The following is a 288,358-nucleotide window of genomic DNA, read 5'->3' as shown; positions in this document are numbered from 1 at the left end:
TTTTATTTTTAATGTTTTTTTTTCTTTCTTTTTACTAATAACCACTGTGTTGCCTGCAATGCTGTTGTCTAAATAGAAAGTTCACTGGGCGTTGTAGGAAGATGGTGTCCCACCTCTTTGCAGGTAGGGAGGCCCAGTGACACTTTCGAAGTACCAGGCAGTTCAAAATTCTCTTCTGTTATTATTTAAGCTCTAACGTTCCCTCATACTTTTGAAATATTTTTTTTTGTAATATGTAACTCATACGTTATTTGTTCTTTCCTTTCTCACCTTTTATTAATTTTTATTTTTAATGTTTTTCTTCTTTCTTTTTACTAAAAACCACTCTGTTGCCTGCAATGCTGTTGTCTAAATAGAAAGTTCACTGGGCGTTGTAGGAAGATGGTGTCCCACCTCTTTGCAGGTAGGGAGGCCCAGTGACACTTTCAAAGTACCAGGCAGTTCAAAACTCTCTTCTGTTATTATTTAAGTTCTAACGTTCCCTCATATTTTTTAAATATTTTTTTTTCTAATATGTAACTGATACGTTATTTGTTCTTTCCTTTCTCACCTTTTATTAATTTTTTATTTTTAATGTTTTTTTTTCTTTCTTTTTACTAATAACCACTGTGTTGCCTGCAATGCTGTTGTCTAAATAGAAAGTTCACTGGGCGTTGTAGGAAGATGGTGTCCCACCTCTTTGCAGGTAGGGAGGCCCAGTGACACTTTCGAAGTACCAGGCAGTTCAAAACTCTCTTCTGTTATTATTTAAGCTCTAACGTTCCTCATATTTTTTAAATATTTTTTTTTCTAATCTGTAACTGATACGTTATTTGTTCTTTCTTTTCTCACCTTTTATTAATTTTTATTTTTAGTGTTTTTTTTTCTTCTTTCTTTTTACTAATAACCACTCTGTTGCCTACAATGCTGTTGTCTAAATAGAAAGTTCACTGGGCGTTGTAGGAAGATGGTGTCCCACCTCTTTGCAGGTAGGGAGGCCCAGTGACACTTTCAAAGTACCAGGCAGTTCAAAACTCTCTTCTGTTATTATTTAAGCTCTAACGTTCCCTCATATTTTTTAAATATTTTTTTTTTCTAATATGTAACTGATACGTTATTTGTTCTTTCCTTTCTCACCTTTTATTAATTTTTATTTTTAATGTTTTTTCTTTCTTTCTTTTTACTAATAACCACTGTGTTGCCTGCAATGCTGTTGTCTAAATAGAAAGTTCACTGGGCGTTGTAGGAAGATGGTGTCCCACCTCTTTGCAGGTAGGGAGGCCCAGTGACACTTTCAAAGTACCAGGCAGTACAAAACTCTCTTCTGTTATTATTTAAGCTCTAACGTTCCCTCATATTTTTAAATATATTTTTTTCTAATATGTAACTGAAACGTTATTTGTTCTTTCCTTTCTCACCTTTTATTAATTTTTTATTTTTAATGTTTTTTTTTCTTTCTTTTTACTAATAACCACTGTGTTGCCTGCAATGCTGTTGTCTAAATAGAAAGTTCACTGGGCGTTGTAGGAAGATGGTGTCCCACCTCTTTGCAGGTAGGGAGGCCCAGTGACACTTTCGAAGTACCAGGCAGTTCAAAATTCTCTTCTGTTATTATTTAAGCTCTAACGTTCCCTCATACTTTTGAAATATTTTTTTTTGTAATATGTAACTCATACGTTATTTGTTCTTTCCTTTCTCACCTTTTATTAATTTTTATTTTTAATGTTTTTCTTCTTTCTTTTTACTAAAAACCACTCTGTTGCCTGCAATGCTGTTGTCTAAATAGAAAGTTCACTGGGCGTTGTAGGAAGATGGTGTCCCACCTCTTTGCAGGTAGGGAGGCCCAGTGACACTTTCAAAGTACCAGGCAGTTCAAAACTCTCTTCTGTTATTATTTAAGCTCTAACGTTCCCTCATATTTTTTAAATATTTGTTTTTCTAATATGTAACTGATACGTTATTTGTTCTTTCCTTTCTCACCTTTTATTAATTTTAATTTTAATGTTTTTTTTCTTTCTTTTTACTAATAACCACTGTGTTGCCTGCAATGCTGTTGTCTAAATAGAAAGTTCACTGGGCGTTGTAGGAAGATGGTGTCCCACCTCTTTGCAGGTAGGGAGGCCCAGAGACACTTTCAAAGTACCCGGCAGTTCAAAACTCTCTTCTGTTATTATTTAAGCTCTAACGTTCCCTCATATTTTTTAAATATTTTTCTTCTAATATGTAACTGATACGTTATTTGTTCTCACCTTTTATTAATTTTTATTTTTAATGTTTTTTTTCTTTCTTTTTACTAATAACCGCTGTGTTGCCGGCAAAGCTGTTGTCTAAATAGAAAGTTCACTGGGCGTTGTAGGAAGATGGTGTCCCTCCTCTTTGCAGGTAGGGAGGCCCAGTGACACTTTCAAAGTACTAGGCAGTTCAAAACTCTCTTCTGTTATTATTTAAGCTCTAACGTTCCCTGATATTTTTTAAATATTTTTTTTCTAATATGTAACTGATACGTTATTTGTTCTTTCCTTTCTCTCCTTTTATTATTTTTTATTTTTAATGTTTTTTTCTTCTTTCTTTTTACTAATAACCACTGTGTTGCCTGCAAAGCTGTTGTCTAAATAGAAAGTTCACTGGGCGTTGTAGGAAGATGATGTCCCACCTCTTTGCAGGTAGGGAGGCACAGTGACACTTTCAAAGTACCAGGCAGTTCAAAACTCTCTTCTGTTATTATTTAAGCTCTAACGTTCCCTCATATTTTTTAAATATTTTTTTTTCTAATATGTAACTGATACGTTATTTGTTCTTTCCTTTCTCACCTTTTATTAATTTTTGTTTTTAATGTTTTTTTTTCTTTCTTTTTACTAATAACCACTGTGTTGCCTGCTATGCTGTTGTCTAAATAGAAAGTTCACTGGGCGTTGTAGGAAGATGGTGTCCCACCTCTTTGCAGGTAGGGAGGCCCAGTGACACTTTCAAAGTACCAGGCAGTTCAAAACTCGATTCTGTTATTATTTAAGCTCTAACGTTCCCTCATATTTTTTAAATATTTTTTTTTCTAATATGTAACTGATACGTTATTTGTTCTTTCCTTTCTCACCTTTTATTAATTTTTATTTTTAATGTTTTTTTTTTCTTTCTTCTACTAATAACCACTGTGTTGCCTGCAATGCTGTTGTCTAAATAGAAAGTTCACTGGGCGTTGTAGGAAGATGGTGTCCCACCTCTTTGCAGGTAGGGAGGCCCAGTGACACTTTCAAAGTACCAGGCAGTTCAAAACTCTCTTCTGTTATTATTTAAGCTCTAACGTTCCCTCATATTTTTTAAATATTTTTTTTTCTAATATGTAACTGATACGTTATTTGTTCTTTCCTTTCTCACCTTTTATTAATTTTTTATTTTTAATGTTTTTTTTTCTTTCTTTTTACTAATAACCACTGTGTTGCCTGCAATGCTGTTGTCTAAATAGAAAGTTCACTGGGCGTTGTAGGAAGATGGTGTCCCACCTCTTTGCAGGTAGGGAGGCCCAGTGACACTTTCAAAGTACCAGGCAGTTCAAAACTCTCTTCTGTTATTATTTAAGCTCTAACGTTCCTCATATTTTTTAAATATTTTTTTTTCTAATCTGTAACTGATACGTTATTTGTTCTTTCTTTTCTCACCTTTTATTAATTTTTATTTTTAATGTTTTTTCTTTCTTTCTTTTTACTAATAACCACTGTGTTGCCTGCAATGCTGTTGTCTAAATAGAAAGTTCACTGGGCGTTGTAGGAAGATGGTGTCCCACCTCTTTGCAGGTAGGGAGGCCCAGTGACACTTTCAAAGTACCAGGCAGTACAAAACTCTCTTCTGTTATTATTTAAGCTCTAACGTTCCCTCATATTTTTAAATATATTTTTTTCTAATATGTAACTGAAACGTTATTTGTTCTTTCCTTTCTCACCTTTTATTAATTTTTTATTTTTAATGTTTTTTTTTCTTTCTTTTTACTAATAACCACTGTGTTGCCTGCAATGCTGTTGTCTAAATAGAAAGTTCACTGGGCGTTGTAGGAAGATGGTGTCCCACCTCTTTGCAGGTAGGGAGGCCCAGTGACACTTTCGAAGTACCAGGCAGTTCAAAATTCTCTTCTGTTATTATTTAAGCTCTAACGTTCCCTCATACTTTTGAAATATTTTTTTTTGTAATATGTAACTCATACGTTATTTGTTCTTTCCTTTCTCACCTTTTATTAATTTTTATTTTTAATGTTTTTCTTCTTTCTTTTTACTAAAAACCACTCTGTTGCCTGCAATGCTGTTGTCTAAATAGAAAGTTCACTGGGCGTTGTAGGAAGATGGTGTCCCACCTCTTTGCAGGTAGGGAGGCCCAGTGACACTTTCAAAGTACCAGGCAGTTCAAAACTCTCTTCTGTTATTATTTAAGCTCTAACGTTCCCTCATATTTTTTAAATATTTTTTTTTCTAATATGTAACTGATACGTTATTTGTTCTTTCCTTTCTCACCTTTTATTAATTTTTTATTTTTAATGTTTTTTTTTCTTTCTTTTTACTAATAACCACTGTGTTGCCTGCAATGCTGTTGTCTAAATAGAAAGTTCACTGGGCGTTGTAGGAAGATGGTGTCCCACCTCTTTGCAGGTAGGGAGGCCCAGTGACACTTTCAAAGTACCAGGCAGTTCAAAACTCTCTTCTGTTATTATTTAAGCTCTAACGTTCCTCATATTTTTTAAATATTTTTTTTTCTAATCTGTAACTGATACGTTATTTGTTCTTTCTTTTCTCACCTTTTATTAATTTTTATTTTTAATGTTTTTTCTTTCTTTCTTTTTACTAATAACCACTGTGTTGCCTGCAATGCTGTTGTCTAAATAGAAAGTTCACTGGGCGTTGTAGGAAGATGGTGTCCCACCTCTTTGCAGGTAGGGAGGCCCAGTGACACTTTCAAAGTACCAGGCAGTACAAAACTCTCTTCTGTTATTATTTAAGCTCTAACATTCTCTCATATTTTTAAATATATTTTTTTCTAATATGTAAATGAAACGTTATTTGTTCTTTCCTTTCTCACCTTTTATTAATTTTTTATTTTTAATGTTTTTTTTTCTTTCTTTTTACTAATAACCACTGTGTTGCCTGCAATGCTGTTGTCTAAATAGAAAGTTCACTGGGCGTTGTAGGAAGATGGTGTCCCACCTCTTTGCAGGTAGGGAGGCCCAGTGACACTTTCGAAGTACCAGGCAGTTCAAAATTCTCTTCTGTTATTATTTAAGCTCTAACGTTCCCTCATACTTTTGAAATATTTTTTTTTGTAATATGTAACTCATACGTTATTTGTTCTTTCCTTTCTCACCTTTTATTAATTTTTATTTTTAATGTTTTTCTTCTTTCTTTTTACTAAAAACCACTCTGTTGCCTGCAATGCTGTTGTCTAAATAGAAAGTTCACTGGGCGTTGTAGGAAGATGGTGTCCCACCTCTTTGCAGGTAGGGAGGCCCAGAGACACTTTCAAAGTACCCGGCAGTTCAAAACTCTCTTCTGTTATTATTTAAGCTCTAACGTTCCCTCATATTTTTTAAATATTTTTCTTCTAATATGTAACTGATACGTTATTTGTTCTCACCTTTTATTAATTTTTATTTTTAATGTTTTTTTTCTTTCTTTTTACTAATAACCGCTGTGTTGCCGGCAAAGCTGTTGTCTAAATAGAAAGTTCACTGGGCGTTGTAGGAAGATGGTGTCCCTCCTCTTTGCAGGTAGGGAGGCCCAGTGACACTTTCAAAGTACTAGGCAGTTCAAAACTCTCTTCTGTTATTATTTAAGCTCTAACGTTCCTCATATTTTTTAAATATTTTTTTTTCTAATCTGTAACTGATACGTTATTTGTTCTTTCTTTTCTCACCTTTTATTAATTTTTATTTTTAGTGTTTTTTTTTCTTCTTTCTTTTTACTAATAACCACTCTGTTGCCTGCAATGCTGTTGTCTAAATAGAAAGTTCACTGGGCGTTGTAGGAAGATGGTGTCCCACCTCTTTGCAGGTAGGGAGGCCCAGTGACACTTTCAAAGTACCAGGCAGTTCAAAACTCTCTTCTGTTATTATTTAAGCTCTAACGTTCCCTCATATTTTTTAAATATTTTTTTTTTCTAATATGTAACTGATACGTTATTTGTTCTTTCCTTTCTCACCTTTTATTAATTTTTATTTTTAATGTTTTTTCTTTCTTTCTTTTTACTAATAACCACTGTGTTGCCTGCAATGCTGTTGTCTAAATAGAAAGTTCACTGGGCGTTGTAGAAAGATGGTGTCCCACCTCTTTGCAGGTAGGGAGGCCCAGTGACACTTTCAAAGTACCAGGCAGTACAAAACTCTCTTCTGTTATTATTTAAGCTCTAACGTTCCCTCATATTTTTAAATATATTTTTTTCTAATATGTAACTGAAACGTTATTTGTTCTTTCCTTTCTCACCTTTTATTAATTTTTTATTTTTAATGTTTTTTTTTCTTTCTTTTTACTAATAACCACTGTGTTGCCTGCAATGCTGTTGTCTAAATAGAAAGTTCACTGGGCGTTGTAGGAAGATGGTGTCCCACCTCTTTGCAGGTAGGGAGGCCCAGTGACACTTTCGAAGTACCAGGCAGTTCAAAATTCTCTTCTGTTATTATTTAAGCTCTAACGTTCCCTCATACTTTTGAAATATTTTTTTTTGTAATATGTAACTCATACGTTATTTGTTCTTTCCTTTCTCACCTTTTATTAATTTTTATTTTTAATGTTTTTCTTCTTTCTTTTTACTAAAAACCACTCTGTTGCCTGCAATGCTGTTGTCTAAATAGAAAGTTCACTGGGCGTTGTAGGAAGATGGTGTCCCACCTCTTTGCAGGTAGGGAGGCCCAGTGACACTTTCAAAGTACCAGGCAGTTCAAAACTCTCTTCTGTTATTATTTAAGCTCTAACGTTCCCTCATATTTTTTAAATATTTGTTTTTCTAATATGTAACTGATACGTTATTTGTTCTTTCCTTTCTCACCTTTTATTAATTTTAATTTTAATGTTTTTTTTCTTTCTTTTTACTAATAACCACTGTGTTGCCTGCAATGCTGTTGTCTAAATAGAAAGTTCACTGGGCGTTGTAGGAAGATGGTGTCCCACCTCTTTGCAGGTAGGGAGGCCCAGAGACACTTTCAAAGTACCCGGCAGTTCAAAACTCTCTTCTGTTATTATTTAAGCTCTAACGTTCCCTCATATTTTTTAAATATTTTTTTTTCTAATATGTAACTGATACGTTATTTGTTCTTTCCTTTCTCACCTTTTATTAATTTTTTATTTTTAATGTTTTTTTTTCTTTCTTTTTACTAATAACCACTGTGTTGCCTGCAATGCTGTTGTCTAAATAGAAAGTTCACTGGGCGTTGTAGGAAGATGGTGTCCCACCTCTTTGCAGGTAGGGAGGCCCAGTGACACTTTCAAAGTACCAGGCAGTTCAAAACTCTCTTCTGTTATTATTTAAGCTCTAAGGTTCCCTCATACTTTTTAAATATTTTTTTTTTTGTAATATGTAACTCATACGTTACTTGTTCTTTCCTTTCTCACCTTTTATTAATTTTTATTTTTAATGTTTTTTTTCTTTCTTTTTACTAATAACCACTGTGTTGCCTGCAATGCTGTTGTCTAAATAGAATGTTCACTGGGCGTTGTAGGAAGATGGTGTCCCACCTCTTTGCAGGTAGGGAGGCCCAGTGACACTTTCAACGTACCAGGCAGTTCAAAACTCTCTTCTGTTATCATTTAAGCTCTAAAGTTCCCTCATATTTTCTAAATAATTTTTTTTCTAATATGTAACTGATACGTTATTTGTTCTTTCCTTTCTCACCTTTTATTAATTTTTATTTTTAATGTTTTTTTTTCTTTCTTTTTACTAATAACCACTGTGTTGCCTGCAATGCTGTTGTCTATATAGAAAGTTCACTGGGCGTTGTAGGAAGATGGTGTCCCACCTCTTTGCAGGTAGGGAGGCCCAGTGACACTTTCAAAGTACCAGGCATTTCAAAACTCTCTTCTGTTATTATTTAAGCTCTAACGTTCCCTCATATTTTTTAAATATTTTTTTTTCTAATATGTAACTGATACGTTATTTGTTCTTTCCTTTCTCACCTTTTATTAATTTTTGTTTTTAATGCTTTTTTTCTTTCTTTTTACTAATAACCACTGTGTTGCCTGCTATGCTGTTGTCTAAATAGAAAGTTCACTGGGCGTTGTAGGAAGATGGTGTCCCACCTCTTTGCAGGTAGGGAGGCCCAGTGACACTTTCAAAGTACCAGGCAGTTCAAAACTCGATTCTGTTATTATTTAAGCTCTAACGTTCCCTCATATTTTTTAAATATTTTTTTTTTCTAATATGTAACTGATACGTTATTTGTTCTTTCCTTTCGTACCTTTTATTAATTTTTATTTTTAATGTTTCCTTTTCTTTCTTTTTACTAATAACCACTGTGTTGCCTGCAATGCTGTTGTCTAAATAGAATGTTCACTGGGCGTTGTAGGAAGATGGTGTCCCACCTCTTTGCAGGTAGGGAGGCCCAGTGACACTTTCAAAGTACCATGCTGTTCAAAACTCTCTTCCGTTATTATTTAAGCTCTAACGTTCCCTCATATTTTTTAAATATTTTTTTTTCTAATATGTAACTGATACGTTATTTGTTCTTTCCTTTCTCACCTTTTAATAATTTTTATTTTTAATGTTTTTTTTCTTTCTTCTACTAATAACCACTGTGTTGCCTGCAATGCTGTTGTCTAAATAGAAAGTTCACTGGGCGTTGTAGGAAGATGGTGTCCCACCTCTTTGCAGGTAGGGAGGCTCAGTGACACTTTCAAAGTACCAGGCAGTTCAAAACTCTCTTCTGTTATTATTTAAGCTCTAACGTTCCCTCATATTTTTTAAATATTTTTTTTTCTAATATGTAACTCATACATTATTTGTTCTTTCCTTTCTCACCTTTTATTAATTTTTATTTTTAATGTTTTTTTTCTTCTTTCTTTTTACTAATAACCACTGTGTTGCCTGCAATGCTGTTGTCTAAATAGAAAGTTCACTGGGCGTTGTAGGAAGATGGTGTCCCACCTCTTTGCAGGTAGGGAGGCCCAGTGACACTTTCAAAGTACCAGGCAGTTCAAAACTCTCTTCTGTTATTATTTAAGCTCTAACGTTCCTCATATTTTTTAAATATTTTTTTTTCTAATCTGTAACTGATACGTTATTTGTTCTTTCCTTTCTCACCTTTTATTAATTTTTATTTTTAGTGTTTTTTTTTCTTCTTTCTTTTTACTAATAACCACTCTGTTGCCTGCAATGCTGTTGTCTAAATAGAAAGTTCACTGGGCGTTGTAGGAAGATGGTGTCCCACCTCTTTGCAGGTAGGGAGGCCCAGTGACACTTTCAAAGTACCAGGCAGTTCAAAACTCTCTTCTGTTATTATTTAAGCTCTAACGTTCCCTCATATTTTTTAAATATTTTTTTTTCTAATATGTAACTGATACGTTATTTGTTCTTTCCTTTCTCACCTTTTATTAATTTTTGTTTTTAATGCTTTTTTTCTTTCTTTTTACTAATAACCACTGTGTTGCCTGCTATGCTGTTGTCTAAATAGAAAGTTCACTGGGCGTTGTAGGAAGATGGTGTCCCACCTCTTTGCAGGTAGGGAGGCCCAGTGACACTTTCAAAGTACCAGGCAGTTCAAAACTCGATTCTGTTATTATTTAAGCTCTAACGTTCCCTCATATTTTTTAAATATTTTTTTTTTCTAATATGTAACTGATACGTTATTTGTTCTTTCCTTTCGTACCTTTTATTAATTTTTATTTTTAATGTTTCCTTTTCTTTCTTTTTACTAATAACCACTGTGTTGCCTGCAATGCTGTTGTCTAAATAGAATGTTCACTGGGCGTTGTAGGAAGATGGTGTCCCACCTCTTTGCAGGTAGGGAGGCCCAGTGACACTTTCAAAGTACCATGCTGTTCAAAACTCTCTTCCGTTATTATTTAAGCTCTAACGTTCCCTCATATTTTTTAAATATTTTTTTTTCTAATACGTAACTGATACGTTATTTGTTCTTTCCTTTCTCACCTTTTATTAATTTTTATTTTTAATGTTTTTTTTCTTTCTTCTACTAATAACCACTGTGTTGCCTGCAATGCTGTTGTCTAAATAGAAAGTTCACTGGGCGTTGTAGGAAGAGGGTGTCCCACCTCTTTGCAGGTAGGGAGGCCCAGTGACACTTTCAAAGTACCAGGCAGTTCAAAACTCTCTTCTGTTATTATTTAAGCTCTAACGTTCCCTCATATTTTTTAAATATTTTTTTTTCTAATATGTAACTCATACGTTATTTGTTCTTTCCTTTCTCACCTTTTATTAATTTTTATTTTTAATGTTTTTTTTCTTCTTTCTTTTTACTAATAACCACTGTGTTGCCTGCAATGCTGTTGTCTAAATAGAAAGTTCACTGGGCGTTGTAGGAAGATGGTGTCCCACCTCTTTGCAGGTAGGGAGGCCCAGTGACACTTTCAAAGTACCAGGCAGTTCAAAACTCTCTTCTGTTATTATTTAAGCTCTAACGTTCCTCATATTTTTTAAATATTTTTTTTTCTAATCTGTAACTGATACGTTATTTGTTCTTTCCTTTCTCACCTTTTATTAATTTTTATTTTTAGTGTTTATTTTCTTCTTTCTTTTTACTAATAACCACTCTGTTGCCTGCAATGCTGTTGTCTAAATAGAAAGTTCACTGGGCGTTGTAGGAAGATGGTGTCCCACCTCTTTGCAGGTAGGGAGGCCCAGTGACACTTTCAAAGTACCAGGCAGTTCAAAACTCTCTTCTGTTATTATTTAAGCTCTAACGTTCCCTCATATTTTTTAAATATTTTTTTTTCTAATATGTAACTGATACGTTATTTGTTCTTTCCTTTCTCACCTTTTATTAATTTTTGTTTTTAATGCTTTTTTTCTTTCTTTTTACTAATAACCACTGTGTTGCCTGCTATGCTGTTGTCTAAATAGAATGTTCACTGGGCGTTGTAGGAAGATGGTGTCCCACCTCTTTGCAGGTAGGGAGGCCCAGTGACACTTTCAAAGTACCATGCTGTTCAAAACTCTCTTCCGTTATTATTTAAGCTCTAACGTTCCCTCATATTTTTTAAATATTTTTTTTTCTAATATGTAACTGATACGTTATTTGTTCTTTCCTTTCTCACCTTTTATTAATTTTTATTTTTAATGTTTTTTTTCTTTCTTCTACTAATAACCACTGTGTTGCCTGCAATGCTGTTGTCTAAATAGAAAGTTCACTGGGCGTTGTAGGAAGATGGTGTCCCACCTCTTTGCAGGTAGGGAGGCCCAGTGACACTTTCAAAGTACCAGGCAGTTCAAAACTCTCTTCTGTTATTATTTAAGCTCTAACGTTCCCTCATATTTTTTAAATATTTTTTTTTCTAATATGTAACTCATACGTTATTTGTTCTTTCCTTTCTCACCTTTTATTAATTTTTATTTTTAATGTTTTTTTCTTCTTTCTTTTAACTAATAACCACTGTGTTGCCTGCAATGCTGTTGTCTAAATAGAAAGTTCACTGGGCGTTGTAGGAAGATGGTGTCCCACCTCTTTGCAGGTAGGGAGGCCCAGTGACACTTTCAAAGTACCAGGCAGTTCAAAACTCTCTTCTGTTATTATTTAAGCTCTAACGTTCCTCATATTTTTAAATATTTTTTTTTCTAATCTGTAACTGATACGTTATTTGTTCTTTCCTTTCTCACCTTTTATTAATTTTTATTTTTAGTGTTTTTTTTTCTTCTTTCTTTTTACTAATAACCACTCTGTTGCCTGCAATGCTGTTGTCTAAATAGAAAGTTCACTGGGCGTTGTAGGAAGATGGTGTCCCACCTCTTTGCAGGTAGGGAGGCCCAGTGACACTTTCAAAGTACCAGGCAGTTCAAAACTCTCTTCTGTTATTATTTAAGCTCTAACGTTCCCTCATATTTTTTAAATATTTTTTTTTCTAATATGTAACTGATACGTTATTTGTTCTTTCCTTTCTCACCTTTTATTAATTTTTATTTTTAATGTTTTTTCTTTCTTTCTTTTTACTAATAACCACTGTGTTGCCTGCAATGCTGTTGTCTAAATAGAAAGTTCACTGGGCGTTGTAGGAAGATGGTGTCCCACCTCTTTGCAGGTAGGGAGGCCCAGTGACACTTTCAAAGTACCAGGCAGTTCAAAACTCTCTTCTGTTATTATTTAAGCTCTAACGTTCCCTCATACTTTTGAAATATTTTTTTTTGTAATATGTAACTCATACGTTATTTGTTCTTTCCTTTCTCACCTTTTATTAATTTTTATTTTTAATGTTTTTCTTCTTTCTTTTTACTAATAACCACTCTGTTGCCTGCAATGCTGTTGTCTAAATAGAAAGTTCACTGGGCGTTGTAGGAAGATGGTGTCCCACCTCTTTGCAGGTAGGGAGGCCCAGTGACACTTTCAAAGTACCAGGCAGTTCAAAACTCTCTTCTGTTATTATTTAAGCTCTAACGTTCCCTCATATTTTTTAAATATTTTTTTTTCTAATATGTAACTGATACGTTATTTGTTCTTTCCTTTCTCACCTTTTATTAATTTTTATTTTTAATGTTTTTTCTTTCTTTCTTTTTACTAATAACCACTGTGTTGCCTGCAATGCTGTTGTCTAAATAGAAAGTTCACTGGCCGTTGTAGGAAGATGGTGTCCCACCTCTTTGCAGGTAGGGAGGCCCAGTGACACTTTCGAAGTACCAGGCAGTTCAAAACTCTCTTCTGTTATTATTTAAGCTCTAACGTTCCCTCATACTTTTTAAATATTTTTTTTTGTAATATGTAACTCATACGTTATTTGTTCTTTCCTTTCTCACCTTTTATTAATTTTTATTTTTAATGTTTTTTTTCTTTCTTTTTACTAATAACCACTGTGTTGCCTGCAATGCTGTTGTCTAAATAGAAAGTTCACTGGGCGTTGTAGGAAGATGGTGTCCCACCTCTTTGCAGGTAGGGAGGCCCAGTGACACTTTCAACGTACCAGGCAGTTCAAAACTCTCTTCAGTTATCATTTAAGCTCTAACGTTCCCTCATATTTTTTAAATATTTTATTTTTTCTAATATGTAACTGATACGTTATTTGTTCTTTCCTTTCTCACCTTTTATTAATTTTTATTTTTGATGTTTTTTTTTCTTTCTTTTTACTAATAACCACTGTTGCCTGCAATGCTGTTGTCTATATAGAAAGTTCACTGGGCGTTGTAGGAAGATGGTGTCCCACCTCTTTGCAGGTAGGGAGGCCCAGTGACACTTTCAAAATACCAGGCATTTCAAAACTCTCTTCTGTTATTATTTAAGCTCTAACGTTCCCTCATATTTTTTAAATATTTTTTTTTCTAATATGTAACTGATACGTTATTTGTTCTTTCCTTTCTCACCTTTTATTAATTTTTGTTTTTAATGTTTTTTTTCTTTCTTTTTACTAATAACCACTGTGTTGCCTGCTATGCTGTTGTCTAAATAGAAAGTTCACTGGGCGTTGTAGGAAGATGGTGTCCCACCTCTTTGCAGGTAGGGAGGCCCAGTGACACTTTCAAAGTACCAGGCAGTTCAAAACTCTCTTCTGTTATTATTTAAGCTCTAACGTTCCTCATATTTTTTAAATATTTTTTTTTCTAATCTGTAACTGATACGTTATTTGTTCTTTCCTTTCTCACCTTTTATTAATTTTTATTTTTAGTGTTTTTTTTTCTTCTTTCTTTTTACTAATAACCACTCTGTTGCCTGCAATGCTGTTGTCTAAATAGAAAGTTCACTGGGCGTTGTAGGAAGATGGTGTCCCACCTCTTTGCAGGTAGGGAGGCCCAGTGACACTTTCAAAGTACCAGGCAGTTCAAAACTCTCTTCTGTTATTATTTAAGCTCTAACGTTCCCTCATATTTTTTAAATATTTTTTTTTCTAATATGTAACTGCTACGTTATTTGTTCTTTCCTTTCTCACCTTTTATTAATTTTTTATTTTTAATGTTTTTTTTTCTTTCTTTTTACTAATAACCACTGTGTTGCCTGCAATGCTGTTGTCTAAATAGAAAGTTCACTGGGCGTTGTAGGAAGATGGTGTCCCACCTCTTTGCAGGTAGGGAGGCCCAGTGACACTTTCGAAGTACCAGGCAGTTCAAAACTCTCTTCTGTTATTATTTAAGCTCTAACGTTCCCTCATACTTTTGAAATATTTTTTTTTGTAATATGTAACTCATACGTTATTTGTTCTTTCCTTTCTCACCTTTTATTAATTTTTATTTTTAATGTTTTTCTTCTTTCTTTTTACTAATAACCACTCTGTTGCCTGCAATGCTGTTGTCTAAATAGAAAGTTCACTGGGCGTTGTAGGAAGATGGTGTCCCACCTCTTTGCAGGTAGGGAGGCCCAGTGACACTTTCAAAGTACCAGGCAGTTCAAAACTCTCTTCTGTTATTATTTAAGCTCTAACGTTCCCTCATATTTTTTAAATATTTTTTTTTCTAATATGTAACTGATACGTTATTTGTTCTTTCCTTTCTCACCTTTTATTAATTTTTATTTTTAATGTTTTTTCTTTCTTTCTTTTTACTAATAACCACTGTGTTGCCTGCAATGCTGTTGTCTAAATGGAAAGTTCACTGGGCGTTGTAGGAAGATGGTGTCCCACCTCTTTGCAGGTAGGGAGGCCCAGTGACACTTTCGAAGTACCAGGCAGTTCAAAACTCTCTTCTGTTATTATTTAAGCTCTAACGTTCCCTCATACTTTTTAAATATTTTTTTTGTAATATGTAACTCATACGTTATTTGTTCTTTCCTTTCTCACCTTTTATTAATTTTTATTTTTAATGTTTTTTTTCTTTCTTTTTACTAATAACCACTGTGTTGCCTGCAATGCTGTTGTCTAAATAGAAAGTTCACTGGGCGTTGTAGGAAGATGGTGTCCCACCTCTTTGCAGGTGGGGAGGCCCAGTGACACTTTCAACGTACCAGGCAGTTCAAAACTCTCTTCTGTTATCATTTAAGCTCTAACGTTCCCTCATATTTTTTAAATATTTTATTTTTTCTAATAAGTAACTGATACGTTATTTGTTCTTTCCTTTCTCACCTTTTATAAATTTTTATTTTTGATGTTTTTTTTTTCTTTCTTTTTACTAATAACCACTGTTGCCTGCAATGCTGTTGTTTATATAGAAAGTTCACTGGGCGTTGTAGGAAGATGGTGTCCCACCTCTTTGCAGGTAGGGAGGCCCAGTGACACTTTCAAAGTACCAGGCATTTCAAAACTCTCTTCTGTTATTATTTAAGCTCTAACGTTCCCTCATATTTTTTAAATATTTTTTTTCTAATATGTAACTGATACGTTATTTGTTCTTTCCTTTCTCACCTTTTATTAATTTTTGTTTTTAATGTTTTTTTTCTTTCTTTTTACTAATAACCACTGTGTTGCCTGCTATGCTGTTGTCTAAATAGAAAGTTCACTGGGCGTTGTAGGAAGATGGTGTCCCACCTCTTTGCAGGTAGGGAGGTCCAGTGACACTTTCAAAGTACCAGGCAGTTCAAAACTCGATTCTGTTATTATTTAAGCTCTAACGTTCCCTCATATTTTTTAAATATTTTTTTTTCTAATATGTAACTGATACGTTATTTGTTCTTTCCTTTCTCACCTTTTATTAATTTTTATTTTTAATGTTTTTTTTTCTTTCTTCTACTAATAACCACTGTGTTGCCTGCAATGCTGTTGTCTAAATAGAAAGTTCACTGGGCGTTGTAGGAAGATGGTGTCCCACCTCTTTGCAGGTAGGGAGGCCCAGTGACACTTTCAAAGTACCAGGCAGTTCAAAACTTACTTCTGTTATTATTTAAGCTCTAACGTTCCCTCATACTTTTTAAATATTTTTTTTTGTAATAAGTTACTCATACGTTATTTGTTCTTTCCTTTCTCACCTTTTATTAATTTTTATTTTTAATGTTTTTTTTCTTTCTTTTTACTAATAACCACTGTTTTGCCTGCAATGCTGTTGTCTAAATAGAAAGTTCACTGGGCGTTGTAGGAAGATGGTGTCCCCCCTCTTTGCAGGTAGGGAGGCCCAGTGACACTTTCAACGTACCAGGCAGTTCAAAACTCTCTTCTGTTATCATTTAAGCTCTAACGTTCCCTCATATTTTTTAAATATTTTATTTTTTCTAATATGTAACTGATACGTTATTTGTTCTTTCCTTTCTCACCTTTTATTAATTTTTATTTTTGATGTTTTTTTTTCTTTCTTTTTACTAATAACCACTGTTGCCTGCAATGCTGTTGTCTATATAGAAAGTTCACTGGGCGTTGTAGGAAGATGGTGTCCCACCTCTTTGCAGGTAGGGAGGCCCAGTGACACTTTCAAAGTACCAGGCATTTCAAAACTCTCTTCTGTTATTATTTAAGCTCTAACGTTCCCTCATATTTTTTAAATATTTTTTTTTCTAATATGTAACTGATACGTTATTTGTTCTTTCCTTTCTCACCTTTTATTAATTTTTTTTTTTAATGTTTTTTTTTCTTTCTTCTACTAATAACCACTGTGTTGCCTGCAATGCTGTTGTCTAAATAGAAAGTTCACTGGGCGTTGTAGGAAGATGGTGTCCCACCTCTTTGCAGGTAGGGAGGCCCAGTGACACTTTCAAAGTACCAGGCAGTTCAAAACTCTCTTCTGTTATTATTTAAGCTCTAACGTTCCCTCATATTTTTTAAATATTTTTTTTTCTAATATGTAACTGATACGTTATTTGTTCTTTCCTTTCTCACCTTTTATTAATATTTTATTTTTAATGTTTTTTTTTTCTTTCTTTTTACTAATAACCACTGTGTTGCCTGCAATGCTGTTGTCTAAATAGAAAGTTCACTGGGCGTTGTAGGAAGATGGTGTCCCACCTCTTTGCAGGTAGGGAGGCCCAGTGACACTTTCAAAGTACCAGGCAGTTCAAAACTCTCTTCTGTTATTATTTAAGCTCTAACGTTCCTCATATTTTTTAAATATTTTTTTTTCTAATCTGTAACTAATACGTTATTTGTTCTTTCCTTTCTCACCTTTTATTAATTTTTATTTTTAGTGTTTTTTTTTCTTCTTTCTTTTTACTAATAACCACTCTGTTGCCTGCAATGCTGTTGTCTAAATAGAAAGTTCACTGGGCGTTGTAGGAAGATGGTGTCCCACCTCTTTGCAGGTAGGGAGGCCCAGTGACACTTTCAAAGTACCAGGCAGTTCAAAACTCTCTTCTGTTATTATTTAAGCTCTAACGTTCCCTCATATTTTTTAAATATTTTTTTTTTCTAATATGTAACTGCTACGTTATTTGTTCTTTCCTTTCTCACCTTTTATTAATTTTTATTTTTAATGTTTTTTCTTTCTTTCTTTTTACTAATAACCACTGTGTTGCCTGCAATGCTGTTGTCTAAATAGAAAGTTCACTGGGCGTTGTAGGAAGATGGTGTCCCACCTCTTTGCAGGTAGGGAGGCCCAGTGACACTTTCAAAGTACCAGGCAGTACAAAACTCTCTTCTGTTATTATTTAAGCTCTAACGTTCCCTCATATTTTTAAATATATTTTTTTCTAATATGTAACTGAAACGTTATTTGTTCTTTCCTTTCTCACCTTTTATTAATTTTTTATTTTTAATGTTTTTTTTTCTTTCTTTTTACTAATAACCACTGTGTTGCCTGCAATGCTGTTGTCTAAATAGAAAGTTCACTGGGCGTTGTAGGAAGATGGTGTCCCACCTCTTTGCAGGTAGGGAGGCCCAGTGACACTTTCGAAGTACCAGGCAGTTCAAAACTCTCTTCTGTTATTATTTAAGCTCTAACGTTCCCTCATACTTTTGAAATATTTTTTTTTGTAATATGTAACTCATACGTTATTTGTTCTTTCCTTTCTCACCTTTTATTAATTTTTATTTTTAATGTTTTTTTTCTTTCTTTTTACTAATAACCACTCTGTTGCCTGCAATGCTGTTGTCTAAATAGAAAGTTCACTGGGCGTTGTAGGAAGATGGTGTCCCACCTCTTTGCAGGTAGGGAGGCCCAGTGACACTTTCAAAGTACCAGGCAGTTCAAATCTCTCTTCTGTTATTATTTAAGCTCTAACGTTCCCTCATATTTTTTAAATATTTTTTTTTCTAATATGTAACTGATACGTTATTTGTTCTTTCCTTTCTCACCTTTTATTAATTTTTATTTTTAATGTTTTTTCTTTCTTTCTTTTTACTAATAACCACTGTGTTGCCTGCAATGCTGTTGTCTAAATAGAAAGTTCACTGGGCGTTGTAGGAAGATGGTGTCCCACCTCTTTGCAGGTAGGGAGGCCCAGTGACACTTTCGAAGTACCAGGCAGTTCAAAACTCTCTTCTGTTATTATTTAAGCTCTAACGTTCCCTCATACTTTTTAAATATTTTTTTTTGTAATATGTAACTCATACGTTATTTGTTCTTTCCTTTCTCACCTTTTATTAATTTTTATTTTTAATGTTTTTTTTCTTTCTTTTTACTAATAACCACTGTGTTGCCTGCAATGCTGTTGTCTAAATAGAAAGTTCACTGGGCGTTGTAGGAAGATGGTGTCCCACCTCTTTGCAGGTAGGGAGGCCCAGTGACACTTTCAACGTACCAGGCAGTTCAAAACTCTCTTCTGTTATCATTTAAGCTCTAACGTTCCCTCATATTTTTTAAATATTTTATTTTTTCTAATATGTAACTGATACGTTATTTGTTCTTTCCTTTCTCACCTTTTATAAATTTTTATTTTTGATGTTTTTTTTTTCTTTCTTTTTACTAATAACCACTGTTGCCTGCAATGCTGTTGTCTATATAGAAAGTTCACTGGGCGTTGTAGGAAGATGGTGTCCCACCTCTTTGCAGGTAGGGAGGCCCAGTGACACTTTCAAAGTACCAGGCATTTCAAAACTCTCTTCTGTTATTATTTAAGCTCTAACGTTCCCTCATATTTTTTAAATATTTTTTTTTCTAATATGTAACTGATACGTTATTTGTTCTTTCCTTTCTCACCTTTTATTAATTTTTGTTTTTAATGTTTTTTTTCTTTCTTTTTACTAATAACCACTGTGTTGCCTGCTATGCTGTTGTCTAAATAGAAAGTTCACTGGGCGTTGTAGGAAGATGGTGTCCCACCTCTTTGCAGGTAGGGAGGCCCAGTGACACTTTCAAAGTACCAGGCAGTTCAAAACTCGATTCTGTTATTATTTAAGCTCTAACGTTCCCTCATATTTTTTAAATATTTTTTTTTCTAATATGTAACTGATACGTTATTTGTTCTTTCCTTTCTCACCTTTTATTAATTTTTATTTTTAATGTTTTTTTTTCTTTCTTCTACTAATAACCACTGTGTTGCCTGCAATGCTGTTGTCTAAATAGAAAGTTCACTGGGCGTTGTAGGAAGATGGTGTCCCACCTCTTTGCAGGTAGGGAGGCCCAGTGACACTTTCAAAGTACCAGGCAGTTCAAAACTTACTTCTGTTATTATTTAAGCTCTAACGTTCCCTCATACTTTTTAAATATTTTTTTTTGTAATAAGTTACTCTTACGTTATTTGTTCTTTCCTTTCTCACCTTTTATTAATTTTTATTTTTAATGTTTTTTTTCTTTCTTTTTACTAATAACCACTGTTTTGCCTGCAATGCTGTTGTCTAAATAGAAAGTTCACTGGGCGTTGTAGGAAGATGGTGTCCCACCTCTTTGCAGGTAGGGAGGCCCAGTGACACTTTCAAAGTACCAGGCATTTCAAAACTCTCTTCTGTTATTATATAAGCTCTAACGTTCCCTCATATTTTTTAAATATTTTTTTTTCTAATATGTAACTGATACGTTATTTGTTCTTTCCTTTCTCACCTTTTATTAATTTTTGTTTTTAATGTTTTTTTTCTTTCTTTTTACTAATAACCACTGTGTTGCCTGCTATGCTGTTGTCTAAATAGAAAGTTCACTGGGCGTTGTAGGAAGATGGTGTCCCACCTCTTTGCAGGTAGGGAGGCCCAGTGACACTTTCAAAGTACCAGGCAGTTCAAAACTCGATTCCGTTATTATTTAAGCTCTAACGTTCCCTCATATTTTTTAAATATTTTTTTTTTCTAATATGTAACTGCTACGTTATTTGTTCTTTCCTTTCTCACCTTTTATTAATTTTTATTTTTAATGTTTTTTCTTTCTTTCTTTTTACTAATAACCACTGTGTTGCCTGCAATGCTGTTGTCTAAATAGAAAGTTCACTGGGCGTTGTAGGAAGATGGTGTCCCACCTCTTTGCAGGTAGGGAGGCCCAGTGACACTTTCAAAGTACCAGGCAGTACAAAACTCTCTTCTGTTATTATTTAAGCTCTAACGTTCCCTCATATTTTTAAATATATTTTTTTCTAATATGTAACTGAAACGTTATTTGTTCTTTCCTTTCTCACCTTTTATTAATTTTTTATTTTTAATGTTTTTTTTTCTTTCTTTTTACTAATAACCACTGTGTTGCCTGCAATGCTGTTGTCTAAATAGAAAGTTCACTGGGCGTTGTAGGAAGATGGTGTCCCACCTCTTTGCAGGTAGGGAGGCCCAGTGACACTTTCGAAGTACCAGGCAGTTCAAAACTCTCTTCTGTTATTATTTAAGCTCTAACGTTCCCTCATACTTTTGAAATATTTTTTTTTGTAATATGTAACTCATACGTTATTTGTTCTTTCCTTTCTCACCTTTTATTAATTTTTATTTTTAATGTTTTTTTTCTTTCTTTTTACTAATAACCACTCTGTTGCCTGCAATGCTGTTGTCTAAATAGAAAGTTCACTGGGCGTTGTAGGAAGATGGTGTCCCACCTCTTTGCAGGTAGGGAGGCCCAGTGACACTTTCAAAGTACCAGGCAGTTCAAATCTCTCTTCTGTTATTATTTAAGCTCTAACGTTCCCTCATATTTTTTAAATATTTTTTTTTCTAATATGTAACTGATACGTTATTTGTTCTTTCCTTTCTCACCTTTTATTAATTTTTATTTTTAATGTTTTTTCTTTCTTTCTTTTTACTAATAACCACTGTGTTGCCTGCAATGCTGTTGTCTAAATAGAAAGTTCACTGGGCGTTGTAGGAAGATGGTGTCCCACCTCTTTGCAGGTAGGGAGGCCCAGTGACACTTTCGAAGTACCAGGCAGTTCAAAACTCTCTTCTGTTATTATTTAAGCTCTAACGTTCCCTCATACTTTTTAAATATTTTTTTTTGTAATATGTAACTCATACGTTATTTGTTCTTTCCTTTCTCACCTTTTATTAATTTTTATTTTTAATGTTTTTTTTCTTTCTTTTTACTAATAACCACTGTGTTGCCTGCAATGCTGTTGTCTAAATAGAAAGTTCACTGGGCGTTGTAGGAAGATGGTGTCCCACCTCTTTGCAGGTAGGGAGGCCCAGTGACACTTTCAACGTACCAGGCAGTTCAAAACTCTCTTCTGTTATCATTTAAGCTCTAACGTTCCCTCATATTTTTTAAATATTTTATTTTTTCTAATATGTAACTGATACGTTATTTGTTCTTTCCTTTCTCACCTTTTATAAATTTTTATTTTTGATGTTTTTTTTTTCTTTCTTTTTACTAATAACCACTGTTGCCTGCAATGCTGTTGTCTATATAGAAAGTTCACTGGGCGTTGTAGGAAGATGGTGTCCCACCTCTTTGCAGGTAGGGAGGCCCAGTGACACTTTCAAAGTACCAGGCATTTCAAAACTCTCTTCTGTTATTATTTAAGCTCTAACGTTCCCTCATATTTTTTAAATATTTTTTTTTCTAATATGTAACTGATACGTTATTTGTTCTTTCCTTTCTCACCTTTTATTAATTTTTGTTTTTAATGTTTTTTTTCTTTCTTTTTACTAATAACCACTGTGTTGCCTGCTATGCTGTTGTCTAAATAGAAAGTTCACTGGGCGTTGTAGGAAGATGGTGTCCCACCTCTTTGCAGGTAGGGAGGCCCAGTGACACTTTCAAAGTACCAGGCAGTTCAAAACTCGATTCTGTTATTATTTAAGCTCTAACGTTCCCTCATATTTTTTAAATATTTTTTTTTCTAATATGTAACTGATACGTTATTTGTTCTTTCCTTTCTCACCTTTTATTAATTTTTATTTTTAATGTTTTTTTTTCTTTCTTCTACTAATAACCACTGTGTTGCCTGCAATGCTGTTGTCTAAATAGAAAGTTCACTGGGCGTTGTAGGAAGATGGTGTCCCACCTCTTTGCAGGTAGGGAGGCCCAGTGACACTTTCAAAGTACCAGGCAGTTCAAAACTTACTTCTGTTATTATTTAAGCTCTAACGTTCCCTCATACTTTTTAAATATTTTTTTTTGTAATAAGTTACTCTTACGTTATTTGTTCTTTCCTTTCTCACCTTTTATTAATTTTTATTTTTAATGTTTTTTTTCTTTCTTTTTACTAATAACCACTGTTTTGCCTGCAATGCTGTTGTCTAAATAGAAAGTTCACTGGGCGTTGTAGGAAGATGGTGTCCCACCTCTTTGCAGGTAGGGAGGCCCAGTGACACTTTCAAAGTACCAGGCATTTCAAAACTCTCTTCTGTTATTATATAAGCTCTAACGTTCCCTCATATTTTTTAAATATTTTTTTTTCTAATATGTAACTGATACGTTATTTGTTCTTTCCTTTCTCACCTTTTATTAATTTTTGTTTTTAATGTTTTTTTTCTTTCTTTTTACTAATAACCACTGTGTTGCCTGCTATGCTGTTGTCTAAATAGAAAGTTCACTGGGCGTTGTAGGAAGATGGTGTCCCACCTCTTTGCAGGTAGGGAGGCCCAGTGACACTTTCAAAGTACCAGGCAGTTCAAAACTCGATTCCGTTATTATTTAAGCTCTAACGTTCCCTCATATTTTTTAAATATTTTTTTTTCTAATATGTAACTGATACGTTATTTGTTCTTTCCTTTCGTACCTTTTATTAATTTTTATTTTTAATGTTTCCTTTTCTTTCTTTTTACTAATAACCACTGTGTTGCCTGCAATGCTGTTGTCTAAATAGAATGTTCACTGGGCGTTGTAGGAAGATGGCGTCCCACCTCTTTGCAGGTAGGGAGGCCCAGTGACACTTTCAAAGTACCATGCTGTTCAAAACTCTCTTCCGTTATTATTTAAGCTCTAACGTTCCCTCATATTTTTTAAATATTTTTTTTTCTAATATGTAACTGATACGTTATTTGTTCTTTCCTTTCTCACCTTTTACTAATTTTTATTTTTAATGTTTTTTTTTCTTTCTTCTACTAATAACCACTGTGTTGCCTGCAATGCTGTTGTCTAAATAGAAAGTTCACTGGGCGTTGTAGGAAGATGGTGTCCCACCTCTTTGCAGGTAGGGAGGCCCAGTGACACTTTCAAAGTACCAGGCAGTTCAAAACTCTCTTCTGTTATTATTTAAGCTCTAACGTTCCCTCATATTTTTTAAATATTTTTTTTTCTAATATGTAACTGATACGTTATTTGTTCTTTCCTTTCTCACCTTTTATTAATTTTTTATTTTTAATGTTTTTTTTTCTTTCTTTTTACTAATAACCACTCTGTTGCCTGCAATGCTGTTGTCTAAATAGAAAGTTCACTGGGCGTTGTAGGAAGATGGTGTCCCACCTCTTTGCAGGTAGGGAGGCCCAGTGACACTTTCAAAGTACCATGCTGTTCAAAACTCTCTTCCGTTATTATTTAAGCTCTAACGTTCCCTCATATTTTTTAAATATTTTTTTTTCTAATATGTAACTGATACGTTATTTGTTCTTTCCTTTCTCACCTTTTATTAATTTTTATTTTTAATGTTTTTTTTTCTTTCTTCTACTAATAACCACTGTGTTGCCTGCAATGCTGTTGTCTAAATAGAAAGTTCACTGGGCGTTGTAGGAAGATGGTGTCCCACCTCTTTGCAGGTAGGGAGGCCCAGTGACACTTTCAAAGTACCAGGCAGTTCAAAACTCTCTTCTGTTATTATTTAAGCTCTAACGTTCCCTCATATTTTTTAAATATTTTTTTTTTCTAATATGTAACTGATACGTTATTTGTTCTTTCCTTTCTCACCTTTTATTAATTTTTATTTTTAATGTTTTTTCTTTCTTTCTTTTTACTAATAACCACTGTGTTGCCTGCAATGCTGTTGTCTAAATAGAAAGTTCACTGGGCGTTGTAGGAAGATGGTGTCCCACCTCTTTGCAGGTAGGGAGGCCCAGTGACACTTTCAAAGTACCAGGCAGTACAAAACTCTCTTCTGTTATTATTTAAGCTCTAACGTTCCCTCATATTTTTAAATATATTTTTTTCTAATATGTAACTGAAACGTTATTTGTTCTTTCCTTTCTCACCTTTTATTAATTTTTTATTTTTAATGTTTTTTTTTCTTTCTTTTTACTAATAACCACTGTGTTGCCTGCAATGCTGTTGTCTAAATAGAAAGTTCACTGGGCGTTGTAGGAAGATGGTGTCCCACCTCTTTGCAGGTAGGGAGGCCCAGTGACACTTTCGAAGTACCAGGCAGTTCAAAACTCTCTTCTGTTATTATTTAAGCTCTAACGTTCCCTCATACTTTTGAAATATTTTTTTTTGTAATATGTAACTCATACGTTATTTGTTCTTTCCTTTCTCACCTTTTATTAATTTTTATTTTTAATGTTTTTCTTCTTTCTTTTTACTAATAACCACTCTGTTGCCTGCAATGCTGTTGTCTAAATAGAAAGTTCACTGGGCGTTGTAGGAAGATGGTGTCCCACCTCTTTGCAGGTAGGGAGGCCCAGTGACACTTTCAAAGTACCAGGCAGTTCAAAACTCTCTTCTGTTATTATTTAAGCTCTAACGTTCCCTCATATTTTTTAAATATTTTTTTTTTCTAATATGTAACTGATACGTTATTTGTTCTTTCCTTTCTCACCTTTTATTAATTTTTATTTTTAATGTTTTTTCTTTCTTTCTTTTTACTAATAACCACTGTGTTGCCTGCAATGCTGTTGTCTAAATAGAAAGTTCACTGGGCGTTGTAGGAAGATGGTGTCCCACCTCTTTGCAGGTAGGGAGGCCCAGTGACACTTTCGAAGTACCAGGCAGTTCAAAACTCTCTTCTGTTATTATTTAAGCTCTAACGTTCCCTCATACTTTTTAAATATTTTTTTTTGTAATATGTAACTCATACGTTATTTGTTCTTTCCTTTCTCACCTTTTATTAATTTTTATTTTTAATGTTTTTTTTCCTTCTTTTTACTAATAACCACTGTGTTGCCTGCAATGCTGTTGTCTAAATAGAAAGTTCACTGGGCGTTGTAGGAAGATGGTGTCCCACCTCTTTGCAGGTAGGGAGGCCCAGTGACACTTTCGAAGTACCAGGCAGTTCAAAACTCTCTTCTGTTATTATTTAAGCTCTAACGTTCCCTCATACTTTTGAAATATTTTTTTTTGTAATATGTAACTCATACGTTATTTGTTCTTTCCTTTCTCACCTTTTATTAATTTTTATTTTTAATGTTTTTCTTCTTTCTTTTTACTAATAACCACTCTGTTGCCTGCAATGCTGTTGTCTAAATAGAAAGTTCACTGGGCGTTGTAGGAAGATGGTGTCCCACCTCTTTGCAGGTAGGGAGGCCCAGTGACACTTTCAAAGTACCAGGCAGTTCAAAACTCTCTTCTGTTATTATTTAAGCTCTAACGTTCCCTCATATTTTTTAAATATTTTTTTTTTCTAATATGTAACTGATACGTTATTTGTTCTTTCCTTTCTCACCTTTTATTAATTTTTATTTTTAATGTTTTTTCTTTCTTTCTTTTTACTAATAACCACTGTGTTGCCTGCAATGCTGTTGTCTAAATAGAAAGTTCACTGGGCGTTGTAGGAAGATGGTGTCCCACCTCTTTGCAGGTAGGGAGGCCCAGTGACACTTTCGAAGTACCAGGCAGTTCAAAACTCTCTTCTGTTATTATTTAAGCTCTAACGTTCCCTCATACTTTTTAAATATTTTTTTTTGTAATATGTAACTCATACGTTATTTGTTCTTTCCTTTCTCACCTTTTATTAATTTTTATTTTTAATGTTTTTTTTCTTTCTTTTTACTAATAACCACTGTGTTGCCTGCAATGCTGTTGTCTAAATAGAAAGTTCACTGGGCGTTGTAGGAAGATGGTGTCCCACCTCTTTGCAGGTAGGGAGGCCCAGTGACACTTTCAACGTACCAGGCAGTTCAAAACTCTCTTCTGTTATCATTTAAGCTCTAACGTTCCCTCATATTTTTTAAATATTTTATTTTTTCTAATATGTAACTGATACATTATTTGTTCTTTCCTTTCTCACCTTTTATTAATTTTTATTTTTGATGTTTTTTTTTTCTTTCTTTTTACTAATAACCACTGTTGCCTGCAATGCTGTTGTCTATATAAAAGTTCACTGGACGTTGTAGGAAGATGGTGTCCCACCTCTTTGCAGGTAGGGAGGCCCAGTGACACTTTCAAAGTACCAGGCATTTCAAAACTCTCTTCTGTTATTATTTAAGCTCTAACGTGCCCTCATATTTTTTAAATATTTTTTTTTCTAATATGTAACTGATACGTTATTTGTTCTTTCCTTTCTCACCTTTTATTAATTTTTGTTTTTAATGTTTTTTTTCTTTCTTTTTACTAATAACCACTGTGTTGCCTGCTATGCTGTTGTCTAAATAGAAAGTTCACTGGGCGTTGTAGGAAGATGGTGTCCCACCTCTTTGCAGGTAGGGAGGCCCAGTGACACTTTCAAAGTACCAGGCAGTTCAAAATTCGATTCTGTTATTATTTAAGCTCTAACGTTCCCTCATATTTTTTAAATATTTTTTTTCTAATATGTAACTGATACGTTATTTGTTCTTTCCTTTCGTACCTTTTATTAATTTTTATTTTTAATGTTTCCTTTTCTTTCTTTTTACTAATAACCACTGTGTTGCCTGCAATGCTGTTGTCTAAATAGAATGTTCACTGGGCGTTGTAGGAAGATGGTGTCCCACCTCTTTGCAGGTAGGGAGGCCCAGTGACACTTTCAAAGTACCATGCTGTTCAAAACTCTCTTCCGTTATTATTTAAGCTCTAACGTTCCCTCATATTTTTTAAATATTTTTTTTTCTAATATGTAACTGATACGTTATTTGTTCTTTCCTTTCTCACCTTTTATTAATTTTTATTTTTAATGTTTTTTTTTCTTTCTTCTACTAATAACCACTGTGTTGCCTGCAATGCTGTTGTCTAAATAGAAAGTTCACTGGGCGTTGTAGGAAGATGGTGTCCCACCTCTTTGCTGGTAGGGAGGCCCAGTGACACTTTCAAAGTACCAGGCAGTTCAAAACTCTCTTCTGTTATTATTTAAGCTCTAACGTTCCCTCATATTTTTTAAATATTTTTTTTTCTAATATGTAACTGATACGTTATTTGTTCTTTCCTTTCTCACCTTTTATTAATTTTTTATTTTTAATGTTTTTTTTTCTTTCTTTTTACTAATAACCACTCTGTTGCCTGCAATGCTGTTGTCTAAATAGAAAGTTCACTGGGCGTTGTAGGAAGATGGTGTCCCACCTCTTTGCAGGTAGGGAGGCCCAGTGACACTTTCAAAGTACCATGCTGTTCAAAACTCTCTTCCGTTATTATTTAAGCTCTAACGTTCCCTCATATTTTTTAAATATTTTTTTTTCTAATATGTAACTGATACGTTATTTGTTCTTTCCTTTCTCACCTTTTATTAATTTTTATTTTTAATGTTTTTTTTTCTTTCTTCTACTAATAACCACTGTGTTGCCTGCAATGCTGTTGTCTAAATAGAAAGTTCACTGGGCGTTGTAGGAAGATGGTGTCCCACCTCTTTGCAGGTAGGGAGGCCCAGTGACACTTTCAAAGTACCAGGCAGTTCAAAACTCTCTTCTGTTATTATTTAAGCTCTAACGTTCCCTCATATTTTTTAAATATTTTTTTTTCTAATATGTAACTGATACGTTATTTGTTCTTTCCTTTCTCACCTTTTATTAATTTTTTATTTTTAATGTTTTTTTTTCTTTCTTTTTACTAATAACCACTGTGTTGCCTGCAATGCTGTTGTCTAAATAGAAAGTTCACTGGGCGTTGTAGGAAGATGGTGTCCCACCTCTTTGCAGGTAGGGAGGTCCAGTGACACTTTCAAAGTACCAGGCAGTTCAAAACTCTCTTCTGTTATTATTTAAGCTCTAACGTTCCCTCATATATTTTAAATATTTTTTTTTTCTAATATGTAACTGATACGTTATTTGTTCCTTCCTTTCTCACCTTTTATTAATTTTTATTTTTAATGTTTTTTCTTTCTTTCTTTTTACTAATAACCACTGTGTTGCCTGCAATGCTGTTGTCTAAATAGAAAGTTCACTGGGCGTTGTAGGAAGATGGTGTCCCACCTCTTTGCAGGTAGGGAGGCCCAGTGACACTTTCAAAGTACCAGGCAGTTCAAAACTCTCTTCTGTTATTATTTAAGCTCTAACGTTCCCTCATATTTTTTAAATATATTTTTTTCTAATATGTAACTGATACGTTATTTGTTCTTTCCTTTCTCACCTTTTATTAATTTTTATTTTTAATGTTTTTTTTCTTTCTTTTTACTAATAACCACTGTGTTGCCTACAATGCTGTTGTCTAAATAGAAAGTTCACTGGGCGTTGTAGGAAGATGGTGTCCCACCTCTTTGCAGGTAGGGAGGCCCAGTGACACTTTCAAAGTACCAGGCAGTACAAAACTCTCTTCTGTTATTATTTAAGCTCTAACGTTCCCTCATATTTTTTAAATATATTTTTTCCTAATATGTAACTGATACGTTATTTGTTCTTTCCTTTCTCACCTCTTATTAATTTTTATTTTTAATGTTTTTTTTTCTTTCTTTTTACTAATAACCACTGTGTTGCCTGCAATGCTGTTGTCTAAATAGAAAGTTCACTGGGCGTTGTAGGAAGATGGTGTCCCACCTCTTTGCAGGTAGGGAGGCCCAGTGACACTTTCAAAGTACCAGGCAGTTCAAAACTCTCTTCTGTTATTATTTAAGCTCTAACGTCCCTCATATTTTTTAAATATTTTTTTTTCTAATATGTAACTGATACGTTATTTGTTCTTTCCTTTCTCACCTTTTATTAATTTTTATTTTTAATGTTTTTTTCCTTTCTTTTTACTAATAACCACTGTGTTGCCTGCAATGCTGTTGTCTAAATAGAAAGTTCACCGGGCGTTGTAGGAAGATGGTGTCCCACCTCTTTGCAGGTAGGGAGGCCCAGTGACACTTTCAAAGTACCAGGCAGTTCAAAACTCTCTTCTGTTATTATTTAAGCTCTAACGTTCCCTCATATTTTTTAAATATTTTATTTTTTCTAATATGTAACAGATACGTTATTTGTTCTTTCCTTTCTCACCTTTTATTAATTTTTATTTTTAATGTTTTTTTTTCTTTCTTTTTACTAATAACCACTGTGTTGCCTGCAATGCTGTTGTCTAAATAGAAAGTTCACCGGGCGTTGTAGGTAGATGGTGTCCCACCTCTTTGCAGGTAGGGAGGCCCAGTGACACTTTCGAAGTACCAGGCAGTTCAAAACTCTCTTCTGTTATTATTTAAGCTCTAACGTTCCCTCATACTTTTTAAATATTTTTTTTTGTAATATGTAACTCATACGTTATTTGTTCTTTCCTTTCTCACCTTTTATTAATTTTTATTTTTAATGTTTTTTTTCTTTCTTTTTACTAATAACCACTGTGTTGCCTGCAATGCTGTTGTCTAAATAGAAAGTTCACTGGGCGTTGTAGGAAGATGGTGTCCCACCTCTTTGCAGGTAGGGAGGCCCAGTGACACTTTCAAAGTACCAGGCAGTACAAAACTCTCTTCTGTTATTATTTAAGCTCTAACGTTCCCTCATATTTTTAAATATATTTTTTTCTAATATGTAACTGAAACGTTATTTGTTCTTTCCTTTCTCACCTTTTATTAATTTTTTATTTTTAATGTTTTTTTTTCTTTCTTTTTACTAATAACCACTGTGTTGCCTGCAATGCTGTTGTCTAAATAGAAAGTTCACTGGGCGTTGTAGGAAGATGGTGTCCCACCTCTTTGCAGGTAGGGAGGCCCAGTGACACTTTCAAAGTACCAGGCAGTTCAAAACTCTCTTCTGTTATTATTTAAGCTCTAACGTTCCCTCATACTTTTTAAATATTTTTTTTTGTAATATGTAACTCATACGTTATTTGTTCTTTCCTTTCTCACCTTTTATTAATTTTTATTTTTAATGTTTTTTTTCTTTCTTTTTACTAATAACCACTGTGTTGCCTGCAATGCTGTTGTCTAAATAGAAAGTTCACTGGGCGTTGTAGGAAGATGGTGTCCCACCTCTTTGCAGGTAGGGAGGCCCAGTGACACTTTCAAAGTACCAGGCAGTACAAAACTCTCTTCTGTTATTATTTAAGCTCTAACGTTCCCTCATATTTTTAAATATATTTTTTTCTAATATGTAACTGAAACGTTATTTGTTCTTTCCTTTCTCACCTTTTATTAATTTTTTATTTTTAATGTTTTTTTTTCTTTCTTTTTACTAATAACCACTGTGTTGCCTGCAATGCTGTTGTCTAAATAGAAAGTTCACTGGGCGTTGTAGGAAGATGGTGTCCCACCTCTTTGCAGGTAGGGAGGCCCAGTGACACTTTCGAAGTACCAGGCAGTTCAAAACTCTCTTCTGTTATTATTTAAGCTCTAACGTTCCCTCATACTTTTGAAATATTTTTTTTTGTAATATGTAACTCATACGTTATTTGTTCTTTCCTTTCTCACCTTTTATTAATTTTTATTTTTAATGTTTTTCTTCTTTCTTTTTACTAATAACCACTCTGTTGCCTGCAATGCTGTTGTCTAAATAGAAAGTTCACTGGGCGTTGTAGGAAGATGGTGTCCCACCTCTTTGCAGGTAGGGAGGCCCAGTGACACTTTCAAAGTACCAGGCAGTTCAAAACTCTCTTCTGTTATTATTTAAGCTCTAACGTTCCCTCATATTTTTTAAATATTTTTTTTTTCTAATATGTAACTGATACGTTATTTGTTCTTTCCTTTCTCACCTTTTATTAATTTTTATTTTTAATGTTTTTTCTTTCTTTCTTTTTACTAATAACCACTGTGTTGCCTGCAATGCTGTTGTCTAAATAGAAAGTTCACTGGGCGTTGTAGGAAGATGGTGTCCCACCTCTTTGCAGGTAGGGAGGCCCAGTGACACTTTCGAAGTACCAGGCAGTTCAAAACTCTCTTCTGTTATTATTTAAGCTCTAACGTTCCCTCATACTTTTTAAATATTTTTTTTTGTAATATGTAACTCATACGTTATTTGTTCTTTCCTTTCTCACCTTTTATTAATTTTTATTTTTAATGTTTTTTTTCTTTCTTTTTACTAATAACCACTGTGTTGCCTGCAATGCTGTTGTCTAAATAGAAAGTTCACTGGGCGTTGTAGGAAGATGGTGTCCCACCTCTTTGCAGGTAGGGAGGCCCAGTGACACTTTCAACGTACCAGGCAGTTCAAAACTCTCTTCTGTTATCATTTAAGCTCTAACGTTCCCTCATATTTTTTAAATATTTTATTTTTCTAATATGTAACTGATACATTATTTGTTCTTTCCTTTCTCACCTTTTATTAATTTTTATTTTAGATGTTTTTTTTTTCTTTCTTTTTACTAATAACCACTGTTGCCTGCAATGCTGTTGTCTATATAGAAAGTTCACTGGGCGTTGTAGGAAGATGGTGTCCCACCTCTTTGCAGGTAGGGAGGCCCAGTGACACTTTCAAAGTACCAGGCATTTCAAAACTCTCTTCTGTTATTATTTAAGCTCTAACGTGCCCTCATATTTTTTAAATATTTTTTTTTCTAATATGTAACTGATACGTTATTTGTTCTTTCCTTTCTCACCTTTTATAAATTTTTATTTTTAATGTTTTTTTTCTTTCTTTTTACTAATAACCACTGTTTTGCCTGCAATGCTGTTGTCTAAATAGAAAGTTTACTGGGCGTTGTAGGAAGATGGTGTCCCACCTCTTTGCAGGTAGGGAGGCCCAGTGACACTTTCAACGTACCAGGCAGTTCAAAACTCTCTTCTGTTATCATTTAAGCTCTAACGTTCCCTCATATTTTTTAAATATTTTATTTTTTCTAATATGTAACTGATACGTTATTTGTTCTTTCCTTTCTCACCTTTTATTAATTTTTATTTTTGATGTTTTTTTTTCTTTCTTTTTACTAATAACCACTGTTGCCTGCAATGCTGTTGTCTATATAGAAAGTTCACTGGGCGTTGTAGGAAGATGGTGTCCCACCTCTTTGCAGGTAGGGAGGCCCAGTGACACTTTCAAAGTACCAGGCATTTCAAAACTCTCTTCTGTTATTATTTAAGCTCTAACGTTCCCTCATATTTTTTAAATATTTTTTTTTCTAATATGTAACTGATACGTTATTTGTTCTTTCCTTTCTCACCTTTTATTAATTTTTGTTTTTAATGTTTTTTTTCTTTCTTTTTACTAATAACCACTGTGTTGCCTGCTATGCTGTTGTCTAAATAGAAAGTTCACTGGGCGTTGTAGGAAGATGGTGTCCCACCTCTTTGCAGGTAGGGAGGCCCAGTGACACTTTCAAAGTACCAGGCAGTTCAAAATTCGATTCTGTTATTATTTAAGCTCTAACGTTCCCTCATATTTTTTAAATATTTTTTTTTCTAATATGTAACTGATACGTTATTTGTTCTTTCCTTTCTCACCTTTTATTAATTTTTATTTTTAATGTTTTTTTTTCTTTCTTCTACTAATAACCACTGTGTTGCCTGCAATGCTGTTGTCTAAATAGAAAGTTCACTGGGCGTTGTAGGAAGATGGTGTCCCACCTCTTTGCAGGTAGGGAGGCCCAGTGACACTTTCAAAGTACCAGGCAGTTCAAAACTCTCTTCTGTTATTATTTAAGCTATAACGTTCCCTCATATTTTTTAAATATTTTTTTTTCTAATATGTAACTGATACGTTATTTGTTCTTTCCTTTCTCGCCTTTTATTAATTTTTTATTTTTAATGTTTTTTTTTCTTTCTTTTTACTAATAACCACTCTGTTGCCTGCAATGCTGTTGTCTAAATAGAAAGTTCACTGGGCGTTGTAGGAAGATGGTGTCCCACCTCTTTGCAGGTAGGGAGGCCCAGTGACACTTTCAAAGTACCATGCTGTTCAAAACTCTCTTCCGTTATTATTTAAGCTCTAACGTTCCCTCATATTTTTTAAATATTTTTTTTTCTAATATGTAACTGATACGTTATTTGTTCTTTCCTTTCTCACCTTTTATTAATTTTTATTTTTAATGTTTTTTTTTCTTTCTTCTACTAATAACCACTGTGTTGCCTGCAATGCTGTTGTCTAAATAGAAAGTTCACTGGGCGTTGTAGGAAGATGGTGTCCCACCTCTTTGCAGGTAGGGAGGCCCAGTGACACTTTCAAAGTACCAGGCAGTTCAAAACTCTCTTCTGTTATTATTTAAGCTCTAACGTTCCCTCATATTTTTTAAATATTTTTTTTTCTAATATGTAACTGATACGTTATTTGTTCTTTCCTTTCTCACCTTTTATTAATTTTTTATTTTTAATGTTTTTTTTTCTTTCTTTTTACTAATAACCACTGTGTTGCCTGCAATGCTGTTGTCTAAATAGAAAGTTCACTGGGCGTTGTAGGAAGATGGTGTCCCACCTCTTTGCAGGTAGGGAGGTCCAGTGACACTTTCAAAGTACCAGGCAGTTCAAAACTCTCTTCTGTTATTATTTAAGCTCTAACGTTCCCTCATATTTTTTAAATATATTTTTTTCTAATATGTAACTGATACGTTATTTGTTCTTTCCTTTCTCACCTTTTATTAATTTTTATTTTTAATGTTTTTTTTCTTTCTTTTTACTAATAACCACTGTGTTGCCTACAATGCTGTTGTCTAAATAGAAAGTTCACTGGGCGTTGTAGGAAGATGGTGTCCCACCTCTTTGCAGGTAGGGAGGCCCAGTGACACTTTCAAAGTACCAGGCAGTACAAAACTCTCTTCTGTTATTATTTAAGCTCTAACGTTCCCTCATATTTTTTAAATATATTTTTTCCTAATATGTAACTGATACGTTATTTGTTCTTTCCTTTCTCACCTCTTATTAATTTTTATTTTTAATGTTTTTTTTTCTTTCTTTTTACTAATAACCACTGTGTTGCCTGCAATGCTGTTGTCTAAATAGAAAGTTCACTGGGCGTTGTAGGAAGATGGTGTCCCACCTCTTTGCAGGTAGGGAGGCCCAGTGACACTTTCAAAGTACCAGGCAGTTCAAAACTCTCTTCTGTTATTATTTAAGCTCCAACGTCCCTCATATTTTTTAAATATTTTTTTTTCTAATATGTAACTGATACGTTATTTGTTCTTTCCTTTCTCACCTTTTATTAATTTTTATTTTTAATGTTTTTTTTCTTTCTTTTTACTAATAACCACTGTGTTGCCTGCAATGCTGTTGTCTAAATAGAAAGTTCACCGGGCGTTGTAGGAAGATGGTGTCCCTCCTCTTTGCAGGTAGGGAGGCCCAGTGACACTTTCAAAGTACCAGGCAGTTCAAAACTCTCTTCTGTTATTATTTAAGCTCTAACGTTCCCTCATATTTTTTAAATATTTTATTTTTTCTAATATGTAACTGATACGTTATTTGTTCTTTCCTTTCTCACCTTTTATTAATTTTTATTTTTAATGTTTTTTTTTCTTTCTTTTTACTAATAACCACTGTGTTGCCTGCAATGCTGTTGTCTAAATAGAAAGTTCACCGGGCGTTGTAGGAAGATGGTGTCCCACCTCTTTGCAGGTAGGGAGGCCCAGTGACACTTTCAAAGTACCAGGCAGTTCAAAACTCTCTTCTGTTATTATTTAAGCTCTAACGTTCCCTCATATTTTTTAAATATTTTATTTTTTCTAATATGTAACTGATACGTTATTTGTTCTTTCCTTTCTCACCTTTTATTAATTTTTATTTTTAATGTTTTTTTTTCTTTCTTTTTACTAATAACCACTGTGTTGCCTACAATGCTGTTGTCTAAATAGAAAGTTCACTGGGCGTTGTAGGAAGATGGTGTCCCACCTCTTTGCAGGTAGGGAGGCCCAGTGACACTTTCAAAGTACCAGGCAGTTCAACACTCTCTTCTGTTATTATTTAAGCTCTAACGTTCCCTCATATTTTTTAAATATTTCTTTTTTCTAATATGTAACTGATACTTTATTTGTTCCTCCTTTTCCTCACCTTTTATTAATTTTTATTTTTAATGTTTTTTTTTTCTTTATTTTTACTAATAACCACTTTGTTGGAGTAGGACCCACGATCTCACAGTTTCGAGTTAGATTTCATGATCTTCAGCACCAAACATACACACCTGCCTTGCGATTTTTTTTAATTATTTTTTAAAAAAAATTTAATAAATTAATTCATTTGGATACTTGACATTCTTGATTTTGTCGAAAATTTCCGGATATGTTGTTTATGTAAAACTTTTAGACACGTGTTTTTTTTCCTTCAATTTTGCGAAAGAAAAAAAAAAAAAATTTTTTTAAAAATTTGAGGTGAAAAGTAAAAGGCTCTCCGAAATTTTGAGAAAAAAATATATGTTTGCATGCGACAATACAGTACCTGTTATGAAATATAAATCATGGTACAAACCACACTGAGAAAAGAAAGTATGATCAAAACTATTAGAATATAGTAAAATTTAAGGGAACACCAAAATACAGGATAGTTTTTTTCAATAGTGATCTGGTTATGACTTCTCATGAAATCAAAATAATAAAAATATAGTTTTTTGCCATGCTCTTCGGTAGTAAATGTGCTAAATTTTAATTTTTTCATGATACCTTAGGAAAGTTCCAAACTGTGTTCTATGGAACTTTATGGTTTTAGAGTGAATTAGTACTTTTTACTTATGAATACTTTTATAACTTCTAGTTAGTTCTTTTGTGATCTCTGATTATATTTAGATCCAACATATAAAGCATATCGTATATAATCTTTCTGTTTCTTTTATTAAATGATTTGAAGTAAAATACCAATTAAATAGAAATGGCATTTTTTAAATGAAAATATATTTCTGAAAACAATATGTTGAACAAATTAGAAAAAGAATAAGCATTTGTAAAATATTACAAATATTTCATACCGCACTTTTCAAATCAATATAAAATAACTAAATTCTTTTATAAAGAAAAATGCTTTCCATATTATCATTTTTAGTGTTTATAACTAGTCTCCTCCGTTCATTTAGAAATAAACTATAATTCGGCTTATCTTATTCAATTTCAGCTTTTGTATATACACCAAAAATAAATTCAAAACTGAACTAGACTAGATATAGCACAAAGACTGCAAATTTAACTGTCGGGTATAAAACCTTATTTAAGATTGTTAATGATAAAACAATGAAAAATCTTCATTCCTCTATTTAAATATTTTAAAAATAGTCTTTTTTTTAGGTTATAACGTTCACAATTACCTTAATAAACTTTAATCGTAATGTCGGGGTTCCGCCATTATTTAGGGTTCCGTAGAGGGAAGCATAAATAATAATTGGGTGCCTTACAGCATGACATCACTCATTCGGTTTATTTTATTTTTGACTTCTGAATTTTTATTAAATGTGTGGTAATAAGAGCTATACATTTAAAAAACCAGAATTTTCGATAAACTGTTGCATTGTGAACAGAAAAATTACCAAATGAATGATTTAAATACCACATATTTTGGTTTTGTTACTAAAATTTTTTTTTTGCGTGAAGTGTCGTCATTTTTTCTCTGTGCGTTATTTTGTGTTCTACACTTTCTGCACTATTTATTTAGACATAAATACTAAAAATGGACCTTAGCATTGAATGTCGAATCCAATCATGGAAATAATAAGACTATTTTTTCACACCTTGACTTCTACACTTACTTTAAATATTAATATTATAGATAAATTATTTTTATAAAACAATGCAATTAAAATAAGTATACCAAATTCATTTAATTTTCTTCTGTATATATAAATAAATATTTCGATGCTATGAATTTAGAAATAGTATATGCAATTAGAAATTAATACCTTACTTTTTATTTACATAAAAAGTGTGTATATCCAACAATTATTTCATATTTTTAAACACTTCGATTAGATTTTGGGGGCCCTTGCCATCTCGGGGCCCCAAGCTGCAGTTTATTTAGCTTTTACGTAAAACCGGCCTTCACCTGATAATAAAGGTTTTACTTGGAATCTAATAATTTGGCCAGGGACTGTGATATGTCATGAAATATTTTTTTTCGTCAAAGTTTAATCATTTGTTACAAAGCACTCATTAATATTTTTAGTTACTTAGTCTCATTTCAGGATTCCTGACGCATTGAACTAAAATGTGATGAGACCGCACACGCCATCTCTTATGGGCACTGAATCTCCAAATTATGTTAAAATTCCAGTTGAGAAAGAAGACAGGAAGGAGATCTGAAACTTGCTCAGGTAATTTCTTTTTCCTGTGGAATTTTCCGGTCTTGTAAATAGTGTACACTTTTATCATTATTACACAAAAAAACTGTTTTTCTGGATTTTAAATTTCATTTTGTCGGAAATACAGGGCTGATTGTACTCCGGAAAAAATCCGGATCTCCAGATTTTTCGTTAACAGTGATCCGGAAGTTTCCAGAGATCGAAGGTCCAGACGTTTTAAACAATCATTGATCACAGAAGTTTCCGGAAATCAAATTTTCAAAGGTGAAACTTGAAAACATAGTTCATTTTATTTGTTTGTAAGGGAGAGCCAGAGAGATACTCTACAAGCTTATATTCATAATTAATATTCATTTTTTATCAGTAAATAGTTGTTATAATCATAAACTCAAAAAAGAAAGACATATTTGTAAATTTTAATTACTTCTTCAGGTCATCATTGGTATGTGTAATAAATGATATAGGTATGTGTAAAATTTTAAATATATTTTAAGTAAACTAAGAAATATTGAGAAAAAGGAAAAAAAAACTTGTTTAAATTTTTTTCTAATTTTTCAATTTAAACTGTTTTTTTGTTTTGTTTTTTTTAAACTCAGGAAATCTTTCGGAATTTTGACTTGGGCTCACAATCACCCCTGGTAATATGTAGCTGTTGTCCCACATTTTCACGAAGAAAAAAATTGAATCTAGATAACTTTACCCCCTTTTTTGTTAAAGATAAATAAATAAAATAGGAGCCCTAATAACAGGCGATTGTTTAAATGTGTGGGGTTAGTTGTTATCGCCACTGTCAACCTTCATCTATGAAAAAGTACCCCACCATAGAATCCAGTTAACATGCCTAATATACTAGTAAATTGGAATTGTATTTTTGTGATGTTAGATACACTACAGTACTCTCCCACCAGAATTATAGCTGTGACAGAATTCGATGAACCACTAAACGATTCATTGCTATTTTGTAAAAAACCGGGAGAGCTGCAATTAAGATCACCGTTTTTTTTTGCTGATTGTGAGAGCTGTATTAAGTTCAGAGTCATGATTGCTCTTGCGTTTCCATTAGCAGTCGAGTGTATGCAGGCCGACGTTGAGTGCGATCGAAAGTGAGTAGCGTGAGGAGGTCTATAATGTCGCAGTCACAAGTCAACTGATCAATGTGAACCATCCATCGAAGTAGGCGTGTTCAGATCGAAGTGGGCGTTGCTGTTAAGATAGGCGTGCCCACACCACGTCCGAAAGTCACCCATGTGGGGAGAGACCATGTCAACCTTCATCTATGAAAAGGTACACCAACATACTCATACTCATATGTGTTGGTTATCTTAGCATCAGCCCCGCTAGGGGCTCCTACTAATTCATACACCAACATAGAATCTAGTTAACATGTCTTATATACCAGTGAATTGGAATTTGTAGTGGTACATGCACTACAAATATAAAGACCGAGCAGTGGTGTGAAACCCTGATGTTAATTGTTCATATTTTAATAATGTATTTTTTCACTCATAAAAATAAGATATGAATGGTGGATTTAATGTGGAAAGTGTTTTTTGGGGTCCGCGAACGCTTGAGTTGGTACGGTAGAAAGAAGATAATTACTTTGCATGAATTTCGTGCGAAATAGCTATGAATCGTCGTAAAAATTTCTGCAACTTTTTTCTCAGAGATTCTACATACTGTGCGTAGCGTTTTTAAAAAGTCCTTATTTTCGTTTTTTTTCAATGCTATTGAAGGTGCTTTTTTTTTAGTGGTTTCTTTTTAAAAACTAGTGCTTGATATTCCCTTTTCGAAGATTGGATTTTTTTTCCTTCACCCTGTCGATTTTCGGTTCCGTACTGCGCAATAGCGTGCTTTTCATATTGTTCTATTCAACATTTTCACAATTCATTCAACAATAATCCATTTCAGCCTACCGTCGGCGTATGAAAGCGCCAATCATTTTACATGTTTAATGAAATTTTTGCGGTTCGCATGTGTGCAAACTTGGATTCGATGAGATTCTTGCGCACTCATGTGCAACTATGCTGTATTTTGCAAGATATTCTCATTTTCAGGCTTCATTTTCCACCCTCCGAACTCGAACCAGAAAATCCCTCGATCTTTTTACGGTGGACCACATTGGTTATCGACATTGAACAGTTGACTTGTGACTGCGACATTATCCACCTCCTCGCCCTTTTGCTACTCAGTCTCCATCACACACATCGTCGGCCTGCATTCAATCGACTGCTAATGGAAACACTGGAGCAATCACGACTCTGAACTTAATACAGCTCTCACGATCAGCAAAAGGACGGTGATCTTAATACATCCCTCAGGGCTTCTCACAAAACAACAATGAATCAACTAGTGGTATCCTTTCATCAAATTCTATCACAGCTATAATTCTGGTGTGGGAGTACTGTAGTGTGTCTACCACTACAAAATTACAATTCTCTAGTTTATAAGACATGTCACCTCGAATCTATGTTGGGGTACGTTTTCATAGATGAAAGTTGACGTGTTCGTTAACTACTATCCCCACAGAATCAAACAGCATGCTTTATACACACAATGGGGGTAAAAAGAAATCAACAAGAAATATAAATGCGTAATTACCAAAAAAAAATTTAACCCGGAAATCCATGGGCCCTCTGTTAATCTCCCTTTCTCCCACCCATAGTTTCCTTTTACGGGCCAGACAATAAGTAAAAGTACCATTTGTTGACGATATTGAGAAAAAAAATATTATTTATTTTAAATAACTGGTGCAACCATCTATTAACAGAATACAGAAATAATGCACGCTAGCAATTATTCTGTTGCATATTGTTTAATTCAACTAAATAATCTTCATTTTGTAACACAATTTCTTATTAACTGAATGAAAGAGTATAGAAACACAATATAAAATGAAATTAACGAATTAGAGTAAAAAAACAAATGCATTTTGAAGATCGAAACATTTTTAAGTACTTGAACTAAAATTTTAAATTTTTCTTAGGGAACTATATATTTTTAGATTAATAAGGTAAAATTTAAAGGTATTTATTTTTTTGAATGTTTAAATTCTCTTTTTTGGGGGGGAGGAGTTTTGGTTTTTGGAATGCTTTTAGTGGTAAAAAATAGAAACGTCGCATTAATTACTTTTATAATAATTATAATATCCGCAAATAAAGAATTGTGGAAAAGATAAGAACAGTTAAAATAAAACAAACTTCACTGAGAGACATAAAATATTAATGCTTTTTTAAAGAAAAAAACTGACTGGCTTTGTTTTGATTTAAGTTATAAATGTTTTCATTAAAAAATAAATTTTCTTTTCCTTATTTAATAATTATTTTTTTATTAATAAAAATTGATATTCTTATGTTTTTTAATGTTATCTTTATCTGAATATTTGTACTGATGATTCTAAAAATCAAATTGGAAAAAAAAAAAGAAAATTCATGAAAGATCAACTTATTGTCTACTTCGATTTTTCTTTCTCTTTTTTTTTTTAATATTTAATTTGTGACATTTATTTTGTCATAATATTATTTGTTACCTGTTATGATACTGATAACAATAATTTAATACTAAGTATGTAAAAACACATTCATCTTAATTGGCAGAATAATGATGTTCCACATGTCATAAGATGTAGTTGTTTTTAAAAAAGTAAGTACAGTAGGGAACCGATTATCCGGAACGGTCAGGACCATCGCTATTCCGAATAACTGATTTTTCCAGTTTTCTGAATCGCTACAAAAAGCCGTTTTTTTTTATTGTTAAACCCAACTAAAAAAAAAAAAACTATTTGCAAATAATCTTAAAAATAAGAAAAAACGATGAAGTAATACACTAATGATTATTTCCAAAATGATGGTAAGGTAAACATCTTTAAAAAAAGAAAGAAAAATCGTAAAATCTTATGAGGAAAGAAAATTTTTTTTAAAAAATGGCGAGAAAATTTATCGAATTTCGTTCCGGTTTTTTGGTTTTCCGGTTTTCTGATTTCCGGATAACGGGTTCTGTACTGTATTAAAATACAAATGTAATTTAAAGTGCTATTTTCATTTTAATAACAACTTAACGTTATTGTATTAATATTGAACTTAATTATCATATTATTGTTATTGTTATTTTATTAATTACCTAGCTGGATACCCGGCCTTCATATGAAGGGGGTGGGGGGGGGAATCAGCAGCAATTATAATTATTATATCGGGTGAATATGACAATCGGGTAAACATCGACTAAATAGTTTCGATAAAATATCGGGTAAATCGAACATTTCTATGTCGGTTCAATATTGGGGAATTCCCCTCCAAGATTGTTGAAAAATGGCCGAATGAGTTCCCAAGTTATTTTGCTGCTAGCGCTAAGATCAGGGGGTGTCTTGGGGTATTAATCCACTTTTAGATGCACCTGGATTTCAGCCCCCCCCCCACCCTTCTAAGAAGCTGCAACTCTCATGTAGGGTTGCATACCCCTTCGGTTTTGCGCCCGTAGGAGTGACGCGCCAGCAATTAAGTGCATAATATATTTAATACATATATATTTATTTATACATATAATAAAATAAAGAATTAGTGTGTGTCTCCAACTGGATTGCTGATGAGCCTTAGGTTCTAAAAATATGACGTTTAATTACGCGAAATTAGAGCAATCATAAAAAAAAATTACGAAGCCCTGTTAACTATTTTTCATTATATTTTTAGTTAAGAAATATTTAAATTAATATATCAAAGTCTTAACAGTAAAGATAAGATATGATTGCGCGATATTTTTATCATATATATACTTCGGAGCATGATGACCACATTTTAAGTATTTATCTAAATTATTTAAAATACTTCCTTATCCAAATGCTTTTTTTTTATATATAAATTCCCGAAATGTTTAATTTTGCCAATAATGTTTAATTTCTTCCCCCATTCAAATGGAGCTTTTACAGAATTTGTAGAGAAAAGTTTTTGATTTCCACACCTGCGCTGTTTCAAACTACTATTTTAAACACAAAATTATTATTGGTTCTTTTGTTTACTTTCAAACTAAGTGAAAAAATGCTATAATTTATCATTTATAGACACAGCGGTCGCTGTATCTTATTAAAAATATAGCGGTGGTACAGAATATTAACAAATCGAATAACCATGTTGAAAATTGAATGGTATTTTTATTTTATTTACTTTTTATAATTAACAATAGATTAAATAATTATTTTTATAACTTATTTACCACAATTTTATCCACAATAGCCCCCTTTCGTGTCTACAGTAGTGGTTTTTTTTTAAACAAAACGATTATTAAAAAAGTATACTTTCAAATTATTAAAATCATAATGTTCGATTTTTTCATTCAAAATGAAGATAAATGTTCGAATTTTGATTAAAAGAATACTACAGGAGTTGCACAAAATAATCGAAAGACTTCAATACTAACACATTTCTTGATATTTCTCAGAAAATACTTAGAGAATCAAATAATAAATTTAGATTCTGTGATTTCTTATACATATCAGTGAAATTTAAAGCCGAGAATGAATAACAAACGGAAAAAATGCTTTTGAACACCCTATGACAAAAAAATGCAGTAATAAATTCGTAATTTATTATTTTGATTCTTATATACAATAATTGAACTAAACTTCGAAAACATAACTTAAATATTTTTGAAAATATGAACATTTTTATTAAAAAATAAGAAAAAAAAACGAATTTTTTTTCGTCTTGAGTTTTTTTTAATAACTTTAAAAGAATTCAATAAAATAAAAAAAACGTTTGAATCAATTTTAAATTGATTAAAAAAATTTTGACATAAAATTTTAAAAAAAATTGTTAAAAACTGCTCCAAATACATAATGTTTTTTTTATACTGCGCATATACGCATAAAAATAACTAAATAAAATAAATAAATAATTTAAAAAATTTTCTTAATTTTGTAGTGAATCTTATTTGACAACTACTTAAGTCCGATTTACAAATTTATTGCCCCATTTTTTGGAACAGTTGTTGAAAAACATTTTTTTCCGTTTGTAGTTCATTGTCTGTACCTCAAACTTCAAAAAGCGTTAAACTTTATTGATATGTAGGAGAAATCGTGCCATCTTATAACTTTTAAATTTATGAACTGATTCGCTAAGTATTTATTTTTTAGATATTAAAAAATGTGTTGGTATCGAAGTGTCTCAATTATTTTGTCAAACTCCTGTATATATAATTAGACACATACATATATATCAATTTAAAATAAGAAATTTTATTAATGTATGTTATTCCAATTTTTTTTTCATTTTTATTTAATAAAATCTCCTCTCCTAGAGATTACGTTATTACACTATTCTTTTCACATTTTTCTTATCTAGGAGTTTGCTCCGTCAACACACCCCTGTACGTCATTACAAACAAACTACTTAACTAATTTGTTTACACCTAAACGAATACATTTTGCATAATTCTAACGAAATTTTTTAATCGCCTTCTTGAGAAGTATGTAACTAGATTTGAGGAAATAAAATACTTGGGAAATATTTATAATTAAAATGACATAATCAAAAAGCTATGATGGGTAAATGTGATATATAATTTTTTCCCTGTCTTAAAGCATTTTAAAACATGTGGTGAATTTATTATACTAAAAATTTTATAACAAATTAAATCTAAGACACAAATTTATTTAATTTTAATTACGTATAAGGCATTAATGAAAAACAAACTTTTTATTTTAGTGAATCCTTTTGTTTTAAAATATATTTTTGAATAACAAAATAAAGCGATTGAAATAAAGGATAAAGGAGAAAAAAAGGGGGGCGGGAGAAAGAACTATAGAAATGAAGATTGGTACTAAGCCAGGTAAGCGAAGAATCACTTTAACTAGTTTAACTATACAACAGAAACAGAAACTAGCATCCACACAGAAATCGGAACTCTTCTGCTACATTTTTCATTCCGGATTCAGAAAAATAAAAATAATTCGTTTCGTTGGTGATCATCTCGTAAGGCGATAAAAAATCATGCATAGTACACACGCCTTCGATATTCGACGGGTAAGGAAATTCTCCTCGAAGGAAAAGTGGATTAATATCCCAAGGAACCCTCTTGGAGCACCCCCCATCCACAATAATAATAGTTAAATCTTGTTTAGATCCCAAAATAGCACCCCAAAATTCTGGGAAGCATTTATTACCAAATTCGATCAAACAAGTTATCTTCACTTCTGGTTCATAGATATCAAGATAGGAATAGATTTACCCATAGTGAAAAGGAATCGGCTATGTGTCAGGAATCAGTCAGGAATGTGTCAGGACTAATGTCAGGGTAAGGAAGGGATATTTTGATTTCGTCATGTGGTAAAATGATTTTTAAGGTGTTTTTTATCTTATAAAAACTTTAAAGGAAGTAGCTTAAAACTTTAAAGGAAGTTTTTTTAAAAAACTGTATTTTAAAAAATAAGTAGTTTGAGAAAATATTAAAAGTTTTTATTTACAACTGGAGGTGTTTAATCCCCTTACCCCTCTTACCTACGTTCCTGGCATGCAATAATTCTCTAATTCAAACAATGAATTTTTTTTCAGTAAATCTGTAACTAAATTTAACATGTGATACTCAGTTGTGTGTTGATAAATGTAATTCTCGCGAATTAACTTTCATGATTTGATCATGTCAGTGGCAGAAACAAGAAATTTTTAAGGATCTGTATTTTTAAGAACTCCATGGATCATGGGCGGATCGTGAATTTGTGGGGCCCTGGGCTGAAACTTCTTTGGGGCCCTAATAGCCATTTTGTTAAAAAAACTGTTTTCTATAGTGAAGTAGATAAGTATATAGAAAAAAATAGGACAATAAAATAATTTTATTTACTTTTTTACTTATTTATCTTTATTTGTCTATACAAACAGCAACTGTACAACATTATTGCAAAAGAAATTGACAGGTTATGTGTAGTTATGCTATATAAATCATATAAAGCAGCTTTCTGCATTTTTGTGCTGCAAATTTCTTTATTTGCTCGTCACATTGTAAGTCCTACGTTAAATCACAATTTATGGAAAGAACTGATAAATGATTTAGTCGATGGTTCGACATTGTTGTCCTATATTTGTTTTCTATATATGACATCCTGGAGAAAGAGAGCTCAGCTTCACAGCTAGTGATTGGCAAAGTTAAAAAAATCCTTAAGATAGTGTAGCAATTTGGGAAAACATCAACAAATTTCTTTTCATAAATTAGCATAAAAATTTCACTGCAAGAGGTGTAAGACTCTGGCTTAGACTGAAGTAAATAAGATTTTAACCGAATGCACACATTCACTAAATGCTCGTCTACGTCATCTGGATAATAATCAACAATATTACGTACACTTTCCAGATCTATGTTTTCCATATTTTTGTCTCGCAAATCCATTAAAAATTTGAATTTCTTACTATACATCTCATAGACTTGGCTCCTTTTGTTTAAATCCATAATCAGCTTATCCAACGCAACGTTTAGCGTGTCTCTTTTAAATTTTTCTGCGCCGTATACTGAGAATTTATCTGTAGACTTATCTGAAAATTTTGGAGTAATGCTTCTCTTGTTTATGTCATTGTAGTCTATTCCCACACTAGTACTTAATTTTTTAGCTTTCTCTTCGTATTCCTTCAGCTCATAGGTTCCCAAAGTGGTCCAGGTGCACCCCCAGGGGTCCGTAGGAGACCACACGGGGGTCCACGTAGACGTGAAAAGAAAACAGGGGTACACAAGTTGCAAATGGGGGTCCACGAAAAATTTTCTGGTTTTCATAATAAAGAACAAAACTTTTGGCTTGGATTTACCTTAAAAACTTTGCAAAAACTTTGAAGTCAGACACTAAAGGCGAATCGATAGTCCTGAGTGATTTTTTTTTTTACAGAAAAATCTATTCCATTTACAAATATAATTTCGGTGGCAGCAGATGGAGCTCCTGCCATGTTCGGGTGATACCGTGGGTTTATAAGCTATCTTAATAGAATAATACCAGGACTAATTGCAATTCACTGTGTCATCCACCGACAACACCTTGTAGCGAAAAATTTGAGTGATAGATTGCCCCAATCGCCTCAATTTATGATTAACGCAGTTAATAAAATAAGAAGCAATGTTTTGAATATCCGTTTATTTGCACTATTGTGCGATGAAAATGATGAAGATTTCCAACGACTACTCTTGCATACTGAAGTACGCTGGTTGTCGAAAGGTGCATGCTTATCGAGATTTTATTCACTTTTCGAATCAGTGATAGAGTGTCTGGAAACTAAAACACCAGATTTAAAAGAAAATCTGATCAAATATAAAGCGGATATTGCGTACTTAACAGATTTATTCATAAAATTCAGTGACGTTAACTTGTAGCTACAAGTGGACAGCCTTAATTTAATAAAAACAAAGGGGGTAATTTCGGCTTTTCTTGGTAAATTGAAATTAGCACCAACGAGGAACTAGCTGAAGGTGGAATTTAAAAAAGGCTATCAAACATTTTGGCTGCAGGCAGAAATCCCCGAAAAATATCCTGAGCTATGGAAAATTGCGAGAAAATTTTTGATAGCGTTTCCCTCGTCATATCTTGTCGAAAGAAGTTTCAGTGCCGTTACCAACCTGCTGTTAACAAAAAAAAATAGCAGATTGAACATCACAGAATGGGGAGATTTGAGATTACTTCTTACAAAACTGAAGCCAAATATTGATAATTTGCTGTCAATTCATCAAGTGCATCAGTCTCATTAAAAGTATGACTTTTTTTTATTGTTGATTTACATTTCTGTGTTCATTGTTGATTTTTTGTAATAATAAATGTTTATAATTTTGTATAACTACAAGTATTATTTTAATAAATAGAACACAAGAAAATGTGCTACTTTTTCCCCCTTCTTAGCACCCCCAATTTAGGGCGATATTTCTTAGGAGTTTTGGGAATACAGTAGAAATGTAGGTCTACCGAAAATAGTAAAACTTTGAAAGTGGTCCACGAGAAAAAAAAGTTTGGGAACCTCTGGTCTAAGCTGTCTGTACTTCACTTACCTGCCGACTGAAAAGTTATCAGTAGTCAATCAGTTACTTACTGCAACCAATAAGATATTCAAGCCAGAGGCTGAACTGTATCACTTTACTATAATTCAATGAAATGCCGTAATTTTGTGGTTGTGAATAGCAATTCGTTGTTGAAGTATTACTATTCGCGATCGCAACGCTCGAGTACGCCGTCTAGCGGGAGCCTGTAAATATCAGACATTAATTTATCACGTTTTCATTTAGTTCCATCAAAGTCATTGACAGAATCAGACGCCATTTTTTAGCAACAAATAAGAAACAAAATTTCCCTAAGGAAAAGACCGAAGAACTTGAAAAAAATCTCCAGAATATTAGTAAATCTTTCAGGAACAGAACACGCCAAACATTTGAAGAAAAATTCTTCAATAATTTTTAATTTCTATTATCAACAAACTTGCAACTGATGACTTCCGATTTCGGATACTGTTACAGATGTGTGTATTAAGGTAAAATGCATTTCTTCTGTCTTCAATTCATTACGAATTAAAGTGAAGTCAACATTGCTTTCGTCATTCCAGTGAATAAATATGAATTCAGAATATACAGAATTGTAATAGTTATAGCATATTCTTCTTCGTTATATAATAGTATATATTTCTGTATCCATATAATTCGGAAAACAAAAATAAAAAATTATCCAAGTTACTTGAAATAGTGCCATTTGTGCTGATTCTTAATTAATTTTAATCGTTTTCTTGGTAAGTTTTTTTTAGTTTTGAAAGAATAAGTTCAACTAGAATTCAGCTATTCTGTTTTTAGCTACATATTCAAATTCATATCAATTATAAAATTTTGCTGTGTAGTATGTTATCTAAAAGTAATGAAGGGATAAACTATGTATCTATTATTTGAGAATAAAGTTTTCAAACAAGGAACTTATTATTTTGGAATTCTCCGGGAATTATAAATCAGGTAAGTGCAATGATTTTTACAATAAAAAATTTGCTTGTAAATATTTTTTTTTCATTTGATGATGGTTCTCTACAGAATGGTTTTTTACGTCTGATTAAGAACTATAAGAATAATAAAAAAAGAAACAATATGAAAGTTTTTATTTCAATGTAAAGAATTCTTAAAATCGTTTTTTTATCCTAAGAATTCTTTATTTTCCGTTTTTTAGTTTATAATTTTTTGATAAAAATTGTTCTCAAAATACTTTTTTTGAAAAATTAAATGGTATAACATTATGTGTTTATGTATACTTCTTGTATATTCCAATGTTTGAAGTAATATGATTCAGAAAAATATGGAATAAAAATTCGGTACTTACGTATTAACGCCACCGCCGCTACAGATTTGGCGGTTTTTAAGTGCCGCCAATCTACACTTAAAATTTTTGCGACAATTCATAAAATAAAACACTTTATTTAAAATCAAAATAGTCAATCGGATTTCGGTGGAAAATGAGCCGATATAGAGTTTAGCATAGATTCAAAACAATCATATCGCCATATGAACTCTGATAAACAAGATTCCAAATGAAATAACATTTCTAAAACGTACGTTTACCAAGATAAAGTTTCATGTTGTGGGAATTGGTACATTTTCGTTTTTTCGGTAAAATATTTCCCTCCTGAAAAAATAAAATTGCATCTTGTTTTGTTTTTGGCAAATCCCAAAGACGAATTTTCGTAGCACTAAAAATGGCGACAAAAAAGAATTGTTTTTTTGTTTTTGTTTCGTCAGCATTCTTTATTTTACGTTTCTTAGTTTCTAAATAATGATTTTTATTGAAACTTGAAATTTTTTGATAAAAATTGTCAAAAAACTTTGTTTACAAAATCAAATTTCATAAAATTATGAGGCTTATGTATACTTTTTGTTCATTTTAATTTTTGAAGTAATATGATTCTTAAAACTATAGAATGTAATTATTACTACTATAGAATGCATAGAATTTAATAATTTAAATGGGCCTTTCATGTTATATCATTAAATTTAGTAATACTATTTCTCGGGCATTAGGTTTTAACTCTTATAAGAATATACATATTTTTTTCTGTTAATGTACAAATATTTTTCCGATGTGTTTTGGATATTCCTTCTCTAATAAAAAGAGATACCATTTTGTTTTCGTTTGCATAAGAAAGAATATCAAGTATTTTTCTTTTTTAAATTTAATAAGCCACATTAAAGAAGGAACGTTGCAATGCTACACGCTACATTAACGACGTCTCCAGAGTAACTGAATGACGGTTCATATAGAAATCGCAGGTATGCGTCTCATACAACAACGCCCCCTATAGTTCGTTGCGATCGCGAATTGAACGATTCTTATTCTTGCTCCAAAAGAAACATATTCCTATTAATTACTACTAGAAATTAATTGAACATTGATGAATTTTCAGCAGACAGGTAGATGAATTGTCATCAACTTAGACTTTTGGATTATCTTTCATTTCAATGTTAATTGGTGTAACAACTGGTTGCCATTAACAACAGCGATTAATTGAATGATAATCAATTGATGTAGTTCAGCTTGAACATATCTTTGTATTTTTCCCTGTATAAGCTGTAAGTTCACAACCAAAATTTGTGCAATCGCATCCCAAAAAAGTTACTTTTGTTTATCTGGGACATATAAAATTGTGAAAAGAAATTCATTATTAAATGACATTGCAATTAAACATTTGTGGTTCTTCCTGTATGTAGTGAATGACAAGTTACAGCAATTATGAAGATTCGTTGACCGATAGTATTGTTTCGTTTTCCACTTCCATTTATTCTATTTTTTGAATGTTTCTCTCCCGGTGTCTTGCATGGAAATGGATGAGAAGCACACCTGATTATGACGAATACAAAATTTCCAGGTGTATGTGTAAACTGCAGGTAGTCAAATCAATTTTTATGTTCTTTATTGTTTTACTTGGTATAAATCGACAGTTGAAATATTTAGAGATTCCTGAGTGCTCGACTTCTACTTATACTTGTCTAAAATTTTCACAATTGAAGAAATAAAATTTAAAAAATATATTTGTACAATATATTGAAAGATGAATTTACTGTTTTTTCATTCGCGACCTTATCGGCTGCGAAATGGATAAGTTATTGAATATCTTATCAAACAGTATTATTTTAAAATAATTAGCCAGGTTGGTAGGGCACTGGACCCATGTGCAAGAGGGCGTGGGTTCGATCCCCATCGACAGAAGACTGTAGTAAATGGTGACTGGTGCACGTTAAATCTGCTGAGTGACGAAGTCCTCCATGTTCCCATAACAAATCACACCTCTGGGGATACTAATCCAGGATTTTCCTTGTCTTCTGGATTGGGCTCAAAATTACAAGGCTACAGAGTTGAACAATAGTTGTCGTAAACCCGTAAAAAGTTGGGTCGGCTGTTCAACGACGGTTATAAAATAAAATAAAACTATGATATTTTTATGGAAACATAATTTTTTACCTAATGCTGTAGTATCGTACTTTGAAATTCCATCCATTCAAATTGGTAACTCGTTTTATAAAATTCCATCTTAAAACTTTTTGAAATAGCGCTATTTGTACTAAACATATTAAATTTTAGTTATGTTTCGTTTCTAAATAACAGCAATTTTGATAATTCATATTTGGCTTTTTCCAAAACTAAACATTCAGTTACAAATATTTCAACCAATCAGAAAAATTTGTATTTTATTCTAAAATCAGCGATGCCAACTTGCTCCGGACAGCAAATAAATATTTTCAAGTGGTAGTTCATTAATCTGTGAATCTTGGTTTAATTTTTATCCACCACTATTTCTAAATAATTCAAAGCTTATATAATTCGCCACTTAGTCACATTTAAGTCATGCGACACCGTTTAAAAAGTAAACAAAATTAGTTCACCACTTGCAAATTTTAGTACCCATTGTGCAGCTCTAGTGTGACGAAAACGAACTACAACAGCAAATTTTAGTATGCAGTTGTTTACCGTTTTTTAAATTATTATGGCTCGTCTGAAGCAGTTGGCATCACTGCTAAAATGATGTTTATTAGTGTCAGAATTTCGAATATTTTAAAAATCATTGTTTTTCATAAACAAACCAGGCTGAGCCGCGATGACTCAGGGGATAGAGCGTTCGCCTTCCAATGAGGCGAACCGGGTTCGAATCCCACTGACCACAGTGATGACGTAAAATATCCTCAGTGGTAGACGGATCATGGGTTAGAGTCCCCTTGCCATCAGGCTAACCGTGGGAGGTTCTCGTGGTCTTCCTCTCCATGTAACGCAAATGCGAGTTAGCTCCATCAAAAAGTCCTCCACTAAAGTAAATTTCTCCCGGTACTCGATCCAGGAGTTTCCTTGTCTTCTGGATTGGGTTCAAAATAACAAAGCTACGGAGTTGAACATTGGTAGTCGTAAACCCAAAAATTGGGTCGGCTGTTCAACAACAGTTATAAAAAACAACCAGGCTTTACACTTTTCTTGCTTACAACAGATAGGACCATTTTAGAGAGCTCTGGTCATGTGTTATCCATTTTTCTCCTATCAATGGTTGGAATCTCATTGTGAGTCCAAATGGTTTTTGGGGTTGGATTATCGCTGACAATCACTTCACCGACAGATTATATCGCCGACACGATCATTTTGCTGATGTTTGTTTATTCGTTGAAGTTTGGCAAGATAATATAAATCAAATGATCATGTCGTTGAGGGTGAAGTGACTGTGACGATGAAATGTCATGTCGTCGAAAGCAATTATCAGGAAGTGATCATGTGGGTGAAATGAATGTTGATAAAGTGATCGAGTCACCGATTTGATTTGTCGGTGAAGTAATAATTGGCAAAATGACCTTGGCGTCTGTAGTTGTATTTGCTGTTACCTGCTGTTGTTTGTTGCTATTTTTTATTTATTACCCTTTGGCAAAATGGGTCTTGGTTTAGATTTGATGGCGTCCACACACTTTTCAACTGTGTTCAAGAATAATAGTAAACAGTGCGCATGCGTCGTTGTGGCGATGTTTGCTGTTTTTATTTTTATTTTCACTAGCAGGCATTTTTAATGTATTTACATAATAATAATGATTTAATTTTTTTTATATTCTTTTTATTATTAACGAATAATGACTGTCTTAACGGTGATTTCAATATAAATATAAATGTTGAAGAAGGAAAAATATTTTACGAAACACGTACATAGGCAGGATTTGAAAACTAATCCGACGACAAACATCCATTGAGACAGTTTTTGCAACCCATGATTTGAAACGTTTAACGGAGTCAAACCAGAAAGAAAAAGCATTTGACCAATGGGTAATTAGTAGAGCCCGGATTTTGATGACCTAAAAAATCTCAACTAATGCCCTTAAAAAGTGCAAAAAATGCCCTTAAAAATGCAAAAATTGCGCAAAAAATGCCTTAAATAAAGTAAAAATATTGAATTAAAAAAATGTTTGGCTCTTTAAAATTATTATGAGTCATTTAAAAAATATAAAGCAATGCAATACTTGTTCTACGTTCACTAAAGTTTGAAAAATATGTTTTATATCCTAAAATAACAAAAAAAGGAAAATATATTGACACCAAAATATTTTTCTTTTGTATAGAAACTTTGATGGATATAACACCAAAATATTAGTAACATAATATTACTAAATATCAGAATTGTATTGGATTATTAAATGTTTTTTGATAATTTGAAATGTAAACGAGCGTCTCTTGTCTGGAAGTAAATTTTCATTCCTGCAGAAGCTTCTTTCAACGTCTACTGATGTTATAGGTGTGTACTTGAAAAAGACGGTCTCACTTACTGACAATTCTTCTTCAATTTGAAAAGATTTTGCTTCACCTGTTAATATCCTATAGATTTTCTTCATTGTTTGAAAGCCAGTGTAATAATGAAAATTGATAAAAAATAATAAAAATTGGAAAAATTAACAGAAAACTTTAAAAAATGCATTAAAATGAAAAATACGCCCCAAAATTTAAAGAAAAATGCCCTATAAATCTAAAAAAATGCTCTAAAAGACAAAAAATGCAAAAAAATGCAAATGTCATCAAAATCCGGGCCTTAGTAATTAGTAATCGTAATAAGGCAATCACAACTTTTATACGTTTTCTTTTTTCATTTAATTTTGATCTGGGTTAAAAATACCATAAAAAATGCAACTCATTTGAATGGATAGAGTTTGTGATCTAAGAATTGTAGTTGAATACGACTTCATCAGGTTTGCTTTGCGTTTGGTTTTTGCATTAAGAAGTGTGGCGACGGTTTGTTTTAATCTATTAGGGTTGCCACTCAGACTTCAAAAGTTGTGCCAAATTTTTTTTTTAATTACGCTAGCGCTTTTTAACAGAGCCATGGCTAATTCGCTCCGAACATTTATTAACTGTCAGAAGCTCAGTTGTTAATTTTAATGATGTTTGAAATTCATACAATTTTAGTGTGATATCGCTTTCAGTTAAATGACCTTGCAATTGCAAATAAAATAAAATGTCTAAATGAATACGTAAAATTAGTTTATTTAATTTCTGGTAAAATGATTAGACAGACAAAAATTTCAAGAGTTTGTATTAAATTATATTCTGAACTGTTGCAGAATTATTCAGAGTAGTTATTTCAGTTCAATTGAACTTATAATGCTTATCAGATTTTGTTCGGCTTATAATGTACTTATAAAAAGTAGTTTTTAGCAGAATAGAAGATAAGTTTAATTTTTTATTTATTTATTACTAGTCAATGAATTTATATTCAATGAAATACTATTAAACGCATAACCGTTTCATTTCCCTTCCGTATTAGGACCAAAAATAAGCATTGAAAAAAAAAATTTGTCTTATAATCGATTAAATGAATTTGTATTAGTATTCCAAATTGTTTAAATTATTGTATTACTAATTTCTGATTATTTTTCATTAATTTTACTTAACTTTGAGCATTTTTACTTAAAGTTGACTACTTTTTTTCTAAGGAATTGAAAACAGTATATTACAGGAGACTAATAGATAAAAAAAAAACATGTACTGTTTTGTGAATAAAAATGAATTATTTACGAAGCATGTCACTAAAGTTTCGAACCTGAATTAGATCATCGGAACTTTCCGTTTCCCCACCATCACAAGAGAATTCCGATAAAGAACTTTCAGGACTACCAGAAACATTTAGAGAAAATTCAGATTCCATATCTGATCCAATATAATAATTATATTCTGTTGTCAGTCACTTTCTGTCCCCCCATCCTTCTTTTATTTTATGCCAAAATTGGAAAGAAATATTGCTCCCAAGACCAAGGGCGCCGGCAGAATAATATAAAAGGGGGTGCAACCCTCTAACAAACTACCCCCCTCCCCCAATTTTTTTTTTTTTAAATATTCTGTTATTACATTTTGTTTTGTTATTACATGTACTTTCATCTGTTAATTTTTTTTCAAGATACATTTCTTCATTGCTAACAAGATATTTTAAAAAAAGTACGAATTTATGTGGTACGAAATGTGGAGGAATAGTGAAAATTGTTATGAATCCCTCGAATACATCGATTTAGTTATTGAGGCCACACCGTTTTATCTAGCTGTAGCGGAGGCAATCAAAATTGGCCTAACTCTTGGCCTCAGCTACTACTTGCTCTATTGAACGCACTTTTAGTACAATGCGACACACCAAAATATGGAATCGGTCTACAATGCCTCACAAGAGATTAAGTAGTTATGCTCAGTGTGCATAAGAAAAGAATCAAAGATAACTCAGAATTCATTGAACAAAAGCAGATTTGGACGGCTAACAAGACGATTACAAATCTTGTTTGATTAAACATTTTTTTAATTGTTACGTATCAATAATTACTTAATTATTTGTTTTCGAATAAAAATATTTTTAATAAAAAAAATTTTATACTCTATAATTGTTTATAAATAACCCCCTTGCACCCCGCTGCCGGCGCCCTTGCCCAAAACACTGAATAAGGGAAGACAAACTCTGTCAAATTCCCCGCCTAAATGAAAAATGGCAAAACCTGTTATTAAAATAGTTTTTGAAATCCATTCTTCCAATATGACTGAAGATATCTATAAACCGCTTCCCTTATAAATGTTTTGAGGAAGAAAAAAATGCAAAAAATCAACATATTTTTTTTTATTTTATTAATAAATACAAGAAAAACTGAACATAATACACAAGTTTGCAGTTGAAATTTTAATTTTTTTACGTGTAACAAACGTTTGATTTATCATCAGTTTACTATTCTCGCGTTATCTCGGTCAAATGAAAGAAGTTAAATATTAGTCTTTTGTGTGTTCACTTCTTTTCATAATCTGAAAAAATCATCTGCTTTACTTTCATTTACGTACGCCATTTTTTTTTACTCTTTTTTCTATATAAATTCAGCAAACCATCGTATATACAAAACACATGTGCAGTCCCACAATCCAACAGCAAAACTAGGCAAATTTCCAATCACAACAGATTATTATTTTTTGCTTCCGACCGAGTAATTCAAACCGAGTAACCTGACAAATTCTGCTGCGACCGAGTTTACTCGGGATAATGAATCTTTGCAATCTATACATACCCGAGTTAACTCGGGATAATCAGGGAAGCGGTTAAAAACATTCCAAAGTAAAAAACAAAATGTGAAAAAGCTGAGCAAATCAGTGGTTTGGTGTGACACTCTCCAATTGGTGTGCAGGCAAATAAAAAAGTTTTTTTTTCGCTGCTCCCGAACGGAGAGCAGTCATGAACAGACACGATCAGTCATGTATAAACCTGACATTTAGATGTGTAATTGCAATTTTAAGTTTTATTTATTTTTTTTTTACTTAAAAACTTACACGTACCTACAGTATGCTTCATAATGATCACTTTTAACTTAGATTTTCATAATCCTTGTCAAAAATGAAGCCTAAAAAAACGTTCGCTGTCAAATTTTGACGAATTGCTACAAAGGAAAGCAGGACTGAAATCATTAAACTCCATTTGATGGCGAAAGAAATCAAAGAGGAATTAAAAGGTGTTTCGGACAATCACCGCCGCGTTTTATCAAGCGATCATTCCATACCGGTTTTGGTGTTTCCAGTCCTGCCTGCTTGAGTAGTGATTCGCTTAATTTTGATCGTGATTTTGTTTTCTCAGTGATTAAATATTGTTTTATGATCTCAAATGTGTATGCTTTTTTGTTACTTTATAGTTCTGAGAATAGATTTTGATTTTTTTTTTACTCAATATGATTCAAAATTTCACATATTTCTCAACTTTCCCAAACGAAACAAAAACAAAGTTTTTTTTTTTTTTTTAAAGTAATTTTTCAATTCACTTCACCATCTACAGTCCCTGCCTAAATTATTAGACGCACTATAAGATTCGATGTAAAATCTTAATTATCAGGTGATTACTATACAGCTTTTATTGTTTTTACATGACCGAAACCGGTTTGCACTTGTTTACGTTCGTCTATAAATTGGTGAAATTAGACGATATATAACATACATTTGACGATAGGATAAATTAGACGATATATTATATAAATATAGAATATTTATTATATCAGGTATTATATTAGTATATTATAATAATTAGACCACATTATTAGACGCACTGTAGTGTTTTAATAATTGCATGTTTTGCACGAGTATCTATGCAATACTTTTATATTTAAACATACATGTAATGGGTTTTTATAGAGGAGATTTTTTTATATACTTCCCATTTGCTTTTATTTTTAACGTATTGCGTTACAATGTTAACCAATTGATACAAGAACGTAAACAAGTGCAAACTGGTTTCAGTCATATAAAAACAAAAAAGCTGTAGAGTATCACCGTATAATTAAGATTTGACATAGAATCTTATTGTACGTCTAATAATTTGGCTTGGGACAGTAGTAAATTTGGATTTGTATTTCATCTTTAATTTTACGTAATATACAAATTTTTAATTGGGCATCAGTGGGTTAAATAAACGAACTTTTTAATCCCTGCAATTTGTAGCTAGAGAAATTTAGACTTCCGATGAGTAATTTGTTTCACCAAATTCATTAACAGGTGCAAGGTTAAGTATTTTTGGCTAAAACAGTTCATTTGTCCAGAAAAAAAGGGGGGAGAAAAAGCAATCTTGAAATTTTCTTATTCACGTAGAAATAGATCTTCGTCGTCGATAAAAAGCTGTATCAAATACTCAATTATTTAAATGACTCCATTTAAATCCCTGAATTTCACCAAAATAAACATTTCGTCATGATTTGCATATGTCGCATGCCATTTAAATCCGATGAGAGGCTCAATCCCACCTTGAGTGGAGCATCTAAATTCGTCTTCGGAATCGAAGCCAAAGTGGTTTATTGTCTTCTGTCGTGCGGCGCGTTCTTTCGAGATTCACTTCAAAAACACTTGTTCCCCATTTTTTTTCTTCTTTTCTATTTGCTGGATAAACATCTAATCTTTTAGTGCATAATTTATAATCAAGATGACATACACACCAGAAGGTCCGGAAATAGTACCCCATAAATATATAAAGACCTATATCAGCCCTCATAAGATTTTCCCAGGCAGGCTACACCTCTTCGTTTTGGACGATACTTTCTACGGAATACCCAATGTCCAGCCGGCCTTACTGCCCAAACCAGTAGGCGAAATAGGAGTGTATAAGCCCATGGGAAGAGCGGTGTGCGGTGGGGAAACTGGAACTGGTGATTGCAAGCTTTTCAGTCAAAGTTTTGGGGTAAGTGATCATATATATTTCTCACAATAAAAGTAGGTTGTTACTCCGAATTTTGGTAATATTTGTTTCTGTTTAATTGTATTACATTTTCCATTAAAAAAAACAGATTTATGATTTCATAGTCATGGTTATGGTCTTAACATTGAATAAAATGACGGTTTTTGAGAATAATCATCTCAAACAAAATTTCTTTTCTCCTTAACTTAAGAAGTCAAATGGTATGAAATAGTTTTGTTTTCTGTTAATCTAAGCAAATTTATTTAATACCTTAATCATCTCCAAAAAAATCTTATCTTTCCACTTTCTCCAACAAGTTATTTTGAAACTTAATCTTTTCTCCTTTATAAAGAAGCAAAATAACTTAAACTCGAACTTGAAATACTGTGACAAAACATTTTTAGTGGTTCAAATGCAGGATAATAAAGAGGAAATAACAAATAGTTCTAATTTAACCAGAAATCAGAACATTGATTCCAAGTAATCAGCTTCATTTTAAAATGAAATATAAAATTTCATTGTTACATAATTTTTAATTTAGTGTTTCTATCCAAGTGCAACTTTTTTTAATAGTAAGTTCATGAATAATGTTATGTACCTATGTAGAGTAAAGTTGCACACCTACCTTACAATTGCGCTAATTTGAATTCCGTGCTTGCTAACTATATATTTCTGTGTTGTATACTGATAAACGATTTGGAAAGTTGGCCCCTATGTAAAAGCGAAATAATTCCAACCATATATATAGGAAGCACTAACTGAATACTTGTAATGTGAAATACTATACATAAAGCTTGTTGTCTCAAAATCTCATTTATAACTACTTAATTTACTTTTACAGTGAACAACCCCTACTACGTTGGCTAAACTAAAAATGAGTTGTAATAAAATATTGGCTTTTTTTGTTAAAATACTTTTTACTATGAATTTTTTAAAAAAAATGGAAAAATGAAAAGCCAATATGAAAATTAATTAGGGAAAACTGGATCCTACCATGTGATTTTCCAGCCACTAAAAATGTATTGACAACAATGGAAAACTGAGACACGACCATTAGATTTTTATACATGGTAAGACTTTAACAAATTGGTGACATACTGAGTGAAAAATGCCTTTACAATAAATGTTTATAAGCTAATCAATCAAAAACATCAAACACGATTAAAAACATCTAAGTTAGTATATACTGTTAAATTTTATGCCGAATCTACTGAATATATATAAAGTTATCGAGTTATGTTGTTTAAAGTTTCAAAGTCATATTCAATGCGAAATTTAATAACAATCCAAATTCCAAGTCTATCTTCTGACATCATACTTCAAGGGAACACTGAGTAAAAATAAAAAGATCTGTTAAATGATTTAGAACCTAGCGATCAGCAGAAATAGTATTTAATATATCCGCCGGTTTGGTAAGCGAAAATGTTAAATGACGATTGCGAACTCATCGAATTTGTTTGAACAATATATTGTTATAACAATATAAATGTTATTTTAAATAATGATTACTTCTGTTGACCAATAGATCTAAATGTTTATAATACTAATAGATAATAATATTTGGAGTTGGGAAGTGGAGGTACAAGCGTAAGTAAACAGAATTCCTTTTTATATGTTAAGTGAATAATTATAACTTTAGTAGAAAAACTAAATTCTGCCACGAAACAACAATTATTGCGGAGTAATAATCGGGGTTGGTGAGTGGCAGCACACCTATCACCAAAAAAAAAGGGTATTATTTTGAACATTATTTTCTGTTATTAACATATGAACGTTTATCTTCATCTTGAATAATGCATCGATGCTAAAAATTTGTTTCGAATTTTCAATTTAGTGAGTTAGTAGGGATATAGGGTGTGATATAGCATCTGAACATGATAACACCATCAGTTTCAAAAAAAAAAAATAATAATAAATAAACAAATAAAAATTGAATAAATTTAAATATAATTTTCAAAATTAGTACGATTTGTAACAGAATTTAACCTGTTTTAAGATTTGGAAAACATTCGTATTTTATTTATACGTTAAAAAAGTAAAACGATATTATAATAGGATTCCTTATAAAAAAAATTTTAAAAGATAGTGAGACCTATTTAAATTTTCCTTAAAAGGAATTTTTCATCGTTTTTGAAAGAAAAAAAAAACAGTAATTATTAACGCTAGAAAGACAGAAACTTAGTATAAAACCTAGTAAACCGGGTTCGAATCAAAGCAATGGTTGGCTGGTCGATACGAATTCCGCACCCGGCTTGCACCGACTACAGTGCTGGCTTAAAATATCCTCAGTAGTAGACGGATCATGGGTTAGAGACCCCTTGCCGTTAGGCCAACCTTAGGAGGTTTTCGAGGTTTTCCTCTCCATGTAACGCAAATGTGGTTTAGTTCCCTCAAAAAGTCCTCCGCGAAGGCAAATTTCTCTCAATACTTAATCCACGAGTTCCCTTGTCTTCTGGATTGTCTTCAAAACTACAAGGCTACGAAGTTGAACATAAGTGGTCGTAAACCCAAAATTGCTTCTGCTGTTCAACGACGGTTATAAAATAATTAAATCTTCTGATTAGTAAATTCACAGCACAGCTGATTATGATTTCTTTTAAAATAAAATGCCGGGTTTTCAAAGTCGAACAAATTAGGAACGTCGTAGTTAAAGTATGCGTTCGTAAAACTCTTTCTAAATACTGTTAGAAGCAATTTACAAACGAGAATACCTCATTTGTTCCTAAACGGTTTTTCAAGAAATTCGATTTTACCCCATTGTAATTTCAACGCATTGCAATGTCTAATTTTCAAACATTCCAAACGCATGAACAATAAATTCGTTCACTAAGTAACTTGAAACGATTTCATTTTCTTAGCTAAAATATCATTGAAATATTTTTTCTAAATTAATACTTATTTAGAAATTTTTACTGAAAATTCGAATGTTTCAAACTCTTATACTGCTTCCGCTAAAACTTAATTTAAATGACAAGTTTTTATATTGTTTTCGCTCTTTTTTTTTATTTAAGACTTCTTTGTAATGATTCTTACCATTCAAGAAACATTTACCGACCTTGACTGCATTCATCACGACTTTACTTAGAGATCTTACCTAATCTTTCTAGTCATTCTGATGCGGGTGGCTATCAAAAGAAGTAACGGAAGAAAAAAAAATTACAAATTACTTTGACGAAATGGCTATTTTTTTCCTTCCCATTATCCACCGAAAGGGCACTTTTAGTCGTAAGGTTCGTAGTAGAGCGCGCTAACCGAACCGTGCCCAAGATGACGTCACATCTTCTCTAGCTCTATTGATTTGTGTGAGGATGCAGTATAAAGTCAGCAATGGATCGAGTCAGATGTAAACAAAGTGTTCCGTAACGCTTTCATAAAACACGTGTATTTTCTGCCATATTGAGTTGATATTTTTACTCATTTATAATGCCTTATACTTATAAGAAAACGGAGTTTAGTCGTCCAATTGAAATTTATAACGTGAGTACATTTTTTTTTATAAATTAGCACTTAAATTAAATTTAAAAAAAATTTTTTTTTACTTAGGTTTTGAAAAAGGCAATTTAACTTTTTACCCCCAATTTTTTAATAGATTTTTTGCAAATTTATTGGAATTGTACTATATGAAAAATGGGTAAAATCGCTTATTGCAATTCTTCATGTTTTAAATGTATATTACTGGTACAATAGCTGCAGTTAATAATCATGTTGTTTAACTTTGACTTAAATGAAATAGATTCATACGTTATATGTAAATATGGGAGAATTAATTTTTCCCAAGAGAATTAAGGAGACAAATTTAAGCAATTAGGGATTTATTAGGAAAAAAAATTTCGTATGGGCAAAAAAAATTTATATATACGCCCAATTTTTAATAGGACGTGTCTTTTAACAGAGAGCAGATGATATTATAGATTACGAAATCAGGGATATTTCCGCATCGTGATCTGTCGCTCCAACTGCAATCGCTAAGGTGCAAAAAAGATTTTAAACTTGCGAATTTTTTGTTAAAAAAAAACAGAAAAAAAAGCATGTAGATCTTTGCATGGGGGATGGCTGTGAGTTATACCTTTCGAGTTGGTCCCTTTCTGTGATTAAATTTTTTTTTTTAAGTTTCTCGCCGCCCGGAGGGTGGAAGATTTAGAAACAGATCACGTGATACGGAAATCTCCCCTCGAAATAAATCACACGCAATGCAATTTCTCTGATTGAGCAATTAAACATAACCTTTGTTCCTCAGATTTGGATCCCTGATCCTTAAACTACTACGGGGGATAGCCGCAATCTGGAATAGATAAGAGATCCTAATTGTGTTGATAAGAGAGCAGTCGAAAGTTTGAACCCCTAGTATTAATTTCCTTTTTTGGCGTACTTTGATATAAATCTATAACTTTTTAAGCTAATAAAAAAAATATTTTGAACTGTAACTACAGCTTTTCTATTATATAGACTAAGAAACCAGTCACTATTTAAAAAAATATTATCAAATTACTATTAAAAACTGACATAAAGCTGATTTGATGCTATAGAATTAAACTTTTACAGCATTCTGACTGATTAACCGTATCGATCCAATCAGTAAGATTTCGGGTACATTTTCTTTTTTTGTTTTGTTTCGAAGTAATAGTTAAATACTCTAAGTAGTTAAATACGAGCCGTGGTGGCTCAGGGGATAGAGGGTTCGCTTTCCACTGCTCTGAACCGGGTTCGATTCTCAGCGATGGTTGGCTGATACGAATTTCGCACCCGCCTGGAACCGACCGCAGTGCTGACTTAAAGATATCCTCAGTGGTAGAGGGATCATGGGTTAGAGTCCCTTTGCCGTCAGGCTAACCGTGAGAGGTTCTCTTGGTCATCCTCTCCATGTAACACAAATGCGGGTTAGTTCCATCAAAAAGTCCTCCACGAAGGTAAATTTCTCCCAATACTCAATCCAGGAGTTCCCTTGTCTTCTGGATTGGGTCATTGAACAGCCGACCTATTTTTTGGGTTTACGCCTACTAATGTTCAACTCCCAGAAATTTGCTTTCATGGAGGACTTTTTGATGGAACCAACCCGCATTTGCGTTACATGGAGAGGAAGACCAAGAGAACCTCCCACGGTTAGCCTCACGGCAAGGCGACTCTAACCCATGATCCGTCTACCACTGAGGATATTTCACGTCAGCACTGTGGTCTGTGCAAGCCGGATACGGAATTCACAACGACTAGCCATCGCCAAGATCGAACCCGGTTTACCTCATTGGAAGGCGAACGTCTGTTCTACCAAGACAAGTTAAATAAATGGTTTTTTATTTCAAGTAAATTGTTTTTACGCTGTATTGAATGAGAGTAAAAAAACAAATCAATAGCTCAATAGCAATCGAATCAATAGCTTAGCTGAGATTTTATGAGCATTTTGTGCGTAAGAGTATAATTTTTGACTTATACATCTTTATGGAAACGATTAGTTTTAGCTTTGAATTCGATTTACCACCCTTTCCCTTCTGACGTCTTCCTTCTCAAAATGTTAAAGAAGGTAACAAAGCATTAGAAAAACAGGGGGAGGGCAAACTTCAAATATTCATACGAAACCTAAGCCGAAAATCTCAAGATATTAGAGAGATTTTGCATAGCGTTGCGGTTCTCTCTAACCCTATTTGAGCTACATCGCATATACCTGAATATTTCCCAACAAATCACACTATAGTAAAGGTATAGAAAATAAGGTATAACGTAACGCTTAACATAAGATAAGGGCTATGTAAAATCTCTCTATTTACCCCCTATCCTTTAATTATTTCCGAAATTCATTAATAAGCTTTTTTTTTATTGACTCGAGAACTGACCTATTTAAGGAATAAGGACATGTTAAAAAGAAAAATGTTTTTACATTTAAATTTTTGATGTTAACCGTTTCCTTATAAAATGTAACAGCACGATAATTTTTGCAACCAAAATTCTGAGCTATTTCCGTCTCCTCTAAAAGCATTAAAAATACATTTCTATTAAAGTACAAATAAGTGAAGTTTTATTGAAATGAGTACTTATATTGTAATTTTTGCTGGTTGTTGCAGACACTGTAAATTGAGTAATACAGCCTTGAATGATCAAAAAAAAAGAAAAAAGAAATCCTATGAAACTTTATTATATCAATCAATACATGGAAATTATAATCCATCAAAAAATTTACTAAGTTATATTCTTTTTTATGCAAACTTTTAACCTTTACTTAGTTTTATAATTTCAAATGGAGAAGGATTTTGACGTCTCTTGAAAGCATAATTAGATATCATGTTATGAATAATTTGTATAAATTGAAATCTTTATTATTTAATTCTAGGTTATTTCACGAGGAAATAAATACTTTGTTTTTCAAGGAAATGAAACATGAAGTTATAACATGAAAATAATGATAATTAACTAACAATAACCTTGGATTTCAAATTCGTAAAATAAACAAAATTGCACTTAAAATTGTATATATAATTACATAGAAGGCTTTTATAATATCCCAAAAGTACTTTATTAAAAAATGGTAAGCGCCGACGCTGTTATGGGTGTTCTCTTATTGTTATATTTTGTGATTTTGTTTATTGCTTTAAATAATAATTACAAAGGAAAGAAATTTTTTGTTGCATTGATCCAAGTACTTGATCTTAATTTATTCGAATGTGGGGATTTCAATTCTGAAATCAGTTTTGTTACGAAAGCTACAAATTTCATTGAAAATGACATTTTTAGTTTAGTGTAAAGTTTTGTCTGAATAAAAAAGTTTATAGAGAACGTATAGGTTTATATATGTTACTGTGGATGGCCGAAATAGGTGATTTTTGACTTCCGGTGAATGTTGGCAGTCACATAGTCGCTTTGGTAAATGTCCGAAATGTATACTAGGTCTAGTTTAAGTGACGCTGCCCGGTATACATTTTCTCGGTATGTCCCATATCACTGTCTTTTAAGGTTCAGTGCCATTGCCCGGTATGCCTTTAACCGGCAGATATTAAAATAACGAATAAATATAATAATATCAACTAATAAATTAATATCAAATCGGATATAACAAATATTTCGGACATTCACCAAAGCGACTATGTGATTGCTGACATTCGCCGGTGAAAGTCGACATTCTCTTGTTTTCTGTCATTCATAGTGACACATGGATATGCACTTGTGTGCGCCTTTAAAAATAACACATAGGACAAAAAACACATGAATGCATCGCATCAGAAGCATAGAAGTGAGGACAATTCAAGCGAGTGAATTTTACGGATTAATAGTTAACAGGAATATAAATTTTATAAAGACTGTAGCTTGTAAACATAAATCGATTGTATATTTGTAATCAGCGAGATTGAAAATATACCATCAGATCAGTACAAAAATCTCACGCAACAGGAAAAAAAAATTTACTCCCCATTCTTACGCATCCATTGTAGTAGAAAAATTTTTATTTATCAAGATCCTCGCTTTATAAATTTTTATTCATTTTACACGCTCCCGTTCGGCTTCATGTCAAAAGTAACAAAAAAATGAATAAATAGAATTCACAACAAAGTGAAGAAAATTGTGACCACCGCAAGGCGATCACAGGTCGCCCATTGGCAAAATGCTTGTTGTCTAATTTTTTTTGGAAAAAAAATTTTCATTGTGTTTTCATCTTGGACATCTTTAACTGTTAATCCTGAACTGTTCGGTACACAATCTCGCAGACATATTTAAACGCAGCTCAGACACATTCTGTGTAAATTCTTTTGATGACTGAATAGACATTGAACAGCCAATCGAAATCCATATTAACATTTTCGTATTTGTACAATGGTGTTTGATGGAGATTTTAAGCTGCATCCTACACCCGTTTCGGATTCACGAGTTCATACATGAAATATGATTTGAAAGCTAGGTTTTTTTCTTCAATTTTACGTGAATAGTGAATGAATCATTTATATTACGTGGATGACAGTCTACGGTCTTGTGCAAGTTATTGGGTACGTTGACAATGGGTCCTTTTATCGCTAACTGGTGATCAACTCCCAATTCTCTTATTTGCATGAAAGGGGTTCCGAGAGTCACCATTCGCTCTTCGGCCGGGTTCAATTTTCCCAATCACTTTGTTACTTCGGTGAGGGACGGGCTTCGTGCTTGCGTTTGCGAACGGAATCCTTTCGTTTGTGTGTAACGCTTAAGATATTCCCGTCTACGTTCTTTGGCTTTTTCAGCCTCGGTAAATTTAGGCCTTGGCTATGTTTTTTCCTTGCTTCAACTCTAACTTTTGAGACCGTGTCAATCAGTTTGGATCCTCTTTATGTGAGATATTCACCTGAATTTGTATTGAAAACGATCCAGTTTGAACATGTAGGTTAGAATGTTTGATTCTTAATTAGAAACAATAAAAACAAAATTATCTCTCAAATGATGAAAATTCTCTTTTAGTCACAACTCAAGAAGTATTTATGGAATCTCTCTGGTCTCATATCTCAGAAATAAACTCGCCCCAACTTAATGCATAACCATACTAAAAGTGAAAAAAAAAAGAATTCTAAAAAATTATCAAACAGCATCGGTGGCCATAGCAACGCATGCGCACTGTTTACTATTACTCTTGATTATAGTAGTTGAAAAGTGAGAACGCCATGAAACCCAAACCAAGACCCATTTTGCCAATGGGTAATAAATTAAATAAAAAATTAAGAGGTTAAAATTTTTTAAATGTATAAAAGGCTCTTGAAGGATAAAAACCTCTCCAATTTGAACTGTTTTATAATGTAAGGTTATCGTTAATAACTAAAATTACTTCTCATTTATTACTTCTTATTGTGTCACACATTCCTAAGTTTAAATATTTTTATCAAGTGCAGTTAATTATTTTTTTTTAATCCAAGTTCATTCTGTTACGATTATCATATAAAAAAGTTTTTCTTTCATAAAAACAAAAATAGTTTTATGTTAATAGAATAATCTCTTTTTTTGTTATTGACAACATTGACTCTTAAAAGAAAAAAGAAACAAAAATGAACAAGAAGCTTCCAGAGGGGATGGTGAGCAGAGCGAGCAGGGGACGGAGCCTCTTAGTTAAATAGTTATAACTTGTTACAATACGGTTCTCGTCTTCCCTAATATACAGTGGCAGAGTGAATTAAAAGTTCGGTTTCTACTAACAACAGTTTTATAAAATAATTATGGATTCAGTGTTTGCACTCGTTATTTGTCTAGAAATAATTGTGATGTTTAAAAAACGGTAAAATCATATGGATACGATAATGTTGAACGGTAAATTAATATCGACACACTAGGTTTTATGAATTAATGGACTTGCTTATCAAATTTTTTAAAAATTAGAAACAGGATTGGATCGGTAAAACAAAGATTACTAAGAAGATTGTAAAACAAAGATTGTATTAGGTTAATACATAAAGCAGACTTGTTAAAGTAAACGAATATGATATTACTACAGCAATAATATAAATTAGTCTAAGCTTTAAATAAGCAGAGATGCGATTTGAAACAGGTTCGAATCCCTATGATAGTGTGATTCCGCAGTAATGTTATAAATTGCTGGCAGAGTTTAGTGCCTTGTGGAAAATACTTAGCAAGCATAATGATTGTTGTTGTTGTTTTTCATTTACGTCGCACTAGAACTGCGCATTGGGCTATTGGCGACGGTCTAGGAAACATCCCTGAGGATGATCCGAAGACATGCCATCACAACTTTGATCCTCTGCAGAGGTGATGGCACCCTCGCTTCGGTAGCCCGACGACCTGCACGCGAAGTCGCGCACTTTACGGTAGAACAGTTAAACGAGGACCGATACCGCGCACCCTCGGTCTCTACGCAGACTGATCCAAGTGGTCACCCACCCGCACACTGACCGCAGCCAGTGATGCTTGATTTCGGTGATCTGCTGGGAACCGTGTCTTAATGATCAGTCCACTGCGGGACCAAGCATAATGACAAAGTCATCTTTGAACTAGCAAGAATATTTATTAAGCAAGAAAAATTATAACTAAACTTAAACATCATAAAAGAAAACAATCCCCGAGAGTATTCTACTCTCCATAACATGAGGTAACTAAATTCATTCTATACAACCATGAAAATCACCAAATCTAATCTTGATTTGTTATATACATATATACAAACATATTTATCATTCAATCAAAAAATAACATTTGCATAATGAGGGTAGAAAGCGTAACACTCAAAATTAATACTCCGAAGTCAAGCATCACCGCCTGCGGTCAGTGTGCGGGTGGGTGACCACTTGGATCAGTCTGCGTAGGGAATGAGGGTGTGCGATATGGGTCCTCGTTAAACTGTTCTACCGTAAAAAGCTCGACTTCGCGTGCAGGTCGCCGGGCTACCGAAGCAGAGGATCAAAATTGTGATGGCATGTCTTCGGTTCATCTTCAGGGATGTTTCCCAGACCGTCGCCAATAGCCCATTGTGAAGCTTTAGTGCGACGTAAATGAACTACTACAACAACAAAATTAATACTATGCAAATTCTGTCTTTAAATTATTTTTAAATGTTCGAACTCCCTCTTTCAGTGGTTTTTCGAACTCGTGATTTCTGACTCACCGTTCTTCTTACTCGAACCTTGTTCTTTGAAATTCCTAGTCTGGCATAAATTAATCTAAATATTAAATAAGCTGAGATGAGAGGTAAATCAGGCTCGAATCCCGGCGATGGCTATTACTTCAGCAATTGTATAGATAAATTAATCTGAATGAGCTGAGATGGGTAGTGCACCAGGTTAGAAACCCGCAATTACTGGTCGATTCGTATATCGTATTTGACTCGCTGACAAAAAATATCCCCAGGTTTAAATGGATTGCGGGTTAGAGTCCCCTTATCATCGTTGATACAAAGATTCGAGAGTTTTTGCAAATTTTCAAACCGGTTAATGTCTTCTCTTTTTTTGTCGTTTACGACATTAATAGCTCTCATGCGCAGTGACTTTTTTCTCAAGACGAATTATGTAAACTTTGTCGGATTCAACGGTGACCATATGGTTTAGTATACGCCTGTTTATTTACAGTTGAGTGCGCTTGAGTTAAATAATATATAATTGGAAACCACAACTAAATAAGTAATTCGACGTCACAATATAAATGACGCTATCTTTCTGCTGAAACAAGTAAAATTTCTACGATGAAGCAAAAACCTGTACCACCAGCAATTTTAACTCACTCCTAGATATTGAATTAATTGACGACAATACTAAATTTAGCCCAATCACTGCCTTTTTCCTTAGGGATATGACGTAGTACTAAAACACGAAATACACTCTCGATTTTTGGTGCTAAGCACCACCTCTTCCCCCCATCTCCATTCCACCTCACTACTCCTCATCATCGAATTACTACTACAGATGAATCGGTTAATGCCGCTTCGCGGCAGCGCACCGAGATTTACATGATTTCTACCATTCTACCATTCTGAAACAAGTAAACAACTTTGCCCTGTTTAGTAATACTACTTTATGGAAAAAACGGAAATTCATCGACCGTTTCTGTCAGGTCATGTTGTCAAAGAGCATGTTGAACATCTCTTCTAATTGCTCAAGAAAGAAGATAAAACGAACATTACGAAAGTAAGTATTAATTACTGTATGCAAAATTAATGTGTCTATAATTTATAAATTAGGGGAGCATGACATGCGATATGCAATCATCATCTTCTAGACCAAAATCCATTTGAAAATCTTCTAAGGAAATTTTAAATGATAATTTTTCAAATTGCTTCAGAAACCTGATAAAATATCTGAATTGCAACTAAGACATTCTTATTTCTTTATTTAGATTTTTTTGTGCCAAAATTTTAAGCATCTAAAAAATTTTATTCATCCGACTGATTTTTTCTCTCCATAATTTATTTAAAAACTAAAGACTTCAAGAATACTTTATTGATAAAAACTTGCTCTAGTTTAATTTGGTTAGAAAAAAAACTTTCGGGATACGTTTAAAAATTTCTACATTGTACATTTTTGTAAAACTTTTTTATACTCTTGAATTTATGTAACTATGTATTTCAAAGGAACTGATTCTTTGTGGTTGTAATTTTATATATATACATATATAGGTAAAGTGATTTTTATGCTCAGCTTGTTTTTATGCGATTAATTAAATTTAAAGTGACCTCACAAATTATTTATATCTTAACTGCTTACAAAAGCTTAATTATTTTTCCTCTCAACCGCAATGCTTGATATAGGACTTCACTGGTCTTTTGGGTTGGTTTTAATAGGTACTATATATAAGTAGCAAGGTACCTAATACAGATAAATAGATGGTAATTGATAAGTAACGATAAAAATTGCTGGGTTGTAGTGAATTTTGACTATCATAAGTTGGTCTCTAGCAAATAGTTTTATGCCATATGTTACTATTGCTCGATTTCAGTTAATCTTTATTTTGATGGAATAACCTTCTGAAAACGTGTTTTATTTAATGTAATCACGCAAAGTCACTGGGAAGGGCAACAAAGAACCATAAGTAACATTTGGAATTATTTAAGTTTTATTACTTGTCGGTATTTGACTTTCAATTCGGTGCATGTATTTTTTTCTTCTTTTGATTAATGCCGATTTATTGATTATTTATTTCTTTTTACTCAGTGCGAAGAACGGATATTCAGCTAGTCAGACATAAAGTTATAGAACAATTCGTACAATATTTATTTAAAAAAAAAGGATGGTGTTCTCGGCGTTCACTGAGCGTCATTGTTGCTGCAACCCACAGAAAACTCTGAGAAAACTTCGGATAGTCGTTTACCAGAAATACTTGATGACCTTTATATTGCATTTTATTTCTACAAATGTTGACATTAGAACATTCCGTCAGCGAACTTTTTTTTTTCTAGACATAGTTCAAAACGCGTGTTTAGGAAAATGGACACAGCTCGAAATATGTGTTTAAGAAATAATAATTAAGAAAATAGGCATTGCGTTTGATTTGATTCCTTTTTTTCAAACTTCTCTAGCATTTTTTTCTAAGAAAAAATTAATGTAACCAAATTAATTCACTATGTGATGTGATAAATTTGCCTAAATCACATAATTAATTAGTTTAATTTAGTCTTTTTTTTACGAAGATATTAAAACTAAACTGTTCTTTTTGTAAGATTATCTCTGGTCCTATAAATTTATAATATAGTAGTTTTAAATTGACTACGTTCAAATATTTATAAGAATCACTTTTTCGTTTAGTGTTATGAATAAGAAAGATGTCTGAAAAATTGCATTTTTAATTTACCCAGCCACCACCCCAACCCTGAAGTCAAGGACTTGGCCTCGTAATGATTATTCTAAGTGTTTAATAAAAAGTGAAAAGGGCCGAGATAGCCTGGTTGGCAGGGCGCTGGACTCATGTTCGTGAGAATAGGAGTTCGAATCCTGCCGGCTGATGTAGTGACTGGTGCACGTTAAATTAGTCGGGTCACAAAGTCCTCCATGTTCCCATAACAAATTATACCTCTGGGGTATTGAATTGGAGATTGATCATTCTGTGGTTCAGATCAAAACTGCGATCTGTGGATGTGTGAATGGGTCCACCCTATAAAACGGGTGTGACGTATGGGTGTGGCAGAAGTCGAATTCTTCGCCATAGATGGCTCCACTGGGAAAGAAGAACGATCGCACCCACTCTGCCTTAATTTCCGATGACAACATCAATAAAAAAAGAAAGGACAGATAAGTAGAAAATTCCTCGTTTAGTTGTTCAAACTGGGTTGAACATTGGAAAGTCTCAATTTGAAATGTGTTCATTTTCTTAAAAAACTCATTTCGGTTCGTGTCCTAAATAAAAAGCTTATCGACCTTTCACCTATGATGTAACTTGAATAATGAAGTTTTGTTGAGTAATTTTTTTTGTTGAACATTTATTGAAGCAAGTTTGAAAAAAATGATATTAAGCAAAAACATTATTTTATTACAATGCTCAATGATATATTCACTACTTTCGGTTCTATTCAACAGGGAATAGACTATTTGATAGTGAAAAAAAAACTAATCTTGACAAATGAGCTTTCCTTTTCGAACTAGAAATGTTTTTATAAGTTATTATGGTCTAGAGAAGTTGTCATGTTACATTATGCAGGACTTCCACAAATGACGCCATTAAAAAAAGGATTGCGATGAATACTTAATTAAATAATACAGAAACAACCCTCTCTCCTTTAACTATAATGATGAATTAAACCGATGGGGATAAAATATTATTTTGTTTTGCTAAGTAATGAATGTTTGTTTTCCTGAGTAATGTTTTTGATGCCCATAGTTTTAAGATAACTACATAATTACCATACTAACTAGATTAGAAAAAGAATAACTTATTTCTAAGATAATATTTAGTCACAAATTGAATATTTCTGTTTAGAACATCAAAAGATAATGGTATAAAATTGTTCTTCAGCGTTGGCGGTGCCATCCTCTTATTGGCCAGGAAAATCACATGATAGGATCCTTATAGGCTCTGAAAGCATCAGCGGCCATCAGCTTAAAATTTTATATCAGTAATTTTCCTTGAATTTTTTATTTATCTCTTATTTGACGGTATTTTTTATTATGTCTAATTTTAATCAAATGCATATAAGAAGGCCGGGATAGCCTGGTTGGTAGGACACTGGGCCTATGTCCAACAGTTCGTGGGTTCGACCCCCGCTGGCCGAAGATTCCCCGTGAAGTAACTAGTGTCTGATGCACGTTAAATCTGTCGAGTCGTAACGTCCTCCATGTTCCCATAACAAATAAATACCTCTGGGGGGTATTGATCCAAGAGTTCCCTTGTCTTCTGGATTGGGTTCAAAATTACAAGGTTCCAGAGTTGAACATTAGTAGTCGTAAACCCAAAATTGGGTCGGCTGTTCAAATACGGATATAAAATAAAATAAAGATGTATATTAGATATACGTTACGGAAAAAACAGGGATAACTAACGAAAAAAAAAAAAACAGACAAAAATGAACAAACAAAACACGTTTAATAACTTTTAATCAAATTATCGGATTTTACCGGAACAAGACTCAATTTTAATTGTTAGAGGTGGCTCCCCTTAAATATGCTGATTAATTAGTGTAAACGATATTTTAATTTATGAAATCAAACACACAAACTGACCTCTAGAAAAACATGCATTTTTTTTTACTCTCAAAATAGCCGCCATCTTGGAAATATGATCCCCAACGAATCGGTCGAATAGCTCTTATGAAAACAATTATTAAAAATACGACTTAATTAAACTTTGTTTACTCTGAAACTGTTCAACCGATTTCACTCAAATTTAATCTATGCCGTTAAAACTTACTATCTTACTAATGCAAAATTTTTCGACTGTAATTAAACAATAAATAGTTATTCAAAATTAGTTTCGTGCATGGAACCGCTTTCCTAACCAAACTATTGTTACCCTATTTTCCAGCTTTAAACCCCGACTCCCCATATTTTCAGGGTCAGCATCCATGTTGCCGAGATTGCGACTACCCACCTCCATATATTAGATGTTCGAATAATCCGAATCAGTCGGGAAAAAAGGCATGTTTATTCAGAGAAAGTACTTTTTTGAGTCTAATTTCGGAATTAAAAATATCGCCAGTAAAGGTATGACTTTTGAACCCTGAAGATTCAGCCTTAGAATGTGAAAGCTGAAGAACGTCAAAGAATTTTCACCCTCTATATTCTTTGGTGAAACCCTGATCATAAGATTAAAAATTATTCAGGGTGTTCAATTTCTTCCTTTTTTGCGCACTGTGCATTTGTTAAAGCTATCTCCAACTGTTGTACTATACAATTTTAATTTATTTTGTAATGTCAACAGTTTTTCTCATAGATATGATAAGCATAATGCCATAGCACTTTATATTCATTAAACCGTAAATTGACTATATTTAGATTTTTATAAATAGCATTTATTTTTATTAATTTCATTTATTTTATGTAAAATGTGCACTTAAAATAATTTTTAAGACTATTGAGCACTATTTTTGAATGATGTCTCTTGTGAAAACATTTAACGAATTCTTATAGAGTAATCGAAAATAAACAATAATTTAAAATACTAGTTTGTCGTGGAAATTGCAATGGAAACCAAGAAGAATAATAAGGTTTAAATATTTTCCCAATAGAATAGGCAACTGTATCTGTTGATCGAAATCTGTATTAATTCAATTAAAAAAATTCCAAATTAAATTTTCTAAAGAATAATTTTCAGCACTGTTACTATATATTCTCAACATAACGAAAATCAATTAACTAGAAAATCAAAAGTTGCTAAAAACAATAAGTTTTTATGATAACCAAAAATGAAATAAAAATTTAAAAGAAATGGAAAATTAGTTGACATCGTAACATAATGATTAGGTTTTAATTCAATTCCACTAGAAATGAAAACTCTACTTGCGTTAATATAATAAAGATTGTAAAATCTTTCTACTCTATCATTAACTTTGATTGCAAACATTTAATAAATATGCAAATATTCTAAGAAATTCTATTTCTTCTCATTTGATACTCATTTATATAAAAAAAGTTATTTATATAAAAAAAGTTATTTATATAAAAAAAGTTATTTATATAAAAAAAGTTATTTATATAAAAAAAGTTATTTATATAAAAAAAGTTATTTATATAAAAGATGTAATTTATAAATGCATTAAATTTTAATACTATTTTCTAGTTTCAAAAAATTTTTTATTCATCGTGCAATTAAAAAAAACAACGTAAACGCTTCGCGATAGATTTCGAGATAAGTAGATTCCAAACGCAAAGGTAATTTCACACAATAGAATTTCAGAAAAAAACTTTTAAAGCTAAATTTAATTTTGAAAAACAATTTCGCAATAAGTAGCTCATCGTACTAAAATGTTAAATTTGTGAAAACCAATATTTTGAATTTTTTGTTGCTTACGCTGATTCAACTATTGTACGGCAATATGTAGTAAAATAAATGAAACTGCTATAGCTAGAAAACGTCTGCTGCATTAAGATACCATTTTTTTTTAAACTTTTAAAACTTACATAATTTATTTTTGTTAAATAAAAAAGTAACAAATAATTAAAAACTATGTTCTTAAATATACCAAGTTATAATATTCTCATAAAATCGCCTAAAACGAAACAAACAATATCTTTTTTTATTAAATATTTTTCAAATTCTGCTGCTTTTCAGTGTACTAAACAAAGTTTGTTACAAAAATATATTTTTTAAACAGTAATTTTTGCGTATTACTATTTATTTTGATTGATTATTAACTATCCAGCATTTTATCATTTATCCAGCCATATTCAAATTCTCACAAATGAAATAAATAAAGAGCTTGCATTTACGGATGAAACGCTGGAAATAAATATTTTCATTTTTAAATCTCATTGCAATTAATTATGGAAATATGATTGAGTTCAGAAATGGATAAACCTTTATAAAATAAGATTTTTTTTCAAAAAATTATTTTAATAAGTTTTTGAGATTTTGAGAACACAAATTCATTATTCTATTATCTCTTATGCTAGTTTGTTGAGTCAGTTAAGAATTGAAATTGTGAGGCAATGTTAAGTAATTTCCAGGAGTGAAGGTGATAATATTTTGTGTGGAACAGCCTTTGAGAATGTTGTTTGCTGACTAATTAGATTTTCAGTGGAAAGAGACCTTGTGCCGATTGTTTTGTCTACTACAGTGACACGCCAACTATTTTTGAAACAAATGACAACGGGCTTGTTAGGCAATTATATTAAGTTGCAATACTTTTTCTTTCACTTAAGAGATTTAAGTTTAAAAGAATGGTTCTACATAAAATTACAAAATTTTTCCCCTATTTATATTGTTAAAATTCCGAACAAGTCTATGAGAAAAACTTTTCTAAATAAAAACTATATAACATTTATTGTCTTTTTATTATAAAAACAATCATGAAAAAAAAAATGATGAGGGGAAAAAAAGGAAAAATGTTTTTTTATTTTTTATTCATAAAGCACAAGATTTTAATGGAAATAACTTAGACTGAACTGACACGAAAAATTTTTTAAATTGGAATTGACTTAACATACCAGAAACATATTCTATTATTTGTAACTATTATTTCTCCTCGGTGTACTACGATATCCTGTTTGCGCATGCCCGATGTTCTGTGACTTAAAAACTACGTTGCCGCATCTTTATTTACAACCAGCAACGAGGACCCTCTTCATAATTTATAATCATCGTTGAAAAGCCGACTTAATTTTTTAGGCTTACGACTGCTAATGTTCAACTCTGTAACCTTGTAATATTGAACCTTATCTAGAAGACAAGAAAACTCCTAGAATAAATATTGGGATAAATTTGCCTCAGTCGAGGACTTTTTGATGGAACAAACCCGCATTTGCGTTACATGGCGAAGAAAACCACGAAAATCACCCACGAGACTGATGGCGAGGGGATTCTAACCCGTGATCCGTCTACCACTGAGGATATTTTACGTCAGCGCTGTGGTCGGTGCGAGCCGGGTGTGGAATTCGTATCATTCAGTCATCGCTGGGATTCGAACCCGATTCATATCATTCGAAGGCGAACGCTCTATTCCCTGAGCCATTGCGGATCCCTTTTCAATATTTAAAAAAAAAAAAAATTTAACCCTCATATTTATTGTTATTCATTACAATCCATCAATATAATCCACGTGATTACATTCGCTCTGCTATTAAAATGAGATTACAATAATAGATTTATAAATAAAATGGTTATTATAAGTGGCATGGATCATACAAAGGTATAAAAAGAAAACAAAAATTTATTGATGAAATATTTGGGGATTATTCAAGTACAGTGAATCGGATATTCAATAAAAATAATAAAAGGAGAAAATAAGTGAAAATTAAAGAAGAAAATGTATTGATTTAGAAAGATTATGGGCTGATTATGATTAGATTCAGACTTAGGACTGAAACAATGTAATTTGTAATATCTTTTATCAAAAAAGCAAAATTGAATTAAACCGACATTTGTATTAATATTAGTATTTGTTTTTGATGGGTGATTTTTTTATGCTATTTTTTGCTTTATTTTTTATTGTTTTTTTTATTGAAATTTTTTTATTTCATAGATGCGTGCTTTCTTTTTATTTCCTTTTTTTTAGTATTTCTATTTGGCAGTATAAATACTAATTATTGATATCGGTTTTATTGCAGTAAAAAAGCGATTAGTGATAACAATATTGAGAAACTGTATTATTTGTAACAATTTTTTTCATGCTTAAAAAATTTATTGTATTAAAAAATAAATAAAAATCTTATTTCAGTTTAATTTGAAAAGATGAGAATCGCACTAACTGAAGAGCCAATTTCTGTTTTTGACATTTAAATTCCTCAAATACGCAAATTCAAATATAAATATGGGTATATTGATCCCTATAGAGTTGTTTAGATCTTGCTATTTTTCATTCTTATTAATTAAGTATAAAGTTGTCAGAAGTTTGATGGACCCGCAATAAATTTCGAATGAAAACAAGTGTTTCTGAACGCCCTAGATCAGAAAATATAGCAACTTCGATTACTTTGGTTATTGCATGCAATAATTACATAAAATTTTGTAATCCTAGCTGAAATAATTCGAGTGACAGACATTTTTGTAATCGACAAATTTTTTTTTTTGTCGAAGGTTATTTGGCTATAGCTCTAAAAATATTCAATGCAATAATAAAAAAAAAAAATTAAGGGATTTTTCAGCAAACACATTATCATTTAAAAATTTGAAAAAAAGAAAGAAAATAAGTTGAAAATTGCGCATGATATCAGCATTTAAAGTAGTTCTTTCATCCTGCGCATGCGCGGAAATCATTAATCCCCCTCTATAGTTTTGTAATGAAAGTAACTAATGAACGATTTGAATATCTTGAAAATTTAAAAAGTTTCAAACATTTTTTTAAGAATTTTTTGTAAATTCTGAGAAAAACCTATAATTGTTTATAAGTAAGGCCCGGATTTCGATGACATTTGCATTTTTTGGACATTTTTTGTCCTTTAGAGCATTTTTTGAGATTTATAGGGCATTTTCTTTAAATTTTGGGGCGTAGTTTGCATTTTAAAGCATTTTTTAAATTTTTTGTTAATTTTTTTGTAATTTTTATTATTTTTTATAATTTTTTATTGTTACACTGGCTTCCAAACAATGAAGAAAATCTCTAGGATATTAAAAGGTGAAGCAACATCTTTTCAAATTGAAGAAGAATTGTCAGTAAGTGTGACCGTCCTTTTCAAGTACGCACCCATAACATCAGTAGACGTTGAAAGAAGCTTCTCCTGGTATAAAAATTTGCTTTCAGACAAGAGACGCTCGTTTACATTTCAAAATATTAAAAAAAAAAATTAATAATCCATTGTAATTTTGATATTTAGTAATATTATGAGATGGAAGTTGTTATATTCATTTAAGTTTCTATACAAAATTAAAATGTTTTGGAGTCAATATATTTTCCTTTTTTTTTTTGTTATTTTAGGATATAAAACATATTTTTCAAACTAACGTAGAACAAGTATTGCATTGCTTTATATTTTTTGAAACGACTCATAATAATTTTAAAGAGTAAAACATTGTTTTAGTTCAATATTTTTACTTCTATTTAAGTCATGTCATAAGGCACTTTTAGCGCAATTTTCGCATTGTAAGGGCATTTTTTGCACTTTTTAAGGGCATTAATTGAGAATTTTTAGGTCACCAAAATCCGGTTATAAGTTTTCAACATCTTTCATTTTGCGTCATTATGCAAAATTTAATAACAAATTATAATACCTTACAATAATGGACCGTCAACAAAATGTGAGGGGGTGAGAAAAGAAAACATGTGAAAAAAGGCATACTTTTTATGGATGATCCCCCATGATGCTGATGTTAGTTTTAGTAAATCTTGCTTAATACTGCATAATGACATTAGTGAAAAACCACTTATCATTTCATAGCTTTAAAAAAAATTGTACAGAAACTTCGTAGAAAATTGCTAGAAACTTTTTAAATTTTTTAAGATACTCAAATCGGACTTTTTTCATTAGTTACTAAAGATGATTCCCTACAAATTCTTTTTCGCAAAAGTGCTGTTTGAATGATATTGCTTTAAATGCACAAATCTTGCGCAATTTTTAATGAATTGTTCTCAAATTGTAATGTAATTTTGTTATTAAAAATTGTTCTATTTTTAAATTTTATGAAATATTTAGAAAGTGATGGTAAAAAAAAGAAAATAAAAAAAAATAACTCATACGCAATGAAAAAAAATTATTTTTGCTAAAATGTCCGTATTTCCGTAAACACTTAATCTAAGTTAACACAATATGATGCAATTATTGCTTACATCATACAATAACCAAAGTAATCCATGCGTAACAAATTTATCACCATATTTTCGACTATATTTCGACATTATTTCAAAACAATTATTTTCATTCATAATTTACTGCTGGTACCTCAAACCTATCAAAGCTTTGAACTTCAATGATCATGCACCTCTTAACTATTTCTTGAGAAAGTCGAGAACTGAAAATGTCTCTTTAATGTGTTTAATATGAAGTGCATATTATGAAGGTATGGTCATTTAAATGCAGGAAATTTCGTCTGAAAAAAAAAAATTTTTCTCACATCTATAAATTTAATTAAAATATTTATTTCAGTTTTTTTTTCTTTTTTTTATACAAAAAATGGGTTATATATATAGAAAAAATTAATTCACAAACCAAACGTAGCACATTAAAAAAAAAATTGCGAAAGGGGAAAAAATTAAAAATGATATACATAGTTATAAAATAATAAATTCACTATAATGTGAATATTTTAACAAAAGTGGAGGTGCGGGGGATCGAACCCCGGGCCTTTCACATGCAAAGCGAACGCTCTACCACTGAGCTACACCCCCGTTGTAGATGAAGGTGAATAGAAGCAAGTGGTTGACAACTAACCTAGTTTTTTCTACCAGTGTATGCGTAAAGGAAGAAATGTTATACTCTCTGTTATAGTTTCATTGAGTGAGGTCCTTTTTCCTTCTGTTTCGTTTCTCCCACAAAATAATATTCAACTTCAAATTTCATGTAAATAAAGCATCGAATTTTGGATTAAGAATTCTTTATATAACATAATTCAAACAGTTACCACTTTGTAACAGTACTTCAAACAGTTACTTTGGATTTGTTATTCAACAAAGCAAATAATGAGATAGCAAAATAGCAGATGGATTTCGAATAAAATGTTAATGAAGCGGCAGACTTATAAATGCAATAAGGAAAGAAAACTTATTGGTCCTTTGGGCGAATCAGAATTTTTTATAGATATCTATTTAATTCCAGCATCATAAAATTTAAAAAATAAACTTTCATTTATATATTTTTTAAATCCATGGTTATGGATATGGTTTACTTCCATTAAATTTCGAAAATTATTTATTTTATTAAAACTATTACAACTAGCGAGTTAATTAATTAACTTAATTTGCTTAGTTCTTATTTCTTTTTTTTAGTTTCTTATAGCGGCATTGATTGTTTTTATTTGTTTTAAAAATAACGAGTATTATAAGATCACTTAGTTTAGATTACATGTTCCCAACCTTTTTTGAACAATCGCTCATTTTGCTTCAGAAAATTTTCGATGCCCTCTTACTTAAATAACTTAATAAGTAAATAAATAATAAATAAATAAGGGAATAAATAAAGGAGTAAATAAATAATTAAGATAATAAATAAATAAATAAGGTAATAAATAAGTAATTAAATAAATAAATAAGTAAATAATAAAATAAGTAAAAAGTAAATAAATTATAAGTAAAAAAATTTTTTTTGTCTCATTTTGAATCTTATGAAATTTTTATGAAACATTTCTTTAATCATGCCTTTAAGTTATATAAAATATATCGATTATCTATGGCATTTTTATTGGATTTTTATTTTTATATATTTTATTTATTTTATTATTTTTTATTACTTATATTATTATTTTTTATATTAATTTTTACGAAAATACGCGTGTAAAATTTCTTAATACATTCTTAAATTTAAAGAAGAAATAATATGAAAGCTGCTTATAAAGCTATCAATTTACTTTCTTTTTTCTTTTCTTTTTTTTAAAAAAAAAGACATTATTTGAGGTTTTAAAATCTTATTCATTATAAAATTTTAGAAATGCAATGCCAAGTGAGGTGAAGGTCACTTTTTGCGTAATATTTAACTTATAATCTTTAAAAGTTTAGTTTGAAAGAGGGCATAAAAATTGAGTTTGTTCCCGCGTACAGTAAACCTTAGTTACAACACTGTAGAAAACAAATACATTAAACAAATAAATTAGTTTTGAAATATATTCAAAACTTCTTTATCAAACGTGGGGAAAAAAAGTCGAAAGTTTAAATGCTTTAAATTTCTGGCTTAATAAATTTCTGTCCTTATTATTTTTTTTTATGAAACGCTGAAAAGAAAAGAGGCAAATCAAAGAACAGTAACAGGGGCACTGAAATTTTAAATTCATACCAAAACATTTAACTTTGAAAGAGAATGTTTATGAATTTGTTTCCATGAAGATTTGTTACCATTTCGAAACAATAGGTATTCTTTAAAAACCCGAGTTAATGGAGCACGTAGGGAATCGTTAAAACTCCAGACGTTCGTAAAAGGTTGAAAAAAATCATCACTGAAAAATACGTCAACCAACGCTAAAACCTTTACAGTATTTTCCTTTAAGCTTTTATTTAAGACACAATTTTATTAACAGAACTGCTTTAATAAAAAATATATGCTGACTTAGAAATGTAAATAATTCCTAATAACCAGATTTTTTTCATGATTTTTTGTGCGTTCTTAATAATTTCCACTATAGTTTGTGAAGAATTCTATAAAAATCCTTAGCACCCCTCAAATACCCATCATATTCACCCACCCTCCCACTGAGGGACTTTCCTTGCAGCATTTTTTATAACGAAATTTCTATTCGAAACAACGAAATATTCCTTATATAACGAAAGATTCTTTATTTAACGAAGTACTTATCTACCCATAACGAATTTCTAGACAGTTTTTTTCTCCATTTTTCAACATCTTTGGAATTCTGTAAATTTTTATATTTTTTTATTTTCGAATTATATTAGTTTTTATTACATGCTATTTTATTATAAAATTGCATTTGAAAGTTGGAACAATTGTGCAACCGATTTGCTCCTGTTGATTATACTTGTTTTTTGAAAAACTCGCATTCATTATTCTTTTCAGCAAAATTATTCATTTTAAACACTCCTTTATGATATAGATTTCTTCATTTTTGATTAAGTCATAATTACTACGAACTTATAGTATAGGTTAAAAAAAAATTTGACATCTATTTAAATACCTGCAACATTGAGTCCAGTATAAACGAGGCATTAATTTCTTAGCTATGAAATAACGTTGATATTTCGAACGGAACCACTAAAATGAATTTTATAATGATTTAATAATGCTGATTCTTTATTAATGTTATTATAATGCTCATTGTTATTAATGTTGATTAATAATGTAATGAATTAATAATGTTGAAGTGAGCCCGGACGGAACTCACTACAACTGAGTGCTCACTGTATCCAGAGTTCATTGTAACAGGAGACTGCAATGATTTTATTCAGGATTTAGCCGGAGCTGTAATAAACATTTTCACCTGAAAATAAAGTTAAATAACCAATAGATTTAAATTTTAAAAAAAAAATCGAAATTTAATACTATTAAAAAAAACACAGAATATATATTGGAAGGGAATAATTTTTTAGCTGTTGTCCATTCGCTGAATTAATCATCTGCCAATTCGTTTGACCTGACAGCAATTCACTCAATTCATCACCTGCTAATTTGTTTGCAACCGTCAGCAATTCGCTCAATTCTTCACCTGCCAATTCGTTTGCATCCGTCAGCAATTTAACCCCTGGTCAATGTATGCTATGGGTAGGGTAAAAGATACCCACACATGTATCTTGATGTCCTTAAGTAATATTTTCTCAGTGTCAAAATTGTCAGTCTCATCGGAAAACTAAATGTGTAATTCTAATTAATTAAATAATTGTGAAGTCGGCCTTCACAATGTACGAGGGCTGTTTTTTAAGTAAAGACCGCTTGAAAATAAAAACCAAACGAAAGAAAATTTTCATAAAGCAAACTCTCTCTCACTCTTTTAAATACAGTACATTCTCGATTATCCGTGCGCGGATTATCCGGTTTGCGGATTATCCTTGCTCATTCCGTAGTCACACAAAAAATATAAAGAGAAATATTTTCAAGGTTAAAAAAATTTGATTCAAGAAGTTATAACACTACCAAAGTTTTGGAAGCAATATTCGTTATTGGATTGCAGTATATGGAATATCAGCAGCATGGTCAAAGGTAAAATCGTCTACGTTGGTCGTCAGATATCCGAGTGATAGTTGATCGTCAAGATCTTGGAGAAAGATAATACCGCTTGATGAGCAATCCTCCTCAGATGCTCAAGAAAAATATGATAACAGTATTCTCAAACAAGCAAAAGAAATCGAAGGTTTCGAAATTCTTGATGAAGAAAATTTAGAAGATTGGTTTCAAAGTAATGCATGTGAGCCTGGCTTCCAGTATTTGACCGATCAAGACATCGTTATGTTGTTAAATCAAATAGTGATGATAATAACTGATAAGATGTAGTAAATGAATGAAATACAATTTCTCATTCTGCTGCTCTGTGGAAACTTTATTAGATTATATGGGAGGATTTGATTACAGTGACGTTACTGCGGTTCGTAAAATATGTGTATCGATATATGGCGAAGACGCATTACACATTTTTTAATAAGGAAAATTCCTAGTTTGATGTTATGCAAATGTCAGTCATTTTTATATTTTTTGTACTGATATTGAGTTTTTATTTAATAAAAGGAGTTTTCGGATTATCCGTGTTTTTCGATTGTCCGTGCGACCTGTCCCGGTGATTAATCCGGATAATCGGGAGTGCACGTAGTTGCCAAATTTGCTGAAACATTTATCATACTTTACAATTAGATTTAGAATACACTCTTCATAGTCACTTGCCACCTGGCTCCGATAACTAAGAGGTCACGACCAATTTCACGTCTTCGTCATCGTTGTATGGGTTGTCACCAAAATGATGATTGAAACTTAGGAAAAGATGATAATCACTTAGCGCAAGGTCTGGGCTGTATTGAGAGGCGGTCCAAACTTCCCAGCCAAACGAGTCCAAGAACGCTAGGGACTCTGCTGTGGTGAGTCATTTTTATGGAATAGTAAAATTTCTTATTAGCATGCCAGTAGGAAGCTTTGTAAACTTCGCCAGTCCTGCCGGTTAATGTATGCAGCAGACATGTTTTTTGCCGACTAAAAACGCATCGCTGACCGTATCTCATACGCGGCGGGCGATTTGTTGAACTTGAACATCTTAATGACACGGAACTGACCTTACAGGTTACCTACACACCTGTAACTGAACACTGTTCCCAATGAATACAAGGACAAGACGCAAGCACTCGTTGCGACGCACGCGTCACCTATACACAACAAAACGGTCCTTACTTAAAAAAAAAACAACCCTAGTACAAGACCTAAATGGTTGAAAAGTTGAGTGAGACTTAGTCAACTTGTGTGAAATTTAAATGCAGTTTAAAAAGAATAGTGAAATTAGAGAATCTTGACTAAAAATAGTAACAAATAAATTTATAAATCTACTGTCACCCCCTTCCGTAAGAGAAGGATAAACACAAAATCGGAACGTAGCCAACATTTTATCAGATTTGGGAAAAGTTTCGTTTCGAAAATTAACTTCTGCCTTATTGTCTTTCGTGACTGGGTATTTATTTTGATGAAGTACCCATCCTAATGTTTGTACTTCACCTAATAAATGAATTGTAGCTTCCATTTTATTTTTAGAGGGACAATATTTAAAAATAATACAACGCCAAACAATATTTTTTAAAAGAAACTGTTAAGAGTTTAGAATAAAAATCAAAATTTTAAAGAAATGCAATTTTCCCACCGTTGCAACATACATGTTGAAAAAATTAGTCCAAAAATATTTTCTTAATGATTTAGTGTTTTTTTTTTTTTTTTTTTTTTTTTTTCATTTTTTTTTTAATTTTTTCGAATAGCTTCTTTTCTTTGGATACTTATTGCAGCTCCCATAAGGCACAAATAACTATACATATCTAAATCTACAGCCCTAACGTTATTTTAAATTTTTAATTTTATCGAAATTTTTAATAATTAAATTCTAAACAATAACAATACATTTTCTTAAATAAATGCAGACATTTATTTTAAAAGCTAATTATTTGTCTTAATTATATGTAAAATGAAAATTTATAATCAATGAATTTATTATTATGCCATTATTTTTATTGTATTCCTTAATTTATTTAATGTCCATTCACATAAGCACATTGTTGCTCTTCGCTCAATGAAATTTGACTTTGACCAACCAAACCAAATCGTATTTGTTTTTATAAAAGTATATTTATTAAAAAAATTCTTACGTTTAAATTGTATCTATGTTACACATCATGAAAAGATAATTGTCCTTTATTATCATTATATTTATTATCATTATATTTATAATTATATATATATGATGGGGGAATTAATCATTCATAAACTAAGAAAAATAGCATAAATTTAATAAAAGTTATAACGATATTTACCCATAAGTTATTTAGTTATTCCTTATTGAACGATATCTATCTGTAATATTTAATAGTAATTCTCTTATCTTAACTACATTTTTCATCATTATTAGATTTTTGATTATGAATGTAAAAATGAGTGTGAAGCATTCTTAAAACGAGAAATAGTCAGAGTGATCGTCAAATACTAAACAAACAAAAAAAAAGAGTAAATTATTTTTTTCGTTTTGATTTTTTTCTTTTAATTTAATTTGAAATTGCTAATTTTTGAGAATAAAATATTCTTCGAATTTATTAAGGCCTATATATGTAGTTTAAAAAGTTTCGGTGGGGGTGGGGAAGAACTACAGCTGTTGTGCAGCACATAATTAATCTTCACCGCACAGTTCAGCTGTTGTGCCGTAAAACAGATTTACCGACAACGAAAATTAGCATCGGTAAATTTTTATCGGTAAAAATGAAATCTTCCTAAATCATTAGTAATCTAACAACAAAAAATCCCCTTATAAAATAAATACTTATTCGTTTTACAAGAGAAAGGAATTTTTTTTTGCAGGAAAATGAAAGAACTGCGATTTCTATGCATAATAAGATAGTGAGCTCAAAACAGCGCGATTTTTTAAATTTTTTTTTTTTTTGATAGGTCACAAAACGCAAACAAATGTAAAAATTAACAATAAAAATCAAATAGAAAACAAAACAATGATATAAGTCAAATTATGAAATTCTGTTATTCGAGAGAATGTAAGTACTTGAAGAAAACGTTAAATGAGTAACTATATGAGCATGTCGAGTTGAAAAATAAGAAAATTCCGGAAAAGAAAGCAATGGATGGCAGGAAAAACAAATGAAATCCTTGAATATGTTCTTAACCTAAATGAGAGATCTATGAATTTAATCGTGCTGCCATCTATTTTTTGGTTAGGAAAACAAAATTCTTATACAAATTTTCTTGGTTTCAATATGATAAATTAAGATCTTAAAAAATGATCAGCAAGAATTTAATTAATATTATTGATTGAAAAATATTGTTAAAAATAGTTCTGAAATAGAATAATTATAGTTTCATAAGTTTATTGTATCTTTTTAAATTCCATCTATTTAAAATAAATCTACCGTTATTTTTGTTAGGATTGTGAATTCGCTTTGTCAATAATATTTGTGAATAAAGTATTCAAATCGTGTATTAAAAAAAATTGTGGAAATTATTTTGATCTATTTACTGTGATGTTTTAAAAATGCAATATTTATAGTAGTAGATGTTATGCGGCCTTTTGAAGAATAGGACTTAATAGGTTAAATTTTTTTTATTAGTCATTAAAAATAAAATTTACTTTAGAAATTATAATTTCGGTAAATAAAAAAACATGAATAGATTTCAATATATTAGCATAAATTTTTTTCTTAAAATAGTATACATCTAATTTTAAAATTGTTACCGTTATTTAGTTGCATTGGCTACTTAACACTAAACATACCATAGCAGGTCAAATGACATTTTAGAACTTTTTCATTGAAAATGCTCTTATCATCTTATCGTTTTTGTACATTTGACTTCATGACTTTTTCCAACAATTATTCTATTATTATCAACAATTATCTATTATCATCTATTATTCTATTATTGTCAACAATTATTCAATTATTCCAACAATTATTCAATTATTCCAACAATTATAAGATTCTATTATTATACTTTTTTTTTTTGTATTTTTTTTTTTTTTTTGTTTCGAATACTTGTCGTATACCTATTTCTACCACAAACGGTCATTTAACCGGGAGAATAATTTATTGCTTTATAAGGTTATCGGATCAGAAATTGCGATGCAACGCGTGCTCAACGTATTGCATTCGATGAGTTGCACATTTTTGCAAAGACTGTTGCGTTGTTAGTTCAATCAGAATTACTTTGATAACTTTTCTTCATTTCTAACTGTTAGTTTTTACCCAGAAAAATGTCGAAACAATCGAGACAGCATAAGTTCTTAGAAGAAATAATATTAATTATGAGAATAATTATAATTCTTATAATTATAAGTATAATTACAAGAATTATAGAACTAATAATAATTAGAAAAAATATGTTTTCTGAAAATGTACAATGGAAACACCCTGTATATGTAAACAATGCGTTGAGCAATGAATTAAAAATTCTTATTCTTTGTGTTTGTAATACATAAAAATTGGCAATATACAATTTTGTTTAAAGTTTTTTTTAGTTTTTTTCCTTCCTATCATCGATATTTCATACATTTAATCAAGAAACACGAAGTTCGGGCATTTGTCCGGCTGTGGTAGAAATGGGTATACATTAAGTGTTGGTATGTTTAGCGTTAAGCAATGAATTTAATGTAAAATTTCGAGTCCATCATAAATTTTTTAAAAAAAATTTAATTTTGCTAAACGAATTCCCCCGTAGTCCTTTATAAACAGAGTGAGCGATGGCGTTACCAATTGCGATCTTAAATATACTTGTATTGAAAGTGAATAAATAAATTATCCATTTTTTTCTGTTCTTTTTATAAAGGAGTAAAAAAAAATATTAAAATTAAAACTTTTAGCATTCGTCGAATGAAGTATGAGTCGGTGCAATTCACGCGACCGAAAACAATCTGCGTTATTTAAATCGGTGTAAAAGCTTTTCTTTTCGACAGCGGAACAAATAGGAAGAAAGCTACCGCGTTTACTTAAGTCGAAGTGTAAAAGCAAAGAGAATAAATAAATGATTTAAAGGAAATGAATGTTTTTAAAGATGGGAATGCATTTAATGAAAGAGTTGCTTTGTGGATTCTTTCCCTCCATGAAGTCTTATGTGTCATCCATCGATGTTCCTTCCACGAAGAAGAGAAGGAAGTTTGGATATCGTCCAAAGATAGCAGATGAGAATAGTTCTTCAGGAAGAAGAGGAAAGAATCGATTTGTTAAAAGCAATTTAGATCTGACAGATTATAAAAGCTTTCTCTAATTCAGAAGATGATGTATTCGTGCCGAGTTTAGGATTTCTAAGCTATACCATTACATTTTCTTAAAAAATATTACTGCTTTTATAAGGTCTCTTTTTACAGTCCCTGGCCAAATTATTCGACGCTCTAAATATTCTATGTAAAATCTTAATTATCATGTAATACAGCTTTAGTGTTTTTATATGACTGAAACTGGCTTGCACTTGTTTACGTTCGTGTATTAATGGGTTAGCATTGTAAAGCAATACGTTAAACAAATAGGAAGTTTATAAAAAATCTCATGAATAAAAATTTATTACATGTGTGTTTAAATGTAAAAGCATTGCATCGAAACTGGTGCAAAACATGTCATTATGGTACATGTCACTACAGTGTGTCTAATAATTTTGTCTAATTATTATAATATACTAATAAAATACCTGATATAATAAATATTCTATTTTTATATAATATGTTGTCTAATGTATCCTATTGTCAAATTTATATTATGTATTGTCTCATTTAGCCCATTAATACACGAACGTAAACAAGAACAAGCCGATTTCAGTCACGTAAAAACAATAAAGCTGTATAGTATCACCTGATAATTAAGATTTTATATAGGATTTAATTTAGGACCTCTATGTGCATAATTTTTTTAAAAATATAATTGAGATGCTGGCCTGTTGCAATCCTCAAATAATTAAAAAAAAATTAAAGGCAAGAAGCTAATTAAAATTAAATTAAAAAACATATGGGTTTAGCAAATAAAACAAATTCAAAAGGTATGAAATATTTCGTCAAGCGATTACAAAGTAAGCAGCGTCCGATGCACATCAGACGTAACCAGTGTGAGAGTTGTGCGCGCCAATCTAGGCGAGCATTGGCATTTGGCGAGGAGAGGGAAGTTGATCCCTGCCTTGAACATTTTCTCTCGCGGAATGAATTTTTATGTTATTTTTTGTTTTGTCTGATTGTTGTTATATTTGTTCGCGTTGTGGAAATATGAAAGAGATATAATAAATAATAGTTATTTCCAACCTGGATAACTTATTTACAACACATTAATTACACCAGTTTAAAAGTTGTTGTCCCATAGGGCTGTGTAATTCAAAACTCTTTCCATTATTACTTTATTTAACTAATTACAGTGAATTCGCGATAACTCGAATCTGATAGGACTGACGAAAAACTTAGACATATCGGAAGTTCGACTTACCGTTAGTTTCGGTTTTGGACTTTTAAGATATTGTCGGATTATTTAATTAATGCTTATTAATTACAAATCTTCTAAATGCTTACAATATTTAAGATCATTTTTCTGACAAGCCTTTTACGATAAGACTGTTTTAAGCACTTTATGATACCCTGGTCCATCGGCTGCAACTTTGCAGTTGTGTTTGGCGGGACAAGTTTACTGCTTAAAAATTAGATAGATAACTATGCGTTGTGCATTTATCCATAAAAAGTATCACTTTTCTTTTTTTAGCGAAGAATTTCCGATCCAATTTTCTTACATAGTCTTCAAATAAAACTGATGTCATCCAAAACTTTTTGTTAGATTTCTAATCCAAAGAATACGTTTTTACATTCTTGAAACATCGGGGATTTCGGTATTTTCCTCCAACTAGGACAGTCAAACGATCCTTGCTCATTTTACCCTCCGAGCAGTTTTCATCCTTAAACATAAGTCTTATTTGGAAGAAAAATAAACCCATTTCATCAATATTGAAAACATCATTTTATCTGTATCCTTGAAGTAAATTTGGTAACGTTTCATTTAACCACTGTTCACATACTTCAAGAGGGACAGCTTTAGCTTCTCCATGAAGAGTGCGAAAGACATTGTGTGCGTGTTTCAAAGGAAGGGGCAAGATATCTGCTCCTAGGTTTTTCTTTTTGCTTTAAAAGATCAAAAAAAATCGAGTTAAAGGGAGTAAAATTCGAGTAATCGAGAATAATTAACATGAAATTGAAGATAAAAGGGTCGGGACTTCATAAAAAAATCGAGTTATAGTAATATTCGAGTTATCGTACTTCGAGTTATAGCGAATTGACTGTATAAATACTTAACAGAGTTGATGGTGGTCAAACATATTTAGAAACATTATGATTTAGAGAGTTGAGTTCGTAAAAACTTCATTTTAACGTAGAAAAATAGATTTCGGTTGACTTTTAAAGTTTTTCTGATGATAAGTTGTGTTCAAACTATTTGTAGAAAAAATGTACTCTTTTTACACGAGAATATATGTATTTTAAAAATTATGTAATGCAATGTTGTTTATCCTTAGTTTTTTCTAAATACAATTTATAAAAAGTAAGATTCTCAAATGCCCCCTGAGTACTTTTAGGCCCCCGGGCACTGCCCGGATGTAAAGACTGTACTGGTTTCATTGCTATTATTGCCATTTACAATTCGTTATAGTTGATGAATTAATATTTAGATTTGAGATTATATTTAGATTTGAGGTTATATTTTTTCTTAGATTAATTTAGTAAAGTTTCCTTTAATTCTATTATAAGAAAGGAGCTTGCTTTTCAAATTCTATGACGTAAAATTTTGATTAAAAAATATTGATTATAGTGGATATTTTCATTAGTCAAATTAGTTGTAATCTAACGAATTTTAATATCAAATAGCCATTATGCTGTTAAAATTCGTCAGATTAGTTTAGTTTATATTTAGATTAGTTTAATTATATATGTGAGGTTATATTTTGATCTTAGATTAATTTAATAAAGATATCTTTAATTCAGAAGATGATGTATAGAATGGAGTTGTGCTTTCTAAAATCTATGTTGTTAAATTTTGTTAAAAAAATATCTGCTAAGTTAGATCTTTTCATTATTTATTGACATTTTATTGATTTTTCTTTTTAAATATTAGATTCATTTATAGTAAGATCTGAGGTTTTGTTTTGATTTTAGATCCATTAAATATTTATTCTTTCCTTTTATTTCTTATTTAATTGTATTATTTTGTCACCTACACATGGTTATGTAAATTGGTTACGCTATTTTGTTATTTGACTAAATTATTATTTTTTTGAATAAATATAAATTTTATTTATACTTTAGTTGGTTAAGGCTTAAAATATGTTTCACTGTAGAGAGTAGATAAATGATCAGAAACTAACTGATCGAAAAATTGTTTGGGTACCCCGATTTTGTATAGGTACAATAGTCCAAATTGCTAATCTTACAGGTCTGCGATGAAATATTTATCAAATCAAATTGAAAATCACTGATGTAGAACGAACAGCCTTTACTAAAAAGAATTTCATTTTTATTTAAAAAATACGTTACGGGAAATAATATTTCAATTGCTTGGACGAATTCGAGTATATTATTCAATTGAAAATAAAAAATGGCATAGACCTTCATGAGTGGAACCACATTGGGAAATATTGCAAAGCGGAACGAGTCTTTTTTTTTTATTTGTAGGATTAATTATTTCGATAAAAACTAGAAATTATTACATGTTTTTCAAGGTTTTTACTTCGGTACAACTAGCTGTGTAGCAATATGTTTTGTTCGATTTAACACTAGATTGCCCAAGGAAGTCATTTTGACTGCTTTTTAATTTCAATTAGAAAAACAATTAGTTATATAAATTTGTGACTTTTTGTACAACATATAATTTTTTTATTGTTAATATTTACTAAGAACTTATTATATAACTGTAAGTAATATACAAGATATTAAAAATTAATTTTAAACAAAATTTTTTACACATTAGTTATTTTTTCACAATGCAATCATTTTGACTGCTTTTGGGCAACATAAGTATATATGTACTAGGTTTTAGTCTTTCTAGTGTTAAATGTAATCTTCGGATAATTTTCTCCGGCTATATCTTTATTTCCTTTTTTTTTTCTTCCTCTTTTTACCCAGACCGTATACCACGATAAATTCTAGGAGGACGCCGTATCCTTTTTTTAGTAGCAATTCATGAAACATAAAATCTCATAATTTTTTTCTTCAATTGACTTTTTTATTTCCTTAAATTTAACCTTCATTTTAAATTATTTAGATTGCAATTTTTTTTACAATTTGTTTTGTTACATTTAAAGTATTTTAGTGTTCAGCATTGCTCATACCATACAGCTCTATGTCAGCAAAAATAAGCAAGTTACAAATCCTTACCCAGTTTAGTTGTTCACTTAATATTTCAGCACTGTCTTGTTCTAATCAATCACATCCTATACAATAATTTTTTTTATTCTAGAAATTGATATGACATTTAAAAATTTAGCCATTATTAACACTTATTTGACTCTTCTATTATGAGTGGGGAGCTATTCCAATTTTTATTAAATCTTATAATGAAATCGAAGCGCAAAGAATTGAAGACATTTATTTGCTTAAAATGTACATATTTTAGATATTCTACTTATGTGTATTTAATAGAACTGGGTAAAAAATGTTTGGTTTGATATTTTAATTTTAGAATTAAAAAAACAAATACAATATTAATTTCTGAAATTCTAAAAATGTTTTTACACACACATAGCAAAAAAAAAAAAAAACTAATTATGGATCTATTTTTTTTTTTAAAAAATCTAACAAAATCTTTTACTATTTATTAAATAATTAATAAGATTAATATAATTTTAGAATGTTTACATAATTTCAATATCTTTCATTGTTTTTAAAATTAAAACCACTGGGAGGCAAAGCCAGTTTTCGCTTTTCTCACCAAATCTTCTGATTCAGCATTGTTTTTTTCTTCTTAAGTCTACATTTAAAGTATCACCATTTCGTTTACAAAATATCTCATTATTGTAATTTTATGGAAGAACATATTGCTAAATGCTAATTTTATTTTATAACCGTCAATGAAAAGTCGACCCAATTTTGTGTTTAGGACTACTAATATTCAATTGCATAGCCTCGTAATTTTGAACCCAATTCAGAAGACAAGGGAACCCCTGGATCAAGTATTGGGAGAAAATTGCCTTCGTGGAGGACTTTTTGATGGAACTAACCTGCATTTGCGTTACATGGAGAGGAAAACTACGAAGATCACCCATGGTTAGTTCGACGCCAAGGGGACTCAAACCCATGATCCGTCTGCCATTCAGGATATTTTACCTCAACACTGTTGTCGGTACGAGCTGGGTACAGAATTCGTATCGACCAGCCATCACTGAGATTCGAACTCAGTTTACCTAATTGGAAGGCGAATGCTCGATCCCTTGAGCCACCACGGCTCTTAATATGTTAATTGCAGAAATATTAATGTTAATTGTTAAAAAATCAACAGTTAAAAGGATTTTAAATAAAATCCCCTGTGCTTGGAAAACCAACAACAACTTAGAAATGCAGAATATGCTACACAACACGAATCAATTAATGAGAAGTAATTTCACTTGTTAACAATATCTTACGATAACCTTATATCATATAACAGTTCGTTTATAACATTTCAAATCTCTCCTGAGTATTTTACAATTGCAAAATTTTCGATATAAATATCGGGCAATATCTAATCTGTCATTCTCTTAAATTTTTATTTCATTTCATATTTTTTTGGTACTTTTGACATCAAGTCAAGCGCGAACTTATAAAATGTAGATCCCGAGTGAGATGAATTAATTTTTCTGAAAAAAAATTAACTAAAAACATTGAAAATTGCAATAATTTTCGAACGAATTGAAATTTTGAAGGAAAAAAAATCGCTTTAACTTCCTAAATGAAAATAGTTTTTCAGCATTTAAAATTTCATCTTGTTGTTTTTCAACGAGCTGTAGATCAGACCTTATGGTACTTTTTACTTACAAATTTAACAGTTAATAATTCTCGAACTTGTTTCAAATCTTAATTTTATTCCATAGTACTCCCTGTATATTTTGCCCCACACCTTTTGACTTGCCGGAAATTTGGGTTCTTGTTTTGTACACCTTTCGTAGAATACAGCTGAACGAAAATAAATAAATAAATAAAATTAAATTAAAAACAATGCATGCAATTTTAATAAAAAGTTTCTCAATAACATTTATAAGAAAATGTTAAGTATTTTGAAAGAAAAAAAAAGGATTTGTCAAACGTTCTAAGGAAGAGAATGGAAAAAAGAACTTTGGCATAGAATGATATATAACTCTGTCAACGTCGCTCCTTATCACTCTTTGTTTTGTTTTTACACCTGCGGAACGGAATTAAAATCGTCTAAAAACACCGACATACTCTGAAAACCCCCCAAATTGTAAGAGAAAGAGAGAGAGAAAAAAAGAATTTTATTTATAACTCACCACCCCAGGGAAAGAACTTTCGTTTGCCATTTTGTTTTGCTTCGTGGTTATGATGACACATTACTTCAGCTGAGACACACGCGAGACAGAGTCAGGATTGTTATTGTGTCTCAATCCATGTAAATTATGGTATTTTTCCATTATCGATATTCTTCTTCAAGTCAGAGCAGACGATGCTGGCCATCCAAAAGAGTAAGTTCTTTTTTTAATCTCGTGCTTTAGTTTAATTGTTTACATTTGCAATTTATTTAGGAAGCTTGCCGTTTCATTGATAAACTTGCACAGCGAGCTTTTTAAATCAATTTACATTAATTTAGTTATGAAAATAATGGTTTATATATCATTATGGTTTATATATAATTAAGGTTTATTTATAATAAAAAAAGTGTGTGTATATTCTATTTGGTGTGTATTTATCTCGGTTTAACAAAGGTGATTTATAAAAATTTCGAATCCCACTATCCACAAATGGAATTTTCTCATAGATTTAAAGCTATTGCCATAATAAAACCATTGATACAATAAAGTAAAATAAAATAAAATAACCGACCTGCCCTAAATAGGGTATACGGAGCAATTTTTTAAATTCACAATTTAAGAAAGATCAAGTTTCACTACATAATAGGCAATGATCCAAACAAATTACAACAAACAGGCAGCACAAACAAACAACTAATGATACAAACAAACAAGTTACGCAATAATTCACCACTAAAAGTGGGTTGAGGAAGCCATTGATATAAATGAAACTGCAGACGATTTCAAAGATAGCTTCAGTGAGGTTTGCTTGCTTATAACCGTCATTAATCAAAATAAAAAAAAAAGATTTATTGTACATTTTTAGGCCTTTAATTATTTTTAATTAGTATTTCTTAACTAATTTGAAACCACGTGCTTATTTTTCTATATATAATCATACTCTTAAAACATGTGCCTATAAAACTTCAATTCAAATTAACGGTTTTTAAAATTTAAAAAGATATAAATAATGTACTGAAAAGCAGAATTAGTGAAGAGTAGCACTGGTAGAGAAATTAACTAATTCGTTTACTAATTCATTTACTTAAATTAACTAATTGCCATTCATTTACTACTTATTATTTATTGAAGAGAAATTGACTAATTCATTTACTAAAACGGCTCTCAATATGTTCGTGGTGAAAATCAACACGGTAAAGGAAAAATCTCAGTTTGGAAAAGGGAAAATTAGGCATTTTTAAAAACACCCAATGAAAAAAGCACCTTTAAGGACTTTTAAAGGACGAAAATAAGCACCTTTAAAAGTGCTTTTTAAAAAAGCTGCGCACCCTGTATTATTCGTCATGACATCTTTAATTCGAATGACATCTTTAATTCGATATGATGATTTTTTAAATGGCGAGAATTTAAAGATAACGCGAGATCACAAGAAGGAGAAAAAACAGAACAGGTGTAGTTTGCATGAACCAGTCTATTGAATCGTGAAAAAGAGGAATAAAAAAAGAAACAAATAAACAATATCTTTTTTTGCGGAGGCCATCCGAATGAGCCATGCTGGTCTTCGTCCTCGCACACTCCAGTCGAAAGAGGAAGTCTCATAAAAATCATCGTCTCGAAAGGATACTGCGTATTTCATACGGGAGAATTTGATTTACGTACGGCAAATCTTCACCCGCCGGACCGGCAATCGAGGCGCGCCGTGGTTTAAAGATTATGGAATTGTATGTGTAGTGACGCACCATCCTAAATAGAAGATGCCCACGGAAGTGGTGACGTACTTTAATAAGAACCGAACGTCATTCCAATTCATAAAAAAAGTGAGTGTTTTGAATTTGTATTGTTCTGTGTAAATAGAATTTTAGAGCAAATGGCCTGTAGTTTTCTCCTATAGTTTATATCATAGGTTTATAGTTTATCTATAACCATGTAGCAAAATTTTTTCGAGCTATTTGCGACAAAACCCTCTAGCAGGCCGGGGTAGCCTGGTTGGTAGGGCACTTCGCCCGTGTCCAAGAGTTCGTGGGTTCGATCCCCGCAGTCCGAACACTCCCCGTGTAGTAAATGGTTACTGATGCACGTTAAATGGTCTTCTTTCCCATGTAACGCAAATGCGGGTTAGTCCCATTTAAAAATCTGCCAATACTTAATCCAGGAGTTCTCTTGTCTTCTGGATTGGGTTCAAAATTACAAGGCTGCGTAGTTGAACATTGGTAGTCTTAAACCGAAAATTGGGCTGGTTATTAAATAAACTAACCTAAAAAGGGCCTTTAAACGAGGCACTTTCTCTATCCCCTAGGAGCCGTTATGTTTCTTTCACTTATATGGAAAACAATTAGTCCTTTTAGCGAAAATCTTTAGACAATAAAACAGCGTCTTAAATATTTCTGTATAAATAAGCATATTTTTCGATAACGAGGTATTTATCTTTTGCAGTGTCCAAAATGGCGCATTAATATTTTTATTTTATTGAATCACATAAAACGTTGAATAAATCTACAAAAACGTTCTACATTCTAAGTCTACCTAAATGTCATAAATTCATTGGCATCGTTTATCATAACTTGACACTCCTATTTTCTCTTTGAAGTACTAAAATTTGCCGCTAGTGAATATTAAAAGAACAAGGACGTTATATTAAATCACTGTAGTTTATTTTTAAATTCTAATGGACATTGTATCAAGAATTCAGTCGAAGAAACAATTTATTTCAAATGTATCGTTTATTTTTTTTTATAGGTTTTTTAAACTATGTTCGTTTAGGGAAGGAGGATTCGAACATCAGCTTTCGTCTTTTTACGAATTGCGCGTAGTTACAGAAACAATTTCTATGATTAATACTTGATATAGCGAGTGAATAAAGAAAAAAGAATAATAAGTGAAAAAAGAAAGTTATCAATGAATGGGCAACACAATGAATAAGTAATTCAGTTCGTTCGTGTAATTGCATTCAAAGACCACAATTTTAAAGATTTTTTTAAAATTAACTTTTTTTGTTGCTTTCTATTCTGAATAATTTTTATGCTGTTAAGTACAAGATTTTATGTTTTCTATTCGTTACTATTCGTACGCACTATTCGTTACTATATTTAAAAACAAATTTTTAAACGTGATGGCTCGAACCATGGTGGCTCAGGGGATAGAGCTTTCGCCTTCCAATGAGGTGAACCAGGTTCTAATTCCAGCGATGGCTGGTCGATACGAATGCATGCTGCACATGACTGGCACTGACCGCAATGCAGACGTTAGACTGAACATGGGTTATTCCCATTGCCGTCAAGCTAACCGTTGGAGGTTTTCGTGTTTTTCTTCTCAATGTAACTCAAATGCGGGTTAGTTCCATCAAAAATTCCTCCACGAAGGCAATTTTCTCCTGATACTTGATCCATGAGTTCCCGTGTCTTCTGGATTGGGTTCAAAATGACAAGACTAATGAGTTGAACATTAGAAGCATAAATATAAAACGTGATAGCTCAGTGATTAAAGGAACTGAGCTGTCATTGTGAAGGATTGGTGCTCGATCCTCAGTGAAGCCCATAGCTTCATATTGGTGGGTACCAGCTTGTTTGGGAGGTAAAGACTGCCGGTGCGTAATGCTGACCACATTATCGTAATTATATTATTGGTCTCGAAATCATGGAGCTTTAACCTTCACGATCCCTTGGCTCACAGCTGACTTTTGGGGAAAATAATTTACTTTTTATTTTTTAGTTTAGTTTAGTTTAAAAAGATTTTTTATCATAGAATAACAGTAACTTTACTATATTAGTACAATATTTTAGAGTCAATATTAATTATTTCTTCAAAAATTTAACGAAGTAAAATTATGTTTTAATTAATTCCGTTAGTTTATGTTATATTGTAAGAATCGTAGTATTTAAAATTTAGCATTTTAACATTGGAATTATTTTAGAGTGAGAGACGTACGGTCTTAAAATATATATAAAAATTGGGAAACTATCAAAAAAGAAAAGAAAATTGTCAGAAAAAGAAAATTGTATAATATTATTGTTGGGAAATCATCCACCCTTCACAATATTTCTCCAAAGAGCCCTGTATTTTATTTATTTTAAATTATACAGCTAAATAAAACAAATAAAATTATTTTTTTTATTTCATAACTAAGTATAATTAATATTATAGTAAAATTTCCACATCATAGCCTTTTAATTTAAAAATGACACTTTAAATGTAGTTTTTGAAAAAAAAAATTACCTTACTTATTCAAGTAGTTGTCAAACAAATAAATAAAAAATTCTGATTCATTGCTAGTTTTTCCAGTTACTGAAAAACATGAATAATCATTTCCTTGAATATTGCATCATATCATAAGTCATATAAAATGCCATGAATACAGAGGTTAATATTAAAATGAAAAATTCTTTTAACTCTCATTAATTATTTTAAGGTAGTTGTTAGGACATAAATTCTAAGGTATATTTTAGCTTCTTAACATGGATACATTCTTTCATTAATTTTAGACAGAAACAATTACAAAGTGTTGTTAAAATGCTTTGATAAAGCGTTGTTAAACCATGAATGCGAATTTATCGTGAAAATAAATAAATATATAAAATAAAATAAAATTTTTCATAGTATTCAATTTCATTAAGCGTAGAAAAGGTAATATGCCAATTTACATTTTTTATATGTTTATATTTAAAACCAGTAAATGAATAAAAATAATACGAAAAAATACCGTTAATATTATATTTATAGTTACCGCTGAATTATTTATTCATCAGTTGTTTAAAGGAATTTTTATTATGTTCCATTTTGATCGAAAAAAATATTGGACCTACAGAACAGGAAAAAAAAAAACCTGAATAACTTTTGAGCTAATGATCGGATTTTTAAGTTGTAGGATTTTATATATTATTTAAACGTTATTTTAAGTTGTCCCGCAGTGGACTGATCATTAATACGGTTCCCAGCCGATCACGGAAGTCAAGCTTCACTGGCTGCTGTCAAAGTGCGGGTGGGTGACAGCTTGGATTAGTCTGCGTAGGGACCGAGGGTGTGCGGTATGGGTCCTCGTTAAACTGTTCTACCGTAAAATGCTCGACTTCACTTGCAGGTCGTCGGGCTACCGAAGCGGGGGTGCCATCCCCTCTGCAGAGGATCAAAAATTGTGATGGCTCGTCTTCGGATCATCCTCAGTGATGCTTCCCAGACCGTCGCCAATAGCCCATTGTGCAGCTCTAGTGTGACGCAAATGAACTACAACAGCAAGTTATTTTAAGTTACAAATCAGACCCAAAAATGTAATTAACTTTTTTTCCCCATGGATTTGTACTCTTACCCTCTAAATACGAAAGTGGATGAAGTAGCCACAATTTGGAAAATAGGTTTCTATTAGTGTGCTGAGGAGAACGGTTTAAAATTCGGACCCCTTCATCCTAATTTCAATTTTTACTTATTTGACTACAGTTTTTAAGCGAATGAATAATTTTTTGCACACATTTAAAAAATTTATTCATCCAAAAGTATTTCCAAGTAATAATAATTAATAATTATTTATACTTTTATAAATTCATTTAATAACAGATGAAAAAATTTTGAATAGTGAGGTATACAAATTTTTACATCATTTTAAAGTATGTAGTTTCAAATGACAAAATAAAAATTTTGAACGAAATTGTTAATTTTAAATATAAGACTTTTTTATATTTAATAATTTATTCAACCGATTTCGTTCGAACCCTTTAATCCAACCTCTTATCAATTGTTCTTTTTAAAAAAAAAATATTTAAATAAATGTAAGTTTTTTGGTCCAAATATAAACATTTAAAAAAAAAATATTTATAAAAAAAAAAAGAAAATTCCCAAATTTTTATAAAACATGCTTGTGTATGACAGATGACCTACACAGTGAAAAAAATTAACATAATGTTTATAAATAACCATTTATTGTTCGTAATATAAATAAAATTATTTTAATGGTGTCGCAAGTCATAAATAAACTTACTAATATCAATATCGAACATCTGCTGCCCGGAAATCAGAACTGAGTGCGCCATTTTTTTTTTTATTATCATTTCCTACTTTCCAAAAAGGAAGGTGAAAATCTGACAGAAATTATTTAACATGTTACTCTTTACGTAATGCACACTTTTGTTTGTTCTCATTGAGGAAATGGTGGTTATATATTTGTAGTTAAGTGACCATTATCTTATTCACATTATTAAAGCTATAGTATATATTAGGAGCGACCGATATCTTTAAATGACGTGCATATCTTAAAGATAGCGCGAAACAAAGGGAACTCAACCCATAAAGTTATCTGATTAAAAATGAAGGTAAGAATCATTTTATTTTATTGCGAGTTAATAATTTTTGTTAAAAAATTAGTAGAACAGCAAGAAGTTATTTCGAATAAAATAATCGCGGATCGATGATGACATTTTCTGTTTTCGATGATTATTAAAATATAATTTGTTGATACGATTCGAAACATTCGAAAATGTTTGATAACGTTTTTAGTAAAGAATAAAATAATTTAAATTGTTTGAGTTATTAAGAAAAGTATTTCCACTTGATATTTCTTGAAATTGCATACGATAACGTTTTTAGTAAAGAATAAAATAATTTAAATTGTTTGAGATATTAAGAAAAGTATTTCCACTTGGCATTCCTCGAAATTGCATGCAACAGATCTGAATTGAAACAGTAAACTAATTTTTAAATTAAGGACTGCTCAAGTTATTTAATTGATATTGTTTTAACTATTTAAAATGTTTGCATTTAAATAGTTAATGAATGTTGACAATCACATAGTTGCTTTGGTAAATGTCCGAAACTGGATCTAGTTAAGTGCCATTTCCCGGTATACATTTTATCGGTGCTCCGAACTCTGATGTTTCTCCTAATCTATCTTCAACTGATATTAAAATATCGAATGAATATAACAATGTCAAGGAACAAATTAATATCAAATCGGATATAACAAATATTTCGGACATTCACTAAAGCGACTAGGTGACAAGTCAAAAGCTTGTAAGTGATTGGTGAACCTGCATTTTCTGTTTGTTTCGTGAACTTTTTATCTATCGTGACTTTCATGAATTCTTTTTTTCTCCATTAATTTTTTATCTGATAATAAAAATTTGCATTGTAATTTTTATTCTTATTTTAACATGCATATTGAAAATGTCTTTTTTGTGTGGATATTTTGTAAGAAAAAAACTTATCAATATTTTGATGACTATTATTCATTTATATATTTGAAATGTTAAAAATTGTGCAAGTTCTTTTACATTTTTCACAAAATTGTTACGAGAGGCATCAAGTAGCTTTAGTCAAATTGAAATAAAACAATTGAGAAATATTAATTGAATGCAAGGTGATCAGAAGCTAGTTAAATATGTTTAGAAACGTGTAAATATGAAAATATTTTGAATAAATAATTTTAATTTATTGATGACACTGATGGAAAAGAAAATTTTGGAATAAAAACGAATAAAAATGATAGAATTTGATAGATTAAATATTCAAAATAAACATATAATAATAAAATGAATAAGTAAGTAAACACCAAAGAAAGGATTGTACGAAGAAAAAATACCCTACAAAATCATAGAAATCGTAAGAAAATTATTTTTTAAATTGTTTAATTTGTTATTATTTAAGGAAATGTAAAGTTTCTGTGTAAAAAAAAAGTCCTGTTTTTAAAATGTGTGAAAAATCTATTTTCAGTATGGAGAACGAGGATCTGGCTTCCGTCCTAAAGGCGAAGTCCAAGATTTCCAAAAGATTCGAGAACGTTGCCTGCAGTCGGGGTGTTTATTCGAAGATCCCGATTTTCCTGCTTCTGATTCTTCTATATATTATAGTCGATCCTGCTCTGGAAGAATTAGGTGGCAAAGACCTTCCGTAAGATCACAATTCTATTATTCTTATTTAATCGCTTGAAGGATGCTTTTTGCCTTTTTTTTTAAATGTATGTTTATTTATTTTGTTATAACGACTTCTCTATCTCATAATATTCTGTTTTTGTTTTTATGATTGTTGTAGTCATTAATAGCAGATAAATTAGTTTGCACTATCTCTTTAATTTGCATTCTGTAATGAAAATGATGCAGCATTTTCCCAAGACAACCCATAGTTTTTAAATGAAATACATTTTTTATATTTTTAGTATTTAAATTGCTTGAGAGATAATAGGAAATACGCAACATGATGTGTCCAACATGATGTCCATGCATGCAACATGACGCAACATGTCCAAACATGATGTGAACATTTGACGGTGATAGAGAGTTGGATGAAGTGATCCGGGTTCGAATCCTAATGATGGTGGGTCGATACGAACTCCGCATCCAGCTTGCACCGCCCACAGTGCTGACGTGATATATCCTCAGTGGTAGACGGATCTTATGGGTTAGAGTCCCCTTGCCGTGAGGCTGACCGTGGGAGGTTCTCATGGTTTCTGTCTCCATGTAACTCAAATGCGGATTAGTTTATCAAAAAGTCCTCCACGAAGGCAAATTTCTCCCACTACTTGATCCAGGGGTTCCCTTGTCTTCTGGATTGGGATCAAAATGACAAGGCTGTTGAGTTGGACATTAGCAATCGTAAACCCAAATTTGGATCGGCTTACACATCTTAACTTGTTTTGATAAAAAAACTCAACACTCGGCTGTTAAGTTACAAACAATCTCGAAAAGGAACAATTTGAATAGACGTGCTTATCACTTTTTGGATAACTATCATTTTAGTAGTTAATAAGATATTGTGAGTGAGGTAGCATCAGCATCACAGAAATATTTCGAATTCGCATAACTGGCAGCAGTCGGTAATTTAAGAGATGAATGTTTAGTTTTTTTAGGCTTAAAGGAGAAGAAATAATTTTTACTTGTTGCATCTTACGTTGTCGTTGTTGTAGTTCATTTACGTCGCACTAGAGCTGCACAATGGGCTATTGGCGACGGTCTCTGAGGTTGATCCGAAGACATGCCATCACAATTTTGATCCTCTGCTGAGGGGATGGTACCGCCGACGACCTGCGCGTGAAGTCGAGCACTTTAAGGTAGAACAGTTTAACGAGGATTCATACCGCACACCCTCAGACCCTTCGCAGACTGATCCAAGTGGTCATCCACCCGCACACTGACCGCAGCGAATGATGCTTGACTTCGGTGATCTGCTGGGAACCGTGCCTTAACGATCAGTTCACTGTGGGATAGCATCTTACGTCTTAGTACGTATTATGCCGTATATAATGTGTTATGTCTATCCGTTATGATTTATCGCGTTGCACTCTTGTAAAATTGTTTACCTTATTTTGAGAATTGAAATTATTCAAGTTATTCATCAAGTTTTCACTTTTCGATTCTAAAGAAGTTCAAACCAACTTAATATTTTTTAAAGATTAAATAAACATTTTCGTATATTTAAATTTTGCTTACAAAGAAAAAACAAAAATTTATACTAATAAATAAATTTCTCGGTCATTTATTCTTTTTTTATCTTTATGTATGAGGTAAATAAGTACAGAGGAGCGAAATTTGAAATTATTCTTTCTTTTCCAAAAATATGTTTCGATACTTGAAAAACATTCGTGACAATTGAAAGCAAAAGGGTGTCGTCTTCCAATTCATGGTTATATACATTTTGGACAAGCTCCAAAGTTACTCTACGCCTCTCCGTGTTTTCCATTCTATGTGGGAGAGAAAGGTGTTTCTCAATTGCGGTTTGCTAGTGACATAACACGAAAAAATAACATCATCCTATTAAATATTAACCTCGATGTCTTCTAATATGCTATTGAACATAACAGCGTGATATATTCTCTTCATTCATTCTTGGTTCGGTCTTATTATTTATTTATAACAAATTTATAAAATTACACTGTTTACTTACATTTCTTACTCATTCACTTTTGTTTTATTTAAATTATTAAGTAGTAAAGAAAGTTAGAGAGATAAAAAGGACGATCATCCTGAATAACTTTTTATCTAATGATAGGATTTTCACCTACTCGGACTCATATTTAAAGGTTCACGTGTGTGATCCGACTATGATAATTTTTCATGGGTTAGTCCCTCTACCGTTAGACTAACCATGGGAGGTTTTCGTAGGTTTCCTCTCCCTGCAACTCAGGTGCTGGTTAGTTCCATCAAAAAGTCCTCCATGAAGGCAAATTTCTCCCAATACTTGATCCAGGAGATCCCTTGTCTTCTGGATTGTGTTCAAAATTACAAGGCTAAGGAGTTGAACATTAGCAAACCCAAAATTGGGTCGACTGTTCAACGACGGTTATAAAAAGCCAGCATATTCCAACTTTTTATTGAAACGTATTTGCGTGGGGGAAAAAAGCAAGATTTACAGAAACCATGGTAATGAAGAGGGGAAAAGTGTGGAGAGTAGAGAAGTTACGTAACTTCGAGATGCCAATTCTATGTCGAAAAGTATAGGCAAGTGTCACTCAATTATTTTGACAATTAATTTGAAGCAAATTTAGAACTATATATAGAAACCTAACCTTTTGTTCTCATCCGTGAAATTAAGTAACTGGTATTTTATTTTGATTTAGGAATTAAGTGATGAACCCCGTCTTTTTGTCGAAGGAGCATCTAGATTTGATGTCGTTCAGGGGGAACTAGGTGAGTACTTTTTTAATGATTTTTTATTAAAATGCTTCTGTGCCCTCTTAGCAAATTGAGGTAGTTTTATTTCGTGGCACAAAATAAGTAAACTGAAATACTAATAAATACTAAAGTATTTATCAAACATTTTACAACAAAGAAAAATCTATTTAATAAAGATTAAAAAAATTAGTAATCTATATTATATAAAACGCTAATACGTGTGTATCAATGAAACCGATGATATTTCTTTTCTCGCGTTGGCAACAGTTTTCATCTTTAATTGATGGGCTTCGGCGCGCAGGAGCACGTAGTGAGCATCATATGGCTAATCTATATTATATAAAACGCTAATACGTTTTAATTGATGGGCTTCGGCGCGCTAGAGCACGTAGTGAGCATCATATGTCTAATCGGGTGAATTCTCACCGAATTATCAAAACAATTCTCACAAAACTATCTTCATCGAAGCCGATGCTTTACATCCGGCGTTCAGTTCTATTTCATATTGTTTTACAACACATGGTTTTAGGCTTCCGGTGGGAAAGACTTTAAAACAAAACTTACAACAGTTACTTTTCTCAACAACTGAAATTTAGAATAGTGTGATTAAGAAAAATACGTGAACTGTTTGCAATTTCAAATTAATATTGAAATGCACAGGTTTAGAATTTTCTACAGTGAAAAGTTTTCTGAACTTCAGTGTTAAAAAAAAGTATACAAAAGCTAGACGTTAAGAACGTATCTAATGAGCGAGCATCGGATTGCGAAGCAATCCGAAATGAACTGCGAAAGCAGTTCCGGGGGTTGGCGAGCGCCAGCGAGTAGGGGGCGAAGCCTCCAAGTGATAAATAATGATAATGTTAAAAGAAATATTCGATTGTAAATGTTTATAGAATACAAAAGAAAGAAAATTAAAAGGTGAGAGATGGAATCTATGGATCCTACTCTGCTATAGCGTCATTCTGTGAAACTGAAAAATCTCGCGCAGCAGAAATTGAGTGCTACAGTTTCGGTTACGCTCGTTATACGCTCGTTAAACTTCGTTTTTTCTTGTATGTTAAATATGAGATTACTCAGAAAAAATCCTTCTACATTTCTTGATGTCTTTAAACAACTGAAATTTTAAACTGGCGTGCATTTCCAAAGACAATTTTTATTTTATTTGATTTTTTTTTTAAAATTTAGTTTTATCAGGGGTTTCCAACTGGGGCCGCATCCGGCCCGCGGAGTCTTTTTTTGTGTTCACATGTGCCCCTATTGGGGGCACATGTGAACAATTGAAGTCATTTTTCTAAAGTATCATAAAATACAGAAATATTTTATTGAAAAATCTCAAAAAATTCCATAAGGCAAAGAAAAGACTATTTAAACATATGGACTTCTTTACTGTGTAAAATTGATATGTTTTGAAAAATGAAGAAATAAAAAAAATTTGTTCACATGTGCCCCCCTCTCCCCTACTTATCAAACGTGCTTATATTACTGCTGCTTGTATAGAAATTTTTAATAAATACATTTATTGTATGTTTCAAATGTAAATGGGACATTCATTTTGAGTTTACCTGTTTTACCTAATTCCTATCTGATTTGCCATTTATTTATTTCTGTTAACTATTTTGTTTGAATGTAAAAACAAGGTTGAAACTGCGCATATTGTGAAACTGCATTTGTTGCGTATATGCTGAAATTATTATTTTTTCCCTCAATGCTAGGTGATTGTTGGCTCTTGGCTGCTGTTGCCAATTTAACCCTCAATGATTCCCTCTTCTTCAGAGTGGTTCCAAATGACCAGTCTTTTGTGAAAGATTACGCCGGAGTTTTCCATTTTCGTTTCTGGCAGTACGGTAGGTGGGTGGACATCGTGGTGGACGATAGGCTGCCCACTTGCGGTGGACAACTGGTCTTTATGCATTCGAAAAACAACAACGAGTTTTGGAGTGCCCTTCTAGAAAAAGCATACGCTAAGTAAGAGAGTAAATATATATATTGTGCGAATAAACATTAGAATTATTCGTTCTGTTTATACAATCACATTATAAAGTATGTTTTGATGCAAAGCAACAAAAAATAGATTTCATAATAATAGTCAACAAATAGCAACAATAAGAGTCAACAAACAACAAAAAATAGACAACAAAAAAGCAAAAACTACAGGAAAAAAATTTTTCCGGAATTTTATTTCGAAAATCTTGCTTAACAGGGGCGATTCTACGACACAAAGGTAAGATACTCTTGGTTTACGCCTGATTTACTTCTCTTCTACTAAATTAATTTTTTTCTATCGCCTCTATTTATTCCATGAACCCCAAAAATTTTTATGGACAATATTGAATTACTAATTACAAAATTGTAATCATTGATTTAGTATTGTAATTGTAATCATTGTAATGTACAAAATTGTGATCGTAAATGGAGAGTAATATTTTATAAGGCATTTAAAAAATTTATAAATTCAGTGGCAAAACTGATCACATTAGTGTGCTCAAAATTACGGTAGGTTTTGACAAAAATAACTGTATTAAGGGAGGTTATTAGAGAAATTTAAATATTCAAAAAAAAAAAAAAAAAAAAAAAAAAAAAAAAAAAAAGAGCAGGAAAAAGCAATAAAAATAAAAGATATGTGTGTTGGCAAGACAGGACTTCATCAGTGTATACACTGCCTGCCAACACACATGAGCCTTTCTGTTGTCAGTGGAGAAACCAAAACTGACAGCTTTTTCTGTATTTGTAAATTAAATTCCATTTTTCATTAGGGAGGTAACAGAACTAACACATAGAGCCTCAGATGAGGGGTTTTACCTGTACAATTATATTTGTTTAGAGATATAGAATTGATAGGTGATATAGTATGTACCACACATATAGAATCAACTATGGTGACAGCCTGTTGATTCATATGCTATTGCTTTCAGTGTACATCGATAACATGTTTGCAAATTCACCCAATGATTAAATGTATTGCAATTTTTGACATGGGATGGTTTTTCTAAATGTTATTTCACTCCGAAAGTAGTTCCTGGAGATCTTTTTCCTCCTAAAACTGAGTTCGAAACTTACTAGGTTGCAGTCTTTAACAATTGTGGTACACCCGCAGTATTGATCATCTGTTTATCACTGAAATTCACAGATCGTAAAAAACTTTCATTCTTCATGAAATAAACTGATTTTGTTTAATTTCTATTTTTTACATTGCTTCGCTCAAAACTGTGTGGAAAAGATGTTACTTATTTTGCAGCGACCTGGGAACTTCCTTCATCCCTGCCCGATTCCGAATGAAAAATCAATCTACTTCTCCATTTTTTTTTTTTTTGAGCCAAGAAATTGTTTTTGTTTAACTAATTCCCTTCTGTTTTTTTTGTAGTTCTGTTTCATATCTTTGTACTTTACGTGTTAGTAGTTTTTCTTGTGTATCTTCTTTTTGGCGGAAGAATTATGTTCATTATCACCTGCTGTGTTGCAGGTTTCAGCTGTCAGTTTGTTGCAGGTTTCACTCAGTTGCAGATTTCATCATCAATTTAAAATTCAAATTACATATTTTTTTCTAGTTTTGGTATCCACAAAAATGGACAGCTCAAAGCGTATCAAACTAAATAAATTAATCGATCCAGTCCTATTTAGACTTCTTGTTGGTTTCCCAAATCACGGAAACTTAATTTACGTAAAAGTTGAAAGCAGAAAATGGTTCAATTAACAATTTTAAATGCTTCTTTAATCTTTGTAAATGAATGTTTCTTACTAAATTTATGTGTCTTGTGAAAGCATTTTCTTATTTAACTTACGGGGATTTAATTTAGCTTATGTCTGACATTAATGATTAGTTGATACAGTATGTCGAAATTAATAGTTGGTCACATTAGTATGTCTTTGCCATGTTTCTGTTTTGCATTACTACTGCAAATACGCGCGCAATTCTGATTACTTTTACATGAGAACAAATTTTAAATACTACTAGAAACTTATGTCTTACTTTGAAATGAATATAACTTTATAATCGATTGCGTGTATTTTCAACGAGAGATATAGTATTGGACAAACTTTACGATCGCCACCGATTACAGGGTACCTAAATATTTTTCTATATCCAATGCCCACCTGTGTTAACATTTCGTCAATTCAGGCATTTACAGGACAGATTTGTTGGCCACCCTTTTAGGGGCTCTATAATAAGTGGGCCACCGTTGCTCCCACAGTAAGGACAGATAGTACGGAGAGTAAAAGAACATACATGCTTTTTCTGGAATTCGAACCCAAAACCTTTTTGATGCAGGGTCAGATCCCTGACCCCTGCACGGTCCAGTCGGCAGGCAAATAAATGTAACAAATGGCGATTTAAAAAATTGTAGTCGCCATTTTTTTCGTCAAAAATGCATTACATTTCGTTTCTTTTATTTTTTTTTATCATTATTTAAACTTTTCTTTATTTTAGAAGTTAACCTTGGTAGGCTTACCATGTTTTTAATTAAAGCTTTAATTTATTAATGTCAACCGCTTTTTGTAATAGTTTAAATTTAATCATTAGAATAAAAATTAAATTTTTAATTTTTCAAAAAATGGGTACATGTTTTGAAATGTGGCCCCCATTAATAATGCTGCAATAAATTGTATTCGTACTGCAAAAAATTAAAATTACTACAACCGGCCAATGGCCAGTCGCGACATATCTTGATTTTGCCCTCTGTAATCTATATTTGTGGTCCACAGACTTCATGGGAGCTACGAGGCATTGAAGGGTGGTACAGCGTGTGAAGCGATGGAAGACTTCACGGGAGGAGTGACTGAAGTGTATGAACTGAGTAAAGCTCCGCCTAATTTCTACAAGATCCTCCACAAGGCATTTGACCGGTGGTCACTCCTGAGCTGCTCTATAGAGGTAACTTTGTCGAACATCGCAAATGTCAACGCTTTGAAATTAAAATCTTAATGCTTTCAAACCTTAACATATATATGTAACATACATTTTTTTAGGTCATTTCTTTTCTGTAAATCTTTTTCTTAATTTATTATTCAAAACGAAACGCTCTCTCTTACACTTTAATATTCACATCCTGTCTTTGAATCTATTTTTAGTTCAAGTATGCATTTACTAATATTTTAACCTTTATCCCTCTAACTCGTGGGATAGACTTTTCCCCCGCACCCATTTAACAGATCCATTATAATTACTAAGATTTCCCTTTTTCCCTAAACAAAGCATTTTGCTTTGCAAGATTTTCCCTCACTTTTATTGAGGAGCACAACGAATTTGTGTCACTTAGATATTCATTCTCTAATAATGATGAGTAAATAAAATTGTGTGCCTGTTTATCCTGCTCGCATGACTGCCACCATTCGATATATTTTAGAATCCTACTCAAAGAGGATTCGAAAAAATTATGCACATTAGGGTTGGGGGTAGGGGTATCAAGGAACGCTACGATTAAGGAAACAAACCCACAAAAGAAGGCTTGTGAACGAAGCACCTTCAAGTTTCAATCGGCAATCAGATACGTTTTGATGTTCTCTACACCCATCTTTCTTACCTAAAATTTGTCAAATTTGTATTTTTTTCCCTTTCTTAACCCTTTCAATACGGCGAAAAATCAGCAGGGGTAAAAGCGAGACGGAAAAGAGGAAAGGCTGGTAGTAAAACCATTTCAGTTATAGCTAGTTTTGGGGAGGAGTTTACTTATTCTTTTTTTAAATTTTTCAACAATATCTACTTTATCTTGGAAAAGAAGCAGTTTTATATATATGCCAGAATTATAAAAGAAATCTTGATAGTTACAGATATTTCATTTTTTTTTCGAAAAAAATGCTGGAATGAAATGTTTTACGTACCAGGTTTCTCTCTTTTCCGTCTTGCTATATAAGGGCTTTCACCCATGGACTGGGACAGCACATGTCCCGTCCGGTGCGAAAGGGTTAAATATTAATTTAAGAATTGTAATTAAGAACTACGATTTTTTTTGTATCGCACTACTCACAACTTTTTTTAAAAAAGTAGTACAGACTACGATAAAAAGTTGTGACTACAGTAGTTTCACTACTTTTTGTGTGCTACTTCTGACCGATACGTAGTAGTTTCACTACTACTGATATTTCGATGAGTGCTGGCCTTTTTTTTTCCTTTGGAATTTTCTGCAGCAACGTTGCCTTATTTAAAGCAAACCTGATGGTGTCAGAAATATGCATTTCCTTCTTGAAAAGACACAGGTAGTTCACCTTCAAAAGATACGAGTAGATAAGACTGTTGAATTGAAAGATTTACAATACTACTTTAAATTCTTTCATATGAAAATATGCAAATTTGCTTATTTTTATATGCAATTTTAATTTGCTTTTAGAATATGCATACCATTTCACGTGAAGGAGAAGGGTTGATTTTTCCTTCGACTGAAAAGTAATATTTATTTTGAAATTATAAAATTGTTTTGGAATATGTAATAAATTCAATTTGGAATAATTAAATTTTCACTGAGCTGGTCATTGTGTGAAGGGTTGGGATTGCAATACCCCATCTGCAATTTGAAGTCCATCCCACATATGGGTATCAGTTTATCTGGGTTTGAAAATTTATTTTGTTTAATTATAGTCTAAAAACTTTGAATTAGGTGTATAAGTTTTTAACATCATTTTAAGCTATGTAATTATAAAAAACAAACAAATATTTGAACGAAATCGGTCGTATAGTTCTTTCGAAACATCTTCACCATCATAGTAGGCCAGACAGCCCAATGGGGGCCAATGCCTTCCCTGGAAGATTTCTCCATAATGACTTCCGGTTTATCTTTGATCTTCAATTCTTTTCATTAATTGCAAGAAAATCAGACTCCTCCGACTAAACTGTTGTTCTTGCAAAACGACAGATTAAAAATACAGCTTTAAAAAAAAAAGAATCTTGGCAGACTTTGTTTTTCTTACACACAGTGTCGTTGGGGGAACGCAAGAAATTTTAGCATTTTATGTATAAATATTTTTTAAATAACAGTCGAAGGTACATATTTCTATTTCTAACTGTATTTGGTTTGAAATTCTCTAAATTACCACAATTTCCCACGTTATCAAAATGGACGAAGACCGTACCGTACCACGAAAAAGAAGCAGGCCGAATTGGAGATGGATAGATGACCTAGAAAGAGACCTTTTTGTCTAAAACTAAAAATTAGAAAACACTAGCAGCTAAAAGGATAGCCAGAAAAAAACACTTCTTGAGAAGGCCAAGGCCCACCCTGGGGTGTTGAGTCATTGATGATGATGATGATGACCACGATTACCAAGTAAATGTTTAATTTTTTTTATTTGAATTCGAAAAATAATTTAATAATGAAATAAAAAACAGATGCAGACCCAATACATACATTTTACAAAAATACATAATTTAAGGAAAATGAAACATTTTATCAAAAAACGGTGCGACCCTTCACTTCTTGTGACTCGATTAATTTTAAACAATATTTAAGGGAATACTTTAAACAATTTTAATATAGGCTTATTAATAAAGCAGAAACATATGTTGCAACTTATGACACATATTTTATTTTTAAATAATAATTCTTAAGTCTAGTTTTCTTTTTTAGCCAGATCCAAATATTGTGGAGGCTGAAATGCCCAATGGTTTAATAAGAGGACACGCCTACAGCATTACCAAAGTTAAGCTAGTAAGTACAAGTCTATTTTAATTTTTTAAAAAAGTATGTAATTAAAAAATTCTTAATGGAACCAAAGTAAGTTTATATTAAAAAACGTCGTGGAAATTTAAACAAATATTTTTGCAATTAAATACGAAAAATATTAAGAAAGGGGAAAATATCATAATATTTACATTCCTATACAACTGAAAAGAGGAGGAGTGGGAAAGGGAAAAGGGACCAGACATGGAACTGGTCATCGCTCCACAGAAGGCGTATTCGAGCGTTGCAAATCACGAATTGCGAACTCAAAGCAATAAAAAAGAATATTATTCACAAAAGAGAAGCGTTATGTCATGTGACGACAGGGCCTTAGGAAAACAGTAAAAGATAAGTTTTTAATGAGAAAATTTATTTTTTAAACAGGTTCCTGCTGTTGCTTTGTTTTCTAAAGATGATGCTTGTAAACTTGGTAAAATATAAGTAAAAGACTTTTTTTAACTTATCTCTTCATTTGTTAAAAACTATTTTGTACGTAGTGAATAATGTGGTTTAACAAACTGAGGTTGAATCTAAGCGTCTCTACCAATCTTGCTGATAAAATTGTAACTAATTTTTTTACCTAATTATTTTAAAAGCTTGATTTTTTCTTCTTTCTCTTTTACAGGTAGAGGTTCAGACATCTCGAATCAAAGGTAAAATTCCATTGCTGAGGGTGCGAAATCCTTGGGGAAACGAGTGCGAATGGAGGGGCGCATGGAGTGATCGGTTCGTAAAACATTGGAAATCAACCTCCTCTCTGCAGGTTCATTTTATAAAAAGTTAACTTATAATTATCTTTGCGATCAAAAAGTTTTGTTCGTTCGGATCCAGAAATTTTTTTTTGAATAATTGCTTTTTTATTTTGTTAATTTTCCTTTGCTAATTTGTTTTTACATTAATTTATAATAATATTCAGTAATCAAAAATGGATAATATATCAAGTATATAAACAAGTCGAAACCATATGGTTATCAATTTGAAAATATCATTTGTCAATGGCATTTAGGGCGGTGTGCCCTGCCTGAAAAAAGAGGGTGTTCCCGTTCACGCTTTCTTGCATAAAAATTCTAACTGCTGCTTGTTATTAATACAGATTCGATGTTAAGAATCATGAAAAGGCTAACAGGTCAGAAAGATAGATCTGAGTTTTTCGAGCCGCAGTGGCTCAGCAGATAGAGAGTTCGCCTTCCAATCAGATGAACCGGGCTCGCATCTCAGTAATGGCAGTTTGATTCAAATCTAGCTCGCACCATCAACAGTGCCGACGTAATATATCCTTAGTGGTAAACGGATCATCTGTTAGTGTCGCTTTGCCGTTAGTTTTACCGTGGGATTCTTTCGTGGTTTTCCTTTCCACGTAACGCAAATGCGCGTTAGTTGCATTAAAATGTCCTCCACGGGGACAAATTTCTCCCAATACTTGATCCAGGAGTTCCCTTGCCTTCTGTGTTGGGTTCAAAATTACAAGGCTACGGGATTGAAAATCGGTAATCGTAAACCCATATTTGGGTCGGCTATTCAACTACGGTTATAAAATAATAAATAAAAATTTAATTGTTCTCTTTTGCGGATGGGGATATCGCCACGGCTATTTATCGTGTAGCACGAGTAACAAGGTTCGATCCTCTATATCTATATATGCAGTACGATAAGTATAAGAACATAATTTACATAAGTGTATTTTAATTTATTTTTAATTGAGTGGGAATGTGCTATCATTACGCACCAATCCAATATTAAAAAGAGCCCTCCATTTCAATTGTTTTACGAATTCTTATAAAAATTATTTTTTTACTGTTTCATTTATGTTAAATAATATAATGAAAGTAGCTTGGTCGTTATTAACATTGAAAAGCAAATATTTTATGCAGTTTCAATTCAAGGTGAAACTTAATACATTCACGGAAACTAGTTTGTAGCAGTTAACAAAGTGGTTATTTTTTCTAGCTTTGAATATCGCAGTACTTACTTTTTTTTCCGATTAAAAATAATTTTTGTCAAACGAAAAGAAATTTATCCATATTACTTTATATATGTTTTTTGTTTAATGATATTTTTGTTGTTTCATTTTTAGTACTCCCATAACTAATATGATACTGGTTGAGAGAAAATTTATTTTATTTCATAAAAAACTATTCTAACCATCTAGGTCAGCGGTTCCAAACCTTTTTAGTTACGCGGACAACTGATTTTCTTTTATTACCGTCACACTAGAGCTGCACAATGTGCTATTGGAGGCGGTCTTAGATACATCCATGAGGATGATTTGGAGACAACACACATACGTCACATCCCGCTTTACAGGGACGTATTCACATACCATCCATCCGCAGATCGTAATTTTGACCAATACCAGAGCACGATCAATCATCCGATCCAGTACCCCCAGAGGTTTTGATTTGTTACTGGATCTTGGAGGACTTTGTGACCCCGACTGATTTAGCATTGCGCCAGTCACCATTTTGTGCACGGGGAGTCTTTGGTCGGCGGGGATAGGACTTACTAAGACGAACATGGACCTAACGCCCTACCAGTTAGGCTATACCGCGCGCTCACCAGTTTTGTGAAGAAAAAAAATATTTTGCATTCCATAAACGAGCCGTGGTGGCTCAGGGGATGGAGCGCTCGTGTCCCAATGAGATGACGCGTGTTCGATCCCAGTAATGGCTGGGATTTGAATTCCGCTCCCGGCTCGCACCGACCACAGTACTGACGTAAAATATCATCAGTGGTAGACGGATCATGTGTTAGTCTCCTTGCCGTTAGATTAACCTTGGAAGATTTTCGTGGTTTTCTTCACCTTGGAACACAAGTGCGGGTTAGTTCTATGAAAAAAGTCCTGCATGTGGGCAAATTTCTCCCAATACTTGATCCAGGAGTTTCCTTGCCTTCTGAATTGGATTCAAAATTACAAGGCTACGGAGTTGAACATTAGTAGTTTTAAACCCGAAAGTTGGGCCCGCTGTTTAACAATGCATATAAAAATAAACTACTTGCAACAAGCGAGACACCTATTATATGTATATAAGACAGGCGGAAGGACAGGCTGGTATTAGACCCTAAGAATTATCTTGGTCCAGACTTTCATCCAGCGCCCATGGCTAAAAGCCAAAATGTCCCTAGTGGCTCCCTTATGGGCCGTGACCAATGGATTGAGAACCGCTGATTTAAGTGAGCGCTTTTTATTATTACCTAATGTCTATGGATACAAGTGATTTTTATTTATCAGATCCCAGGAATGGACGCTGATATCAGATGAAGAAAAGGAACAATTGGGGTTGAGATTCGATGGAGACGGTGAGTTTTGGTACGTAAATAAAGTTTTATATTTTCTTTCAATAATTAATACTTCCGGAAAAAAAGCTATATATCATTACGGATTTTCCCCCCGCATATTTAAAAGTAGTTAAATGATGCATTAAAGTTGCGAATGTTGCAACAAAAGCATTCGAGGAAAACTCAACATTCGACAAGATTCGAAGCTCTGTCACCGGTTTTATTACATACACCTTAATACGTTTAAATTTTCAATTTCAAAGTAAATACAAATTCTACTGGCTGTCATTCTTTTTCTCGTGGTATAACTTTTTAACCAATTATTTTCTTTGTGATTAAATGAATCGATTATACAATCTCAAACGGAACAGGATTTCCAAAACTGTTTTTTTAATCATTGAATTTTTAATAAAAAAAAAGTCGAATAATAGTTAACGGAAGCTGAAACCCGATATTCACTAATACAATGTATAAATGTATTTCTTATAGACATGAGTTCTCGAGATCAGTATAACAGGTACAGACCGAAATTCGCGAAGATATACTTTTAAAACTTAAGAACAGAAAGGCCAATTAAAATATACTTACAATTGATATTTCTTAATAACGTATTTAATGCTTCCCAATTTTTACACCTAATAATTTGATGCATTTTTTTGTATTTAATAACTGAACCAAAGAGATTTTGTTTATTTAAGTTGAAAGAATCGTAAGAAAGTATATGGTTGATGATAGTTTCCATATATTTCCTTTATATATTTTCCTAATAATAGAATCAAACAGATTTTCTGTAGATTTATATAGTTTGAAAGCATAACAAACCCTTCCACGTCAAAATATTTGATGGTTTTTCATTGATAGAATAACATAATCTTGAAAGTAACCATCAATAATTCCATCATGAACCATTATATTTTTGATGGTTTACCAATATTAGTAACCATTACCTCAATGTAGGAATTTGGACTAATTTATGATGGTTCAACACACAAGTTGCTATAAGAGTAGCAACTAGTATTGATGGTTTGTTTATGTTGAACTATAAGAAATTTCCACCATAGTTTCTTAGAAATCAAATGCTAGAACGATCATGAACAACTATGATCCCAATGTAGAAATTCCGACTGATTTATGTTGGGCCAACATAAAAAAAAAAAAACAAATTGTTTTGATAGTATGTTCCTCAGAACCAACAAGAATCTATATATATATATATTTCTCTTACACGGCACCAAAAAAAAAGCCTCATTACAACTCCCCGAATGGCAACGTTAGAAAATCGACCAATGATTGCTGCTAAAAATGTCACATGACGAATGAGGTGGCTCAACATATAGCTCTTTTAAAAACGGAAACAATAACCAGAGTGAGCATTATCAGGTTGTTCAATTCAGATTCATGCTCTAAAAACATGATAATATTTAATTTAAACTCAATTAGGAATTAATTAATTAATTGAAGTGAGAATGCTTTAAAAGGCCGCTGTTGAATTGATATTTTTTTACTGGGAGCTACCTAAACGTCTAAAAAACGTCTAAGTGTTTGTATTGAATGCATTGAATTTTTTCATATTTCCCGTTTATTTATGCATTGAATTTCCACGCTTTAAAATGCAAAATATTAGTGAAGCTTCTATTGGCAGTAGGCAAGGGGAACTGCCAATATCAAAACTCCCCGATTAGAAATGCAGCGTGGCGACCTCCACGAGGTATTTCTCGGGTAATGCTAACAGCCATGCATTTTGTATGTAAAACATCCTTATTTTGTTCTAAAATGTTATGTACTTTATCACAAATGATCACCAAAAAATATTTCATTTGGCGATAAAACAAATTTTTGTGTTCTTGAAAATGAAAGACTTTTTGATATCTCACAAGGAAAAGTTAGGGTTTAAAGTTTATATTTTTAAATAATAAAATTTTTTTCTAAAACTTTCAGAATTTCTAGCATTAACTAATTTATTATACACATTTAGTTGAATTTAGGTGAGTAACTGCAATATTTGATAATTTATTTTGCTAATATGTTTCTCATTTAGCTAATGTTTTGATTTTTTCACCACGCACAATCTAAATAGCTAATATACTTTTTTAAAAGCCAATAAGAACATTGATAGAATTCTTCTACATAAGTACAATACTATGTCTTTGATGATAAAATAATATGTCTTTGATGATAATATACTATGTCTTTGTGCTAGAACATTGTGTTCATTGGCGAGCGAGCGCAGCGAGCCATGGTTCACGGCGTGAACCACATAGGATTGCTTAGCAATTCTCGGGGGTTGGCGAGCGTTAGCGAGCAGGGGGCGGAGCCTCCTAGTTTCTATTAAACCATCATGGAAATGTATAGCTAGAACCATCATGGACTATCACGGATCATCATGGATTGTTGGTCCATGAGAATCAAACATCTCTTGATGGTTAACCATCATAGCATTAAAGTAGCATTATCTATCATGAACTGATGGAAGTTTGCTGACATATCAAAAACCATCATAAACCATCAGAAAGATTTCATGGAAAGGACCATCAAGAGTTTTGACTTGGGCTGGCTCATCTTATACCTAATTTCTTTTTTTTTTTTATCAGGATATCGTACAAAGATTTCATGGCTAATTTCCAACGAGTAGAGATATGTAATTTAAATCCTGACTCTCTGGATGATGAACCCCTGACTAAGAAATCTAAAAAGAAGTGGGAAATGAGTATGTTTGAAGGATCGTGGACAAAAAACTGCACTGCTGGTGGGTGCAGAAATTTTATAGGTATGAAATATTTACTAGCATATCTATTCGCCTTAGTCTGACATTAGGTAGTGCCTAATAAGCAAGCATAAATCATATATTTGTGACAGACATTATGATATATCATAAATTCTCAAATTGCAATCAATTTCGTTATAAATAGTTGCATCAGTTTCAATTTGATTAATTTGCAATTCAATTTTACGTATCTCTATTTTTAAACAATATGAACCCCATTTTCAGTTTGCGATTGCAGCACTACCTGTAATCCAAAATGCAAAATCCTGTGGTCAAATTGGAGCATAAAGAAACCTAATCTGGCAAAGCGGGGTTTCTATTTAAGATTTTAAAGTTGTAAACCCCTCCCCCTCCTATTTTTTTGAGATTGGAGATCGAATTTGCATCGTTGAGGGCATCTTTTGAAAATATTTCAACCCGTAATATTTAGATTTTTGATCTTATGCATGATTTCGAGGTATTTGATCATTTCCTTACTTTTCGGATACCGTGGACGCACTGTTATTTATGTATCTGGGTATAATGATTAAAGTTGATTAATTAGAAGCGTTAGATTTAAATGACCTTAGTTAGTCCCTCAGTAATCTGATAGTAAAGAGACGTTTCCCAGTAGAACACCGAAGTCAAGCATCACTGGCTGCTGTTAGTAATCAAGTGGGTGACGGCTTTGATCAGCCTGCATAGAGACGGAGGGTGTGCGATATCGGTTCTCGTCAAACTGTTTAAAGTGCTCGACCTCGCGCGCAGGTCGTCGGGCTACCGAAGCAGGGGAGTCATCCCCTCTGCAGAGGATCAAAATTGCGATGGTATGTCTTCGGATCATCCTTAGGGATGTTTCCCAGACCGTCACCAATAGCACATTGTGCAGCTCTAGTGCGACATAAATATACCTACCTACCTTAACTTGATTTACGTTAGATTTAAATTAATCTAAGTTACTTTTACATAACGTTTGTTTTGTTACATTTAAATTAATTGTTTTCATTTCTTTTCCAGATACATTCTGGTTGAACCCTCAGTTTCGAGTAGTTCTGGAAGATGTTGATGAAGATGATGATGACGATTTATGCACAATCATCGTAGCTTTGATGCAGAAGAACCGACGATGCAATCGAAAGATGGGACAGGAGTGCTTGACAATAGGATTTGCAATTTATTATGTAAGCATTGCAAATGTTCTTCTTTAACACTCTCGAAAATTCATTATTGCTCAAAATGCCCGTTCTAGGACAAAGAAAATCAATCAAGATAAATTGTGTTTAAACTTAATGATGTTCCTTATTACATTTAAAGTATGCTTTATTCTATGTATTTAGTTTAAAAGAAATTGCCCAGATTATTAAACTTAAGTTGAATTATTTTCATAATTTATAACTGAAAATGTGAAGAGGGAATTTAAGGCAATTGTGGCATGGTTATGACGGGAGTAATAACAGTCAACTATTTTTAGGTAAGGGTCACCAGTTTTAAATTTGTACGGTAAAAAGTCTAGAAGCCATTACCTTTTGGAATTTTTTTTATGTAAAAATATTTAGGTTGTCAATATTTTTGTTTCATATTTAGTAGAGTAAAGCGTTATGAAACATTGCAGTAGAAATCATTGCAATCCTCAAATATATATATATTATAGCTTTGCAATGTATTTAGTAAGAAAAGAAGAAAATTTTTACTGTTCAATTGTTATTTTTTGACACGAGAAAAAAATAATTCCTTTTTAAAAGCAATTATCTCTAATAAGGAAACCAACCAAGAGTAAGACATTGAGGCGATTATTTCGTAATATACAGCAGTTTTTTTTTCGAATAATTATTTTCTAATAATTCAGTAATTTGTAATCAATTGTATTATTTAAAAATATTAACTTCTAATCTTAACCATAGTTGAGGACTAAAGCGGAAGAACGGTTTATGTCCACTTTGGATGCATTTCTATCTGCTGCATTTTGAGAATTGCTAAGTTTTGAAATGGAAATTCAGTCCTCCCCGTGGGTTATTACACAGTGCTTTGAAAAAATCGTTTCTGTCCGCATTTTTTCATATTTCTCAGAAAATATTTTAAAAATCATTTCTTAGCTTCAGAAGTGTTTAGATTATGCGATTTTTCATACTTGTCAATGAAGTTTAGAGATTTAAGGGACCGACAATAAATTACAAATGGAAAATAGTGTTTTTGAAAACCCTATGCCAAAAAATGTAACAATAAGTTTGTAACTTGTAGCAGTTATTTAAGTTTTTATATTCAATAATTGAATAAAATTTTGTAAGCCTAGCTCAAATATTTATGGAAATATGAACATTTTTATAAAAAATTAATTGTTTTTGTTTTACGTTTTTTTGCTACAACTTTAAAAATATTCAATAAAATTAAACAAAATTCTTAGAGAAATTTAATATTAGTTATAAAATCTTTGATTTATTATTTGAGAGAAAAGTGTTTAAAAGTGCGTAAGATATGAGAAATTAAAGTAGTTATGTTATATTGCGCCTGCGCAGGAAATATTAAAAAAAATTTAATTTTTTAGAGAATTGTGTTTGGTAACTAATAAAAATAGTTACTAATTAAAATAGTTTGGCAGCTAATAATAATATTATCTTAGAAATTTATAAAGTTTTAAGCAATTTTTTAGGTAGTTTTCGAACTTTTTTTTAAAGGAACTCAGAATTATATGGGTTTTTCTACAAACATTATTTTGTATCATAAGACAAATGCCTTACAATAAGCACTCATACACTGAAGTGTGAAGGAAAGAAAGCAAGCGAAAGAAAAGATACTTTTATCGGGATGAATCCTGTAATAAATCTTATTTAATAGTACAAAATGAAATTTTGAGTTTATTTTTAAAAAGTACAAAAGCTACATAGAAAATTATTTGAAAGTGTTTAAATCAAATACGATTTTCTATAAGCTTAAGAAGAAGAAAAAATTCCAATTTTTCCCGCGCATGTGCTGAATAAAAAAAAAACTGCTGTAAGTACTCATATCTTGCGCAATTTTAAACGAATTTTTCTCAGATTTTAAAGTAATGATATTCTAACTAATTTTAAATTGTTCTAAAGATTTTTGTTTTATTTTATCGAATATTTTTAAATTTATAACAGAAAAACTTAAAACAAAACAAAATTATGTTTTTTTATAAAAATGTCCATATTTCCATCCAAAATGAACCTTTCCCAAATGTGTTTCCAATTTCCAAAATGAACCTTTTTTAGTTCCTTAGGAGAGTTGCGTTAGGTTAAAATGAATAATTCACTGTGAAGATTTCCGGATGAATTCTTTACAGTGAATGAAATACACTGTAAAGAATTCTGGATCAAATTACAGTTAAATGTACCGGTGCAACATCAATAAAATCAATTTTTCCGTAAAATTTTATACAAATTATGGTATATCAGATTTTTTGTTCTGTACATTTTTACGGTAAAAAGTATTTGGTCCCTAAGTGCGGATACTTTTTATAATAATTTGATCCGGAATTTTTTAAAGTGCAATTGTCTTAATACTAAGAAATATAAGAGACTGACAATTATTCATTTGATGCTGTTACTCTTTACTGCAAATTTTTCTTTCTGAATATGGATGCGTCATTTCTTTTGCTAATTTTTTATATTTATTTTTAATTTGATCAGCACTTTTAATTCTAACTAGTTTTATTTCTTAAAAAGAGTGTTCAAATATTCTGTTACAAAAGTAACTGTCCTTCTAAAATTTCCGTATCAAAGATTTGAACCGATTATTTAAAAATAAAGGTAAATTGCTTAAAAATAATTATTCTGTAATTTTTAACTTCTTTGTAATTGATACATTGATTTGAATTTCTACGTTCTCTGAGAATGAGGCAAAAATGTATGCATCATTAGTTCAGCAGTTGTTATTAACAGCTAACTCATCATCGAAAATTCATTTTAAAAGAATAGAATTTCCTCTTAACTTTTTTTTTCGTTTCTTTTTTATTCATATAATCTTCTCCTCGTCTCAAGGTCGGTAGTGGTTTCTAAAACTCCTTATTATTTTTTTTTATGTATTTTTTTCCTAACAACTCTATTCTTCTTTTTAAATAAATAAAGAAGCTCAGTCTAAAAAAGAATAATGAGAAGGCTCAACTTGGCGTCCTTGGCTGCTCTTGAAAAAGTAATAAAAAGAAAATGTTGATCTCGTAGATTTAATTTAATGCCGAAATGACCGCTTCTCCTCTAATGGCGATTATTATTAGATCTCGAAGAAATAATTGTTGAATAATGATTCGATGAAATATGAGAAAGCTAGAGCTATGTAAATAGTCAAGATGATTCGCAAAAGCATCAACATGTATTGAACTAGTTCTCGTCCTGTACTGAACATGTTTTAGTAAGTAGGGTATATTAGATTAAAAAGTATATTATGTTCAAAAGAAATATTTTATATACTTTTTTAAAATGAGAAAATAATAATTAAAACGCTAACTTAAATTTTAATTAAATCAGATTAAGTAATTTGCTAATAACTAGATTTGTTTCTTAGTTCATTGACGGTGATAATCTTGGTATCTGTGCACCCAGTCAAAACGATTTTTAACAAAAATGAAAAAAATAAATAAATGTTGCGGTTTTCTCGGGGGTGGCTAGATTACTTAAAAAATTGGTTATCTTAAGGCCGGGATTGCCTGGTTGGTAAGGCACTGGGTTTATGTCGAAGAGATCGTGTGTTCGATCCCCGCCAGCCGAAGACTCTCCGTGTAGTAAATGGTGACTGATGCACGTTAAATCTGTCGGGTCACAAAGTTCTCCATGTTCCCATAACAAATGGTTAACATTTAGGACTCTCGAGATACTGATCCAAGATCTCCCCTTGTCTTCTGGATTGGGATCAAAATTACAAGGATACGGAGTTGAACATTGGTAGTCGTAAACCCATAATTGGGTCGGCTGTTCAACAGCTGTTATTAAAAATTTTAAAAAAAGTTGGTTGTTTTCTGGGATGTTTTTATTTTCGTTAAGTTTTTGCACTAGAATCGCCAAAACTTGGCGATTGTTTTGGCATAGATAGTGATAAGGAAATCTTTCCATAATGTGTCATTAACAAATTATTATAATACATCTGTAATAAGCTTTCTATGTGTAAATGGAATGTATGTGCTATAATAGATTTGAAAAACGCTCTGAATAGTGTTTAACTTTGTATCGAATAATGCGATTTTTGCCTTAAAGTTACAATCACCTCTAACTTACAATCTTTATAGCTCGTGGGGGAAACTAAAATAAAAATTAAGAATAGCGTTCTCTATGTAATTTATTTTTAAAAAAAAGATACAGACTCAAAAACAGAAAATGAACAACAATTGAATGTGGAACTGTAGATTTATAAGAAATGTGGAAAATTTTCTACAATTATATAACATTTTAAGCTAATCCTCTGAAATAAAGTTACGTCTGTAGCACGTAGAAGTGACTGAAAATTAAATAGTTTTAAGTTAGAACGATTTTAACCGTGATTCAATTCTAAAAATCATTTCAATGCTAAATGAATGAAAAAATGAAATAAAAAGTAAATAAATAGAATAAAATAAAAAGTAAATAAATAGAATAAAATAAAGTAAATAAATATTTTTTCCAGTTAAATTTTCAAACATTTAACTCGAATAAAAAACACTTTAATCATTATAAAACTTTTTAATCAAAAAATAATCCCCTTGCATGTTTCTGAAACCTTGCCTATTTTTTTATTATATATTATTCGAGCTCTGATAAATTTAGATCGATAAATGATTTTCAAAAGAAAAAAAAGTATTAACAAGCCTAAAATTTCTTTTTAAAGTTTTTGCGAGATTGCAACCGTAAATAAACAAAAAAATCGCGTTATTTCAATGATTCAACTTCCAAGAATCAACCGAAGGCTAATTCATTTCTCATACTATTTCCTTTATCTTTCTAGTTTCCTGTTGAACGCGCTTCGAGTTCGATTATGAATAATTATTTTTTTTTGTTTTCTTTTCAATAGCTAAAAAACCCAGAGAGACTTCCAAAGCCCCTTCCGAAAGAATTCTTCAGGTACAATGTGGCCACCGCGAGATCTGATACTTTTATAAATTTGAGAGAAGTGAGTAGCAGATTTAAACTCCCTCCAGGAACCTACTGCATAGTTCCATCCACATTCGATCCACATGAGGAAGGAGATTTTGTTCTGAGGGTCTTCGCAGAAAAAAGGAACGTCATGACGTAAGTTCAACCCTTTCGTTTAGAAAAGTAACGATCGTTCCTTATAAAGAGAGTCACTGTTGAATCGACAATAATCATTAAATTAATTCATTGATTCGACTTGATTGTTTCGAATTAAAACGGTGATTTGATTTGTGATTCTTATTTTATTAAAATCTAATCGAATCCGTATTTCATTTTACTCAAATATATTTGAAAAAGGAACGTCATGACGTAAGTTGGCTTTATTTTTCTTAGAATTATAAACGCCATTCATTACAAATAGAGTTGCTGTTAAATCGATACGAATCACTAAATTAATTCACTGATTCGACACATAATTTTGACATTGTTTTGAATTAGAATAGGTGTTTTGACGTGTGAGGCTAATCTCTTTATTGGAATCAAATCGAAACATATTTTCTTTTTATTCAAGTCTATTTGGAAATTTGTTTCATCCCTGTTAAAATTTATTCGTAATTTCATCAAAAAATTGTTTTATTTATTTGAATGACTGAGATGATTTCTTTATTCGACATTAATTCGGGTGCGAATCAATGGATCGAATTTTCAGATTTCAACAATTCAATTTAAGTCATAATTCAAATCGCTGGCTTGACACACTGATTGTAATCAGTTGAATGGAATTGCAAATTGAAGCAATGTAAAACTAGTTTTTTCTAAGTTGGTTACTAGCTGGTAAAATAAATTATTAAAATCAGTGATACAACTTAGATAATAATTAGCATTAATGATTCATGTTTGTAAATTCCAATCGGTTTATTAACGTAACTGATTAATGCTTTTAACCATACTATATAATCATTTAGGTAGTCTTCGGGATTAATGATTCTAATCACTTATTCGAACGACTGCCAATCTTCAACTCCGAATCCTTGTCACTTTGAACCCAGTCCAGAAGACAAGGGAACTCGTGGGTCAAGTATTGGGAGAAAATTGCTCAGAGGACTTTTTGATGGAACTTACCCTCATTTGCGTTGCATGGAGAGGAAAACCACTAAAACCTCCCACGGTTAGCCTAACGGCAAGGGGACTCTACCACTGAGGATATTTTACATCAGCACTGTGGTCGGTGCGAGCTGGGTGCAGAATTCGAATCAACCAGCCATTGCCGGGATTCGAACCCGATTCATCTCATTGGAAGGAGAGTGCTTTTTCCGCTGTGTGAGCACCACAACACAACGTCAAGAAGCAAGAGATGACGAACCACAAAGCAGTTCAGAGCTCACAGGGCGGCGGCGGCGGCGCCAACTCAAGTGCAGACGACAGGGCTGACAGCAGAGAGAGAGAGAGAGAGCACCTCTACACCAGAAGTCTAACGAACCATAAAACTTTATTTCTAAAAACAATTAAGAAATAGATAAATTAAAAGGTTAAAATCATGAAAAGACTACATCAGATTGAAGAGTTGCCCGAAGGCTTACAATCACGGAGCAGGAAGACTACATTCATTACAAAATAGATTCATCACAGTCTTATCCATCAGTTTCCAGCCATTGTCTGGTTCGAACCCCGGCAATGGCTAGTTGATTCGACTTCTGAACCGACCACAGTGCTGATGCGAAATATCCTCAGTGGTTGACGGATCATGGGTTAGAGTCCCCTTGCCGTCAGACTCACCGTGGGAGATATTCGTGGTTTTCTTCTCCATGTAACGCAAATGCTTGTTAGTTCCATCAATAAAAAGACCTCCATGAAGGCAAAATTTCTCCCAATACTTGACCCAGAAGTTCCCTTGTCTTCTGGATTGGGTTCAAAATGACAAGGGTACGGAGTTGAACATTAGTAGTCGTAAACCCTAAATTGGGTCAGCTGTTCAACGACGGTTATAAAATAAGATAAAAATGTGTTATAGTAATGTTCTTATTTTTATAATAAATAAAATATTATTATAAAAACATAATATAAAATATAATAAAACTATTCTTATTTATTATAAAGTATATATAAGGAATTATTTACTATGACGTATAATTTCATTCCAATGGTTCAAAACACTATTTTCTTAAATCATTTAATTTAGTTGTTTAATTAATCCTTAATAAATTTATAATAAACATAAAATTATTATAAAATATTTTATTAATTATAATATTATTTAAATAAACTATTTATTATAAAGTATAATTTAAAACCAATAGTTCAAAACGCGATTTTAAAAATCAATTAAGTCGTTTAATCATTCGTTTGGCTTAAACGTTTAATAAATTTATATTAAATAAAAAATTGTTATAAAAATTACATTATAAAAATATTTTTTAATGAAATTATATATTAGGAGCAGCCTGCTGCCACGAGCTGGTTCGCAATTAATTCAGTCGATGTTGTCGTAAACGTATAGAATTATTGCCCATAAAAGAATATGTGTTGTGATTTCTTTTGCTTGTAACAAGCGTCAAAAACAAGTTGCTTAAGTTCACTTGTTTAGCAAGACACACGCCCACTTCTATGATAACAGCGAGGCGAGGACAGGAGGAGAGAAAAAAATGAATTTTTCCTGTTGGGAGGAAAAAAAAGAAAGTTTTCAGTGCCACTGCCAAGATGAGAAAAAACACACATAAGGTTTTTCACCTCACACGTGGAGAACTTCCTATCTAAATAAACGGGGATTATGTGTTAATTTTGGAATGAAACTTTCATCTGTATCGCTGTAAGATGTATTCCACGTTTCGAGTTTCTTTTAGGTCTTCTTATTATTCACCAGACAGAAGGTGAGTCCTTCATATTGATAGTTATTATCCTCATGTAAATTCATATGAGTTTTACCAGGGTTACCTATGGATGGTATTTTCCACACTACAGTCCCTTGTCAAATTATTAGACGCACTAATAGATTTTGTGTAAAATCTTAATTGTCAGGGGATACAGCCTTATTGTTTCTACTCGACTGAAACCGGTTTGCATTTGTTAGAGTGCGTCGAATAATTTGGTCAGAGACTGTAGTGAGAGCTGCAAGCTTTTGACTGCCTTTACTTCCGGGTTATCGTTTTTGGTGTATTTTGAAGCAATTTGGTTCACAACGTGATCATTGTGTTTTGAGACTCTATTGAGTATTATTTCCTGTAAACGTGTATTTGTTACCTGATTTATTATTTGTGTTTAAAAGAACAATCCTCATTTGAATATACCACTTCGAAATTTAATCCTAAATGATAATTTGTAAAAGGAACTTAATCTCGGTGCTCGAACAATATGCTAACACTGACGTATGATGGTGCACGCCTTGCACCATCAACAAACAGTAATAAACAAGTAAAAAGAGGCCAAATCAGAACTGCCAAAAAAAGCGAGTTATTTCGAAATCTAGCAACCATGTCACCTTTTTTTAACCATACATTTCTAAATAACTAAAAAGAAAGTTTCACTTCAAACACACCAGAATTACTTAATATTATTAATATCTTATGAAATACAACGGATTTGAGCTTTGAAATTACATAATTTACTTCTTGTATTAAAAATAAAATTATCCGTTTGAAAATATCGCCTTGCAGAAAAATCTATTGTAAGCAGCTGTATACGTTCTTACCGGAAGTAAAGCAGGTCAAGAGCTGGAGATAGTTGATGTTTTCAGTCATATTGAAAACATAATCAATAGTCTTAGAAATAGTCTTCCGTCAGTAGTCCTTAAAATGTGTTTGTTTTCTTTTAAAAACATAATTCTTTTTTTCACCAACAGCAAAATTTATATCCCGATCATCTGATTTATTTAGTGTTGCATCGGCGATAAAACTACGTACGATTGTAAGTTGGCGATAAATAACTTCACTGAAATGGTAACCTTTGCTGTAGACATGCGTACTACTTCATGCCCACAATTTAAATGTCGAAGACGTTTTATTGAAAGGTCTATTTTTATTTTGATATTTAATGTAGACAGTTGGAATAATTTATCATTCGAAATTTCTCTGTAAATTTAGCAGACAGGTAAAACTGCGTTGCACTTTCATATGAAGCTGACAAAAGACTTGATTGTTAACAAATTAAAAAACTAGATTTTTATGGTGGAAAAGTAAATTTTTAAATTTGTTTTTAATTGTCATTTTAGACTATTTATATTCATAGTTTTTAGTGATAAAAATTAGGATGTTTGTTATAGATTTTAATAGTCACTTTTGACATGGATCGAGAAAATGAATTAGCATTCAGCAATTTTGAACGAATCAGCATTTTTCTCATCATCGTATCACGTTGTTGTCGTCAAAGGTCATTAAGGCAAGGGGTGCGATTGTTCTCGTTTCCATCTATGGTCAAGAATTCAAATTCTGCCACACCAATAAGTCACACCCGTTTATAGGGCAACCCATTCATACATCCATTCAATCATTCATCTATCGTAATTTTGACCTGAACCAGAGAACGATCAATCTCCAATTCAGTATTCCCAGAGGTATAATTTGTTATGGGAACATGGAGGACTTTGTGACCAGAGAGATTTAACGTGTACCAGTCACTATTTACGGCACGGGGAGTCTTCGGCCGGCTGGATTCCGAACTTTCACGAACACGAGTCCAGCGCCCTGCCAACCAGGCTATCCCAGTCTTCATATCACGTTACGACAGAGGCTTTATATATTCAAACGAGTTTAATTTAAATTCAATCATGTCTGAGTATTTTTAAATGCGTAAACAAAAAAATAGATATCCAGCTTGAACAGTGTGTTTTTAAACTAACACAAAAATGACGAATGTTCTTGAAATTATTTTTCTTTGTTCATTTTAGGGAATACGACGAAGAGATAGGAATAGCCAATCCAGATGACGAGGTAATTATAATTCCAAATATTAAATTTTTTTTAAAAAATACAGCATGTCTCTATGCCGTAGTACAGAGTACAAACGGGAATGAGGAAAATAAAACAGATTTGGTATAGAAAATGCCATGTTGGTAACTGTTAGTTAATTCCTCAGGGTGGCTTTCAACCAGGGAGGTCAAAAAATGGAAATTAAATAAAGGTAAACTATATTTTAAAACTAAATTAACAACTTTTACTTCTAAACTTAGTTAACAACTAAATCCTTTATCCTTATCGCAACAGTTTAATTAAGAAACTAAAAAAAAAAAGAAATAAAATAAAGGTTTCCTTTCACGTGACGTGAATGAGAAAAATAAAACAGATTTGATGAAGAAAACGCAAAATTGTCAGATAAAAAATGGAAATAAAACAGTAGGTAAGTACTTTATTTACGTCGCACTAGAGCTACACAATGGGCTATTGGCGACGGTCAGGGAAACATCACTGAGGATGATCCGAGGACATGACATCAAAATTTTGATCCTCTGCAGAGGAGATGGCTTCCCCGCTTTGGTAACTCGACTACTTTCGCGTGAAGTCGACCACTTAACTGCAAAACAGTTTAACGAGGACCTATGCCACTGGCTGATCCATTGCAGGCTGATCCAAGTGGTCACTCACCCGCTTACTGACCGCAGCCAGTGATGCTCGACTTCGATCATCTACTAGAAACCGTGTCTTTATGATCAGTCCAGTGCGGGATTAACGGATTATGATCAGTCCTCTACAGAAATGAATTGGTTTTCTTTTTCAAATCTGTTTTATTTATTTTTTTATTCATGTTTACTGGGTCTTGAGAATGGGCGATTCCTGTCGATCGCTCAAAACATGTCATATTTTTTCCAACTTAATAATTTTTATGACAAATTTTGTTTCTGAATTATCTTTTCGCTACAGTTTCGTGGGATTAAAATCCGTTGTTAATAACTGCCATTATTTAACTTTTTACGCTGCTTTAAATGGATATTATCCTGTTTCATAATGAATGCGTAATAATTCATTTGAAATTCATAACTTGAAACACTTAAAGCGAAACTATAACCTAAACAGTTTATACGAAAAAATTGGAAATGTCAGTTTTTTGCGGGATCGTTTGCATTTATTCTGTGACAAAAAAAAGAAAGAAAAAGATGCCTTATTATTTTCAATGTAAGCTATGAACTTTTCTATAAAGATATAGACTATTCCTTAAAGACTGCTCTTGACATGAATTTTCAGACTCTTTATCAAAAATGAAAAATAAAAGTTAAACAAATGGGGGGTAGTCGTTATTGAATATTTAAACAAAGAAAAAAAACAAAAACGCTGTCGAAACTGACCAACAACAGGTAGAGGAATGCGTATGTAATAAACACCATTACAGATTTAATTGGAAGTAGTAACTTGTGTTTCTGATAATCGTTTTTAAACTTATCCCTGTTACCTTCCGCAATCAAACATATTTTGTTGTTGACTACAACCAACTTCCTGGACGGTGATTTGTCAGTTTTCGATGGAGTTTTTGTTTTTTCATAGGTCAAATATTGATTCGCGGCCTCTTATGTGCAAAATATTTTTTTCTCATTTTTGATTAAGATTCCAAAAATACATTAAGCAATCTTTGTGAAATGCTTTGAAAAAAGCAGACTTCGTATAATTTTGTTACAAAAATGATTTTTATTTAACGCAAGAAAACATTAAAATTAAATGCTGTTTAATTAATTAAGTTATGTACTGGAATGATATTGAATATTTTATTGAAAATGTTTTATTGGCAGAAGGACTTATTGTACCAAGACGACAAAACAGATTATCCGATTCCATATAGTGTAAGACTGAAATGAGCATGATCTATCCCATCTATCCTACATGCATTCTATCCCATATTCTAGTTTTTTTTAAAAAGCACATTTAATTGAACATGAATTTTTTCCCCCTTAATTTGTTACAAAACCTGAATGATGTTCTTTTTATAATTATAAGTCCGAAATCCTACAGTGTGTTTAGTAATAACCACCTGTAATGTCTATTCATTTATAATTTTTGTAAGAATGAGGTTTTTAAATTCCAACCAATCATTTATTGAGGTGATTAAGAGGATGCGATTATGGCAAATTCTCTTTCACGGAAATAAATAATTATAGATAAACTCGATTTCCGATGAGAGAACCAAGAGAAAAAAAATTCTAAATAGATCTAATACTAAATAAACTATTACTAAGTAAATTATTACTAAAACAACTGAATAATATTAAATAAACTACTACTAAAATAACAAAATAATACTTAATAAACTACTACTAAAATAACAAAATACTTAATAAACTACTACTAAAATAACTAAATAATAAATATACTACTACTAAAATAATTAAATAATAAATAAACTACTACTAAAATAACTGAATAATGCTAAATAAACTGCTTCTAAAATAACAATAAATAAACTACTGCTAAAATAATTAAATAATACAAAATAAACTACTACTAAAATAACTAAATACTAAATAATACTAAATAAATCTAGTGAAAAAAATATTAATTATTTTTGAAAAAAATACGAATTTTTTTTCAAAATATCAGAATGCAAACAAATTGTGGCAGGATTATACCGTCAAGTAATCGTGCAATAATTTTTTTGCATTTTGATAATTTGAAAAAAAAAATTTTTTTCTTCAGAATTTGAAACTTTATGATTTTCACTTGGATTACCTGAATTCATTTTCTCTCAATTTTAAAATACCAATGTAGGTGAGACAGAATTTGCCATGAAAAGTTTCTCCCATGGTTCTATTGCGTTCTCATAAGAGCAAAGAGGGAATTAAAAATTGCTTAAAACCAATTTAATATACATTCTAGTCTCACCAGACAATAAAACTGGTTTTTGATTATTTTAATCCCTAGCTTGTTATGGCCGATTGCATAAATGATTGCTCATGGTTCAGAAGTGTTTTTTCCCATTCAAATATTCAATTTTAACTGGTAATGTACTTAATTTTTTTATAAGGATTTTAAACGGGTGATTATTACGAAGCATCATGCATATTATTTAATTACAATTATTTTGTTGTTATTAAGATTGTGTGATCTTTAATTTTTTTCATGATGAAAACAAAAATGCTTGCCATTTGCATATTATTTTATATTCGCATTTCCCTTAAGTATCCCTTGTTTTTCTGCAACTATAATGAATTTATTACGTTTTGTATTTGAAAATTTAATAAAAATTTGTAAATTAAAAAAAATTTAAATTTTTTTTTAATTAATTTAATTGCTATGGAAAATATAATTTATAACTTTGTTTTTATGTAAGATCATGATGAAGAAGCTGATCGTGATTTAACTTCTTTAATCTTTTGAATTAAAAATTTTTACGTATAGGGAAGGGAAAAAATACTCAATGAAATAAGTTTTGTACGTGTATTGTATAAGCATATAAGTTCGTAAGGCCTTATTAAAAAAAAAATTTCCTGACCATAAAAATTGTTCTGTGCTTATTATAACTTCGAATGAAAAAGTATAATGATATAAATTATCTGAAAAGAAACTCAATTGCTTATTCTAAATAATAAAAAATAATGTTCTTATATTTTCCGTTAATTCCTACACGAAGTTTCAATAGTAGTATCCAATAGTATTTCAAGCTATTTGTATTAAAAGTGGAAATTAGGATTAAAAATTATCAAATGTGGAAAAATGCTATTCTAAAAAATTTCCGTAGCTTATGAGTTAATATTTGAAAAAAATGTATTCAAAAAAATAATTAGCTTTTTAAAATTGTTATTGTTAGTTGCAAACATAAAACTATAATTCTAACTAGTATAAGTATATAAAAAATGTAAAAAGAAAGACTTTTAAATAGGAATGGAAGCAGTCCAATATGCTTTTTATGCCTGAAAAATTAATTTTTTGCGAAGTAAAATTTCATTACGCATTTTTTATTCTTTTTGCATACTATGTATAATTTTTTGTGAGAACTTAATTATTTTTTGTTTAATTTCTTGTTTTAAATCTTTACTTCTAACTAAAAGAAAACAAAAATTGCCTTATGAATTATTTTCGAATGCAGTTTTTATATTGATTGCAAATATGAGAATGTTTTTTTTTCTCTCTCAATCAGCTCTATTTTTGGAAGCTTTCGGGAAACTTACAAGTAAAATACACTCTTTCTTTACATTTAATTTCTCTTACTTACAAAGCATTTATAAATTGATTCATAATGTACGCTGTTGATTAACTTTATTAACTGAGTATAAATTTTGGTTTGTTCCTAAAAATGTTTTCAGAATTAATTTAAAATCTAAATACAGTTTTAATTTCTAACAGTTTATACAGTATGCTTTCGATATCTCTCTAAGTAGCATTATTTTTGAGATAGCGGGTTTTCGAGATAACAAGTTTAGAATCAAATGTGTTCTAAAGAAAGAGTACTAATAAAAATATTTGTATAATAGTTGGTCTAAATGCAGCAATGATGATTTTATTTTAAAAGCAACACAAAAATAACTAAGCAAACATAAATAGCAAAACATAATAACATAAAAAAATTAGTTTGCAATAAACTTACATCAATAGAGTTTATAAAAACTCTACCATCTTGACCTGTTGACATAATTTTCGAAAATAATCATCAATCAATTTTTCTATTCGAAAAGCAATTGCCCAGTCATCGAACTATGTTGTGTTTCTGGAGCTTTTAATGAAACACCCTCCCTCTAAAGAAGAAAAAAAGCTCATACGGTTTTTAAATATTTACATCAACTTCTTTCCAATGAAAATGCTCGTAAATTGTTTTTAATGCATTTGGGTGAAAATATTGGTGTCCTTTGTCCAATCCTCTCAATTTAATTTATTGTTCAGCGAATGTCGTTTTTCAGAATGTGTGTTGGCATGTGAATGATTTTAATAGCTATTTCATTGAGAAAAAAAATAATAAAATGAAGTATGATTTCTTGAAGGTGAAACTTCAAGAAACGGAAGAGGAGGAGAGTAAAGAACAGGAAGTGAAAGATTTCTTCGCTACCATAGCCGGAGGAGATCTTGAAGTCGATTGCTATGAACTGCAAGAAATATTGAATTTTGCACTAAAGAAAGGTATCACGCTCACTTTTTATATTTAAACTAAACCACATGCAGCTTTATTTCATAATACTCTCAACATTTTTTTAACTGGTATACTGAATTTTTGTTTATAATATGCATTACTTTTCATGAATGGAATTTCATTTCATCTCTTCTTTATTCCCGATCAGGGCTTCGGGGACACAAATAACACTTTTGTTTTGTTAAACAGTCATTCACAGGGTTGGACGCCTGGTGGCTGAGTGGTAGAGCTTCGCACTCCTGTGCCACAGATCCTGGGTTCGATGCTCGGACCGAGCAAGGTTGACTCAGCCTTTCATCCCTTCAGTGGGTCGATAAATGAGTACCAAGCATGCTTGGGAACTAAACACTGGGGGTTCCGCGTTCGGCTGACCACCTGACCGGAACATCTGCTCTTGCACCCCAGAGCTCAAGGTCAAAAAAACTGAGATGGGCACCGTAGGCCTTGGCCCTCTGTGGGCTGTCGTGCCACTGAGTTTACGTTTTTATTTGAATTTAACTATTATTATTTAATATTTTTTTTTTATAAAATAACCATTTAAGTACATTTCATTTTAAATAATAATAATCGTGAGAGGTTTAAAAAAACAAATTATTCAGGTTTTTAGTCGGGAATAATAATAATCACATTATGATGAGTTAAAACATTTTTTAAAAAAAGTTAACTATCAGTATTTCGATATTTTTTTTAAAAAAAAATTTATGTTTATAGCGTTAGTTCATTAAACTGAATTACTTTACAAAGTTTTAAAAATAAATAAATCTGTTGAGCTATTAATTTAACGAAATTTTTTTTATTGTGTATGTATATATTTTCTAGCTAAAAACGGCATGAGTATTTACTATAGCATTGGGTGTTTCATACTATATTAAATATTAAAAAACATCATTAAAAGTCGAGGATGAATTTAAAGTATCTGTTGAAACAAGAACAAAACTTATATAATTTAAGTATAATGAAATAGTGTGATAAGTATAATGCTTCGCGAAATGACTGCTTCATTTTGTGTTTTGAGCTTTTTTATGTGAATTGTGTTAATTAAATGTAACTGCTCTATTAATCTTTAATTAATGTAATCATTATTTAAAGCAGAAAGCGACTTTGCTACCAATAATTTCGTTTAAGTCGATACACTAAACCAGAAATAATTAAAATTTGAAAATACGTTTGAAAGCGGTAGTACCAGGAAATTATAACTTCTTAAATATAGTTTTTTTTATAATTAATTTTATAAAACTCTACTTTTTGGATATTGATGGTTTCTGTTTAACCCATTTATAAAACTGACCCATAATGCTAAGTGAAGAAATGATACTTAAAGAATATCAAACAACCACGGGCAAGCAACTAGTCCAGTTTTAAAAGACATTTGGGTGACTCTCTGTGGTGGAAAATACTTCTAATTTTGACCCAGGTCAGACGGCGTGGACAGCCGCTGAGCTGGTTCCCATACCGTTCGAGCATACCGTTCAATGGAATAGAATAAAATTTTATTTTGTATAAAAGTACGATAATGAATACTGTTAAAAACGTTTACCCAACTCTTACGCGTACAGTGAAATTTTTATTTTCTTCGTCTACTTTTTTTTTGTCGAAATGATATCTTTAGAATCAATAAAACTTAAAATGGACTTGTAGCGATATATTAAACATGAATAGTAGCGGCGCTAGACAGAAACGAAGAGAGCACGATGCTGCAAAATACAAATCACAACCCTTTACTCTTGTTTTTTGTTGTCGTGTTTTCTTTAGTGCTGATTTGGTAGTATGTCGAAAATTATTAAAAGCAAAACTTTATTTTTTTATTTCTGCCAAGCGCTGTTATCTTTTCCGCTGAAAATAGTTTTACCTTAATTTTAAGTGTTTTATTTCCCATTTCAATAAAAATAGTTTTTCCATTTGAAAATTTCGAAATCCTGTAACCGTAAAATCTGAATTTTTTTTTTTTTAACATTCTTCTTGGGCGTTATTTTGAACGGTATGCACGCCAGGAAATAAAAAGCCAGCAAAGCTATTTGATAATCAGCTTGTATAATTGTTTTACTATAGTTATATTAAATTTAATTATAAAAAAATCAATGCATTTTTATGCAATGAAATATTTATTGATTGTTAATTTTGATTGTTTCTACTTCCAGCTTTCTTGGTATTAGGTAGGCCCTGTTGAAAACAGTCTTTATTATGTATAGAAATTTTATTGCAAAACACCCACATTTGTTTTTCATTATTGTTACAATGTGCATGGTTTTGTTTCAATTCATTATCTATTTATGTCTAATTTATTTGTTGTGTTTTTATTTTTTTCACCCCACCTCACCTTTTGAATTTGCTACTTCTACAAAAGAGCATGGTAAGGATGGTTACAGAAAAAAATATTAAGCTTTTTACTAACACAACTAACAATCACAACCAACACACTGCATGAGCAATGTCAAATCATATCGCAAATAATTGTGGTATTCAAATTGTTGTTAAAACTCGAAATGCCGGAATAGTGAGGCTCGCTTCAAAAACTGTTAAATGAAATAGTAATTTCGAGTAAACCATTTTTCATTGACTATTCATGAAGTAATGTGAAATTCTGTCGTTAAAGTAACGCAATAACTACATTCAATGTCTGGTAAAGTGATGTATTAATATATATAGTCAAAAATAAAGTAAATAAAGGTTAAAAATATTTATAAGAAAACCACACAAAAAAAATAAAAATTTTGATCACATTGTGGTTACCCATTGGTCAAATTTTTTTTATTTAATTTTAATTCCACACAAGCAATTCTTTCCCTTCTTAAGTATTCATATTCATTCATAAAATCAAAGCCAAGACAGTAATTATAAATAAGATAATCATAAAAAAACAACATAAAAACACTTTAAATTAATATTATGTAAAACCATTTAAAATTCACTCTGGTAAAAATAACTCTGTCTGGAACAAAACTCCAAGATGTTTCAAAATTATCGTCTGTTTTTTTTTAAATTTTTATTTATTTATTTGATCTCGCCGTGCTTCTCTTTTATTGATGCTTATGTTAGCCTGATTTTTTATAACTCTTACAACTTTTTATTTGTTATTATGATGTTAAAGTGGATATAATGTGCAGACGTTGAAAACTTAAAACAACACCTATTTTTAAGGGGTAAATCATCGCAAATAAATAACTAAAAAAATAAGAAATAAACAAAAAAGAAATATCAAAATCTAACGAATAACTAGAGAAGGAGGAAAGATGTAGAACATCAAAGCGCGTTTGATTGCTGAAGGAAACAGAAAAGAGGTAATGGCCGTTATTGAAAACGCCCCCAAGTTTCATTAGACAATCTAAATGGCTTTGGTGTTTCTCATCACATTTTCCACACTAGTGATTCTGTAAGATTTTGACTCCTACTTATTTTCGGTCCTTATTATACACACATTTTGTGTTTAATTTTTGATAAGAGCGATCAATACAAAACATTGTGTAAAGTCTTTTTTAATTTTTTTTTCTATTACATGTATAGTGTGCAATATAAAAAGTCAAACACCCTGAATAACTTTTGAAAAATAATCGCATTTTTACTTTCTAGAGCTCAATAATTCGAGGACTAATCTCAAATATGTTTATTAATTTGTAAACACACGATATTTTAAGTTATGACGTTAGACACAAACATGTACTTTCTCTAAACATTCATTAATAAATAAACATTCAACAATTCATAAATAAACATTCATTTTTTGACCGTCAAATTATGAGGGTAGCCGCAATCTGGAAAATAAAATTACAATACTTTAGTAGAGAGTGGTCGAAAGTTTGAACCTTTTAGTCTTAATTTTTGCACATTGAGCTATATTGTGGAAAGTTTTTAAGCAAATCGAAATTTTTTTTGCATACAATTATAAAACTCGCTTATCGAAAGGTATTTCCATGTAAGAGAAATTTTTTAATTTATTATTTTTTATAATTTTGTTAAATAATGAAAAAAAAACATTTACATAATTTTAAAGTGTGTTAATTTAAATGGTGAAATTTAAATATTGTATATTTAATGAATTAAATAAGTACGTTTTTGTGTCTAATTTTTGAAGTATCTGCCCTAGTTAATTAGTACATTTAAGGTTAGAACCTTCAACTAACAAGGTTGAGTCTTAGTCGGTGGAAATCCAGTCATTAGATCAAAAGTTATTCAAGGTGTTCACATTTTCTTTTCGCAGTGTACAATAGCAGTTCTGAAAATTTATATACTAATGGGAATTGTAACCCGAAAGTTCGTAATGTCAGAATAATACTATAAATAAGTCGTGAACATAAATAAAACACGATTCTTAACCTTAAAATATAGAAATTAGTAATTACTTGAAATAACAGATTTGCCTCGGTAACAAGTACTTAATCAACAGTTTCAAAGCCACAATTTTTTGCGAATTTTTTCACAGCATGAGCAGCAGTTACTAACATGTAGATAGAGCTAACATAGAAAAGTAGTTGGCTTAATAGATGCAGTTATTATGCATTACGGTTTGTTTGTCTTTTAAAAAAATATTGTTAAATGTGACTTTACATCTTAAGTTTTTGGACAGACCAAAAAACAATCCAAAAATTCTACATTAGATTGTTCTGAAAAAAGATTTTCTAGCTGTTCATACATTAAAAGCTGATATAGAAAAATATATAGGATGTCCACTAAGGTCTGTGTTCACTTTCTTAACCATTAAACGGCTACAGCTATAGTCATGAAAAGTTGTCTTTGAATAGTAAAATAGTCTTTGTATAGTAAAATAGCTATGTGCTAAAGTACGAGTCAACTTGCATCGGCATCTGGTGAAAAACTGGAGAGTCACCGTTCATATCTCAAAAATGGCAAGTGTATATATGGGCAAGTGTTTACACCAGGTAGCTCTCTAACCAATTTCATCCTGCAGAGCTGGCCTGCTCAACATATGACCTGCCAACACTCAATTTGTGGCCTTCAAAGTTTTCATATAAATCGAAAAATAAAATTTGAATTTTTATTTGACCTAATATGATTTAGTTAAAAAGGGATTTTTAATATACGGATATCAATATAATTCTTCTCTCTGTAAATATTGGCCTCAACTTTTGTTGATCTTTGAAACCAGGAAAGATGTTCAATGGATTCTGCTCCGTTACGAACTCTGCTTCTTTGAGGACCAAACATGCTTCAAAACCAGTATTTATTTCGATTTAAATAAATAGGTTCGAACTTGATTGCAACCCTTGGTGTATCTAGTTCAGTTCAGCCTTGGTAAATTAAAGCCCATTTTACGTTTTTGATATAAGTTCGGTTAACAGTTAACTTTGCGATGTCTCAAAATGAAAAGATCACGCTTTGTTCATAACCTAAATGACATTAAAGCAAGCAGCATATGTCTGGAGGTTTGTATGAAAAAGTGTTTCTTACAAAGTTCTTGAATATTGCAGTTATTTTCATCTTGTGTATGCTTATATTTTTGTTACATGCAATTCTTTTTTTTAGTATCAAATGTTCCTTTTTAAATTCTTAAATGATATAATTTTTTTCATACATTATTATTGCTTTCTTTAAAATCTCTTGAACTGCGGCAAATATAGTTGGCATAATATAGCCTACAGGCTATATTATGCTAACTAAATTTGCAGGGCAAGGCTGAAATTGCGCTTGACAAATTTTTTTTTAATGTTGTCGATATGAAAATAAAAATACTAAGTCCTTTATATAATCGAGAAAATTTTCCTTATTTTGGAAGTACAGTGCACTCTCGATATCTCGAAAACCTTGTTATGTCAATACAAAAATATTTTTATCCTTGGCATTAAGTATTCACCTAATGTTAATTTGAATTCCTATGTCGAAGAATTTCTTCTCAAAACCTTCAATTGAATCAAATTCTTCAAATTGAATTTTTTTGAGAAAAATCACTTAATAAGTTTATTGTAAACCAATTCTTTTCTATTAAATGCACAATTATTTTTGCCGTACTTTTAAAAATAAAATTATCAATGTTTTATTTGGACTTATAGTCAACTATCATTACATACATATTTAATGGTCTTACGTTTCATGACTCTACTTTTCAGAGTAATATTTTGGAATATATTTTTCTACTTTTTAGAACATTTTTAGTTCTGTGCTTGTTATCTCCTTATTTTCATAGCTTCCCTTCAACTTTGAGATATCGAGAGTCTAATGTATATGCGATTTATAAATCTAGTGTTCTCCGATTCTGAATGCTTTTTTTTTTCAGTTTGATTCATGCTTTTAAAATTGTTAATTTTTGACAATAATTGTTTTTAGAGTTCGAATTTGAGGGATTCTCACTGGATGTCTGCAGAAGTATGGTTTCCATGATGGACGTATCCTTTCTTTAATCATTCAATCCATTACCATTTATACAACCAGTGCAATTGATCCTCTCGACCATTATATGTTGCAGCCATTTGAATGGAGAAAAACGATCTTATTTAAAATCGGCTCAGGATTGGTGTGAACACTACGTTTGGCAGTCTAATAAAAAAAAAAAGAGTTTGTGGCAATACACTATCCGGCCAAAAGTATCCGGACACCCAGAGGTATGGACTTAGTGTCCTGAGGCACATATTAATAGGATGTTGGTCTTCCTTTTGCATCGATGACAGCTTTCTATGAAGACTTTCCACCAGTTTTTGATAGGAATTGACTTCCATCATAGCTGAAGTGAGTGCTTGCAGTGAGGATTTGTCTGGGGCTACGTAATCTGCGCTCTAATTTATCCCAAAAGTGTTCTATGGGGTTTATATCGGGACTCTGAGAAGGCCAGTTCAGTTTTTGAGCAACCATTTTGTCAAACCACGTCTGTACAATCCTCGATGGAGCAGTTATCCTGCTGGTAGAGAAATGGGCCTGAAATATTGCCATAGAGTTGGGAGTGCAGTATTATCCACATCCATCTCAGAGTTAATGTTTCTAACCATGACCACAGGCCCAGGCCAAACCACTAGAAACACCCCCACACCATGATGCTTCCACCACCACAACAACCGGGTGTCCGGGTACTTTTGACCTGATAGTGTATAATGATAAGATACTTATTATAGTTAGAATAGTTGTAAGGATCAACAATTTCGAAACCAAGGGCATGGTACTGGCAATGTGGTTAGTAATGCGCCGCCATATAGCTGCTGGTGACCATTAATTTTATCCCATAATGGATGACTATCAAATTTTATATAATGATATAAGCTTTTTATTACTTCAATTAGAGCAGGGTTGATTGTCAGTCCAACTCAAAAATCCTGAAAATTTCTTGAACAAAATCATTAATGACGCACTTTAAAAAATTAATGTCTTGATAAATTTAAATCATAGATAATTTCAAAACATGAAATTCTAAATAAATTATATGCAGCATAATTTAAATGAATAATTATCTATAAGTTTACTTTTATCTCTAATCACATTTATTTTTCTATCAAATGAAAGCGAAACCAAGTATAAATTCTGTTTCTAACATTTTTGAATAAAATATGCAAAAAATTTTTATACATAGATGTGATCGAAGATTTCTTGAAACTTCTGGAACTTAGATTTCCGGATCGCGGTTTGCGAGAAAATCCGGAAATCCGAATTTTTCACGGAGCACAATCATCTCTGCTTATGATTTATTACTAAAAATTATTATTAAATGATTATTTTTTTGCAGTACTTACAATAAAAAATTATATTTAATCGAACATGCGATTTGTATTGTTACTTGATTAATTCTTAACTGACTTGAAAGGTTGATAGATCAGGAAAACTAGGATTAGAAGAATTTAAAAATTTATGGATGGATATTCGAACATGGAAGGTAATTTTTTTTCAAAAAAATATTCATTATTTTTTTTTTATTTCTTTTATAGAATAATTTCTTCTGTTTATTCTTAGTTATTTTATAACTTCTTATTTACTTTTACATTATTCCCATGTTTTTCCATTTATTATTTTTCACATTTTATGTTTATTAACGCAAATGGCAATGGTTAAAATAAGAAATTGTTTTAAATGAATTAAAAATGTAAGTGACTAATCTAACACAGGAAAAAATGTAAGTTACCTAAACATTGTTAAAATTTTTGATATGAAATAAAAAAAAACTTTTATTTGTCATATAATTAAATATAGCGCATATTTTGAAAAAAAACTTAATTGGATATTTTTTCTCTTTTTTCAGAATGTTTTTAAGAAATACGACGTGGACCAATCAGGATCTTTAAATACTATAGAATTGAGGGGAGCTTTACATTCTGCTGGTAATGAACTCATTTTTGTTGCTTTTCAAAATATTCCTTTTAAGATTTAGAAAAACGGTGGCAATAAAATTGTAAAATATTTCAGTGACATTCATACAATGTCACAAAATCACTAAATATTTACACAAATGTTTGAAAATATGATCGAGTTAGTATCTGAACTTCCTTTTTAAAATCTAATTTTTTTTAGAATAATCTCGGATGAATAGTATTTAGACTGAATTTTTTAAGAGAAATTCGGAATAGTATCGAAACTTCATTAACAAAAACTGAATTTTTAATAATAATTTCCGAATAGTATCTAAACTTTATCAAAACCTGAATTTTTAATCAAAGTGTAAAATAGTAAAATAGTGTCTAAAATTTCATAATCGAAAACTGAATTTTTAAGAATAAGTTCTGAATAGTATTTGAATTCCTTTTTCAAAATATGTTTTTCGTCTTTCATTAAAATATTTAAAAAACTAAAATATGTATTTGCAATATATTAAATAAGAGGTGGCATAGGATTCAGTACTGTCTATGCCTAATTTATCATAAGGGATGAGGGGCCTAGGGCCTGGGCCCCTATTATTAATGTTACAAATAATTTATTTTTCGTTAAGAATTGTCTGTTAAAATTATGAGTTAGCAAAAATTGTAGGAGATAAAAGCTCAAATTTACTAATATATAGTATATTACTGATGTTATAAATAATTTAAAGGAACTTTATAAATATACAATAAGTAAATTTTTTAAAGTTAGGACCAGGAGGCCCTTGATATTGTGTTAAGAGACGTTTCTAGATCAGGCCCTAAATACGGTCCATATTTCTCGTTGTGAGCCGGATATATTGGGGAATACCCCATTTCGAAAATATGCTACACTGCTCATATCTGTGATGTCATCTCATTAGTGTAATTTAATATTTGGAACTACTGGCTTTGTTGGTGATTCAATGATGTTTTTAAATCATTGAATTGATCATCAAATCATTGAAAATCAAATTATTTTATTTTTTTTAAAAAAAATCATCTTTCTAAAAAACATTTTAATATGAGACTGCTCAGATTTTTTAAAAATTTATGTCAAATAAATATATTGCTGTGTTCGTTTCATTTAGCAAAATTTCCGACGTACTTAACTTGAAATGCGTTTTTGATAATAGGGATATTTCGCAGATTTACGTTAGCTTTCGTACGTAACGTTTTAAGCAATTGCACATACACCCGAAAAAAGAAAAAAAAATTACGAAAGGGAAAATATGTTTTACAAAATTCTTATTTTCCCTTACGTAAGTTTGTACGTAAAAAAGAAGTTAAACACGTAGTGGAACGAAAGAAGTTAAAACGAAGCTAACGTAGTGGAATATCATTTTAACTTTGATCACAAAATCAAAACAAAGATATACAATGGACTTGGACAACAAAGCAGTGGCATACGACTCTAGGTAAAACTGCTGTTCTGTGAGTAGAAAAATGTCGTAGATTTTAATGAATTCAGCGATAAAGAATGAAGCTTATTATGTAAATTTGTGGTCGAAGATTGAAGAAATTTAGTTTATACATGAGGTCCACAAATAACCATAACTTACAGTAGTTTGCTTTAAACTACACGGGTAAGTTAGTAGTAATATATAGCACGATTCATTTCTAAATTTCATCATTACATATTATCAAATTCGCAATCAATGCCCATTTTTTTAGTTTGAAGGTCTGCTTAAACAGAAAACAACATTTAGCAGCTATAAACAGCGTGGTTGTAGCTTTGTCTTTGTAGCGTAAATCACGTCAACATAACGTAAAAATACGTAGCATCTAAATACATTGCATATTACATACGACAGCGCATGGAAGCTTAAGTAAAAGTGCAAAATGGATTGATTTTTTGACTGTTTTTTCAGTAGTTAATGATACACTTCGAATTCATTTTAGATGAATTTGAATCATAAGTGTGAATCGATAATTTTTAAGACAGTAATATAGTTTGTAATGTATTGTTATGATTTGTTTTTAATGAAATTTAACTGAGTATAAAGTGAAGTTCTTTAAGTACCTTTAAAAGAAATTAAGATTAAATTATGTTTTCAGGTTATCGCTTAAATTTCCATGTTCTGAGAGCTTTGGTGCTGCGTTATGGAAAGAAAGGAAAAGTCACTTTTGACGATTTCATTACGTGCGCCGTCAAATTAAAGACTATGATTGGTAAGTCTCATTTAGAAGAAACTCTGCTCAAGCCATTACATGTTTTAGTCCTTTTTAAAAAAATCAATTTAGCAGTGTTTGATACAATCAATACTCAAATTAGCCATCTTAAAATGAGTTACATAAAAACCTCGCAAATAACGGTTTAGATATAATTTTGTAAGGTTTTGATTTTGACGAGAATTTTCGAACGAGAAGAGTAAATCAATACAGCTGTATGCCGGGATAGCCTGGTAGGTAGGACGGTGGGCTCGTGAGAACAGAAGTTCGAATCTCATCGGGCGAAGAATCGCAGTGTACTAAATTGTGACTGTGTGCGTTAAATCTGTCGGAGTTACAAAGTCCCCCAAGTTCCCATAACAATTCTCTGAGTGTATTAAATTGGAGATGGGTCGTTCTATGGTTCAAGTCACAATTATGGTCGGGTCCTCCCTGTAAAACGAGATGTGACGTGTGTGTGACTGAAGTAGTATTCGTGGCTATATAGATGGCACCTTCTGCCTTAAAAAGTAGGTTGATTTCAAGCAGGTTTGCTGGCATTGGTGAATGGAATAAGCAACAACAAACATCAAGAGATCGGGAGGTCACTAATTTAAGAGACTCTTAACGCGAAAGAAACTTTTTAACGCAAATTTTATTTCATTTCCATAAATAATTTGAAAATGAGCAAACATTAAGTCACGAAGTTTCAATTGCTGAAAAAAAATTTCGAAATATCAAAATGCAAACAATTTATTGGAAGAGAACTTCATTGCGTAATCCTAAGTTATCCTCTCATAATTTTTCATTATGAAAAATCCTTTTCGCAATTTGAAACTTCATTGCTTACTCTAGCTTGAACTATCTTTTTCTATACTTTAAATTACTTATGGAAAAGAAATAAAATTTGCGACGAAAAGTCGTTGTATAACGTTCCTCTAAGGATTATAGAATCGCATAGCAACTTATAACCTGAAATTTCATCATGCGCCGCTAGCTGCACTTCCCTAGTTCCTGTGTATTTGAATTGGTACTTTTTATGCATCTAAACTATTTAATTATATATTTTCGACAAATTTTTGTAAGAAACTGCATTCAAATAGGTTCAAAAATTGCGGTTTTATTGTAATTTAATGATTTGGCGAGCTTGTTGAAGCAATCGCTTAAGGCATTAAATTGCGATGAAACAGCTATTTCCCAGCCTGTTTGAATACAATTATCGATATTAATTATAACCTACAATTATGATGATTTAAATAAATTAAATTACCAACAAATGCCCACGAACAGGATGTTCATAATTAGGATCCTCTCCTCTGAATCTATTAACACAGCACTGAATCATCCTGTTATTAGTAGTAGCAATTATCGAACACCTCTTTTGATTTAATGACGCATTATTTCTTTTTTCAGAAACTTTCCAAGAACGGGATCCTCGTAAAACGATGAGAGCTACTTTTACATTAGACGAGGTGAGTGTTATCTATAAATATATAGCCAAAGATAAATCTAGAGTTTTGTATACTTAAAACGCCTTCTGGACAAAATTAACCTTATTGCCTATTTAATACATTCAGTTTAATTAAGAAAATAGTGAATGTATTCCACAAAAACTCAATACATCGAAATCCTGCTTGTTGTTGCGATGATAGAAATTTTTTTTATTAACTTAAAATTTATCAATTTTTCAACAAAATACAAGCGAGGTAATGATGAATGATCGTCATAAGGATTTTTGTAATAAGTATTTTTTTATTGAAATTTTAACTTAATAATTTAACTTTTTTGTTAGGGGTAAATTTACATAAAACTAATGTACAGTGGGTAGAAAAAAAAAACAACAGATAAATGAGTTAAGTGGTTAATCAAAAGTTCCATACACAATATTCCTTTATTACTACTTTTTCATTCCAAACGCCCTCTAGAAAGGCAAGTCTGTCATGACTATCGGTTCCTTGGTCTTTTAGGTTAGATTCAAAATTACAACCAGATCTGCATTACGCTACATGTTTCGGCTGTTTTACACTGGATATACAACTAAATAAAATAAATTTTTGTGCGAAGCTAAAAGGAATAAAACATCTACTTTTTCCTAACCTAGCTCACAATACTCTATTTTAGTTAGCTGATGATTTATGTTGAGTTTGCAATTATCAATGATAAAACTTGTAGCTTTGTCATTTTGAACCCTACTCAGAAGACAAAGAAAGGAATTCTAAGACCAAGCATTGCAACAAACTTTTTGAGAAAAACTAACTTGCATTTGAGTAAAGACATTTTAGTGTCTTAAAATAATATTTTTCATACTCCTACACCCTTAGGCAGCAAGACCCCCACTAACTTTTATATAATGTTTGAATGGTCCCTTATTTGATACAACATATTTAAGAACATATGAAGAGCTGAGTGGATGAAGAGCATGAGTAACATTTTGAAGAAAAAAAATTAAGTTTTATCAGAGATAGTTTTTATTTTATTCTTATTTAAATATACAACATTCATTAATTAAGTCTTTTAATTTCGAAGATTTCAGAGGATAAAGAATCCAAGTAACAACTACTGAGTGTTTTTTTAACCGGAAGAATGATCCAAGTGAATTTAGCAATAAATAGCCAACAAGCAACCAAATTAAAATGCCATTGTTTCCCTCCTGTTTCGTTTTACTTCCAAATTTTGTTGCCATATATAGCAGAAAATATTTTACTTTTACATTAAATAAATGTATTTTTAATTTCAAATTCAAACATTGTGATTTCCATACCTTGAAAAGCATTCTGGAAGTGTTCAGTGCCTTTTTAATCCTGTTTTTAATGTCCTCGTCAGTATCACCACGAGTACTAATAATTTCTCCAAGGTACGAAAAAAAGTATTTGTCTCATCAATTTCCTTTGAATTTGCCAATAATTTGCAATTTGTTTAATTTCTTCAATTACTTTTGGACTTCAGTTTTTTCCTTAAATGTCCTGAAAATCTTGGCGACATTAGAAAGTTGTCATCAGCTAACTACAAGTCCCCTGCCATTTGTGAGACTTTGCCCATCTCTATGCTGGTCCTAAGCCAGAGAAAAGAAGGAAGGCTGTGTGTAGGGGCTAATCCCCCAACCACGTAAAAAAGATTACAAAAGCTGCAATATTGCTATTTGAGCCGCGATGGCTCAGGGGGTAGAGCGTTCGCCTTCCAATGAGGTGAACCGAGTTCGAATCGCACCGATAGCTTGCATCGACCACAGCGCTGACGTGAAATATCATCAATGATCATGGGTTAGAGTTCCTTTGCTGTCAAGCTAACCGCGGGAGGTTCTCGTGGTCTTCCTCTCCATGTAACGTAGATGCGGGTTAGTTCCATCAGAAAGTCCTCCACAAAGGCAAATTCAGGGTATCTGGTACATTTTAGATTTTCAAATTCATGACTTTCCATGACTAATACCAAGAATTTTTCATGACTTTACGAAGTTGCTAATTTCTCCGACAAAAACACTATAGTAAATTTAAATAAGCATCATAACATTAATTAAAATGATAGGAGTAACCAAAACTGTTATACTCTGCATCTTCATATTTATAGATTTTTAATTTAAAAACAGAGAAAATAAAGATTTGAAGCAATAAAATAACTCAAAAGTAATTTTTTTTCTTTTTTCTGCAGAATTATATTCTAAAGATACTTTTCTTGTTCAAGGGAAAGTAAAGATTTTTCTGTTCTCATTTCGGAATAAAAATAACTCGCCAATCACTGGCTTGCTTCAGCTAGAATTTTAAATTGATGAAATAAAAAAATAAATAATAAAAACTCGAAAATCACAGAAGTTTAAAAGATAATTTGGACCAGAAATGAGGTTTTTTTTCTTCATTTTTTGGAAGAACAAAATTTTTAAAGAACATGATAAAAAACATTTTATACTTTAATAAATATGACTGGGGGTGAGGAGTTTGTTACAAATTCAGATATTCGGCGCACCAAGAAATTGGGGGAGGGGTAAATTCCATTTTAATAATTGGATTTTTTGGTGACCTAAATTCATGACTTTTTTTGAAAAAATAGTTAAAATCATGACATTTCATGACAAATTTTGTTTAATACCAACAAAATTCATAACTTTCCATGATTTTTCATGACTTTCCAGGTACGTGGATACCCTGCAAATTTCTCCCAATGCTTGATCCAGGAGTTTCCTTGTCTTCTGGATTGGGCTTTAAATTACAAGGCTAACATTAGTAGTAGTATGCCCAAAATTGGGTCGGCTGTTCCACCGATGGTTATGAAATGAAATAAAATAATGCTAATTATCTCATCACTTTTTTTTAAAATATAAAGTGACATTGTCTGGCATGCTCTTACTTGATCTTCCTTATAATGATGTTTTTTTTTAAAGTTCCATTGCCCGTATATTCCACACTGAAACTTTTTCTCTTCTCAATCGTGTATAATTGGTAACTTCAAGGCAAAAAAAAAAAAATTCCAACTAACGAAGAAAATTGAATGTTATAAAATAAAACTTAATACAAAGTGTGGCAAACTTAAAGTGTTGAAATAGTTTTAAATGCATTTCGTTATTAGAAAAGTAATACATATTTTATTTACCATTACTAAATTATGAAATCAAAAATAAATTTTGTCAGCTGTATCCGTTTCTGAAAAATACCGACTCAATGTTTCTAAACCTGTGAAAGAAAGGCAACACCCCACATAGGAGTAGCTCTGCATGCTTGTAGTTTCATAATTTTGAAAATGGAAGCAGGCAAATTCAACAAGTATTAGGTAACTGTCATTTTTTTTAAATAAAAAAAATAACTTAATTAACCTGAGCCTGGTTAAAGAAAAAGCACCAGATAATCACCGATCAATTGATATAATCTGTTTCAGTTCAAATTGTCCTCTATAGTAGTTTGTAATGATGATTATTTCTTTTCAGTGGGTTGAAAAGACAATGTACAGTTAATAAGACAACACAGGAGTCTACATTTTTTTTTCATGTGTCATATTTTCTTGCCAATTTCAATGTATGCTTTCATTTTGAATCTCTGTGCTTCCTTTCTTCCATGAAGTTTCAGTATTAGCTACTCTCAAAATCAGTCTTTCCTAAATGTTTCTTCTCAAACTCATTCTAGGTAATATTTTATTAAATATTGTACAGGTATTAAAAGTGATTATAAGAGTGTGGAAGATTTTTAATTCTTGCACATGATATAGAACTGTGGTACAATTATGTCGACTGTATGACTTACAATTCATCTCTTAAGAGAACTTCTGACATGAAGTAAGATTAAACTTTTAATTCAGTAAAATTGATAAAAGTAATTTTCAATTACTTTTATCATTCATTCCTTTCAGTATTGTCATTACTTTGCTTCAATTTATACCTATGTGACCATTCTTTAATCATGTACTAATTTGCTTTCATTGTCAACACATTTTAGCAGTTTTACCAGTTAAACAAAAGCACAACATTGAAATATTTTAAATTTGTTTTACTCTATCAAAAGTCATAGTACAATTAAAGAAAAATCTATAAGTAACACATGTTATTATAAATTGAAAAATAATTTCTATGACACAAGACAAAAATGAACACATCATAAGCTAGTTTTATAAAAAATATATATTCAGTAGACAAAATATTTTAGTAGGTATAAAAAAAAATAAATGAATCATGTGATAAGTATACTTAAAAAGAAATTCTAATTTTTTACTTCAGATTGCAATAGACTTGCATAGAAAGTGCTGTAGTACTTATGAATTACAAAAAGCTGCTAATTAGATATTGCTGTAAATAAACAAAAAATGCCTTAAGTTATAAAAGAAATGATGAAAAGATGTTTGAAATTAGTGCCTTGACAATTCTCTTTTTTATCTATTTAACTTGAAAAATGATGCAGTTATTGTTTTTATGAAATGGAAGTATATTTATGTTGTAACTATTGTTAAGGAATATTACATTCATTTTGAAGCTTTTTCTTCATTGTTGTTTTTATCATTTCTTGTTCAATAAAAGTTTGCTTACAAAAGCACTAGTAAAATTATTTTGAATCTTTAAACTTTTTTTATTAATTATCACTCTGTTGACCATAGACATCCATATACACTACCATACAATAATTGACTTTATTTTAAATTTCTCACAAAATACTTAAGAGAATTATTTTATCGCTGTTTAGGTCTCATGATTTCTCCTACTTATCAATAAAGTTTAAAACTTTCAGAGGTTAGAGGGATCGGCAATAAACTTATAAATAATATCAATTACTTTGGTTATTACATGTAATAACTGCATAAAGTTTTGTAATCCCCGCTTAACTATTTATGGAGATTCTTAAAAAAGTAATTTTTGTCTTACCTTTTTTTAAGCAATTTCATTGAAAATGAAACAAAGTATGAGCATTCAAAGTAGTTATTTCATACTGCTCATAAACAGAAAAATATTTCAATTTTGTAGTGAATTGTATTTGGTAATTAATAAAAGTCAGATTTGAATAGCTTAAACATATAAAAAGTTTCTGTAAATTTTTAAAGAAAGCTTCAAGGGTTTTTCACAAATATCATTTTGTGTCAAATTGTAATGCTCTAAAATGATTCTCTTTACAAAAAAAGAAAACATACTTTAACAGAGGATTGTTTTCTATTATGTCGGCATCATTTTTAATAAATATAGTTAAATGGTATAAAATAAAATTTGTGTAAAACCCCTTAACAAATTGGTAGTAACTTTTCAAATTTTCAAGATACTAAAATTGGACTTTTTTCAGTAGCTACCAAATACAAAAGTTGGAAATTTATTTTAGATGTTTTCTGCTTAGTTGCCGTATGAAAGAATTACTTTAAAAGCTCACGTCTTGTGCAATTTCTAATAAAATCTTTTCAAATTATTTACATATGAATTAAAAATTGCTCCAAATTTTTTTTAAAGTTATAGCGAGAAACATAAGACAAAAAAAAACTTAGTTTTTTTTTAATATAATATTCCTCAATATTTAAGCAGGGCTCACGAAAAGCATATAATAAAAGAATATCCATACAAGCTTATTGTTATATTTTCTGATGTAAAATGTTCATGAACTGCTTTTGATCCCTCAAACTTCTGAAAGCTTTGAACTTTATTGTTAAGTTTGAGAGATTTAAAAAAACAAAACTGAAAGTGTTTCTTCAATTATTGTAGGGTAGCGTATATAGTGATAGCCAATTAACAACTAAGATTATGCTTACAATAAAATTTCACTGAACAACAGACTTATTATTACTTTAAATTATTTACAATTATGGACTAAATCAGTGTTTCCTAAAGTATAGTACACGTTCTATCTTGCAACAAGCGAAAATTTTAAAGCAAAATTAAAAAGAAAGCTAGATAGGACAATTTACGATTACGTACTTTTCTATTGGCTATTTTTTGCAGAGTTAACAGTTCGTAATTGGTGGTGTCGACAGTCTGTAGTGATTTTTAACTTCTGTGCAACTTTTTTATAGTAAAAAATACATTCATTTTCTTTATTAGTGGTACACAGCGTTACAAAAAATTTAGAAAGGGTACACAAAAGTTTGGGAAACACTGGACTAAATCATTATAAATCAAATACAAAAAGGTGAAGCATAAAAATTACTGTAACTAAAAATATTAAAAAAAAATCTTATTAAAAGCGGAAGAAGTTGCGAAGTACCCCTTTTTTAAAAAAAGATTAGTAATTAATTTTAATAAAAAACTGGACTATGAAACTGTTATTTATCAGGAACTATTCATAAATGTGAAGGAATGTGTGTAGTGTAACATGATATAAAATATTAAACAGATTTTCAATATTAAATTAATACTGAGTGTGGTAGTCAGATTTTTCAACAAAAAATAAGCACCTTTTAAGTATTTTTTAAGCCCTCAAAATATATTTTTAATCACTTTCCAAAAAAAAAATCATAATTAGGATCTTTGCAGTAATAATTTTTTTTTCTTCCTATCTTTAAAGTTCTTAATTTTTAAACATAAAATCAGTAATATTCAAAACCGTTTTCGAAAACTTTACATAATCATGATAAAATAACTAGTTTGTTATAAATATTGCAGAGAAAATTGTGAAAATTTTGTAATTTAGAACGACAATCGACACAGAAAAGAAAAATCTCTTTTTAAAAGTTAGCACTTTTTACAAATACCGAATTGAAAAAAAAAGCACCTTTAAAGTTTTTTTTTCAAAAAACATAAATCCAACATAAGCACTTTTCAAAAACGCTTCACACCCTGTAATATTATAAAAGTTATTTTCGACTTCTTTTAAAATTATATGAAAAAAGACAAATATTGAGAAACTAAAATATTTTAAAACTTAATATGCATAAGAAAAAAAACTTTTACCCTAAAAAAAAAAAAGAGACTTGTGATATGACTCCTTAATAACAAACAATGATTATCGATCTAGTTGAAATCCTGTTCCTAGAGGGTCACCTTTCTCTAAGTAAAAAGTGTGAGAACCAGTGTGATATGCCATACCAGATACTTCAACGATGACAGATTTATATTCGGCAAATATTGTCTCCTCAACAGCCTTTCCTGAGAATGCAGTTCCAATCAAACTTCTAAATTCTTTTGATTGATTCAGCGTCATCTTCCTTTTTTGAAACTGAAGAGCAATTCGAGCTGTTACCCCTGATCCAGTCGCACTCCGATCCACCTAAAAGTTAAAAATTTAATTCAGGCTGCATAGCCAACGAAAAATAAAAATCTTTTAAGTACTTTTTAAGCGCTTAAAAAATAGTTTAATCCTTTTAGAAAAGAAATCATAATTAGGATCTGTGCAGCAATAAAAATTATTTTTTCTATCATTTAAAGTTCTTAATTTCTGAACATAATATCAATAAAATTCAATTTATGAATATAGTATCAACATTTTCACATACTTCTAAAAATTATGATATAAAAACTAGTTTGTGACAAATATTGCAGAGAAAATTGTGAAAGTCATGTATTTTTTTTTTTTTTAAATTTAGAACGACAGTCGACACGGCGAAGAAAAAAATCTCTTTTTAAAAGATAGAAAATTAACCATTTTTTTACAAACCTCGAATAAAAAAGCACCTTCAAGGGCTTTTAAAAAATTTAAATCAAAAATAAGCACCTTTAAGTTTTTAGGCACTTTTTAGAATTTAATTGAAGAAAATAAAAAAACGAATGGAAATGTGGTCAAAGAAATTTGCTCGTGCTCAATAGTCGAAAGGGTAAGAAAAATTTTAAACTTATTTTTTAAAGCAAAAAATTTGTTTTGAAATAATAAATATATCTTTATAAATAGCAATAGAGTTAATGCATTAAATACTTTTTGGTCAAATGTTTAGTAGCAGCAATAGTATATGCAAAATAAATAAAATTTTAAAAAACATTTATTTCAGAAATTTTAGTTATTGTATGATATTTTAGTAGTAATTTTTCAACAAAAGATGTACAGTACGCAAAAAAATAGACCACCCTGAATAACTTTTGATCTAATGATAGCATGTCCATGTTCTAGGACTCATTCTTAATGGTTCGAGGAGGTGATCTAAAATATGCTAAAAAATAAGTGCAAACAATATTTTAAGTTACAAAATCAGACACAAAAACGTACTTTCTGAATAAACATACCTTTTTTTAAACGGATTCGGATTTAAGATTATCAAAATATAGGGGGCAGCCGCAATCCGGGGAATATGGTCCAAATAGGTTGGTCAAGAGAGCGATCCAAAGTTTGGACCCCTTAATGTTAATTTTACTTTTTGTGTATTTCGCTATATCTCAAGAACTTCTTAAGCAAATTGAAAAAATTTTACACACAAGAAATCATAAAATTTGTTTATTTAAAGATAATTTTCAGTAAAATTAAAAAATAAAATTTGTGATTATTAATTAAAAATCTGGGTTATTGCAGTGATAAATTTTTTAAGGTCATTTAAGAAAGAAAAAAACTTATACATAAAACTTAAGCTATTAAATTCTTCAGTAAATGAATAAGGTGGAAAACTGCATATGGTTAAAAAATGGTAAAATGCACAATATTTTTAGCTTAAAAACTTTTTTATCAAGAATATTGTAAATAATAAAATATTAAAGATAATTTTATCTTAGTTAAGATTAAAGAAGCTAATACACTAAAATAGTTATCAAAATTTTTAATGCATAGCTAACATTTTGAATAATAACTTTGTAAAAAGAATGCACTTTGCAAAAGGAATGTTTAAAATGAATAATTATAGAGAATATTTCATCTGAAGTATCAAATAAATGTTTGGTCAAATAAATCTGGGGAAAATCTAAAACATTAAAAAATTAAATTTGATTTGATTAGCAACATTTTTGTTATTAATATAGAAAAGAAAGCAAGGTTAGTTCCCAACGAATTTGCTGAGAGCTGGAAAACAAGAGGAATTAAATTGTTTAAATAACGTATAAGATTATTAATAAATTAAATTGGAGTCGAAGCAAAAATACACCATGCACATATTAGAAAGAGGAAATAAAAGTTCCCACAAAACCAGGAATTTGCAGGGGAGAATCATATAAGGGGATTAACTCAAAGAACATAAATCCTACCTAAGCCTGTTCAAACCACTATAGCTCTTTCGTGTTCAGGTGATAGGCGCGGAAGTTGTTGTACCTACTTGACACAACTTTGAAGGAAAATGGGATGTAAAAATGGGATTTTTGCACGCTTACAAGAAAAGAGATTATAAAAAAATTAATAAATTAAATTTTTTTACGTAATTTAAAGAAACTAGAATAAAAAAAATTTTAAATTAATTTCTTACATAAAATCAATAAATTAAAATCTTGTAACATCAATTTTTTTGCAAGAAAAGTATTGAAAAAAATTATAAATAATATTTCATGCCAAATAGAGTTCATGCATAAAATTTTTTGTGATTAAATATTTTATCTACAATAACAATAAAGACAAAAGAAGGGAGAATTGTTCATTGACTTTAAGAACATAGCTTATGAATATTTATTATTAATATTATTAAATACTTTAGTTATGGAAATAATGAAGGAGATGAAATATAATATTCGTATAATTATATTTTTTCAGCAGTAGGAGGTTTATTATTATCGTATTGAAAAATAACAATAATAGTAAGTAAAATTTCATGTGATTTAAAGGAAAGAGATCTAATCAAAGAATGAAACTAATTTACAAATTCAGAAAAAGACAAAATAAGTAACATTTAAAATAAAATTTAAAATAATATTTAAAATAATAATCAAAATAGAAAAGCGCTTAAAGCAGCTAAATCCAAATTTGTTTTATTTTAATTTAGAAAGTCAAGAAAACATAAAATATAAAAATTTTTACACATGTGTGTTAGCAGGATAGCTCTTCATCAGGGGACACACTGTCTGCTAACACACAGGAGCCTTTCTGTTGTCAGTAGTGAAACCAAAAACTAACAGTACCCCGAGGCCCCATAATGGAAAGTCAAGTAAGAAAAAGTAATTAGAAAAATTGAAATGTAAATGCAAAGATAAATAAATGACAAACAATCACAAAGTAAGTCTTAATAATGATTTAAAAGTACACAAAATAAGAAAAGCCTACAAATAAGAAAAATAAATAAAGATATAGTTACAGTTAATCAGAATAACATTTAAATTGTCAAATCATTAAGAAAACTGTAGAAATAAATCAAGTGCTAATCCCCTTTTCTGAAAATCTTGAATAAATAAAACAGAAAAACCTTTAATAAGTAAAAATATTAAAATTTTAATACTTATATTTGTGATTGTTTGTCATATATTTATCTTAGCATTTACATTTCAATTTTTCTAATTACTTTTTCTTACTTGACTTTCCATTATGGGGCCTCGGGGTACTGTCAGTTTTTGGTTTCACCACTGACTACAGAAAGGCTCCAGTGTGTTAGCAGGCAGAGTGTCCCCTAATGAAGAGCTATCCTTCTAACACACATACCAAAAAAATTTTATAATTTTTTTTTCTGCTACAATTGTTTTTCTGACTTTATAAATTATAGGAAAGAGGGTCATTAAATATTTATTACTATTTGTATGAATGTTTATTAGTGTTATTTATATTCAAAAATATGATGAAAAAGTTTTACAAATTTTTAAGTTTAAAAAAAAAGACAAATATAATTAATATAACATTTCTTTAGAAATTAAATATTTTCAGGACCCGAACTAAGAGGAAAAAACACCTGATTTGAACGAAAATAAATATATTTAATGCACAAAATTTTCAGCAATTACAATTTTCGATTAAATTGTATGAAAAAAAAACTGAAGTAACTTTGGAGAATGCTTCAGTAAGGCATTGATTACAAGATCTCTATCACAATATGAGCTCTTAGTGAGTTTGCTTTCAGTTACATAAGAGTCTTATCTCATAATTACCAAATAGTACATCAGTAAAAAAATAACAGTACAGTGAAACTTGTCAAGCTGATCTTGTTTAAGTACAAAAAGGGAGCAAAAGCTTTGAAACCTGACCACCCTTCTTTTTTATATGTTGATGGCTAAAATAAGTCAAAATTGACTAGGAGAATTATTAAATGACATTTTAAAACCTTCATCAGTTGACCAACAAGAAGAAAAAAACTTTATACCTCCTTATCTGCAAAAACGCAAATGTTAGTAGATGGCCCATCTTCATAGTTATCATTTCCATCTGTGATAATAGTACCATATAAGAAACTCAAATCTTTCTCAAAAGGATGAACTATTGGTACCTGCTTTTTGACATATTCTGCAAAATAATAACACTTTTAATAACTCACAAAAAATCCACACAGAATATAAAATTATGAAAACAGCATGAAATTATCGAATGAGACAGACACCATAAAATGATAAAATATTTTTAAAGGTTTAACTTTTTCAAAGCAAAGCATTCCTACAACAGCATATTGTGGACCAGCAGTCTTAAGGCTCCACAATTTTGTGACCAACGACACAACTGTGGTTAGCTTTACGAACAAATCCCCGTTACTCCTTAGATAAGCTGGCAACCATAAATCTAAAATTGGGTAAGCTTAAACTTAACACTGAGGATCAAACCTCAGTTGCTTACAATGACAACTCAGTACCCATAACCACAGAATTAGTGTGGTTTTTTTTCTTCACATTAGTGCAAAATACAAAAGTTTACAAAATTTTGCTACACAGAAGTGGTATACAATAATTTACTTCTGAAAATTCTACTGTGATTCATAATGAAGATATTATTGAGTTTATTATTCAGTTCTTACAATAAATATGAAAGCATTAGGTCTATTTCCCATTGGCCTCAGAAATTCTACTCTCTTACTGTTCCCAGTGGGCATCTGTGGCTATGACAGGGCGGTGGAGTGGCATCAAACAACCACAATCCCGGTTATAGGGCAGGTTACATTCACACAATTACACAGAAGACAGGGAGAGAGAGAAAGTTACATCCATGTCTACGGTGGGTATTTGAACCTACAACCACTGGCCCTGTATTCCAGTACAATAACCACTAGACCAGTGATCGGCAAATACATTTAAAGCAGTGGTTCCCAACTGTTTGTTGCCCAACGCCCCCTCTAGAAGTTGGCTGACATTTATCACCCCCTTTTTCTCTTTGATTGAACAAAAAGTATACATTGTTGCAAGTGAACATCAATAAATTTGAATATAATTATCTGATTATAATTTAAATTAAAATGTAAATAATGAAGCAACTTTATCCAATCGCCAAAGAAAATTAAAAAAAGCAAATGTGCATCCCTTTCACTTTTTTTTCAAAAAGATGTGATATTTGAAGCGAAATAATTGAAACAAGAGTACATTTTTTTAAAAATTAATTTTTTAAAAATATAATCTGGAAAAATTGAAAGCATTAACAACTAAAAAGTGATTTAAAAAAAACTGAAAATTTGAAAACTATTGCTTATTATTACTCTTCCAATGAATGCCTTGTACTCTGTGGATTTCAGTTAGAGCTTCAATATCAGGTTTTTTGTTCATCAAATTTAAGCACAGGTCTCCTTTTAAGCCAATGTCCGATCTACTTAGTTTTGTGAGAAGCTGGACGATGGAACAAAATCTTCTTTCTACTAAATATGTGGACGGAACCCAGATGAGGTGCGATTCGCTGGCTTTTTTATTACTAATTGCATTTTTTCCCCTTTTGAATATTCATCTACCACCAGAGGAGCCATATCGCCTAGGGCTCGACTTAACCTAATTGGGGGCCTGGCGCAAAATATTCTAAAATTTATTAATCATGGAATAGAACTTAGTAATAGATACTTATTGAAATAAAAAAAGGCACTAAAATGGAGAAATGGTACTATTTCAATTAAGAGAAACATAAAAAATCACCACTCATTATGCTCAATTAATTTTAGTAACAGGTTCTAATTAAAATTAAAAAAATGCAGTAAAAAGCAAATTTGATGGTAGCTAAAATTTCCAAAAGCTTTTTCTTTATTTTGACCTTAAAAAAATCACCATATTAGTATTAACGCCAATCATGCTTAATTAATTTTGATAATAGGCACTACTGGTATTACTGTAATTGGTGCAATTTAAATAGATACCAAATATACTAATATAGGTAAAAACTGTTATATTAATATATTTGATGCCTATTAAAACTTTACCAATGTTGTGTAGTTTAAATATAGATACTGTAGAAATGGATAAGTACAGGAGAAAATTATTTGATTGTAGTAAATTCTGACTATCATGAGTCAGCAACAGCATCATGTCAAATGATACTGAATATATATATATATATATATATATATATATATATACAGTACAGAACCCGTTATCCGGAAATCAGAAAACCGGAAAACCAAAAAACCGGAACGAAATTCGATACATTTTACCGCCATTTAAAAAAAAAAAATTTTTTCCTCATAAGATTTTAGGATTTTTCTTTCTTTTTTAAGGTTGTTTAACATACCATCATTTTAGAAATAATCATTACTGTATTACTTCATCGTTTTTTCTTCTTTTTAAGATTATTTCCAAAATTTTTTTTTAGTTGGGTTTAACAATAAAAAAAACGGCTTTTTGTAGCGATTCAGAAAACCGGAAAAATCAGTTATCCGGAATAGCGATGGTCCCGATCGTTCCGGATAATCGGTTCCCTACTGTGTATATATATATATATATATATATAACAACTAAAAACTGGTTTGCATAATCTAATAATGCAAAGCTACTTATAAGGGCAAAAAATAAATAAATAAAAATTGAAATTATTTTAGCTTTAGTAAATGTGTTGGAAAGGTGTGCATGCAAATGTAATCAATGCTACTAAAACTAATTTCAATGCAGGGTGGGCAGGATTATTTTGGAACTATTTCTGAAGTATTTTAGAACTCTCCTTAAAAAACAGGTCGAACCTGAGAAAGTGAGTGCTTAACATTTAATATTTTCTTAATTTTATTGAAATATTCTTAATGAAGCTTAGTCTAACTACAATATATGTATATGATATGTACTCTTACTTTGATGGATTGCAGAGTGCAATTGTTTTAATATTAAGAGTGAAAATTTTAATTTCATAATAAAAATACTACTATACTCTGTTCAGCAAGTACTAGCTGCGAAAGTAAAGTCAGTAAAGAAAGAATTACCTACTCAGGAAGGAATTAATAGAAGTAGGTAATGTTGGCGATAAAAGGCCAACTTTCATGTTTACTTCTATCTTCAGTTCTCACTAAACAAAAGTTTAGTAGTTTTATTTTTATTATGAAATCAAAATTTACACATTCTTGCACTCTTTGGAAATTATTACACTCTGCAATGAATCACAAAAAATAAGTGTACATAATAGTATACATATATTGCAATTGGTGATAGTAAAATTGGAGTATATATAGTATACATACAAGTATTTGCAATTAGAGTAAGCTTCATTTAAGATTTATATTCACAATAAAATAATAAAATTTAGGAGATTTAAGCATTTATTTTCTCAAATTCAACTTTCTTTTTTAAAATGCTTCAGATGCAGTTCAGTAGGGTACCATGGTTACAAGGAAAAGTTACTTTGAATAGGGGTGTGAGGTAAATAGTTTTATCTTGATCTTTGCATAGGTCAGTAGGAGTAAACCAATAGACACCTTCATTTCTTCATTGCACCCCCCCCCATTAGAAATGTGCTCTTGCTTGTTACCATGACAGCTCCAGACTTTTAGTCTAAAGGAGTACTTGTCAAAGCCACACAACACATTCCATTCTGCAATGAAAATTTATTTTTTGTAGCATTGATGATACTTTAAATCTTCATAAGGAAAAAATCTAGATCTTCATAAGGAAAAAATAAAGAGATGAAATTTTCCAGAAAGGAAATATTTTGTCAGTTATACACAAACTTAGGCATGTTTTGGTTTCCATTTCTTAAATAATGAGCATTTTGATGCTATTTATGAGATAGAATACTCTATTCTTGAGCATGGGCAGTATCACTAAAGAGTGGAAAATAAGACTAACACTATCATTAATGTAATGTAATGCAAAAGCTCTCTAATGACAAAATTAAATATAAATATACTTTAAAAACTTCAACAAATGCAATAGGATAGTACATATTAATTTAATATAGTAGTTAAAGAAACATAAATTTAGTAACATTGTATAAAACAAAATTACCTGTAATTGAAGAAGCACATTTCACAATTTCAGATAAAGGTGTAGCTTTAATGTCTAAACCAAGGGCTTTATCTTCAACAATTGCATAAAATGCCCCACCAAATGCAATGTCAATTTTAGTTACTCCAATTGAAGGAACTTTAACATCAATGCCTAAAACAAAAAAATTTATATCATAACGATAGAAAGTTAAAACATGAACTTCTAAAAGATTTATTATCAAATAACAATAACTCTTAAAATATTCTCTCTCAATTATTGCAAGATTATATGAGGAGATTAAATTATGAGTATTAAATGATAAATAAAGCAGATTAAATCATAAATTGGGCTCTTATGTTATTTGTAGAACCAATATACCTCTCCAGACAATGTTTTTAAACCCAGTATGTCATTATTCATTAAAACAAATCCTTCAAGCAGCAGAGAATTAATAATGAAATTGTAAATCGATTTCTTCAATATGACCTGCGATGGTTCAGTGGTTAAATATACTGACTGAGCTGTCAAAACGAAGGACTGGGGTTCAATCTTCAGAGGCAGCTTGAAGCTCACCCAGTTTCAGATTGATGAATACTGGAAAGTAAAGGTGGCCTGTGAGCAATTCTGATTACATTACCACAATCTAGTTGTTGATTTCGAAATTCCAGAATCTAAACCTCCATGACCCTCTGGTTTACAACGGTAGACCAGCCAATGGCAGATCCCGACATAAGGCTTTAAGCAAAACATTATAAATTAATTTTAAAATATTCACACATTCTTTAAAAAAATTTATCCAACTATGTTAGGAATTTTCAATTCTGTCTCCTTATCTCTTTCAATAAAAGAACAATATATGAGAAAAGTTTGTTGAACACAAAATTGTGAAATTGAGACAAAAAATTAAGAAAAAAAAATACTCTGCAAAAGAAAAAGTTAATGATGTTTAGAGGGTTTATAATGTCATCCTTTAAAAGTTTTAAAAAAAATCCCAGAAGTCCCTTTTTCAAAATTTTAAGAAGTCATAAAATAAGGAGAGGGCAACAATATGCTAGAGGGAACAAGATTTCCAAAGAAATTTATAAAACTTAAGAAAAAAAAAAACATTTATTGACTACAGTAATGAGTTTTTTTTTAATACTTCCAAGATATAAACAATTTTGAAATTTTTATATGAAAGTTAATGTATGTTTAAAATATTTAAATTTTAAGAACGAGCAAACCTTCACTAGTTGATAACATATAATTTTATATTATAATTCTCTTGATATATAATTTTTCCCCCTAGTTTTATCTGTCCTGCTAGATTATACTACTTGCTGAGTAATGTTTTTTCATTAAATAAAATTAAACAAAAAATAAATTTTTTTGTAGCAGTTAAAGGGATTATACAATTTTATATGGAAAACTTCTTGATCATTTAATTCAAATAATCAAGATTTTACTTGCATTATTTAAACATTTTACTTGCATACTTTACAATACAACACCAAAAAGACAAACTATTGTATTCTACAACACACAAAATACTCCAACTTAAAGATTTAAATTCATAAAACAAAAAATTTTTTCTCGTGTTCGTCGATGGTAAAAATAAACATTTGAAAAATCTGATTTAAATCATAAGCACTAGTATTTCATATACTTAGCAATTTCTAGCAAATCAAAAGAATTAACAAAAGATTTAAAAAAAACTTTACTAACATGTTATTTTTAAAAAAAACTATTTTTCTCACTCTACAAATAAGTTTTTAAAAATAAAAATTTTATTTTCTAAAAATGATTTTCTACATTTTTAGTGCAATACTTAGAATGTTTAAAATAGGATTAAGAGCTGTTGAAATATTCTCTAAACATATTTTCAGACCATCACTTCCTTCCTGTCAGCCAAATTAGAAAATTTGTCTGATATAAATTTGACTCCCCCCACACACTTATCCTTACATAATCTTTTATTAAAAATGCAAATTTTTTCTAAATTTTATTTTATTTTTTACATGTATATGTTACCGTTAAAGTATATAATGTAGTTATTTCATAGAATACCTAGTTATTCCATGAAATAACTGATCGTGTCCTTTAACGGACACGATCAGTTATTTCATGGAATAACTAGGTATTCTATGAAATAACTACATTATATACTTTAATATATTATTAATTTCACACTTTAACTAGTTATTCTATGAAATAACTAGGTATTCTATAAATTAACTAATGAGAGACAGTTAAAGTGTAAAATAAACAATTTATCTAAAATGAAATAACTAGGCATTCTATAAATAAACTAATGCTAGACAATCAAAATGAAAAAGAAGCAATTTATCAGATAGTTAGCAGATCGTTATTTTATGAAATAACTAGTTAAATCATGAAACACAAGAGAGTTTTACACTTTAACGGACTGCAGATCGTTATTCTATGAAATAACTAGTTAAACCATGAAATACAAGAGAGTTTTACACTTTAACGGCCACGATCAGTTATTTCATGGAATAACTAGGTATTCTATAAAATAACGAATTTCATACTTGAACGGTAACATATATATTTTTTTAGTAAAGAAAATATAGCAACTTCTCTTCTCAGAGCTGTCACTATAAACTCATTTCCCTTTTCAACGAAAATTTAAAAAAATTACCCCTCTTATATAAAGCCGATCACTGGTCTAACGTTACTGTAGTGGACTACCGGGCAGCCAGTGGTTGTGGGTTTGGATCCCACCGTAGGTATGGATGTAACTCTCTCTCCATGTTCTCTGTCCTTTAACCCCTTCCTTATCGCTCCCGTGAAAATGACGGGGTGAGGTTTCGTCCTCTATTTATCGCTCCTGTGATATTGACGGGCTTCATTTCTTTCGCCCGGAAAAAATTTTATTTCTCATTTTACATACCAGATGGCAGTACCAGGATATTTTTAAAGTAATTATAAATAGTTTATTTTAAACTAGATGTCAGCACAATCAAATACTTAATACAAATACAAAAGTAAAAAAAATAGGCACTTTTATGACCGTTTTCTTAAAAATTAACCGATCGTTAAGGGATTAATCTGTGTGAATGTAAACTGCCCTATAAATGGGTTTGTGGTTGTATGACATGGTCAAGGCTACTTCATCGCAGTAACTTAGCCACAGGTGCTCACTGGGAAATGATAAAAGAGTAGCAATTCTGAGACCAATGGGAAAAAGACCCAACTACCCACCATTAAATATCAGGGTTGCCACTCAAATCTGGAAAAAAATTTCCCCATACATATTATACACAACGTATTAAGAGGAAACACACTATCAATGCGCTTTTGTGTGAGCTATATTGGGCTAACTATATTTATTAGTTTTAACTGCTGGAAAAACAGCTGAACATACTTAAATAATGCTATAGTAAATGAAGTAGTTTACATACTTAAAATATCATGGTTAAATATCCCATAGATTACGCTTTGAGTGGTCACCATTTTTGTAAAAGACGAAGATACGAAACAAAATTCCCTGTATTTTCCCAGTTCGTAAAGAAAAAAATCAAAATTCCATGTATTTTCCCTATTATTTTAGGTGATTTTTAAATTCTTTGTACTTTCCAAATTTTCTCTGTTCTTCCTGCGGAGTGGCAACCCTGAATATATATATATATATACATATATATATACATACATGATATATATACAACATTTTCACTAAAAAATATGGGTTAAGAAATGCTTCAAAATAAGAAGTAATTGACTTAAGACATGACATTCAGGAAAATAAAAATAAATACCAAGTTTGTAAACAAAAGCAGGAACACTACGGAAAGAAACCCGTCCACTTAAACCATTATTATACTGGACTACAGTTTTGACAGGTCCGCAAGGACAGTGAAATACTATCTCAGTTTCAGGAGAAGTAGGCCTTACCAATCCTCTATCTAATACATACCGGCCAAGAGCTATAACAGCATGACCACACATTGAACTGTAACCTTCATTATGGAAGAAGATTGCCCCTATGTCTTTGTCAAATGGGTCCACTTGATTTATAATAGCACCATACATGTCTTTGTGACCCCTCGGCTCGTTCATTATTAATTTGCGGAAGTCGTCCAAATGAGTTCGTGCATAATCCCGCTTTTCCAAAATTGTAGAACCCTTCAGTTCAGGCATGCCGGAAACGACGATTCGCACAGGCTCACCTCCGGTGTGCATGTCGTGAGTTTCGATTTTCATGATTTTCTCACCAGTCTTTAACATTTTACCTGAGAAAGAGAAATACCTGGCATTAGTTTATGCTTATTACGAAACTTATAGCTTAAAATTGAAAGGTAGGAACTTTATTTACATCGCAGTAGAACTGCACAAAGGACTATGAACTGCACACGGTCTGGGAAACATCCCTAAGGATGATCCAAAGACATGCCATCACAATTTTGATCCTCTGCAGAGACCAAGGCATCCCTGCTTTGGCAACTGTACAACCTGCGCACGAAGTCGAGCACTTTGTGGCAGAGTAGTTTAAATAGGTACAGATATCTGTCCAGAAGGTCCTAACATCCAAGAGATTAAAGCGATGTCTAACATCGATCAAAGCATGATCTATCTGATTAAAGGTGTTATTGTGATGGGAACACCATGTCATTTTGTGTACATTTTCGTGTGTAAACATGGTGCTTCTAATATTCACACCATGTTGTACCTCTACCGCAAAATAAATTAATAATAAATTATGTTGGTATAAAAAATGGTCAAAATAATTTTTATTTTATTTATCAATAAATGGTTCATAAGTAATATTTTTTTTTTTTACACACAGCAAAATGCATTCATTACCTACATGCATTAAATGCATACATGCAACTATTTTTTTTATCAAAGTAAGGAATCACCAGCAATCAAACAAATTAATTAAGGAATGTGTATTTTTTTTCAGTATGACAGCAAAAATTAATCCCATTTTTGTTTAGATTTTCATTTTTCTATTTTAAAAACCAAATGTTTTTAAATAAAAAATGATAATGACTATGGAGGTCATCAGAGAGATAATTTTTATGAAATTCATATTTTTATCTCCATACTTTCTAATACAGTATATTGAAATATAATATATATTATCTGAGAAATTATTTTACTTACTTCAGATAGAGCAACCAAAATATTAATGTAAAAAGGAAAACTTTCATTTTGAGCTAATTTTTTTTTATTTAAAAAAAAAAATTATTTCTATTGCACAGTATATTTAATAGTTTCAATAAATATTATTTAAAAACTTAAATATAAAATCAAACATAATTTTCAAAGGGAGGGGATGGGGAGAAATACACAAAATTACTTATGAAAAGATTATTCTTAGCAAATTGAAAAGTTAACCGTAAGTATTAAACAAATTCCTTCATTAAACCTTCCAAAATAAAACGTTAAACGGACTTTATTTGCAAAATTGTTATCAAAACTCAAGAACCAATAATAATGTAACTTTAAATACAATTCTTACTGTTTGTTTTTAATTGGAAGTCGTTTCGTTTCAATATTTCTTTTTTAAATTCCACTAACCAAACTAATTACTTAATAACTGCAAAAACTGAGTATTATCACTCCTAAGCAAGAAAAATAAAACTATATATCACTTTAAGCAATAAAATAAATAATAGAATTACGAAAGAGCGACTTTTTTATGTATCAGAAGTTATCACCCAACTCGTTGGTTATCACGGTTTGATTATGTAAACATTAGATTACGTAATATTAGATTTGTAGAAGAGCTTGGCTTCTCAGAGTACATGACTTTTAGCTTACATATTGTTAAATATTAGGATGTAAATCACCGGTATGCGCCTTAAATATCATTACGCTTGCGTGGGCATTCATATCATGAGGAAGATTCGTCCCAACAGATCACCCAAGTCAAGTATCACTGGCTGCTGTCAGTGTGCTGGTGAATGACCACTTGGATTAGTCGGCGTAGGGACTGAGGGTGTGCGGTATTGGTCCTAGTTCAACTGTTCTACCTTAAAGTGCTTAACTTCACGTGTAGGTTATCAGTGGCCCCCATCCCCCCAAGCTCTTGGGCGCATGTACTTAAAAAAAAATTCTTTCGTCTAAACTCCCCCCCAAATTATTAATTTTATTTAGTGTAAAAATCCCCCCCCCAAGCTTTAAGTGGGCGCATCGTGCTACCGAACCGGGGGTGCCATCCCTTCTGAAGAGGATCAAAATTGTGATGGCATGTCTTCGGATCATCCTCAGAGATGTGTCCAAGATCGACGCCAATAGCCCATTGTGTAGCTTTAATGCGGCGTAAATGAACTAAGACAACAATGTGCTAAGGCTACTAATCAGGGGCTCTACAATGTGCGGAACATTCTTATGACGAACTGCTAGCGCATGCGCGAATCGCATTTCCATACGATCGCATATGTGCGAGGATGCCAGCTAGATTTTTGCTTAAAAAATTTTTTTTGTCTCCATAAAAGATACTGATAAATACTTCTCTGACTTTTTTTTTCTTTCTGAAAATAAAAATGATTACGCAGATATGAGTTACGAAAACAACCTAAATTTAAGAATGATAAATAGATTTTCATTAAAGAACGCAAAATTTATATTGTAAAATTGATTTAAATTTATTTTCCACACCTTTTAATTGATTGAAAAGTTCACATGAAACTACACTTTGTTCCAGCTTTCTCGTGGCAAGACCCTTAAAATGTTTTCTAAATCATCAAACATCAAATATTATGAAAGTTTTAGTTTTTAATCGTTAACCACTCTATGTAGAGTAGTAAGCCCATAAATACATAGTTTGCTTTAAGTTTTTCCAGTAGAGTAAATGTATATGAAGTATGTATATTTATAAAGTAACAAATATATGACTTGACGAGGTTACCAACCCGACTAAAAGATTGTTTACAAACAAACTAAATTCTTTGCAATTACTCTAATTACTATGCGTTAGACAAATAGTATATAAGGCCATTCTTAAATTAATTTGTGAAAAATTTTTGCAGTGAATTATTGCATTGAAAGTAATGTAAAGTTTCGTCACATTATCCATAAGTGATCCAGAATAACTTTCAAATAGAATATGATGGGAAAAAGTAATTCTCTTTTCATTTTGCTACAATGTTTTTTTTTTTTTTTTTCCGTTTATTGTAATGTAAGAGTGTTTAGAAGGTTAGAAAACTGTTCGACTTAATGATTAGCGGGGATGACTTTAAATATGCTAATTAATTAGTGCAGATGATATTTTAAGTTATGAAATCAGATACAAAGTCTCATTTTCTCTGAATAAAACGTACTTTTTCTTTCTCCAACGGATTCGGATTTTTGACCATCAAAACATAGGGAGTAGCAGCAATCTGGGAAATATGGTTCACATAGTTTTTAAAATTCGATTTCTGAAGAACTATTCAACCGAAATTTTTTAAACTATTATAAAATAAAATAATGAAAAATTATAAATATTTACTGAAAGTTATTTTTTACATGGAATTATCTTTGGATGAAGAAATTTATAATGGTGAGAAAAAATGTTTTAATTCGCTTAAAAAAAAAAACATCTCGAGATATGGCGAAAAACTATGAGAACCTGACCAAACTATGAGAACCATATTTTCCAGATTGCGGCTACCCCCTATAATGTGGGTGTGATAAACCCGAATCTATTGAAAAAAAGAGAGAGTACGTTTTTATGTCTGATTTTGTAACTTGAAATGTTGTATGCACTAATTTATTAGCATATTTTTAGATCACCTTTTCGAACCATTAAGATTGAGTCCTAAAACGTGAAGATCCGATCATTACATTGAAAGTTATTCAGTGTGATCTGTTATTTTTTTTGTTTTTTTTTTAGTGCTGTAAATGCGATTTATGAGAAATGTAATGATATCATATGAAAAAAAAATTTCATGAGAAATTTAATGATTTCATATGACAATTTTTAGCTGGTTGAAGCGAATTCTGCTGCCGGCTTGTATCAATCACAGTGCTGACGTAAAATATTCTCAGAAGTAGATTCAGTGGTATATCGTGGGAGGTTTTCGTGGTTTTCCTGTCCATATAAAGCAAATGCCTGTTAGTTCTATAAAAAAAGTCCTTAAAGTAGGCTAATTTTCCCTCAATGCTGATACAAAAGTTCCCTTGTCTTCTGAGTTGGACTCCAGATTATATAGCTACGGAGTTGAACATTGATAGTCGTAAACTCAGAATCGAGTCGGCTTGTTCAGCGTCGGTTATGAAATAAAATAGAAAACAATAGGTGGTTTGGAGTAGGGATGGGCAAACATTTTTGGTCGAGGGCAAAAAATCGAGAAAAAAAATGTTTGGTGGGCCAAGTAAAGAAAAAAAAAAAAAAAAACGATGTGCAAATTTTAATATAAATATTTAATGAGATGAATGAAATTGCGATTTCATTTTTGAAAGTTCCTTATATTGAGGTTCGAAGTGAGATGTGCTTATTTTAAGGAACGAGGCTAAATGCTTGTCTGTTAATCTACTTCTGAAATAATTTTTTCTGAAATAATTGTTTCATAGTTGAAAACTCTTGTTAACATAAGATTAAGCAAACATAGCACTGATTTTTAGGCATGAAATATTAAATTTTGGAAATTAGCTTTTGGTAATGATTTGTAAAACTCAAACTTTGACATATTTAGAAACAACTGCTTCAGATGATTGTTAGATTGTCCGCTCGTTGGAGCTTAAAATGCGCAGTCTGCCACAAGTGAAGTACAATTCACCTATATTAGATTCCATATGTCTGCTCCTCGAAAAAGATAATTGCTTGTTGGAGCCAATCTACGGCCATTCTGTAAAGAACTTCTGCTTTCAACATTTTACCAATTGAAGCTGTCTGTGCTATTTCCATCAATTTATGTTTTGTAGAACAAAAATAGAGAAAGTAAAAAGGTCATCAGTACTTTGTTAAAAAAAAAAGAACAGAAATAGCTTTAAACAAAGTCGAGAAGAAAATGGATGTATGTTGTTTATATTTGCCACAGATCGGCAAGTTAAAATTCTATCCGCGGGTCGGATAAAACCTTCCGGCGGGCCACAGTTGGCCCGCGGGCCGTAGTTTGCCCATCCCTGGTTTAGAGAATGCCTTACTTTTATGCTGGTTTCAATTTTGACTAAATGCTTTAATTTTATAATTGATATAAGTTAAAGCTGTTAAATTTACTCTTTTAGTAAGCTTTTCCTAAATTTTTAAACGAGATACCCACGAGGTTAGGAAATTTGAAATTCGAATTTCAAATTTATAACAGATAAAAGTTTATAACAGATAAAAAAGTTAGGGAACTCAATTTTAAAATTTTGCAACAAATCTTGAAAATGACCAACTCCAAAAATGACGGAAACAAGAAATATAGTTAAGAGTTATTAAAAATTAGAATGAATAATTAATGAAAAAAGACGCTTTACTCAAAAATTTCTCGTCTCAAATTTTTTCGCATCTATAAACATATTTGAAGTTTATATTGAATTTGTAAAAATAAGTATGAAAAGATAATAAATAATAATTTCTGTATAAATTTATTTTAGTTTTAATCTCAAATAAGTTATTAAATGGGTGATTATATGACTTATGTGACTCTGAATAAATAATTTATATTGGAAATTTAAATTTTCTCAATATTGCTTTTACTTATAATTTATATACCTATTGTGTGTTATAAAATAAACATAAAAGGAAACCTTTCTTTGCAAAAATTTTCTCTACAAAACTTAACGTTAGTCATATTTTCTATCAGAATGGAAGCAAGCTTTGTTGCTGTTTAAATAAAAAAAATTCCGTTTGTAGTGTGAAGGAATATCGGCTAGCTCAAATTAATTGTAAATTAGGACAAAAGTGACTAAAAGTACACTTAATAAAGAATTTTAATTAATAACCACAGATACAAACATAAATTACATTTAAACAAAAGTAAAAAGAATTAATATTTTAAGAAAACTCGGGGAAAGGGGAAAAGTCATGTTTAAGGTTTCATATCCGAACTTGAACTGAGTCTCGGTGGTGGGGACATAGGTGGCACCACAGTGTATTGGTTTGTTACAAACTCCCCCTCTGACTTCTTAGACGTCTCGGCAAGGAGTCAGGAACCTTTTTATGTCTATTTAGAGCAGAAGGTGGAGATTTAGTTGGAATACCGGTAGCTACTTGAACATCTTGTATGCGTTTTGGGCGCCCTCTTTTTCTCAAGGGAGTCACAGGAGTTATCTGATGTGCAATACGAAACTTATTCTGTTCTTGAAATGGGGTTAGGGCTGATACATGATATTTGCCTAGAATCTTATCTGGTTCATTGGGATCAGCAATATCAAAGGTTGTAGGAGATTTTATAGCAACAATGACGTAAGGGCTATCTCTCTTTGGCATGAATTTACTAGTTTTCTTTAGATGCCCCTTACTAACAGGATGGAGACTAACCCAAACTTTGTCTCCAAGGTTGAATATAGGATTTTCTCGGCGTCTCATATCAGCATATTTCTTTTGTTTATCCTGATGTTTCTCAACTCTCTCCTGAACTTGGTGTACAGTTCTGGCAAAACGCTTCAAATAAGGAGTTATTTCCGGAACGAAATTATCATTCTCAATAACTGCTTTTATGTCATGTTTAACATCATCAAGTGTTCGTAATTCTCGTGCAAATTGGAGAAAAGCGGCAGATTGTCCTGTTGATTCACATTTGGCTGTGTTTAAAGAAAACCTTATGAATGGCAACTTTTCTTTCCATGATTGATGGTTATTACCAACAAGTACGGCCAAACGAGTTTTTAAGTCTCTGTTCTTTCGTTCCACTGGGTTAGACTGGGGATGATAGACAGGAGTCAGACATTGGTCAATGTTCAGAATATAGCATAGCTGTTGCATGACAGCACTTGTAAACTGAGCACCGTTGTCACATATTATTTTCCTGGGTAACCCATATCGAAGTAAGACTTCTTCCATGAGAGTTGTGGCACACTCTCTGGCTGTTGCTTCCTTTAACGCAAATAGTTCTGTCCACTTTGTAGCATAGTCCTGGGCAATAAAAATCCATTTCTCACCAGTTGGTGTTTCTGGAAGAGGACCGAAAAGATCAATTGACAGAGTCTTAAAGCGTTGAGCATAAACAGGAGTTTGAAGTAAACCAGAAGGCTTTTGATTAGATGGCTTGTAGCGACAGCACTCAACGCAGCTTTTAACATAGTCCGCTATATCTTTTCTCATTCCAACCCAGTAGTATCTTTTGGCGATACGGTGAAATGTTCCTTCAGATCCAAAGTGACCTGACATTGGCGAATCGTGATATTCTTTAAGAATTTCTGTTTTTCTTTGTTGGGGTATGACAAGTTGTGCCTCTTCTTCGTCTGAATCTGGCGAGTACCGGTATAGCACTCCTCTGTTCATGATGTAACCACGACCAGTCCAGGTGGCAAAGTCTACTGATTTCTCAGGTTTCTCAAAAGCTTCAATGATTTTTCGAAGTTCAGCATCTTCCAGCTGTGATTGACGTAATTCGGCTGGAGTAGTAGTGGGGATTTCAATTGATACAGCACAGATTTGGCAGGAATCTGTACTTGAATGTTCACAAATTAAGTCTTTAATTTCATAAGTTGGTCTAGAAAGAAGGTCTGCTATTACATTCGATTTCCCAGGAGTATAAAGAATTTTTGGATGATATGATTGAATTTGAAGAGCCCATCGAGCCAAGCGACCAGATGGTGATTTGATACTCATTAACCACTTCAGCGGTTGATGATCTGATGCAATTATAATTTCTTGATTTTCCACATAGCCACGGAACTTATCAAGGGCCCAAACTACTGCAAGAGCCTCTCTTTCGGTAGTTGAATAATTTCTTTCAGCTGAACTTAGCAATCGACTTGCATACTCAATAACATGTTCTTCTGGGCCTTCGCCTTGGACGAGAACTGCTCCAAGAGCATAATTGCTGGCATCAGTTTTAATATAGAACGGTTTAGTTCCATCAGGTTGAGATAACACAGGTGGTGAAGTCAACCTTCTCTTCAACTCCTCGAATGAATTCTGTTCATTTTCACCCCATGTCCATTGTTTATTCTTTTTTGTTAAGTCACTTAGGGGTCTTGCTACTTCGGAAAAATGAGGGACATATCTACGAAACCAGGAACAAGTCTGTAAAAAGGACTGAACTTCCTTTGCACAGGTTGGCTCAGGAATTCTTTGAATTGAAGATACTTTATCGCCATCAACTTCTACACCTTCTTGAGTTATCCAGTGACCTAAATATTTAACTCGGTCACAAGCAAAATGGCACTTGCCCCTGTTAGCGTTGAGTTTGAACATAGAAAGTCTTTCAAACACTTTTCGTAAATCTGATAAATGTCCATCAAAAGTCTCAGATAACACTATAATATCATCTAGGAACGATAGTGCAAACACCTCTTTTAGTCCAGATCGAAATTTGCCAATAAGACGTTGAAAGGTGGCAGGCGCATTGCGTAAACCAAAAGGCATTCGCAAATATTTGTACGTACCAAATGGACAAATAAAGGCTGTCTTCTCTTGATCTGCATCATTGACCTTTATCTGATGATAACCCGCTCTTAGGTCTATAGTGGACATGAATTTTGTTGATTTGGCCTCAGTTAATAAATCATCCATCCTTGGTAATGGATAGGTATCGGGAATGGTAGTAGAGTTCAGTTTCCGGTAATCTACACAAAGTCTGATTGAACCGTTAGGTTTAGGAACCAACACCACTGGACTAGCGTATGGAGATTCGCATTCCTCAATAATACCTTCAGCTAGTAATGAATCTAGCTCTTTCTTCAACAATTCTTTTTTAGCAGGGGTCATTCTATAGGGAGGTTCAGCAACAGGTAAGCTATTTCCAGTTTGAATTCGGTGTTCAATATAAGGAGTGGCATCTCCCCCTGGCTGAAAGATAGTTTTGTATTCTTCTAACAAGGAGTTTATTTCATATTGTTGCTCTTTTGATAAGTGCTTTCCTTCGTCATCTCTTAATTTTATGGCATCAGATGTTTCTAATTTAGCAACAGGATCGTCTGTAGACTTCGATGTCTCTGGAGATGTTATTTTCTGAGATGCTATTACCTTTGGGGCCACTTTACCTTCAGATGGTTCTTTGTAAAAGAGATACTGCTTCTCAGGATTTTCGATGAAATGCCAAGTGCCATTCGGGATGTTGAGCACTATTCCAGCAGCTTGCGAAAAATCAGTCCCAAGTAATGTTCGATTACCTTTAGCTTTTGGCAAAGCGATGAATTTCATAGGTATTATCCTTCCTTCTACATTAAGATTAACTGTTGTAGTTAAAGCTTGGACATTTCTCTCTTTACCATCAGCAAATACCATCGTAATATTCTTTTTGTTAAAGATAAAACCTTTGTCTTTCAACAGTTTATAGAATCTCTCTCCAGCAATAGAATTGGATGCTCCGGTATCAGCGCAAAAAGCTGCTCTCTCTCCACAAACATTTAAAAAGATTGAACTAGACGGCAAATTCGTTGATTCAGCTGCATACAGGTTAATATAGCTCACAATAGGTTTTGTTTCTTCTTTAAACTTTTTACATTTAGGGCACTTTGATTGAATAAATCCAGGATTACCACAACCATAGCAATGTATAGAAGTTTTTCTTTCTAGTCGGGCATTATAAGATTTCGAACCTTCAAAATTCGCATTTCTGGCTTGGGGACTCTCTCTAGGATTAGGAGATTTAAATCGCCTATCTTGAACAAATTTTGCGTTTTCTTTAAAATATGATTTCTTGGCAATGGGGGGTCCATTTTTCTTCATGCTATATTTCATGTTTTCAAAATAATCAAGCTGATCGGCTAAAATCAATGGATCATTCAGCTCTGACCAAGTATCCAGAAAATGTTCCTTGACATCAAGAGGTGTCTTTTTCTTTATTTGATCAGCAATGATCAAATTTTGGAGTTGATCGAATTTGGAGATGTTCAACTCAGTAAGCCATCCTTCAAAATAAGATTTCAGTTCAAAAGCAAAATCCTTATATGTTTTGTCTGCACCTTTATTGTGTTGAGAGAACATTTGTCGAAATCTATCAGCCGTCAGTCTATAACGCTTCAACAGCATATCTTTCACCTTTGCGTAATCCTTTGAATCCTCTTCACTTTCTCTAGCAACTAGTTGATTTATTTCTGGGGGTAATGAACCAATCAGATATGGGATCCAGTTTGTTTCAGGTATATTAACAAATTTCAGTTGACGTTCAAAAACCGTTAGGTAAAGACCGATCTCATCGTCAATTGGGTTGAACTTCGGAAGTATGCGACTTAAATCAAACTTCGGTTGCTCTGCTTCTTGAGAAACAGATGGTCTCTGCAAATTTTGATTAACTTCTAGTTGAAGTTTTAGTTTTTCCAATTCGAAAGTACGTTCTTTATCCAACCTTTCTTCTTCGGCCATCTTTAAAGCATTGTCTTCAGCTATTTTTTGCTCAATCAGTTTAAGTCTTTCTTCTTCCTTTTCGGTTGCTAAGCGATTCTCCAATATAGTATCTAACATATTTCTCGTAAATTCCTCATTGTATGAAGTAGAATTTAAAATCAAATCACGCAATTGAATTACTTTCAAATCTTCTGTAACTTGTAACCCAAGCTCTGATGCTAGTAATTTCAAATCACTCTTACGACCCTTTCCTAAATAGGACATCCTGAACAGGTATATGAGTTTGAGTTTATTTCGTATAAAAACAGTTTCTTCAAATGTCTATCAAATGTGTAACGTAAATGGATTAAGGGGGGAATAGGGGTACTGCTAACAACTTATATTAACATACAATAAAATACACTATTTTTCTATTAAAATTGCAAAAAAATAATTAATATGCATAATAAAATTTATATAGATAAAATAATAATTAAAATAAATATCATGAAAATATATTTGAATTGTTGACACTGTATGATGTAATATTTATGCTTTGACAGAAACAGAATATTTTTAAAGTTAAATAAATATCAACATACAACTCGTCATAATTGATTTGAATTTCTTTTAAATATTCAACATTCTTGTAATTCACAGAAAAATATTAATCAGATGAACCATCATATTCTATTTATCACATCGCAAAATTTATTTAAGAACAAAATCTTTTACTTATTTGAATAGCATCAATCAATAAGCAATAAAATGACCAATTTATTATATCTTTCACTTCTAAAGTGAATGTATAAGTAACCACAAAACCATATAAATTAAAAACAATCATACAAAATATTCTGCGAAGAATAATAAATCACTAAGTATCCTTTTTCGAATTTAAAACATTTGCATTAATCTTTTTCAGAGTCATCACTTTTCTTCATTTAAGGAATGAATAAGAATTCACCAAAACAAAACAGCATTTCAATTACTAGACGCCATTCAAGGTCATTTTTTGTAGAAGTATTTCTGTTAACTTCGCTTAATATTATAAGTAAAGAAAAATGTATTTCTAGCAAAAATGATTTTCATATAAAAATGTACCATCATTAAAAGCAGTTATACAATATTTCAGAATTACTAATTCCAAAGTCATAAATAACTCTTTTAAAGTATAAACATTTCTTCAACTAAGAAACCATTACTTCCGCTTTCGGAAAATAAGTTTCACTTTGTATGCTTAACTTTCTTTTTTAAAATCTTTAAAAAGCAATCTTTTTAAAATCTTTAAAAAGCAATAGATTTTAGAATAAACTGCAACTTTATGCTTTTATACAGATATAAACTCAGTAAATATATATTTTCGTTGATTAAAAAATAAGTTTTCTTAAGATTAGAATAATCTTTATACATAAAAACATAATAAAGTGATCAGGTTGATCAAAATGTTTTGAAATGACCAGGACGGTCTCTGAACGAACGATAATATTAAACGTTTTAACCGGGATGGTTAAAATCTATATTTATTTATGATCAGGATTGATCAAATTTATATTTAATAAACTAAATATAAAAACTACTTATCGTCTTGGATTGACGCATCTATCCTTTTTGTTTTGAAAACAAAAGTTCCACCACATAAATTGAACTGATGTCAAAGAAACTATGAACTAAATATTTAATTCTTAAAATTTTCGATGAAACATAAATACTCCTTTGAAAACTTTTGGAAATGATGATATATTTAGAACAAAGCGTTCTCTCTACAACGTATATTTATTATGATTCTGATGAATCAAAATTATGAGATTCGGATGAATCTAACCAATAAGTTAAACAGTAACTTATTATTTTCATACAATATCAATTATTCACAGTTCCAAAAGTTATCAAGGCTATAATAATTCGCTTATCATAATAGTTTTTATCTCAATAATTTTTTTAAATCTTAAGTTATTAAAATCATAACTAATAGCTTACTGCGTTTTCTTCAGGTTGAAGATTATGCACGTAAATAATACTCTCGGGTGGAGATTTTCACTTTTGCTTCTGGATGAAGCTATTTTCCTTAAAACACAAAATATTTCTGCTCCAGGATGGAGATTTCACTACACAACGATTCTAAGGAGAAAAATTGAATTCGAGTTCTGATATGAAACATGACTTACATTTTAAAACAGCCACGAGTTGGGCCGCCATTTATGTAGTGTGAAGGAATATCGGCTAGCTCAAATTAATTGTAAATTAGGACAAAAGTGACTAAAAGTACACTTAATAAAGAATTTTAATTAATAACCACAGATACAAACATAAATTACATTTAAACAAAAGTAAAAAGAATTAATATTTTAAGAAAACTCGGGGAAAGGGGAAAAGTCATGTTTAAGGTTTCATATCCGAACTTGAACTGAGTCTCGGTGGTGGGGACATAGGTGGCACCACAGTGTATTGGTTTGTTACACGTTTAAATATAACAGTGTATAGAAAAAAATGCTATCAGGAATTTTATTCATATTTTTTTAATTAATTTTAAATAGTATAAATTACACTCTCTTTTCTTTTCTTTTTGCTGTTAAAAGAGTAATTTTCTAGTTATTTTTTTCGTAAATTTTATTTTAGAAAAAAAAAATTACATTGATTGATAAATCAGTTTACAAACACTATGTACCTTTTGGAATAATAATATTACAACAAAAACGCAATGCGATTTTATTGACGATTAGATTACTCAAAAAACAAAAGAATTTTTTTTAATAAAAAACTTTTATATATATACATACATATACTATATATAAACAGATCTTTATAAAATAGCAGTCGAAATTACAAAACATGTCTGGAAAAGTACGAACTGCATGACGTAATGCCTGACGCTTAGGCACTTGTATCTCTAGGCCAATAAGGTTGACTCTCTTCTTAATGCTTTATACGAAAGGGGGTTTCCTTATTTTCTAAATCTGGACGACGGGGAGCATATAGTAGCAAATTCTTTGGCCTACCTTTCGTTAACACATTCTGTTAGACCTTACTCATAGTGTGAGTACTTATATTTCTTATCTTTTATATTTTCTTTGAATATAACTATATTTATTGTAACAAAAGAAAATATTTATAATTAACTTGCAATTTTTTTCCCTCATTTTTTTTATTATTTACCTTTTTCGGAGATCTGCAAATTGTCGTCTATAAACTTCTGTTTTCTTATGCTAAGTTAACTACGGCTAAATAAATTTGGTTTATCAGATGTGATTTTTTTTTTTTTTTTATCTTTAGAAATGGAATGCATAAAATTAGAAAAAGCATGAATGTAATGAGTAACATAATTTTTTTTAAAAATTATAAAATAGGAATATTTTTTTCAGACAGTGAATTTTTATTTATTTTTTATTAATTGGATAAATTATGTTATTCTGCATACATATATTTGTCAACCTGCAGTTCAGGTAAAGTATAAGGCAACTAAATTTACTTTGTTTTTTCAAAAAATTTTTTTCTTTAAAAATAGAAAAAAAAATTATTTTGCGATTTATTTAACAGGATATTCAGACATAATATAAATACATTTTTTTTTTCAACATTCTTTTCAATAATAATTTTTTCTTGTATTACAACAAATAATTTTGCAGATGGGATGCATAAAATTAATACTGTAACGAAACATTATGTTAAACAATATTATGAGATCGGGAAGTTTTTAAATCAAATCGTAATAATTTCACCGTGACGTACAATGATTAATATTATTATTAAATCGGTATTCTCAAATTTTACTATTTACATCACATTAATTTAAGTAGTACAGCGATAGGAAAGGTTTTAAATCAAATCATAAAGCTTTCAACTAAAATGAATTTCAACATAATTGTAATGTAGAATTCTTTTTATTGTATGTTTTTACAATTTTTATCCATATTTCAGCATTATTTAGATTAATATCATTAACTAGCAGTATATAATTTATAGCATTGATGTTAATTAACTTTATGAAATAACCATTCTTACTTGTTTTTGTCTATTGATTCAATACAAATATTATGAAATATTTAAGAGAATAAGCTTTTTCATTAAAAACACATATAAAAATAATGGATTGGGGAAAAGAAATTAAAATAACATTTGAACTGCATATAAAATAATAAAAAGTATGGTTTAGAACTTATTGGTTAGTAACAAATAAAGAATGAAATACTTTTTTTAAAATTTTACTTTAACACAATGGAACTTACACTTATTAACATATTGCTGCCATTAAATAAGAAATAAATAGAATGGAATTATTTTAAAAGTAGTTTGGATGTTTTCTGTTGAAATGTTTAATTTTATTTAATACATTTTCATAATATTTCATTAAAAAATAAAACAGGGTACCATGATTTAAATCAGTTTGATCGAAATCATGATTTAAATCAATGATATTTTTAAAAATTCATTGATTTAAATCAAATAATGTTTTTTTTAAAAAATCATCAATTTAAAAATTTACAAAGCATTTCATGAGTTTGTTTAATATTTTTATTGATTTTTTTAAATTTAAAATTTAGCCTAGACATATAGCTATGTTAATAAATATTTTACACTGGTACTTGTTGCACAATAAACTATAGCACTTTATTAATGACGTTTTGAAATTATTTTACAAAGGAACAAAGGGAAAATTTAACGTATAAAGGGAAATTCTAATATAATTTTTTATATAGTTATATCTTTCAAAAATTGCTATTTAAAAAGTTTTTTTTAAAGAAAAAAAAAATTGAATGTGATGAAAATTCCACAAATTTATTGTTTCGAAACACAATCTTCATAATAACAGTTTATTTTAATAATTTTGAGTATGAAAGAAATATAAAAAATTCGTTTAATTATAAATTCAGAATGTCTTTTCAAACTTAATTTTCATTTATTTTTTAATAATTGGGTAAATTAAGTTATTCTTTATACATATATTTCTCAACCTGCTGTTCAGGTAAAGTATAAGGCAACTCAATTCACTTTTCTTTTCAAATGTTTTTTCCCCTTACACCTCCCTCCTCTTATTTTTAAATTGAAAAAAAAATGAATTTTGTGATTTATTTAAATTTTTTTTTTGTCTAATCTAAGTACATATTTTTTCCCCGTTTTTATTTGAGTAATATTACAAAAAAATGATTTTTATTGTGGCAATATTATTTGAAATGCATTGTTACTTTTTCTTTTTGATAATAATCCAATTATAGTAATATTTAACTAATTATAAACTAAGTTTCTTATGGTATTTTTGTAAAAAAAAATTTTTGAAAAAAATCGAAGAAATCAGATTTAGATAAAATAAAAAACATCTAATTGAAATGAAATCCGAATTATTGTAAAAACTATTTAAACAAAATACCAAACTTTGGAGTAAAATACATTGCTAATAAAAAAAATAACGAAAATTAAAAATAAATTTTAAGTTTAAAATTCAAAAGAAAAAAAAGTTTCTTTTGACTTTTTATCTTACTTTGTTAATAATATTAATTAATTTAAAAAAACTATCTGAACATGGATTCGATGGCGTATTATTGTATTACAACAAATCACTTCTTTATGTGACAATATTGTTTGAATTTAATGTTATTTTTTTTATATTTGATAATATTTCAATCATAATAATAATGTATAACTAATTCAATTATAATATTAAATCAAAAACATCTGCTTGAAATCAAATCAGAATTATTTTGAAAACTATCTAAAAAAAATGCCGACTTTCGGACTAAAACCATTATGCATGTTTTCATTGGGAATTAAAAAAAAGAAAAAAAAAGTAAAAAATAAAAAGTTTCAAGCAATTTTCTAAGTCGTTTTTGTACTTTTGAAAAGAAAATTCAAAACTTTTTGGGGTTATCAACAAATTTTATCTGTGAGAAATCACCCCCTTAAAAAAAGTATTTTTTTCTTTTTCATGTTTTCTGTGTACAATTTGGTTGTAAACTGGAGGTACTTATTTTGAATCAGAACATATTTTATCTTTGATTATAAAACTAATAATGCTGCAACAAAAGCTCGAATCTGCGATTTTATTTACGGTCGAATTATTCAAAAAATTATAAAATGTTTATTTTTTTTTTATATATACAAAAGCTTTAAAAAAAAGCAGACGAAAAAACGAAACACTAAACTGTCTGGTAAAGATAAACAGCATGACGTAATGCGTGACGTTTAACATTTGTTTTTATAGGCCAATAAGGTTGACTCTCTTAGTGTGAAAGGGGGTTTCCCTATTTTCAATAGACGACGGGATGCTCATAGACGCTTAGTTGGATCTCACAAGCATTGTAAGTTAATTTTTTTTCTTACCTGTTATATTTCCTTAAAATGAAACTGCATATATAATGTCGAAAGAAAATATTTTTAATTTACTTAAATTTTTTTTTCTTCAATTTTTTTATTATCTTTTTTCGGAGATCCGCTTATTCGGAGAACTGTCTATAACCTGCGATGTTTTTACACTAAGTTAACTACGGCTAAATAAATTTGGTTTATCAGATGTAGAATTAATTTTTTGTTACTTTAGAAATGGAATGAATAAAATTAATACTGTAACGAGACTCTATTTTAAGCAATATTATTTATGATCGGAAAGTTCTTAAATCTAATCGTAATAATTTCAATGTGCAGTGAAATGATTAACATTATAATTAAATGAGTACTATTAGAATGCACAAAACTTACTCTTTACGGAGCATAATATAGTGACAGGCACAGTTTAAAATCAAATCATAAAGCTCTCAACTAAAAGGACTTCCAACATAATTTTTTCGTTTTTTTTTAATTGCATGTTTTTGCAATTTTTCTTTTATTTTAAAGTCATATTTCAGCATTATTTAGATTGATGTCATTTATTAGCATACATAATTTCTAACATTAGTATTAATTAACTTTATGAAATAAACATTTCTTACTTTTTTTTGTCTATTGATACAATACAATACAAACATTACTATGAAATAATTAAGGCAACGCATATGAAAATAATGGATTGGGGAAAAGAAATAAAAATGACATATGAACTGCTATTCTAAATAAAAAGCACGGTTGAGAAGTAAAGGGTAAATAACTAATAAAGAATAATATACTTTTTTTTAAAAATTTTACTTTAACATAATGGAACTTATACTTATTACTGCATTAAATAAGAAATAAATAGAATGGAATTATTTTAAATGTAGTTCGAATATTTTTTGTTAAAATGTTTAATTTTTTTAATGCATTTTGATAATATTTCATTAAAAAATAAAACAAGGTACCATGAATTAAGTAAGCTTGATTTAAATCGAATGAATTGTTTAAAAAAATCATTGATTTGAGTCAAATAATGTTTTTTAAAAAAATTATCAATTTAAAAATTTACAAAGCATTTTATGAGTTAGTTTAAAGTTTTTATTGTATTTTTTAAATTTATAATTTAGAGCAGTTATATAGTTAAAAATTTCTTGTTTCAAATTTTTTCGCATCTATAAACATATTTAAAGTTTACATTGAGTTTGTAAAAAAAAAAAAAAATGATAAATAATAATTTCTGTATAAATTAAGTTCGGCTTTAATCTGAAAAAAGTTATGAAATGGGCGACTATATGACTGATCTATCAAATTGTAAGTAAGCTTAGTTATTAATAAATTTAAAAAATTCTGTTTAAATATAACAGTGTATAGCAAAAATGCTATCTGGAATTTTGTAGATTTTTCTTTTAAAATTAATTTTAAGTAGTATTAATTATTCTCACAATTTCTTTCTTTTCTTTTTTTTTTTTTTGTGGTTAAAGGAGTAATTTTATAGTCATATCTTTCGTGAATTTTATTTTAGAAAAATTACAATGATAAATCAGTTTGCAAACAATAGGTACCATTTGGTTGCAAACTTGAAGTACATAACATATTTTATGATTGATTATAAAACAAATAATACTACAACAAAAACTTAAATATGCCATTTTATTTACGGTTAAATTATACAAAGAATTAAAAAGAGACATTTATTATGAAAATCTTTTGAAAAAGAAAATAAAGAAAAAGAAGCAGATAATTATAAAATAGCAGACGAAAATGCATAACTTAAAACTGGAAAAGTACGAACTGCATGACGTAATGCGTGACGTTTAGACACATGTATGTCTACGGGCCAATAAGCTTTTCTCTCTTCTTAAAGCTTTGTGTAAAAGGGAGATTCCCTATTTGAGGACGCGACGCGTCAAACCCATTTATCTATCTGCCCATATAGTTGTTATACCTTATTCGTAGCGTAAGTATATATTTATATTCCTTTATTTATTATTTCCTCTATTTACTATTTCTATATTTATTTACCTGGAACTAAACTATATTTATAATAACAAAAGAAAATATTTAAAATTTACCTGCAAGTTTTTTTCATTATATAATGTTTATTTACTTTTTTCGGAGATCTCCAAATCGTAGTCTATAAATGTTCTTACAAGTAAACTACGGCTAAATAAATTTAGTTTATCAGATGTGGAATTAATTTTTTATTACTTTAGAAATGGAATGCTTAAAATTTATGTGCGCTTTACGAAATATTATTTTAAGCATTCAGGGGTCTGTTTAGAAGAAATTTGGGTCCGTTAACGGACCTTTCACAAAATATCTTTTCATAAAAACGGATCCTTCACAAAATATTTTAACTTAAAAACGGACCCTTCACAAAGTGAATTTTCTTTTAATCGGACCCTTCACAAATTTGTTTATCTTCATTATTATTTTGTTAATCAAATAAACCCTTTCTAGGGCAGAAAACAAAAAGATGGATGTAAACAAATTAAGTTTTGTTTTCGGGAGACGATTCTTCCATTATTCGTCCGAAATGAATATTCTGCGTTCAGCAGTATAGGCTAAATAACAAATATTTGTATGTTGCATCTCTAATTTAAAAGCAGCAATTGTTGTTTATTTTTGAAAATTTAATTTTACAATGTTTAGCATAATCTTGTATGTCTTTACAATTTAAAAACTCCTTGAAAAAGTTCTTTTTTTTTTTTTGCAATAATGGACCCTATTTGCACTAATTCATAAAAGCGGACCCTGGTTGAAAGAAGGTGAGTAATTTTTTCTCAATTTCACGAAAAACGAACCTTTCACAAAAGGTCTGGACAGCCCCTGGAATTATTATGTATGATCGGGAAGCTTTTTAATGAAATCGTAATAATTTAAATGTGAAGCAAAATGATTAACATTATAATTGAATCAGAAAGAACAAAATTTACTTTTTACGGAATATTAGGTTAAGTAAGAGCGTTAGGAACGTTTTTAAATCAAATCATAAAACTCGCAAGTAAAATGATTTTCAACATAATTGTTTCGAATTCTTTTTATTGCATATTTTTGCAATTTTTATTTGACTTAAAAGTCATATTTCAGCGTTATTTAGATTAGCAGTACATAATTCTTAGCTTTGGTATTAATTAGCTCTATGAAATAAACATTTCTTACTTTTTTTGTCTATTGATTCAATATAAATATTATGAAATAATTAGAACAATACTCGTTTTCAATAAAAACACATAGGAAAATAATGGATTGGGAAAAAGAAATAAAAATAACACATGCATATAAAATAATAAAAAAGTATGGTTTTAGAACTAAAGGGTAAATAACAAATAAAGAATGAAACACTTTTTCTTTTCTTTTTTTTACAATAACGTAACGAGCTTATACTTATTAACATATGTATTGCTGCCATTAAATAAGAAATAAATAGAATGGAATTATTTTAAATGTAGTTCGGATGTTTTTTTGTTATAATGTTTAATTTTTTTTAATGCATTTTGATAATATTTCATTAAAAAATAAAACAGACTACCATGATTTAAATCAGTTTGATTGAAATCGAATGATTTTTTTAACCCTTTCGCGACGCATAGCGCGAAAGCGCGCTTACCGCTGAGGCCGGCAGTCTCTCTAGCGTGTGTCTCCCCAGGGCCGGAGGGTTTTTTGATGTTAAGCCTAATTCCATGAAATTACCGAAATATCAGCGCGTTGTTTAATATTGTTCCGTAGAGTATTTAAGTGACATACGCTTTATATATATTTCTATGGATACTTTATTTACTTAAGTTATTTCTTGTTTAAATGTAATATAAATATTAATAAGCTTAAATATTTTGCATAATTTCCTCTATTTCCACCTCAGTTAAAAATTTTCGACGCTTCGACATTCTAACGGTAAAAAGAAAAAAAATTCAAGCCTACAAGATCTAATTATCCACTAAAAACTAATCCGAAAATCGAAAGTAGCGAGAGATAAAAAAAAACTCCCTTACTTACTGTAAATAAATATCACGTGCTAATTTAAAGAGCCCTCATAAAACATTCCCCCCCTCCACTCCTTCCCCTAAAAACCACGTGAATGTACTTTCATCTTGAGTAGAAGGTCAAATCTACATGTATCTGAAACCATATGGACATACAATGCCATCTTTTGGAAGAAATTTCATTTTTTAAAACGTTCCGAAACGCTGGCACAAATAAGTGACGGTCGGGGGTGAACGAGAAAACTCTCTGACACGCGGGTGTGTTGGCCGGGAAGTGAGCGCGTTTCTTGCTGTCACATATATGTGACAGTCGGCTCGAAAGGGTTAAAAGTCAATTGATGTTTTTAAAAAAATCATCAATTTAAAAACTTACAAAGCATTTTATGAGTTAGTTAAAAGCTTTTATTGATTTTTTTGAGATTTATAATTTAGTGCAGACGTATGGTTACCTTAATAATTTTCATTAGTACTTGATGCACTATAAAGTACAGCCTTTTTTAAATGACGTTTTGAAATTATTTTACAAAAGAGTAAAGGGAAAATTTAAAGAATAACGGGAAATTCTAATCAAGTTTTTCATATATTTATAATATCTTTCTAAAATAGCTATTTAAACGTTTTTTTTCTTCTTTTTTTGAAGCATGAATATAATGAAAATCCTATAAATTCCTAGTTTCAAAACACATTCATTACAGTTTATTTTAATATTTTTGAATCTGAAAGTAGCATAAAAAATTGTTAAGTATAAATTCAGAATGTCTTTTCAAACAGTGAATTTTTATTTTTTAAAAAATTGGTAAATTATGTTATTCTATGTCATACCTACATATATTTGTCAATCTGCAGTTCAGGTAAAGTATAAAGCAACTCAATTTATTTTTTCTCTTCAAATGTTTTTTTTTTAAATAGAAAAAATTTTTTTATTTGAAATTAATTTTGTGATTTATTCATCCAGTTTTTTAGACATTTTAAAATACATTTTGCATAAATACATACATAATTACATTTTTTTCACTCCATTCTTTTTAATAATCATTTTTGCTTGTATGACAACAAATAATTATTTATGTGGCAATATTGTTTGAAATGTATTGTTATTTTTTACTTTTGATAATATTTCAATTATAATAATAATAAATAACTATAATAAACTAAATGTCTTTGGTACTTTTTTTAATAAAAAATTCAAAGACATGGAATTAAGATAAGAAACAAACATCTAATTGAAATAAAATCGAAATTATTTTCAAAACTATCTTAAAAGATTCCGAACTTTGGAGTAAAACCATTATGCATTTTTACATTGATAATTAAAAAAAGAAGGGAAAAAAATCGAACAATAAAAATAAACTTTTAAGTATAAAATTCAAAAGTAAAAAAATGTTTCTCTAATTTTTTTTATCTTATTTTTACAACAATAAATAACATTAAAAAATGTTAAAACTACCTGAACATGGATTTGATGACGTTCTATTTTATTAAAAGCAATTTTTAGGATCTTAACTTTAAATTTTTTTTCATTGAATTATTTCATAATGATACTCGAAGAATACCCGATCTTCGTATGGGGAGTAAAAAAGGGGTTTTAATAAATCAAAATCACTACTGAGAGAGACATATCGAAATAATGAACAAAGCATTAAGATGAAAAGATTTACTTTATTCAATAAGCAGGGATGTGATTCTTCCGCGGATCCGCTGATTTCCGCTTTTTTCAGATTTTTCCAAATCTTCCGCTCTTTTTTCAAAAATTTCCGCGCGGAAAAAATTTTTATGCAGTAAATGATATTTTGGTGAAAATTTTTTTCTTCTTTTGTTGAAAATTAATTCCCATTCACGCAATTTAAAAATTCAATATCGCGATTTGTATTTAAGCGTTTTTAAAACCCAATATCGCGATTTGTATTTAAACGTTTTTAAAACCCAATATCGCGATTCATATTCCCGCTAGTTTAAAATCCGATGTCGCGATTCGTATTCATATATATTTTTAAATTTCAATATTGCGATTCGTTATCACGCGGTTGTAGTATCAAACATCGATATTCGAATTTTAGACATTACTCGTTGCGGTAAGTATTCACGGACTCTAAAAATTATGCATCGTGATTCTTATTTACGCGATTTAAAAATTCAATACCGCGATTTGTATTTTCGTGCTTTTAAAATCCAATATCGTGATTCTTATTCACGTGATTTTAAAATTCAATATCGTGGTTCTTATTCACGCGATTTTAAAACCAAACATCGCGATTCTTATTCAAGCGATTTTAAAATCAAACATCGCGATTCTTATTCAAGCGATTTTAAAATCCAACTTCGCGATTCTTATTCACCCTATTTTAAAATCGAACATCGCGATTCTTATTCACGCACTCTTAAAATCCAACATCGCGATTCTTATTCACCCTATTTTAAAATCGAACATCGCGATTTTAAAATCCGATATCGCCTTATTCACTCAATTTTAAAATCCGGCATCGCGATTCTTTTTCACGCGATTTTAAAATCAAACATCGCGATTCTTATTCAAGCGATTTTAAAATCCAACATCGTGATTCTTATTCAAGCGATTTTAAAATCCAACATCGCGATTCTTATTCACCCTATTTTAAAATCGAACATCGCGATTCTTATTCACGCAATATTAAAATCCAACATCGCGATTTTAAAATCCGATATCGCCTTATTCACGCGATTTTAAAATCCGATATCACCTTATTCACGCGATTTTAAAATCCGATATCACCTTATTCACGCGATTTTAAAATCCGGCATTGCGATTCTTTTTCACGCGATTTTAAAATCCAACATCGCGATTCTTAATCTAAGGCCTCTAAAAATTGTGTGAGAAATGAACTTTCTTGTCCTATCAACACTGATGATCAAAAGTCTGCAAAACGCTGTCTACAGATCAGTCATGTTAATAAAAGACCATCGGAAAAACAAAGAACTGATAAGAAAGTCCGTAAAGGTCCTTTGACCATTAAAGAAATGTTTTTTAAAATGATGTGATACATAAAATCGTGCTTATGCATAATTACTCAAAGTTTTCTAAATTATTAAAAAAAAATTATTTTAATCAAGATTTTATTTAAGAACATAATTACCATTTATTTATATTTATTTGAATAGATAATAATGTAATCATTATCAGATTGGCTATTGAATTCATATCATTTTTTCTTTTGCACGTTTAATGCTACAGTTATAAACTTCCTCTTTTTTGTGTTTTTGTCAATCACATCCCTGAATAAGATCTGGCATAATGCTTGTTAAGGCATTAAAACCATATTCCATAAAAATTATGTAACATAAAAATAAATATTTCATAAAAATAAATATCATGAATTTTTTGAGCTAAAAACATTGGCAATTAATAATGTATTTTGAATAATATTTTGAAATAAATATTTCATGAATAAAACCCTTATAAATTCTTAACTATTAGTCCTAACCTTTTAATTGAGGACAATATTTTTTGAGCTAAGAACATAGGCAATTAATAATGCATTTTGAATTGTATTGATGCATATAATTTTTCATATTATAAAAATAAACTTTAGTTCAATACTACAGGATGGGTGTTCACTATAGAAATTTTTACCGTAAATTAATGCTAGACTACACTGAAATATTGTTGAAATACTGTTTATTTTATTTCCATTCTGCGTGAGTTAATTAGTAAACAGCCGATACAGTTACACAACGAAATATTATATTTTATTTTATAACCGTCGTTGAACAGCCGATCCAATTCTTTGGGTTTACAACTACTAATGTTCAACTCCGTAGCCTTGCAGTTTTGAACCTAATCCAGAAGACAAGGGAACTCCTGAATCCATTATTGGGAGAAATTTGTCTTCGTGGAGGACTTTTTGAGGGAACTAACCCGCATTTGCGTTACATGCAGAGGAAAACCTTCCCCCAATTCCCACGGTTAGCCTGATTGGCAAGGATACATTAAACACATGATTTGTCAGCCACTGAGTATATTTTATGTCAGCACTGTGGTCGGTGCAAGCCGGATGCTGAATTCGTATCGACTAGCCATCGTTGGGATTCGAACCCGTCCATCTGATTGGATCGCCTGAACGTAATATTATAGTTTAAAATCAAAGTAGTTGGTTCAATATATATATATATATATATATATATATATATATATAATATATGCAAACAAATGAATACATAACAAGTAAAGTAAGATACCTAATTGAAAAAAGCAATAATTCATTTTCCTTCCTTTTTTTTTTTTTTTTTTTTTTTTTAGCGGAAGCCGAACAATATTTTCCAACGGAAAAGTAAAGTTTGACTGATTTTCAAGATGGTTCTACCAGTACTTATTGGTAAGTATATTTTTTGATTACAAGTGGAGGAAGGAAAATAGAAATTAAAACTTGATGGGGAGATTTAAGGGAAGGAGTAGTGGTCAGGCATCAACTTAAAATCAATAACTTTTCAAAAATTAAAGCCATTTTTTTTATGTATTTTTTATTTTAGCTTCAAACAATTAAATGAATGAAGTTTATTCCCCCGTGCAATTGAAAAAGCGACCAAATTTCTAAGCAATAGATTTCAAGAGAAGCTGCTTGAAAACTTATTTTCTTTCCCTTGATACAGTGTTTTCATTAGAGAAAAAAAATGGGTGAGAAGTTCTCACCCTTTCTCAAAAACAGGGTGAGATTTCAGAAAGTTAAGTGAGATTTCTAAAAACTAAAAAAACACAGATAGACTTGAAAAAAAAATCATTTCTTTAATTATAATACATTTTTAACATCTTCTATTTTTTAAAGCATTGGATATTCTTGCTGCATCATCATAGAAGATTTTGCCTTTACTAGATATTTATCCATCTTACATTAGTGCATAAAAAATTTGAACGTCTTGCATGAAAAAACCTTACCTACGGTAAACACGTGGTTGCAGAGAAATGTGTTCTGAAAGGGGTTCCGTGGTTCGGTTGTGTTCTGTTGTTCGAAAAGGTTCTGAACAATACTGGTAAATAGGGAAGCTAGAGATAACGGAGCAAATGTTGAAAATAATGAAAGATCCAGGAAGAAAAGTGAAACGGATTTTATTCTAAGTAGCGTAATCAGGGGTCTGTTTAGAAGAAATTTGGGTCCGTTAACGGACCCTTCACAAAATATCTTTTCATGAAAACGGACCCTTCACAAAATATTTTAGCTTAAAAACGGACCCTTCACAAAATATTTTAACTTAAAAACGGACCCTTCACAAAATGATTTTTCTTTTAATCGTACCTTTTACAAATTTGTTTATCTTCGTTATTATTTTGTTAATCGAATAAACCCTTTCCAGGGCAGAAAACAAGAAAGATGGATGTAAACGAATTAAGTTTTGTCTTCGGCAGACGATTCTTCCATTATTCGTCCAAAATGAATATTCTGCGTTCAGCAGTATAGGCTAAATACCAAATATTTGTATGTTGCATCTCTAATTTAGAAGCAGCAATGGTTGTTTATTTTTGAAAATTTAATTTTTTTAATTATAATTTTACAGTGATGAGCATAATCTTGTATGTCTTTACAATTTAAAAACTCCTTGAAAAAGTTTTTTTTTGCAATAACGGACCCTATTTGCACAAATTCATAAAAGCGGACCCTGGTTGAAGGAATGTGAGTAATTTTTTCACAAATTTCACGAAAAACGGACCTTTCACAAAATGTCTGGACAGACCCCTGGTAATTCGAAGCTTCTTCCAAAATGCAAGAAATTCGCGAATTTTGAAATTGATTTATAGAATGCGCGAATTTCTCGCAGTAATAATTTTTTAATGCGAGAAAAGAAAAAAATATGCGAGATTCTCGCGCTGTAGTGAAAACACTGCTTGATAATACTATGAACGTTAAAATATAATCTCAAAATCGGGTTAAAAAAATTATATTCTGATTTGTTTATTACCCATTGGGAAAATGGGTCTTGTTTTGGATTTGATGGCGTTCGCGCACTTTTCCACTGTGTTCAAGAGTAATAGTAAACAGTGCGCATGCGTTGCTATGGCGACCGCTGCTGTATAATCTTTTTATTTTCACTTGCAGGCATATTTAATGTCTTTGCATCATAATAATTTTCGTATTTTTATATTTTTTTTATTATTAACGTATAATGACTGGCTTGACCGTGATTTCAATATAAATATGAATACTGAAGAAGGAAAAAGTACGTCTTGAAGCACGTACATAGGGCAGGATATGAAAACCAATCCTACGACAAACATGAATTGAGACAGTTTTTGCAATCCATGATGATTTGAAATGTTGTGACGTTTAACGGAGTCAATTCAGAAAGAAAAATCATCTGACCAATGCAGGGATCTGTTTAAAAGAAATTTGGGTCCATTAACGGACCCTTCACAAAATATTTTAACTTAAAAATGGACCCTTCACAAAATAATTTATCTTTTAATCGGATCCTTCACAAATTTGTTTATCTTCATTATTGTTTTGTTACTCGAATAAATCCTTACAAGGGAGGGGGGAAGACAGACGGATGTAAACAAACTAAGTTTTGTCTTCGGCAGACGCTTTTTCCTTTATTCGTCCGAAATGAATATTCTGCGTTCAGCAGTATAGGCTAAATTACAAATATTTGTATTTTGCATCTCTAATTTAGCAGCAGCAACTGCTGTTTATTTTTTAAAATTAAATTTTATTTTAATTATATTTTTACAGTGTTGAGCATAATCTTGTATGTCTTTGCAATTTAAAAACTCCTTGAAAAAGTTTTTTGCAATAACAGGACCCTATTTGCACACATTCACAAAAGGAGGACCCTGTTTGAAAGAATGCGACTTGACGTTTATTTTATATTCGCAAATTACGAGTAATTTTTTCAAAATTTTACAAAAACGGACCTTTCACAAAATGTCTGGACAGACCACTGCAATGTGATCGTAATTTGGCGATCACAACTTTTATTTTTTTTAAATCATTATAATTTATTTATTTTTTGCCGTACATAGCTTATTATAATGCGCCTAATATGACTGGGTGATGTATCGGAAAATATCGATGTTATGTAATCATCGCCGACTCGATGTTTGGATTGGCAATTTTTCAAAGCATCGAAAATTAAGATTTACCGATATATGTGGATGTTTCGCGATGTCTACACGCGCGATGATGAGCATTATTTTCGATATCCAGGGGTCTGTTTAGAAGAAATTTGGGTCCGTTAACGGACCCTTCACAAAATATCTTTTCATAAAAACGGACCCTTCACAAAATATCTTTTCATAAAAACGGACCCTTCACAAAATATCTTTTCATAAAAACGGACCCTTCACGAAATATTTTAACTTAAAAACGGACCCTTCACAAAATAATTTATCTTTTAATCGGACCCTTCACAAATTTGTTTATCGTCATTATTGTTTTGTTTCTCGAATAAATCCTTACAAGGGAGGGGGGGGGGAGAGAAAGACAGATGTAGATGAACTAAATTTTGTCTTCGGCACACGCTTCTTCCTTTATTCGTCCGAAATGAATATTCTGCGTTCAGCAGTATAGGCTAAATACCAAATATTTATATGTTGCATCGCTAATTTAGTTGCTGCAATTGCTGTTTATTTTTTAAAATTTAATTTTTTTAATTATAATTTTACAGTGTTGAGCATAATCTTGTATGTCTTTACAATTTAAAAACTCTTTAAAAAAGTTTTCGTTGCAATAACGGACCCTATTCGCACAAATTCGCAAAAGCGGACCCTGGTTGAAAGAATATGACTTAACGCTTATTTTATATTCACAAATTACGAGTAATTTTTTCACAATTTTACAAAAACGGACCTATCACCAAATGTCTGGACAGACCCCTGATATCTTTCGACCATGAAATGGATGAACGCTAGCTCGAGCGATGGGCTTTTTTCTTCTTTTATTATTGATAGTAATGAACTAAATTTGAGATAGGAGGGGGTACATGGGAAGTTGCGTGCATTATAGCTCCAGCTGTTCATAAGTTTTTTTTTAAAATTTATTTTCAATGTATCATTTTTTTATTTTCAATGTATCGTTTATTACAAGAATATAATTGTCGCAATTTATCAATCAAAAAGTGCAAGAGTTCGAAATTACACAATACCAAATTCAAAATATTAGTGTAATGAAATATCGCGATACATCGAAATATCGTGATGTTAGAGTGAGTGATGATACATCGCGATGCTGAAATCTTAACATCACCAGTCTTAGTGCCTAACATATAAAAAAAAATCTCAGTTTCGAATTTTTGTTGTTGCTGATGTTGATTTTTCATTTGCACGGTTGTATTAATGTTATAATTTAAAAGCTTTCTAGTTCTATTTTGTTAAAATAATTTTTCACTACACTGATAAAAGACGATTTCATACAGTTATCATAACTTTTTCTTACTTAACAAGAGTTATTCCAGATTGAAGTTGTGAAAAATCTAGTTATAATTTTTTGAATGTGTGAAAATAAGGTTCTGTTTTTTGTGAGAAAAAATAAACCTGTCTTTCAGTGAGTTGCAGTTATAAAATTATGAGTTAAAGACGTCATCAACAGCGTTTTTTAAACAAAAAAACAATTTTGTTAAAGGATTTTTAAACACCAGTTTTTACAATGTAATATTTTGTGAAAGGTACGTTTTTGTTGGAAAATATTTTGTGATAACCATTTAAACGATAAACTTTTTTTTGAAGGGTCGGTTAAAGAATCCGAATTTCTAATAAATTAACCCCTGTTATTACAAATTATGAAAGATAAATCTTTTTTTTTTCTTCGTTGTATACAGGAAATTAATATAAGAAGTTAAAAAATTGTTATTGCGATCTATTTAAATACACATATTGGGTATTGACTAACCTTTGATTACATTGTTAAAATTTTCATTCTAAAATTATGGTAAAATGACTGACAGCTGTCTGTCCGTCCAATTAACCGTAAAGTTTATGGTCAAGAACATTTTTTCCCCCTTATGGATTTGAAATCATTTACAAAAAGTATGGTTATAAAACCATGAATAAAAAACTATCCGGTTTTTTTAGCCATTTATAGCTAGCATTTTTCAAAAACGTAAAAAAAATATATATATATATATATAAATAAATAAATATTTAACATAGGAGATCGGTGTTAGGTGAAAGCAGTTAATAAACCATTTTTCTTAAACTTAACAGTTTGACTATAATTCTATTTATGGTTATTTGACTGTTTTGATTGAATATGGTAAAAATAACCATTCAATAAATATTTAACATAGGAGATCGGTGTTAGGTGAAAGCAGTTAATAAACCATTTTTCTTAAACTTAACAGTTTGACTATAATTCTATTTATGGTTATTTGACTGTTTTGATTGAATATGGTAAAAATAACCATTCAATAAATATTTAACATAGGAGATCGGTGTTAGGTGAAAGCAGTTAATAAACCATTTTTCTTAAACTTAACAGTTTGACTATAATTCTATTTATGGTTATTTGACTGTTTTGATTGAATATGGTAAAAATAACCATTCAATAAATATTTAACATAGGAGATCGGTGTTAGGTGAAAGCAGTTAATAAACCATTTTTCTTAAACTTAACAGTTTGACTATAATTCTATTTATGGTTATTTGACTGTTTTGATTGAATATGGTAAAAATAACCATTCAATAAATTTTTATTTAAAAAAAAAAATTCTGAGAAATTTCTAACAGTGCAGCTGATTCACTTACACGAACTCGCTGTTAATCGGTTCCAAATTTTCTTTCTCTGAATTACCTATTCGCTGACATCAGTGTTCACTATCTCTTGCCACAACAGTTTTCTAAATCCATGACATTCGTATTTTGAGTGCAAAGTAGTCGTCCAATGACGTGGCAATAGCATGCTATTATAAACATTGCATATTTCCTAACTTTTTATAATTCCCTTAATTTCTTAAACTTATAACCATTTTTAATAATTTCTAGTCTTTTTCTGAATAAATGAAACAAATTTTTAATGTAAGTATTTGACGCGACGATTTTATTCACAGATAAAAAAAAACTCACGTACTCCGCTTACTGGAATTTAAGATGGTTATTATAAAACACCATATACAGGGTGCGTAGCGTTTTTAAAAAGTGCTTAAAGGTGCTTTTTTTATTTGGTATTTGTAAAAAGTGCTTAATTTTTTATCTTTATAGAAGAGATTTTTTTCTTTGCCGTATCGATTGTCGTTCTAAATTACAAAAAATTCATGATTTTTATAATTTTCTTTGCAATATTTATCAGAAACTAGTTATTTTATCATGATTATGAAAATGCATTTGAAAATGATTTTGAATTTTATTGATTTTATGTTTATAAATTAAGAACTTCAAAACGATAGAAAAAAATAATTTTTGTGACTGCACAGATCCTAGTTATGAGTTTTTGTTTTTGTTTTTTTGAAAGTGATTAAAAATATTTTTTGATGAAAAATCTGGCTACGCACTCTGATATATATATATATTGTAAAAACTTACATATAAAATTATTTTCAGGAGCTGCTATTGGAGGTGTATGCCTGGTTGCTTTGCCTGCAGCAGTTCTCTCTTTCTTAGGATTTACAGGTGCCGGAGTAGCGGCAGGATCTGTTGCAGCCGGGATTCAAAGTGGTATAGGGAATGTAGTAGCTGGCAGCGTATTTGCATTCCTGCAAAGCATTGGTGCTACAGGTATCTCTGCCGCGGCTTCTACTGGCTTTGCTGCAATTGGATCAGCATTGGGAGCTATGATTGGATTTTTCATCTAATGCAAAATGTGTTCGTAATGATTCAATCTTAAAAATGCAATAAATTTTTGCATCTCATTATGTGTATGAGAGTATTTAACTGGGTAATTTTAAGTAAAAGCATACAGGCATATAAATACAACTCTCTTATAATTCAAACTCTTCTTATAATTGATGAAGCTTATATTTTCTTGATACGCCTTTGTAATTTAATTTTTATTTTAGATTATTATTTGAGAATTAAAAAAAAATTACTTTTGAAGAACATCTGTTTTAAGAATATGAAAAGAGATTATTTAGTTAGACCTTTGAATATTGTGGCTGGTTTTGCAGCATATAGAGCAATGATCACTAAGGAAAGCCTTCTTTGTTAAAATGAACCGCTAGACGAATTCTTTCATGTTGATTTCTTTTTTAAATAAAAGAAAAAAGAAACGAACCTTCTTTCCTTCTGATGGCAGTGAATAGTCGCCAACAACCATTCAATGGCAGGGCTCAATTTTCTCTCATTGTTTATCCTCAAGTACAGCTAAGCAATACGCTTTAAAGAAGTTATAATTAGACAAACAAAATAAAAGTATCGCATGTACAAACTAAAACAAACGCTGGAGAAAAACGTATTATCTCTCCTTATATAAAAAAAAATCACTTTCAAAACCAATCAAATGATAGCCATAGTAACGGTTGCCACAGATACACTTTCTTCAAGTAATGGAGATTAATGGAGTAAATTGAATAATTTTGTGAGAGATTTGTTTTTTACCGATATGGTTCCAGGGTTACATTTAAAGAGAGTTTAAATTTGCCATGCTACTTAACTAGCAACAAATGTAATTATTATAATTTTTGTAGATAAGTCAAGGTTTTTCCTTTGACCATTTTTTCGAAATAAATACTTTTGTATTTTGTCATATCTTCAAGATTCTCTCTCTGTTTTTGTTTAATGTTTGGATTTATTATTTTACTAGCTGAATATGCGTTCTTCGTATGGGGTGAAAGTAAGAAAAAAAAATTAGTTTTGTGCAATACTAAAAACATTTTACAGAATACTGAAAGACGTATACCAACTCAATAAAATTAAAACGATTCCAATTTTTTTATTTTATATAATCTTATATTTTATCATTCTCGGTGGCTTTAGGTTATTGGATTTAACATAACCTGTTTTTACTAGTTTATTCCATTAGAATAAAGATAAACTGTATTCAATATCATTTGGTGCGATGATGTTGCTAGTGGACAACTCGGGGGGCGACAATCAAAATATTCCAGTATCGAAACAATTTTCTGTAGTACTTATTCTTTCAGGGGCTGTAAAAAAATTTCTTACCATAATATCTACATCGAAACTGTACAGTAACGGTTACGAAATAAACTAATATCATTGTATTAAATAAATAATCCGAAGAAACTGAAGCGATAAGGATATTACTTGATTAAAAACTTCATACGATTCAAAAATAATATATAAATAAAAGAAATAACAGTTGACAGGTTTCAAGCATTTAGAAACAGGCACCCATTTTCAAGACTTGCTGGACGTGAATAAGATGAAACATACCGTCAGACTTTGTGCAAAGAGGGGTGACTTAGTGCAAACTGTCATCTTTTTCAATTACTAGCATTATAATAATTAAAAGCAAAAAATTATGCATGATTTGTTATCTCAATTGCTAAGACTTTTAAAGTATAACCTACCTTCCTGGTCAGGATTACGAGAACTTCTTCAACCGAGCAGACTTTCCAGCCTCCGATTTTGTGACGTGTCCTCACAATTTTCGAAGAACGATGATATTTACATTGCCAGTTCTTGGTAAACCATTAGTTCGTTATGTTGACAACTCAAATCAGTTGATATAGAGCTTAAAAAAATACCCCTAGATGGCACGACGCAAAAATTGAAAAAATGACAGTTTGCACAAAGTCACCCCATCTGACGGTAAGTAGCCCTTGTCATCTGGGTTGGGTTCAAAATTGCAAGGCTATAGAGTTGAACATTGATAGTCGTAAATTTAGAATCGAGTCGGCTCTTCGACGCCGATTATAAAATAAAATATAAAACAATGGGCGGTTTAGAGAAAGCTTTATTTTTATGCTGTTTTGTTTGAATGCTTTAATTTTATAATTGATATAAGTTAATGCTGTTAAATTTACTTTTTCAAATTAACTTTGCCCAGATTTCTAAACAAGGTTCTCGCAAGGTCAGGGAATTTGAAATGAGGATAAAAAGTCAGGGAATGCAATTTAAAATTTTGCAACAAACTTTAAATGACCAACTTCAATAATAAAGGAAACAATAAATATAATTTATTTTTAGAATTATTGAAATTTGTATGCATAATTCGTTAAAAGAAGACCCTTAACTTTAAAAAAATTTCTTGTTTCAAATTTTTTCGCATCTATAAACATATTTGAAGTTTATATTGAGTTTGTAAAAATAAGCATAAAAAGAATAATGAATAATAATTTCGGTATAAATTAAGTTTGGTTTCAGTCTCAAAAAAGTTATAAAATGGGTGATTATATGACAGATGTGACTTAAAATAATTTCCATTGGAAATTTAAATTTTTTCAACAATGCTTAGATTTGTAATTTCTATACCCATTGTGTGTTATAAAATAAACATGTTAAACCTTTGCTTCACAAAATTTTGTTCTTTAAAAAATGTAACGTTAGTCATATTTTGATGTAAGTAAGCTTTGTTATTAATGAATTAAAAAATGCTATCAGGAAATTTGTTGAATTTTTTTTAAAATTAATTTTAAATAGTTTAAATTACTCTGACATTTTTTTTGCTGTTAACGGATTAATTTTATAGTTATTTCTTCCTTGAATTTTATTTTAGACAATATGTACCATTTGTTGTAAATTTGAAGTAGTTATTCTGAATCAGAACATATTTTGTGTTTGATTATAAATTTAATAATACTACGACAAAAACTCAAATATGCTATTTTATTTACGATTAAATGAAACATTAAAAATTAGAAAGATACATCTTTCCTAAAAGTGTTAAAAAAAAAAAAAATGAAACAGATTCTTAAAGAATGGCAGACGAAAATACAAAACATTAAACTGCCTGGAAGGGAACGAAGTGCATGACGTAATGCGTGACGTTCAGACACCTCTAGGCCAATAAGGTTGACGCTCTTCTAAAGCTTCAAGTGAAAGGGGGTTTCCCTATTTTAAAAATCTAGACGACACGACGTATTCATCCAAACATTTAGTTAGATCTTATTGGCAGTGTAAGTACAGATTTTTCTTATCTTTTCAATATTTATTTTCCTGGAATAAACCAATATTTATAATGAGAAAGGAGAATATTTAAAATTTACTTTTTTCGGAGATCTCCAAATCGGGGTCTATAAACTTCGATGTTTTTTACACTAATAAGTAAGCTACGGCTAAATAAATTTGGTTAATCAGATGCAGGATTTATTTTTTGTTACTCTAGAAATGGAATGCATAAAATGAATATTGTACTCTTTACAAAGCATTATTTTAAGCAATATTATTCGTGATCGGGAAGTTTTTAAATGAAATAGTATTAATTCCATCGTGAAGTAAAATGATTAACATTATAATTGAATCAGAATTAAATTCATAATAATGATATTAAGTTGTGTAATAAGCTATTACTGTAAGTTAAGTGGTATAACGATAGGAACGGTTTTAAATCAAATAAAAAACTTTCAACATAGTTGCTTCAAATTCTTTTTATTGCATGTTTTTGCAATTTTTTTTAATTTTAAAGTTATGTTTCCGCATTATTTAGATTTATATCATTAATTAGCATTACATAATTCGTAGCATTGGTAACAGTTAACTTTATGAAATAAACATTTCTTACCTTTTTTTTTGTCTATTGATTCAATACAAATATTATTATGAAATATTTTAGACAAAACGCTTTTTCTATAAAAACACATATGAAAATAATGGATTTAAATTAAATGATTTTTTTTTAATTCATTGATTTAAGTCAAATGATATTTTTTAAAAAAATCATCAATTTAAAAATCTACCGAGTATTTTATGAGTTTGTTTGATTTTATTGATATTTTTAAATTTATAATGTAGCATAGATGTATGGTTATGTTAATAATTTACATTAGTACTTGTTGCACTATAAATTAAAGGACTTTTTAAATGACATTTTGAAATTATTTTACAAAAGAGTAAATGGAAAATTTAAAAAAATAAAGAGAAATTCTAATGTAGTTTTCTCATATACTATTTATAATATCTTTAAAAAATGGCTATTTAAAAGGTTTAAAAAAAAAAAACATGAATGTAATGAACCATGAAACAATATTCAAAACTACAGTTATTTTAATATTTTTGAATCTGAAAGTAACATAAAAAAATTTGTTTAATTATAAATTCAGAATGTCTTTTCAAGCAGTGAATTGTCATTTATTTTTTAATCATTGGTTCAATTGTGTTATTCTGTATGCATATATTTGTCAACCTGCAGTTCAGGCAAAGTATAAGGCAACTCAATTTACTTTGTCTCCTCAAAAAAAAATTTTTCCTTTCAAAATAGAAAAAAAAAAAAAGAAAATTATTTTGTTATTTATTTAAACAGATTTTCGGACATAATACATTTTTTTCTCCATTCTTTTCAATAATCATTTTTTCTTGTATTACAACAAACATTTTTTTATGTGGCAATATCTTTTGAAATGTATTTTTTTTATAACATTTCAATTATAATAATAGATACTATTTAACTAATTATAAGCAGAATTTCTTTTGGTACTTTAAAAAAAAATCGGATTAAGGTTAAAAAAACATTTCGTTGAAATTAAATCGAAATTATTTTCAAAACTATCTTAGAAAAATAACGAACTAAATTATTTTATAATAATACTAGATGAATGCCCGATCTTCGTATGTGCTGTAAAAACAACTACGTTTTAATAAATTAAAATCACCACTTAACAACACATTGAAATTATGAACAAAACTCATCAAAAGAGATTTCCTTTATTTAGCAATATCTGACATGCTCGAAGATATATTAAATTTTCAACATCAAGGCAATTTTCTCCTGTTCTTATACTTGCGAGAGGCCGTAATAAAAAATGTCCAATAGGCATGCAATTTAATGGGCACGCATCAAAATTACTGATAAAAATACTTTGTACCTATATTAGTTTGTTCGGTATCTAAGACAGGGTTCGTAATTCTGATTTTCCTGGTAAAAAAAAGGTCCCGCAGTGAACTGATCGTTAAGAGATCACCGAAATCAAGTATCACTGGCTGCGGTCAGTGTACGGATGGGTGACCCCCTTAGATCAGTCTGCGTAAGGACCGAGGGTGTGCGGTATTGGTCCTCGTCAAACTGTTCTACCGTAAGGGTCTCGACTTCGCGCGCAGGTCGTCGGGCTACCAAAGTGTTTCGTGCTTCCGATAAATCTACCCGATCTATCCAGCGATGAAATAACTTAAATTTACAAGGAATATCTGCGTACACATATTTACAAAAGCAACCATTTTATTTTCGTAGAACACATCTAGCACAACATTCTTTCTGTTGCCACTCACACTTTTCATATATACACAGGCTAAAAAATCGTTTTAGTTATTATTTACACTTTAAATGAATGACGTCATCTTATGAGAGTGACGTAACACTCCCACCTTTTGATTATGTGTATTCCAATAATCAAAATAACAAAAAATCTAATATAAATTTAAAATTATGTGTCCAAATTTCTTGATGGTATCTTAACAGTTCGGCCACTTCTTGTGGTAACGATGTTTCGTAAGGTACTTGAGAAATTATTATGCTTGTCACCTTCATTTGAAGTTGCGCTTTCGTTTGGAGTTGAACCTTCATTTGGTGTCGAACGTATTTCCAGCGGATAAATCCGCTGCACTGGCCTCAAAAACTCGGTATGTGCTGTTTTAAGTCGAGCCACGCGTATCCTTTTATCTTTACCAGGATAGACGGCAATAACTTTAGCCATCGGCCAGTGTAATCTTTTCTTTAAGTCATCTTCGATTAACACAATCTCGCCAACCTTTAGATCATAATAGTTATTCTTCTTGCGCGGTTGAAGGAGTGTCGCTAGGTATTCGCTGCGAAATCTTCTTCTCAACTGTTCTCTTAACGTCTGTTGATACCTATAGCGTTTTTTTAAATCTATTGTATCCAGCTGATCTAAATCAGGTACTCCCACCGTCGAGATCTCTTGTAAAAACATGGACGGAGAAAGAGGTATTAAGTCATCCAGATCTTCTGAGAGGTATGTGAGAGGTCTTGAATTGATAACGGACTCGCAGTCACACAGAACACTAATCATTTCTTCGTATGAAAGGCATGCTTTCCCCAAAATTTTTCGAAGAATATTTTTTACCAATTTCACCATAATCTCCCAAAAGCCTCCCCACCAGGGAGCAGACGGTGGATTAAATTTCCATTCAATTTTGTATACTGATGTTTCAGCTTCAATTGACTTCCAATCTAAGGACTGAAGTAGATTCTCAGCTCCTATAAAATTACTCCCGTTGTCACAATAGATGATGTGAGGTCTTCCTCGGCGAGCAATGAATCTTCGTAAACTCAAAAGGAACGCCTTAGTTGAAAGTGACTGCACCAGTTCGAGATGAATTGATCGATAAACGGCACATGTGTAGATGACAATCCAACTTTTCACACCTTCCTTTAAATGAAGAGGTCCGGCAAGATCTATCCCGACCACTTCAAAAACAGAAGCTTCGAAAACAGATATCGTTTGCATCTAACACAGGTTTTGAGGATGCGACGAACTGCTCGACGTCCATTAATAATCCAATAATTTTCTCTTAAATTGGACAGTAAAATTTGCAGTCCAGCATGTAAACATTTCAAATGCTTCTCTTTGATTAGCATATCAACCAACATAAGTTTTTCTGGAAGCAAAATAGGCAGTCTAAAATTCTCGGTATCATTTCTCTCTGTCAATTTTGTTTTAATTCTATAGATTCCTTTTTCATCTTTGAAGACATTCAATGATTTTAAGCTTTTTATATAATCTGCAGTAAATGCTTCATTTTGAATAACTTTTATAAGTTTGATTTCTGCCTTTTCTACTTCAGCCAGAGTTAGTCCACCCTTTTTCCTATCTTTTTCAGACAGTTTGCAATTTTCAAGGAATCTTAGAATCCATCCAACCATTTTGACATTTTTTGTGTAGCTTGAAAAATAAGAAAAAAACTGATTTGTTCCAAGCAAATTTTTACTTATGAGTATGGTTGTTCTTTTTTCTTTTTCCTTGTTGATAACTTGTTCATCAATTATATATTCAGATAGAGGCCATGTGTTTTCAGGTAATTTCAACCAGGAAGGACCTTCCCACCACCTTGAACTCAATAATTTTGTTACCGAGCAGCCGCGTGATGGTAGATCGGCTGGATTAGAGTGACCGGGAACGTGTCGCCAATTTCCTGATGAAAGAGCACGGATTTCTTTAACTCTATTTCTGACAAACACACTCCATGGCTCATCTTTCTGGATCCATTGTAAAGCAGTTGTAGAATCGGACCAATAATGAATCTTGACATTTTCTATTTCTAAGCTTTTCTTAACGAAATCTGCTAGACGAGTACCAATGCAACAGCTTAGAAGTTCAAGTCTAGGAATAGATACTCTTTTTAAAGGTGCTATTCTTGATTTAGCAAGTAACAATTGTACTGTTGTTTGATATTCTGTCTCACATCTAATGTAAACAACAGCTGCATAGGACAGACCACTAGCGTCGCAAAATACATGAAGACTTATGCTACTATTTCTCAAAATAGCGTGACGGGGAATTTTCACTGTATGCAGTATATTCAGGTCTTCCAACCATTTGAGAAATTTCATTTTTATATCCTCAGAAACTTTTGAATCCCAACCTAATTTTGATTGCCAACTTGTTTGCAATAAAATCTTCGGATATAACATAATTGGACAAGTAAATCCGATTGGATCAAATACTCGATTAGCAAAAGATAACATTACTCTTCTGGTGATAATTTCTGGAGGATCAATAATTGTTCGAGTGTCACAAAACAATACGTCCTCTGATCTGTCCCACAAAAGACCCAACACAGGTGACGGTTCAAATTTTTCAGTTAAGTTTTCTTTCTCTGTAAACTCCCAACCTCGCAGTTCGAATTTTGCTGCAGCCATTAAGTCTGTCGAACATTGAATGAACTCTTTTAACCGTTGTTCAGAATCTACAGACGTGACACAATTGTCGACGTAGAAGGATTTTTTCAGCTTCATAGCCACCTCTTGGACATTGGAGGATTCATACTTGTTCAAATGATGTTGAATAACAGCTCCCAGTAAAAAAGGACTGCAATTTAAACCAAAGACAACTCTGGCGTGTTGAAAAACTTTAACTGTTTTCGCTTCCTTATCCTCCCACCACAGAAATTTTAAATATTTTCTATCGTCTTCATTTACGGATATCTGGAGAAAAGCCTTCCTTATATCTGATATAACTCCAATTTTCTTTTCTCGAAATTTTATTAGTAAGGTAGGGATCATTTTTAACAAGTTTGGTCCTTTCATCAGGTAGTCATTTAACGAGAAATTATCTCTTGTTTTACAAGAGGCGTCAAAAACTGGTCTGACATTCGTGGTGGAATTGGACTTGAAAACTCCTCTATGAGGAAGATAATGGCCGGTACCTTCGTTTGATTCTTCGATGAAACCTTCTTTTATCCATTCTCCAAAAACTGCATTATAACTATCCAAACGGTTATCCTTGATAAGTTTAGTTGTCATCGTTTTCAATCTTCTGCCCGCAATATCTCTGTTACTGAGCATATCGTTTACATCTTTCACCCAAGGAAGACTAATTTCATATCTACCATCAGGGTTTATTTTGACAGTTCTGGAAAAGTGTTCCGTTGCTAGAGCATCGTATTCTTCTGAAGTAATTGTCTCGCAAGGATCAGATATACCAATTGTTTCCAATTCCCATAAGTCAGTAACCGAAGTATTTTGAATGAAAAGTGATGTTGAGATAAGCCCAGTGGAACTATAAGTATGGTTTGGTTTTCCCATTACAGTCCAACCAAGGTACGTTTCCATTGCTACCAGTCCGCACTTTAATTGCATGGTTTGACCAGTGTATAGTTTTCCAATATAATCCGCTCCTATCAAAAGTTCGATTTGTTGAGAATCTTTACCTACATCAGAGATATGGATTCCTTTACTTCGTAATTCAGCTAACCAAGGACCATTTTTCAAACTTGGAATATAGCCACAGATTACCTGTTGGTCTAAAACTTGAATTTCGAACTTTTTATTTTTCTTCATATTTCTTATCCACAATGTGTATTTTTTATGTTCTTTTCTGGAACTAGCTCCACCAAAGACTACGTGTGTTAAAGTTTCATATTTGTTGGTCCTCCATCCCATTTCATTTATTGTTGATTTCAGGATGTACGACCGTTGAGATCCTGTATCACATAGTGCTCTAACAGTTTTCCGTTGTCCATTGGCTTCAATAACTACCATAAGGGTTTGCAATAAGACTTCAGGTTGACTTTGATTCGACAAAGTAGTATTTTCTTCAGCTGATGTATCCACAGCCGATGTCTGATTTATTTGGCTCAAGTCTGGGCACATTACAGGCCAATGTCTTTTGTTACAGACAATACATCGAATATTAGCCCTGCAGTGTTTCGAGCGATGTCCCACCTTCAGACATAAAAAACAGGCCTTCTGTTTCTTTATTATTTCCTGTTTCACATCTAATGATAAATTCTTACCTTTAAAACAATTTTCTGAATTATGTTGTTTCCCGCAAAAAATGCAGTTGCGTTTAAAATGTGGTGCTATTGGCCTATTCTCAGAGAGCAAATCATTTGCAGTAAAAACAGGAGTTGATATTTCGAAATCTTTGTCTCTTTTACGATGCGAAGAGTCATAATTTTTAAAACCAGTTTTCGCCATAGAAATACGTTCTTCGCCTTCGACTTCGGCTCTCAAAAATGTTAATAACTGCGATAATTTATTGCCATTGGAATCACTTGAATCATTTTCCTTAGTAATTACAGGATTTCTCAGCCACACTCTTAATAAATCCTCTGGAATACATGATTCCACAAGCGGAAACAACATTGCTGCGTATTTCTCTTTTGTTACGCCAATAGACTCCAGTGAACGCAGATATGACTCCAATTTATCGTAAAGTTGCATTATGTTCATCTTTGCTTTTGTGTTCATTACATTTTTCACCACTAAATTTAATAATTCTCTTACGTAATATTCGACGAGGAGTTCTTCCCGCCCAAATCTCGTTTTTAAACTTTCTACCACTTTGGCATAATTATCAGCAGACGGCGGATAACTGTCCACAATTTCCCTTGCTCTACTCCCGACAACCATGCATTGAATGAGATATTGGAATTTGTCCTCATCACTCATACATTCATCATCATGGATTCGACTAAATTGGCTCCAAAAACTTAACCAATCCTTGACTTCCCCACTAAATTTAACTAATTCTATTTTGGGAAGCTTTAATTTTGTCTTTTCAGCCGCCACAGACAAAGCGGTTTCGGGAAATGTGAGAAATTTTTCCAAATATATTTTCACTTCAATACGAATTGCATCAGTTTTTTCCTTGTACTCTTCAATTTTATCGTATTCTTCAGATAAGTTTTCTGATTTGGCGTCAACTAATAATTTATAGATTTCTTCATCTAATAATGCCAAATCGTTTGCAATACGTTCAAAAGATGAAAATTTAATTTCAATATCTTTACGAGTACTTTTATTTTCCTTACACATCGCCAATAACTGATTATAACGTTTTGTAAATGTTCCACGAACTGGAATTCGTTTGGCGATAAGAGAATCCATAATTACAGTCGCCAATTAATATTGCAAATGAAAACTAACCTTTAAAATCCGGGTCACCACAATGTTTCGTGCTTCCGATAAATCTACCCGATCTATCCAGCGATGAAATAACTTAAATTTACAAGGAATATCTGCGTACACATATTTACAAAAGCAACCATTTTATTTTCGTAGAACACATCTAGCACAACATTCTTTCTGTTGCCACTCACACTTTTCATATATACACAGGCTAAAAAATCGTTTTAGTTAATATTTACACTTTAAATGAATGACGTCATCTTATGAGAGTGACGTAACACAAAGTAGGGGAGTCATCCCCTCTGCAGAGGATGAAAATTGTGATGGTATGTCTTCGGATCGTCGCCAATAGCCCATTATGCAGCTTTAGTGCGACGTAAATGAACTACAACAACAACAACCTGGTAAAAAAAAATGCTCTGTATTGAATTAAGCTGCATGGAAAATACAATTTTTTTTTTTTTTATAAAAACACAATTGTTTGACAACCATACATATACTTAGCAAAATTAAATTAAAATACCCGTAACGGATTAGTATGAACCTTAAATTCAAAAAAAAAGCTATTCTCATCGAAAATCAACAATTCTATGATAAATAGTCTCGTTTTTTTTTTTTTTTTTTTAAATTTATCTTGTTATATGTTTTTTTTTATTCATGCTGTTGTTAGTCAGATATTTCTAGACTTTATAGCCCTTATTTTTAAGCGTTTTATCCGAATGTTCCTCATTTTTTAAACTTTTTTAAATTTATTTTTGTTCAGAACCACCTACAATTTGGTTGAACGCCCGATATTAAAGGAATCATCTGAATTTTATTTTTTTAAATTACTTTCACTAGAAAAGAAAAACTCGACTTCTCAATGTGTAAACTATTAGCTCAAAAAGTGAAACCACATCTTCCTCTTTTCTTCAGTAGAATGAATTATTGTTGAATTCATTCCAAAGAATTTCTTAATTCACCCCACCCTTTTTTTTAGAATCGTTTTCCGCTTTTGTTATACACCTCTTTTCATTATAAACCCGTAACAGGCACTTTTATAACCGTCGTCAAACAGCCGACCCAATTTTTTGGGTTTACGAATTTTGAACCCATTCCAGAAGACAAGGGAAATCCTCGATCAAGCACTGTGAGAAATTTGCCTTCGTGGAGGACTTTTTGATGAAACTTAATCGGCATTTGTGTTACATGGAGAGGAGAACCACGAAAACTGCACATGGTTAGCCTAACGGCAAGGGAACTCTATCCCATGATCCGTCTACCACTGAAGATATTTTACGTCAGCGCTGTGGTCGGTGCTAGCCGGATGCGGAATTCGTAATAACCAGCCATCTCTGGGATTCGAACCCGGTTGACCTCATTGGAAGGCGAATTCTCTATTCCCTGAGCCATCACGGCTCAGTTACAGGCACTTCATCCTGTACAGCAGCTAAGGTAACTTACTCCTAGGTTACTGAAGCGAGATCCGTTAAAGTGGACCCAGGCCTAAAAAACCCGCTTTACTAAATAAATAGATTTTACTTCAAAAAAAAATTTTTTTTTTAATTATTGTCATTTAATCAAAAAACTTCCTAGAAATTGAAGACAAATGAATTTGATAGTTTAGCTTTAATTATTATATAATTTAGGAAAATCAACTTGATATAAAAATCGAAATGCAATCAAATTGTTTTTAATGTGCCTTTAATTAGTTTGAAATTATTTATGTAGAATGAAAAAGTTATTAAATTTCCTTAAGAAATTGAAGACAAATGAATTTGATAATTTAGCTTTATGTATTATTTAATTTAGGAAAAGTAACTTGATATAAAAATCGAAATGTAATCAAATTGATTTTAATGTGTCTTTAATTAGTTTGAAATTATTTATGTAGAATGAAAACGTTATTATATTTCCTTAAGAAAAATTGTAACATAATTTATAAATTGAGTTTATACATAATTATAAAACATTAAAACTGTTTCTTTTATATATATTTTAAGAAGCTAATTAGTATTCAGTTTTTGTTTTGATTCCATTAAAATTTAATTAAGGTTTAAACATTTTTTCCTGAGTTCTACATTTAAATGCAGAAATTGAGATTCACATTTTTTTTTCATATTTCAAAGCATAAAAAGGAAGTTTTGGGGAAAAAACATAGTTTATTCAACCAATAAATTATTTATTTATTCATTTTTTAAAGATATTTGGTCCCGCAGTGGACTGATCGTTAAGACACGGTTCCCAGCAGATCACCGAAGTCAAGCATCACTGGCTGCGGTCAGTGTGCGGGTGGATGACCACTTGGACTAGGGACCGAGGGTGTGCGGTATTGGTCCTCGTTAAACTGTTCTACCGTAAAGTGCTCGACTTCGCGTGCAGGTTGTCGGGCTACCGAAACGGGGGTGCCATCCCCTCTGCAGAGGATCAAAATTGTGATGGCATGTCTTCGGATCATCCTCAGGGATGTTTCCCAAACGGCAAAAGCCCATTGTGCAGCGTAAATTAACTACAACAACAACAACAATTAAAGATATTCGCTTGGAATTAAAGGCTCTGAATCAAAGGCTTAAAACTAAAAGTGAATTTTTTGTTATTTATAAAAGGGAAGTACTATTCCTGTAATATATTACACTATTGCGTAACCTTTTACGATAAACAAATTATGAACGTTATGTAACTTAATTTGTAGTTATTATAATATTATACTAATTATTGAAATTATTATATCAGTAAACAAGTTATATTTATTTATAAGCTTCATATAAAACAGTATCAGTCTAAAGTTTCAATTTATACGAGTCTAATGAATAAAAGAATTTTATTAAAAGTTAACTTTGCATAACATAACTAGCAAACTGTTAGACATACTATAATCTGATGTTATAATTTATCTTCTTTCTCTCTCATATATGTATATATATATATAGAGAGAGAGAGCATATATATATTATTTTATTATCTTCGTTGAACAGGCGACCCAATTTTTTTTTGTTTGGGTTTACGACTAATGTTCATTTCCGTAGCTTTGTAATTTTGAACCCAATCCAGAAGACAAGGGAACTCCTGGATTAAGTACTGGGAGAAATTTGTCTTTGTGGAGGACTTTTTGATAAAACTGAACAGCATTTGCTTTATATCGGGAGGAAAATAACGAAAACCTCACACTGTTAGCCTGACGACTAGGGGACTCTAACCCAAGATCCGTTTACCACTGAATGATTTTACATCAGCACTGTGGTTGGTGCAAGCCGGATGCGGATTAGATCAAATTATTAGACGCACTGTAGTGTTTCAATAATGACACAATTTGCACGAGTTTATAGACAACAATTTTATATTTAAACAGACACGTAATGGGTTTTTATTCAGGAGATTTTTTTATAGACTTCCTATTTGTATTTATTTTTAACGTATTGTATTACAATGTTAACCCACGGACGTGTTATACACGGACGTAAATGTGTCATCACTATAGGGATTAAATAGTTATTTTTTTATATAAGTTTTACTAAGCCCAGAGTGTAAGGTGACAACAGACGCATGTCCACCCAGCATTAAAACGGTCGACTACCGACAATTTTACGGAGCTGGGTCGTCTGGTATGTTTTTGCTGGGTTACATCAACCAAGGACATCAACGATGTCTCCTAATTAGTGAAAGAACGCGCAAAGGATGCTGGGAAAGAAGGCAGCGCGACAAGCTTCGGTTAGGTAAGACAAGTTCGAATGCCATAGCTCATTTTTCTGTGTTTACTTTGTATCAGTCAAGTTTAGACGTGGATTTACATTTCTGTTCATTTACGATATCGTCATTAAAAAGGTATAACTTTTATCTTATATTTCACTTTTATCACATTATAGGTATGATAAATGCATTCACCAAAAGTATTTCAATTTTAAGTTTATCAAACTTTTTGATACGATGCCAGTGAAAAGATGTCTGTATTCCTTCGAAAAGGGAAAAAAAAGAAACATTTTTTAAAAAAAATATAAATCCGTACTTTTAATTCATTTGCATGAAAATGCAAGCGGAAATTATTCTAAGAGTGAAAAATTGACTATTTCGAACAAAGATATTCTTAATTCTTAATGGTCTAAAATTTAGTATTAAAACCGAGTATTTTCTTGATAACAAATAGTGTTCTTAGTGATGAATATTGCCTGAGACTTTTTAAAACTTTTTTTAGTATTTCTTTTAAATAAAGGGTGTCGCTTATAATGGAGTACTAAGTACTGTTTCCAGATAGATACTAAATAAGTTTTAGGAATTTCCACTTGATAACAGTACAGTACTCAAAAATATCTTATTGTCTACCTGGAGATCGTAATGTTTTCCGCCAAAAATATGTTTAACAGTATAAAAATGTGGCTTATCATTACATTGCCTGATGCCCTTCATATATATGCTTTCTTGTTGATTTGAACTGCATTAATACATTACATTAATTTTTATTTAAGTCTCTAATTGAAGAGAACAGCTATGTTTATTAAAAAAAATTTAAATTGTTTTATAAAACAGTTGTTTTTATTTATATTATGCCACAACTATTGGAATATAGTTAGAAAAATTTAAAATTAAAAAAAAACTTTAAAAATTGGCCAGTTTCACTTTATAGTTAATGACACCTTAAAAATAAAGCATGGTGTTTTGAATTAAATTGTAATTAAATTTTGGTAAAAAGGTTTTTAAAGAATATTGCAAATAATAATTTAAACTTTTCTTGGATTGGTGGAGGATTTTAATTTATTTTCCTTTTGGGAAATTCCAAATCGGTGTATTCGCATGAAGTAACAGCTTTTAAAGAACAAGACAACAACAACAGATGCAACAACTGTATTTTTAAACACTGCTGGAAATTAAACTAATCATAACTTTATCAAAATTCTATATTTTCCTCAATATATTTTGTAAGAGTTACACAAAAACTTCTTCTACGCCGTGTTTCCTTTCAGTTTTCATTTGTGCCAACGTATTTAATATGGTTTATTTTAAATGAAAAAAAAAGTTCGTCAATGTTTCGTATAATAGTAAAAACATGGCACAGCGCTTGTTAAAATAAACAGATTGAATTGAACGAATTGCGTTATTAATATATTTTTATAATTATACATAATTTCCTTTTTTAACGAAAGCAAGGGCTAACGCTGTTTTTACGTTGGATGGCGCAATCTTGTTACAGTAGTAATTGTTCTTATGTAAATATAGGGCCTGCTTTGGGAAAGATATGAGGATGATAATCTTTTATTTCTGACTACACCGGCTTTTAAAAAATTGAAACTCTTCCTTTTATTTTAATACATAAATTTATAATAATAAAAGTAGTGTTAGTGTATGCGTGTGTTCCTCTAATAATTAATTTAACCATTTGTGGTAGAACCTTGAAATTTGAATTGTATTTAAAAGGGAGAGTTTTAAAGTCAGGATCTGATTATAGCATAGGTAAAAAGAAGCACTTGCAAATATTTGGGGGGGGGGGTCTAAACTATAGAGCCTCCCAAATATTAATATTTGAAATATTTCAATTTAAGGTGTTTTATGATTTCAGATTCGCACTTTATATAAGATTTTGCCTTGTTATTTCATTAAATTTTTACAATATTCTAATTTTTTTAATAATTAAAGTAGCAACAATGATTTATTCAATGGAAAAATTAAGGTTGCATTTACATGATGCTAAGTGCATTCCGTTATATACACGTCACTTGAATAAATGTAATTAACCAATCAGATTCTCAATCGTTGGTGGCTTATTGATGTAACAATTGTTGTTTTAATCAATATCAAATATTCTAGTATAGGTGCTTGATATTGAAACTGTGGTAAAAAGTTTTTTTTATGAACTCCCTTCAAAGGCTAAGTATTGGAGATACTTGTTTGATTATGGTAAATTTTGTATATACAATAGTAATAGATAAATTATTTAAATACAATAGCATCATGAAAAATAACGTGGTTTGCTGAATATAATATGTAACGCTATTGGCAAATGCAAGAAATAATAATGAATAAAAAAATAGAAATAGAAATTATTTAAAAAAATTTTCAATTGCACCGGCCTATGACTTTCAGTTTTATACATAATTTCGTAGTGTTAATTAATTTTAGTTGAGTTGATTAATTACTTATCTCCACTTACGAAGAACTGATATTCAGCTCGTTATGAAATAAAACGTATTTTATCTATGCAAAACCGATTGATATTAATAATATTGCATTTTGTTGAAACTACTACGAATAATTATCTCTCTTGTTATCTTCAATTATCTCTAGCTTGTTATTTATTTCATGTTTAAATTTCAATCACCTGTTTACATCCTTGTTTTTTTCTCGTCAAAATAGGTATTGTTACTTCATCATTGGGACAATAATGGTTGCAACAAGCACTTTAAGTAAGTAAATTCATAAAATTATTCTTTCCCTTTTTATATCAATTTTTTTCTTCCTTTTAATATGAAAAGTGAAAGTGAATAAACGTATAGCAATGTTAAAGACAAAATAATTCATAGATAATAGCTGGTTTAAGAGAAGTGTGCATAAATAGTAATTTTTACTAGCCTTTTAGCACTGAATCTGTCAATTAAAACTTAGACCGCTTTTTGATTATCTAGGGCTACTAAATTTTAACTGGGGCTCAGTGCTGTATAAAATCACACGTTTCACTTGTTTTCTGGTCGTTACAAGTGAAGTTTTTATTCATTTTTTCGAGAATGGAAATTTACCGTTAATCAAGATTTTTACCATTTTTGATGAACTAGAATTCTTAAATCTCCACTGGATATCTGGTTTTGTTGACAACACATGTTTGATTTATCATCTGCTAACCACTACCGGTTGAATGTATTGCCAAAAGCAACTTATCGTCAATCAAACTTTTGATTATTTACAGAGTAGTTAAAACAATCAAATCTCAACTTGAGGTCTGTGCTGAATGAAATTATCATCATCATACCATATTAGTTATCGCCATTATATTGCTAAAACAGATTTCACTATCAATAAAAATTCCAAAATCTCGTTCCCATTAGCTAAAGTGTTGAAATTTCAATTGGATCTCTGTGCTTGATAGAATCTTTTTCCAAGTTTTAATCGTCTCCAAACCAGTGCAAATTTTATGTGCAATTTAGAACATTTTATTTGCCCCTTTATTTTCAAAATTTAGTTACTTTACTTTGTAAAATTTAGTTTCATTTCAGATTAGTTATGGAAACCAAATCTACGTGTTTACCCACAATACAAATTAAAAGTATTTTCTAAACGTCGCAAACAAAATTTAGCTCCACTTTAAATTTTTACAAATCAACAGATACAAAACTAAAAAGAAAAAGAAAACTGCGTTTATGTTAAAAGAAGAAAATAATGCAATTTTTGTCAGATCTAAAAACGTAAAATGTTGGGCGCATCATAAACTTCTATCATAACTAAACATCCACCAGCAACTTTCGAAATTTATACAGGATTCGTAATTCGTAAGCAGTTTTCTAGATAAAAAATTTTTTTCCGATTTTTAATTTTTTATTCGTATACACCTGGTTTTCGTGTGTGCTCAGAATATCCAATTTTCAACGAATACAAGTTATAGATTTTAACAAGTTATACAAGTAACAGATTTTAAAATAATTGATTCGAATACTCGAAAGAGATTTGAATCCAACGTCTTTTGTTTTAATTGCACATGCTTGTAAAAATTTCCAAAACTAGATAGTTGATGTGTAGGGATTTTCTTGTTTCAGGAAACGTTCAGACATATTTCCTAACCCACGGGGCTCAACTATGGTGAAATCGTGTCCATGGCCTGAACCCCCCTGTAGAAATTAACCGCTTTTAAATTCAAAAGTTATATAAAATGTAAGCAAAACTTGTATAAGTTTTTGAAATATAGCCTTTTTTTCAATAAAAAAATTCTAAATAATGAATCTTTTATAGAATACTAATAGTAATACTATTTGCAACTAGGAAAAAATAAGGAATTCTTATTCTCATATTCATATAAATATAGCGTTTTTTGTTCTTTAAAGTATGTAATTCAAAATAAGTCAAACTAATTATGTTTTAGAAAACTTAGAAGTATGCGTATCAAAAAATAAATATTAGTAACAGACATTTAGTGTCTTTTAAAAAACTGTGCCCAAGGCCCTGGGCACCTTCGTGTGACAATAAGGCCCTGTTTTCCAGCAGGTTTCATTATTTATAACTGTTTAGGGAATTCTATCATTTTATGAAAAATAAACTTACTTTTACAATTTTACACTATCAAATCTTCATGGTGATGACTTCAGGAGAATCTTGAATCAGGACGTGATGAATTCATCTTGTAAGGGTGGATTGATTCACCTCTTTCGTCTGATTTTGCGAATGTTCGATTCCTACCAACAACACAGTAATCATATTATAGAATATTTAAAGAGTGAATCGAGGAATCATCCGCTAATTTACTTTTGTATCATTTGATGCAAATGTAATATAGTTATAAATAAAGTTAGTCATAATTTAGTTATAAAAGTAATTAGTCACGATTATTTGGAATTTTTCAAGATGGCGGCCAAAAAAAAAATGAATTTTGCACCCTCACACTTTTCTAGTGTGTCAAAAGAATTACTGCTACTTATTTAAGTACAAATTTTATTTCTAAGAACTAATATTATATTATTTACCAGCTTGAAGCACCATGTTTTGTTACTACACATAACTTTCTTTTTAAAGTTTTAATTGTTTTTCCAAATTCGTACCCAAAAGACACGTTTCTCTAGATTTTTAGTGCGAACTAAACCTGCAATCAACTAAAAAAATCCGTCCTCGTCCTTGTGTGAATAGGTACCACCTGTTTTCTGCTTGTTGCTCCTGTACTATAAATTAAACTAACAGTTATTAGAAATTTACTATAGGTAAACGGTAAAGGTATAAAAAAAATCTAAAAAAAACTTTTGCCGTAAATTTAGGGGATTATACAAATATTTTAATTCTTTAATTCGGTCCTTTTTTAGTTCGTAAAGTTTTTGACAGATGGCGCTACAAGTATTTGTAAGTCAAAGGAAAATATTTAAAAATCACATAACTTCGGTATCTTTCAATAAATGAAAATGACAACAATACATGACGAAATGTTCACCAACAATCATAATCACATTCATGTCTCCTAAGAGGATAAAAGTTGCATTTTCACCAAAAGCAGCAGGGAAAAGGGTAGGTCTTCCAGTTGCCTTAGTTTGGAAATTTTTTGAATTGAAGCTAGAAACTTTGCGAGAAAAAATTTATTAATTGATATCACTTGAGTTTGCTGCAATTTTTTTTCCATTAACTTCAATTGTTTTCCTAGTTTTTGAAAATTGTCTAGTAATAGCCCTAGAGCTGCTCAAGGGACTACTATCAATGGTCTGGGAAATATCACAGAGGATGATTCGAAGACATGCCATCACAATTTTGATCTTTTGCAGAGGAGATGGCTCCCCCCTTTAGTAACCCAACAACTTGGGTGCGAAGTATAGCACTTTGCGATTGAAGAGGTGAACGGGGCCGGGATAGCCTGGTCGGTAGGGCGCTGGGCCCATGTCCGAGAGTTCGTGGGTTCGAACCCCGCCGACCGAAAACTACCCGTGTGACTGATGCACGTTAAATCTGTCGAGTCGCAAAAATCCTCCATGTTCCCATAACAAATTAATACCTCTAGGGCAGTGTTTTCCAAACTTATGACTTTTGTGTACCCTTTCTAAATTTTTCGTAGCGCTGTGTACCACTAGTAAAAAAATGAATGTATTTTTTACTATAAAAAAATTACACAAAAGTTAAATATCACAACTGGCTGTTGACACCACTAATTATTAACTGTTAACTGCAAAAAAATGGCCAGTAAAAAAAGTACGAAATCGTAAATTTTCACGGCTAGATTTGTTTTTAAACAAAATTTTTTGAAAATTTCGTTTGTTGCAAGATACTTTGCATAAAAACGCGTACCCCTGGGGGTACGCGTACCTTTGGGAAAGACTGCTCTAGGGGTACTGGATTGGAGATCGATCGTTCTCTGATTCAGGTCAAAATTACGATCTGTGGATGAATGAATGGAGGTATGAATGGGTCAGCCCTATAAACGGGTGCAACGTAAGGTGTGGCAGAAGTCGAATTCTTGGCCATAGATAGCCCCACTGAGAAACAAGAAACACACACACTCTGCCTTAAATTTGCTCGGTTTCACCATGGCAAGTCGCATTAGAAACAACAACAAGCAGAGGTGAACGGGGAACAATAACTCGTACTCTCGGTCCCTTTGCATGCTGATCAAAGTGATTATCCACCCCTTCTCTCACCATAGCCAGTGACTGTTCAATATCAAAATTGTTCAATTGCATTTTAGTAAATAAACCAATTCAAATAGTTATAATGTAATGAACAATTTATTTTGAAGTAAAAAAGAAAACTAATTTAGACTTTTTTTCAGTTCTTGGAGCAAAAATAGCAGGAGGAGCAGCCGTATTTATTGGTGCTGCTACAGTTGCTTTGCCAACAGCTGGTTTCACAGCGGGTGGTGTTGCAGCTGGCAGCGCGGCAGCTGCCGCTCAGAGTTCAATAGGAAATGTTGCGGCAGGCAGTTTATTCGCATCACTTCAAAGTGCTGGTGTGCTGGGCCTGGCAGCATCTACTAAGGCAGCTATTGGAACTGCTGGGGCTGGAATAGTTGGCTATTTCTCTAAACCTAAATAAAATGACTGTGTTTTTTTTTGCCGCAATCATTTATGCTTGTTATAAATCTTTAAAGCTATTTTTCGAAAGTCTTTTTGTTACTCGATGTAACTCTTAATGCGAATAATATGCTATTTTTATAACTATTGTAAGTTTTGGAATGTTGTTCTTGATATTAGGTCAAGTTTAGGCTATCTTTAATTTTAAAAAAATAGTGGAAAACGTCAAAATGAAGAAAAGCCACAATTTTGTGAAAATGAAAAGCTTTTGTGATTTAAATTGTTTAATATTTTAAAGCTTTATTTCAACGCTGTCATTATCTGGGCTCGTAAAAATTTGACAAAAATTTAAGAATCATTTTGATAATTTTCATTTTGGTGGAAAACTCTCGCTTTTTTGTCGATTTTTAAAAAAATTTATTAAATTATTTAAGTTATTTGTCCGTTCTAAACCTTAGATAATTATTTACTGCAAGATAATATATGTCGATTAAAATTATAGCTTTGCCTCATGTGCAAGGCACTTAAAATGTGACTTTTTTCTTTCTTGGCACAACTCTGTTAACTTAAGTCTCCAAATATATTCCGAATATATGCTGCTAATTTCTTTTCTTCTTTAATAAAAATTTTTAGCTTTATCAATTTCATTGTCTCCTTATTGATTTAAGTTTAATATAATCTTGCTAGAATTCTATGATGCGCTGTAAAACCTTGTAACCCTAATAACTTTTAATTGAAAAAATACCAACTCAATAATTATATGAATTAAACGACCTATTCAATTCACACGATTGAGTCCAAATTTCATGGAATTCGAATTTACTTATATAGTTTTATTTTTTCAAAAAATAAATTTTTATGAAGATTAATTTGATGTGTACTAAAAGAAATTTTTTTATTTCATATTGTAAATTTCTCCTATTATTTTATACTAGCCAAACTGCATGTCCAATTTTGTCACCTTTCATAATTATCTTGTATGACACATAAACTTCAATAGTATTTAGGCCAAAGGCACAAAGCAATTACATTTAAATATTTTAATTCTTCACCCTCTCCTCCAATCCCCAACTCCTTATTCAATTTTTACACTAAACATGCCATTATCGGTCAAATGACCGTTTAAGAACTTTTGCATCGAAAATGCGCTTATCATCGTATCGTTTTTGAACATTTGACATTTTCTAACAATTATATATAGTTAATATTCTATTATTATTATTATTATTGTATTTTTTTTAGAATAATATTTGTCGTATACCTATTTCTACCAAACAATTTATTGCTTTATAAGGTTATCGGATCAGAAATGATGTTGTAATGCGTGTTAAAAGTATTGCATTCGATGAGTTGCATATTTCTGTTGAGTAGTGAGTTCAATCAGAATAACTGTGAATTCAAATTTCAAGAAATGATCTAAAATTTTAGATTGGCACTTTTGTGTCAGAAAAAGTGACAAAAACTAAATGTTTTTGTAAGTAGCTTATATTTTATTTGGATAGTTTTACTTCATTTCTTGATAGTTTTTACGCAGAAAAATGTCGAAACAATCAAGACAACACATGTTCTTAGAAGAAATATTATTAATTATAAGAATTATAATTCTTATATATTCTTATAATTATAAGAATTATAGAAATAATAATAATTAGAGGAAATATATTTGCGGAAAATGCGTTGAGCCATAGATTAAAAATTCTTATTCTTTGTGTTTGTAATGCATAAAAATTGGCACTATACAATTTTGTTTAATTATTATAATAAAGTATTTTTTAGTTTATTTCCTTCCTAACATCCATATTTTATGCATTCAATGAAGAAGTCCGGTCACTTTACCGGTTATGGTAGAAATAGGTATAGATTAAGTGTTGGTATGTTTAGTGTTAAATAATATATTAACCAAATTTTTTCACCGTTGAGCTATTGCCCGCTAGGAAGAACTTTGATTTTAACTATTTTTAAGGGATGTTGTCAAAATTCTTTACGTATTGAATTTTAATAATAATTTGAAATCTGTCCAACAGCCATTTAATCACACAAACCATCGTAAGTATGAGTTAGAGACATTTCATCCAAAAAATACACATAGGAGAAGAAATTTAAGTTCCATAGCCATAATGTAAACCCCTCCAATAAGTTAAGGTGCGGTGTATAAAGAAGAAAACAACATTTAGGGGCTTAACAGCAGAGGTTCTTGAAACAGGTTTGTACCCTCCTCTCCACCCAACCACTACTGGGGTTAGGGTGAAAAAAATAAAGCTTTCTCTTTTTATTTATTGTTGGTTTGTTCTGCATTTTCAAACTATTGATAAACACTGTACTATTAATTAAGATATTTCTTTGAGAATACATTTAAATCTGCTAACACATTTTGATATCGAAAGAATAAAATGGCGGTTGGCTGGAGACAGCGAACGCAAGTATGTAAGCTGAGTGACTGACACTTTACTTCTTATGCTCATGCGCTGGATCTAAGTACATATGATGCTCTGCTAAATCTGAGTTTGTTGCTCACCCTGTAAGTTGTTTTTCTGTAATAGCGTCCCGCACCGAACAATTCACCGAGTTATTCAATGAGCTAGATTTCTCTTTTTTACATTCTTTGATTTCAACATTGAAAAGGCATCAGGTCTATTAAAATTATTTCCATCTCCGTTGAGAGATAAGATTCACTTCATTGCGTGCTATACTAATTCCTTGCTCATCTCTCGAACCCGTATAATATAAGCATATATATTGCTTGAAAAAAAGCAAGCCCCGTCACCAATAATTGGTGAGGTGTAACTACCACTACAATTATTAAATACCAATTCACTAGTATATAAGGCATATTAACTCGATTCCATCTAGAGGTACCTTTTGATAGATGAAGGTTCCCATATTGGTGACCCGGAAGTGAAATGAACTCGCATACATAGAAAGTATCGCCTACTTCAGAGGTCGCCAAAGTGGTCTATATAGACCCCCAGGGGTCTATTTAACATAAGCAGGGGTCGATCCGAACCGGAAGGGTCGATTGGTCGAAGGATTATCTGTATTTTTCAGATATGTGACAATTAGAAATAAAAGAAGATTTGGAAATATATACAAGTAATCTTCAAAAATTGAGCGACGATTTTAAACTGCGTTTTGTTGATTTGGAAAACATCGACATCCTTGATTGGATTATTGTGCCATTTTCTGCTCAAATTGAAAACGTGGACATCAACCTGCAAGATGAGCTTGCTGAATTATTATGGGGATTTGAAGCAAAGACGCTTTTTAAAAATTTAACAATAAGCAAATTTTGGACAAATATAAATATAATGCAAAAATATGTAAGACTTTACGAAATAGCTCAGCCATTTATGATAGCATTTCCAAGTTCTTATATGGTTGAAGCCGGTTTCAGTCACGTAAATTAAATCTTGACTAAAAACCGAAATAAATTTAATGTGGAGTTTCGAGGGGATTTAGGATTAAAATTGACCAATTTTGAACCCAATATAACGAACCTTGCAAAAAATTAAAGAAAAATAACACCAGGCACACCCATGTAATTGATTAAGAAGCGATAAATCCGTAGTTACTTTACTTATTATTTCTACTTACTTATAATTACTTATTATTTCATAAATATTAAGGTATTTACATCTCAACATTAATATATTTTTCATAAAACTATTGTTACACTATGCACTATTGCTTTAATAAATGTTCAAAATCATAAAATAAGTGTACAAACACAGTATCTAATAGAGTTTTATTTTAATTAACAGAAAATTAATTCATGGGGGTCGATGGAGATTTCGAAGAATTATGTAGGGGTCGATGATCAAAAAAGTTTGGCAACCCCTGGCCTACTTCGATGTTCATATCGATTAGTTGACTTGCTATTCGTGATTTTGACATCGGCTTCCACGCACTGTTGCTTCTCAGTCTCATTTACACATAATGGAACCCTGCACACACTCGACTGCTAATAAAAGCACTTGAGAGACCACACAACCGTGAACTTAATACAGCTGTCCTGTTAAACACTCAAATTCCGATGAACTCAATACAGCTCTCCCGGTCTTCCGTCAATACGGCAGCTAGTGGCATCCGTTCATCGAATTCTATTCCTGATAAAATTCCGGTGGGGGACTATTAGTAGCGTAACTACCACTACACTTATTAAACACAAATATATAAGATTTTCTAACTTGAGGTGATGGATGACGATTGGCATAGTCGTTAATACCCTCCCCACAATTGGTATGATACTAAAGCACTCTTCATGTTTAAAAATTTTTCAACCATTTTACAAAGGATCAAAAAAAAAAAAATGTATAAATAATTATTACGTACCTAAGCTTTATTTCTATAGAAATGCAAAATTATTCAAAATAAATACTTGATGTATAACCACTATTCAACACTACTTCAATGATTACAACACTACTTCAATGACAACCTTGCAAAATTTATAATAACTATAGTGTTGCCAATGGATGGAATAAAATATATATAATAAATATGCAATTAAGAGAGAGAGAGAGTAAGAAAGATATGTATATATATATGTGTGTGTGTGTGTATAAAATGTATCGATAAATAATAATACTTCCGTTAATCGTGTTATAGTACAAACATCTTAGTGAAAATGAGTGTTATATTTTAATACAATTAAAAAACAAAAGAACGAAAAACACGAGCTGCAAAAAGTATTTCTATAAGCATAATATTATACTGAAAAAATCGTAATTGTAGTAGTTAAGAAAGTATCTATATAGCTTATTAAGAGCCTATTATTTAGGTAAAAAATATAAAGTAGGAATGAGAGTTTTGTTTTCAGTTAACTTTTAAACAATGAATAAGTTGTAAAAGCACAAAACCATTTTTTTCTCTGAATCAATGTATAGCATTATTTCGAAGTAAAAAGTACAGCATATAAGTTTGCAATTATGAAATATTTCCAAATCACCGTTAAAATGCTATTGCTTAAGATTACTAAAAATCAGTAAAAATGTTTTTTATTTATTTATTTAATTTTTAAGGTGATACATTCTTTATCCGCTGTTGCAGTGAAACCGAAGGCATTTTTATTTATTCATGATATATCAATAGAAAAATATAGAAAACGAACTTTATTTCACCTTAATTTCCTCTTACAATCTTAAGCTTTTGTATTTATAGCAGACATGTGCGAGTGACTACCAGCTAGGTTATCTCCCTTCTTACAAAAGAAAAACACAATTCAAGATTTCCAAAGTATACCTCAAAAGAATGCGTTTTTGGCGAACACATATATACCATTCCTCTGTATTACTTTTTTTGACCACTATCAGTTAAAATTAACATTCAGTGTTATCAATGGCGTCAAAATCTATTGCAGGCTATATCATGGGAGAAAATATTTACCACAAAATTTTCTTTCCTCTCATTAAGTAATTTAAGGCCAGGATAGCCTGGTTGGTAGGGCACTGGGCCCATGTCCAAGAGTTCGTAGGTTCGAACCCCGCTGGCCGAAGACTTACCGTGTAGTAAATGGTGACTGATGCACGTTAAATCTGTCTAGTCGCAAAGTCCTTAATGTTTCTATAACAAATCAATACCTCTGGGGGTTTTGATTCAGGAGTTTCCTTGTCTTCTGGATTGGTTCAAAATTATAAGGATACCCTAGTTGTCGTAAACCCAAAAATTGGGTCGACTATTCAGCGGGATATAAAAATTATTTTAAAAAAAAGTAATTTAAGAGCCTTGCTGGCTCAGGGGAAAGAGCGTTCGCCTTCCAATGAGGTGAACCATCGGGTTCAAACCCCAACGATGGCTAATCGATAAGAATTCCGCACCCGGCTCGCATTGACCACAGTGCTGACGTAAAATATCCTCAGTTGTATACGAATAATAGGTTCGAGTCCCCTTGACATCAGGCTAACCGTGGGAGGTCTTCGTGGTTTTCCTCCTCCTTATGTAACGCAAAAGCGGGTCATTTCCATGAGAAAACCTCCACGAAGGCAAATACTTAAGCCAGTAGTTTCCTTGTCTTCTGAATTGGGATCGAAATTACAATGCTGCGGAGTTCGTAAACCCTAAATTGGGTTGACTGTTCCACCTCGGTTATAAAATAGAGAATAAAATATTTCAAAGAGAGCCTCACTTGCATAAAAATGTATGAAACTGCTTTCTCTGAAGTAACTTAAAAATAACTTTTCTGGCCAGTTTTTTTTAAATATCATATCTATGTTTCAATTTATGTAAACTTCTATGTCACATTCAATAAGGATTGTTTAACGCACATTGCCTCAAAATGTCACGCTTCTATTTTCATGCGATTTTAAAATAGACACAAACCGAAAATCATGCTGCACCTTACCTTTTAAAGTGCTGTAAATTTGTTCAACCTTACATTTTGTTTCTACATTTGTTTGCATTTTTGAGGATTCTCCCAGATCAGTAACCCCCAGAGGTATTTGTAATGGGAACGTGGAGGACTTTGTGACCCGACAGATTTAGCGTGCATCAGTCACCATTTATTATCTTCGGCCGGAAGGGATAGAACCCACGACCTCTTGGATAGGGGCCCAGTGCCCTACCAACTGGGCTATTCCCGTCCGATTGAATAAATTTGACGATATATTACATAAATATAGAATATTTATTATATCAGGTATTACATTAGCATATCATAATAATGAGACCAAATTATTAGACGCACTGTAGTGTTTTAATAATGATACGTTTTGCACGAGTTTATAGGCAATACTTTTATAGTTAAACATACATGTCATGGGTTTTTAATACAGGAGATTTTTTTACATACTTCCTATTTGTATTTATTTTCAACGTATTGCATTACAAAGTTAACCAATTGATATACGAACGCAAACAAGTTGTAAAATAATTTCAGCCGCTTAAAAACAATAAATGCTAGCGCTCCCGTGACACAGGTCCTGGGTCCGATCCTAGGGCCGGGCAAGGTTGACTCATCCTTTCATCCCTTCAGTGGGTTGATAAATGAGTACCAAGCATGCCTGGGAACTAAACACTGGGGGTTCCGCGTTTGGCTGACAACCCAACCGGAACATCTGTTTCTGCACCCCAGAGCCCAAGATCAAGAAAACTGAGATGGGCACAGTAGGCCTTGGCCCTCTATGGGTTGTCGAGCCACTGAGTTTAGAGTTTAAAAACAATAAAGCTATGTAGTATCACCTGATGATTAAGATTTTGCATAGAATCTTTATAGTGCGTCTAATAATGGCCAGGTACTGTACATCTGTAGGTTAGAAGAGAATTTTCCAAGAAGGGTTTTTTCCCGCGGTAGTGTTCCACAAATACCTAGCTTCTGAAAGAGGTCTATATGTCAAAAAAACACACATAAATAAAAGTAGCAAGCATATTTACTTAAGTGGATATCTTTTCCTTATGTCTAAGATTTGGATCCCATATTAATCGAATTTTTTTTTAAAGTTTGACTTTACCACTTTAGGTTAAAAAATTAGATGTCTCCAGTTATAAATCTTAATATTTATATTGAAATTTTTAAAATTGAAATTTAAAAAAAATATGAGCGATGAAATGTTTGAATACTGTCTCTTTAAGGAGTAAACATGCTTCTCATTTATTTCTTCGAATTAAATCACATAATTTACAGTCCATAGGTGAAGAATTTTTTTTTATAAGAACTAATTGTTATTTTTAAAATCCATATCATCGCCTATTTCGTTACGATTAACATCTATTGAAAAATGTACTTAAATAAAATAATGTGGTTAACAAATTATTCTCAATTTTTGGTGGTAAATATCGACTTGAAAGAAAATAACAATAAGGAAGTAATTACGGGGATTGGTGATAGGTGCGAGCAGGGGACAGAGCATCCTAGCCTTCCAATTAATTAAGAAAAATCGTCTGCAGTTTAAATATCAACAGTATGTGATGCTGATTTTATGGGAAAATTATCTTTCACTTACACTGCCCGAAAAAATGGAAGTAAAATGTTCTGATGTCGGAATTATTTCTTCGTGATTCAAATTATTACTTTGAATGCAAAAGGAATGCATACGAAAAACATTCGTTTTATTTTTAAATAGATTCTAATAGAAGTTACAAAGTAGCAAACGGAAAGGTGAGAAGTGATGCAATATTTAATCTTAAATGATTACTAACCTTTGCCTCATCCTAACATCTGTTTAAGTTCACAAGAAATGCTTCAAAATACAGTTATTAATTCCAAAAAGTTTCTTTTTAGGGAACGTAATCCATAAAGTAAGTAAGATTGTTTTTTTTTATTGCAGTTATCTCCACAGGAGGTATTTTATTCTTTTTTTTCTCGAATTTTAAGAAAAATTCTCGGGGTTATTTTTATAAGCTATTAACAAATAAAATTGTTTTTGATGAATATATTCGTGCATTTTTTTAATTTAATAAGTGTTTGCGGGAGTTTTCTCTGAATGAGTTTCGTCTGTAGAACAAGTATGCGATTGTCAGACAGTATGACCTAAATATAAGATATTACAGTTTTTTTTTTGTGTGATGCGTACGTTATAACTAAAAGGCACTTTAGAAAAAATATCTTCCATGAGTTTAAAAATAATTTTTAATGTAATTTTTATGTGAGCAAAATTGCATCTTCTATTTAAATTTGATTAAAAAATTATTAAAATTGCACAACTACGAGTACTATAAAGCAGTGGTTCTTAACCTTTTTAAGCTGCGACCCGAATTTGAGAAACATGTTCATGTCGCGACCCAAATTTGAGAAATATGTTCATGTCGCGACCCAAAAAAAAAGTCAAACTTTTTTCATTGCTTTATTTTAGATCGTATTTTTAAAAAATCTTCAATCCTACGATGATTTTTTTTAACTTACAAATTTTTTATTTATTTTTTTAATAATAAAGATAAACAAAAGTACTTTTCGATCCAAGGAAAATTTAATTAATAATCAAGTGTTTTTAATAATTTTTATTGACCAAATTAAAATATATTTATAACTTTTTGAAAATAATTGACATTTTAACTTATTCCTAAAAAAAAAAAAGAAATATCAATACATATGTTAAGTCTTTTAAATTTTAAATGCAAGTCATACAGTTTTAATGAGAACCTTGTGCTTGAATAGATTTTGAAAGATCTTCAAACCTCGGTTGAATGCTTGTCAAGGAGCAACTTATATCTATTTCAGGATTTAACTTGTTCCGGTAATTATTTTTGATTGCACACAGAGCCGAAAAACTAGCCTCACACATATATGTTGTTGAAAAGGGCAACAATACTTTTAGGGCTTCTTTAACAATTATTGGCTTTTCGGTTTTTAATTTTAACCAGAAAGCACATAAAGATTCAGTGTTTTTGTAGAAATTGTATCGAAGTGCTTGGCCACTTTGTATTTCTATTAATTGTTCTTGAAATTGATTAATATTAACTAATTCCTCATTAAGCATAGGCTGAGTAAGCCACAATGACTTCTTCTAGGAGGTGTTGGTATTACTTATGATTTGGTGTATTACTAACTTCTTTGGTTCAACTCAGCGCGACCCAAGAAATATGCTTCACGACCCAATTTTGGGTCGCGACCCATAGGTTAAGAACCGCTGCATAAAGTATCTAAGATAAAGTCAAAAGCTAAGGAAGCTAGAGTTGCGATTTTCTTGCAAATGCATGGGAATTAGATTATTTTTCCCGATTAGAGGATTCCAAGAGTTTCATGTTTACATAACATATCTACTGTGCCCCAAAACTACTTGGCCGATAGTGATTCACAATGGTATGTATTTCTGCGAATCAACCCATCCAATTTTTTGGGTTTGCGACTATTAATGTTCCACTCCGTAGCCTTGTAATTTTGAACACAATACTGAACACAATCAATTCCTGATCAAGTATTGGGTTAAATTTGCATTCGGGGAGGACTTTTTGATAGAATTAACCCGCATTTGCGTTACATGGAGAGGAAAATCATGGCTCTGAAGTTATGAAGTTTGGTGATTGTAAAATATGAAATTAACTGGAAACGAAGTTTTAAGGAAATCAATCTCTTCACTGATCAATGGTAACTTATGTAATTTTTATATATGAGGCCTAAAATGTTAAGGCCGGTTTTTTAAAAGTTGGATAGAGAAATTAGGAAAAAGCTGGAAATTTTTTTTAAAAAGTCGCAGTTCAGTTTAGACTATTTTTGGGGTTGACCAGAAGTTTGACCTCTCACCCGAGTCGAATTTTAGACTGCCTCCCGAATTTATTGACGGTTAAAAGTCAAATACGGGTAAAATTTACTTACTTTCATAGAGACAATTATTTATTTATTATTTATTTTTGCCATGAGTCAATCATAAGTATTTATATCCTATTGTTCTGAACGTCACAAAAAAAATTCTGCCAATCAATGTGTTCTTCCTTAGACCTTCAGTTTTAACCCCCAAACCTTAAATATTTTTTTTACGAAAATAAAAAAAAAGTAATAAAGCAAATGATTAAAAATTTTACATTCAGAACATTTTCAGAACCAGAAATTTTCGACAAAAAAGAAAGAAAATAAATAGAAAAAAAAATGTCAACCTATCCTGCTTCTTTTGCCTGTTTATCAAAAAAAAAAAATTTTTTTTTTAATAAAAGATATTTAATTTTTTTAAAAATCTTCATTTTGATGCGCTCAGACTGCGTATCGTTGAAGTAACAAACGCTTTTTGTTTTATCAAAACTGTGACTTTTCATTACATTAAAATTTGCGTCTTTTTTTCGAATTAGCATTGGTGACGCCGGCTAAAGATCGGTAAACAAAACAGTCACTCTGTTAAAACATGTAATTACTTAAATAACATGTTATTTGTTAAAAAGTGTAACCATATAGGATCTTATAAACTTAAAAAACAGCCTTAAGGGATTTTTCCCTAATTTTATTGATTACCCATTGACAAAATGGTTCTTTGGTTCGAATTTCATGGCATCCTCACTTTTCAACTGCAATAATCAAGAGTAATAGTAAACAGTGCGCATGCGTTGCTATGGTGATCGCTGCTGTTTGATAATTTCTTTTTTTCACTTTTAATTTTTTTCTGTATTAAGTTGATGAGTTTATTTTTGAGATAGGGGACCAGAGACATCCTGTAAATACTTCTTGTGTTGTGAATAAAAGAGAATTTAATCACTTGAACGATATTTTTCTTTTTATTGTTTTAATTAAGAATCAGAAACTCTAACCTACAGTTCAAATTGGATAGTTTTCAATACTAATTCAGGTAAATATCAGACATAAAGAGAGTCCAAATTGATTGACACGGTACCGAAAGCAAGGAAAAAAAAATGTCAAGGCCTAAACTTACCGAAGCTGAAAAAGTCAGAGCCAAAGAACATAGACGGGAATATCTCAAGCGTTAAACACAAACGAAAAGATTCCGTTCGCAAACACAAAGCCTGTCCATCACAAAAGTACCAAATAGGTTGAGATAATTGAAGCCTACCGAAGAGCCTCTCCGAACCCTTTTCATGCCAATACAACAACTGGGTGGTGTTGATCACCTGTTAGGGATAAAAGGATCCATTGTCAACGTACTCAATTACTTGCACAAGACCGTAGACTGTCATCCACGCACTCTAAAAGATTCATTCACTATTCATGTAAAATTGGAAAAAAAAGCCTAGCTTTCAAATCATATTTCATGTATGAACTTGTGAATCCGAAAGGGGTGTATGATGCAGTTTACCATCTCATTCAAACACCATCGTACCCATCCGAAAATGTTAATAATGATCTCGATTGGCTGATCAATATCTATTCAGTCATCAAAAGAATTGACGCAGAATGCGTCTGAGCTGCATTTAAATATGCCTGAGAAATTGTGTACCGAGCAGTTCAGGATTAACAGTTAAAGGTGTCCCAGATGAAAACAAAGTTTTCTTTTTTTTTTTCCAAAAAAAATTAGACAAAAACCATTTTGCCAATTCCCAATGGGTAACTTGTGATTGCCTTGCGGAGATCACAATTTTTCCTCATTTTGTAGTGAATCGTATTTAACATTTTTTATTTAATTTTTTTTAAATATTTTTTCAGGAAATGACCAATTTATTGAATAAAATCTTCGTTGTGTTGCAAGTAGTTGCTTGCTTGCACTATTCCTTGTGCTTCTCGTTAGAATCCGATGTCAGTCCGTGTGATTTATTTATTGGGGAAGACGACACAGACAACACCTTGTTTTGTGATCAAGAGAACACCACTTTAGAACAAATAAAGAATGCTCTGAATTCTCTCAAGGGACAAGGTACCATAGAATTGGAACTGTACAAAGTGAGTTTGGGTGTTGTACCGTCGGATTTCTTCAAGGGTCACAACATTAAAGTTTTGACCATCGCTTTTTGTGACCTACAGAGCCTGGTTGGGGGAGGAGGACGAATTCTAGAGGGTCTTGAAAATACTGTAGAAGTGAGTATAATTTTTTTACCCATATGTCATTAAAATACCCATATTATATGTCTTCAAAATTATTTTTTGAATTGTTTTATTATAAATTTTAAATTTCTAACTAGACATGAAATCTAATGATGATGTCACATTTTTCCAATGTTGTCGGTTCATTTTTATTGACCAGAAAATCACATGGTGGGTCAAGTTTTCCAATATTAATTTTCATTTTAATTTGTTTGTCATCAGCATAAAATCGATTTAAGTCGTAAAGGTATTGCTTTCTTATACATATTTTTGTATCCCTAATTTAAAGGTATTACCTGTACTGTTATTATTACGTTTTTATTTTCGTTTGTTTTCTTAATAAGTAATTATAATAACGTAATTCTACGTTACATTTTCAGATAAGGTTATTTTAATCGGTGTTTGATCTTATTAACCGTTTTACAATTATTACTTTATGGTGCAAATTACATTGTTGTTGTTGGCGTATGCCTGTTAAGGCAGAGGGGTGCGATTGTTCCTGTTTTCCAGTGGCGCCATCTATGGCCAAGAATTCGACTTCTGCCACACCCATACGTCATGCCCGTTTATAGGGTGTGAACCATTCATTCATCCACAGATCGTAATTTTGACCTGAATCAGAGTACGATCAATCTCCGATTCAGTACCCCCAGAGGTATTGATTTGCAAATTACATTGATATACTAAATTCCGATTAAAGAGATTTGTTAAATGAGATAGAACTTAGCCTTCAGCTTCTATGCACAAAGTGATGAATGCAAAAATAAAATTTAAAATACATCCATCCGTTTGGTGAGCAAAAATATTAAATTACAAATGTGAACTCACCAAATCTGCTATAGCAATATACTTTTAATTTTAAATGTTATTTCAAAAAATGATTACTTAGAAAAACGATTTATGCCCACTAATAGATTGTATCATAAGGGAAATATTTGAACGTGGGAAGTGGCAACACAAGTGTTATTTTTAGTACGCATATTTTTAATTTAATAATTTCAACCGTTTTATGCTGAGAAACAACAATTATTTCGAAACAATCCTCGGGGTCAGTGCGCGTCAGCGAACAGGGGTCCTACAGTCCCCTTGTATTTTCATAAAGACAGAGCGTTTTTTAAACTTCGATATTGATATATATTCTTAGAACCTTTCTTTGAAAGATTTAAAAAAAATATTCATATCAGGGATAGTAAATTATAATTGACTTTCAAAAAAATAAAAAGGCTATCAATATGCAGCGAATAACTTATGATAAAGAAGGGATTTAAAGCATTGTAATTGACTTGATTGCCGGAAGTTCGAAAGTTCTTCCTACCTTAAATTTTAACCTGCCTAAGTTCCACTAATCGAGCATGTATTTTGAGTTTTAGTTGAACGAGTATACAAAATTTGCATCATAAAATATTTTTTGAGTTTAATTTTTTTTTCTCCAGTCTTCACAAACATTCGATTCTTTTAGGAACTTAAGAAGTTTGAATATTTTTGGTATTAACGTATTTTATTAACTTTTTAAGTAACGTTTTCAAGTAACATAACGACACGTAGCGTAATATTCAATTAATGCTCAAGAAACGCATTTTGTTAATTTTTCTCCAACTTGTATTCCAATTTACCAAAGATCTTATTTTTACAAAACGAATGCAATACTTACGAGTTTTTAAAACTGTAAAATTACCAGCGATTAAGCATCAAATTCAAAATTTTATTTTAAAATTTGAAGATTAAAATGTTAATTAAAAAATAAATGTTTTACTTTTAGAGCAGCTGCGCATCAAATTCTGTTTTTAGATTTCATATTATGCATTGAGCTATGTTGAGTGTTTTTTTTTAATTGGTGTTATGACAGATATTCAAGAAAAATAATGATATTATAAATTAAACCAATATACATTATGTAAATCATTATTTCTTTTGATATTTCCATACAATAAATAACAGATACCTTAAATCTCTATTGAAGGAATTAAGAGTGACTTAAATTCTTATCCTAATTCCTAATTTATGGTCTTTCATAATCTGTTTAATTTTCGTTTTAAAGGTTAAGACAAATGTATCAATCATACTTTTTTTTTTGTAAATTGTATTCAGTCTTACAGTTCTACAATTACAGTAAAATGTCAGTTCTTACTTTCGAGTTTAAAATATATAAATCTTCACAATTCTCTTGATGTATGTTGTTTATCAAAAATGACAGCACTGAAACATGAACAGCATAAACCTGAAAATGACTTTTTTTAGTTATGTGTTATTTATTTTATAAACGTCGTTGAGCAGTCGGCCGGATTTTGGGCTTACGTTATTACTAATGTTCGACTCCGTAGCCTTGTATTTGAACCAATCCAGAATACTCTCATGGATCAGTACCCCCAGAGATATGATTTGTTATGGGAACATGGAGGACTTTGTGACTCGACAGATTTAATGTGCAATCACCATTTACTATACAGGGAGTCTTAGCTAATGGTGACTGATGCACTTTAAATTTGTCCAGTCACAAAATTATGTAGTCATTTGCTGTATTTTAACTGTATTTACTGTAGTTTACCGCATTTACTGTAACTCAAAATGTAACGACCTTATGTTATATCGTCCGTTTTCACCTTCGCGCAAGGATCGTTATAACTGTACACAAATCTTAATATTTTTCAGATAATTTGACTGTCTTAAAAAGCAATATAATAAATCGTTTTTATTTTTTAAATCAGGCATTGATGATTAAAGGAAGTTCAATTGATGGAAGTGAGTTTCGGAATTCAGCTCTGAGCTACTTGAGGAAACTGAAACACATTGACTTCGAATCCAATAACTTCGAGGAAATAGGAGATGACTGGTTTAAGGACGCCCCACCATCCTTGCAATCGGTTTGGCTTTCAAATAACAACATTAAGAAGCTTGGAAATCGAGCTTTTGCGGATATTGTCAATCTTGATTTCTTAGGACTGAGTGGCAACAGTTTGAGATCTGTTAGTAGAAACATGCTGCCAAATCCCGCGAAGAAACTGTGGCGTTTAGAATTAGAGTAAGTTAAGAGATGGTATAAAACTGTTTTTCGAAGGCTGTGACATCAAAGGAAATAATGATTTTATTCTGTACAATTAATATACTATTTTTATGACTTCTGTGAGTTTGCAACTCATGACTGTTGGGTTAAGTTTTGATATTTAGCCAGAACTCTCTCCGTTTATTTTGAAAGTAGCGCAAAATGTTGACATATTTAAAATCTTACTCCTATGCTGCTTTATCTGGACTCGTAAAAAATTGCAAAAAATAAAAATATGGCATTGATATTGATAATTTTCCTCTCGTTAAAAAATAGTCGCCAAATTTGCGATTTTAAAAAAGTTCTATAATTTTTTAAAATATTTAAGTTATTTGTCAGTTCTGAAGCATAGATAATTCTTATTTGGCAAGATGGCACATAGAGTTTAAAATTAGATTTTAAATTTTCCTTGGTGACAGAGCTTCGAAAAACCATGTTTGAATATAGAAAAAAGAAACATTTTTTTTCAGCATTTGAAGCTTCATTATTTAGTCTAGGTTTCCTCTAATCTTTAAAATACAGGGGCGATTGGAGCACAAAGTGAAAAACCCTGAAAATTTTGCGTGAAAAAAATGATATCAATTTATATACTATGCATGTTTCATATTAAACATAGTTTTTTAAAAACATTTATAATTAAATTAGCTACTCATGCAGAATATCACACCTTTAGAGTACCTAATTCAAGAAAAAACTTACTTCTTAGAAAAAGCGTGATATTGGATTTGAATATGCATTGCGATATTGAATTTTAAAAAAGCTAAAATAAAAATTGCGATATTGAATTTTTAAATCGAGTAAATACGAATTACTGTGCAAAATTTTTAGGTCGCGGGAATACGAATCGCAATGCGTAGTTTTTAAGCACGGATAAGTGCGAAAATCGATGTTTGATATTACAATCGCGTGAATACAAATAGCAAGATTGGATTTTAAAAATGCGTGAATACGAATCGCGCTATTGGATTTTAAACTCACGTGAATACCGATCTCGATATATGGGTTTTAAAAACGTGTAAATGTAAATCGCTATATTGGACTTTTAAATCACGCGATTAGGAATTTCCGATGCGCGATTTTTAAATCGCGTAAATAAGAATCGCGATGGTAGGAGATATCGGCATAGGCTTCATTCTAAATCCCACAGAACACCTTTGGAACAAATTAGTGCGCAGATTACGTAGCCAGCCAAATCCTCACATCCAAGCGCACTCACTTCATCTGTAGAATCATTTGGCAACTTTGCCTGGGTTTATCGAGGCTCCTGGGTCAACCTGACCCTTAATCCTCCCTCAGAACAAATAAAGGGGTAACATGACACAAAACTAGTAAACACTTCATCTGTAATGGAAGTCAATTCCTATTCAAAAACTGGTGGAAAGTCTTCTCAGATGGCATCGATGCAAAAGGGGGACCAACCACAAATTAATGTGTGCATCAAGACGCTTTCTAAGTTTCCGGTTACTTTTGGCTGGATAGTGCAGTTAAACTTTCCCTCCCTAATCGCAATATAAAATAACAGAGAAAAATATGTTTATTGTTGCTAAAAATGTTTTTCGTTGTTGTTAGTTCATTCTTATTCTCCCAAAAATTACATGGTATAAATCAATTAATCTAGATTTCTTTGCTTTACAGCATAGAATTAATAAAAGTCACAAAGCCGTAAAATATTTCTATATTCCTCAACTTAAGGATTTTTATCTTTAATATTTACTTATTATAATTTCTTAGTATTCTGTCAATTATTAACTCTCTCATTTTGATTATTATATCTAAATTAAAAGCTAAAAATTGCGGCGTTTCTTTGTCAATAAAGTAATTCTATAATTTTGTCTTGTAACATTTCATAATAAACTTATCTAAATCAGCATCTAAACTAAATAAGTGTTTTTAAAATTAGATGATTTAACTTAGCAAGTTTTGAATAAAACTTTGTCCATTTAACGCATTCAATTAAAGCAATGAGTACTAAAACATTGAGCATATTTTTAATATGCTCAACGTTTAACTTATAATAACAATTAACTTTTCTTACAATGACTAAATAATATCTATTGCAAAAAAACTTAAACGAACATTTTAAAAATAGCAAATATTAAATAGGAATTTAAAAATCAGAAAATATTCCATTGGTTTACACTACCCTTGTATAGTGTCAACGGTGGAAAAACTTTAAGAAAATTTTAAAATTGGGATACATTATTATTTATAATATGTATAAGTTTCTTTGGTATAAACTTGTAAACGAACTATTCTTATTTATAATATTTTCAACAATTAAGGTTGAAATAAAATATAATCTTTTTAAACATGTTTTTGATTTTCATATTCTAAAATTTTATAAATATTTCGTATTATTGCAGTTAAAACTCGAAATCGCGAAACTTAATTTATCATTGAGAATAAAATTTTTGTTATTTTTTTTTTCAGTGATAATAAACTATCTAATCTTCCTGGAGATATTTTTTCGAACGCTCCAAACCTGGAAAGAGTTTCCATTTCTTCCAATTTAATTTCCACGTTGCCCGAAAATGTTTGGCGACCTATTTGGAAACAGTTGACTCACATAGATATAGACAGTAAGTATTATTTTTTTAAAACTCGTTTTTAAGTTGACCCATATGAAAATGAATATAATGATATGCTTTTTAATGAGAAAAGTTTATTAACGTGATTAAATAAAGATAGGAAAAGTCTACGCGTTTTGAGTGCTGAAAAAAAACGGCCCGTTATCAATTGGCTACCTACAAGCGACATCATCGTGGGTATGCATCCTGATTGGCTAGTGAAATGTGGCATTTGTTAGTGTTAGCAACTGTTCTTTCCATCATATTTTGAGTACGCCTAACCGGTAAACTATGAATTTTCTCAAGTGACACATTTTGCATTCTTTCACAATTTGGTGTAATTCTTTCTTACCACCAAGACAGGAAAGTAGCATGTGGTGTAGAACATAAACGAACTAATTATGCGTCACAGTTGCCAGATGCACAAAACAAAAATAGTCATGGTTACAAAGAAATACATTAACAAATAATAAGTTTAGGTTAACTGAAAGACGTAAACAAAAAAGAATTACATTTTAACAAATTTTATATGCGATACGGCATTGTATTTAATTAATTTTACGATACTTAACGTTCTAACTTATGTGTAGAAAATCAGCTTGACCACAGCCAGCAGTACCCAGAACATTAATTCACCATCTTGTTTGTAAACAACAAGATGACGTTATTGGTCAGGTGGTTGTGTATAAATGGTCTTCTTCTCGAGTTGAGACAACCCCATTATAACCAACACGTGAATGATTAAAGGAAATTAAACTTGAAAAAAGAAAGGCCCCTTTACCAACGAAAAAAATAATAATGAATGCGAAAAACAAGAAGAAACCGCGTAATCGAGAGGAGTTATGGTGGCTGATAGAGCAATTCAGGACAGGTTACATTTGGAGGCTAAGTGGACGAATGAAGGAGACGAACTTATGTTAACAACAAGAGAATCAGCATTAACTATAGAGAATGAATTCTGGAGCATTAAGATGAGCTGACTGAAAGGAAAGGGGAATTTATTCTCAAGGTTCCAATAATGTGCTGTGTAAAAATTTTCTGATACAACTTTTATCGAGTTTTAAAAATCAAAGGATCAACACAGCGCCACAAGACAGGTCGAAAGATAGATCGGCCTTGCGAATTAAATCAGATAGGAGCGCCTTTCGTTTGACAAGAGAGCACCGTTGGGGTGAAAGTGCAAGCCCCGGATAGATGGCAGCACCTTCCATTCGCGAGGTCACCACTTCCATAATTTAAATATACATTTGAAGGGAAAGGAAACTTTCTCCAGATCCCTGTACTCGTGGTATTGCTCAGCGACCGATCACAGGACTTTCGATCGCACAAATTTTACCCACACATATATCTCATACCCTCACTCGTAGTTGCTTCGAGGGTCGAACCCTGGACCCTCCGGATTGAAGTTCGATGTTCTAATCACTGAGTTACGACAGAAGACGATAATGAAAAATCAGAAGTTTTCTATTAGCTGCAGTTGCAGTGGATGGCATTTTTTTTGTTGAAAAAGCGAACATTGAGAAGAAAAAAACACTGAATAAATTTTTAATTAAGGATCAGATTTTAAAGTGCTAAGTATTTTTAAGTGCTGTGGACTAAATTTTAAATCTTTGAGCCCGTAACATTAAATATGCAAGTTAAATATGCCAGGCGATATTTTAAATCATGAAAACAGGCACAAAAACGTTCTATCTCGTTCGTATAAAATATATACACGTATTATGTTCCCGAGAACTTTTTAAGCGAAACGAAAATCTTTTGCACATAATCATTAAATTCGCTTATCCAAATATAATTTCTCGTACAATAATCTAGCTATTATTTCATAAAACAATAGTAACGACAATTTTTATAGTAAGTTGCTAAAATTATTACACCATTTTGAACATTGTCATTTAAAATTCAAAACACAACATTTAAGGAGTAGTTTCCGAGAATTGAAATCTCGAAGTAGTCTCATTTTTAATTTTTATTTCTCGAGAACAATTCGAGAATGCCTTTCAAATTTTTTATTACGTTGATTATTAAATAACTTTCATCAACGTTAAATCGTTTCATCAACGTGCCTCAAATTTCAAATTTTGTTTTTCTTCATCAATAAATTAAATAATAAAATAAATATTAAATAAAAGAAGTTTTTTTCTGTAGAAATATTTTGGGTACAAGCTTTATAACTGTGTGCAAATATTTTTTGAATCGCTTCATTACTTCAATCCAATATGACGAAATACGCAAAAAGTAAACGTAAAAACTTATACCATATTTCTTGATTGTGAATACCCTTAACTGTTAAGGGTCAAAAATTGAAATTCGGCTAAAAAAATTATATATTTATTCAGAGAAAATATTCTTGTCTGACTTCGCAACTTAAATATTGTCTATAGTTCGTTCACCAGGAGTTGGTATTTGGTTCCGCCTTCATCTCGTGATATCCGACGATATTATTTCGCTATTTTTGGGAGAAGGATGTGAACAATCCTGACAAATGTTGCTATTTGGCGATCGTATGTCAAAAATATTTATTTCGCTATCATTATGTGCATCTTTTTAACCCCTTAACGATCGGTTAATTTTCAAGAAAACGATCATAAAAGTGCCTATTTTTTGGCTTTTGTACTTGTATTACGTATTTAATTAGTGTTGCAACTAGTTAAAAATAAGCTAACCATCTACAATTACGTTAAAAATATCCTGGTGCTGCCATCAGGTGTGTAAAATGAGAAATAAAATGTTTTCCTGGCAAAAGAAATGAATTAGTTTTATTCTTATTGGCGCTTTACTACTGAACACTCCAGCCCGTCAATATCACGGGAGCGAGAAATAGCGTGCGAAAACTCCCCCCGTCATTTTCACGGGAGCGAGAAGGAAGGGGTTAACATAAAATATTTCATAAATTTGATGTATTTCTCACTTTAGAGTGAATAGTTTGATCTTTTTGAGACATTTTGCTAGGAAAACAGCAGCTTTCAAATTTAAAATATATTTAATTAGATAGATCAGCGAAAGTATAATAGAATTCACTGTTTGCGTTTGGCACGCATTAAGGGCTGTCTCAATTTCAAGCGCAGAGATGTTTCTCCTCTTACTCAGAGTCTGAGAAGGTGTAACCAAGTGCCAACTCCGTGCGAACGAGCTATACACTAACTAGTTAGCATATTTAGGTTAGGTCCTAGAATCGGTAATGATTCAAACTTCGTAGCTGAATCTTCGTGGACAAAACTTCCCTTGGGGCCGAAATCGAGCTTTCGATCGCTCAAATCTATCGTAAGATCGTTTCCCAAGCTCAAATTCTTAAATTAAGAATTAACATTAGTTTATGCATTAATTTTCATGAAAATATCTTATATGTTATATAATTTTAATAAGTTCAAATTCGGAATTAATTTCCTTTTGATAAAAGTAGAATGTTAAACTAAATAATATTTTTATATTTTACTTTTTTAATTTAAGAAACAGAATGAAAAACGTTTAATCTTAATTTAGAAAAATTAATGTTTTAAAGTTTAAAACTTTAATTTTTTCGTTTAATTTGCATAATTCTCAATTACTAAATTATGCATAATCTTAATACAAAATATTTTATATAGTATATAATTCTAAAAATTTCGAATTCATAAATAATTCAACGGTAATAAAAGTAAAGTATTAAAAAATTATTTTTTTTTACATTTTATTTTAAAAGAAATAGAATAAAAAACGTTTAATGTTCATTTAGAAAAGTTAATGATTTAACTCATAATGAATTTAACTTTAAGGATGAGTAAAATATTAAATTATAATTTTTTTTAAATTTTTATTATTTCTTGCTGTTGTTGTAGTTCATTTACGTCGCACTAGATCTGCACAATGGGCTATTGGCGACGGTCTGGGAAACATCCCTGAGGATGATCCGAAGACATGCCATCACAATTTTGATCCTCTGCAGAGGGGATGGCACCCCCGGATCGGTAGCTCGACGACCTGCGCGCGAAGTCGAGCACTTTACGGTAACACAGTTTAACGAGGACCAATACCGCACACCCTCGGTCCCTACGCAGACTGATCCAAGTGGTCACCCACCCGCACACTGACCGCAGCCAGTGATGTTTTTATTATTTCAATTTAAAGAATAGAATGAAAAACGCTTAATGTAAATTTAGAAAAGTTCGTGTTTAAAAGCTAACGTACCGACGAGATTTTATTGATGCGAAATGATGGATTGGCGAAGTCTTATACACGCGAAGTAATAGATCGGCGAAGTTTTGGCTGCGAACTGCAGATTAATATTGCATGAAAATATAGTATTTCAATAAAAAGTAATCCAGAGTGCCCACTTTTTTATTCTGCAGCTCCGTACATTAACAATTTAGGGTAAATTTTTGTACTTTTTCTTTCATTTCAGAAAATCCGTTAAACTGCGATTCTCTTGAAGACTGGATTTCCGAAGAATCAACATGCGCTAAAGTTACTGGAACTTGCAGATTTTTTCATGGAACATATCGAAAGAAACTGCCTTTGAAACGTGACTTAAACTGTTAATAATACTGTTATTGCCAATAAATGAGACAAATTTATTAAAGTGACTTTTATCATTGATATAAAAAATAGAATACACACTGTTGAAAATTTTTTCTTCGATTTTTACATTTCGTAGTAACCATATCTGTGGGCTATAAGAGTATTTTGCACACATTCCAAAATCTATAAACAAGCTTAATTTCTTTAGAGGAAATCTTTTTAATAAAAAAATTAGTAGAAAAAAAATGGGCCACATATTTTAAATAGTGATGCAATTTTGTATAAATATATTTAATATTACATATGTACCTAAAATTATAAAAATTACATTGAAAAGCATGCATAAAAAATTTCTTTCGCAATTTTTTATTTTAAGAACAATTCAAAAATATTGTTCATAAGTACATAGTAAAAAATTTCGTGTATCTGAACACCGAAAATGAAGGCAATAACTTTATGCGAAAATGTTCTACCTGGTATTCCAATAGACCAAAACACAAGGATCAGTAATTATGGTCGCATACTTGTAAAATAAAACGAGTTGGTCAATGAAACATTCGCGTAGCAGAGAGAGTATTAAGACTAATTTGAATTTGGCTTAACAGAGAGAATAGAAATTATATATATTATAAAATTATTTAATGATGTTCAAAGAGACTTGAAAAGTAAATAATTAAGGTTGTATACCTATAAAATAAAATGAGTTGGTAAATCAAACATGCGAGTAGCAGAGAGAATACTAAGACGAATTCGAATTAGGCTTAACAGTAATGTATAGAACTCATACATTATACAATTATTTAATGCTGTTTAAAGAGACTTGAAAAGTAAGTAATTAAGATTGGACACCTATAAAATAAAATGAAACATGCGTGTAGCCGAGAAAATACTAAGACGAATTCGAATTAGGCTTAACAGTAATGTATAGAACTCATACATTATACAATTATTTAATGCTGTTTAAAGAGACTTGAAAAGTAAGTAATTAAGATTGGATACCTGTAAAATAAAATGAAACATACGTGTAGCCGAGAAAATATTAAGACGAATTCGAATTACGCTTAACAGAGCTGATAGAAATCATACATAATTAAATTATTTAATGCATTTTAAAGTGACTTGAAAATTAAAATATGTTAATAAATGTAAATACACGACTAAAAAAAAAATGCAACCTACATCATTTTTTTACGGTGAACTTCAGTCTCTGCAGATGAAAAGCAACATTGAACACAGCAGCAAACATTCGTTATCGATTGTAAACAAAAACGAAAGCAGACGAAACAAACATTGGAGTTTAAAGAAGTGAAAATATTTATTTGTTGGCTTATTGGAATTACGTACAGTTGCAGGTTTGTGGGATCAATTTAGGCTTATAAACCTTTGTCGAATAGAAGGTCAGATAGCACAATACAGAGAAGGACAGCACGAAAATACATCCAGGGTATCTGCGGGATTCGAACTCGCTAACTCCACGCTTTGCACAGTGTTTAGCTGGAAATACTGCTCGGCCAAGGAGACCCATGAAAATATTTAACGTATGGTGGAAATATTGTTGTAGTTAATTTACGTCGCACTAGAGCTGCACAATGGGCTTTGAGAGACGGTCTGGGATACATCCCTGAGGATGATCCGAAGACAAGCCATCACAATTTTGATTCTCTACAGAGGGGATGGCATCCTTACTTCGGTAACCCGACGACGTGTGCGTGAAGTCGAGCACTTTGAGGTGGAACAGTTTAACGAGGACCTATACCGCGCACCCTCGGTTCCTACGTAGACTGATCGAAGTGATCACCCACCCACTGACTGACCGCAGTCAGTGATGTTAGACTTCGTTATTCTACTGAGAACAGCATATTTTTCATATTTGGAGTGGAAGAACTGACATCGACGATCCCAAGGGCGTTATTTCAGGGGGGGGGGCAATATTGAACAGCAAGAATGTTCGAACAAAAATTATTTAAAACAAATCATTAAATCATTTGCACATCTTCTATAGTTTTTGTTGTCGTAGGCCATTAAGGTAAGGGGTGCGATTGTTTTTGCTTTAAGGTGGCACCATCTATAACCAAGAATTCGACTTCTGCCACGTTTATAAGGCGGACCCATTCCTTCATCCACAGATCGTAATTCTGACCTGAACCAAAGAACGACCCATCTCCAATTCAGTATCCCAGGGGTATAATTTGTTACGGGAACATGGAGGACGTTGTGAACCGACAGATTTACGTGCACCAGAAACCATTTAGTACACGCCGAGGCTTCGAACATGTCTTCTTACGAACGTGAGTCCAACGCCCTGACAAACAGACAATCCCGAGCAGTGGTGGCTCAGAGGATAGAGCGTTCGCATTCCAAAGGGATGAACCGGGTTCGAATCCCAGCGATGGCTGGTCTATACGAATTCCGCATCCGGTTTGCACCGACCACAGGGCTGACATAAAATATGCTCAAACGTAGACGGATCATGAGTACCGTGGGAGGTTCTCGTGTTTTTCCTCTTCATGCAATGGAAATGCGGGTTAGCTCCACGAAGGCGAATTTCTCCCAGTACTTGATACAGGAGCTCCCTTGTCTTCTGGATTGTGTTCAAAACGACAAGGCTGTGGCGTTGAACATTAGTAGTTGTTAACCCAAAAATTGGGTCGGCTGTTCAACGACGGTTATGAAAATAAAAATCGGACCATCCCGATCTCACACATCTTATATTGTAACACAAAATAAATTTACAAACCATCAACTCTTACTTCTTGAAATAATTTTCAACAATTTTCGTACACGTGATTTTATTAAAACGATATCGTGCTACAGTTTTGTAACAAATATCTAACATTAATATTTCTTAAAAAATCAAAAGCATGTGTTAGATTAAGAAAATCAACTTAAACAATCACAAACAAAGATTTTTAACTTGAAATAAAGGTTGAATTTAAAAGGGAAAAATTTTCAAGGAATTTCAAGAATTTATAAAATGAAATGAACTAAAATAAAAAAATTTTGCTTAATACAAATTTTCATTTTTCATTTGAATTCAATTGTTGGGATTGTCGCTTTTGGCGCAAGCACAGCAGCTCTTGATCATGTGATCAAGAAAGAGTAGACTTCATATGATTATTTGAATTTGACATAAGCGTATTCATCTCTCTTGACGCAAAAATGTAATTCATTGAAGTTTAAGTGTTAATTTTTCGAAAACAATTCCAGCGGTTGTCTTTATCAAAGGTAGTGTTCGTTACCTTTTTAATATTCTCTTTTTTTCGGCTTTAATGTTTTGTTTAAGTGACTTAGATTTTAAATACTTTCGAATTCGTCACTTTATAAGTCTACGCACAACTATGCAGTGTTAAAGGTCTAGCATTCTTCGAAAGACAGGTAAATTAACTGATTTTAATTATTGCATTGCATGGATCTGTTTTTAAAGCTAAAAATCAATTTATTCAGATTGGATTTTTATATCGTTAACATTTATCGTATTTATTTAACTTTAAATTAAATTGAATTTGTTTACAAATTTTGAACTTTCAAATATTGCTTGAACTGATCACCTTAATTTTAAATAAAGAAAAAGTGCACTGCAAAAATTGCTGTAAGAAATGTGCATATACCTGCTATTAATAGTTGTATGAAGCAATAATTTTCTGCAAATACAATATATTTTTTGTCGTATTAAACCACATTTTGTAAACAAAAGTAAATATTCGAAATTTTCAAATAAAATGAGTTAATTTATTTTTTAATTGATTTTAATCAAAACGAACAAAGAAAAAAAAACTTTAAATGTAGTTTTTAAAAATAATTGCCGTCCGGTAGCTAATTTATGTTTTCTTTACAGTATTTTTGTTTCTTTTTCATTTTTTATTTTAGTATAGATTATAATTTTTTTTTCATATTTGGGAGAAAACTTATTAAACTTAAATTAATTATTTTACTGTACTTGGATAAAAACTTCTGACTTTATGACAGACATGTAAATCTCAATGTGTCAAATTGAAGTCCAGTAGTGGACTGATCGTTAAGACACGGTTCCCAGCAGATCACCGAAGTCAAGCATCACTGGCTGCGGTCAGTGTGCGGGTGGGTGACCACTTGGATCAGCCTGCGTAGGGACCGAGGGTGTGCGGTATTGCGTTAAACTGTGCTACCGTAAAGTGCTTGACTTCGCGCACAGGTCGTCGGGCTACCGAAGCGAAGGTGCCATCCCCTCCGCAGAGGATCAAAATTGCGATGGCATGTCTTCGGATCATCCTCCGGGATGTTTCCCAGACCGTCGCCAATAGCCCATTGTGCAGCTCTAGTGCGACGTTAATTAACAATAACAATAACAACAACGTGTCAATTTGAAAGTTTTAAATGTTACCACAGGCTTAATTTCCAAAACAAATAAATGGAATAAAGCCAAAAATGTAATTTTTTATTTAATTTTTTTTTACATGTTTGGGCGGTTGGAAAGTAGAGTTTGGGAAAACGAAGCATCTAAGTCAGGGGTCGTCAAACGTTTTTTGATCATCGACCCCTATATAATTTTTCGAAATCTCCATCGACCCCCATAAAAGTAATTTTCTGTTAATTAAAATAAAACTCTATTAGATACGTGTTTGTACATTTATTTTATGATTTTAAACATTTATTAAAATAATTGTACATTGTGTAACTATAGTTTTATGAAAAATATATTAATGTTGAAATTTAAATATGTACCTTAATATTTATTAAATAATAAGTAATTTTGAATAAGTAGAAATAATAAGTAAAGTAACTAAAGAGTTATTGCTTATTAATTAATGAGATGGGTGCGCAGGGTGTTTTTTTTTGCAAGGTTCGCTATATTGGTTTCAGAATTGGTCAATTTTAATTTTCGTCAAAATTGCTCAACTTTAATTTTTGTTGAAATTGGTCAATTTTGTAATTTTCGTAAAAAAAAATTACAAAGAGTGCCATAGTTTTGTGGCGGGCTGTACATTATTAATTATATATTGCTGCCATATTATTAATGCTTACCTTCTTTTTTTACATGCATTGATAATTAAAATTGATATCTAAACTAAACGAATGGTTTTATCGAAACAATAACTAATTATCCGAAACTATAAAAGTTTTAATAATGACACTGCAAATATTCAACACTGTTCACAGTTTGCAAAGATAGCTGAAACTGCGTATGATATTTGCGTTTGTAACGTCAATACTCGTCACATGTGAATGGTAGAAATCATATAAATCTCGGTGCGCTGCCGCGAAGCGGCATTAACCGATTCATCTGTATTACTTAATCGATGATGAGGAGTAGTGAGGTGGAATGGAGATGAGGGGAAGAGGGGGTGCTTAGCACCAAAAATCGAGAGTGTATTTCGTGTGCTAGGGCAACATCATATTCCTAAGGAAAAAGGCAGTGATTGGACTAAATTTAGTGTTGTCGTCAATTAATTCAATATCTAAGACTGAGTTAAAATTGCTGGTGGTACAGGTTTTTGCTTCATCGTAGAAATTTTTTCGTCACATGTGACATTTGGACAAGCGCACATATGCACATGACTTATAAACCGGAAGTGCAGAGTACGTGCCACTGCGCGCTGGTACGTAAATTCTTGTTTCACCCAAATAAATATACGTTTGTTAATTTATGTTTTATGAAGAAACTGATATTAAGTCAATTATAAAGAAATTCACAAATTTTACATACTTAATTAGGTATGTGTGATTTGTGTATTAGAAACTGTTTTTTCTTCAACCCCCAATCGACCCTTTAAATTCGGATCGACCCCCATTCGACCCCCTGGCTCAGATCGACTTCCGCTTTTGTTAAATAGACCCCTGGGGGTCTATATAGACCACTTTGGCGACCTCTGATCTAAGTGATTCGAATCAGTAGAATAAGTTCATCTTGGTGATTCAAATTACTGATTCGAATCACCGAATCAATTCAGCGAATAATTCGAATCATCGAATCAGTACCCAACACCAGTGAGGTGATTACTACTACAATCTGTCTTTGGATATAAATTGTGGTAGTTAAGCTGAATGTCCTCAGATCATTAAATATAGGTATCTTGGGATATTCATCCACACCTGGAAAATTTTTTTAAAAAAAATATTCCGCACATAAGCTGTATAAAGCAACTACTTCAATTACTCTTATCTGCCGCAGTTTTTATTATTATTTTTTTAATTTTAAAGCGATAATTTCGTTATCAGTTTAAAATTGATTCAAACGCTTTGTTTAATTTTTTTAAATATTTAAGCTATAGCAAAAGTGGCACTAGACCTAGTATATATTTCGGACATTTACCAAAGGTCTAGTCATACTAGGTCTGGTTAAGTGCCATTGCCCGGTATACATTTGCCCCGTATACCCTACACTGATGTTTTTTTAAAGTCAAGTGCCATTGTAAAATGAGTTTTGTATTAAAATAATAATTATAATACCTAAAAAGCAAAACATTTAATTAGTTTAATAGTGAAATTATATGTTACGGATGAAGTTTGAGCTCTCCAGTCTATCGAAAAGTGGTTGAAATTTCAAATAACGATATTTGGGAATAAAATGGCGATATAATTTGTATGTAGTCATCATGAAACGATTAGAACTTGCATTGTCATCATGCACAAAATTTTGAGAACTCTAGCTAGTATAAGTGATCGAAATGTCGATCTCAAGATTCCAACATTACATGCAGGAAAGCGAGTTAATGAATACATTGGAAAAAGTGATCAAGGCAACAAACAAATAGTAAAATGAACAAATAAATAAAAAGTTACGATAAATGTTAAGTTTAGTGCTACGAGAACCGGAAAATACTACTTTCATTCAAACAAAAATCAAACTACATACTCTAAATAAGTAATAATTTAAAAAAAAATGATACGCGGACGGGACCGATTTTATATCAATGTTCTTGAAATTTTAATTTTAGACCTTTAAAATACTCTTATAACTATGCGTCAAATTTGTTGAAATCATCTTTAGGGGCCATTCAAAGAGTACGTACACAAAAATGGAGAAATTTTAACCCCCCCCCTTCGTACATAACCGTACACAAGGTCTTACTCCCCCCCCCCTTAGAGTACGTACATTTTATTAGTCTACCCCCCTTTTTCATAAAAATTAAAATATTTATGTTTTAAAAAAATTAAATATTTATTTAATATAATTTATTAATTTAAATTATTTAAACAATAACACCCAACTTTTTGTATGTACTTTGTATAATACCTCCCCCCTCCCCATCATACAAAACCGTACAAAATAGCAAATCCCCTCCCCCCCTTCGGGTTGTACGTACTTTTTGAACGGCCCCTTTACGCAATCCCTTTGCTGTAAAAAAATGTTTAATCAAAATATGTTGTATAAGGTTCGACTTTCTTAAAAAAAAAAATGATCTAATAAAAGTGACGCAAAAGTTGAGTAAACGATTAGGTACGTTGCATATTTTCTAAAATCTTTAATTTAAAATATATATACTTGAATTTCGTATAACGGATTTACATTGGGTGATAAATTGCAGAACTTCCATTTATTGTTTGAAATTTGAAAGTTAATTTCAGTCCGTGGCGGATTCATCATTTTATCGTCAACATCTGCGAAGTATCAAATTTCCAGTTTCTTTAAATTTGACAAACGCAAGTTTCTGAGACCACGTGGTTTAAATAATAATAAAAAAAAAAAATCTCCTTCACTTGAATTGTTATGCTCATTCGGAAAAAGAAAAAAAAACATTTTAATGCTAGTTAACCATTCGTTGTGACGTCAATGCTATTTTAACCAATGGCAGCAAATATCTTATACATATACATGCATTTTCTGACGTATTTTCCCTCTCATCGCGATGTTTTTTCATATTAAAAAATCGAAGTTTTGAAATTTGAGATTTTACAGTTTAACGCTCTTCAATAAGGAAATTTGGTGAGTTCTATGTTTCTTTAATTATTTGATAGATTTAGCGATGTCAAATTTAAAATAAAAAAAACATCTGGTAACAAATCTTGTTTAGATGAAATTGAAGTTTTGTAAAACTGAACATTTTATTTTCTAAGTTGGAAAAGAAATAAGTTTTTTATTTATGGCGGTAACGTTAAATTTAGGATTTATTCAATTTAATTAGTTTTTGCACTGTTTCGCTATAAAAAATATTAATAGATATAATGATTTTAAATAAATGTTAAACTCGTTTTTTATCAAAATCTAAAATGCAAGTGAGATATTACGTCTTTGATTTAGTGCTCTGCTTTAAGTTTTAGCATTGAAATTTTTTAAATGCAGTTGTTTACACATGTAATTAATTAATACAGCAGCTTCTCATATTTAAGAAATGAAATTTTATTTGGAATATTTAGGTTTTAGGACAATGCGATAATTGTTTTAAAAATGTTTAGCAAATGCAAGCATACTCAGTATTACAAGCATACTCCATATTATTAATGTATTCACATTTTTAGGATTCAAGAATAAAAAGCAAAATTGTTTTTTTTTCTTAATTTTTTTAAAACTGAGTAATGAGTTTTGACACTCTGAAATTGTAATTGCATTTGTTACATTAAAGTTTTTTCTCTATTTTTTTCTTTTTTTTTTGTTGATCGAAATCGAAGGCGTTTCAATTCCCAATTTTTTCGATTGTGGAACCCTAAATAATCGACCTTCTTTTACCGGAACCCCAAGACTAAATGAATAAATTTATTTGGCAATTTTAAAAACATATAAATTACCGATTTAAAAAATATTTAGTGAGTGAAATATTTTCTTTTTATCGTTTTAAGAGAATTAGTCTTAAAATGGAGTTTTTAACGTCTGGTAGTTGAATTAATTCACCGTTCTAGAGTAGCATCTAGTATAAGTTCTTAATTTGATTTTCATGCATGCATGGACTGAAAATGAAAAAGCTGGAATATGGTTTCCATTAAAATGAAAAATAAAAAGAAAGAAATAAACGTTGAGGCTGGTTATCAGGGAAACAACTTCTTTATTGTGGAATTCGGTTAATTTTAATCGATGCGAAATAGTAAAAGAATTAGTTTGGGTTCCTCGGAACACAACTTGGGAACCGCTGTTCTAATCGATTTAGATAATGTGCACTCCCGATTATCCGGGTTAATCACCGGGACAGGTCGCACGGACAATCGAAAAACACGGATAATCCGAAAACTCCTTTAAATAAAGAAAAAATCAATATCAGTACAAAAATATAAAAATTACTGACATTTGCATGCTGTATAACATCAAACTAGGAATTTTACTTTTAAAAAAATGTGTAATGCGTCTCCGTTATATATCGATACACATGTTTTACGAACCGCAGTAATGTCACCGTAATCAAATCCTCCCATCTAATAAAGTTTCCACAGAGCAGCAGAATGAGAAATTGTATTTCCTTTATTTACTGCATCAGTTACTATCATCACTATTTGATTTAACAACATAACGATGTCTTCATCTGTCAAATACTGGAAGTCAGGCTCACATGCATCACTTTGAAACCAATCTTCAAAATTTTCTTCGTCAAGAATTTCGAAACCTCAGATTTCTTTTGCTTGCTCGAGAATACTGTTATCATATTTTTCTTGAACATCTGAAGAAGATTGTTCATCAAGCGATATGATCTTTCTCCAAGATCGTGATAAAGTAGACGATTTTACCTTGACCATGCTGCTAATATTCCATATACTTCAATCCAATAACGAATATTGCTTCCAAACATTTGGTAATGTTACAACTTCGTGAATAAAATTTTTTTTAATCTTCAAAATGTTTCTCTTTATATTTTTCGTGTGACTCCGGAATGAGCACGGATAATCCGCAAACCGGATAATCCGAGCACGGATAATCGAGAGTGTACTGTAGTTAATCAACAAATAATTCATTGAGCTTCTTTCCGCTTGCCCTTCCTATGTCAGAATGTAATATGATCTTTTTTCCACCACCTTCTTCATTCCATTTTTTTTTTAAAGTTTTGCGTTTATAATTCTACATCTAATTTTAGACGCTTTTTATGGAAAAACTGAACCGCTCTGTTAAATATTCAGATATTTAAAATTTTATACTGTATACGTTCTATTATATTTTATTCTACATCTAATTTTAGACGCTTTTTATGGAAAAACTGAACCGCTCTGTTAAATATTCAGATATTTAAAATTTTATACTGTATACGTTCTATTATATTTTATTCGATATGAGTAATTGGTACTCCCCATGCTTTTCTGGGGGATTTATCTCCTACTAAACACAGGCTTGAAATTTGTTCAGTATTTTAAAAATATATTCTCCCACTGTTTTGTTATATCTTATTCATTAAGTAAAGTTTAAAATTCAGCTAAGTACTAAATAATGATTTAACCCATTAATGCATAGCCACAAATAGTAGTCTATATATGAAAACTACTTGGGTGAAAAAAGTTATAGTGCACATTTATCTGCACTACATCTAGTGGATATTTCATTCTGTTGCCAACCACTTAAGCTTAAAAAAAAATTATTCGATGAAATGAGATCGAAACATGAATATTTATACATAATGTATAGAACTATCTAGTTTTTACAAACTAATTTGTGAAATTGTGATGCTTGTGCTACCACTTTTTCTTTTTTGAATATTTTCAAAAGGAATCCGAGCACAAATGAGTTAAATGGCTTGATATTTTTTTAAAAAAATCTTTGATTTTAATTTTACTGTTACGGGAGTAATAGGAATTTTTCTTAATAAATTTTATGTTATTTCGTGAGCAATCATTTTTAGTATAATAAGGGTTCTAACCTTATCTCAAGGAATATTCTAAGAAGTAACGTTTTTCTCATGACGTTACAGATCAATTCAGAGGTGTCTGTTGCCTGCATCGGTGTGAAGAATAAATAAGTAACAAAGTTAAGTAATGTTGCTAGAAACATACGTGAATGCATACAAAACATACATAGAATACTTACAAAAATTTAATCATAAAAGAAATCGCACAAAAAATCCTAGTTATAAACTAAAATTCAGAAATATACTTGCAGTATTAATATAAAATGTGTTTTTGAACATTTTGTTTTAATATATGGAATTGGTATGGAATTTTAACTTTTCCGAAACATTCCATACTATTTACTGAAGTATAAAACAAAAATGCATGAAAATATTTCTTTTTTCTTATACTGCAAAATTCAAATAATTGTAAGATTTTTTAAATGTCGCTTTATGAGTGTTGTAATTTTGATTTATTGCATATCGAAAGAAGTAGAAATATGATTTTGCTACGTGAAACTTATTAACACAGCAATATGTTTACTAAGAATTTTAAAACTGTAAAAATATAAACATGACTTAATTAATCTCATATTAATGTAACATTTTTATCTTGATTTCTCTTTTAAAAACATTGAACAGCTCTTAAAAATGAAGGAAAATTTTTAAGAAAACTTCTTGAAATAAAGTAATTTTTAGAATATTATAAAATATTCTCAATAATTTCATACTTATTAAAATTAATAATATAGTGCACATGGGATGCAATTTTTTAAAAAATCCCATTTGTCATATTTAGTTGCCCAGTGGTCGGTTGCCACTATTAATTTTTTTCCTTTAAGACAAGTTATTTTAAAGTTACTAAGGTTACTTACAATATTTTCGCTGGAGTAATGAGATATCTATAAATGAAAATTTTATATGCCTTGTCTTTAATGAGTTTTGTTCATGATGTTCTCATTACAAACCAAGTAAAAAATTGAATGTTTTCCTTTATGAAATTTTATTTTACTTGGCATATTTTAGATTCGTCTAGTCTCAACTTGTTTTGAAAGCTGGCCTACACAACCTGATTCTGGGAAAGTTATACCATGCCATGATGCTAACGGAAAATTATGGATAAGTACTTTTTGTATTAATTCTTATTGATTGTATGTAAATGTCACAGGGCTGCTAGGGGTCACTAAAATTTGGTTAAATTATGTGGACAACGCTTATTTAGATTTTACTTTATAACCGGAGTTACTTTATAACCGGAGTTGAGAAGCCGTCCCAGTTTTGACCCTATGACTATCTAAGTTTAACTCCGTCACCCTGTTCTTCTGTACCTAACCCAGAAGACAAGGATTCTTTAGCCCAGGGATGGGCAAACTTTTTTGGTCGTGGGCCAAAAATCTAGAAAAAAAAGTTTGGTGGGCCGAGTAAGAACTTCTGAAATAAAATAAAGTCAATTCATCATTGAGTGCATGTCACTCTACATCAACTTTGCGATTTTTAGTTGCCATTGTGGGATAAAAAAATGTTTACAAATAACTCAAAAAGGCAGTAGCCATTTTATACATTTAATAATTTCACCATTATTTACAATGACGTTGTATGTGTGCAGCCTTTCCATACACAGTAAATTATGTTAGAGCTCGAGCCGACAGAAAAATCCGTTCGTTTGAACTTAAAACGCGTAGTCAGCTTCATGTGAAGTACAATTCACTAGATATATTAGATTCCTATATTAGATTCCATATGTCTACTCCTCGAGAAAGACAAATACTAGTTGGAGCTAATCGGCAGCTATTCTATAAAGAACTTTTGCTTTCAACATTTTACCAGTTAAAGCTGTTTGTGCTAACTATTTTAATTAATTTATGTTTTGTAGAACAAAAATAGAGAAAGTGGAAAGGCCATCAGTACTTTGTTAAAAATGAAAGAACAAAAATAGCTTTAAACAAAGTAGATATATTCGCCACTGATCAGCTAGTTAAAATTCTGTCCGCGGGCCGGATAAAATCTTCCGGCGGGCCACAGTTGGCCCGCGGGCCGTAGTTTCCCCATCCCTGCTTTAGCCCTTCGGTTTTTGATTTTCATGTCAGTTTGATTTTTGTTTTGTGTAAAGTTCTTTAAGATATGGGTGATAGGGACTGATGTATATATATATATATATATATATATATATATATATATATATATATATATATATATATATATATATATATATATATATATATATATATATATATATATATATATATATATATATATATATATATATATATATATATATATATATATATATATATTTTTTTTTTTTTTTTTTTTTTTTTTTTTCAATTAAAGCGTTCCCAAGTATAATGGCAGAAATGGCAGGTAAGATTTTACTTTTTCACTTCTTTACATTTGATGTTTTGTTGTGTACACAACAAAACATCACATGATGTTTTTGTTCATCTTTCTAAGGAATCTAAAGATTTGATGTAACTTTTATATTATGCATAACATCGGATTTATTTTAAAAAGAATATTCTTAAGGGGAAAAATATTTGAAATGAAGCATAATTACAAAATAATAAATCTGTACTTCCATTAATTTTCAACTTGGTTCCATATTAGAATTAAATAAATGAAAACTTTGAAGACATCAAATAGGTTTTTTAAGCCACATATTAATTTCAATAGCAACATAATTAATTCTGTATTTTTATAACAAATTGTTGCATAAGAAATTACTCTAAAATTTGTATTGGCTTACAGAAAAAATACACTTTGCTTTTTTCATTTAAGATTGTGTAAAAGAAAAAAAATAGTAGGGGAGAGTGGGGTCAATTGTAACAGGGTACGATTGTAACAGAGCAAAAATCTCGAGTGTCGGGTTCTAGATTTGGTTCCTAGGTGGCGCACAAGGTGTATTTAATAAATCTACATGTACACCCCTGCTGGCAACCATTTTTATGAACCATTTTTTGAAAGAGTTACATCACAAAAGATATTTTCACGCTACATAAGTACTTTTTTTGGTATTAGAATATTATATTGTAGCAAAGTAATTTTGTTTAAACAAATAAAAATTATTAACCGAATATGTAAGTGGACACCTTAATTAACATTTCAATAAAAAAAATTAGTTTTGTTAATTAACTAGCATTGTTTTTTACAAATGAAGCTGAAATGGCGTCTTGGGGACGACTGTAACAATAAGTAAAGGGACGATTGTAACAGCTGAAAATAATCTTATGTTTACAAACCATTACTTAACTCTTTAAGAACCACCAATAGTTTCCTATATCATTTATATTATGTTGCATGTGCATTATTTTATTTGTCACCTTTCACTGCATAAATTAAAATTTTTAACCCCTTAAAGTTAAAAGTTTAACACTTTAGGTCTCTGCTCATTATTATTTTTACTCCTAACATATCACTACTATTTTGATCAATAAAAATATATCACAACTATGACTAACTATGTTTTAGTTGAATTTATGAACTGTTACAATTGACCCCGTAAGTGGGGACATTGTAACAAGTGCACGACTGTCAAAAATTGTTAATAACTAATATAATAACATTTAAACTAAGGTATTTATTTTTTATTCTAGTAGAGGATAGTCTGCTTTACTCGTCTGTCAATTAATACTAATAATATATTGGATATTTTGTTAGTTAAAAATAGTTAAGTAAAAAATTTTACAATTGACCCCACTTTCCCCTATAGTTATTAAAATATTTAAACATCTTTTTCATTAATTATAATTTTTTTTTAAAGCAACTTCATTTATTCTGCTTTTTTGTAAGCACAAAGTGGTTTATAGCTAAAGTTTGTTTAGATAAACTGGTAATTTTAGAATATTACAAACTTTTTTTTAGGTATCCGACTAGGTGAAAATCAGCAATTACAATTAAAAAAAATTGATCATATTTAAACTTTTGTTCATTAGCTTTCCCAAACCCTTAAAATTTTAATCTCAGAATTTTAGAAATTAAGTTATTTTTTCTTACGTTGTCAGGTGAAACCAAAACAAAATTAAACTCATTAAATTCACTAAATTAAAATGTTTTTTATTTTGCTTTGAGTATTGGAACCTTTATTTATTTGAATAAATTATATATATATTTTCAATTGTTGTGTTGTCAGAATATTTTTACGTTTAAAATTTTCTTGCATTTTAAAGGCATTTTCCGGAGAACGTTGGTTTTGAGAATTTCTCTACTCTAACACACATTAGAAAAAAAAGTTTATATAAGAATTCATCAAATTTTAAATGTAGATTTTGTATATATTTAGCGTTGTTTTTAACTAAAAGCTATTAAATTTTTTTTTTAAATTTTAGGATTTTAGTTCAAAACATAGGTAACCATATTATTGATCAGGAAAAAAAAATATTTTGAAATTTATGCATTACAATTTGTTAGTTGTGGAGCTGTTAGCGTGACATGAAAAATTTGTAGTTTTTAAGCTCAAACTTGTCCTTATTTTGAAAAATTATTTTAAAAATTTTTAAACTTTAAAATTTTAGGAATTTTGCCAAACATAAAATATAAAATTTTAATAGTCTTTTTAAAAAAAAAAAAAATTCGCCGAATTCGGCCGGATACCTTAAATTTGAATTCTTATAGTTATAAAAATTTCTTCGCATACTTAATATAAAAAAAGAGTATATTTAATATTTGACTTCTGAGGCTACATACAATGTGCTATTTAAAATACCTAGAGTAATGTTAACACTAAAAATAAATTTTGAAGTAGTTTACAAGAGTGTAGACCATGGGTCGCCAAACTTTTTTGATCATCGACCCCTATATAATTTTTCGAAATCTCCATCGACCCCCATAAAATTAATTTTCTGTTAATTAAGATAAAACTCTATTGGATACTGTGTTTGTACATTTATTTTATGATTTAAACATTTATTAAAGTAATAGTACATTGTGTAACAATAGTTTTAAGAAAAATATATTAATGTTGAAATTTAAATACCTTAATATTTATTAAATAATAAGTAATTATAAATAAGTAGAAATAATAAGTAAAGTAACTACAGATTTATTGCTTCTTAACCAATGAGATGAGTGTGCCTGGTGTTTTTTTTGCAAGGTTCGCTATATTGGATTCAAAATTGGTCAATTTTAATTTGAAATCCCCTCGTAACTCCACATTTAATTTATTTCTGTGAATTTATTTCTTGAATTTGCGTGACTGAAACTGGCTTCAACCATATAGGAACTTGGAAAAGCTAGCATAAAAAGGCTGAGCTATTTCATAAGGTTCTATATATTTTTGCATTATATTTATATTTGATCAAAATTTACTTATTGTTAAATTTTTAAAAAGCGTCTTTGCTTCAAGATCCGATAATAATTCAGCAAACTCATCTTGCAGGTTGATGTCCGCGTTTTTGATGATGCGTTTATTATTTTATGTTCTATAAAGAAACTGATATTAAGTCAATTATAAAAAATATTCACAAATTTTACATACTCAATTAGATATGTGTGATTTACGTATTAAGAACTGTTTTTTCTCGGACCCCCAATCGACCCTTCCGATTCGGATCGACCCCCTGGCTCAGATCGACCCCCACTTTTGTTTAATAGACCCCTGGGGGTCTATATAGACCATTTTGGCGACCTCTGGTGTAGACGTTGCCCTTTCAAAAGTATAAAAATGAAGTAATTTAGTTTTCAAAGATAAAAATAATAGTTTAATTTCTAACAGGACTTAAGCCTCTGAACAAGGCTTTATTTCAATATCTTTTTTCAAATTCAGTGTTTCACTTGTAATAATTCACTTGTAACCTCTGAGCAAGACTTTATTTCAATACATTTATTCACATTCAGTGTTTCACTTGTAATAATTCACTTGTAACCCCTGAACAAGACTTTATTTCAATACATTTATTCAAATTCAGTGTTTCACTTGTAATAATTCCCTTGTAACCCCTGAGCAAGACTTTATTTCAATACATTTATTTAAATTCGGTGTTTCACTTGTAACCCCTGAGCAAGACTTTATTTCAATACATTTATTCACATTCAATGTTTCACTTGTAATAATTCACTTGTAACCCCTGAACAAGACTTTATTTCAATACATTTATTTAAATTCAGTGTTTCACTTGTAATAATTCACTTGTAACCCCTGAGCAAGACTTTATTTCAATACATTTATTTAAATTCAGTGTTTCACTTGTAATAATTCACTTGTAACCCCTGAGCAAGACTTTATTGCAATACATTTATTTAAATTCAATGCTTCACTTGTAATAATTTAAAAATAGTTCCAAATATAACCTACCGAAATAGAATACTAAAAATACTTTTTTCTTCGCTAATATTTTTGAAATTCCTTTTTCAAGTTCTCTCTTCGTTATTTTGTTTGTACTATTGAACTTGTTCTTTTCTTCGAAAAAAATTATTTGCAATTAATTTATTGCTGTTTTACTATAAAAAGATGTAGTTGGGTTAATTAACAGAAGTGGCCAAAAGAGAAAAGAAAAACGTTAGTGATTGTTTAGTTTTTCCTTTCTTTCCAATTAGTATTTTAGACAACGAGCACGTTGCTCGTTATTGATCCTCTTCAAGATGCATACGGAATCATCCTCCTATTTTCTTTCAAAAATTTTTAAACTTGTTTTATTAGTATTTCTGTAATAAAGGGTAAATATATTTTAAGATAAACTCGTTATTATTTTTAACATGCGTCAAAAATCGATCCACATATTTTGCACTTAGACGGTTCAATTTTATTATTTTTGTTTTATTGTGGTTGTCGATTTGAAAATGCTACTTTAAGTATTAATAAGAAGTAAAATTACATTATTTTTATTAATGGTACCTCACTAGCAGCCCTGTTAAATTTTGTTTTTTGTAATTGTTTTAATGTGATACATACCATAACCATTGTGCAATGTTCAGAAAACCGGTTTTGTTATTAATGCCTGCCAAAAAGTAATGAGACTATAATATTCTATGGTCATCCATCACATGGAAAGCGTACATAAGTTGTACGCTTTCTAAGTACAAAGCGCATGTTGGATTAGGATTGATGGAAGAACTGTGGGGATTTGATGATGGGCAGTCTTATAAGAGAACGCTATAATGTGGAAGAAACATTTTATGGTAAATTCTGTTTTACTTACATTATTAATTTTAAACATGGAAAGTTGGGATAAATTAGGAGTAAGCTGAAGTTCCAAATGCCGAAATGTTTTTTTCTTCTTCAAAATAGGAATTATGGCAGAATTTACTCGCCTCCTGCGTAATCAAGGGTTTATTCGATTAATAAAACAATAATGAAGATAAACAAATTTGTGAAGGGTCCGATTAAAAGATAAATTATTTTGTGAAGGGTCCGTTTTTAAGTTAAAATATTTTGTGAAGGGTCCGCTAACGGACCCAAATTTCTTCTAAACAGACCCCTGATGACGTTTACCTGTATGTTGAATCTCTAGTCCAACTCAAAAAACCAAGTACTTTGAATAGCTCTTCTTTGAGGAAGTATTTAGTGAAACTAACGAGCATTTATTTGCATTGCTCAGATGGAATGTAGGGATTATTACTTCTCTAGTGTGCCAAACGGCAAAGTAATTTAATTTTTCAACTGATTCCCTATGAGAAATTTTTGTCAGCACTTGTGCTTTTACCAAAAATCTAAATTTTACTTATTATTTTACTCATTTAAATTTTCTTTATTTTATTAACTATAAACAACAAAAAATTCGTCCTACAGAATTGACTTTTGCCATTTTGAGAAATATGGCTACCGAAACATAAATGTCTTCAATAATTGCTAACTTAAATTTATGACTCATGTTTATTTTAACCGATACAGACTTCGTCCAGTTACTTAAACCGGTTAATTGTATCGACCAGAAATTTTCCTAGTTACCAGTATAATGAAACTTAGCTGCGAAATTTTCTAATCAATTTGTTTAACATTTTGGAACTTTTTTTTGTTGCCAATTCGGTCCTCAAATTCTCTCTACTGTGTAGACATGAATGATTTAAAAAAAAAACAATCATGCTCACCGTTTACTTGGATAACGGGGTCATTTGTTATGGTTCCTTGGAGGTATTCATCCACTTTTACTTCGAGGTTAACATCTTCCTTACCTGTACAATGCATGATTCTTTATCGCCTTACGAGCTCATCGCCAACAAAACCAATTATTTTTATTTTTTTAAATGTTGGATGCTATTTAGGCAAAGTATGAAATAATCGTCCTGATGAGGTTATTATTTAAATGATGTGCATGTTACTGTGAATGACCGAAATCGGTGGTTGTTGACTTTCATCGGTGAATGTTGACAATCAAATTAGTCGCTTTGGTGAATGTCCGAAATATTTATTACATCCGAGTTGATATTAATTTATTCGTCGATGTAATTACATTTCTTCGATATTTTAATACTTACTGACGATAGATTAGAACAAATATCAGTGTTTGGAGTATTGGGCAAATGTATACCGGGCAGCATGTAAACTCTCCTTACACACATAGTATCCCCAAGTGATTTTGCGCACGCTGATTGACTTTCTCGGCAACGCCATCTGTGACGTATGGCTATTTCATTCTGTCGTGCTTGTTATTTTCAGCATAGAGTGATTTCTATACTCCAGCTTTTGTGTACGAACTTGAAATGTCAGTTTTTTTAACAGAGAAACTGCCTTCATTTAAAAATGAAATAAAAAATGTTTCCTCAAATACCATTACCCATAGAAGCAATGTTCTAAATTTAGACGATTTGTTTGTAGGTAAATAACTAGTTTAGTTATTTTAAAAAAAAAGTAATTAGAATTTAATTTTTATGGGAAATGCTTTTTTCGTTAAATTTATGTATATTACATGCAAGAATTCTTATGAAGCTAATATCCCTCTAATTTATTGAATAACATTGAAATCGAATTTAATTGCCTTGCTTAATTCTTGTACTCACAATAAAATGAAAACTGAATAGTTTTCACTTGATATTTATGTAATTAAATTAATGTTCATCGAATTAAATTAATATTTTATTTATTTCTTGTGGATTACTAATATTAAATTATAAAATTTTTAATTTAAGATTCATTAGTGGCGCCATCTATTATTATAAATTAAAACTGAGATCTACATTATGCTACCTATTTATAACTTATTTTTAATGTTTTTTTTTTTAGTTAAATGTTTTATAATACCGAAAAACTATTAATTGACATGTAAGAAATCAAGCAATTGTCTTTTAAGATGCTTCTTTTATTAATTTTTGATTGCATAATTACCATCAAAATAAAAATTAATGATTATGAATTGTCCATTAAATTAATACCATGAGTAATTAAAGAATAAATTTACAAAAAATTTCCTCTTTTAATTCTAGAACATTTCTATTGGATTGTAAATATTTTTTTATTATTTAATTGCAGGAAATTATTTGTTTGTCCTCTCAGTGCGTTTATGAAAGTGCCGCAGGAGAAATGTAAAAGAAGTTTCTCAAAAAATTCTAAAATTGTTTTGCTGAATTATAATAATTTTTTTTTAAAATTTTAGAATATTTCCTCTAAGATATGATAAAATCTTTTTTAAGTAATCAAGCATAATTTTAAAAATTTATTTATATACATTTTAAAATCTCATATAATAAATTCAAACTTAACTGAGTGGTTCTGTAATCATATTTAATAAATTTAAGTAAGAGATTTTAATTTCTAAGTGCATAAGGATATTCACAATGCTATTCAATTTGAATATTAATCAATTCTTATATACATATTACATAAAAGCTAGCTAATGAAACTTTAATTTATGTTTAATAATTATTGTTATACTAGTTTGATGTTTTACCAAAACATGATTGTTTACCTCTCATTTATCTAAAATTCATAACATTAATAAAAACTATTAGCTTAAAATTTAAAGAAAATTAGATTTAAATAAATGTGTTTTTATTAAAATACAGTTAATAACGCTGTTTAATTTTTTGAACAAAACTTTAAAATTTGTCATAAAATTAGTATGAGAAATATACTGGAACTGATTTATGATTGATTTACATTTTGGGAACAAACTACGGAGAAATGTTATTGGGGAGGAGCTACAAAAAGACGTAACAGAAGGCAATGCCGAGAAAACCAATCAGCGCGCTCAAAATCTCCTGTGGATACTTTGTGTGTAAAGGGAATTTACAGTGGCATTTGACCTTAAAAAACATCAGTGTAGGGTAACCGGGCAATTGTATACCGGACAGTGGCACTTCACCTTTAAAAAACATCAGTGTAGGGTATACCGGGCAGTGGCACTTGACCTTAAGAAAACATCAGTGTGGGGTATACCGGGCAAATGTATATCGGGCCGTGGCACTTGACCTTTAAAAAACATTAGTGTAGGGGATACCGGGCAAATGTATACCGGGCAGTGGCACTGAACCTTAAAAAAACATCAGTGTAAGGTATATCGGGCAATTGCACTTAATCTTAAAAAAATCATCAGTGTAGGATATACCGGGCAATGGCACTTAACCAGACGTAGTATGACTAGACCTTTGGTAAATGTCCGAAACATATACTAGGTGTGCCACTTTTGCTATAGCTTAAATATTTAAAAAAAAATTAAACTAAGCTTACACTGATAAAGAAATTATTGCTTTAAAATTAAAAAAATAATAATTTAAATTGCGCCAGATAAGAGTAATTGAAGTAGTTGCTTTATACAGCCCATGTGCGGAAAAAAATTTAAAAAAAAATTATCTAGGTGCATCTGAAAGTGGATGAATATCCCAAGACACCATTTGTTATATATTTTTCCTGCTAATTTTTTCCCCTCTTAAAGCAAAATGGCGGTATAACCTTTTTGTATTATTAATAAAAGGTTTTCTGTTATTCGTTTCATGAGAAGCATAAGAAAATGCAGAAAAAAGGTTAGTTGAGGTTGTTTACTTTCTAGATTGCCGTATCTTTCTCCCCTGAGCTTCAGTTTATACTTTAAAAAAAAAAATGGTTCTGCAAGTGCGTACTGAGGAAATGTGTCAGGTCGGTTATTTCTAAACATTGCACAATGGATGGTTTTCATGTTCTTATGAGGTTGTCTTTAAAGTATTGAGCCTATTGCAAACACAGTTTTCATATCGCAAATCTCCGACTTTGTGAAAAGCCAGTGGACATGTTTAACACTATTTAATGATAAACTGTTGCGGTTAATGAATGTGGAATACAGATCCGATCCAACCACCTCTATCACGTGACATCAAGGACATTTACATTACTCTACGATTACATTACATTCTTGTACACCATGTAGTTGGAATGACTGGCTCGAGAAGGACGCCAGCAGAAATTGTAGCTTATTTGCTTATTTTGTTAATACATTTCGTTAAGTTTAGCGTATCTCTTTTTACTTAAAACCCTCTCTTCACCCCCTTTATTCCACTAATGGGGGCTCGATCACGGGAATGTGGATTGCGATTGGGGCAATAAATTTTCATTTTTTTCAACGATTCTAGCCAACGAGTCAATGTTGAGCTATTATAAACTATTTGAGCCGAGCAAGGCCTAAATTAATCCATTCTACAATGTCGATTACGTCGCGTAGGACGATAATCACTAAAAATTACTTCCTAACAAAAAATACGCTGAGCATTGCGTAACCAAATTTCGAAAATAAAAACTGTGGACCAAAAACTATGGCAACGAAACATTCCATTTTTCAAGTGCCGCGCAGGGCTGACTTGACTAAAAAACTACAACTGCTAGAAACGCTGTGAAGTTGCTGGAAACTACTAGATTTGCCGTGTAAATAGCTGGAAACAACCAGAATGAATAAAGGGGGTGAAGAGAGGGTTTTAAGTAAAAAGAGATGCGCTAAACTTAACGAAATGTATTAAGAAAATAAGCAAATAAGCTACAATTTCTGCTGGCGTCCTTCTCGAGCCAGTCATTCCAACTACATGGTGTACAAGTAAAGGAAGGTAGCGTCCTTGGTATCACGTGATAGGATGAATGCTTCGTAGATCGGATCTGTCGACCGGCCATTGCTGGGATTCGAACCCGGGTCACCTCATTAGAACGCAAGCGCTCTATTCCCAGCTCCACCACGACCCTGATATATTTAAAATCGAGGTTATATAAAGACTGGAATTGAAGGAGCGTTGGGAGCGGACCAAACTTTGGATTCTCCAGCCACGCGAAAGTGGTCCGAAAATGACAACTCTTAGGATTCTGTCTTGTTAGAGCAAGAAAAGGTTACTGTTTTTCAGATTGCGTTAGAACGTCATTTCCCGTGAAAGAATATTTTTTACTGTCTTTGCTATGTTGTGTATTCATTAGAATTTAGTAGAAACGTTGAAATTGTTTTACGTTACTGTGTTAAAGATTGATTGTAATTAATAATTTTCTGCATCGAGATGGAACTGGTAAACTTTGATCTTTTAAGGCTTTGTCTTCAATCATATGATTTGACTATTCACTTTTATTGATCATCTAGCCCAGAGGGCGAAATTCCTACAGCTCGCCATTGATGATAATTTTAAGAGCCGACGAGTAAGTTTTGTCTTGTTAAGTATTGTTTTTCAAACTACCATGATTTCCCCAGAGTTTGCTGTTGACAAATATGGTGAGCAAGAGTTTTGAAAAAGATTATTAAAATATGCGCAAAGATGTAGATCTCAAAAAGACTGAAATCTATGTTATTAGATGTGATGAATATGTTTTTTAACATAGTGGGTTTTCTTCATCATAAAGAAAAAGAATTCTTGAATTTGGGATGGAAAACATGAAGCTGTGGAATTGAATCCAAATCTCTTTTATGATTAAGTGAAGATTGCGTTGTCAGAGTGGGTAAAATCCTAGTTCACTTCACGAACGTAGACTCAGAATCTGGAGAAGTTTTAAAATTGTTAATTTGACAGATCTTAATTTGAGATTTTAAAGGACAAAAAAAATGCAATTATTTCATTTTGTATCAAGTGTAATTCATTTTCACAAAATGGCCAAAAGGAGTGTAGCATCATTCCAGATTCAACAGCTCTCCTATCTCTAGAGCTTAAATTCTTCTTGAGCTATGTGTCTAACGACAATAAGAGTTTCAACTGCTTGGCTACAATATCAGAACTCTAATTGCTAATGGTAATTCATCTTCAATCGCAATTTCAGCAACATTCCGACAAGCTAGAGGACGGAAATTTTCAGCCGAAACTCTGCTGTATAACAAGTGTCCATGGTTTTTCTGATTGCTACAAAAAAGACTTACCATTTTGAAATTGTTTTTTTACATAAACTGACAGACACATCAAAAAAGTATTTGCATAGCGAGCGTACTAATTAAATCAAAGGTAAATATCTGGATTTTCCTACATAAGGAGCGATGATTTACGAGTTTTTTCATACAGAACCTCTCGTTACCGTTGAAGAAATGATGTTGTTACTTATGCTACTTGCCTACACTTCTTATGCCACTTGCTTGCTACTAGCAAGCTTGCTTGAAATCAAGTGATTTTCTAAGACAGAGAGTGCGTTTCTTGTTTTTTTAAGTGGTGCCATCTATGGCCAAGAATACGACTAGAGGTATTGATTTGTTATAAGCACTTGGGGGACATAGTGATCCCGACGGATTTAGCCTGCACCAGTCACTACTTAATACACGGGGATTTTTTGGTCGGCCGGATGCGAACTCTCATTATCGTGAACACGTGCTCAACGTCCTACCCAACCAGGCTATTCTGCCATGAAAGATTGATTAATAACGACCATTACAAGGAAGTAATGACAAAAAGCATTAACGCCAGAGTTAAAAAGTTTTCCATTTAAAGATGTAATTTTTTAAAAAGAATAATTTCATCATAATTTCAAAAAATAAAATGCTTTTTCAAAAACAATGTGGCTGACTAATAACAACCTTAAATCTCCTCGAATCTTAATAGATAGAAAATCTAGGGCTATCCCACGAGAAAGCACTCAAAATCACGGATTGCAGAACAAAAAATAACCTAGAATCTAGGAGAAAACGTGAAAATTTGGTTCTGCAGTCTAAGGGAAGACATTAACTACTAAGAACAAAATGTATTTATATTTCCAATAAACTGCTATTTTTCGAAATCTGTTTGATTCAATTCGTAAGCTCGTTACTTAAATAAAAAAATAAAAATCATGTTTCTCAAGTGAATTTGAAGGTAGAAAAGAGTTTTATTTTTGTTCCACCGGCAATTAAAAATGTAGAGCGTATCACTTCTCTCACCACAGCAAACTTCATACCTGACAAGAGTGTTGCTACCTACATTTTGCTTTCATAGGTGTGTCAAAAATAAAATTTTCTTTTTAAGTCTAGTTGAGAAACAAGTTTTTAAAATTTTTACATTCTTTTTAATATAATAGGCGTCTCTAGGTTACGTGATCTTTCCACTCTTCATATTTTTCCACCTTCTGGCACCAGGGAAAATTTTGTCTTTTCCTTATGATTTCAGTAACAAGTGGGACAAGCAAGATTTGCCGATACCATGGGAACAGAAAGTAACTACTAAGTGCGGTGAATGGTGAAGTCACGTAACCTTGACTGTTGCTTTTAAAAAATTTTCTTATATAACTTCCAAGGATTTAATACTTTAAAGACAACCCAATCTCTTTGTATTCTTATATTTATTGCAAAACTTTTAAAGTGTTTAAGTAGACTAGTATATTTAATATCATTTTTATTAAAGTTGTTTTTAAGTTGTATAAATGAATATAGAAGGAAATGATTGATCTTTTATGTACTGGGTTAATATATTTTCAAATTCAAGTGATTTTTTTAATTTTCCTCCTTTCGCATTCTTTTTTATGTTTTTTAGTATATGTGTTAATCATGAAATTTAAAAGATTGCCTATTTCAAAGAACGCGGGAATGTTCATGTGTACTTTAGTATTCAAAGCATATTCTATCTTAGAAATATTGTTCCTATCAAATAACTATACATCGTCATGTAAGGGGAAGAGGGTTTTTTTAAGGTTGTAACAAGGTTTTTTCAAGGTTCTTAATCCCTTTTGCGGTGCGAATTAAACTCTTCAGTCCAAAAAAAAAATAATAATAATAATTTGACTTACACGTAGAATATAAAAAAAATTGCATCCCCTCATTGGTTTTTATTTAAGATTTTATTAGTGTTCTTAAACCTTTTTTAAAGGTTTTAATAAATTTTTTTTTAATCAAACGTTTTTAAAACAACCTCAAAACTAATTTACCACAATTTTTAAAACATTTTATCACAGCATAATACTGTTTGATACGCACCGATTCTAATATACTTATTATATTATGCAAATACAGGAAAGAAATTGATAATTATTATCAGCAGTATTTGGAGATGTCTTAATATTCAAATAAGTGTTCATATTAACATTATCTAGTTTTTTTTCCAATCATTCCATAATTTGATAGCGTTAATTATTTTAGCTGGTTGATGATGATAAAATGGTAATAATACAGAAAAGTTAAGATTTTTTTCTAATTCACTGGGCAACTGACTTAAAAAAAATGTTTCGCTTTCAAGTGAAATAGAGTAAATTAGCAATATAAATGTGCCATATTGGCTACTTTTTGCATTTTATGTACTAATACATACGTAATATTATCCATGCATTATTACATAGTTATGAATACATGCTTTTATACAGATAATGCTGCAGTGTAACTGGTCAATTAAAGCAACCTGATAAACGGAAAGGAAACATCAAACATTTTAATGACCCAAAAAGTAATGTACAAGTTAAATTCATTGCATGAATTACTATATGCACCCTTTGTAATACGAAAAACGTTAAAAGATCTGCAACAATCATTGTTTTTTAATTGTTCAGCATTTTAAGTTAATTTGTTAGGCGTTATTGTGTGTGTTTGGAAAAAAAATAAGTTCGCTTTAACTAATAAAAAATTTTACATTTATTAATGTTTGAGTTTTTGCACTCAATATTTTTATAAATTTTACTGTTGCCCAGTGTCAGTAAAAAGTTGAAAAGGTAAGAAGGGGTTAAGAATCAATAAAGTGTTCGAAGTTTTGAGTAAAATGGAAGAGTTTATTATGAAGCAATGGCAAGCTATGAAAAATATAGAAATAAAGTTTCAAAAATATTAAAAAAAAGTTATCCTGTAAGACCCTCTACATTGAGATTTTTAAATTAATATTTTCGTACTTACAATTATACTCAGTAGAAATAAGTTTAAAATAATTCAATGAAATTGCTTTGCCTTTTCAAAATGTTTTTTATATTGATTGTGCAAGTTGGAAAATTGAAGAGCAATCATTTGTGGCTTGTAATAAAATTTCGAAATTAGCTCTACAAATATTATCTATCACGCTGACGCAACTCATAAGTTAATTTTCTAAAAGACTTAACGTTATAAGTTTCTTAGCAAATACAGGACCATGGCATAATTTTATCATGTAATGGATAACGTTGTTTGAAGTTTGCTTTCTGTGAGTGCTACTTCCTATTTCGTTTTTTTCCCCGAAATAAGCTAAAGTTTTCTTTTGACTTCTGTTAAATATAATATGAATTAAATAAAGTAACTTATTGCATCTCTTGAGTCTGGTAGCAGGAACTCTGCATCACTGCACATCAGTTTTTCTTCCTCCAGATTTTTTAAAAGGCTAAAAAATTGTTGAGAGGAGATGGAGAAAAAAATTATTTTCTATTCCAGAACTTATTCAATTACTTATTTTTTTTGTTGACAAATCTGGATTTATATAAACTGAAGAAATTAAATGATTTTCTAAAATTCCAAACAAATTTTCTTTAACTAAAATTTTGGAAGACAATGATAATTCAAGTGGCAAGAAAAATGTTTTTTGAAAAATATATATTTCTCAAAACTCCTATTTGGTTACAGACCATGTAAGATAAATTTTTAACATAAAATTTTTATCTTCGTTATACACAGATGCAAATTTTGCTGCTATACACTTGTCAGATTACTTATACACAGATGCAAATTATGCTGCTATACACTTGTCAGACTAAGCATAGTTTTCACGATAATAGTCACCGTTTAACTCTCATAAGATGACAGAGAAATTTGAATTTATAAAGATAGTGATGCAGATTGGCTTGGGAATTTCTGCTACCAGGTCTTTGAATGTATTACCACTAATTAGGTGTTCTAAAACGGTAGATGGTCAGGTTTATTATCAACAAATTGTGTTCGCAACAATTCTAGAGCTTTAATTGGGAGTGCATAGGGTAAATGAAGTGAAGCTGAAGAGAATCTGTACTAAAGCTGCACGGTTGAGGCGATAACAGTAATTCTTATGTCTTTGGAATTAAATTTAAATGTATTCCGACAAATGAGATCAGTTTATTATTTCTTTTCGGATATTCAAGATTGTTTCTTCGATGGCCCTGTTGTCATAGGAAATTACTCCTTTTAGCAAATAATATGTTTTTACTACAGTTGTGAATTGTAACAGTCATTCACGACTGTTAAGGTTTAGTTTTGCCCTTCAGCCAGTGTCATTTATGCTAATTATGGATATGGCGTGATTTGACGATATTAAAAGCATATTTTGCGAACATGAGAAGCTTTTTTGGTCTTAATGTTTCAATATTTGAAGAGTTACACAAATTCTGTGTTTAAACTCGTAAAACTATGCTGAAATTGAAAACTATTCTGCATGTAAGTGAAATAATCTCGCATGAAAATAAAAACGAAGTTTTTGTTCATTTTAAAGAACAGATAATTTTTTTTACGGTTAGTTAGTATGGATAGTTTAAAATGATAGTTTCTTTGTCAAACTTAAAGCATACAAACTGAGGTTCTTTGTCTTCTAGGCGAAATAGAGCAGAACAATCATAATACTTACAATTTTCGAATTGAAATTATTGTCTTTCCTCTATTCGCGTTTTCTGCTTAGGATGCTTCTGGGCACCATTATTATGCATAACTCTGTAAGCTTCATTTCAAAACTTAATATTTCTTCTTTCAATTGCAATTCTGAGGTAAGAATGAAAGTGGTAGTTACGGATGAGTCTTTAAATCCAATTTATGAAAACTGTGCAATATCCTAAGTAATGTTGTTTAACCCCTTAACGATCGGTTAATTTTCAAGAAAACTGTCATAAAAGTACCTATTTTTTATTAGTGCTATATGATAAGTGCTGACATCTAGTTTAAAATAAACTATCTACAATAACCTTAAAAATATCCTGGTACTGCCATCTGGTGTGTAAAAGGAGAAATAAAATGTTTTCCGGCCAAAGGAAATGAATTAGTTTTATTCTTATTGGCTTGTTACTACTGAGCACTCCAGCCCGGAAATATCTCGAGAGCGAGAAATAGAGGGCGAAACCTCACTCCGTCATTTTCACAGGAGCGAGAAGGAAGGGGTTAAGGCAAGAATGAAAGTGGTAGTTACGGAGTTGTCTTTAAATAAAATTTATGAAAACAGTGCAATATTTTAAGTAATGTTCTTTAAAGTTTTTCGTTGGATAATTAGAAAAAAAATAAGCTTTTTATCAGAATTCTCGTAAATCCCAATATATTAGCTGAATTTGTTCTGTGTGTTAGACATGCCTTATCTACAGTAATCAAATTAAACTAAACTAGATGATTGATGTAAAAGGTTCCTAGAGGAAAAAAATAGGCTTAATATAAAAGATGTTCGTTTTGTAGTTCTGTTAATTTTATAATTTGTACAAAATATTAAAACCGTGAGACTGGGGAATGCCGCAGCCATCCGTGCTTTTGTATTTCGGTATCAGAACAAAGAAGTTCCCTCCTCCCCATGCAACATAAAATGTAGCTAACAAAACAAAACTAACTAAGCTAAACAAAAATTCTAAAATCATCGTCGGCAAACTTGAACGATCAGCTGTTTTTAAAGAAATAATTCTGAATGCTATTTATCAACAAATATTTTTCTTTTTTTTTTAAATCAGAGGTCATATCTTAGTTTTCTCTTTGCTATAATTTTTGTAATTAAAAAACATAAAAGCTACAAATTTTGCTATGATAAGTGAGTATCCTTTGTGACAACATACATTGAGAGTAGCAAAGCTTTAATATTTTAATTTATTTTATATTCCAAATGTGTAAATGAACTAATTTATTTTTATATTTATTTTAGACAAACGTTCTCATTTTTGGAAAGAAATTTAGTAAATATTTATATCAGGGTTTTTAACCATGGTTTTATCCGTTATGTCAAAGTAAATTTTTGTCTCAGTTTTCGACAAGTGTCAAAGCCCCGAAATTTTGGTGTAAGGTTAATTATTAGCTATTATTAGGAATTATTTATAAATAAACACTGCAAGTGTTCAATCAATTATGCTACTGAATTATTTTGACATTAAACTCGTTGTTTTGACAATTTACAGTCAGAAAGTTAAATTCTGGTGTAGAATAGAAAATTAATTATAAATAAAAATGTCTAAAACTGCAATTTATCTAATCTGTTAATTTGTTTAATCATTGAAAATATAAATACAAAAACAATAGTCTTATAAAAAAAACACTCAACAATCTCTATATTCTAAGTTCATTTTTCAGTTTTGTATGAATAAGACCGAAATTCGAAGCAATTTTTTTGGCTGCCTAGACTGGAATATAGAACTATTATAACAAAATAAAATAGAATGTAACTAGGAAATTTATTCTAATAACTATACTAAATATTAGTAGTAATTTAATTTAATCCTTGAGTTGTTTAATTGAAAAAATTATTGATACAAAAAATGTACAAAACAAACAATATAATACAAAAAATATAATGTTTAAACAAACATTATATTTTTTGTTAATTATGATAAGTTAAGTAATCGGAGAAAATTCAATTTGGTTCTGATAATTCTTGAAGAAAATACTCAGTCTAATATTCCTTGTGAGCTAAATTCCTCTTTGGATCAGAACTTCTCCAAAAATTTTAGCTTTTTTTTACACAATAACGTTTTCAAAATGGTTTTAGAAAATAAAGTTTCTATATCAAAATAGTTGTTTTGCATAGAAAGTAGATATTATAGAAAAAGTTTGATCTTATAAAATTTTTGAATAAACGAGGATATGTATTATTAAATAATAGAAATTAAAGCATATTGAAATAGTAGTAATTTATCAAATTAAAAAAGGCACCACTTTTATTAACTTAAGGAATTCAAACTAATAAATACACGAATTAACATATGTTTTTTTTTTTTTAACAAGAAAAAGTTTTACGAAGCGAAGCATTTTTTAACTAAAATCTAAGTAGGAATTTTTGAGACCAAAAATTTCTCCCTGTCTGCGTAATTTTTCTCTAAAACCTCATTAATCGGTCAGCCAAATTCTGCTCCCCTAAATATAATTAATAATAAATATTGAGAATCAATAATAAATTATAAGTTGATCAAACAGATAATTGGCGAACACTGAATTGGCCAACACTTTAATTTGTTAATCTAAGAAATATGCGTAAATTGTAACATAAAAAAATTTAAATCACCTATCAAGATTAATGATAAATAACAACTCATATTTATTACCAGGTAATATAAACTGAATAGTTATAATATGGGTCTTAAAGTATTAAGAGTACAATTAGAAAAACCAACTAATACTTATAATAATTCTGACTAAATTTTTTTACACGATATATATGTATATATACGATAAATCATAATTATTGTTGTATATAATGCAAGTATTGTGCATGATTTGGTATCTAACAAATTTTCTCCAATTCCAAAAAACTAGGTTTTTGACGGATTTCGTCAGTTTTTGTCGCGTCTCATCAAAAACTTGTGTTTGAAGTTTAACACCCAACTCTAATTTGTATATACAGGAATAGATTGTATCCTGTTTACTGGATAAATGTTGAATTTGAAGTGCCGAAATAATTTGTTCGTGGAATATTAATGGTTTTTAAAATATCACTGGATCATCGTATCATTGTTTCTATCAATGGAATTCTGTAGCACGCACCATTTTGACGCAGGAAAATTATATATCTATATTTTCCTATCTAAAACGCATTTTATAAAAATGTTAAATGGATATAAAACGATGAGCAACCCTTTTAACGTTACCATAAACGTTACTAACATTAGTTTTTATTTTATAAAAGAGCAGTTTCGTCAAAGCATATTTTCCAACGCAACTTTTTTTTTTATGCGTAAAAGTTAAATTTTTCTTCGACTCGTCAACTAATTCTGTAAAAATGAGAAGTTCATTTCCTTTATGGCAATCAATGCGCATTTTTATTGAATTCATATTTTTAACTTTGCATTATAGTTTGAATTCTCAATTAGCCAATTTTGTGAAACTACTTCAAAACATAAACCTGTTTGTTTGGTTTTATTTTAACTAGGAAAAGATGCTTAAAATAGGATCAGAATATCTTTCTTGGCTTATTAGGGAGGGGCATGACTTGAAAAAAATCCCAACAGCCCTGAGGTCTGGGTCCAAACTGACAGAATAGTTAATAAATCTAATTAAAAATGGAATTTATTGCAATTTGAAAACAGATAAGATAATTAAAAAAAATTCATTTATTAGACTACATTTTTTAAGTGTGTTCAAAACAAATTAAATCTTGCAAAAATCAAAAGCCTTCTGTATTAAACTAATATAAAAATAAAATTCACTCTTGTCGCTTTACAATAGCGATGCAAATTATATTGTTTTCTTCATTACTTCTTTAGCTTTGGGCAGACTCTCTAAATATTATTCAAATAATATTATAAAGAGTAAAATTTGCTTCACTCACGTGGTAATTTTCTCCTTAAGTATATGAACTAGGCTCTTTTTTTCATCTATCTTGCCAAACAATGAAGCCCTATCAAAGTTCCTCTGGTTTGAAAAAATTCCCAATGCAAAATAAAAAAGGGAAAAATTTATGATGAATAAGGCAAAAACGAAACCACGTACAAATATTCCGTATTGCCCTGGCGAGTTAGGTTCTTTTTACTTTATTTTATCATGGATGGAATTTTCAATGAGAGCAAAATTGCATCCATGATAAAAAATAAATAAAAAAATACATCGTAATTTTCATTTTTGATGTATTTTTAGAGCTACTATATAAAAGCCAGTCTCGTTCTGTTATAAAATAATATAGAAAAAAAACTGTTTTTTGGTATGAGCTATGCAGGCTATATTGTTTACGTCATCGCTTTGGCCATCTCGAGAAATTTTAATCTTAAAAGTCCTGACAAAGACATTTGATAATTCCATGAATCAGACGCAACTATACTTCGCCCGCCAACCTCAAAAATCAGAACTCAGCAAAACTTCCCAAGTTAAAGTCGAAATTTATTTTCTTTTCTTATCTGGGGAACTAAACTAAGTTAAATAATAAAACATTTACCACAGGAAAATATCGACAATATCTTTAAACGAAAGAAAAATGTGTCTTGAATTAAACACAAGGTATTAAGAAATATTAATATTTCCGAAAATGAAATGGTCGGTTGAGTTAAATTCCGTTAAACTTAAAAGAAATTTCAGAAGCGTATTAGTGTCTGATTTAGAATGTCTTAACTTAAAATCTTTTGTTGGTTTAAACTTATATACATGTTCTAATTTTCAAATTATTTAAAATTATTTCTATCGTTTCATAATTTGAATAACCGGTAAATGGGTTTGCCATCATTTTGCTATCTGGATCGTTTTTCACCGACATGTTAGGCTTAGCAAAGGCCGGCAGCAATCCAAAACTATAGGTTAATGGATTGTCCTTGATAAAATTAACTCTCTTATTTCCTTAATAAAGTTTTTGCTTGCTTCTAGTACCTATAATAACTTTATTTCATTTATTGTATTTTTAAGTTATTTAATATTTTTTGAATAACAGTAATAAGTTTACTTAAGAGAACAAAAAATTTAAAGGTTCATTTCTCCTGAGAGAATCAATAGAAAATTAGTTTAATTGCAGAAAATTATATTGTTTTAGCGATCTAGTTTGGTAAAGTTTTTAAGCATAGTTTTTAGTTCCATGACTCATTGGCTATTTACGACAGTTTACATTTGTTCTTAGCATAACCTTACTTGTTTTCCTAAAAAATTTATTAACTTTATACAGTGCTTGTTAATTGTATAGTTATAAAATAAGCTAATTATAATTAAAATTGTAGTAAATTAATGTCATCGTAATATACGTCGTTTTTAAAATCTGATTTTTTTTTTCATTTGCTAAATGCAGTATTATGGCAACAATACTCTTGCAGGAAAGAGTATAGATTGTGATTAACTTAATCGTTCTTTTATCCTTGTGAATCAAATCCTAAAATATTTGATAAGTGTTTAAAGAAGCTTTTTTCTTTGGGAAATAGTAAAAAGTGCTTAATTTTCTTGTGATTTTTCTTTGCCGTGTCGACTGTCGTCATTAAAAAAACATGATTTTCGCAACTTTCTCTCTTATATTTAATAGAAATTAGTTATTTTATGCTTATGTATAGTCAGTGAAAATGCTTTTGCATTTTGTTTATTTTATGCTTATAATGCATAATATGCATAAAGAGTATGCAATAGAAAGAAAAATCCCCATTACGAGTATGCTTATCCTAATTCTGAGGGTTTTTTTGTTTCTTTTTAAAGTGATAAAAATTTTAGAGTGCTTAAAAGGTTCTTATTTTTTGTTGAAAAACTTGGCTACGCACCCTAGAATTCAAAAATCATACTGTCAAGATACATTAATTTTAGAAAAACTTAAAAAATTAAAGAGAAAAAATTTGCTCTTGTTTTTCAATTGTTAAAAGTAATATTAACTCTTGTTATTGGTTTCCTTTTGGAGTACAAGTAAGAACATAAAAAGTAATAAGGTTTTGTTTAACTTAATTTTTTCATAAAGGCTATTAATGAAATCATTAATTATATAAGCAAGAATTTTTATTACTTAAAAATATTTTTTTGTGATCTGTGCTACATTTAATATTTTTACTCTTTGTAAAAAAATATGTTTTCCGAACTTTGTAGTCGTTTTTCAATGTTTAATGAATTTAAATAAATCCTATCATTGTTCTCCTTTTGGATTTTCCTCATTCATGTTTTGGCCTGGAAAATTTTCGTGTTAAATAAATTTTTCTAGCAACAATTTTATTTTTCATTGTATAATATTGAATGGTTTTTTTAAAAAGTGATCAATTGTTTTAAATTAATTTGAAATAAGTAATGTTGCCTAGTGGGAATTGTGTGTTTTGAAAAAAAATTGTTATTTTAGCGCTCGTAAATCTTAAATTATGATTGAAACAATAAATATTTCGAAATTTTGAAAGTAAGAAAAATATTTAACAGTTAACATCCCGATTTTGCAAAGCTTGTGAAATTTTAGAGTCCAATGAACGAATACTCAGTTATTTCCGGTCAAAATCGACCAAACTAATTTAAAAATTACCAAATAATAGAAAATTTAAATACACAGTTTCATAAAATGGCTAACATGTCTAAAAGATATCGAAGTTATAATATTTTTAAAAGAGTGATTTTAAAGATGTGGGGGAGAGGAAAATTGGAATATAAAATTTTTTTAATACTAAATATAGTCCATTTATTATTTGAAATCATTAATGATTCAATACAAAAAACAAAAAAATCGTCCTTCCCACATAACACTGATTTTTTTTTTCAATACAACAATGGCTTTTTAGCTTACATTTGAAAATTCTGAGTAGAAACAGGGATTATTTTAGGAACAGTTCAGGTTCGTTAACATACTCGTCACAAAATTGTTCACAAAGTAATTTTTTGTGAAAATACTCTTCGCAAAAATTATTTTTTTAAAAAGGCAGAATGAATGTCTTCAACTCATAATTTTAAAACTAAATCTTAAAATTCAAGGTTTTAGTTTTTTTTTCTCATAAAAGCAGGACTTTTCAAAAAGTCTGAAAAATCCCTGATGAACAATCCCCTTTTAAATTTTGCTTTTTTTCCTTTTATTTTATGTTTATGTGTCATTACAACACCAAAGTAATCTAGAAATATTTTCCGTCTTTTCTTTGATGGATTTCCCCTATTTTTTGAGTGAAACTTTTATTTGTTATATAACATTTGACTTCCCTAACTTCAATACGTTGTTTAAATACCGTTAAATTTGGCGCTCTACAGCCACTTTCGGCTCTCGTGATAAAACTATGCAGTAAGTTGTACAGTCAATTAGTTTACGATTTGTCTCACATTTTCCTTTAAAAAAGCGTATTTAAAGAAAAAGATTGAAACTTTGTTTAAAAAAAAGCGATCTTTCGAAGGTGCATGCTAAACACCAGGGTCGTCTAGCGTATAATAATTTCTTTAGATGAAATAAATTCTAATAAAAAAAACTTCTTACTAAGCAGGAATTAATGAAATTAAACTTTGTGAATGAATGAAAAAACAATTTTGAGCCAGAAGTGTTTTTATAGCGCAATACATGAATATCAGATCTTGTTTGTTCCGATAACAAAAGATCATTATTTGATTCTATTTGGAGTAGTAATATATAACTCAGCCATGCGATTATAAAAACGTACTGTTTTTTTTTTTTTAAAATTAATTACACGACAATTTAAAACTAATTTTGAGTTAAGTTTAAAATATAATCCAGTAATAAAGGTTTTCTTATCTTGTGCATAAATTTGAATTGTTTTATTAATTATTAAAGGAAAAATTAATGTATTTGAATTAATTTTCTAAAGCTATTCCTGTTCATCCTACTCTATTAAAATTTCAGTGTTTGTATAAAACTGATTTTAAATATTTGTATATACTTAAAATTAATATCAATTGTAAAATTTCGGAATTTTATTTGTTGTTTCTAATGCCGTTTGCCACCCTGGCAAGCCTGCTTGGCGAAACCGAGCAAATTTAAGACAGAGGGTGAGTTTCTTGTTTTTCAGTGGTGTCATCTATGGCCAAGAATTCGTCTTGAAATTAATTTTAAGAAGTCGTGAAAGAATAAAGGGAAATGTTTATTTTATTTTTGATTCTATATTTAAAAATTATTAATTTCAAAGCAAAGTTATAACCAAAAAATATTAAGAGATAGAATTGAGTTATTTATGCTCATTAGTTTGCGTTGAACTTATTAAACAGAGTAAAACAATATAAATACTAAAATTTGTAAAAAATAATCATAAAAAAATCGTATCCAATTTTCCTTTATAAATGCGCATTAAAAGTTCATGAGTTAATTTGCTTGTGCCATGTAAAACGTTTGGTTTATTCCATTTAAAAATTATATAAACTATTATAAAATTATTACTTATTTATAAAAAGCTTTGAAACAAATCAATTTGTTTAAACACTTTTACTCACAACGATTTTTTTTTTAAACTTTGGGGTACATAAAATTCAACTGCTCATTATTCAATATTTAAAATTATTTGAAGAAACTAACAATTTATTTTGGAAACTTATCGACAACAACTACTTTTCTGAAATATTTTTAATGAAGAATTATAAATTTTAATATTAGTAATTATTTCTTGTTTAGTGATATATTTGTTTATCACCAAATATTTGGTGATATTTTAATTTTAAAAACCAAAAAGGCTCCACAAGAAAACTCGCTGTCCAACATACATAGTATGTTGGAAATATTTATTTGTTATGAGATAATAAATTATAAGATTAAGTCACTAATAATTTTTTCTTTTTAAAAAAATCTAATTTCAAAAAGTAAAAAATTCTATCAACAGGACTTTTCAACACAACGTATACATATAGAAAAGGATATCGCCTTGATAATTTCTTTTACTTATGAAGAAAAAAGAAATTGAAAGAATGCACAGTTAAATTTGAAAACAACTTTTCCTTATGAAAGAAAACAAAAAATTCAGCTTCTAGCAAATTTGTTTGTAAAGAATTCTTGTAAAGAATAAGAGAAAATACACTATAAAACGCAAAATGTAATAATTCAAATAGTTTCGAATTCAAAATCACACTCATACAATTTTAAAATCACAATATGAACACTTGAATTACAAGATTTCGGAAATTGGCGTTTTCCTTTGGATTCTCGTCACGCAAGGTTACATTTGGCGATAAAAATGTCAATTTTTTATATCTTTATTGTTGTAATTTAGCAGCCAATTTTCAGGCTATGGATTTTCTATCAGAATACCTGTAAAATTCTAAGATTTTAGCTTGGGAGCTTTTCCTTGTGAGTTGAATAACAAAAAAAACGCAAATGTTTCTGGAAAACAAATTTTCTATAGTGGTTGAAACAAGGAAAAAAAAATTATATTAGTTCTCAAGTGCATGAATATTTTAGTAAGCTTTTCTCAAAAATCATTTTCTGCCACAGTGTTATTTATTCATGGGTGGAGATAAGGTAGCGCGGTTTTTAAAGTTTTTAAACACCAATTTATTTGCTTTTATTTAGATTGAAATTATAGGGTTTGATTGAAATTATAGGGTTTGATTACAAGTAGAATGATTAAAAAACTGATAATTTACCGAACCAATTGGTGTTTCGAACAATACACTCTTTTATTTTAAATGTGATAAAAATGTGAATGTGATAAAAAGTACAAAAGTGTTCCTCATAGAAAATTAGAGCTTAAATGATATGTTCCAGGCTGTAAAAAGTTTTTAAGCACCAATTTATTTGCTTTTATTTAGATTTAAATTATAGGGTTTGATTACAGGTAGAATGATTAAAAAAACTGATAATTAACCGAACCCATTGGTGTTTCGAACAATACACTCTTTTATTTTAAATTTAGATGAATGTGATAAAATGTACAAAAGTTCCTCTTAGAAAATTAAAGCGTAAATTATATGTTCCAGGCTGTTAAAAGTTTTTAAATACCAATTTATTTGGTTTTATTAAGATTGAAATCATAGGGTTTCATTCCAGGTAGAATGATTGAAAAGAACTAATAATTTATGGAACCCATTGATGTTATAAAATCATGCAGTCTTTTATTTTAAAAATAATGGATAAATGTAATGAATGAACTATTTTCTTTCCATCTCATTCTATATAAGTTAGGAATAATTTATTAGGCATTAATTTTTTTCTAGTTGCTAAAAACTTAGTTATCAAATGTTATCATGTAGTTGAATGCACAGAAAAGTTTTCTTATGCTATTAATTAGAAAACTTTACATTTTAGAGGTTCCATCTCATTTTGTTTTTATGAATTTGTCCTTGGGTTCCCATGCGCGAACACCTAAGGGAAAATGTGTACTTTTATTATTAATTAATCTTAATTGTTATTAACTTAATTTTACCAATCTTAATACAATAATTGTTTATTTTGGTTAGTAATTTGTTTTAAATTATAATATTTATAATCAATTTTTGAATAATATTGAGAAATTTTCAAAGTTTTTTAATTGATTCAAAATTATTATCTTCTTTCAAATTGCTTTTAAAACTTTCTTTCCGGGATATAGCATTTTCAGGAAGAATTCGAAATAAATATCAATTTTTTAATATGCAAATATTGTTATCGTTCTCTTTTGATTTAACATAGTTTTGAATAAAAAAAATTCGAATAAAAAATTACAAAAAATACAATAATATAGTAATAATAACATAATAATATAGTAATAATAACATAATAATATAGTAATAATAACATAATAATATAGTAATAATAACATAATAGCATTCTTATATTTATTATTTCAAAATAGCAACGTACAACTAAAAATTTAAACAATTATAATTAAATTAAAATATAGTTAATTCTTCCTCAATTATTCACTCGTGTAGACAAGTGATAAAAATGTAACAGTTTTACAAATAATTAAAAAAATTTTTTTTAGTCTTGGTGACTTGTGTGTGTTCAAATTGTTTTGGCTTAATACGTGATCTTTTATGTAACAATATTCTAATTGTTAAGAAGCGCAAAAAAAATTAAATTTTTTTTAACAAATTGAATTGCACTTGTTTAAAGCCGGTTTCAAATGTCGTCAATACACTTTAATTCATTAGATATTACCTATTAATGATTGTTAATTAAATATCTTAATGGTTTTTTGATTTCCTTGATTAATAGTTTCTTTAAAGCTCATATGTTTCGAAAGCTTTTGCGCTATTAGTTTTTAAAGTAAATATTTACAAACAATTTAAAAACGATTTAAATCAATTTATTTTTAATGGATAAACATGCTTTCATCACTGTTCTTTTCCTAAAAGTTTTAAGTGACTTAATCGCTATGTTAATTGACTTGACAAATTGTTAGAATGCAAAACAATAAAAATACAGTATTATTTTAAGAAGCTTTGTTTTTTAAGAAACTTTTTTTTTTTTAGTAGGATCGTTAGTAGGAAGATTACTAGTACAATTACCGATAGCACTAGTGTATATTTCATATATTCTATTTTATAAAATTTAAAAACTCGTCAAATTGAATAATTTTATCAGTAACATAATGCAATATTGCATAGTTCATGTTACGCATATTGTTTAGTTCAAATAATGCAAGTAACTGCTACTCGTGATCAAAGGTGACATTCTTACTATCTGGCTTATTTGGGCTGTTACTAATCAATTATTATTTTTTTACTGTAACAATTTCAATGTACCAGAACATTGTAAAAGTATGTTTACTATAACATTTGAATATGTTATGTGATATTTAATACATATCCGTGTATATGAATTAGATAGGCCCTTAAATTTAAATTATATAAATTACTGTTATTGCTTTCCGTTACACACTGCAAAATTATGTAAATTACTAGGTGTTGACGTCTAAAAACGTAATTTACTTATTTTGAAACATTTTTGCTAAAAGCAAACGGTAATTATTATTTTTATATTATAAATCTTACGACATCAAACAAACGTTGCAGTCAATATTAAAATAGAAAATTTTGTAAATATATTCTTAAGAATTTGTAAACTTCAGAAAATTTTAGTTAAGTCGTGCAGATTTCAACTTGATTACTAGAATTGTTCCCTTCTTGAATTAAAACATTAGGTTTTAAATAGTTTTTTAGTAATTCCTCTTAATTTCTTTAATTGTATTTTAGACATTTAATGGATTTCCGAGTAATTGAAATTTATTTTGCTTGTGAAATCATTAACTTCATTTTACAAAATAGGTAGTCATTTCTTTTCCTATTCCATTAAAGAACTTCTATCTATAGACAAATGTTTAAGAATTTTTATCGAAACTAATGCAAAAGCAAATAAATTTAAATTAAATTTAATTTATAATGTAATATTGCACATACCTGTATTAGGTATGTGTATAAAAATATTTTTCAAAATTCATATTTCAGTATAAATGTTTAAAATTTTTTAAAATTTTTTTTCCCACTAAAAGTTAAAAAAAATTAACGCATTCATCGCGTGTGTTTAAATGAAAGATAAAACATACCCCATCAAATAGTACTTAAAAAACATGATCAAAAAATTTAAAAACTTAAATTCACGTAAAACTTACTGATTTTATAAAAAATTCACATCATAGTATGTGTTTACTAAAATAAATCTTGTTTGCACTCACATTGTGAATGAGATCTGTCGTATTAATTTAATTATGAAAATTTCTGGGAGACGATATAAATCGTTCTTAACGATGAATGCGTTAATTTCAAAATTTTTTTTAGTTTCCTTTATGTAATTTTTTCCTAGGTAATAATCTTTTGAAAATCTTGTTTTAATGCATTAAGTACCACGCCAAACTAAGGTGACTTACAACTGAACTTTTTTTCTAGTTACGACACCGTAAACTGGCAGTGTAAAATATAATATATTATAAGTCAGTTTTTTATTAATTTCTTTTTGTTAGTAGTGCACTTGTAAATAAGCGCTTGGTCTGACGGAGATTTCCTTAAAAATGCGTGTGGCGCTTAACGTGTTAAAAAAGAATCAAGCTTTTGTTTGCTAAGAAAAAAACTTAAATGTCTGATTTGTAGATGTAGCAAAACTTTACTCATAATATAAAGATTGAAATTTTTAAATGCGATAGATGTACATACAGTACCTTCATGAGATGCTTAATATTTGTCTGCAATTTTTATGAACTCTCTTTTGTAGGTGAATTAATTTTCAAATAATTCATCTCTATCCACTAATGTAAACTTATTTTGGTGAATTACTAAAATAAAGAATGTGTATTCTTGTGCTCAAAAATCGAAAGCTTATTAGAGCTTGGATATACTCTAAAAGTAAACTGTTTCTGAAATGTTAATAAATATAAATAAATTCCTTAAGTTATAATACCCAAGCTGACGAAGAATGCTGAGAGTTCCAAAATTTTAAAGATAATGAGATGCTAAGGTATAAATGATTAAAATTTTTTATGTGAATTAAATCCATTATTCTAAATTAAGTCTTTATGTCTTTTATATGGTCACAATATGTAGAAATACTAAAAAGAAATTATTTGAAAACAAATAAATAAAAAAATAAAGATTCAAAAAAGTAAAAAGAAAAAGGAAATTGAAGGAAAAATAAACGAATAAATAAATAATTTTTTTAGTATCTGGAGCTAGCGAAAAACATAAGTTTATCTTCCTATACATTATGTTGATCTATAAGTATATATTTTTTTAATTAGATTATTTTTTCTCATATTTTTTTTGAAAAATTTTTTTGAGTAAATTTGATTATTTTAATTTTTTATCACATTAAATGACAAATTCTATCAAAAAAATTTGAACTTACATTACACTTAGATTCTTGAGCACAAATATCTGATGTAAAACTGTGTACTGATAACATTTGTATGAAATATATATTTGAGTTTTTATGGTAATATGGTAATATGGTAATTCGTATGAAATATAAATTATTAAAAATATTGTTCCTGTTCTCGCATATTATGATTGGAATACACTTGTGATTTGTTTGCAAGATTTAGAGCCCCCATCCTTTTATGAACATAACGTCAAAGACCTCAAATTAGTACTAATAGCAATACAAATGTGTTGAATGAAAAAAAAAACCAATAGCTTATAATTTGATGACAAGTTAGTGCGCGATATAAGAAATAGTGCACGTTACACTTGCGACAAGACTGACTGTGGATGTAGCATTGTCATGAGTTGGTGAATAAAAACAAAAATGCACAAAAGCTGTATTTTTGGGCTATAGATATAGGAGTTAGCACGCGCAACACTTCTTCTAAGGCTGACTGCGGAAGAATCGCTCTAAATCTGGTGAATTTAAAAAAAAAGAAAAAGAAAAACAGGACCCAAACTAGATTTTTGAGCTATTGATGATAATAAGTGCACGCAAAACTTCCTACGAGACTTGGATGAAGCATCCTCCTGAATGTGGTGATTGAAAAAAAAAAGCATAAACTATGTTTTCGAGCTATTGACACAGGAGTTATTGCACGCAACACTTCTTCTAAGGTTGACTGCGGAAGAATCGCTCTAAATCTGGTGAATTTAAAAAAAAAAAAAGAAAAAAACAGGACCCAAACTAGATTTTTGAGCTATTGATGATAATAAGTGCACGCAAAACTTCCTACGAGACTTGGGTGAAGCATCCTCCTGAATGTGGTGATTGAAAAAAAAGAAGCATTAACTACGTTTTCGAGCTATTGACACAGGAGTTATTGCAAACAGCACTTCTTCTAAGGCTGACTGCGGAAGAATCGCTCTAAATCTGGTGAATTTAAAAAAAAAAAAAAAAAAAACAGGACCCAAACTAGATTTTTGAGCTATTGATGATAATAAGTGCACGCAAAACTTCCTACGAGACTTGGATGAAGCATCCTCCTGAATGTGGTGATTGAAAAAAAAAAGAAGCATAAACTACGTTTTCGAGCTATTGACACAGGAGTTATTGCAAACAGCACTTCTTCTAAGGCTGACTGCGGAAGAATCGCTCTAAATCTGGTGAATTAAAAAAAAAAAAAACAGGACCCAAACTAGATTTTTGAGCTATTGATGATAATAAGTGCACGCAAAACTTCCTACGAGACTTGGGTGAAGCATCCTCCTGAATGTGGTGATTGAAAAAAAAGAAGCATTAACTACGTTTTCGAGCTATTGACACAGGAGTTATTGCAAACAGCACTTCTTCTAAGGCTGACTGCGGAAGAATCGCTCTAAATCTGGTGAATTAAAAAAAAAAAAAAAACAGGACCCAAACTAGATTTTTGAGCTATTGATGATAATAAGTGCACGCAAAACTTCCTACGAGACTTGGATGAAGCATCCTCCTGAATGTGGTGATTGAAAAAAAAGAAGCATAAACTACCTTTTCGAGCTATTGACACAGGAGTTATTGCACACAACACTTCTTCTAAGGCTGACTGCGGAAGAATCGCTCTAAATCTGGTGAATTTAAAAAAAAAAAAAAAAAAAAAAAACAGGACCCAAACTAGATTTTTGAGCTATTGATGATAATAAGTGCACGCAAAACTTCCTACGAGACTTGGATGAAGCATCCTCCTGAATGTGGTGATTGAAAAAAAAAGCATAAACTACGTTTTCGAGCTATTGACACAGGAGTTATTGCAAACAGCACTTCTTCTAAGGCTGACTGCAGAAGAATCGCTCTAAATCTGGTGAATTAAAAAAAAAAAAAAAAAAACAGGACCCAAACTAGATTTTTGAGCTATTGATGATAATAAGTGCACGCAAAACTTCCTACGAGACTTGGATGAAGCATCCTCCTGAATGTGGTAATTGAAAAAAAAGAAGCATTAACTACGTTTTCGAGCTATTGACACAGGAGTTATTGCAAACAGCACTTCTTCTAAGGCTGACTGCGGAAGAATCGCTCTAAATCTGGTGAATTAAAAAAAAAAAAACAGGACCCAAACTAGATTTTTGAGCTATTGATGATAATAAGTGCACGCAAAACTTCCTACGAGACTTGGATGAAGCATCCTCCTGAATGTGGTGATTGAAAAAAAAGAAGCATAAACTACGTTTTCGAGCTATTGACACAGGAGTTATTGCAAACAGCACTTCTTTTAAGGCTGACTGCGGAAGAATCGCTCTAAATCTGGTGAATTAAAAAAAAAAAACAGGACCCAAACTAGATTTTTGAGCTATTGATGATAATAAGTGCACGCAAAACTTCCTACGAGACTTGGATGAAGCATCCTCCTGAATGTGGTGATTGAAAAAAAAGAAGCATTAACTACGTTTTCGAGCTATTGACACAGGAGTTATTGCAAACAGCACTTCTTCTAAGGCTGACTGCGGAAGAATCGCTCTAAATCTGGTGAATTAAAAAAAAAAAAAAAAAACAGGACCCAAACTAGATTTTTGAGCTATTGATGATAATAAGTGCACGCAAAACTTCCTACGAGACTTGGATGAAGCATCTTCCTGAATGTGGTGATTGAAAAAAAAGAAACATTAACTACGTTTTCGAGCTATTGACACAGGAGTTATTGCAAACAGCACTTCTTCTAAGGCTGACTGCGGAAGAATCGCTCTAAATCTGGTGAATTAAAAAAAAAAAAAAAAAAAAAAAACAGGACCCAAACTAGATTTTTGAGCTATTGATGATAATAAGTGCACGCAAAACTTCCTACGAGACTTGGATGAAGCATCCTCCTGAATGTGGTGATTGAAAAAAAAGAAGCATAAACTACCTTTTCGAGCTATTGACACAGGAGTTATTGCACACAACACTTCTTCTAAGGCTGACTGCGGAAGAATCGCTCTAAATCTGGTGAATTTAAAAAAAAAAAAAAAAAAAAAAAAAAAAAAAAACAGGACCCAAACTAGATTTTTGAGCTATTGATGATAATAAGTGCACGCAAAACTTCCTACGAGACTTGGATGAAGCATCCTCCTGAATGTGGTGATTGAAAAAAAAGAAGCATAAACTACCTTTTCGAGCTATTGACACAGGAGTTATTGCAAACAACACTTCTTCTAAGGCTGACTGCGGAAGAATCGCTCTAAATCTGGTGAATTAAAAAAAAAAAAAAAAAAACAGGACCCAAACTAGATTTTTGACCTATTGATGATAATAAGTGCACGCTAACCTTCCTACGAGACTTGGATGAAGCATCCTCCTGAATGTGGTGATTGAAAAAAAAAAAGCATAAACTACGTTTTCGAGCTATTGACACAGGAGTTATTGCACACAACACTTCTTCTAAGGCTGACTGCGGAAGAATCGCTCTAAATCTGGTGAATTAAAAAAAAAAAAAAAAAAACAGGACCCAAACTAGATTTTTGAGCTATTGATGATAATAAGTGCACGCTAACCTTCCTACGAGACTTGGATGAAGCATCCTCCTGAATGTGGTGATTGAAAAAAAAAAAGCATAAACTACGTTTTCGAGCTATTGACACAGGAGTTATTGCACACAACACTTCTTCTAAGGCTGACTGCGGAAGAATCGCTCTAAATCTGGTGAATTAAAAAAAAAAAAAAAAAAACAGGACCCAAACTAGATTTTTGACCTATTGATGATAATAAGTGCACGCTAACCTTCCTACGAGACTTGGATGAAGCATCCTCCTGAATGTGGTGATTGAAAAAAAAAAAGCATAAACTACGTTTTCGAGCTATTGACACAGGAGTTATTGCAAACAACACTTCTTCTAAGGCTGACTGCGGAAGAATCGCTCTAAATCTGGTGAATTAAAAAAAAAAAAAAAAAAACAGGACCCAAACTAGATTTTTGAGCTATTGATGATAATAAGTGCACGCTAACCTTCCTACGAGACTTGGATGAAGCATCCTCCTGAATGTGGTGATTGAAAAAAAAAAAGCATAAACTACGTTTTCGAGCTATTGACACAGGAGTTATTGCACACAACACTTCTTCTAAGGCTGACTGCGGAAGAATCGCTCTAAATCTGGTGAATTAAAAAAAAAAAAAAAAAAAAAAAAAAAAAACAGGACCCAAACTAGATTTTTGAGCTGTTGATGATAATAAGTGCACGCTAAACTTCCTACGAGACTTGGATGAAGCATCCTCCTGAATGTGGTGATTGAAAAAAAAAAGCATAAACTACGTTTTCGAGCTATTGACACAGGAGTTATTGCACACAACACTTCTTCTAAGGCTGACTGCGGAAGAATCGCTCTAAATCTGGTGAATTAAAAAAAAAAAAAAAAAAAAAAAAAAAAAAACAGGACCC

The 288,358-nt window shown here is 31.0% G+C and overlaps 6 protein-coding genes and 1 non-coding gene across 25 annotated transcripts; 4 read left to right on the top strand and 3 right to left on the bottom strand.

Annotated features, from left to right (window-relative positions):
- Positions 1-57,852: 57,852 nt before the first annotated feature.
- On the top strand, positions 57,853-151,784 carry CalpA (calpain A). 13 transcript variants are annotated; one of them, XM_087153088.1, is made up of 21 exons: positions 57,899-58,261; positions 102,715-102,891; positions 105,554-105,623; positions 107,321-107,573; positions 110,310-110,478; positions 113,165-113,245; positions 113,883-113,983; positions 116,487-116,564; positions 119,125-119,300; positions 120,294-120,457; positions 125,271-125,488; positions 130,212-130,254; positions 132,042-132,092; positions 135,222-135,357; positions 137,506-137,520; positions 141,644-141,702; positions 143,106-143,174; positions 143,538-143,616; positions 145,687-145,800; positions 147,193-147,251; positions 150,692-151,784. In XM_087153088.1, exons 1-21 carry the CDS (start codon positions 58,007-58,009, stop codon positions 150,716-150,718), a joined length of 2,394 nt encoding a protein of 797 aa, XP_087009214.1. In that variant the 5' UTR covers positions 57,899-58,006; the 3' UTR covers positions 150,719-151,784. The 13 variants fall into 13 exon arrangements, with proteins under 13 accessions (XP_042907827.2, XP_042907831.2, XP_087009214.1 ...); XM_087153092.1 differs by lacking the exon at positions 57,899-58,261 and adding an exon at positions 61,474-61,735; XM_087153090.1 differs by lacking the exon at positions 57,899-58,261 and adding an exon at positions 95,078-95,235.
- TRNAA-UGC (transfer RNA alanine (anticodon UGC)) lies at positions 80,034-80,105 on the bottom strand. The gene has a single exon. It is a non-coding gene; the product is annotated as a tRNA-Ala (tRNA).
- On the bottom strand, positions 151,233-216,937 carry LOC107454194 (trans-L-3-hydroxyproline dehydratase). Of its 3 annotated transcripts, XR_015429667.1 has the most exons (6): positions 167,823-168,053; positions 166,117-166,590; positions 162,377-162,529; positions 158,353-158,492; positions 156,326-156,443; positions 154,295-154,433 (listed from the first exon to the last, which is right to left on the bottom strand). XR_015429667.1 is itself a non-coding variant. In XM_071184452.2 (5 exons), the coding sequence occupies exons 2-5, from the start codon at positions 166,583-166,585 to the stop codon at positions 154,170-154,172; spliced, it is 1,026 nt and encodes a 341-aa protein (XP_071040553.2). In that variant the 5' UTR covers positions 166,586-166,590; positions 216,805-216,937; the 3' UTR covers positions 151,233-154,169. The 3 variants fall into 3 exon arrangements, 2 of the variants coding, with proteins under 2 accessions (XP_071040553.2, XP_015926782.2); XM_071184452.2 differs by lacking the exons at positions 156,326-156,443; positions 167,823-168,053 and adding an exon at positions 216,805-216,937 and having other exon boundaries at positions 151,233-154,433; XM_016071296.5 differs by lacking the exon at positions 156,326-156,443 and having other exon boundaries at positions 151,233-154,433; positions 167,823-168,055.
- LOC147802124 (interferon alpha-inducible protein 27-like protein 1) lies at positions 182,921-198,629 on the top strand. 3 transcript variants are annotated; one of them, XM_087153097.1, is made up of 3 exons: positions 182,921-183,001; positions 191,265-191,340; positions 197,487-198,629. In XM_087153097.1, exons 2-3 carry the CDS (start codon positions 191,319-191,321, stop codon positions 197,735-197,737), a joined length of 273 nt encoding a protein of 90 aa, XP_087009223.1. In that variant the 5' UTR covers positions 182,921-183,001; positions 191,265-191,318; the 3' UTR covers positions 197,738-198,629. The 3 variants fall into 3 exon arrangements, with proteins under 3 accessions (XP_087009223.1, XP_087009222.1, XP_087009224.1); XM_087153096.1 differs by lacking the exon at positions 182,921-183,001 and adding an exon at positions 184,818-184,965; XM_087153098.1 differs by lacking the exon at positions 182,921-183,001 and adding an exon at positions 185,272-185,776.
- LOC107454195 (uncharacterized) lies at positions 200,833-219,885 on the top strand. Of its 3 annotated transcripts, none has more exons than XM_043051902.3 (3): positions 200,833-200,962; positions 214,912-214,961; positions 219,002-219,885. In XM_043051902.3, the coding sequence occupies exons 2-3, from the start codon at positions 214,940-214,942 to the stop codon at positions 219,262-219,264; spliced, it is 285 nt and encodes a 94-aa protein (XP_042907836.1). In that variant the 5' UTR covers positions 200,833-200,962; positions 214,912-214,939; the 3' UTR covers positions 219,265-219,885. The 3 variants fall into 3 exon arrangements, with proteins under 3 accessions (XP_042907836.1, XP_015926785.3, XP_042907835.2); XM_016071299.5 differs by lacking the exon at positions 200,833-200,962 and adding an exon at positions 212,076-212,282; XM_043051901.3 differs by lacking the exon at positions 200,833-200,962 and adding an exon at positions 212,234-212,391.
- LOC147802123 (uncharacterized) lies at positions 203,423-208,569 on the bottom strand. Its single transcript, XM_087153724.1, has 4 exons — positions 208,494-208,569; positions 207,072-208,409; positions 204,474-206,981; positions 203,423-204,426 (listed from the first exon to the last, which is right to left on the bottom strand). Exons 1-4 carry the CDS (start codon positions 208,567-208,569, stop codon positions 203,423-203,425), a joined length of 4,926 nt encoding a protein of 1,641 aa, XP_087009850.1.
- An 11,370-nt stretch (positions 219,886-231,255) lies between the features above and the next one.
- LOC107446202 (uncharacterized) lies at positions 231,256-241,795 on the top strand. The gene is made up of 4 exons (XM_071184453.2): positions 231,256-231,624; positions 234,336-234,649; positions 237,101-237,249; positions 241,619-241,795. Exons 1-4 carry the CDS (start codon positions 231,259-231,261, stop codon positions 241,753-241,755), a joined length of 966 nt encoding a protein of 321 aa, XP_071040554.2. The 5' UTR covers positions 231,256-231,258; the 3' UTR covers positions 241,756-241,795.
- Positions 241,796-288,358: the final 46,563 nt, after the last annotated feature.

Source organism: Parasteatoda tepidariorum, chromosome 10 (assembly GCF_982258835.1).
Source record: "Parasteatoda tepidariorum strain Cologne lab strain chromosome 10, Ptep-v5.0, whole genome shotgun sequence".
Taxonomy (NCBI): Eukaryota; Metazoa; Arthropoda; class Arachnida; order Araneae; family Theridiidae; genus Parasteatoda; species Parasteatoda tepidariorum.
Note: the sequence above shows the minus strand (reverse complement) of the source record. Positions and strands in the feature narration are given on the sequence as shown.

Excerpts from the sequence above, each read along its gene's own strand:
- CalpA (XM_087153088.1), top strand. The coding sequence starts at position 58,007 with ATGACATACACACCAGAAGGTCCGGAAATAGTACCCCATAAATATATA. Across the intron at positions 116,565-119,124 it reads GATGGAGACGGTGAGTTTTG|GATATCGTACAAAGATTTCA; the intron begins GTACGTAAATAA and ends TTTTTTTATCAG. Across the intron at positions 143,175-143,537 it reads TGGATATTCGAACATGGAAG|AATGTTTTTAAGAAATACGA; the intron begins GTAATTTTTTTT and ends CTCTTTTTTCAG.
- LOC107454194 (XM_071184452.2), bottom strand. The coding sequence starts at position 166,585 with ATGTTAAAGACTGGTGAGAAAATCATGAAAATCGAAACTCACGACATG. Across the intron at positions 162,530-166,116 it reads TGCTTTTGTTTACAAACTTG|GCATTGATGTTAAAGTTCCT; the intron begins GTATTTATTTTT and ends TTTTTGTTTTAG. Across the intron at positions 154,434-158,352 it reads GCGTTTTTGCAGATAAGGAG|GTGGATCGGAGTGCGACTGG; the intron begins GTATAAAGTTTT and ends TTTAACTTTTAG.
- LOC147802124 (XM_087153097.1), top strand. The coding sequence starts at position 191,319 with ATGGTTCTACCAGTACTTATTG. Across the intron at positions 191,341-197,486 it reads GGTTCTACCAGTACTTATTG|GAGCTGCTATTGGAGGTGTA; the intron begins GTAAGTATATTT and ends AATTATTTTCAG.
- LOC147802123 (XM_087153724.1), bottom strand. The coding sequence starts at position 208,569 with ATGGATTCTCTTATCGCCAAACGAATTCCAGTTCGTGGAACATTTACA. Across the intron at positions 208,410-208,493 it reads TAATCAGTTATTGGCGATGT|ATGAAGAAATCTATAAATTA; the intron begins GTAAGGAAAATA and ends TGGCATTATTAG. Across the intron at positions 204,427-204,473 it reads TCGTCGCATCCTCAAAACCT|TGGTCGGGATAGATCTTGCC; the intron begins GTGTTAGATGCA and ends CTGTTTTTGAAG.
- LOC107454195 (XM_016071299.5), top strand. The coding sequence starts at position 212,245 with ATGCTGGGAAAGAAGGCAGCGCGACAAGCTTCGGTTAG. Across the intron at positions 212,283-214,911 it reads GCGCGACAAGCTTCGGTTAG|GTATTGTTACTTCATCATTG; the intron begins GTAAGACAAGTT and ends TCGTCAAAATAG. Across the intron at positions 214,962-219,001 it reads GGTTGCAACAAGCACTTTAA|TTCTTGGAGCAAAAATAGCA; the intron begins GTAAGTAAATTC and ends ACTTTTTTTCAG.
- LOC107446202 (XM_071184453.2), top strand. The coding sequence starts at position 231,259 with ATGACCAATTTATTGAATAAAATCTTCGTTGTGTTGCAAGTAGTTGCT. Across the intron at positions 231,625-234,335 it reads GTCTTGAAAATACTGTAGAA|GCATTGATGATTAAAGGAAG; the intron begins GTGAGTATAATT and ends TTTTTAAATCAG. Across the intron at positions 237,250-241,618 it reads GACTCACATAGATATAGACA|AAAATCCGTTAAACTGCGAT; the intron begins GTAAGTATTATT and ends CTTTCATTTCAG.